Source organism: Schistocerca serialis, chromosome 3 (assembly GCF_023864345.2).
Source record: "Schistocerca serialis cubense isolate TAMUIC-IGC-003099 chromosome 3, iqSchSeri2.2, whole genome shotgun sequence".
Taxonomy (NCBI): domain Eukaryota; kingdom Metazoa; phylum Arthropoda; class Insecta; order Orthoptera; family Acrididae; genus Schistocerca; species Schistocerca serialis.
Genome location: NC_064640.1, coordinates 294037592 through 294325949, shown reverse-complemented (window position 1 = coordinate 294325949; position 288358 = coordinate 294037592). Strand labels below are relative to the sequence as shown.

Below are 288358 nucleotides of genomic sequence, written 5' to 3'. Positions count from 1 at the left end.
TTCGGCTACTTATAGACCATTTTCAACCACTCATGAACTTTATGTTCCCAAACAACGATGGAATTTTTATGGACGACAACGCGCCGTGTCATCGGGTCACAATTGTTCGCGATTGGTTTGAAGAACATTCTGGACAGTTCGAGCGAATGATTTGGCCACCCAGATCGCCGGACATTTATGGGACATAAGTGAGAGGTCAGTTCGTGCACAAACTCCTGCACCGGCAACACTTTCGCAAATATGGACGGCTATAGAGACAACATGGCTCAATATTTCAGCAGGGCACTTCCAACGACTTGTGGAGTACATGCCACGTCGAGTTACTGAAATACGCCGGGCAAAAGAGTTTCCGACACGATATTAGGAGGTCTTTTGTCACCTCAGTGCATTTTGTTTGATTTTCATTGACAATGATGCCGATTTTTTGTATTCCTCTTTCCATTGCCAGATATGTTTTTTAAATGTGTTGGTATTTTTCATAATATTGCATTGTCATCGGCATATGCACATATCTGTCTAGTTTTCATAAATATGGTGCGTCTTTTCTTGATTGAATTCGTAGCCTATTTAGCATGCTGAATAAGGCGGTCGAGAGACTATCACCATGCTTTACTCCTTTATTAAAGACAAAGCTTTCATTTGTCCTGTTGAATATATTTACTTTTTCTCTTATCTCTATGGTTGTAACTCTGATTAAATTTATTAGTGTAGCACATACACCAGCTTCTCTCAGCACTATGTAATTCTTGCCGATTTATGCTGTCAAAGGCTTGTTTGAAATTGATGAATTGGAAGTGCAGATCTATACTATGTTCACAGCACTCATCCATAATTTGTCTGATCACAAATATTTAATCAAATGGCTCTGAGCACTATGGGACTTAACATCAGAGGTCATTAGTTCCCTAGAACTTAGAACTACTTAAACTAACTAAACTAAGGACATCACACACATCCATGCCCGAGGCAGGATTCCAACCTGCGACCGTAGCGGTCGCGCGGTTCCAGTCTGAAGCGCCTGGAACCGCTCTGCAAATATTTAATCAGCTGTTCCTCTGTCTAGTCGAAAAAACATACTGATATTCCCCAAGAATGCTCTCCACGCTCTTTTGTATTCTTTCATTTAGTACACTTGCAAAGACCTTAAATAAGGTGTGCTTAGCAGTTTCGTAGCTCTGCAGTTTTCGCATGTTGTTCTGTCTTCCATCTTATACACGGGGACGTTGTTCCTGTTTCTAGTTGTTCGGCCTGGTTTCAGTTCTCCATATGTCTGAAATTAGTGAGCGCAGTTCCTTTATTACGACACCTACACCACTTTTCATTAATTAAGAGATTATGTCGTCCTCACTGGGAGCTCGACTATTTATCGTTTTGTGGACGCCAGAGAAGCCTCTTGCAGCGTCAGCCTACTACTGTCTCCCCTCTTTCTTCCTGTGAGGTTGTCTGTTCTTCCTCTAGACTGGTACTCGTATTTAGTGCGTCCCTGAAGCATTCTGCCCATCTGTTTACCATCTATTCTACCTCCTTTATCAGTTTCCCATCTTTACTCGAGCATGCCTTCGTTCCTCGCTGGTACCCATGTAGAGCACCAAAATAGGTTATTGGTTTTCATCTCTGCATCAGAGCAGCTCCAGATTTGAAATATAGAAATAAAGAAACATTGCAGCCTGAATTAAAGCGAAACAACTGAGAACAAAAACACAAACGCAAACAGGAGGCGTTCAAAGCGATCCCACATTAAACTAATTGGGAACATCCAGCCTCTAGCATCTGTTGTCGAGACTGCATTAGAGCTTCCTTATGCTTTACCTGGTATTAAAATTTGAAAAACAGAGAATGAATAATCATAAAAAAAACGAAACGGTAGTTATAAGTTTCTTTGTGAAAGGCAGAATTCTTATAGGAATCAGTGAGATGTCGCGAGTAATAAGGCCAATGAGCAGGGGCACTACATCAGTAGTGTGTGGTAGAAGTTAAGAACTTGGGTCTGACGGGAGGCATGCTGGTAGTCCGTACGGTTGTGGGCATCACTGTGTCCAGATGGCGTAGTGGTCAGCGTATCTGCCTAGTAAGCAAGAGATCCGGGTTCGAATCCAGATTCGACGCAAATTATCAACTTGCCCCATGCCCAATGGCAGCTAATGTCTTTAATTCCTATGTGTTTTGATTCATAGTGGCTGTTGGACCAAAATAGCATCTGTTCTTTCAAACATGTCCGAAAGAACAGGCTGCGCATAGACAGAAAAAGTACGAGATATAGTGTAAACACGTTATTTTGTTAAGTAATGGTGGGTAAATTAAAGTATTCAAAATATGAACTGGCGTACATTTCCTGAAAATGTGACGAAATAACTTATTTAATGGGCACATTTATAAAACGGATCAACTCAAACATTAACTCAGCTTGCCCTTTTCTCACATGACATCTTGCGAACTATGGATGAAGGGCGACAGGCATATTACATATTCCTGCATTCCCGCTCGGCGGATTTGTGTCGAGGTGAACTGGTCAGTCTGTGGATGGTTTTTAGGCGGTTTTCCATCTGCCTCGGCGAATGCGGACTGGTTCCCCTTATTCCGCCTCAGTTACACTATGTCGGCGATTGCTGCGCAAACAAGTTCTCCACGTACTCTACCACGCAAACATAGGGGTTACACTCGTCTGGTGTGAGACGTTCCCTGGAGGGGGGGGGGGGGGGGGGGGGTCCACCGGGGGCCGAGCCGCACAATAACCCTGGGTTCGGTGTGGGGCGGCGGAGGGGTGAAGTGGACTGCGGTAGTCGTCGTGGGGTTGTGGACCACTGCGGCTGCGGCGGAGACGGTTAACATATAATACGACAGGATCCAGGATGTTTTCCACGATGGCGAGTGTTCATCTGAGAGAAAGGTGTCGTCAGGAGTGCCCCAGGGAAGTGTGATAGGAACGCTGTTATTTTCTACATAAATAAATGTTCTGGCGGACAGAGAGAGCAGCAATCTACGGCTGTTTGCTCATGATGCTGTGATGTACGAGAAGGTGTCGTCGTTGAGTGACTGTAGGAGGATACAAGTCGATTCAGGCAAAATTTATAGTTGGTGTGGTGAATGGCAGCTAGCTCTAAATGTAGAAAAATGTAAGTTAAAGCAAATGAGAAGAAGAAACAAAACTGCAATGTTCGAATACAGCATTAGTAGTATGCTGCTTGACAGAGTCAAGTCGGTTAAATATTTAAGCGTTAACGTCGCAAAGCGATATGAAATGAAGCGATCATGTATGGATTGTAGTACCGAAGGCGAATGGTGGACTTGGGTTTGTTGGAAGACTTTTAGGAAAGTGTGGTTCATCTGTAACGGAGACCGCATGTAGGACATTCTCGTGTACTGCTCGAGCGTTTGTGATCCGCACCAAATCATATTAAAGGAAGACATCGAAGCAATTCAGAGGCGGACTGCTATATTTGTTAACGATAGATTCGAAAGACTCGTAAGTAGTACGGAGATGCTTCGAGAACTCAAATGAGGATCCCTGGAAGGAGAGTGAAGTTATTTTCGAGGAACACTATTGGGAAAATTTAGAGAACGGGCACTTAAAGCTGACTGCAGAACGATTCTACTGTTGCTGGCGTACATTTGAAGTAACGACCACGAAGATAAGATAAGAGGCATACAGACAGTCGTTTTCCCCTCGCTCTATTTACGAGCGAAACAGGAAAGGAAATGAATAGTAGTGGTACAGGGTACCGTCCGTTACGCACCGTACGGTGGCTTGCGGAGTATGTATGTAGATGTAGATGTACACTACTGGCCATTAAAATTGCTACACCACGAAGATGACGTGCTACACACGCGAAATTTAACCGACAGGAAGAAGATGCTGTGAAATGCAAATGATTAGCTTTTCAGAGCATTCACACAAGGTTAGCGCCGGTGGCGACACCTACAACGTGCTGACGTGAGGAAAGTTTCCAACCGATTTCTCACACACAAACAGCAGTTGACCGGCGTTGCCCGGTGGAATGTAGTTGTGATGCCTCGTGTAGGGAGGAGAAATGCGTACCATCACGTTTCCGACTTTGATAAAGGTCGGATTGTAGCCTATCGTGATTGCGGTTTATCGTATCGCGACACTGCTGCTCGCGTTGGTCGAGATCCAATGACTGTTAGCAGAACATGGAATCGGTGGGTTCAGGAAGGTAATGCGAAACGCCGTGATGGATCCCAACGGCCTCGTATCACTAGCAGTCGAGATGACAGGCATCTTATCCGCATGGCTGTAACGGATCGTGCAGCCACGTCTCGATCCCTGAGTCAACAGATGGAGACGCTTGCAAAACAACAACCATCTGCACGAACAGTTCGACGACGTTTGCAGCAGCATAGACTATCAGCTCGGAGACCATGGCTGCGGTTACACTTGACGTTGCATCACAGACAGGAGCGCCTGCGATAGTGCACTCAACGACGAACCTGGGTGCACGAATGCAAAACGTCATTTTTTCGGATGAATCCAGGTTCTCTTTACAGCATCATGATGGTCGCATCCGTGTTTGGCGACATCGCGGTGAACGCACATTGGAAGCGTCTATTCGTCATCGCCATACTGGCGTATCACCCGGCGTGATGGTATGGGGTGCCATTGGTTACACGTCTCGGTCACCTCTTGTTCGCATTGACGGCACTTTGAACAGTGGACGTTACATTTCAGCTGTGTTACGACCCGTGGCTCTACCCTTCATTCGATCCCTGTAAAACCCTACATTCCTGCAGGATAATGCACGGCCGCATGTTGCAGGTCCTGTACGGGCCTTTCTGGATACAGAAAATGTTCGACTGCTGCCCTGGCCAGCACATTCTCCAGACCTCTCACTAATTGAAAACGTCTGGTCAATGGTGGCCGAGCAACTGGCTCGTCACAATACGCCAGTCACTACTCTTGATGAACTATGGTATCGTGTTGAAGCTGCATGGGCAGCTGTACCTGTAAACGCCATCCAAGCTCTGTTGGACTCAATGCCCAGGCGTATCAAGGCCGTTATTACGGCCAGAGGTGGTTGTTCTGCGTGCTGATTTCTCAGGATCTATGCACCCAAATTGCTTGAAAATGTAATCACATGTCAGTTCTAGTATAATATATTTGTCCAATGAATACCCGTTTATCATCTGCATTTCTTCTTGGTGTAGCCATTTTAATGGCCAGTAGTGTAGAACCATTTTTTTCCCTTAGAAGTACACACCTTGCATTTTCCAGGTAGAGTGGTCAGTTCGACTAATGTTCGTAAAAGAGCAGAAACAAAGCAAACAAGTAAATCTCTGCATTCTGGCCCTGATGGGCCAGTCGGGACCGACAGAACGTCGTATCACCCTCCGCCATATTTGCGTCACTGGATGTGTTACGGAGGGAGGCGGGATCAGCACATTGCTCTCACGGCTTTTTTGACCTCTCTCTCAAATAGCTCCTCATTTGGCGTCGTAAGCCTGAGTGCACCCCATCCCAGTCCTCCAACAAAGGAAAAACCTTTGCCAGTAGCCGGCCGAAGTGGCCGTGCGGTTATAGGCGCTGCAGTTTGGAACCGTGAGACCGCTACGGTCGCAGGTTCGAATCCTGCCTCGGGTATGGATGTGTGTGATGTCCTTAGGTTAGTTAGGTTTAACTAGTTCTAAGTTCTAGGGGACTAATGACCTCAGCAGTTGAGTCCCATAGTGCTCAGAGCCATTTGAACCATTTTGAACCTTGCCAGTACCAGGAATCGAACCCGAGTCCTCCGCATAGCAACCAGACATGCTACGGAGCCGGGTTGTTCGGAAAAAAGTAAAGAAAAATTCGATACTTAAGACGAGTGACACAGAAACAAAATCAAAGAATTTCAGATTAGAAGTTTAAATTTTCCTGTTAAAATGGCACAAGAAACAGAACATGTCTTAAAGGGCCACTTGGGGTAACTGCTTCTCGCGGCAGCAGGTAGCTACCGGTAGTCGAGTGAAACCCCTATCAGTTCGCAGCCAAAAAGGAAAGAAAGCTACGAGAATGATCGAAACCAGTAATCGGCACATCCAGTTGTGATCTAGACGAAAGTAGAATAGCTATATCAGCCACGGTCACTACAAACCCTGTCTCCTTTCGTCCATGTGATTCACTGGGGGAGAGCTCTACCGACTGTCTTTCTCTTTATTTTGTTCGTTATTGTTCTCGGCATTTAGTTTAGTCTGGGCAGACGACATATGACATCTGTTCAAGTTGATCGTTGAATACTTCACTGGGTTTGGTTTTTTTATATTACAGAGGACAGCAAGTCCTCTGACCGAACACGCTGAGCTACCGTGCTGGCTACCTACCATTTGGCTCTCCGAACACGACTCACGGCCAGACCCAAATTTCTATACGTCATCAACCGTGTGTCTATAACCTGTACTCGTACATCCATTATGTATATTCACGTACAGGGGAGACATTTTACTCGAAAGTTGCTTGCCACTGTCAGCGGATAAATACGATATTGCAGTGCCTGTGTTATTCCGAATTACAGTGCAGTGTTCCTTCTGATATGTATGTTACTCCGAATTACGATGCAATATTCCTTCGGACACGTATGCATGTGTGAAGGAACATTGCATCGTAATTCGGAATACCACAGGCACTGCAATATCGAATATACAGTAAATGTGTTACGCTTCATTATCCTTTGCGAAACAGTTTCCTAGAACCAAAGACGCGAAGAAGTGAAAGAATGTCGTCTTAACGCTACTTTCGTAAAATAAGTGCAGGCAGGATTGCCGTTTGGCAGGGTACCTCAATCATTAGGTAAACCCGCGTTCACAATATTTCTGCGACAGGATGAATCATTGCCCGTTACGCAGCCGCTGCGAAATTTAGCGCACTATTTTTAGCACAAAATGACTCATTGCCGTGCAAACGCTTTGTGGTCCTAGCGTTGAAGAAATAGCCTCTCACGCGTAGCTGTCTTGCGTAAGTAACGTGGAAGTTAATGAATACACAACACCAAAATTTTGTTACCCTCAAGAGTTGTCTAATGACTGAATATTGAGGCAAGGTAAGCAAACTGCAGTAATGCCGGACAAATTCTCCTTCACCGGTATGTTTAAGTTTTGTTTGGTTTGAAACTTTCTTCGCGTAATTTTCATTATTTATGTTGAACTGACCAGCTGACAGTTTGAGTGCCTTTGCTTGTTCCTTCCCAGATCATTCACCTGATGGTACGTTTTCTTAGAAGTTTTTGAACTTTTTGTGTATTTTCAAACAAATCCAATGATTTTGCCCTGAACTTTCCTGAGATTCTCCTTGCGGGCTCCAGAGCAGTTTGAGAAGTTCGACTTATGTTGCCTCCAGAAAAATTCAGCTTATAAGCATTGTAAATACCCAGCCGGGAATGTGGCTGATAGTTTTATGCTCCGTGCACCAAGTTTCGGAGATAATTTCACCAAAATCATCGCTGCGAAAGTCTACGATGTACGAATACTTTCGCACGGGAATGTTGGTGCCTTTAGACAGAACTTTCCTGTCTTATTGTAGCTGCGCGCCCTCCTCAGAATGTTGGAACGGTGACAACCAGCAGCAGTTTGTAAGACGGAGGTTATTCTCAGCTGGTGAGTCATTGTGGCTGTTTCTGATCTGCAGTGTTTGAATGATATTCCAGCAACGCTGTTTGTCTCTAGGCAGAGGACATATAGAGTCTGTCGAAGCAACAATTTGCAATACGGTATTCTTAATTAAAATCATAATTTGGCTTCTTCCTATCACGTGTGAAATAACGTTGTCATTCATAAACCTGAGAAAACTATGGCGACTCTGTCGAGTAAGAGACTTCTGACTCGTATAGACTGTTTAAGCAATGAAAAATAATTTCGTATAATAGAAGTTTTGGGAATTTCCAAATTTTACATAATGTTTTCGTTCATATGTGTATGTAACAATAGAACCTATGACATCCATTTGCTCTGCAATGTGTCTGTTACCTGGTGTAGGCCCACTACAACTCTTTATTGCTCCAAGAACACAGATTTAACATATGTCGAAGTGACAAAACATAATCTATCTTTACTTTCGCCTTCATTCATTAGGCTCATAATCTCAAATTGAAAGAGAAGTGGAGAGTGAGCAATAGATTGTGTTAATTAGTGGTTTAAACATTGCAGTTCACCCATGAACGACTTGTTGGTACGATATACTGCATGATGTTTGCTGAGAATGGTAGAAAAAACACTGACAAAGATTTCTGACCAAAAACATAAGGACAAATAACTCCATGTCGTGAGCACACTTTGGTTGGCATACTATTGTGGAACTAGTGGTTAGCACACTGGACTCGCATTCGGGAGGACGACAGTTCAATCCCGCGTCCGGCCATCGAGATTTAGGTTTTCCGTGATTTCCCTAAATCGCTCCAGGAAATGCCGGGATGGTTCCTTTCAAAGGGCACCGCCGACATCCTTCCCTAATCCGATGAGACCCATGACCTTGCTGTCTGGTCTCCTCCCCCAAAACATCCCCCCCCCCCAAGAGATGAAGCATATTGTATACGACCTCTGTCCCTGTATTCTGAGCAAGGGGGTTCAACTTCACAATAACAAAGCATACAAACGGTTCAAAGGAAGTGGCCTACCCTTAAATTTTTCAAAAACAAATGTTTCACAGGTGCAGAAAATAAATAAAAAATCTTCATATTTCTAAAAAGCATTTGACGTTCAGAAAATTACTGAAACCTCGCTTATAAAATTCCTGTGTGTCTGGGCGAACAGTCAGTCAGTTAAGATGGAGTGAGCAAACGGAACAGTTCCTCAAGACACTTAGGATCAGCATGTTTTACACTAAGAGCTACACTTATGAGTCAAAATATTTAGACAATTACCTGCCGCGAGACTGAATGCCGTCTGGTGGCGTTGCGGGTACGTGACGTAAGGGAAGTACCCCGTCAGTCCTAAAAGTTTCCAGATTAGATTAACATAAAGTTGAGAAACGTTTAAGATGGCGGTTTTAATGCTTTGCATGTTCTACATAGTCTCCCTCTAAATGCGTAAAATGTACAGAACGTTCATAGAACTATGTGAAAGTATCAAAAAAGTCATTCTTGGGGATGTTGTTCGATTTTCGCGTCACATTGGCTGGAATGTCTGGTATGTCGTCAGATCGTTCATCCTTTGCGTGAATTTCCGCACTTCGTCGTTTTGTGGTCGGAACGTATAGATAACGCCGACATTATTCACCCGCAGAATCGGTTTAGATCGCCTGCGGCGCCAAGTTAAGGATAGTGTAAAACTGCGTTGTCAATCAACAACCGTATTCAATTAAGACTGAAGTCCCAAATTGCAATTATGGTTCAGCATCAACTGTGGAATATTTCAGAAGAAATGAAAATTTGTGCCGGACCGGGACTTGAACCCGGATTTCCCGCTTGTCGCGACAGTCGTCATAACCACTTCGGCTATCCGAGCACAAATTTTCATTTATTCTGAAATATTCTACAGCTGATGCTGAACCATAATCACACCACCACGCGTAGCAGGAAACCGACTCCGCGAGGAGGAGACAGCGTCAATTCGCACACTCCTTGGGACTATCGGTGTTTATTTTCTCGGATAAGAACATTCCAGCGACCAGAGAATAATCGGTACTAAGAGGGCAAAATGAGTGGATCAGCTGCAGATTGCAGTAACACCCCAACTTCAGGGTGGGTTAAGGAAAACTCTACAAAGAAAATTGGAGAAAAATTCTCTTTATTTGAGATTGTGGACAACTGCACAATGTCGTTCATTAAGGAAGTGCCACAAATCAAGGATATTTTTCTCACCATCAGCAAACAAGTAGTGAACTGCGTGTCCACAAATCCACTTCACGGAGATCGTCTTCGTTTGTGAGAAGTATCCATAGCCTGGAAGGAGGAGAAGGTGGGGAGATATCTGATGAGGAGTCGTACGGATAATAAAGGCCAGCATCTGTTGCACCAAGAACCGGACACCTATCGCCTGCACACCAGTCAATACTCGTCCGTGTCTAGAACGTGACAGTCGACAAGCGCCGGGGTACCTGCAAGGTGAATCACGTGATGGCATGACCAGTATACTTGCTTCCCTTCGACTGTAAGGTACCATACAGACTGGACTTGGTGGCAAAGTAAGGAGCGCACACCAATCGCCAGACGGCACTCCAATCGACATGGCGATGTTTCCCCTCAACCATATTCGGTGTCCTGTTCTGCTGTAGGAAGTAAAAAATCGCCTTCGTGGAGATCAAGCGCGTTTGAAATAGTGCATTACTGACACAGCTCAGTTCGAGGAAAAAAATCGGAAGTAGAAGAAGGGCGGTGGGATATCTGAAAGCTGGATAGGGGCTGAGAGAACGTGGAGCAAGGGTCTCCAGCAATAGGATGGTGAGGCTTGTGGAACAAGGGCACCACAATGCCATCTGCTCTGTCAGCAACATGATACAGGGCTAAACCGGCCCTACACATTGGAGGGTAAGGGTCTTGTACCGAATCTTCAGTAGCAAGCCATGACAAACACACGAATCCAATGCCACTTGTATGCAGCGGTCCATGGATGGCACAATGAGGAGTGTCTATGACACATGGGGGAGTGGGGGGTGGGGGTGTACGTGACGCCGAATATACAATAACAAATTGCGTCCTTTGCAGAAAATCAAAGGTTCGTAAGCTATGATCTATGAACCCAACTTGTAATTGGTATAGTAGGTGCCGGATGTTGAGGGCAAACGTGTGTCGCAGATCGCCCTTGAAATCGAGTCCTAAACATCAGATAGTAGCAGATTCATGCAACTGAGCAGCACTGTCCTCAGGAAGCCCCGCATCCATAGACATAGCGCTCGATTTTTGGGCGTTAAGGCAGCTACCAGAAGCTTCGCCATAGGTGGAAACCCATGCCAAGGACACCTTGACCTCAGCACCACTACAAAGAACGAGGACAAGATCGTCGACACAAGCAACGAAGCAAAAGACGTGGCCATCAAGAGACATCCCAGACAGGTGTTGACAGAGCTGCAGAACAATGGCCCACGGTGAAAGCATACAACAGTGCTGATAGCTAGCAGCCTTCACGTACCAAATCACGGATCACGACGCAAGGAGTGAGACGGCCATTGTAGAGGACATGGGCCGTTGCTCCATGAAGGAGACGCATTACTACATTGACAGTAGTATCGTGGTATCCCATATTGCAGAGCTCGTCTTCCGGGTAGTCGTGACTGACCCGACTAAAAGCCTGGCTGAAGTCAGGAGTGGCTAAAAGACCAGGAACACGAAGAGCTTCAGCAACAGCAATTATGTCTTGAGAGAGACAGAGGGCAGTGCGGGTGTCACTGAGACCTCATAAAGAGGTTTGATCGGGGAAAACCATGTACCAGGCCATCCGTTTAAGCTGTGCAGCCAGTTGCTGAGTGAAGGTCTTCATGTCACTGTTAAGCAACATCAAGGGGTGATAATCGCTTATCCGTGGTGCACCTCAAGGCTTGTGGATGGGAATGAGGAGACCATCGAGGAAACTGTCAGGGATCTGCACGATAGGTAACATAAGGTCTCGAGAAATTTCCGTCCACGCTAGCGCCTGTAGGAAACGAAATGTCCAATAAAACTCCAGTGGGATGTCATCAGGGCCAAGCAACTTGTTCATAGAACCCACCTTAGTAGCATCGTGGACTTCATCCTCCATGACATTGGCTAGTAGATCCAGTGTTGCATCCCCAGGAACTGAGCCAAAGGAAAGCCAGGAGACCATCATAATTTGGCAAGGTGATGATGTTGTGCAGAGTACAGCATAACATAATTTGTCCATAGGGCAGACCTTAGATTGCATTAGGTATCTAAACGCCATCCATGATCAGCTGTAAGAACATTTACCAAAGCCCTCGGAAGATGGCACCGTTCTGCTCTCACATGGTAATGGGAGGATGCTCCTGCACAAACCCATTGTGTGTGTGCGCCCTGACCATAGCTCCTCCAAGGTTGTCTCGAGAGAGGGCACTGAGCTGTGTCTTTGTATGGCTCACTATCTCTTGATGCTCTGGCGAATAAGGCATCATAGTATATTCCTGGAGAACAGTGAAGTAGAAATCCTGGGTTCATCACCACCAGGCCACGACCTCCCTTTTGTAACCAATGAAGGCCTTGCGGAGGACAGGCATTGCGCAGAAGACCCACTATGACAGGGCAGACTGAATGCATTGTGGTGTCGACAACAGGTTGTGCATATCCTCTTGATGAGCAACCAGTATCATGTGAAGTAAGATGGGTTGTCTTCAGATTCCATAGTCACCGACCATAAATTTTTGGCGGCAGAAATTGATGGCACAGACATAGGTATCATGGTCAGAGAATGCAACGGTCCAGACTTCAGTAGCCTGCATCCCACCAACAATATTGTTGGAAATATAAACACGATTGAGACGACTGGATGAATGGCTAATGAAATTGGTAAACCCCGGATGACTATCATGAACATGCTCCCAACAGATCATAAAGTTGAGTCACTGAATAATTCCCACTAGCGCCATGCACAGAATGTGATGTGGTAGTTGGTCTTTGAGCACCTGGGTGGAGTTGAAGGCGCCTCGCATGACCAATGCATCCTACCAACACAGGAAGAGAGATGTGACTGCCTCAGTGAAGAAAGTGGAACATTTGTGGCATTGACCCGATCCAGATGGCCCATAGACATTGATGATCCTGATGTCACTAAACATGAGAGGCATACCTCTGGCATCTAAGAGATAGGCAGTTGCATCAGCCAGGATACTGTCACATAAAAGGATCGCCACCCCGCTACCAGTAGGGGAAGCATGTCGACAAGTGTGCCTTATGCACCTCCTGAAGGAGGGCAACCTCACTGTCTGCGGCATGTAGCATTTCATGGAGTAATGCCAGTTTATGGCACGCACGAATGGTATTGACGTTAACCATGGCTATGCGATGAGTTTGAAAAGCTGCCATCACCAGGTGGGCGGGCAATTCAAACATGGAGCAAGCACAGGGAGTTCCCCACTAGGTCCCTTTGGAAAGGAAAATCACTGTGACGGAAAGGAGTCGACTCCACCAACAGGGTTCCATCACCCTGTACGTCAATCCTCAGTATTGACGTCACCCGGCCAGGAGACAGGCATCTCACTGGGCTGGTTTTGTGGAACACTTTCAAAGGTGTGCCCACATGTAGCGTCAGACACAGAAAGGGGTCAACCACTTCAGACACAGGTGGAGGAAGGCTGGTGTCAGTAGGTGGATGCTGACTGTAGATGGTTGCAGGGAAAGACATCGTGTTGTCTGGTGCCAGGGTGTTGGAGGGCAATGCAACACGATTAGGAGGGTCATCACTCTGCCCACACATCCAATGGAGGCAGCCATCAGAAGGGGTGGAACGCTGTCTATTCCATTTCCTCGGCGACCGTTGCTCCCCAACATGCTGTTCTGTGTCAGATAGCGGACAGCTGTCGTCTGACAACTCCATGATCAACAACTAAGGGGTCAGGACAGACATTTTTTTGCTGCTGACAGGCATCGTCCGTTGGTACTTCCGCTGGCGGCAGTGTAGGAGAGACAGGCAAGCAGACAGCCCCGCCGCGAATGCGTACAATAGAGGTAATAAAGTGGCTGCCGTAAGGAGAGTGACACATCTCCGATCGGTGTCTGAACCAGTCTTTGTCAGAGACATTCCTGGCCACAACCTGTATAAGTTCATGAGTGGGCATTGCATACGATGACAGCTCTGCAGCCGGCACTAATCAAGTACGAAGGTACGTGTTTCCTCAGTTCAAATTTTGTCTGATGGACGCCACTGAGGACACGATAGATTTCAAACTTCTTCTACTATTCAGCAACGTGACTAACGACTTTGCCGCAAGGTTTAGAGGCAGCTACCACAACGTCTGATGGCACCTCAAAAAGGAGTTTGGAAACCTTCAACGTTCGGAGGCCAAAACCGCATGACCAACCACGACAACACCTATATGGCTGTCAGAGTATCGGAACTTGAGATAAGCATAGTGCCGCACTACGTCGGTGCGCAGCTCTTCATTCGCCATCTTGATTTACACACTGTTACTAATGATCGAAAAATGAATACCGAGAACATCTTTCGGTGGGATACGCATTGCATCCCATATAAACCGTTCGACTTAATATGCTTTTGATCTTATGTGATCTAAAGGAAAATATAATTTAACCGTCACTCGATTATAGGAAAACGCCATGATTGTAAATGAGTATGGGCATGAAGACGAGCCGTAACGCGGGAGTAAACAAACACGCACTTGCTCGCAAGCAGTACAAGCGAGATGCAAACAAGATTTGCTCGCCTCACCACTGCCGAAGGCGGCCTGAACCACTTCGGCTGTCCGAGCACGTCCCCAGGAGCAGCCCAACCTTCCATTCTCCGGCCGATGTGGCCGTGCGGTTCTAGGCGCTTCAGTCTGGAACCGCGTGACCGCTACGGTCGCAGGTTCGAATCCTGCCTCGGGCATGGAAGTGTGTGATGTCCTTAGGTTAGTTAGGTTTAATTAGTTCTAAGTTCTAGGCGACTGATGACCTCAGAAGTTAAGTCCATAGTGCCCAGAGCCATTTGAACCACTTGAACCAACCTTCCATTCGTGCTGGTGTTTACACATTCCTTTATGCCGCGCTATATTCCCGTGATTCCCGGACAAGGTGAGACCACCATTTTCTCTCGTCATTTTTCCTTGTTATTTGCATGAAATACTATAGTGCAGTGCCTGTGTTGTCTACGTATGCATGCCCATAGGAACAGTCACTGCACTGACGATCAACAGTCGCATTCACTTAAGAATGAACTCGCAAACTGCGACTATAGTTCAGAATCAGTTATAGAATATTCTAGAACAAATTTGTTTCGGATCGGAACTCGAACCCGTAATTCCCTCTTGTCACGAGCTGTCGCCTTATCCACTTCACCTATTCGAGAACAAATTTTCATTTGTTCTGAAATATTCTACAGCTGGTGCTGAACTATAATTGCAATTTGCGAGTTCGTTCTTAAAATATTTTCGCACTCAGAGGAGAAAGTTGGTGATTGAAACGTCGTGAAAAGGTCTCACCATAACAAAGAAGTCTTTGTTTTAATGATTGCCACCATAACTCCTGTATCATACCTGTGTCTTTCTCTCCCCTACTTCTCTATAGTAAGAAACGAGCTGCCCCTAACAGAGCTTTTTCCAAGTCTCTGTCAACCCTAAATGGTATGGATCCCATACCGTCCAGTGATTTTCCAGAAGAGGATGGAAAAGCATATGTAGGCAGTCTCTTTAGCTGACCTGTTTCATCTTCTAAGTGTTCTGCTCATGGAAACATAATGAACCACCTTTGTTCTGCCAATAAAACGCAGTCTTTGGTTCGCCTCCCCCACAACATTTTCCATGTGATCGTTCCAGTTTAAGTTGACAATAATTGTGATACCCAATTGTGTGATTCATCATGTAGGCGAGACCGGGGTAATGGCGATCACCTAAGTAAATTTTTACCACACAACTCTAATTTTAAAGCTATTTCTTAAAACCACATGTCGGTCAATAAGAATATTATTTAATTTATAGTAATATCGTTAAAATACTTTTATCTTTTTTCATTTATTATTAAAATATTTTTAATAAAATTGTACCTTTGACCGGTATTTCCCCTACCTTGGTGTAATGACAGTCAGTATTCAAAACCAATGCTGATCACAATAAAATACACTCCTGGAAATGGAAAAAAGAACACATTGACACCGGTGTGTCAGACCCACCATACTTGCTCCGGACACTGCGAGAGGGCTGTACAAGCAATGATCACACGCACGGCACAGCGGACACACCAGGAACCGCGGTGTTGGCCGTCGAATGGCGCTAGCTGCGCAGCATTTGTGCACCGCCGCCGTCAGTGTCAGCCAGTTTGCCGTGGCATACGGATCTCCATCGCAGTCTTTAACACTGGTAGCATGCCGCGACAGCGTGGACGTGAACCGTATGTGCAGTTGACGGACTTTGAGCGAGGGCGTATAGTGGGCATGCGGGAGGCCGGGTGGACGTACCGCCGAATTGCTCAACACGTGGGGCGTGAGGTCTCCACAGTACATCGATGTTGTCGCCAGTGGTCGGCGGAAGGTGCACGTGCCCGTCGACCTGGGACAGGACCGCAGCGACGCACGGATGCACGCCAAGACTGTAGGATCCTACGCAGTGCCGTAGGGGACCGCACCGCCACTTCCCAGCAAATTAGGGACACTGTTGCTCCTGGGGTATCGGCGAGGACCATTCGCAACCGTCTCCATGAAGCTGGGCTACGGTCCCGCACACCGTTAGGCCGTCTTCCGCTCACGCCCCAACATCGTGCAGCCCGCCTCCAGTGGTGTCGCGACAGGCGTGAATGGAGGGACGAATGGAGACGTGTCGTCTTCAGCGATGAGAGTCGCTTCTGCCTTGGTGCCAATGATGGTCGTATGCGTGTTTGGCGCCGTGCAGGTGAACGCCACAATCAGGACTGCATACGACCGAGGCACACAGGGCCAACACCCGGCATCATGGTGTGGGGAGCAATCTCCTACACTGGCCGTACACCACTGGTGATCGTCGAGGGGACACTGAATAGTGCACGGTACATCCAAACCGTCATCGAACCCATCGTTCTACCATTCCTAGACCGGCAAGGGAACTTGCTGTTCCAACAGGACAATGCACGTCCGCATGTATCCCGTGCCACCCAACGTGCTCTAGAAGGTGTAAGTCAACTACCCTGGCCAGCAAGATCTCCGGATCTGTCCCCCATTGAGCATGTTTGGGACTGGATGAAGCGTCGTCTCACGCGGTCTGCACGTCCAGCACGAACGCTGGTCCAACTGAGGCGCCAGGTGGAAATGGCATGGCAAGCCGTTCCACAGGACTACATCCAGCATCTCTACGATCGTCTCCATGGGAGAATAGTAGCCTGCATTGCTGCGAAAGGTGGATATACACTGTACTAGTGCCGACATTGTGCATGCTCTGTTGCCTGTGTCTATGTGCCTGTGGTTCTGTCAGTGTGATCATGTGATGTATCTGATCCCAGGAATGTGTCAATAAAGTGTCCCCTTCCTGGGACAATGAATTCACTGTGTTCTTATTTCAATTTCCAGGAGTGTAAATTATCGAGCGTAAAATGAGCACTAAAAGGACAGTTTTTGCACATTTAAAGTATTTATTTTACAGTACTCTAACATGGGGTTAATATTTGAAAACAAACCAAACTAAATAGACGCACTGATCAGCCAGAACATTATGACCACCGACCTACTATCACTATAAACCCGTCTATGCGACAGCAGCGTCACCAGACGTAGAATGTTTGCTAGACACACACACACACACAGACACACACACACACACACACACACACACACACACACACACACACACAAACGGAGCATGCAGTATTAGTGAGCGTGCTACCTGTGTGTAGAATGGGGAAGGCACGCCATCTATCTGAGTCTGACAGAGGTGGGATTGTGATGGCCAGGAGGCTCGGTACGAGAATTTCGGAAACTGCACGACTTGTTGGGTCTCCTATGAGTACTGTAGTGAGTGTCTTCAACATGTGGAGAAACCAGGGTGAAACCATGTCCAGGCATCGTGGGGTTGGGCAGCCACCCCTCATTATATGTATCAGGCGTCGTAGGCCGGGCAGACTGGTGGAAAAGGACAGGCGGCAAACTGTGGCGGAACCAACATCGGACTTGAATGCTGGGCGAGTACAAGTGTGTCTGAACACACAGTGCACAGAACACGCCTAATTATGGGCCTCCACAGCCGACAACCCACACATATGTCATTGTTAACACCACGACATCAGCAACTACGACTGATATTGGCACATGATTATTGGCACTGGACGTTGGCGCAGTGGAAGATCCGATACCTTCTTCATCATGCCAATGGGAGAGCGCGAATCCGTAGTCTTCCAGGGGAACAGCTCCTTGACACCTGTATGATGGGACGGAGACAAGCTGGCGGCGGCTCCATTGTGCTCTGGGGAACATACATGTGGGCATCCATGGGTGCTGTGGAGCTCATGCAAGGCACCATGACAGTATCGTACACTGGTTGTGACCGTGTGCACCGCTTCTTGACGATCATGTTTCCCGGCAGCAGTGGCATTTTACATCAACGTAAAGTGCCAGAAGTGCGATGGTGTGGTTTGAGGTACACAGTGATGAGTTCTAATTGATGTGCTGGCCTCCCAATTCGCCAAATCTGAACCCGATTGAACACATCTGGGATGTGATTGAACATGGTGTCAGAGCTCATCGCTCCCTCCTCGGAATTTACGGGAATTAGGTGACGTGTGTGCATATGTGGTGCCAACTCCCTCCAACGACCTTCCAATATCTCGTTGATTCGATGCCATGATGCGCCGCCACTGTTGTCCATGCCAAAAGTGAACACACCAGCTGTTAGGTAGGTGGTCATAATGTCCTAGCTGATCAATGTATATAAGAATATGCTTAATAAAAATAGTCTACGTTGTCTTTATTCGTTGCAGAATTCACACATGAAGCTCTCAGCACTGTCCCATCCTGGACATGCTTCATGAGCCAATATTCCACAGACTGTGCATCTAAACAGAATGTCCGCAGTAAAAACAAACTTCTTCATTGTCATCGAAATCTTCATTTTCAGATTCATCTTGACACAATGTTTTCCCATCATTGGAATCATCAGTGTCAGAGTCGAAAAGTTATCTGTACGATCGTTTCTTAAGCCTGTTATTAATTTTCTTTTTAGTTTTTGAGTGGAGTCAACATTTTTAGGATTATTTGGTTTCTTCATCTTAGCTTTTTCTGGTATTTTGTTCTTCTCTTCTTTTCTTTTCCTTTCTTTCTTGGAGGTTTTTTTCAGTGAGATCATGGTGGGAATTTCTGAGTGCTGTTTTTGTCTTGGTTTTTGGAAGTCAAATTATTCCGCCAAGTGCTGCAACTAGGTAACGGAGAAATTCCGTTTATTGGAACTACAATGCTGATCCTCAATTGGCCTACTGAGTCATTCTGTTGTTCCATATTTTTTGAAGAAGGCCCATGCGTAAGTGAATCGATGATCTGGTCGTTTCGATTCAGTTCACTTGTAATCACCATGGAGTCATCTGATACTGTCTTTAGGTTTATTGTATCATCAATGGCAACTGATACGTCAGGTGGCTTCTGAAAAACTATCTCCACCAAGAAGTTGTCATCTGTAATTATGCCTGGATTGCGAGGATGGATCCCAGTTTTTACAAAGCCACTACCCGCCTTACAGATAATAGCGACTGTTAAGTAAGCTTTGTTAAAAATCTTAGCTACGTTATAGGTAGTTATTTTTACAAGGCTTCTAGATTTCAAAAAAATATCGTATTCTCTGCCATAAGCAGCCCTCTATGGAGAAAAATGTGACATGTAAAAGCTGTAGAAGTGTGCAGTGGCAAAGTCACCATCACAATGCCATGCTCTTTATACATAGAAATTATGAGCTCCTAAAGTGCAGTGACTGTTATGACTGTTGAGGATCAAGAGCATTTTGTTCTCTGTAATTGCATGTGTATAATCAGAAAAATTCTTAAGCCAAATCATAAACAAGCTGACGGAAAAAAATTGCAAACACCAAGAAGGAGTTGTGCGACACGAACGAAAAGTTGGTAGGTGTGTTTCTACTTCTGAAAGATGATATCTACTCTGATTTCGCGCCTGTCACATGAGAAGGGCGCTCGTAGGACCCTTGTGAGGACGCAAATCAGGTTTGCTTCAAATACACGCTGTAACGGTCGTAAGCGTTAGTTACCTTTGAGACTGGACGTGGTGAGCTGTCCGTTAGTCAAGAAGACAACAAAGACGCCATTATCAACACCTCACTGAGTTTCAACGAGGTATGTAATTAGGCTACGAGAAGCTGGATGTTAGTTCTGCGATATTGCAGAAAGACTATGTAGGAATGTAGCCACTGTACATGACTGCTGGCAGCGGTGGTCACGAGAATGTACAGTTGCAAGAAATCTGGGCTCTGGACGACAATGTGGCACTACCGAGAGGGAAGACCATCGTCTTCACTGTATGGCTCAGGGGCATCCTACTGCATCTGCCGCAGTAATTTGAGCAGCACAAGCCAAATGCCTTATAGAGAACATTACACTGACCCATACCTCCGCCATTTGCGACTTCGATGGTCTCAAGTGATAATTCATTGGAGGTCCCAGTGGAGGTCTGTTGTGTTTTCTGATGGAAGCTGTTTCTGCCTCGGTGCCACTGATGGTTATCTGTTGGTTAGAAGGAGGCCAGTTGAGCTCCTGCGACCAACCTGTCTGTGTGCTAGACACACTGGACCTACATCTGGAGTGTGATTCCTTATGACAGCAGGAGCACTCTCGTGGTTATACTGACTGCAGATTTGTATGTCAGTCTGGTAGTTCAACCTGTTGTGTTGCCTTTCATTAACAGAATTCCAGTGGGTGTTTTCCAACAGGAAAACGCTCGCCCACATAGCGCTGTTGTAACCCAACATGCTCTACAGAATGTCAACAAGTTGCCTTGGCCTATTTGAATACCAGGTCTGTCTCCAATCGTTGTGCATGCTACTATCTTGAAAGATTTTTTAAATGTTTGAAGTGTATGTACATTTTGGTCTTTGTAATATTGATTTCCAGGTAGCCAATAGTATTGTTAGACCCAGTAAGCCCCTCCTGGGGTGATTTTCTAATATTTATAAACTTCAATGAGTTAGTTTTATTTTGATTACAAATAGAGAATTCTCTGTACTATTATAGACGCAATAATTTTAATTTTTTTATTTGTGGTGTTCCCGTGAGCTAAATGGTTTGAAATTTTTTTGGAAATTTGTGGTAAGTTCTACTGGACCAAACTGCTGAGGTCATTGGTCGCTAGGCTTACACACTACTTAAACTAACTTACGCTAAGAACACGCTTACACACCCATCCCCAAGTGAGGACTCAAACCTCCAACGAACCGTGGCAAGGCGCCTTAGTAACCACGGGTACCCCATGTGGCTTAATGATTTGTAATTGTTTATGTTAAACTCTTCCTCTGTGGCAAATAATTATTGCTGTTCTTTGTTTATATTAAATTTGGCCTCTGTGGTAAATAAATATTTTAAATGGATTATTTTCTTTATGCTCAGCATTTCACCACTCCCAGACCCTAGTTCAGTACCATTTCAATGCTTTTAGGCACTAGCTCCACTCCTGCAATCCACCGGCGTGTAATTTATGAGAATCACATTACTTGTGCATAGACATCTGATGCCACATACTTCTAGAATACTACCAAGGGCTTTTCAAATCGACACCATAATAGCTGCTGTATTGCATTCCAAAGGTGGGCCAAGATGCTATCAAGTAGGTATTCATAATGTTTTGGCCCAACAGCATATTTCTCACTTTATTAACAGATAAGTGATGCTTTTTTCACATTTTGCACATTTCTGTTACATATTCTCCTAATTGTCTGGTGAAATTTTGTAGGAACTGCTAAGGTTTTTAAACTTCAAACACAAGTAGTGAGTTTAATATGTGTAGTTACTAAACAAACATCCTGCAGAGCTCTCTTCAAACCTCCAATGATATTTACAATTAGACATGTATACTCACTGATGATGTTTGCACCCAACAATAGTGAACTTTTTCGAACTGTGACATTCACAACTGTGACACAAGACAGAAGAAAGAGTTTTGCAAAGGCTCTGCAACTCTCCCAAGAGTTAACAAGGAAATTGTCAACTCAGGAATAAAATCATATAAAAGTCTTCCTGACTATATAAAAGCAGGACATTAATAATGTACAGGTATTAAAAAGGAGAATAAGATTCCCCATAGGCCAAATTTTTAAAAAATAAATTAATTTGTAGAGCTTTAAGATATTCTTTTGTGTAAAAACAGAGGAAATTATGTACTAACTTTTGAAAAAAGAATGACTAGCAGTGAAAACACAGATACAAGTCTAAAAATATCTTAAAGATAAAATTGAAGTCCTATTAGTTGTGTTATGAAGATAAAAACGACGTATTTATCCTCCAATTTCAACCACTGAGTAGAACTGATGCCAATAAACTGCATTTTTAAAACTGAATGCAGGCATCTTTACTTAGAACATAACTAAAATAGTATACATATGAAATGTAATCATGCAGAAAAAAACTGTTCATATAATATTGTATTCCTTGACTTGACTTGCTTTATACATTACATACCAGAAATCAAATCAAGATATTAAATGCAGTCAGCCAGCCTATGTAGAATACCAAATAAGTCCCTGCACGTGTGTCTGCTAGGGCAAGAAAATTACCAGCGAGAAAAAATTCTTTTTTTTTTCCTTGGTGATAGGGAAATCTCATCCTCCACTGATCCACTGACACCTAACTCAGCACTATAAAAATGTTGGTAACGAATGTGTGTAAGGCAAATCCACATGGGGCCGCAAAAAATTATTTAAGGTCCATGTTTATGTAACGATGCTGCTATTTACTTATATGAACATAAACATCATCTTCAAAAGAAATAAAATTTATAATTTATGTATTCTGTTTAACTCCACCAGGGGTCAGTTGTCTTACATGCCACTGCTGGTCTGAAGCACAGATGAAGGAGCCACTGCTGGTCTGAAGCCCAGATGAAGGAGGAGGGTTGGGCTTTTGGCTAACAGCCCAGAGCCATAAAAAGCTCTTTGTTACGAAACACAAACTTGCCTCGGTCATGGATGGATAAGTAGAAGGTAAAAAGTATGAGTGAAAAACAGCCTACAATTTGCAGATTTTAATTTTGGATCTTGGAATGTTCAGAACCTATTTAGACCAGGAACAATCAAGACTATTGTCTCAGAAATTATTCAACATAAATTGGACTTGGTGGAAGTACAAGAGACAACATGGCTGGGTGAATGTACTCACAAAGGAGATAGATACATACAATTTTATGGGGGTTGCATAGATAAACATGAATTTGGCACTGATTCTGTAATACATGACAAAGTAGCAAATTCAGTTAAGGAATTTAAAGCTTTCAACAAAAGAATATCCTATGTAGTACTTGGAAACCTAGTATCAGGTTTAAGATGGCGTCGAGTATGCAAGCAGTAGTAATTCGCGCCGTAGAAAATCGTATTACATTTAGTTTAAAGTGCATAGTCTGCCAAAACAGTGTTCATAGCGGTATCCGTTTGTGCTCTTTCTCACATATATGGATCCATCTATCGTGTATGAAGAAGAGAAAAGTGATAAATCCGAATTGTGTATGTGGCTTTGTTCAGTGCAGTGGTCGAAAAAGGGCAGTCAAGATGTATAATGCTGGTACTGAAGAACTCATCTCTGATGTGCTGAAAGAAGAACTCGCAATAGCTAAAAAATATATGAATGACATCGAATCGTTAATTTATTCATTGAATGTCGATTTTAATCCTTGTGTGAAAAATGTACAAATTGAAAACTACAACACTCTCAAAGAAACCGTTATTGCAATTCAAAGTGCTCCAATATCTGCTATAGTTACGAAAAACTCGTTTGCGCCCATTGCACAAGAGAAACACGGACAAATGAAATTATTGAGAGAAGACGAGACAAAACCAAAAGTTTGTATCTTTGCAGACAGCCATGGACGAGATTTAGCCACTATTCTTACGAATATGCACTCTAAATTTTCCGTTACTGCCACAGTAAAACCCGCGGCTCCTTTCCAGCAAATAATTAAAGATTTAAGCCCTCAACCAAACGATGTTTGTGTAATTATTGCTGGAGCTAACGATGTTTATAAAAATGAGTCGAAAAATGCAATCACAGTGTTGCGAAATGCACTGGAAAGAATCTCGCCAAGAAAAACAATCGTCGTTGGCATCCCACACAGACATGACCTGATAAACAGTTCATGTGTAAATAATGAAATCAAATTCACAAACAGAATGTTTCAAAAGGTATGCAAAGCATTCAAGGACGTGAAGTTTTTGGACAGTAATTCTGAAGAGAGAAACCATTTTACTCGACATGGAATGCACAGGAACCGGCTAGGAAAACGTGTACTCGCTGAAGCACTATTAGCAGAAACATTCAAACTATTTGAAAACACCACTCCTCCAATCATTCTAAAAGCACCTGTGCCCATTGAAACTGTACCATTGGAAGAAATACAGATAGTGTCGTCAAAATACTCCTTCAAACCTAATGGAACCGCTGAAGGGAAGACTTCATATGCAGCAGCACCTGTATGTGAATCAACACAAACAGGTCTTTTATACAAAAGCAAGACATCACCAGCAGTTACAACTCAAGTGGGAAACGTTCGTCCACTACCAACGTGTGAAGCAGCAGCATTCAAAGAGGAAGAACAGTCATCAGTAGCAGAAACAGCAACACCAACCCCCACAGGATCAAGTGTACAAGCTGGCAGTGTAGAAACCTCACCAACAGGAGATCCACCCTCTATGGCAAAAAGGAGCACAGTAGTGACTGCAGCTGCTCCACATAGGATGTGCCTGAGATCAAGAAAGTCCTCAGCTGCAAATGGGGATTTTTTATGGTACTGGGGCAGAAGGGGGAAGGTTCCAATCAGAATGTAAGTAATGTAGTTAATAACAACAAATGTGGGTGTTACCAGCATAACAGCTCCCTCTTCCCTGCAGAAAACTGTTCCTGTAATACTGGTATGTCTAAAGAAATAAAACTCAGTCGCAACAGTGGTAGCACCACAACCAATCATGTAATTAAAAATAAGCTCAAAATTTTTCACCAAAATATTCAAAGCCTGCTCTGTAAGTTAGACCAATTTATTGTAAATATTGATGAACCAACAGGCGCAAATTGTGCTCATATTCTCTGTCTGACAGAACACCATGTCACTTTTGGCATCAAAATGCTCAATATACCAAACTATGTTTTAGCTACCTCATTTTGTAGAAAGCATATGTGCAAAGATGGGGCAGTTATTTATGTGAAAAACAGCCTGTCCTTTAATACAATAGATGTAGAGAAATATTGTGTAGAGAAAGACTTTGAGGCATGTGTCACAGAAATAGTAGAAGCTAACAAGAAACTGGTAATCGTAGCAGTATACAGGGTTCCATCTGGTAATTTTAAAGTATTCATGAAACAATTAGATTCTGTGCTATCGTATCTCACAAGAAAAAATAGGGACATTATAGTCACTGGAGATTTTAATATAGATTTCCTAGAAAGCTCATCTTCTGAGACAGAGTTTGCAAATTTAATGCATACCTACAACCTTGTCTCCACTGTCAGTTTTCCCACAAGAACTACTGCCACTTCCAGCACTCTAATTGACAATATCTTTGTAGATATGAGTAAAACTAATCACATCCAAGTTGAAAAAGTCATAAATGGTCTCTCTGATCATGATGGACAAATACTCACAATTGACAACTTTAATACAAATCAGAACAAAGCTAGTGCACAGTGGAAAACCATTAGAAACATGAATGAGGAAAATATCCAAAAATTCAAATTATGCATTCGGGAGACTGACTGGAGGTATGTTTATCTTGCAAATGATGTTAATACAAAATATAATTTCTTTACTGATGAATTATCAGGTATATTTGAAAATGTCTTTCCAAAAAAGTTCTGTAGACTACAGGACAGGCAATCAAGCAAAAAACCATGGCTCACCAAGGGCATAAAAATATCATGCCAGAGAAAAAGAGAACTGTATATAATATCCAGACAATCCAATAATCCCCTCCAGATGAAATATTATAGGACATACTGCAAAATCTTAACTAAAGTCATTAAAAAATCTAAAAGTATGTGCATACAATCTGAAATTAACTGTTCAAACAATAAAATTAGAACAATTTGGAATGTAATAAAGAGGGAAACAGGTACTGCACCATCTGACAATGAAAAAACTGCTGTCCTAAAAATTAACTATTTGGAAATAACTGATAGTAAACAGGTAGCAGACACATTTAACAACCACTTTCTAAATGTCACCTCTCAAATAGGTTGCAGTGGTGACCTAAGGGAAGCTGCAGATATTCTGAAACTTAACCTCCCACAATGTTTTAATGATATAAATGTAACACCCATAACTGGTAATGAAATAAAAAAAATAATTCACTCATTGAAAAGTAAAGGATCTTCAGGTATAGATAACATCTCCAGTAAACTGTTGAAAGCCTGCAGTAATGATGTAAGTGTAGTACTTGCTCACATTTGCAACACGTCTCTTTATGAGGGAGTTGTTCCAGAGAGAATGAAATATGCCATTGTGAGACCTCTTTTCAAGTCTGGTGATGCTACAGATGTCAAAAATTATCGTCCTGTCTCTCTCTTAACAACATTTTCAAAGGTTCTTGAAAAGGCAGTGTATAACAGGATTGTGGCACATCTTGATAAACTTAATATTATTAACCACAGTCAGTTTGGTTTTCAAAAAGGGGTTTCCACAGAGCGTGCCATATATTCACTCACAAATGATGTCTTGGAGTCTATTAATAGTAAGAAGTCACCAGTTGGTGTCTTCTGTGATATTTCCAAAGCCTTTTATTGTGTAAACCACAAGATACTCTTGGAGAAGGCCTATCATTACGGAATAAAAGGGCCTATAGGTAAATGGCTAAAATCATATCTTGAAGACAGGAAACAAAAGGTGGTTCTAAATGGCTGCAACAAAGGATCTTCTAATCTAGTGGATTCTGAATGGGGCAAAATTCAGCATGGAATTCCCCAGGGATCTGTCCTTGGACCCTTGCTGTTTTTAATATATGTTAATGATTTACCCCTGTCCATTAGTAAAAATTGTGAATTCACAATGTTTGCTGATGATACAAGCATTGTCGTAGATGGTAAGTCTACTGCTGATCTGGAGACTGATGTCAATGATATACTCAGAGAAGTTACAGCTTGGTTTTCAATTAATTCTCTTTCAGTTAATATTAAAAAAACTAATTTTATACAGTTCCACACAAAAAATAAAACTCTAGATAATATAGTAATTGCTCATGACAATCAGGAACTAGAACACGTGTACTCCACTAAATTCCTGGGGATTCACATTGACAGTAGGCTCAACTGGGAACAGCATGTGTCCCTTACTCTAAAAAGGCTTTCATCAGCAACTTTTGCTCTAAGAATCATTACTCATTTTGGGGACATCAACATTTTAAAATCAGCTTACTTTGGGTACTTTCACTCATTAATGAGTTACAGCATAATATTCTGGGGTAACTCACCAGCCTCAAAAAAAATCTTAACTGCTCAGAAGAGAGCAGTCAGAATCATGTGTGGGGTTCCCCCACGAACCTCATGTAGAAAACTTTTTACACAGTTAGGTATTCTGACCACAACATGTCAGTACATATACTCTCTGATGAATGTAGTTAATAAAGACTATGCTCAGTATGAAACAAACTGTTCATACCATAACTACACTACTAGAGGTAAAGATGATCTACATGTTGAACTAAAAAATTTAACACTTGTACAGAAGGGAGTAAAGTATGCTGCTATAAAGACTTTTAATGCATTGCCTAATTATATTAAATGTACAAGAGAAAATGAAACGCTGTTCAAAGGTATGTTAAAAAAATACCTGCTTGACCATCCACTGTACTCGTTAGATGAATTCTTTTCCAGAAGTAATGCCCTCCCTTAATAATAGATGTATTTAGTCTCTTAGTTATTAGATGGACGATACAATATTATGTTAATGTTATAGTGTTAATGTTATAGTTATAATGTTATATTGAGAATTGCTATACTAGTTAAATGACAGCTTGTAAATGAGAAAAAGTGATACTTATTAATATCTATATCATTGTATTATATTCCTGTTCTGTAACATTAATTATATTTGTACAATTGTCTTGACATGTTCCACATCCAGGCGAATCACTCGCATGTACGGATCTATGGAATACGCATACCAAATAAAAAAAAATAAAATAAAACAGACATCACCTTATCAATGTTTGCACCCCAAAAGAAGATAAAACAGATGAGGAAAAGGAAGAGTTCTATGACTAATTATAACAAACAATTGAGATCACACCAACTACAAATACCAAGATAGTTCTGGGATATTTCAACAGAAAAGCAGGAAAAGAAGAATTCTATACACCAACTATATGAAGGCACAGTTTGCATGGGTAGGACAGAAAAACAGGAAATTAATCAAAGAGGGAGGTGAGAACTTGCACTTTGAGTTATACGAACAGATCGAGTTGATATGGAAGAATGAGACATTGCCAGAAGAATGTAAACTGGGCTAATATGCCTATATACAAGAAAGGAAGCAAAATGGAATGTGTTAACTACAGAGGTATCAACTTGCTGAATGTAACCTACGAGGTACAGACTATCATTATCTTCAGAAAATTACAACTATTCATAGAGAGCAACATACAAGATTACCAAGGTGGCTTTTGATCAAACTGTTTGACAACACATTGCATTTTCACCCTAAGACAATTGTTTGAAAAACACTGGGAATTTGATAAAGGTATCTATAGTCTGAAACTTCCTGGCAGATTAAAACTGTGTGCCAGACCAAGAATCGAACTCAGGACCTTTGCCTTTCGCGGGCAAGTGCTCTACCATCTGAGCTACCCATAGCATGACTCACGCCCCGTCCTCATAGCTTTATTTCTGCCTGTACCTTGTCTCCTACCTTCCAAACTTTACAGAAGCTCTCCTGCGAACCTTGCAGAACTAGCATTCCTGAACCATAGGATATTGCAGAGACATGGCTTAGTCACAGCCTGGGGGATGTTTCCAGAATGAGATTTTCACTCTGCAGCGGAGTGTGCACTGATATGAAACTTCCTGGCAGATTAAAACTGTGTGCCTGACCGAGACTCGAACTCGGGACCTTTGCCTTTCGCGGGCAAGTTTCATATCAGCACACACTCTGCTGCAGAGTAAAAATCTCATTCTGGAAATATCCCCCAAGCTGTGGCTAAGCCTTGTCTCCACAATATCCTTACTTTCAGGAGTGCTAGTTCTGCAAGGTTTGCAGGAGAGCTTCTGTAAAGTTTGGAAGGTACGAGATGAGGTACTCGCAGAAGTAAAGCAGTGAGGGCGGAGCATGAGTCGTGCTTGGGTAGTTCAGATGGTAGAGCACTTGCCCGCAAAAGGTAAAGGTCCTGAGTTCGATTCTTGGTCTGGCACACAGTTTTAATCTGCCAGGAAGTTTCATATCAGTGCACACACTGCTGCAGAGTGAAAATCTCATTCTGGTATCTGTAGTCCGTTTGTCAATTTTCAGCGTGCATATGACAGCATCCACAGGAACAGCCTATACCAGCCTATACCAGATCGGTTTGACGGAGGAGATAGAGAAGATCCGAAGAAGAGCGGCGCGTTTCGTCACAGGGTTATTTCGTAACCGTGATAGCGTTACGGAGATGTTTAATAAACTCAAGTGGCAGACTCTGCAAGAGAGGCGCTCTGCATTGCGGTGTAGCTTGCTCGATAGGTTTCGAGATGGTACGTTTCTGGATGAGGTATCGAATATATTGCTTCCCCCTACGTAAACCTCCCGAGGAGATCACGAATGTAAAATTAGAGAGGATAGAGCGCGCACGGAGGCTTTCAGACAGTCGTTCTTCCCGCGAACCATAAGCGACTGGAACAGGAAAGGGAGGTGATGACAGTGGCACGTAAAGTGCCCTCCGCCACACACCGTTGGGTGGCTTGCGGAGTATAAATGTAGATGTAGATGTAGATACAGTGCATTATGTGACTTCAGAATCAATGAGAAGCTAGTGAGAATGCTGCAAACTTTTATGGGTGGATCATTGGCAGCAGTGCATTTCTGAGGGTCATGTCAAAAACGTTCAAGATTGAGAAGGGTCTGAGACAAGGGGGTGCTCTCTCATGTGTTCTTCTCAGTGTCACATTACAAAAAGTAACAAGGGAATGAGGTAAGAGGAAAGGGCTGGAGTACAGATGGATGGTAATTTCAATATCTTGCATATGCAGATGATATACACTCCTGGAAATGGAAAAAAGAACACATTGACACCAGTGTGTCAGACCCACCATACTTGCTGTGGACACTGCAAGAGGGCTGTACAAGCAATGATCACACGCACGGCACAGCGGACACACCAGGAACCGCGGTGTTGGCCGTCGAATGGCGTTGGCTGCGCAGCATTTGTGCACCGCCGCCGTCAGTGTCAGCCAGTTTGCCGTGGCATACGGAGCTCCATCGCAGTCTTTAATACTGGTAGCATGCCGCGACAGCGTGGACGTGAACCGTATGTGCAGTTGACGGACTTTGAGCGAGGGCGTATAGTGGGCATGCGGGAGGCCGGGTGGACGTACCGCCGAATTGCTCAACACGTGGGGTGTGAGGTCTCCACAGTACATCGATGTTGTCGCCAGTGGTCGGCGGAAGGTGCACGTGCCCGTCGACCTGGGACAGGACCGCAGCGACGCACGGATGCGCGCCAAGACCGTAGGATCCTACGCAGTGCCGTAGGGGACCGCACCGCCACTTCCCAGCAAATTAGGGACACTGTTGCTCCTAGGGTATCGGCGAGGACCATTCGCAACCGTCTCCATGAAGCTGGGCTACGGTCCCGCACACCGTTAGGCCGTCTTCCGCTCACGCCCCAACATCGTGCAGCCCGCCTCCAGTGGTGTCGCGACAGGCGTGAATGGAGGGACGAATGGAGACGTGTCGTCTTCAGCGATGAGAGTCGCTTCTGCCATGGTGCCAATGATGGTCGTATGCGTCTTTGGCGCCGTGCAGGTGAGCGCCACAATCAGGACTGCATACGACCGCAGCACACAGGGCCAACACCCGGCATCATGGTGTGGGGAGCGATCTCCTACACTGGCCGTACACCACTGGTGATCGTCAAGGGGACACTGAACAGTGCATGGTATATCCAAACCGTCATCAAACCCATCGTTCTACCATTCCTAGACCGGCAAGGGAACTTGCTCTTCCAACAGGACAATGCACGTCCGCATGTATCCCGTGCCACCCAACGTGCTCTAGAAGGTGTAAGTCAACTACCCTGGCCAGCAAGATCTCCGGATCTGTCCCCCATTGAGCATGTTTGGGACTGGATGAAGCGTCGTCTCACGCGGTCTGCACGTCCAGCACGAACGCTGGTCCAACTCAGGCGCCAGGTGGAAATGGCATGGCAAGCCGTTCCACAGGACTACATCCAGCATCTCTACGATCGTCTCCATGGGAGAATAGTAGCCTGCATTGCTGCGAAAGGTGGATATACACTGTACTAGTGCCGACATTGTGCATGCTCTGTTGCCTGTGTCTATGTGCCTGTGGTTCTGTCAGTGTGATCATGTGATGTATCTGACTCCAGGAATGTGTCAATAAAGTTTCCCCTTCCTGGGACAATGAATTCACGGTGTTCTTATTTCAATTTCCAGGAGTGTAGTTCTGCTAAGTGAATCAAACCATGAGGTGAAATAAATGTACCAGAAAATGCACAGCTGTGCACAGCAGCTTGGTCTAAAGGCGAATCAGGACAAAATAGAGTTCATGCAATTAAGAAAAAGATAAGACCAGTAAGAATTTCTTGAGATAAATGGCTTGAAGTTCAAGAGAGTTCACCACTTCAAATACTTGGTATCTTAGTTTACCAGCAACAACAGCACAGAAATGGACATCAAAGAAAGAATGAAATACATGTATCCTTCAGGGGATGCTCAGCTCAAAAACAATGTCAGTGAATACCAAAAAGAGAATGTATAATACAGTGGTATGCCCAGCAGTCTTATATGGTTCAGACACCTGGAGATGACTAAATGAGACAAGGAAAAAAATTAATATTTGAAAGAAGAGTAATGAGGAAGATATAGAGATCGACCATAGTTAAAGGAGAATGAAGAAGGAGGAAAAATGAGGAAATCTATGTCTTGATGCAACAACCAACAATCCTCTTGAAGCTGAAGTGCAAAGGAATCCAGTGGGTGTGCCATGTAGTCCATACGCCATAAGAAAGACAAATGAAGAAAGCACTTGAGGAGAAATCAAATACCAGATGCCCCATACGACAACCGAGGCAGTGCTGGATGGATGACCTGGTGAAGGACCTGGAGCCTTGAGGACTGAAGACTCCTGAAGAAACCAAGCATAAAACAGAGAGGAATAGAGGCACTTTGTGGAATCAGTGCATGGTCTGCAGGGCCTACAACTGCTGGATATGAATATTTATCATGTTAGGAGAGAATACAATGTTACATTGTGTTATAATTAATATTGGCTAAGTGAAGACCAGTTAAACAATAATGTGTGAGGGTATTTCTCCATATCTTGGCAGGGAATAAGATGTGCAGAACAGTATCTTTAGTGGTCTTAATTATTGTATCAGCGGTGTACTTTAAACAGCATGTATGTTACTATCCACATGCATGTCCAAAGGAACTTTCGCAAAGTAATTCAGAATAACACAGGCACTGCAATATTGTATCCATCTGCAAGTGACTTTCAAGTAAAAGGTCTCACCTGAACAGGAATGTACGTAATTGATGTACAAGTACAGGTTGTAGACACATGACTGACAACATACAGAAGTTTAGTTCTGGTCACAAGTTATGCATGGATAGCTAAATGGTAAGATGATCGTTCGCAATAAGCAATAAGTGGGAAATCCAGGTTCGGGTTCTGATCTAGCACAAATTTTTGTTGTCGCCATTCCATTATACAGGTGATGGCTGTCCATATTAACAATTGTGAATTTAGTTTATATATTTAAGCAACTTTGTATTTTTAAAACATTAAAATTGCATGACCTATATTGCATATACTAACAGATCAATAATACAACCAGATAAGTAATTATATGAGGCTATTGAGTCATCAAAATTATTGGTGATTAGTGAGCCGATTATCAGAAGACTAACTCAGACTCTATCCTTCTTCAGAGTGAGGATGTTAAAAATGTATTATCAGTATTTCTCAATGTACTCCAACTTTTTAAAACATATTATTTAATGGTTCTGAAAGAAAATAAAATCAACACTAAAGATAGTTTCAAACACATGCATAATTGGTCGACAACCCTGCTGAGGGTTAGAATCTGGATTTGATTTATTGTGAAAACCGAAAAAAAATTTGAAGCTAATACTGATAGTACAAGGTAAGTAAAGCTAAAGGGCAGATATAGAATTAAAAAAAGATGATATAAGTGTGATGTAAGCCACACTTACATTAACAACTTTCACAATAAATGGAAGCAACATGGAATACTGTGAAGACTGAACGGGATAGATGTAAGAAGTACAAAACTGTTTCTTGTAGGCTTTCACCAATTGGTTGTTAGTGACACAAGTTATATGTTTACCTAATAAAAAGTATCTTAGGATGAATTTCTACATATTTAATCATTTATACAAGTACTATGTTTGCTTAACAGAAGTATTTTTGGCTGCATTTGTTCATATGTAGGTTTTGTGACTTTCTCTTTCAAATTTTCGATCAAAACGAATGCAGTGAATGCTATCTTATTTGCCATCAATGTTATTACTAGATGGGCTAAAAAGAATATTTTCACTTTTAGAATGATTAATTAATAGTTTGTTTGCTCTGAACAATATACTGGATGCACTGAGGTGATCACTTTCTTCCTTTATTGTGGCTGTTTCTTCTAGTTGAAATAAGAGAGAATCTACTTACATGGCATAATACTCAGCAGGCATTTACATAAATTATGAAAAGTAAAGGTCCTAGCAGGGAATATTGTATATAATCTGTAATTTTTAAAATATACCATTATCTTCATGTCATTCAGATACAGTTTAATCAGAAAGTGCTGTAATATGCAAACCATCATAACAGATCCATTTTTGTTGAATTTCATGGATGATATTAAGGTATACAAGAAGACTACTTACGGTTATGCTTGGCTGAATGAAGTTAATATAGAGGGGAAGATATTTTTACTTGCTTTCACAGTTGACATAGCAGGTTTGAATCGATACTATGAATTAATAATAATATTGTTTACAATAGATGATTTTGACTCTGGAGCTGCATGCAAAATGGTAGTGTATCATTTTAGAGACACTAGGTATTAGGGAAATTGGATTGTAATTATTTGAGCATCATTTATCACCATTGTGAGTGTTTAAGTGCCCACTGTAATCCCATGGAACAAAAATGGCTCTTAAATTTTTGGCAAAAATGGCATATGTATGTCAGCTACATTTAAAAAATCATGGGATTATATTATTTTTATAGTCAGTTGTCTGATGCACACCAAGGAAGAGGAGGGTATTACATTAGCTGGCAACAAATATTTCAAATATATTTAAGAGGCATGGACATAAAAAAGTAAAATATAATATGACAGTACATAAGAAGGCAAGTACTGGTGAAAAGATAGCTGGTAGCTGTTGATTGGTTGCTCATTGTCTTCACATCAAAAAATGAGATAGTAAAAATGAAGAAATATGACATTTGCTATTAATTATTTAATGGAGGCAGTAGAAGGAAGGAGTGAAGAACCAAACTACTGTCAGTAGGTTTTGCAGAAAGGAAAGTGGGATGAAGAATAGGAACTTACAATAGAAATGCTTGCAGTGGGCATCTGCTAACATCAAATGTGGGACAGCTATAGGGAAGGAGATAGTTTCTAGGCCTGACACAAAGAAGTGTTGCTATCAATGAAATTTTATTTTTGTTAGTTTGGGCACTAATGTAAGTTAACTGTGATCCTTATATGTGGACTAGCTTTGTTCATGCGACTTTTCAAACTAAACTAATCAAAAAAGGTTACAACTTCTCAAATCTGTTAGAATGTGGATTTTTGTCTCACACAGAGATATTGTACTACAGAAATATTCCAGTATTATTTGTTTAATGTTGTATTCATTAAAAGAGGTCTAGTTCCCAACATAAAGTGTTGCAGGAAGCAATCCCCCTACCACAAAAAGTAGTTGCTGTACACTGTAGGTTGTTTGCATGCAAGCAACTTGTTTGGTCACAGGACAATATTCACTACAAGACAGATAAACAGGCACAGTAATGATAAACAAGTAAATAGCATTTTTATTAAAATAATTTACAGTGAAGTACTCAACTTTGAGCAATCTGTAGATGAAGTGAACACAATGAAAAGGACCATTTAATCTGTAGAAGATCAATCTGAACTGCTGTGGTTAACAGTTCAGGTTCTAAATATGAACAACATTTTGACACTCAGCATTTACAATCAAATGATCACTTGTTGACAGCAGCTGGGTAATCACAGCAGCAACTGGAACTGGTTGGTGACTGACGAATGACTGCAACTGCAACTGGCCAAGTGAGGCTGTGCATCCACATTTACCTGCAAATAACGGAAGGATGTCCACTTCCAATCTATTTTGCAGAGGCAGAAAGTAATTCCTGATGTCATTGCTCTCTGTGGCATCTGACATGACTATTGGTAAATGGAGCAGACTCTTTGTAGGTCTTGTGGCAGAAGCACAAGTAGGTTCCCATTATGTGTGCCCTGTAAGTGGCAACAGATTGGAACTTGGTGGTGGAAACTGGCTGGCTGGTGGCACACTGTGTAACTATCACTGTGTACCATATGTGATGCTCTACACAGCATCCCTCCTCTAGGGCGGTGGGGACAAGAGGGGGTGGAGTTGATGCAGTTGCTTCAACCTTCATGCTTTGTTGCTTTCTCACATCTAAATATGGTGAGTACATGCATGTTGTTACCCCTGGCATTTGCCCACAGCTTCAGGAAAAACCACAGCCAAAACGTTGGTGAGGGGATGGTCAGAGAAGTGATTTGCCATCTCAACTTCCACAAGCACAGCTGTGGAGTGAGCTGTGAGGTCCACCTCCTCTTTTATGTTGTTGGTAGGCTGCAGCTGGACACTGATGCCAGAGATGAAGTAGGCAGTTGATATTGTAGGTCCTCAGACAGTTGCCTGTTTTGAAGTCTTGTAAGCCTGAAAAAGAGAACAGTGGTGAATTTCTGCCTATATGTACACAAACATGTTTTGGCCTCATCTGATTTCTATGGTGTGTTGTGTCACCATTTGGAGTTTGTATTTTATACATGTTGTTGCCCCGGATCTCTTTCCATACTCTTACACTGAGGTGACAAAAGTCATGGGATAGCTACAGAGACATGTACAGATGGGGGTAGTATTGTTTACACAAAGTACAACAGGGGATTTCATTGGCAGAGCTGTCATTGGTATGTAGGTGATTCATACAAAAAGGTGTCTGACGTGATTATGGCAGCACAACAGGGATTAACAGACTTTGAACGTGGAATGGTAGCTGGAACTAGACATATGGGACTTTCAGTTTCAGAAACTTTTATGGAATTCGATGTTCTGAGATCCACAGTGTCAAGAGTGTGCCAAGAATACCAAATTTCAGCATTACCTCTCACCACAGTGACCTAGGGTCTTCACTTAACAACCAAGAGCAGTGGCGTTTGTGTAGTGTTGTCAGTGCTAACAGACAAGCAACACTGCATGATATAAGCACAGAAATCAGTCTGGGACATACAATGAACATATCCGTTTGTACAGTGCAGTGAAATTTCGCATTAATGGGCTATGGCAGCAGACAACCGATGTGAGTACCTTCGTTAACAGCATGACATCAACTGCAGTGCCTGTCCTGGGCTCGCGACCATATTGGTTGGGCCCTAGGTGACTTGAAAATCATGGCATTGTCAGATGAGTCCTGATTTCAGTTGGTAAGAGCTGGTGGTAGGGTTCAAATGTAGTGCAGACCCCATGAAGCCATGGACCCAAGTTGCAAAATACTTTCTTGCTGATGTCTTGCATGACAGAAGTTGTTATACACTACCATGGTTTCACAGTCTTAGTCCCATCATCAGGTGTATCTGAAATCTGAAGTAAATTAACCATTTTAACCTACTTCAATAAGAAATTAAGAAATTTAAAAAAAATTTAAGATTGACATTAGTTACCGATAAACAGATAAAATGATTTAACAATAGCCTACCTAGCAGTAGTAGGATGTCATGTCCGTGCCCTAACAATCATTAGGCAAACATCTACCATAGGTGGACCACCAAATAACTTCCCAAATTCTGGCTGCAAAGAACTCCAACTTTCAATCGCAGCCTGGGAAAAATCTACTTGTCCCAAAATTGTCACCAGGAATGCATGCAGTCTATAGCAATAAATCCACCATGGGACATTAGGTGGAAGTCATGCGCTAAACCAAGGTTAAACTAAATAATGACACTGCACTGCAGAAAGTGCAAGTCAGCTTATATCCTGATACGATGAACCACTCAAAAATGCTTACATTCAAGTCCAACACTTACCAAACACTGATGCAGCATGCCTGGATGACCCATGTGGCTATGGCAAGAGGACTGAGCAGTAATGCTGTGGGCAGAATTCATGGTAACACCATGAAGTGGGTGCATAACATGGCATGGAGAGGAACTAAGGAACAAGCACATACAAGTGCTGAAAAAATGCAGAAGCAGTACAGGTAATAACTGAAAGTAATGGTGGTTCATTATGAGAGATGTTCACCTTAACAAACAAATTAGAAGAACCGGTATGACTAATAACAGAATTAGTGCAACAAAGCAACATGCACATGGTATGCAAACCTCATATAAATAAGTATAGTATAAGCCGAAGGCCAAAATATGTACATTTGCCAAAATCTGCATCTAGTAGCACAAAAGTCCAAACACAACAAATAACAAGTTTTAAACCAGTGAAATGAAAAGGTAAAACAATTGAAACATAAGATTTCCCATACCTGCATCCAATAGTGGAAAAGCAGGAACATAACAAATGACAGGTTGTGAACCAGAGAAATTAAAAGGTAAAACATATAAGACATAAAACTCCCAAATCTGCATCCTTTATCAGAAGAGTCCTAACATAACAAATGATAGGTTTTGAGGTAGTGAAATTCGAAGGTGATGCATTTGAAAGATTAAATCTTTGGCTTATGCCATTATTTATGTCAATTTTCCATGTCATGTGTTTGTTGCTTTGTTTCACTTATTCTATACCTGCTATATTGTAGCTGAATGATAAGGGATCTTTCTTTCTATGTATTCCAGCACATTACACTTGTCTACATTGAGATTCAATTGCCATTCCCTGCACCATGCGTCAATTCGCTGCATATCCTCCTGCATTTCAGTACAATTTTCCATTGTTACAACCTCTCGACATACCACAGCATCATCCGCAAAAAGCCTCAGTGAACTTCTGATGTCATCCACAAGGTCATTTATGTATATTGTGAATTGCAACGGTCCTACGACACTCTCCTGCGGCACACCTGATATCACTCTTACTTCGGAAGACTTCTCTGCATTGAGAATGACATGCTGCGTTCTGTTATCTAGGAACTCTTCAATCCAATCACACAATTGGTCTGATAGTCCATATGCTCTTACTCTGTTCATTAAACGACTGTGGGGAACTATATCGAATGCCTTGCGGAAGTCAAGAAACACGGCATCCACCTGGGAACCCGTGTCTATGGCCTTCTGAGTCTTGTGGATGAATAGCGCGAGTTGGGTTTCACACAACCATCTTTTTTGAAACCCATGCTGATTCCTACAGAGTAGATTTCTAGTCTCCAGAAAAGTCATTATACTCGAACATAATATGTGTTCCAAAATTCTACAACTGATCGACGTTAGAGATATAGGTCTATAGTTCTGCACATCTGTTCGACGTCCCTTCTTGAAAACGGGGATGACCTGTGCCCTTTTCCAATCCTTTGGAATGCTATGCTCTTCTAGAGACCTATGGTACACCGCTCCAAGAAGGGGGGCAAGTTCCTTTGCGTACTCTGCGTAAAATCGAACTGGTACTCCATCAGGTCCAGTGGCTTTTCCTCTTTTGAGCGATTTTAATTGTTTCTCTACCCCTCTGTCATCTATTTCGATATCTACCATTTTGTCATCTGTGCGACAATCTAGAGAAGGAACTACAGTGCAGTCTTCCTCTGTGAGACAGCTTTGGAAAAAGACATTTAGTATTTTGGGCTTTAGCCTGTCATCCTCTGTTTCAGTACCATTTTGGTCACAGAGTGTCTGGACATTTTGTTTTGATCCACCTACCACTTTCACATAAGACCAAAATTTCTTAGGATTTTCTGCCAAGTCAGTACATAGAACTTTACTTTCGAATTCATTTAACGCCTCTCGCATAACCCTCCTCACACTACATTTCACTTCGCGTAATTTTTGTTTGTCTGCAAGGCTTTGGCTATGTTTATGTTTGCTGTGAAGTTCCCTTTGCTTCTGCAGCAGTTTTCTAACTCGGTTGTTGTACCACGGTGGCTCTTTTCCATCTCTTACGATCTTGCTTGGCACATACTCCTCTAACGCATATTGTATGATGGTTTTGAACTTTGTCCACTGATCCTCAACACTATCTGTACTTGAGACAAAACTTTTGTGTTGAGCCATCAGGTACTCTGAAATCTGCTTTTTGTCACTTTTGCTAAACAGAAAAATCTTCCTACCTTTCTTAATATTTCTATTTACAGCTGAAATCATCGATGCAGTAACCGCTTTATGATCGCTGATTCCCTGTTCTGCGTTAACTGTTTCAAATATTTCGGGTCTGTTTGTCACCAGAAGGTCTAATATGTTATCGCCACAAGTCAGTTCTCTGTTTAACTGCTCAAGGTAGTTTTCAGATAAAGCACTTTAAAAAATTTCACTGGATTCTTTGTCCCTGCCACCCGTTATGAAAGTTTGAGTCTCCCAGTCGATATTCGGCAAATTAAAATCTCCACCCAGAACTATAACATGGTGGGCAAATCTACTCGAAATATTTTCCAAATTATCCTTCAGGTGCTCAGCCACAACAGCTGCCGAGCCAGGGGGCCTATAGAGACATCCAATTACCATGTCTGAGCGTGCTTTAACCGTGACCTCTACCCAAATTATTTCACATTTCGGATCTCCGTCAATTTCCTTCAATACTATTGCACTTCTTATCGCTATAAACATGCCTCCCCCTTCACTGTCCAGCCTGTCTCTGCGATATACATTCCAATCTGAGTTTAGAATATCATTACTGTTTACATCTGGTTTCAGCCAACTTTCTGTCCCTAGTACTATGTGGGCATTGTGACCATTTATTAATGAGAGCAGTTCTGGGACCTTTCCATAGATGCTCCTGCAGTTTACTATTAGCACATTAATATTGTTATTCCCTGATGCATTTTGCCTACTCCTACCTTGCCACGTCTCAGGAGGCGTCTTGTCGATCCTAGGGAGGAAATTCTCTAACCTAAAAAACCAACATGTGCACTCCACACATACTCCGCTACCCTTGTAGCCGCTTCCTGCGTGTAGTGCATGCCTGATCTATTCAGGGGGACCCTACATTTCCTCAACCGATAGCGGAGGTTGAGAAATTTGCACCCCAGATCTCCGCAGAATCGTCTGAGCCTCTGGTTTAAGCCTTCCACTCGGCTCCAAACCAGAGGACCGCAATCGGTTCTGGGAACGATACTACAAATAGTTAGCTCAGATTCCACCCTGCGAGCGAGGCTTTCCGTCTTCACCAACTCTGCCAACCGCCTGTATGAACTGAGGATGACCTCTGAACCCAGATGGCAGGAGTCATTGGTGCCGACATGAGCAACAACTTGGAGTTGGGTGCACCCAGTGCTCTCTATCGCCGCCGGCAGGGCCTCCTCCACATCTCAGATGAGACCCCCCACAGACAGAGTGAACACTGGCCTTCTTCCCCGACCTTTCCGCTATTTCCCTAAGGGGCTCCACCACCTGCCTAACGTTGGAGCTCCCAATCACCTGGGGTGTACCATGCGACGCACCAGACTCCCCATTGCCGCTACACTCCGAGGCAGCAGCCTGAAGATGGCTGACCGCGACCATCAACACGTTCTGCTGTTCGCGAACAGTGGCCAGCTCCTCCTGCGTCCGTACACAGCAGTCACACATCCTATCCGTCCTAAGAAATCAATTTACTGTAGAGAGTTAATCAACTTTTGACTAGACTGCTAATTCACTAAAGGCGGCTGATAGTTGATAGTCATGCTGCTTTTTATAATTTGTTTGTCAAGGTGAACATCTCTCATAATGGACCACCATTACTTTCAGTGATTAGCTTAATGCTTTTGCATTTTTTGGCATTCATACATGCTTGTACCTTGGTTCCTCTCCATGCCATGTTACGCTCCCCCTTCACAGTGTTTACCATGAATGTGGCCTGCAGTCCTCTTGCCATAACTGTATGGGTTACATAGGCACACTGTATGAGCATTTTGTAAGTGTTGGCCTCAAATGTAGGCATTTTCCATTTTCAAGTGGTTCATCATATCAGGTTGTATGCTGACTTGCGCTTTCTGCAATGCAGGGTCATTATTTAGTTTAACTTTTGGTTAATGCATGACTTCCACCCAATGGCCTATGGTGGATTTATTGTTATAGACTACATGCATTTCCAGTGGCAATTTTGGGACAAGTGGAATTTCCCCAAGTCACAATTGAAAGTTTGAGTTCTTTGCAGCCATGATTTGGGATGCAGGGGACTTCCAACAACATGTAGAGTCAATGCCATGTTGAGAAGCTGCATTATGTTGAACAAAAAGAGATCCAACATGATATCAAGAGGTACCCCTGACTTTTGTCACCTCAGTGTACGTTGTAATGAGTGCCGAATCATTTACTTAAAAGATGCAGTTGTCTCAACTGTTTTTAATGCTCAGTCTGTGGATGCTCAAGTGGCTCTAAAATTGACGTTAAAATGTGATGCAATGTCCCATGTAGTTTTTGAGTAGGAGATTTTGTCATCTGGAGTGGCTCATACTGACCTAATTCAATGACCTATGTAGTTTTTTAGATGGGGATTTTGTGTCTTGTGGAGTGGCTCATACTGAGAAAGAAATATTAAAAATGTGTTAGACTTACTGTACCACTCAGTAAGATTTCTCATGTGAGTCTTGAATGTTCATCTAAATTGCTCAGTGAGTCCATTTTCTTCAGGAAGAAATTATGCTGGTGTGAAATGTGCAATTCCATTTCTTTCACAAAAAAGTTCAAACTTTTGAGATGGAAACTGAGTGTCATTGCCCATAACTACTTATCCTGGCAACCATTCAATAGAGAAAATCCTTGACAAAGATTGAACATTTTCATAGATCTAATTGATGACAGTTGTATCATACATGAAAATAATGAATATGCGTCAATGGTGATCAGCCAGTGGCTTCCTTGTAATGGTCCAGCAAAGCTGACATGTAAACATGAACAGGGTTCTGATGCCAGTGGCCATAGGAAATACCATCAAGGAGGAACTACTGGTAGTTTTGGTATAAGTAGCATTTAGCTAGCATCATTTCAATGACTCTACCTATATTTTTACAGTATCAGTGCTCTCTAACAATGTGTTTGTTATTTACAAAGACTTAGTGGCATTGGTGTAGCATTTGAAACAGTTTGGGCTTAAGTACTTTGAGAATAACTGCTCATGACTTTCCTGATTCTGAATGTATCAGAATGACATCTTTGTAAACAGTGAGAGTACTGTGCATAATAGCCATAAACAATGACACCACTCTTTATACCTATTCCTTGACACATATTGACGGGATGTTGGACAGATTAGGACACTAAGCTTTTGCTACTCCTGAAATGAACTCAGGCTACCATCAGATCCCAACAGCCCCTCAGTGTCAATCTAAAACAGGTTATGTCATGCCTTCCGGTATGTACAACTATTTGTGGGTGCCTTTTGGCTTAAGAAATGCACCAACCACATTTCAAGATTCACTGATTTGTTACAATATCTGCAATCCACTACCATTCAGGTTTATCTGGATGATTTCATTATTTTCTCTCAAACTGTCAAAGAACATGTGGAATGATTGAAGAATGTGTTGGCAGATCATCTAAGTCTGAAGTTGGAGAAATGCTCTTTTGCAGAGTCACAAGTCCAGTATTCGGGGCACATTGTCAGTTCCAATGGAGTAAAACTGGACACACAATTGACAGAAACCATGGGTAGCTAACAAAGCTTTCTGGGGTTAAGTAATTAATATCATCATTTCATAAAGGATTACACCACTATGATTAGGCCCTTAATCTAGTTATTAAAGAAAGAAATAACATTTGAATGGCCCACAGAATATGAAACTACCAAGCATACAGTTAAAGAAGTTTTGACAAGTTCACCTCTGTTGATATATCCTGACTTTGCTGTTGGCATTGTTATGAGTCAAGAGCACAACAGCAAAGAAAACAGCTATTGGTTATGCTCTTCACCAGCCCAACAAAGCTGAAATCAATTGCAGTACCACAGAAAAAGAATATTGTTGGATTTAATGATTGGTGTTAACTATTTTGAATACTACCTCTATGGCAGGAAATTTACCATGGTAACTGAGCATGCTGCCTTGTTGTGGATATTAAACGTAAACGACCCCAGTAGCCACCTTGCATGTTGGGCTTTGAAACTGGTGGAGTATGACTATGAAGTACATCATAAACCTGGAAAACTGCACCAAAATGCAGATGCTCTCAGCAGAAAGGTTTGAGTAGAGCAAGCAGACAAAGTACTAATAGCAGAATTACAAAACACCCAGGAAAAAGATTCTGATTGTCAATGGTATACCACAATGCCTGATTTTGTGTTGCAAGGTGGTATATTGTACTGCAAAACTCTTTTGGAAACTGGTTAGTGATAGCACAGTCACTTCCCTTATCATTGCTTAGTATAATATCATATAAACTTACCTTATCAGCAGACACACTATTAACACCCACATTGTTACGTAGTATTGGTGTCTCTGTCAACTCCATGATGTCGATAAGTATATCCATTGTATTTGCCTTATGCTCATTGGTCACATCTGATGTGGTTTCATATTCCTTTACAAATCTTACCAGAAGCTTTCAATTCGTATGAAACCATGGCACTCAAAGTAATGGGACCTTTTTGTCAACCCAGAAACTGATTAGGCATATATTTTCAGTAATTGGCAACTTTTCCATATGTCTAACATGCGAGCCAATTGCCAATGTGACAGCTGAAACCATGTTTAAAGCATTTTTAAATCACTTGGTACTACCATTTGGAAGCTCAGACGCTATTCTAACTGATCAGGGAATAAATTTTATGTCCTCAGTGTTTGTACAAGTGTGCAAACTACTTGGAACCAAGCAGTGGGGAACTACCCCTTTCATTCAAAGGCTACTGGCCATATTGAATGTGTCTATAAAACTGTTAAATGAATGTTACCCTATTATGTCAACCAAACACAGTCTGACTGTGACAGATACATTCCTTTCATACATCACCTTACAACAGTAGACTTCACAAGTTGACAGGATGTATCCCATTTGAGGTAGTATATAGCCTAGCCATCCCATGAGCTTCTGCCAACAGCCTTGCTGCAATGGAACAGCATTTTCTGTCAGATCATCAAAGTTAAGTGCTGTCAGGCTTGACTAGCACTTGGGTGGGTGACTGTCCATGTCTGCCAAGTGCTGTTGGTGAGCTGGGTGCACTCATCCCTTGTGAGGTCAGTTGGGGAGCTACTTGATTGAGAATTACTGGCTCTGCTCATGAAAACTAACAATGGCCAGGAGAATGGTGTGCTGACCACATGCCCCTCCATATTTGCATCCAGTAATGCCTATTGGCTGATGATGACACAGCAGTTGGTCAGTGATATCGGACCTTCCGAGGCCTGTTCGGATGGAGGAGAGGAGGAATAACATGACCTGCCCCTCTCAAATAAATAAGTTGCCACTGCATTTAGAATCAAAAGAAGTGAGGAGGAGGAGGAGGATGTTAGTGTTTAACGTCCCGTCGACAACGAGGTCATTAGAGATGGAGTGCAAGCTCGGGTTAGGGAAGGATGGGGAAGGAAGTCGGCCGTGCCCTTTCATAGGAACCATCCCGGCATTTGCTTGGAGTGATTTAGGGAAATCACGGAAAACCTAAATCAGGATGGCCGGACGCGGGATTGAACCTTCATCCTTCCGAATGCGAGTCCAGTGTCTAACCACTGCGCCACCTCGCTCGGTAAAAGAAGTGAGGAGTTTAGCACAAAGGCTTAAAGCAATCTGTCGTCAAGTCTGACATAACATTGTTAAGCATAAAGCCAAGCACGTACAGAGGAAAAATATACAAGCAATATTGCCTCCATGCCAGCCAGGTGATTGAGAGCTTTTGCACAGTCCTGCAGTTAAGAAAGGCAAAACTAAAAAGTTCACTCTACCTTTTGAAGAGTCCTTTCTCCCTGCTCCAAGCCTACTACATGCCCTCTACAATACTTTACACTTGAAACTAATAGCTTCTTTACTTTAGAGACTCAGACTGGGTCTGCACACCCCTGGCTGAAATAACAACACTGCATGGAGCTGGGATCCTCTTGCTCAGCAACTGAGCCTGGCTCAGCTGTGCCTGCTACCAGCCTCTTGACTTCCTTCAGAATACCACCATGCCATGGTGGTGCAGAGAACAATTTTTACATTCTGTTCTACAGACTTTTACACTATCCTGTCTACATTCATCCATGATGCTGATAACATATGATCACAATGCTTTTTTTCAGTTACCGCCTTCGGCCTCAACTTGGACCACTGGTCCAAGAAAAATGTGGCCCTTTTTGAAAGTGATTGCCAATAACTGTTAAACAAATTGAAAAAAGCATGTTTGTGCCATTAGCTGTACAATTTTATGTTTATTCTCCACTGGTTTCAACTGTAAGGTACCTTACAGTTTTCACCTTAAAGATGATTTTAACAATTGAAACTGCAGAGAATAAACATAAAACTGTACAGCTCATGGCACAAACATGTTTTTTTCCAAAAATATGGCTATCACTCATATATTTATCAGACGTGATTGTGATAATGATGAAACACCTGTGATTTAGATAAAAACTGATCAATCATCATGCCAACACCAATACCTGATCATCACTCTGACAGCTGGATTGTAGTTGATAACAGTGTACTGCATGTTTATCACTCATGCTTGCTACAGTTATTTGACAGTACATTCTCATCAGGTTCTGGCGGAGTGGCCTTCTGCACCTTTACATCCCTGCCACCTAAATGTTTATCAACTCTTAACATTTCTAATCATGCTTCCCAATGTGGAATAGCCATGTTATGCACGTCCTTATTGCAACTTTCACAGTTGCTGAGTTAACCTTATTATCCTTTGCTTCTTCTTTTGCTGAAAGAGGGTAGTTGCTGGCTGATCTCTCCAAGCAATAATGGTTCACTATCTCATCTATTCAACTCAAGAGCACTGAGAACTCGCATCTCCCTTCCTACTGCATCGATCAGCCTCTCTCTACATAAGAAACCATTGTCCTGCTTTTCTAATTTACATAATTCCTAGAACCTGTATTGACAATCCAGTGCTGATACAGCAAACTTGCGTAGTGCGCAGTGTGAAGATTGCCTGTGAAGCTCCAGTTTGGATGAAAAATCACCAATCCTCAGCTAGTATGTAAATTATCCTTTTCCAGCCCCTTACACAATGCCTACAAACAAATTCCTAACCAGACTTTAATCAAGCCTAGTGCCAAGTTGGATAGCTTGACCCCCAGTTAAAGTTATGGTAATTATCATATTGCAAGTATTGTATTACTAACCAGTGTTATTAGACATTGGATCCTGCCCAGTGAGCATCTTGAATTACAAATGCTAATCCTGGTTTTCTGCGAGAGCCAGAATTTACGACTAATGCTTCTTTTCAGTTGCATGGCAGTCCCCACGCCATAGAAAAAAACACTTGATTCAGCACTTATCAGCAATAACTGAGCCATAAATTTCTGTATACTGAGGACTCCATAGGTGAATGTTCATAAGCCAGTTTTAGTGAACACCGTGTGGTTGTATATGAATATCATTGCCTGCCTGTCAAATGTTGCCTGTTAGCACTCTTAACACTGAACACAGATAATTACCTACACTGTTTCTGTTACAAGTTTGATGATATGCATTTTCAGATCCATCCTAAGACTGTGAACTTGGGTCTTCTAGGTAGTTCTGTCTACTGTCATCATTGTGACTGCATGACCCGCCTGTGAACACAAGGGTCATGTTGACTGCCATCATACTACTACCTGCTGTGGGAGTTTGTACAATCTACCCAATGTATCAGGACGAAGTGTAGTATTATAATACTCTGTTTAACCACCATTGTTGGCTTGCCTCCATTCCACATTCAGCCGTCCTGATCAGGAGTGTTATTTGAATGGGTGTGTAATCTGCTGCATACACTACATCAAGCTGTAATCCTTACAGAACTCAAATTGTTACCATTACATAGTGATGAAGCTAAATTGCAACATGTGACAAAGAAACTGATAGAATGTGAACACACTTCAGTCAATACTGAGCAACCTGAAGCCCCTCCATTCACTATGAGATATAATTAAAATGATTTATAACATCCATGGACAATTATGAACCATCACTGATGCTGTTCTACATGAAGAGAGCATGGTTTACTGCAGGAAGATCTGTACTCAAGACTGTATTTGGAACACCTGATCTCACAGATGCCGACTGATTGGACACAGCTCTACATTGTGCCACTGCCCTTTCAAAGAGTACTCACAATATGCTCATCCACCAACATGTGCAACTTACATGTTTAGAAGGTAATCTAATCGGCACCAATCAACAAGTCAAACAGTTACGCCTGTACTGAGGCCACAGTACGAGAAATCTGAAACATTGTTATCCAAAATCTCCAGCTGGTACGCATGGATTTACCCAACCTTGCTGCTGGGCTGGAAGTGGCACAAGCTACTCAAATCCTTCTCTACAACACACACAACTCAGTTACATGTAAATACCTTGTATACTATTACTCACAATGTAAACTCAGTTCTGCCCTCCTGCTTGTTGATTCATTCATGCATGTAGTAACTAATATCTCCAGTTGCCTTGTGGCACGTTTAAAAAAGGTTTACCCTGTAACTGAATCTTACCTGTCTTATTATTATATTAGTGCACATGTGGAAATAACTTGCCTTGATGACAACCTCTTGGGGAAAATAAAGCTAACAATCACCTCTACCACCTGTGAGTAGCTATCAGTTACTCACATTTCTGATTGTGTGGGAACCATTACAAAAATATGTTAACTAGCAGTCACGTGATTTCTTAGCGGTTAGTAAGGACTGGCAAACATATGCTACTTTAATGGCCGCTGAGTTGCAACAGCGTGTCCAAATCATGAATAATTTGTGTTCAGATCTAACAATTTGATCAGATGCATCCAGTTGTGAGGTAGCTCTTATGTTAACTGAGTTCACTAAACCTCAGTGCCCATGAACTGATAATACTTTACAGTCACCTGTATTCATCCCTGTCAATAATAGCAAGCTGTACTCTATGCCTGAACCATTAACTATTATCCTGGTCCGCTACAATCATACACCAATGCCTCAAATTTATCATGTATCTGCGAATGACATTGGAGTGCTATTCAATAACTCCCACTGTGACATTTATCACTCTCTTCTTTAAACTATATGCTCAGTTGGAATACCACTTTACCATTAGTGTGAAAACATTTCTATCATAACTACCTGACTTACCTTTAGAGGTGTGCCCCCATAGCAACTGGTTACTACCACTTAACATTACCAATAAGTACTTGCTACAATCCTTGGATAGGCTTATTACCCAGGAAAAAGGACAAATTAGAGTGGCACACACATTGCACACATTGAAGATTAGCATTGGCAAAAATATATGTTAACTGTGACATTGCCTAGCAGCATTTTCAACCACCCTGGCCAATGGGGTGGTGTAAAAGGAGTCACATGATGCCGCAGGTGCAGGCACACAATGGATTGAACGAGGATGTGGCTATCTCTTGCCTCACGATGCTAGTCCTGCAAACACATTCCTATTCTGCTCCCCAGTGCCATTAGTTAGACTTTCATGAGCTAAACTTTGGGTTTCTCTGTGTGACGAAGCAAGCTGGAATATTCTTACTTCCCCTCTTGTTTTGCCATCTGCCTCCTTAAAATTCATTTTTTTCACTTTTAACTAATTAACAGTAACATATGTGAGTTTAATCTGCATTTTCATAAAAGAAAAATATTGGCCCTCAGTTTTAAAGAATATAACACCAGATCTAATTTTGTGCTTAGTTTATGTATGTAACTGATTTTCTAATTTATCTGGATTATTCCTAGTTAATATTTTCATTATAGGGTGAAATAAGTAATTTTTTGGTAACTTAAATTCTATTGTGAACTAATATCCAAATATAAGTTCTGTACTAATTATAAACATTTGGAGGAACAGCTAACAGTATTCTTAAAGGATCTATTTGGCTCTATTCAAAAACGTGTTAGCAAGCCAACCCTTAATTAATTCCAAAGTATGAAACTTCCTGGCAGATTAAAACTGTGTGCCCGACCGAGACTCGAACTCGGGACCTTTGCCTTTCGCGGGCAAGTGCTCTACCAACTGAGCTACCGAAGCACGACTCACGCCCGGTACTCACAGCTTTACTTCTGCCAGTACCTCGTCTCCTACCTTCCAAACTTTACAGAAGCTCTCCTGCGAACCTTGCAGAGCTAGCACTCCTGAAAGAAAGGATATTGCGGAGACATGGCTTAGACACAGCCTGGGGGATGTTTCCAGAAGCTGTGAGTACCGGGCGTGAGTCGTGCTTCGGTAGCTCCGTTGGTAGAGCACTTGCCCGCGAAAGGCAAAGGTCCCGAGTTCGAGTCTCGGTCGGGCACACAGTTTTAATCTGCCAGGAAGTTTCATATCAGCGCACACTCCGCTGCAGAGTGAAAATCTCATTCTGGAAATATCCCCCAGGCTGTGGCTAAGCCATGTCTCCGCAATATCCTTTCTTTCAGGAGTGCTAGTTCTGCAAGGTTCGCAGGAGAGCTTCTGTAAAGTTTGGAAGGTAGGAGACGAGGTACTGGCAGAAGTAAAGCTGTGAGTACCGGGCGTGAGTCGTGCTTCGGTAGCTCAGTTGGTAGAGCACTTGCCCGCGAAAGGCAAAGGTCCCGAGTTCGAGTCTCGGTCGGGCACACAGTTTTAATCTGCCAGGAAGTTTCATATCAGCGCACACTCCGCTGCAGAGTGAAAATCTCATTCTGGAAATATCCCCCAGGCTGTGGCTAAGCCATGTCTCCGCAATATCCTTTCTTTCAGGAGTGCTAGTTCTGCAAGGTTCGCAGGAGAGCTTCTGTAAAGTTTGGAAAGTAGGAGACGAGGTACTGGCAGAAGTAAAGCTGTGAGTACCGGGCGTGAGTCGTGCTTCGGTAGCTCAGTTGGTAGAGCACTTGCCCGCGAAAGGCAAAGGTCCCGAGTTCGAGTCTCGGTCGGGCACACAGTTTTAATCTGCCAGGAAGTTTCATATCAGCGCACACTCCGCTGCAGAGTGAAAATCTCATTCTGGAAATATCCCCCAGGCTGTGGCTAAGCCATGTCTCCGCAATATCCTTTCTTTCAGGAGTGCTAGTTCTGCAAGGTTCGCAGGAGAGCTTCTGTAAAGTTTGGAAGGTAGGAGACGAGGTACTGGCAGAAGTAAAGCTGTGAGTACCGGGCGTGAGTCGTGCTTCGGTAGCTCAGTTGGTAGAGCACTTGCCCGCGAAAGGCAAAGGTCCCGAGTTCGAGTCTCGGTCGGGCACACAGTTTTAATCTGCCAGGAAGTTTCATATCAGCGCACACTCCGCTGCAGAGTGAAAATCTCATTCTGGAAACATCCCCCAGGCTGTGGCTAAGCCATGTCTCCGCAATATCCTTTCTTTCAGGAGTGCTTGTTCTGCAAGGTTCGCAGGAGAGCTTCTGTAAAGTTTGGAAGGTAGGAGACGAGGTACTGGCAGAAGTAAAGCTGTGAGTACCGGGCGTGAGTCGTGCTTCGGTAGCTCAGTTGGTAGAGCACTTGCCCGCGAAAGGCAAAGGTCCCGAGTTCGAGTCTCGGTCGGGCACACAGTTTTAATCTGCCAGGAAGTTTCATATCAGCGCACACTCCGCTGCAGAGTGAAAATTTCATTCTGGAAATATCCCCCAGGCTGTGGCTAAGCCATGTCTCCGCAATATCCTTTCTTTCAGGAGTGCTAGTTCTGCAAGGTTCGCAGGAGAGCTTCTGTAAAGTTTGGAAGGTAGGAGACGAGGTACTGGCAGAAGTAAAGCTGTGAGTACCGGGCGTGAGTCGTGCTTCGGTAGCTCAGTTGGTAGAGCACTTGCCCGCGAAAGGCAAAGGTCCCGAGTTCGAGTCTCGGTCGGGCACACAGTTTTAATCTGCCAGGAAGTTTCATATCAGCGCACACTCCGCTGCAGAGTGAAAATCTCATTCTGGAAACATCCCCCAGGCTGTGGCTAAGCCATGTCTCCGCAATATCCTTTCTTTCAGGAGTGCTTGTTCTGCAAGGTTCGCAGGAGAGCTTCTGTAAAGTTTGGAAGGTAGGAGACGAGGTACTGGCAGAAGTAAAGCTGTGAGTACCGGGCGTGAGTCGTGCTTCGGTAGCTCAGTTGGTAAGCACTTGCCCGCGAAAGGCAAAGGTCCCGAGTTCGAGTCTCGGTCGGGCACACAGTTTTAATCTGCCAGGAAGTTTCATATCAGCGCACACTCCGCTGCAGAGTGAAAATCTCATTCTGGAAACATCCCCCAGGCTGTGGCTAAGCCATGTCTCCACAATATCCTTTCTTTCAGGAGTGCTAGTTCTGCAAGGTTCGCAGGAGAGCTTCTGTAAAGTTTGGAAGGTAGGAGACGAGGTACTGGCAGAAGTAAAGCTGTGAGTACCGGACGTGAGTCATGCTTCGGTAGCTCAGTTGGTAGAGCACTTGCCCGCGAAAGGCAAAGGTCCCGAGTTCGAGTCTCGGTCGGGCACACAGTTTTAATCTGCCAGGAAGTTTCATATCAGCGCACACTCCGCTGCAGAGTGAAAATCTCATTCTGGAAACATCCCCCAGGCTGTGGCTAAGCCATGTCTCCGCAATATCCTTTCTTTCAGGAGTGCTAGTTCTGCAAGGTTCGCAGGAGAGCTTCTGTAAAGTTTGGAAGGTAGGAGACGAGGTACTGGCAGAAGTAAAGCTGTGAGTACCGGGCGTGAGTCGTGCTTCGGTAGCTCAGTTGGTAGAGCACTTGCCCGCGAAAGGCAAAGGTCCCGAGTTCGAGTCTCGGTCGGGCACACAGTTTTAATCTGCCAGGAAGTTTCATATCAGCGCACACTCCGCTGCAGAGTGAAAATCTCATTCTGGAAACATCCCCCAGGCTGTGGCTAAGCCATGTCTCCGCAATATCCTTTCTTTCAGGAGTGCTAGTTCTGCAAGGTTCGCAGGAGAGCTTCTGTAAAGTTTGGAAGGTAGGAGACGAGGTACTGGCAGAAGTAAAGCTGTGAGTACCGGGCGTGAGTCGTGCTTCGGTAGCTCAGTTGGTAGAGCACTTGCCCGCGAAAGGCAAAGGTCCCGAGTTCGAGTCTCGGTCGGGCACACAGTTTTAATCTGCCAGGAAGTTTCATATCAGCGCACACTCCGCTGCAGAGTGAAAATCTCATTCTGGAAACATCCCCCAGGCTGTGGCTAAGCCATGTCTCCGCAATATCCTTTCTTTCAGGAGTGCTAGTTCTGCAAGGTTCGCAGGAGAGCTTCTGTAAAGTTTGGAAGGTAGGAGACGAGGTACTGGCAGAAGTAAAGCTGTGAGTACCGGGCGTGAGTCGTGCTTCGGTAGCTCAGTTGGTAGAGCACTTGCCCGCGAAAGGCAAAGGTCCCGAGTTCGAGTCTCGGTCGGGCACACAGTTTTAATCTGCCAGGAAGTTTCATATCAGCGCACACTCCGCTGCAGAGTGAAATTCTCATTCTGGAAACATCCCCCAGGCTGTGGCTAAGCCATGTCTCCGCAATATCCTTTCTTTCAGGAGTGCTAGTTCTGCAAGGTTCGCAGGAGAGCTTCTGTAAAGTTTGGAAGGTAGGAGACGAGGTACTGGCAGAAGTAAAGCTGTGAGTACCGGGCGTGAGTCGTGCTTCGGTAGCTCAGTTGGTAGAGCACTTGCCCGCGAAAGGCAAAGGTCCCGAGTTCGAGTCTCGGTCGGGCACACAGTTTTAATCTGCCAGGAAGTTTCATATCAGCGCACACTCCGCTGCAGAGTGAAAATCTCATTCTGGAAACATCCCCCAGGCTGTGGCTAAGCCATGTCTCCGCAATATCCTTTCTTTCAGGAGTGCTTGTTCTGCAAGGTTCGCAGGAGAGCTTCTGTAAAGTTTGGAAGGTAGGAGACGAGGTACTGGCAGAAGTAAAGCTGTGAGTACCGGGCGTGAGTCGTGCTTCGGTAGCTCAGTTGGTAGAGCACTTGCCCGCGAAAGGCAAAGGTCCCGAGTTCGAGTCTCGGTCGGGCACACAGTTTTAATCTGCCAGGAAGTTTCATATCAGCACACACTCCGCTGCAGAGTGAAAATCTCATTCTGGAAACATCCCCCAGGCTGTGGCTAAGCCATGTCTCCGCAATATCCTTTCTTTCAGGAGTGCTAGTTCTGCAAGGTTCGCAGGAGAGCTTCTGTAAAGTTTGGAAGGTAGGAGACGAGGTACTGGCAGAAGTAAAGCTGTGAGTACCGGGCGTGAGTCGTGCTTCGGTAGCTCAGTTGGTAGAGCACTTGCCCACGAAAGGCAAAGGTCCCGAGTTCGAGTCTCGGTCGGGCACACAGTTTTAATCTGCCAGGAAGTTTCATATCAGCGCACACTCCGCTGCAGAGTGAAAATCTCATTCTGGAAACATCCCCCAGGCTGTGGCTAAGCCATGTCTCCACAATATCCTTTCTTTCAGGAGTGCTAGTTCTGCAAGGTTCGCAGGAGAGCTTCTGTAAAGTTTGGAAGGTAGGAGACGAGATACTGGCAGAAGTAAAGCTGTGAGTACCGGGCGTGAGTCGTGCTTCGGTAGCTCAGTTGGTAGAGCACTTGCCCGCGAAAGGCAAAGGTCCCGAGTTCGAGTCTCGGTCGGGCACACAGTTTTAATCTGCCAGGAAGTTTCATATCAGCGCACACTCCGCTGCAGAGTGAAAATCTCATTCTGGAATTCCAAAGTAATTAACATTTTTGTCAAAAGTATTGTTTGCATAACGATATTTGTTAATTTTGTCATTTAAACAAATAATTCGGCTTAGCCCTCGTAGTAGAAACAGCTGTTAAAAAGACGCAATTTTTTGATGTATTCAGTTAATTTAATGAGTTAAGTTTCAATTGTAATTTCTGTAAATTAAACATTAAACAATGTGTAGTTTCAGTGCCTATTATTGTGAGGATGTATAAGGGCCCAATTTTTGATCCCGAAACAGTCAGTCCATGGCTGAGTTTCAGACAAGAAACCTGTCTTGGTTAGAACAACAACACTGCATCAACTTAACTGTGAAATAAGTGTAATACAATTAGGCCATGTGTTAAAACAATGACAGTGTCTGTTCAATTTATTTCAAAGACTGTGAAATATGTGGTTAGGCTTTTACTGCTCATAGATGTTCAACAGTAAACTATTGTAGCAGAGTGTGAATGTTTGCCTGCAACCTATTAATGAGGCTTATCAAAAGTTAAAAATAGTGAACTGGCCATATATCTATGTATTATTGGGGGGTTGTCAACATTGAAAGTAAAGAACCATGAAACGCAAATGTGCACCTGCGAGCTACATCATTTAAAGTAGTCAGTGTTGAACTTCCACACCCATTTTTTTCAGCCAGTGTAGCAGCGTAGTATGTCGACACCGAGGACAATCAATGAGGAGATAAAGCAGGTGAACGTCGCATCTGGCCACCTCTCCCCTTCTGTAAGTACCAATATATACCCTCTTTCAGAAAAAACCTTTTTGGGTTTCAGGCTTTTGACGGTTAACCTTTTGTTGTTCCTTTGACCACCTTAATTTAGGTGCCTGCTCCCTCACCTTTCATGCCTCTTGTACAGTATGTGTCTTGTGCCAGTATGATTTAATTCCTGGTTGAATAATCAACTTTTCATCTCTGGTTCATTCTGACTGAATAAAGTGTTTAATCTTAGATAACACAGACTCCTTTGGCACTAACTTTGCAATTAAATTAGAATTCAGTGGGAAATTTTCCGCAGTGTCTTGATCGAGTAAGTCTAATGTGAAACACATATCAGATGAAGAATAATAATTTTTTCCTGTCCTGTTGGCAGTCATGATAGCAAATCTGCATTCACGTGTTGGGCTGTGGACCTGAAAATTATTTCATTGTCATAATTTGACAGAAGTAGTGCCTAACACTGCAGTCATTAAACTGTCCTGGATGTAACAATATTAGCTGGTCCAAATATATTCATTAAAGGCTTGTGATCCATAAGGAGAATGAATTTTCAGCCATAAATGTATCAATGAAACTTTTTAACAGCAAAGATGATTGTAAGAGCTTTCATCTCAAGATGAATGTAGTTCTCTTTTGCGACTGTCAATATTTTTGTTGTGAATACTATCAGCTGTTTAAATCCATGTTGTTTAGGTGACAAAACTGTGATATTTCCAAATTCAAATGCATCTGCTGCAATTATTAACATCTACATCTACATCTACATCCATACTCTGCAAGACACCTGATGGTGTGTGGCGGAGGGTACCTTGAGTACCTCTATCGGTTCTCCCTTCTATTCCAATCTCGTATTGTTCGTGGAAAGGAGGACTGTCGGTATGCCTCTGTGTGGGCTCTAATCTCTCTGATTTTATCCTCATGGTCTCTTCGCAAGACATACGTAGGAGGGAGCAATATACTGCTTGACTCTTCGGTGAAGGTATGTTCTCGAAACTTCAACAAAAGCCCGTACTGAGCTACTGAGCATCTCTCCTGCAGAGTCGTCCACTGGAGTTTATCTATAATCTCCGTACCACTTTCGCGATTACTATATGATTCTGTAACGAAGCGTGCTGCTCTCCATTGGATCTTCTCAATCTCTTCTATCAACCCTATCCGGTATGGATCCCACACTGCTGAGCAGTATTCAAGCAGTGGGTGAACAAGCATACTGTAACCTACTTCCTTTGTTTTCGGATTGCATTTCCTTAGAATTCTTCCAATGAATCTCAGTATGGCATCTGCTTTACCGACGATCAACTTTATGTGATCATTCCATTTTAAATCACTCCTAATGCGCACTCCCAGATAATTTGTGGAATTAACTGCTTCCAGTTGCTGACCTGCTATATTGTAGCTAAATGATAAGGGATCTTTCTTTCTTTGTATTCGCAGCACAGTACACTTGTCTACATTGAGATTCAATTGCCATTCCCTGCACCATGCGTCAATTCGCTGCAGATCCTCCTGCATTTCAGTACAATTTTCCATTGTTACAACCTCTCGATATACCACAGCATCATCCACAAAAAGCCTCAGTGAACTTCCGATGTCATCCACAAGGTCATTTATGTATATTGTGAATAGCAACGGTCCTAGGACACTCTCCTGCGGCACACCTGAAATCACTCTTACTTCAAAAGACTTCTCTCCATTGAGAATGACATGCTGCGTTCTAGTATCTAGGAACTCTTCAACCCAATCACACAATTGGTCTGATAGTCCATATGCTCTTACTTTGTTCATTAAACGACTGTGGGGAACTATATCGAACGCCTTGCGGAAGTCAAGAAACACGGCATCAACCTGTGAACCCATGTCTATGGCCCTCTGAGTCTCGTGGACGACTAGCGCAAGCTGGGTTTCACACGACCGCCTTTTTCGAAACCCGTGCAGATTCCTACAGAGTAGATTTCTAGTGTCCAGAAAAGTCATTATACTCGAACATAATATGTGTTCCAAAACTCAACAACTGATCGACGTTAGAGATATAGGTCTACAGTTCTGCACATCTGTTCGACGTCCCTTCTTGAAAACGGGGATGACCTGTGCCCTTTTCCAATCCTTTGGAAGGCTACGCTCTTCTAGAGACCTATGGTACACCGCTGCAAGACGGGGGGCAAGTTCCTTCGCGTACTCTGTGTAAAATCGAAATGGTATCCCATCAGGTCCAGTGTTCTTTCCTCTTTTGAGTGATTTTAATTGTTTCTCTATCCCTCTGTCATCTATTTCGATATCTACCATTTTGTCATCTGTGCGACAATCTAGAGAAGGAACTACAGTGCAGTCTTCCTCTGTGAAACAGCTTTGGAAAAAGACATTTTGTATTTCGACCTTTAGTCTGTCATCCTCTGTTTCAGTACCATTTTGGTCACAGAGTGTCTGGACATTTTGTTTTGATCCACCTACCGCTTTCACATAAGACCAAAATTTCTTAGGATTTTCTGCTAAGTCAGTACATAGAACTTTACTTTCGAATTCATTTAACGCCTCTCGCATAGCCCTCCTCACGCTACATTTCACTTCGCGTAATTTTTGTTTGTCTGCAAGGCTTTGGCTATGTTTATGTTTACTGTGAAGTTCCCTTTGCTTCCGCAGCAGTTTTCTAACTCGGTTGTTGTACTACAATGACTGGCATTCTTCACTACTGGTAATGGATTTTATAACACCATTTTGTTCTAGGTAATCTAGTGCCTATTTCACTTTATCCTTTAATGCAAAGGGAATATTGGGTGCTACGCAGAATTTTGGCACTATATTTGGCTTCAACATTATGTGTGCCTTGTGGTTTTGAATGCTACTTGTTGCTTCTGAAAAATGTACCACTATATTCACTCCTTCATGAATCTTGAAGCCTAGGGTACTGAAGAGACACAAGCCCAACAAATTTGTTGCTTCATTAGAACTGATAACTTGGTAAATTGCTTGTAAGCAACATCTGTTATAAACTGATCTTTGACTGTAAATAAATAGTGAACTCTGAAATTCACGTAATTGCAGTGACCCTAATTTCTTGTATGCCTGTAAATTAATTAAAGAAATTGATGCTGCTGTGTCAATTTGAAATTTCACTGGCACTTTATTCACTATGAGTGTCACAGATGAAGCCTTGTCATTGACTGAAAAGACATCATTCACTTTGCTTCTTGTCTGCATAATTTTATTGATTTACTCATTTTAATTGTGAACATCATTTGAATTTTTATTACAAATCTACTTCTGTGTTCCTGAGTGTCTTATTACATTACCTGATGTGCTTTGTGCTGCACGCTACAGATCTGTGACCGGACTTTGTGCAGTAACTTCCTTCCTTCGAAAGAAACAATCTTAGTCCTTTTTGTTAACTCCACAGCATACACAAGATCTTAATTTTCCTTTAGTGAATCTCTTTACAAACTGTTGGTTAAAACTGCTGCCCAGCGGCATACACTGATAGCCATGCCACTGGCTTGGCTGTGCAGGATGGTTACCAGCACACATCGTGAATACAGAAGTTTCTCCAGACTGAAGTGCCTCTGCAGTTACAGGTGTTTGCTCATGTACCTAGATTAATGGCTAACTGTTTTGCAATTATGTATTAGTTAAACTAAGCAGGTGTATCTTCAATTTTTTTCTCAGGCAAGTGCATGATAAACATGTCTTGGAGTACCTGGTTGCTGCTACATGTACTTGTGACTCAAAAATATGATTCTGACTCATGTTTAATTTCTGAATATGAAAGTGTCATCAGATCTATTTCAGGACACAATTTTTGGACTAACTTCAACACCATAAGCCCAGCATCTGCAATATGAAAAGCTTTGCCTTCAACATCGCCCAGTACTTGGTGCTGATGAAATGCTGTTCTAGTCATGAAATGTAGTTAGGCCGAATGCCAGAAATGGTGGTCGCAGCATCTTAAAATTTTCTTGAAGAGTTTCCCTTTTTGCTTCATGTTTCACCAAACTTGCCACTAGTAGTTCCGATATAGTGGATAGGTGTTGGAGAAGCAGCAGCAATGACTGCAAGATCTCTGTTTGAGTCATTTCTGGAAAATACATATAAGACAGTATTCTACAGTCTTATAAATATTCCAGAAAATGAAACTGGGTTAGCAGTTCACAAACAATAAAGGCTCAGTTCAAATATGCCACACTATTCTAATGTGCTGCCACAAAAATTGATCATAGGCACTTGACAAATATGTAGCTTGTCTTTTGGTAGTCACCAGTTTTATGTATTGGTAATTATCTCTTAGAAATCCTTAGACCCATTTATCTTCATCAACAGTTGTAATGTTTTATCCACCAAAACAAGTCAGGTGCCAATGTAAAGAGTAGCAACAAGCAAACCCCTACCACAGAAAGTACTTTAGCACTTGGCATTTACTGTCCAACACTCATTCACTGACAGCAGCTGTGTTGTCATGGCACCAACTGGAACTGGTTGGTGGCTGATGAATGATTGTAAGTAATGATCTGGTAAAGTGCGGCTGTGCATTTGATGTCGTACTCTCCTCTCCACTGCCAATAAAACATTTTACAAACTGGTTGTTGTGTCATTGTGGAGCTGACATGCCCTGCATTTTCTGCCTGGTGTGGTGCTGTAATGGTTGCACATGCACATTCTATACCACAACACTGGCAGTCATATCTTCCACATACTTAGCTGCACTTTCTGGAACATTGGCATCTGCATTAGTTCTACTATGATTATCCTGTATGGGATGTAGAGGATTTTGTAAGCGTTGTATACTGGCATATTTATCTGTTTCATATCATTGGACAAGGTTAACAACTCTTGTCTGTTGTCATCTACCATTTGTGATTTCTTAAAAGTTCATGTAGGTGTTGATTTTTTAAAATTTTTATATGTATTGACAGGTTCCACAATTCTGATATAGGCATCACATTTCAAAATTATGTCTTAGGCTGTTCCCGTATGATCATTCACAGATATCTCCATATTTAATCTGTACAGGTTAACTGAATATGGACCAAGTCTTGTTAAACAATGTACAAAGCCCTATCTGGGGTTTATACAGCCAAGGACTACGCATTTATGAATATTTGGGAATGGTAGGGGTACTCTTCTGCTTATTTCACTGTTACCCCTATCTTTCTGCCATACGTTCAATTTCCAGTTCTGGGTTTGGGCCTTTGTTGCTATGTTTTTATCAAAAACCCATTTATGCTACCAGCTGGAGGCCATATAATATCTTACTGCCATGTCTACTGTGTAGATCCCACAGATCGCCTACAAAGCAATGATTAGTGTGGGGCCAAAGACTCCTGTGAGTCAGGGGAGCAATCCATCTGTACACATCACACGATTTGCCTGCTCCACATGCACAGACAATTGCTGCAAACTGTCTGAAGGCCATTAAATTAGTATAACAGTATGTCTTAATTGCCTGAATTGGTGGCTTGTAGTTAAGTGTGGATGTGCAGATTTATTTATGCGTAATGTTGCTCACTTTGTATGTGTTTGAATGTGTTGCACAAAATTATGCTTTTCATCTAGCTCGAGTTCAAGGTAACTGTTAACCTGGTAGTGGAAATGTTTGCTAATTTAACTGTAGGATTCCTGCATTATAAAAACAGGCATTTTAAAGTGAGATGACATGAGTCTTGCCCATGTACTTTTACTTGGATGGTACAACCTAGAAGTGGTTTGAAAATGAGAAATGAAGATACGCTCAAGAGCTGGGACAAATTTCAGGCAGAAAGTAATACTGCATTTGTTGAGAACCAACAGCAAGTCAGCATAACCAACAAAAGTGCCCAAGAGGTGAGATGACACAGTTATAGACAAGGAGTGTTTTGGTACTATATCACACAGGGAGTCTGAATACAATGGAAGATGACAAATTTCCACTCCAAATGAAGGTCATAGGACAAGCCACTTATCATGCTTATTTTTAGGGAGTCACCAAGAAAATGTACCAGAAAAGAGTACACTGAAAGACATTTAAAAAACTTCTGAATGTTATACCAATGGCAGTCATGGAAGACCATCAGAACCTTGCATCACTAATGTGGCAAGTAGAAGCAGGTGAAATATACTAGTTTATGAAGACTGTTAATGCTGAAACAAAACAACCAGATATAGCAAAACTGAATGTTGAATCCAGCCAGGAGGAAGTGGAATTTCTAATTCAAGATCATTCACACTAACGTCTTCAAGGCAGGGCAACATTAAGGAATGGAGCTGGAAATCCCAAACTTATCCCCCACCTGTCAGGCAGCATAAAAGGTTCTCAATGACATAGTTACTACTAGTTTCCTCATAAATTTATCTTTAATCAGAAAAATGACAGTTAGAAAACAGAGAACAACATGCTAGTATGATTCTGTTGTGGAGGATCAGGGCATGTTGTAGATTACTGAAAATAAACGAAGTGTTTGACATCTATTATGCTGCAAGATGTCAAATAACTGGACAATTCTGTGCACACCACTAAATTCCACATGACTACAGTTATTTTGTGGAATGAAGGCCATTGCTGTGCTCTGGTCAAGGTTGCTCTCCCAACACAGAAATTTCCAGGCACTCACCAAAATCTGGAAAACTAGGTGATGAAACTATCTAGAGGGTTTACAAACTTTCCTCCTACTTACAGTCCCTTGAGAGCCAGTTCATGATCTGTTAGTACGAATTTAGAAGTAATGCGGAAAATTCAGCCCTCCTCAAATATGAAGTTCTGTACAGAATTCCTGAATCTCTACTGTGTGGCTGTCTATGGGCACAAATAAAAAATGGATATTCCCTGAGGATATGATTTTCTTTATAGCTTATGGATGAGACATATTCAAGTATGGGCATCTGCTGAAATTTATGAATGAATTGGTCAGTTTGAGAAGTCTAAACCACAATAACTAAATTTTATGTGGCACAAAAACTTAATATATCCCAGAAAGATGATGGTTATTCACTCACTTCTAGGAGTATATGACAATTCTGGAACAAATAAACACACTATTCTGGATCCAGGGGGCTAGTGTCCATTTTATCCCCCCCCCCCTTTTTTGTAGACACCTATATATCCAAGTGGTGTCATATGCTGTCTGGGTGGAAAAGAAAGCAGCTCATGTAACTATTTCCAGAATGGTTAGACTGCCAACCAGGAAATGATACTAATTTGAACCCACAACACAAACAGGATGGTGAGTAATAATGTGTTCTATGCACATGATAATGACTACAAGTTGATAACAGGTAAATTTGGTGACATCCTTTCTTCATTTAAAGAGTGGGATCATAATAGCCTCTCTTCTTCGAGTCAAGTTGTGCCATAAATTTCTTTTTTCTCCAGTTCTGTGTAGTAGCTCCTCATTTGTTATTCAATCTACCCACTAATCTTCAGCATTATCCTAATTTAAAAAGCTTCTATTCTCTTCTTATCTGAATTGTCTATCATCACTGTTTCTCTTCCACACAAGGCTACACTACAGACAAATACTTCCAGAGAAGACCTGCAACACTTAAACTGATATTAGATGTTAACAAGATGTTCTTTTTCAGAAATACTTTTCATGATATTACCAGAATTCATATTATAACTGAAAAAGAGACAGGATGAAAAAAGTACATAAACTTTTTATTATTTCAAAAGTAATCACCTTAATTATTAGTTCATTTACCCCACTATGAGGCAAGTTGGTCAATGCCTTCATGGAAAAATGTTTGTGGTTGTCTATAGAACCATGATTGTACTCAGGTGTCCACCTCTTTGTCCCTTTGTCCAAAGCAAATCGACGGCCTTAAAAGTCTTTCTCCAGGACTCCAAAAATATGGGAATAGCATGGGAGGATATCGGGACTGTACAAAGAGTATGTAAGTGGTTCCCAGTGAAACTGCTGTAGCACAGTTGAAACAACCTTGGCAACATGTGGGCGGGCATTAACTGCAACAGAATGATTCTGTCCATCAACATTCCTGGGCATGAAGGATAATGCCTGCCCACATGTTGCCAAGGCTGTTTCGAGTACACTGAATTAGTTTTGCTGTAAAGCCCTTACACAACCTCCATACAGGTCATTCCATGTCAAATCACGTAATTTCAGAAAATTTTCCTGCTTGACCATCACAGATTTTGATGACATTTTATGTGAACATTCACACATATCATCAATGAATATTGATAAAGTTTAACATTCATCAAAGCAGTACTGGATGAGATATAGTCATTTGTTTGGCTCCATGCATGGTTTGGCACAGAGCGAGTGTGAATTTCTGGCGATTTTTGAGCTGTTATATCTCAGGCAACAGGTTGCTGAAAGAAATGAAATTTGTCTATCTTGTACAGCTTTGTGTGTTTACACAAAAACGCCAAAAAAAGGTCAAAGTTTGGCTTCTTATATCTCAGAAACTAAAGGCCAGTTCTCACTGGTCTGCATGTCATGTCATGTTCTGTCCCATCAAAACATTCTGCAATGTGTTTCAAATGGCATCCACACTGGCTGTCCCGTCTCATCACAGCACCGTCAAAGTTTCTCAGCAAGAAAGTTTCAGCAGCTGATTACATGAACCCCAAGCTCATTTTCTCCCAATACACAGACATGGGCAGATTTCCATAAATAGTTTTGTTGTGGTTTTGTGTTGAAATTTATAATAATTGACGAAAGATTGATGGAAGCAGTGAGGCAGCAGTCTGAATTTTATGACGTAAGTGTACTAAATTACTTGCTTCTACTTTCTACATACCAATATGGTATTCAATATTTTACAATGAAATACATGCAATGTGGCTGCAACTGCTGTTGGCAGAATCAGATTGATTAGTAGGTGGAATTTATTTGTATATTGCCAGACATTTGTATTGTTTCGTAAATAAATGTACTGAAACCTTCAGACACTACATTCTCTTTGTTTAAATGTATGTTTGTGGCAGGTTTAATTATTGTTAAGTAGCTCTCTGGATTGCGTGTGAAACAGCTTTGCAGGCAACAGTGGTCAATATTTATGTGGTCTCACTAGCTGACCCCAGAACAAATACGGCACTTGAACTATTAAAAGCAAATACAAGACACAAAGAAAACCTAGAAATCTCAAAGGGAAAGGTATTGAGGTTGGTATGACTATTGCACAATAATTTGCACTGGCCTAGCAATGAAACTTAAACCTTAAACCAACCAGTTTTTCACCAAATGTGATGGCAACTTGTAATACTATATTTCTTTTAGTAATTCTGATATAACAAATGAAAAAACTGATGCTTTGACTTTCTAAAATATACAATGAAGTTTCCTCTTCCTCAAGCCCCTTGTATAGTGTGTGAAATTCCCTTCCTGTACCACGTAATTTCATTTTTCTGACCCACACTCTTTTTTTTGTGTTGTTTTTCACTTGTCTCCCTCATCTAATATACAAGCTATCCCTAAAAGCTGAAAACCATTTGGTTACAATAAATATCGACTCACATATTGACATACCACTTCACTCATAAGAATAGATGAAAATCATCTTGCGAAGACTGTAATTTCCACGGAAAAAAGAGTTGAGGACAGCCAGGCGAGTTGAGATCACATGATTTGAACTGACTTGATGTGCTGCGACGTGATGGCCACTGTGAATACACCTGGATGTGATGGTCCCATGACGTGATGGTGTGAATTGGTTTTATAGGAATGACAAATGTGAAACTTTGCTTGTAATAACGTAACAACACAAGGTTCACAAATATAAAGTTTCATTTAGATACCACTACTCAATACTGCATAAATTAAGTGCAAAATTGAAGATTTTGTAAAAAGGTCAAAATGCGGTATTTTCGATCTGCGTCTGCAAAAAACTGTGGTCTATAAAACTCTCCAAACTGTGATCTTTAGAAAGACCATGGTTTGAACTGTAAAGCAATGTGCATTTAAGTGTCAAACGCTGGCTAGTGATGCTACATACAAGGTGAAAATTATTGCACTATATGAAATAAAATCATCATAACTTCTGATAGGTTTGTGTTAGGATGTTCAGACTGCACAGTTGGTTGCTGGGCATGATGGGAATTGCTATGCGCATGACATGGTTTGGTTTAGTGATGAAGCCCACTTTCATTTGGATGGGTTTGTCAACAAGCAAAATTGGCACATTTGGGGGACTGAGAATCCATTTTTCGTGATACAGAAGTTTCTTTACCCTCAACGGGTGACGGTGTGGTGTCCAACATCCAGTCAGGGAATAATTGGTGTGATATTCCTTGATGGCATGGTGACTACCAAATGGTACGCGAAGGTTTTTGAAGATGATTTCATTCACATTATCCAAAGTGACCCTGATTTCTAAAAGATTTGGTACACGCAAGATGGAGCTCGATGCCATCGAAGCAGGTGAGTGACTGATGTCCTGGAGGAGCACTTTGGAGACCGTATTCTGGCTCTGGGGTACCCACCGGCTTCTGGCATGGGCCTCAATTGACCGCCATATTCTCTGGATCTGAACACATACAACAAGGTGTACAGCAATAACTCCAAAACCACCGCTGATCTCAAAACAGTAATTCTGGTGGTCATCAACAGTATCAACGTTCGAACACTTCAACTGGTCATGCAGAATTTCAGTATTCTTGTGAGCCACATCATTGCCAATGGTGGCAGGTATATCAAACATGTTATAACCTAAATCCAAGTACATGACATTCATGTGTTGAATGAAGTGTGTGCACGAAGTAGTTTGTAACTAATTTATGTTTTTTCGATATGGTTCAATAATTGTCACCCTGTAATTTCAATCAAAGTTGGAAGCGAAAATTGTGACACAGAAAAATGTAACCTTTGGATTCTGATATTTCATTGAATAAACGCACACAGAACATGAAACTTAGTACACAACAGCTCAGTAGCACAAGGATATGGAATAAAAAATTTCATTCATTTCTCACAATATAGTGAGATATAAATCATCAATTTAAAAATAGAGACCACACGCAATGAAATACAGGTTGCAATGTAGCCTATTGTCATGGTCCATCCCCTCAAATTTATCCGTCATTTTCAGGCATTGTTAGTGCACACTGAAAAATTGAAAGTTATTTTCTAGATGCTTGGAAACAAGTTATTTCCAACTGTGATTAATTTGAAATCAAGTATGTAAAACAAATTTTCTAAAATAAAATTGAACATGATTTATTTTTGTAATTTTTATGGAAATCAAGTTTGAACTTATTTTGTAGGAATTTGGAAAGTAATACGTGATTGATATTTTATTCTGGAAAACCTTATGTTGGTAAGTTGCTGTGTCCAAAGTTTCATGTTTATCATGCCTGTAATCAACAAGGTATAAAAAGCCAAAGTTAAAACTTTACTTGTAGCGTGATAATTCCAGCTACTTTGTATCTGTTTATGTAGCGTTGTTAGTCTGTGTTGGAAATAAAACCCACTGTTCTGGGATGAGGAATAGGGGGCTTGAAACCCTGTTTCGAATGAGAGTGGTTTTTAAACTTTCATATAAAATGGTATATTTTTAAAAGAAGTGTCATATATACCCTATTTTCACCATTCCCGAAAAATCACCATCTTCTCAGCCAATTTGTAGATTATTCGAAAATAGTAGGTGAATGAAATTTTATATTCCACATCCTTGTGCTACCAAGCTGATGAGTTTTAAGTTTCATGTTCAGCATGCATTTACTTTACCAAATATCAGAATCTGAAGTTTGCATTTTCGTATATTTTCACACCCAACTTTGATTCAAATTATCTAGCATTGTTAGCCCCTGTTGGATAATCAAACACACTTTGTTTTACTGCTCAAACCATGCTCTTTCTAAATAGCTCAGTTTGAAGAATTTTGTAGATCACAGTTTTTTTTGCAAACTCAGGTTGAAAATACCGCATTTCGGCCTTTTTACAAAATCTTCCATTTAGCACTTAATTTATGCAGTATTGAAAAGTGGTATGTAAATGAAACTTTATATTTGAGATTCTTGTGCTTTTAGGTTAGTACAAGCAAAATTTCACATTCATCATACCTTTAATCTCCGAGATATAAGAAGCCAACCTTTGACACTTTTCTGGGCAACTTTGCATAAACTTCTTTGGTTGAATATGATTTGTAAAATTCTTTTCATTATTATTCTTAGGAGAATGCACAAAATTATACAAGCCAGCCAAATTTCATTTCTTTCAACGAACTACTGCCCAAGATATAACAGCTTAAAAATCGCAAGGAAACCCACGCTCACTCTGTGCAAAGTTGCACATGAATTCAAACAAATGACTATATTTTGGCCAGTATTGCTTCGACGAACGTTAAACTTTACTAATGTTCATTGAGAATATGTGCAAATGTCTGAATAAATTTCATCAAAATCTGAGGTGATCAAGCAGGGAGGTCTAAGTGAGTTGACATGGAATGACCCATACAGTCCCAGTCTCTCCTCATGCGATTTTCATATTTTTGGATCCCTGAAAAAAGATGAAGTAGTCCACGTTCGGTACAATCACGGTTCTGTAGACAATCACAAATGTTCATCTTACAGTCTCTTATCAAGACACTTCCCATTCCATTCAAGTGCTCTTTCAAGTCTTACGCCGCCTCTCAGAAAATTACTATGTCATCAGCAAACCTCAAATTTTCTGGATTATTTGCTGTCTGAATTGTTCCATTTTTGGCCTATCTCTTCTAGTGCTTCTTCACACTCCTTGTTCCACCATGTCTTCTTTTTATTCTTAACCAATCCTAATGTTTTTGGTGATGCTTTAGTACTTTGTATCTATACTTCATGTACTCACCTTTCAGTCGTCTCCATTCCTTCTCTACATTTTTCTGTGTTTTCGAGTATAATATTGACTTAACTGAAGTTTTATCTGGTTACTTTCTGCATTTTCTTTTTTGTTTTGGATGGGAGAAATATTGTTTTAACTTCAGAGAGGTAATGATCTGAATCAAATTCCTCATTTCCGGTAACTGTAACATTCATCATTTCCTTGATATGACTTTCGCATACGGAAATGTGATCTAGTTGAAATTCTCCGAGATTTGGATTTGGAGATACCAAAGTTCTGGATTTTCTTAGTAGATGGTGAAAATGTGTGGTCATCAGTTTTAAGTGGACTATTTTGCACATATTAATCAATCTTTCACCATTTCTGTTTGCTCACAAGTACACTGGATATTCGCCTACAATATTCTTAAATTTCTTTTCTCTTCAAACTTGTGCATTGAAGTCATCGAGAAGTATTTGAGCATTGTTTATAGGTAGGTTGGAGATTTAAAAGGTCCCAAAATTAACTTACTTTCTGCAGATTTCTTCTTTTGTCTTAATGTTTATGTGTATGGTCATTAATAACATTATAGCTTTTATTATTGCACTTTCTTTTTAACATGGACAGTTTTTCTGATTTTGACTTAAAACCTGTTAGACTATCTGTAGTATTGTAGCTTATCGACACTGCCACAGCCAGTGCCTCAATGAAGATCTCTGCAGGTGCCATGAGTGGTGCTTCGACCATTTCCACGAATAGCACGACCTGACCAATGAAATACCTCCTGACTGACAACCAATAAAAACCGCACACGTGCATCCCCCCCCCCCCCCCCCCCCACACACACACACACACGAGAGAGAGAGAGAGAGAGAGAGAGAGAGAGAGATGCATCTACCAGGTATCACTGCATGCGGATTAATAATTCATAAATAGTGATCAGGGATAAGATTCACTTAAAAGTCTATATTTTCCATAACTCGTGTCAAATTTGACACAGTCATACACGAACAACATATATAAACATATATAAATTAAACTTTTACAATTAAAAACATATACACAACAAAACAGTAAAATGGAATTACAATTTTAAGTCACTTTTATTTGGAGGAAGGCTATTGCGCTCCCTCAGCTGCTACATACTAAGACAGTTGTACTATCTTTATATAATGCAATCAGCATAAATGCTTGATACTGAAGTGTAGTGTGCACAGAATACGCTTATAACAGTTCTTTGAAATGCAACAACCATGGAAGATGATTTTTTATTATATAGGATGAACCTCACACAAATTATTTTGTTGATGTAATAATAATAATAAATGTAACGTAAAGTCTTTTGTTGCTGCTGTAATAATAAATGTAATGCAAATTCTGTTGTTGCATTATTAAAATGAAATGTCCTCAGAGTGATCTCTGCTACATGGCATCAATTTGTAGTGTTATATCAATTATACTGCTCCGGCAAAATATGTGTTATATCAATTGTACTGCTCTGGCAAAATATATGAAATGTCATCCCATGGATGACGGTACAGTCCCTGCTTCAGACGTTTCTGGTCCATATAATGGCCTGGGAAAAAGAAATTAATTTATCATTTCATGAAATCAGCACAGCTATATTAACAGCAAACAGTTATATTCCACAATAATTCTATTACAACAGTACGGAAAATAATATTTTATGCACATGTAGGCCAAGTGGTATAATTAAGGCTAATGTTTTCACTTGGAAAGTCTACATTCCTGTGCAAAAGAGTGGTTCACCTGTAAAGGAGATCGCATATAGGATGCTGGTGCAACCTATTCTTGAGCACTGGTCAAGTGTTTGGGAACCATACCAGGTCGAATTGAAGGAAGATGTCAAAGCAATTCAGAGGAGGGCTGCTAGATTTGTTACCAGTAGGTTCAAACAAAATATAGGTGTTACAAAGATGCTTCGGGGACTCAAATGGGAATCCCTTGAGGGAAGGCAGTGTTCTTTTCGTAAAACACTATTAAGATAATTTAGAGAACTGGCATTTGAAGCTGACTGTCAAATGATTCAACTGCCACCAACATAAATCATGTGTAAGAACCACAAAGATAAGATACAAGAAATTAGGGCTCGTATGGAGGCATACAGACAGTTTTTTTTCCTCACTCTATTTGCAAGTAGAACAGAAGGGGAAATGACAAGTAGTGGTGGCTTGCAGAGTTTTGATGTAGATGTAGAAAATCTACCAAATTAGGATTCCTTGTAGGTTCCAAACTAAAACCTTAAATTCTGAAATTTGTTATTGGGCATATGCTTATTACTTTTATACATGGTAAAATTCAGTCAGTTTAGGTAATAATACTCATGTAATATGAATGTTTGCTTTTAAGCTTCCTGCTAATATTTCTCACAGTGTGGTTGACCTCTGGAATACTTTCTCCTTTCCATGCAATTTCTACCTCAACAGTATCAACATTCATGATATCACTGCATTTACAGCACACTATTAATTCTGCAAGTTGATCAATACATTATTTATTTCATTTTCACTGAACTGTTATGATTTCAGCAGCAAGGTTTGAACAGTTCTCTCTGAATCTATTAGGCAGGTTCAGATGTACTTACAGCAAATTCCTGCAAACCCTTCAGAATATAAGAGGAAAAAATCTTTTAAATATTCCATTCTCACTGCTTACTGACAGCTACAATTTTCTTATAGCAAGAAGTAATTTCTAGTTAGTAATAAATCAATATTCAGGATAGGTATCATGATGAAAAATCTTTGTTGATTAAGTGTAGGCATTACTGCATGATTTCCTTTCTTTTCTTTTTTCTTTATTGATTTCAGTTAAGAGCAATTAGAAAAGTCTGTCTCTATTGAAACAAAACTTCATTCACCTGATGAACTACTGAGCTTTAATAGGCTATTGTATGATTTCCTTTCTTTTTCCTTTACCCTTTTCAGTTACGAGCAGCTTGAAAAATCTGCCTCTATTCAACAAAACTCCACTTGACATACTACTGAGGTTTAACATGAATCTCAGGGGCTAATTACAACAAAGAGTTTCACTGTATATCATTTATTTGCCCAGTAAACACACCACTCAGTTTAAGGTTTGATAGTTTTTTATATCAATGCATGTAACAATGGCCACTTCACTAGCTTTCCCTCTTAAACTTTTCTCTTCCTTTGTCTAGTTTTCTCATAAAATTCCTCGGTCTTTACTGATTTTACTGTGTTTTCTCTGTCAGATTTCTATGCACAATAAAATGCTTTACTGCCCTAATATGATGTTGTAATCTTATCTTTGTTTTATTAGTTATTCGTGCACTATCTGTTCTACCATACCACTTAATATCTGTTTATTATTTTGCTCCCTGCTCTGGTGCCACTAATACTGCATTTGCTCTGTATATTGTGATTCCTCCTCCTTTCTAACACCTTTATTTTATGGCTTCATCTTTTTTTCACTTCAAATCCACTTCTTTGCCTTCAGTCATAAACTTCAATCCTCCCTTTAGCCATTTACTTTTGCTTCCACCACTATAGTTTTGCTTTACCTGTATCTGTGCATTTCTACTCTTGTTGCCCAACAGCTGCTTCAGCTGCTCACAGTACCTCTATTGACACGAAATTCTATAACAAATTCAGTTTATGCACTTCCTTGCTCTCCTCAGTTACAAATTTCTCCCACCATGTCTCCTGTTTCAATTTGCCCTTCAGCTCCACTGAAGAAGTTTGAGATACAATGTTTATATGCTAGTGTATTCATCAACCACATAACCTTTTGCATTCAAGTTGCATATATGTCTTTCTCTCCTTTACTTACGTAATCCCCTCTCCTTTACTTATGTTCATTAGTTTCTTCTGCTAAATTTCAAACTACTTGACAAACTACTATCATACACACTACAGGCAGTACAAATGCATTTTCTGAGAGAGTGGGATAGTCTTTGGAGCTAATCTCTCTGGCAGTGTAATGGGGCTTGTGTTTTTGTAACATGTTGCATTTATAATTTGCACATAACGCATGTACACAATCACTGAGCTACTTTATAGCCTTTATCAAATTCTTTACATTTGTACAATGAGTAATTTTAGTTATGTTTAAAATCCACATTTCACACTATAACCTTATACACAGGAAAAACAAGAGGGAAGTAGTTTTCAAATGGAGAGAGACTTCTAAGAGCATAGGATAAGGACATCACAGTTCCTAAGGAGACATGGGATTACTAATCCCCAAATTAGCTTCAGAGAACATAGATACGTATAAAATATAACAATAAATATTTTTGTGAAAACATGCAGATTAAGGTGACATGGGAAAATATTTCTAGTGACCATAGTTAACCCAATGGATCCAGTGCCTCAACAAATGGATCTCTGTTGAACATTTATCAACACACTTCTCCCATATTTTCCTTAAAAAGCAACCTTTGTCTCAAACGACAATTATTTGCCTTCAATTTATTCGTGGATTTACTGTAATACTATTTTTATTCATACCACACTGACAACAATAACAGCATAGGACAAGAGTTAGGAAAGAACTTGGCCTTTACAGTCCTAAAGGATCCATATCAAGATTTGCCTAATACAATTTGGGGTTACCTCAGAATTACTCAACCAGAAAGGAGATGAAACTCTTTGGTGGATATGAATTTCATCTCTTAAATACTGCATCATTTTGCTTAATTTTATTTCACTTTTCTTGGGGAGTATTTCATTTCCACAACAGTTCTTTTGTATTGTTCTATAAATTTCGTCTTTTTCACCTTCAGGAGAAGAAATAAAAACTTTGAGGTTCGCCGATGACATTGTAATTCTGTCAGAGACAACAAAGGATTTGGAAGAGCAGTTGAACGGAATGGACAGTGTCTTGAAAGGAAGATATGAGATGAACATCAACAAAAGCAAAACGAGGATAATGGAATGTAGTCGAATTAAGTCAGGTGATGCGGAGGGAATTAGATTAGGAAATGAGACAATTAGATTAGGAAATGAGACGCTTAAAGTAGTAAAGGAGTTTTGCTATTTGGGGAGCAAAATAACTGATGATGGTCGAAGTAGAGAGGATGTAAAATGTAGACTGGCAATGCCAAGGAAAGCGTTTCTGAAGAAGAGAGATTTGTTAACATCGAGTATAGATTTAAGCATCAGGAAGTCGTTTCTGAAAGTATTTGTATGGAGTGTAGCCATGTATGGAAGTGAAACATGGACGATAAATAGTTCGGACAAGAAGAGAATAAAAGCTTTCGAAATGTGGTGCTACAGAAGAATGCTGAAGAGTAGATGGGTAGATCACGTAACCAATGAGGAGGTATTGAATAGAATTGGAGAGAAGAGGAGTTTGTGGCACAACTTGACAAGAAGAAGGGACCGGTTCTTAGGACATTTTCTGAGGCATCAAGGGATCACAAATTTAGCATTGGAGGGCAGTGTGGAGGGTAAAAATTGTAGAGGGAGACCAAGAGATGAATACACTAAGCAGATTCAGAAGGATGTAGGTTGCAGTAGATACTGGGAGATGAAGAAGCTTGCACAGGATAGGGTAGTGTGGAGAGCTGCATCAAACCAGTCTCAGGACTGAAGACCACAACAACAACCACCTTCAGACATCCTTTCCTACACTAAATCATACTTTTTTTTTTGTTTTTGTTTTTTTTTTTTTTTTGCTAATATTTTGATTTTTTAACATCTCATTGTAGAAAACTATCTTCCTACACATCAGTATTATTTACAATCAATTATCTGTTCACATTTAGTTATTTCTTTATGTACATGTGAACTTTAATTTTTAAACTCCTTCAACTTCTGTACCAGCATGCCAAATTTCTGTGGCCACTTTCACAATCACCAAGTCACTTTCTGCTTGAATATTAGTTCTCAAAGCACTTATTGATGTACCACAATGAACAATAGTAAAAAGGAAATAAACTACTGTAGTTCTGTTTTTATTTTCTAAATGAAACAAGGTATCACTGAAGTATATTTACCTATAAATCCAATGCTTCTTCCTAGCACAAAGAGGCTGTTGATTGATCCCATTTCAATATATTCCTGTGCTTCTTCCCTAAAAGTAAAACAATAGAATTATTACAGCTCTGAAGAAATTTATTTAGTTCCACCAATTATGTAATAAACAATTTTAAGACATAAAAGAAAAATTATGACTCACCTTGTGAAACTCCCACAGTGCCTCAGCATATCAACAAAGGATGTGGCTATTATACCATCTACGTTTAGTATAAGATTTGGTTTCTTTGAAGTTGTTATCTTTTCAACTTCTAATGCATACTGTGTTAGTGGTTTATTGGGAAAATGTTCCATCACAAATTCTTTAATGATTTTAACCCTCATGTCTGGATTATTAATCTGAAAATAAAAATTTACATTTTACACTCATATGCAATAATTTGCTAGCCTCTTGCCTGTACAACTAGTGTGTATTTTGCTTGTTGTAATATTTCCAAATATTTGTTTAAATATTTATGAAGTATAAATATAATTCAAGGGCTGGTGGTTCTGTGGGTGAATCCGTGTTTTGTAAAGTAAGGTAAAACACTATAAAGAGTGTATCTCTCATCTCACAGCAAATAATGCAGTTTTAAAACTAATTTTAAGTACAATTAGTGTTAGTTAAATTAACATAACTTTTTATAAATCTGCCTACAGAAAGACAAAATTCCAACATCTTTTCACCTACACATGCTTTGCCACCCGCTATGTTAACATGAACAACTTGACTGATTTCGTATCAAAATGCATTAATTATTCAATGGCGTTATTCTTCAGTCAATGCATTTTTACTCAACATATGCCCACTGCATAGATAGCATTCCCAAAATTTGATAACTGAAGATTTAAAAAACATCCATATATGACAGCTATAACCTCTTCATTCTGCTCTTTAATTTTATACTTGCAAGAATCATTTTTCCAAATTTTTTAGAATATGATTTACTCTCAGGATGTCACCCATCTGCATTGTTTATTGGACATCAAACATGAATGTTTGGATTTCAAAATGGCATTATACTGAGATAATGTACATCACAAAAGACAGTGAGGACTAGATTACAAATGCTAGTGTACACACCCACAATACAAGAAGGAAGAATGAACTACGGAGCATTCCCCACCGACTGGTAATGCTAGAAAAAGGACCCCAGTACTCTGGTATCAGACTACTAAGAAGTCAGCCTAAAAACCGGCAAGATAGTGTACTTGACAATGACTTTCCAAAGAAACAAAGACTATCTCATTGAAATAGAGTTTTACAGTGTTACAGAATATTTATGCCATCAAATTTGTATATATTGTTATTCATTATCAATGATGTAAAAAGGTAAGATAAAGGGGTAGAAAAATAAGTGATAATGAATGTTACTACTTTGACATGTCCTATATTATGCATACATTTACTGTACATCATGTAATCTTACAGGATCAAATAAAATTCAATTCAAGATATTTATACAAACTAAGAGCACAAAAATTATTTACTGGTACTTTATGACCAGTGATGTATCTAAGGCATTTGATTGTGTCAATCATGACATTTTGTTGGAGACCTTATATACACTCCTGGAAATTGAAATAAGAACACCGTGAATTCATTGTCCCAGGAAGGGGAAACTTTATTGACACATTCCTGGGGTCAGATACATCACATGATCACACTGACAGAACCACAGGCACATAGACACAGGCAACAGAGCATGCACAATGTCGGCACTAGTACAGTGTATATCCAACTTTCGCAGCAATGCAGGCTGCTATTCTCCCATGGAGACGATCGTAGAGATGCTGGATGTAGTCCTGTGGAACGGCTTGCCATGCCATTTCCACCTGGCGCCTCAGTTGGACCAGCGTTTGTGCTGGACGTGCAGACCGCATGAGACGACGCTTCATCCAGTCCCAAACATGCTCAATGGGGGACAGATCCGGAGATCTTGCTGGCCAGGGTAGTTGACTTACACCTTCTAGAGCACGTTGGGTGGCACGGGATACATGCGGATGTGCATTGTCCTGTTGGAACAGCAAGTTCCCTTGCCGGTCTAGGAATGGTAGAACGATGGGTTCGATGACGGTTTGGATGTACCGTGCACTATTCAGTGTCCCCTTGACGATCACCAGTGGTGTACGGCCAGTGTAGGAGATCGCTCCCCACACCATGATGCCGGGTGTTGGCCCTGTGTGCCTCGGTCGTATGCAGTCCTGATTGTGGCGCTCACCTGCACGGCACCAAACACGCATACGACCATCATTGGCACCAAGGCAGAAGCGACTCTCATCGCTGAAAACGACACGTCTCCATTCGTCCCTCCATTCACGCCTGTCGCGACACCACTGGAGGCGGGCTGCACGATGTTGGGGCGTGAGCGGAAGACGGCCTAACGGTGTTCGGGACCGTAGCCCAGCTTCATGCTGACAGTTGCGAATGGTCCTCGCCGATACCCCAGGAGCAACAGTGTCCCTAATTTGCTGGGAAGTGGCGGTGCGGTCCCCTACGGCACTGCGTAGGATCCTACGGTCTTGGCGTGCATCCGTGCGTCGCTGCGGTCCGGTCCCAGGTCGACGGGCACGTGCACCTTCCGCCGACCACTGGCGACAACATCGATGTACTGTGGAGACCTCACGCCCCACGTGTTGAGCAATTCGGCGGTACGTCCACCCGGCCTCCCGCATGCCCACTATACGCCCTCGCTCAAAGTCCGTCAACTGGACATACGGTTCACGTCCACGCTGTCGCGGCATGCTACCAGTGTTAAAGACTGCAATGGAGCTCCGTATGCCACGGCAAACTGGCTGACACTGACGGCGGCGGTGCACAAATGCTGCGCAGCTAGCGCCATTCGATGGCCAACACCGCGGTTCCTGGTGTGTCCGCTGTGCCGTGCGTGTGATCATTGCTTGTACAGCCCTCTCGCAGTGTCCGGAGCAAGTATGGCGGGTCTGACACACCGGTGTCAATGTGTTCTTTTTTCCATTTCCAGGAGTGTATTTTGGGTTAAATTGTTTGCTGTCTGCCTGCTTCCAGTACTGTTCTTGCTCTACATTAAAGGCCTCTGGAAAGGATCAAAATCTTGAAATACTCAATTTTTACTTTTTTGCATTTTAAAATCTACAGACTTTTCCCTTTCAACTGATATATAATTTATTCAGTTTAGATGACTACATCTATTTTAAAAATATTTTTGAAATATATTCTGCATGAGGGTGACCCACTGTGGCACTGTTAAACTGCTGTCAAATGTTGTACTCCTGAGTCTACATGATCATCATGTACATTTTAGTGATGTGAGAGAAAATAAGTGTTTCAAAACAAGTGTTGTGGGTCTCCTGTGATAGTTCGATATATTTCGCTCGCTCAATTGCTGTATACTTCATGTTTATTTACTCTTTTGTAATCCTGAAAATATTTGTAGTGAATTCTGTTCATTGAAGTCTCTGTTTTATTGAAGGATAATCATGGGTAAATGTAATGTGATTAGAAATCCTCTGAAGGCTTTTAAGGAAAGGAGAAATGTTGGAAAGCCAAAAGTAGGTGTTATTACCATAAACAATAAAGACAACAACCAAGTGTGTGAACCTAACCTTGCTGGTACCCATTGCAATAAAAGTGGGAAAGAAAGTACTTCGCAGAGGAAACTTGGTTCAGTTAGTGAAAAGTATCAATATTTTATGGGTGAATTGTATGTGAATGAAATATTTGATATGTCAGTTCTCAACAGGATTTTTGCAAACTGTGGAAGATGTATTCAGTGCAGTGAAGTTGGTCTGGAACACTAAAAAATCATGTAGGACTTGCCAGTGAAATGGAACTGAAATGTGGCAAGTCTTCATGACCACCTTTTGGAACAGTGTTGCAGTAACTCCAAATGAAGAAAATGGTAGCAAAATCTATGAACACAACATTAGATTTGTTTATGCCTTGCATACAATTGGTAAGGGTGCAACTGCAGGTGCAGTTTTCTATGGCATGATGAATCTTCCAAATCCCCCAACCAAGTTTATGAACTATAACAGATTTGTAGGATCTAAGGTTGAATATGTCTGCATAGAATCTATGAAGAAAGCTGTGGAAGAGGCAGTAACAGAAAAGAGTGGTAATAGAGACTTTACTGCAGCATTCGATGGTACCTGGCATATATGGGGACACACATCTCTTCATGCTGTAGTATCTGCCACCAGTATGTATACTGGGAAAGTTTTAGATGTAGCAGTAATATCTAAATATTCTAGGTGTATGGAAGTGGCTGCTGTTGCTAGTATATTTCAATGTTCTGTTGCACGTGATAAAGTGATATGTATAAAGTGATATGCGAATTACCTTGGTGGCGGTGATTCTAAAAGTTTAAAACATATTCAAGAACTGAAGCTCTATGGTGGTGGTGATGTACTACAGAAATTTAAATGTACTGGACATGTACAGAAATTAATGATATCAAGACCTCAGTAACTGAAGGCTTCGTACAAAACACAAAAACTCAGTAATGGTAAAGGGTTGGATGGGAAGGGAAGGTTAACTGACAATGTAATTGACAAAATACAGAACTATTATGGAATGGCTATAAGGCAAAACACGCAGTGTCGAGATTACAAATAATGTTAACACATATAATGTAGCCTACATTTTAAGATAACTATTTTTGAACTCTGAAGCAATGTATTTACACAAGTTACTTACTGATGACTGTTCATTTGTTGTCACTTAACGCTGGGAACATTTCACACAGTACACAAAAGTGAGCTTTACTGCACTTGTTCTTGCAAGCCACAATATGAACAACACTGTCAAAACTACCAACACTGATTTACACTTAATTACAAAATTTTCTCGAGTTCACAGAACACTGGCTACATTCCACCACAGGTTGCAGAGGAGAGATGAAGATGAGTAGCTTTCTTCAATTTCTTCAGGAATTCTGAAGGAAAACTATTCATGTAACATGGACCACTGGTTCTTGTTTACAAAATATAAATCGATCCCAGAGTTTCATTCGACATGGAGGACATAAACTGACTGCAATTCTTCTTCACCAAGCTAAACACACACTTACACTCAGTGTTGCTGTGCGGTAGAGTCAAAATAGAAAGCATTAGCCAGGATAACCTATCATACTTTGGAACACCATCAGGTCCACGAATGCTCATCAAACGCACCCACTTGGTATCATCTGTCAAGTTCTCGCTCTCAAGAGTAGCAGAGTTATCAACCTGCAGGGCCACAAATTGGCTCTGAAACACATTCATTGCATCCTCAGCTGACTCACTTGCCTTCCTTGGCAGCAATGATGGAAACCTTTCTACAAGAAATTCTACAGAAGAAAACTTGACATCCTCAATTTTGGAAACTTGCGCAACCTTTGCACGCTTCAGTACTTCATCACTGAAGGGACACTTGTTTCTGATATAATCACATGCAGAGCAGAAGTAAGCCCTGACAGATGAAAAGAATGTTGATTTGTCTTTATCATGAAGTTTCTTCACCAAATTCATTGTCTAAACGCCAATAACTAGATCATCTTTATCTCTCTGATTCTCAACAAGATGGTACTGAACTTTCTGTAACAGGGAACTCTTTATAACTTTAGGTTTAACAAACCTGGAAAGAAGCCGCTGTAATAGATTTGTCATTAGTTCTAACAGTTTATATGAATTTCAGGTGCAGAACTGAGATTCTCAAATACAGGAATGACAGCAAACAGGAAAGAACAGTAGCCTTGTTTAAGTCTGAAGAGACAAACATAAACAGTTTTTCTTCACAGGTTTGAATAATATTGTTGTTCTTCAGCACAGGAGTGTCAGATTTTGTAGCAGATGCAAATCTGAGAGTCTGATGACTCTCTTTAGAACCACCAAGCTCAGTTTTTGGGATTGTAAACTATGTTAAGCTACTTGATGCACACTGAGCACTAGCATGCACCTCATGTTTAAAGAACCCAACTAATGAATCCCACTTCTCCAACAGTCTCTGCAGACACTTTCCTAAAGATAGCCATCTTGTGCAGACATGTTTTAGTATCTTCTTAGTTTCCTTGTCATGAACCTCTTGGAACTTCTTAAGGCGTTCCTTCCTCTTGCAACTCTTTTCTAAATAATAGAAAATGTTGACTAAAAGTTCATCAGTCTTAACAGGCAAGCTGATTGCATCTTTCTCACCAGCCAAGTTAATCAAATGACACGAGTAACCCAGCACAAACACATATGGCTATGCTTCCATTAAAACAGCAGCAACCCCATTTTTCTTTCCAATCACGACTAGAGCATTGTCTGAACAGAACACTACACAATTTTCAATTGGCATTTTGTAATACTCCGAGTGTGAAATTAACAAATTCCCAATATTATGTCCCGGTGAATCACCCACTAAGCCTGGGACAGACAGCACCGAAGTAACTATCTTTCCTGCTTTTCCTCAAAACAGGTGATGGATAAGGGATAAAGCTTAGCATCACTGTCGTTGCTCCCATCTGTAGCCAAAGTAAATGGTTCATGTTGCATGCAACTAATGAGTTCATTTCTTGAATCTGTAGTAGCCATTTCTTTCAAAATATGTGAAGTTTTGTATGACCACAACTGTATCTTTTTGAAATTTCCGAACCAGAGAAGATTTTCTTAAAAAGGGCACCAGCATGATCAGCAGCAGCTAACAGAATATTATGATCAACTAAAAATGAAATGAACAAACATTCTGCTCTTACTACATCAAGGTCAGCTCCAGGAGTGGTAAAAAATGAATCAATTTTCCTACTGCTGCCCTTCACTTTTGTATTGGAGATGTTTTTAACAGATCTAATATGATTTATTAATTCAGTTCCTCCGTAAGCAATGTTTATATCACACGGAACATAATGCAAATGTTTTGCCTTTCCGTGGTCACATAATACAAGGAAATTCAGCGGAATATGCATCCCTGAAAGACTGATATCATTTCTTAGTTGAACTCATCACAAAAATACTAAATCACACAAAAATTCATCACACAATTTCATGAATACCAGAACCACAGTAAACACCGCATAAAACCAAGCATAAACAAAGCTTTCCCACTAACACACAATTGAAGCACAACACACAAACACCAAATCGGACACCAATTCGTCACACAATTGCACGAATACCAGAAAATACAGTAAACACCACACAAAAGCAAGCATAAACAAAGCTTTCCCACTAACATGCATCAAAGCACAAAGACTACGCAGCAATAACCTGCGAGACGCGATTAGGGATAGAACGTTTGATCGACTTTCGCCAATTGTGTTTCAAACACACAGAGTTAATGACAAAAGCGCAGCGATATTCTGCGAGAAGAGATTATCAATAATATTATCGGTTGACTTTCAGTTGAATTTCAAACACCCGTATCTCGGAATAGCAGCTATTATTGAAAGTCAAAACTGAAATGCAGAATGAATGCAGAGGGTGGGAACAAGCCCAGGAGTTGAAAAAAAAAGAAAGAAATGTTCATCTGTAAAACCAAACGACTACCCCACAATCCAGAAATCTTCCCAGAAAACTGGAAAACTTGGCAGGTATGATTCCCTCACACATCACTTAGCAATGACTGCAAAAATGTGTGGCTTATGAGGAGATGCTTGACCAATGCATACCATTCTTTTTGAATCCTGATATACAGTTATTTTGCTAGCAGGACTGCTAGTGGCACTTTGGAACTCTTGAGAGGTTCTTTCTGCTGATTTCATATGATTTTTACAACCACTCACTGCCACGTTCGATGTCTGTCAGTATGTCACAACCGCAATGTCTGAGTTTAGCAGAGGCTAGCCCTTCGCGTTTCCTGTTCTCAGTCACATGACCGACAGCCAGCTTGGGAACATTCAGAAGAGTTGAAACGCCCCTGGTGGCATCCAATGACTAGTCTATGTTCAAAGTCACTGAGCTCTCCTGACTGAACCATTCTGTTGTTACTGGTTCTCTACTGACAACAAAATACTCATCACCGCCTTTTATACTAGCAGGTCCTCCTCTTATGACATCTACTGGTCAACTCCACATTACATAGACGTGTCCAGATACTTTTGATCGCATAGTGTGTTAACTGCAGTTTCACTGCATATTTATTCCATGGTAAAATTTGTTGACAACAATTAACTGAATAATTACAACCACAAATGCAATGCTAAAAGGAAAAGCAATCTACACTACCATCTAAGTGTCCAAATTTTAGCAAGAAAGGAGTGAAATACATAGCTACAAAACACAGTAAAAATCTACCCATAGGAATAGAACGTCTGACAGACAGGTATAAGCAACACTTCACAAAATGATACATCTGGCACATTTGGAGGAAACTGGGGATCCATAGAAAACATAAAGATTTCGTGGAAAAAAATATAAGTGTATGAGTTTACATTTCTGCTGCACTAGTATAAACTGCTGCCTCCCACCTAACTATTGTCAGTTCAATAACAATAATGCAGACCATAAACAATACTTGAAATCTGTATAATAGACAATACAGAGTCATCTATTAGAACCACAAGTAAATGTTTAAGGCTCCAGCTCCTCCCAATAGCACATATATTAGCACACATCTTCTACTTTACATCAAAACCTATCATTTTTTATGTGCTATTTAAGTAAGATGATATGTTAAGACATATTTACAGTTAAATAGCCTATATCAATATCATCCAAATTATGAACGTAGAACTTCACAGAGAAATGGTTTTCTTCTCTTATTGGAGGAAAAAAAGGAGGGAAAATAACCAATCAGCAGGTGCCAGTCAACTGGCTGCCCGGTTAAGAAATCATTATTTTTGTGAAACTAGGTGGGGGGACAAGGCCAAGCACTAAAAATAAGTTCATGGCGTTTAGTCAAAGCCCGTTACCATATTTAAGACATTCAAATATATTAATTATGAAAGCTAGTAAGTAACAAAAGTACAAATTATTTTTGATCAAAGCAAATTACATACCGATTTCACTCGGTGTCCAATACCCATTATCAGTTGACCTTTACTCCTCATAGAATTAACAAATTCCATGGGAATAAGACCAGTGTCATATGCTTCACTGAACTGTCTAGCGGCTCCATCTAAGGCACCTCCAAATCTGTCTCCCTAGAACAAAAAAGAACATTGGTCAATGTTATTGAGGATTACATGGATCATGAGAAAAAAATGACAAAAGAATATTTCATCAAAATCTTTAATACAAATTGTAAAAGACCTGCATCACTTTCCAGAAATCAGAAAGAATGATACGGGGAGCTGGAAAGAGGGAAGAAAGGTGACTGGGGGAGGGGGGGGGGGGGGGGGGGAGGGAAATGAGAGGTTGGTTTAATGAGGACGGCAGAATGTGCTGGGAGAGAGAGTGGAGAGAGGTGAAGGACAGAGACTACCGGAGTTTGAGGAGATGAAAATTGCAAGAAAAAAGGATATGTTGCAGGGCGCAGGGAGAGTTACCATATGTATAACAAAAATCTGGTGCTGGAGGAAGGGGCAGGGATCCTGATGAAATGAGCTTACCATGCCTAATATGTTGTAGGAATACTGTTGGCATTCAAAACAACTTCCAGTCTTCTCAGAATGGATAAATTCAGGTCCTGTGCACTTTTCAGGGGAATCTTATAGCATTATTCTTGTAATATACAGGAAAGTTAAGATAACAAGGAGGCAGGTGGATAGCAGCCACACACTCTTCTCTCCAAAGTAGACCCTAAGGCTCAATAATATTGAGAGCCAGAGACTGTGGTGGTCAAGGGAGATGCGACAATCCATTCTCATGCTCACAAGACCAGTCCTCGATAACACAAGCTGTGTGAACAGGGACCCTGTCATCCTGGAACACAGCATTACCATTAGGGAACAAACACTGTACCATGGGATGGACCTGGCCAGCCAAAATGGTCGCATAAACCTTGGCAGTAATGCAACTTACAGAGTAACCCAAGGGCCAATTAATATAAAGAGATGGCTGCTCAAGTCATCATCAAACCCCTGCCATGTTTCACTCTTGGGATGTAAACTCTGCCAGATGTTAGAAACACATCTGACCAAATTACTTTCTTCCATACATCCATAGACCAGGTTTTATGGTTTTGGCACCATGTTTTCATGTCATAAGCATTTGCATTACTGATGACTGGTTTTGGAATTCCTGTTTGCTCTGCAATTCCCTGCTTATCAAGCTACCTTCATGTTGTTTTGGTGCTGAAAGCATTTGCGAGTGTGACATTCAGTTCTGCAGTGGCCTTTGCAGCTGTCACCCTCTTATTTTTTGCTGCAATACTCTTTAGTGACAATCCATCATAATCATTCACCATGCACTTTTATCTGAGTTGTGACTTAGGGGATGTTGTAGTTCCAGTTTCCCTGTATGTGGTACAAATCTTTGGTACAGGGTTTCTTAAAACATCAAACACTTTGGCTACCTGTGTTATGGAAGCATCCAGCATACGAGCACCAACAATTTCCCCACAACTGACACTTACAATGTGTTGAAGACACTGCACAGATGCTGTTCATGGTCTAGTACTACAGTGCAGCCTGCAGGCTTGCCTAACATCTGCATTTATGTTCAAGCATGCATTTCTCACAATGTTTCCATATTTTTGTCCACCCCCTGTATGTCTGAAATATGGCAGAGGCCCTCTGTCAGATACTCATTATGGTTCATAGGGTCAATGATGGAGTCTTTGTGTGTAGAAAGGATGATCTGGTTGGTTCAGTTTGCAGATAGTGGTCCTGCCTACTGTCATGAGATTAGTATCACTGATGAGACACCTATGGAAGAAATATGAGATACATTTCCTGACCAGTCACAATGGAATAGTTCCTTTGCACACAATTCTGTCCACAACTGCAACAAGTAAGTCACATTTTCCACAAGGGCTCTGATCATGTCCTGAATTTGTTATAATCATCCCTACTGCATTTTCCCACCCAGTCATACAATGGAATATCCATGTGTAATATCTGAATGATATTCCTATTCCTCTGTAAAAAAAAAAAAACTAGGTGCAAGAACTGCCCCATACATTTATGAACCACATTCTACTTTAGTTCTGTCAGCAACATTTCCTAACCAACCATAAGTAGTGCTACCTATGGAAGCACACACATCATGTATTAACTTCACTGCAACCACAGTACAATGTTACACATAGTGAGGAAGTATTCAGTCTTCTCCAGAATGAATGACAACTACCAAGCTGTGGCTGAGGGTAACTGCATTACCCAATTATGGAACATGCTGTCTAGGATCATGTGGCTGACTTCAACAACACTGCCGAATCACCACCACCACCACCACCACCACCACCACCACCACTACTACTACTACTACTACTACTACTACTACTACTACCTAGAGCCCTTCTTAATTTTACCCCAACATCCATAATCATATTTCCTCCCACTGGCTTCAATCACATTAGCAGTCACTCTTTGTATTTTATACTCTTGTCTTAGCATTTCTCCTATCCCATACCTTGCCAAATTGTGCAAATGACATCACCCCCCTCCCCCCTTCCTGCAAGCATGTACATAATCCATGATGTACCTCTGTCTTTCAACCATATCTTGCACAAGAAAGATTTAGTCCATAAGATCAGCTCTTAATAATCATATTCTACATGTATGTTCCTATCTGATGCTCAACTCCTCTTGTATTTGGACAGCATGATCTATCCTCAAATACATATTTATAAATCATATTGGATTTCCACTGCATTTAAGCAAGGCTAAATATTTCTTTGATGTGAATATATGGTTACATCATCATCAATGCATTATACTCTGCTACATAAGAAAGTTAAGTTCAATACTTTCCAGGCATTCTTAAGCTCAAAAGACAATATAACAGAGCTGACGAAGGGAAAAAGTGAAATGCCGGATGTTTCATGTGATGTATACACCTCTAAAATGTGACAAATAGCTGTTCAAAATAATGTATTAAACAGCAGAGTTTCACCCGTTTTGGCAGATCAAACCTCAGACAACAGCAAAATCCTTTGAGGTTTTGGCAGATCAAACCTCAGACAACAGCAAAATCCTTTGAGGTGCCAAACTTAGCTTTAAAATTTGCATTCTTACAAAACGTTTCACTCAGACCACAGGCAAGGAATGTATCACTGTACTCATCTTTTGCAGATCTCTTGTTAGTAATTGAAATAGGGAAGTTTTTCCATTAATAAATTAACTGATTTAATAGCTCTCAATTGGATGAAAATCAGTGTGGGTTTAGGTCTCTTAGAGGTTGTCAGGACCAGATCTTTAGCTTACGACAAATAATGGAGAAGTGTTATGAGTGGAACAGGGAATTGTATCTATGCTTTACAGATCTAGAAAAGGCATATGACCGGGTTCTTAGGAGGAAGTTATTGTCTGTTCTACGAGATTATGGAATAGGAGGCAAACTTTTGCAAGCAATTAAAGGTCTTTACATGGATAGTCAGGCAGCAGTTAGAGTTGACGGTAAACTGAGTTCATGGTTCAGAGTAGTTTCAGGGGTAAGACAAGGCTGCAATCTGTCTCCACTGTTGTTCATATTATTTATGGATCATATGTTGAAAACAATAGACTGGCTGGGTGAGATTAAGATATGTGAACACAAAATAAGCAGTCTTGCATATGCGGATGACTTAGTTGTGATGGCAGATTCGATTGAAAGTTTGCAGAGTAATATTTCAGAGCTAGATCAGAAATGTAAGGACTATGGTATGAAGATTAGCATCTCCAAAACGAAAGTAATGTCAGTGGGAAAGAAATATAAACGGATTGAGTGCCAAATAGGAGGAACAAAGTTAGAACAGGTGGACGGTTTCAAGTACTTAGGATGCATATTCTCACAGGATGGCAACATAGTGAAAGAACTGGAAGCGAGGTGTAGCAAGGCTAATGCAGTGAGCGCTCAACTACGATCTACTCTCTTCTGCAAGAAGGAAGTCAGTACCAAGACTAAGTTATCTGTGCACCGTTCAATCTTTCGACCAACTTTGTTGTATGGGAGCGAAAGCTGGGTGGATTCAGGTTACCTTATCAACAAGGTTGAGGTTACGGATATGAAAGTAGCTAGGATGATTGCAGGTACTAGTAGATGGGAACAATGGCAGGAGGGTGTCCACAATGAGGAAATCAAAGAAAAACTGGGAATGAACTCTATAGATGTAGCAGTCAGGGCGAACAGGCTTAGATGGTGGGGTCATGTTACACGCATGGGAGAAGCAAGGTTACCCAAGAGACTCATGGGTTCAGCAGTAGAGGGTAGGAGGAGTCGGGGCAGACCAAGGAGAAGGTACCTGGATTCGGTTAAGAATGATTTTGAAGTAATAGGTTTAACATCAGAAGAGGCACCAATGTTAGCACTGAATAGGGGATCATGGAGGAATTTTATAAGGGGGGCTATGCTCCAGACTGAACGCTGAAAGGCATAATCAGTCTTAAATGATGATGATGATGATGATGATGATGATGATGATGATGATAATAGCTCTCTTGTTATGTGTATTTTCATCCTCATTTGCACATTACCATTTCTTGTTACTGTGTCTTGATCTGTTTATGAAATTTTAGAGTGAACACATTATGTGGTAAACAATGTATAACAAATCATCTACCACATACTTTTCACGCCTCAACTTGAATTCAATGAGATTTCACATTGTCAGGTTTGAGTCCATGGTCTACTTTGGAAATTCCTTTTTTATTCATGATTGTCTTGAGAACAATGCATGGATTTACAACAGTTTGTCAGTTTTGACTCTTATGAATCATAATCAGAAACAGTATCATGTTACGAATGCAGCAACTCAAATAGTCACTTAATGCCCATCTTGGTCACTTGACATCAACAGGTGACAGTTAGATGCATTACTTTTGTAACAAGATACAGGTTCTGGTGGTTACTCAGAAGAGTTGATGCCAGTAAATTATAATAAGTACATGTAATCCAATTAAGACAACCATGAATTTAAAAATTTAAAACTGAAATGCCAGCATAATAGTTGAGGAGAACAAGACACAGGCAAAAATGAATAAATTGGTAATTAATGAACTTGTTCAAAATGATTTCTGAAAACCTAGTTTTATATTATGCAATACTGTGCGAAAGTAAGTCAACAACATAATGTAGGTAGCAACCAACACAACTACAATGGAAATATTCTCAATAAGATTATTGGAAATTAGCAATTATTGTTTGAAAGAAATATTCTTCTACAGGTATGTGAACACCTGTAATTTCTTGTCCTGATACCTCAGCAGCTGAGCTTTTAAGGGGTTCTGCTGCTGAAAGTGGTACGAAGTGGTAAACCGTACCCGGTATGCACTGCTGGTTCTCAGGATCTTTCAAAGCTGAGCGTGCCTTTGTCTTGCAAGGGCATTGTCTTCCTATCTTACATTCAACAATGCTCGAGTGCTACTGGTCACACACCAGAATGGGAGGGCAGAGTTATCATTTGGGTTTCATGCGGAGTGGTCATGTGTAGTTGTGTCGCACTAAAATTACTTAAACAGTTTGCCAAGGTGATGGATTATGAATCTGTATGTATTTTGTCAAATGGGGTAGTAACAGTGAGTAATGATACGGTTTATTCACAGAAGGTATGTATAATTACATATTACATTAGCGTACAAAATAGTATTGTCATTCTCAGTCAGTGCCTTCTGATGGCAGAACATAAATCATTAGAACAGTTATATAAAGCTACCATGGACAGTCATAATGTGAAAGGCTAATTCAGAAAAGCAGTCCGGCAATGGCAAACTGTAGTACGAAATGGGAATAAATGTAACTGTTGATACACGCATGGTCAAGGCATTGTTGGGCAGTGTGTTTCTTACAAAATCAAGAAACGGTAAAATTGTACGCAGTGTTAACCCTTCAAAGCAACAATTTTTCGCGTAAATTTGATGAACTTTAGTACTCATACAGTAAAGAGACATGTTTTCATACAATTATTATCATTATTATTTCAGAATCGGTGTAACACTGGTGTCAGTGTCAGCAAGGATGGTGGGCAGATCTCCAGCCAAATCAAGGGCTGCCATGATGTAAGAATATAAGACACACATAGCCAAAACATGCTGAACTGAGAGTTGCATACCACAAACTTTACAGAGTGATGGATCCTCCTACTGGAGGAGGAAAAAATGTGAGTTGAAGGGCAATGATCTACGTGCAATCTGGTGAGCAGCACTTCCTGCCACTGGTGAGGTTGGTATGAAGTCTGTCACATCTGTGTGGTTGATTTGAGTGACCGTAGTTTGTTTTCTGTCATCTCCAACCATTCAGTTTCTCACTGACGCATGTTTTGTCTGTCAGATAATGCGATGACAGCACGCAACAGGATGGCACATCAATGTACAACACCATTCCGACAATCTTCTTTAGCTGCTTTGTCAGCTATATCATTTCCCTGTGTCCCAATGAGTCCATGAGCCCAGGAAAAGTTCACCTCCTTGTCATGGTGTTGGAGCCACTGTACAGAGTCATGGATGGGCTGACTCAACTGGTTTACCATGTACATTTGATGGACTGCTTGTAGCGCACTGAGTGAATCATAACAGATGACAAACCTTGCACTATAATATCTTTGAATCCATTCCAGTCGCATCCTAACACCATATAAATCTGCATCATAATTTGTAAATTGTTCCAGAAGGCGTACATGGAAAATCATGTAGGAAAAACAGCTGAACAACTGAGAGCATTTCCTAGCTGGGATCCAAATGTGTAAACAATGAAAACACTGTGGTAATACTTAAAAAGAAAACAGAGTTGCAAAAACATATTCTGGAGTCACTTTGGGACTCCGAAGACACCAAGGCGGCAATTTGTTCCATCCCTGGATATGCATTCGGAGGTCTGAAATACTAATAATTGTCAGCCAGTCAGTAGCATGTACCCTGGATGACTTGGTTGTGTGGGGGTGTGCAATTGCTAAATAGTTGGGGTGTATTGCTGCACTAAATGCCAATGACTGAGGCAATGCTGACATTTCCAGAGGCTGTTGAGCCAGAAGGAGGCACTGCTGAATCCAGAGTTGTGGTTCACCTGACTCTGCACAGGCTCTGAACTGGCCTGCTCCAGTTGATATCTGAATATCCTCATAGTGGACAGCATCTAACATCTTGAGGGAGGAAATATGGGCCAATCCATAAACCACACTGCCATAATCTAACTGAGATCTAACAAATGCCCTATAAAACTGTAGGAGGTGAGACCTGTCAACTCCCCTCACCTTTCTGCTAGGCATTTCCGAATATTCAATGATTTGAAGCCCTTTGTTTAAGGTCTTTGAGGTGCGGATGTCAGGTTAATTTCAAGTCAAATAGAAGGCCAAAAAGGGCGCAGTGTTGTTAAAATGAAAAATATTGTCTCCACTATGGGCTCTAGTTGGTTAAAACTTTGTTGAGTTCAGTTAAAACTGACACACCTAGTCTCCTTGGTGAGAACCTAAAACCAGTTTCATTGGCCCAGGCTTCCTGATGGTCATCTGTAGTTGATCCATTTTTGTTGTAAGATAGGAGGAAGAGTAGAAGATTGTGAAGTCATCCATAAACAAAGAACATTTAACAGGGCTCCTGCCTGTGGACAAGGTGTCATTGAAACAAACTGCAAACAAGGTGACAGAGAATACACTGCTTTGAGGGAACCCATTCTCAGGAACATAGCAGTCGGACAAGGCATCACCAACATAATAGCAAAAGCACTGGTCTTTGAAGAAGGATTGAATAAGAAGTGGCAGACATCCACATGGTCCCCATTGATGAAATTGGTGAAGAATAATGTACCTCCAAGTGGTGGTGTATGCTTTTTCAAGGTCAAAAAACACACCAATCAAATGGTTTTGGTGGAAGAAGGGATCCTGTAGTGCTGTCTCAGAAGAATTAAGTTGTTATTGGCAGAACAGCAGTGCCTGAAACTGCACTGGGAGCAGCACAGGTGACCTCAGGATTTGAGGAGCCAGATCAGGTGGCACTTGACCACGTGGTCTAGAGTCTTACCAAAAAAGCTGGTACAGGCTTCGCTCCAAAAGCTGTTGGGAGTCAGAACGATCCCAGCCTGGTTTCCATAATGGAACTGAGGGCCATAACTGCAAAACTAAACATCTAGAAAATTTTTGATTTTGAGTTATATGAACTAACATATTTTAGAATCAAAGGAATCGATTGCAAATGTTAAAATTTAACAAAACCAACATGAACCAAATTAAATATGCATGAAATAGTGCAAATTTTTGCAAAACTTGATGTCTACTGAAAGAGAAATCTTCCACAACTTAACATTTATAAGACATTCGTTTTTGATTGCCAGCAGAAACAACCCCCACCCAAAACTGACTGTTGTGAAAATATTTTACTCATGACAGACCTTGATATATAACTGTAGAGTAATGGAGGAAAACAAATACTTGTCATTACACAAGACTCTAAACACAAATGTCTTGGGAAGTCAATAAGATTCCTTCTGCTGCAGACTTTTTTTAATAAATTTGTGGAAGGAACATCAAGAAACCAAGAATTGGAGCCTGTTAAGAATTTTCTCAAGCTCACACAGTTCACAGAATAAAAATTCAGTGATGATGGCTACATTCTTTCAGTTTTGTGAAGCATCAAAATTTTCACTGTTGCTGCACTGCGCATGTTTTGATTTTTTCTTGTGTGTGGATGCTAAGTCACTCATTTGTTTACATGTCAGGAATGGGATTGACCCACTTTCCCCTCCATCTTGCAATATTTGCTGCCAAGGATAGCCACAATGACAGGTCTGAGAAAATGTATCAACATGCCAGGGACTCATCAGACCAGGGGTCAATGTACAGGACAGTTGCACAGTCATCCTGCTTTATTTTCCACATTCTTCTGGGAAGCTGGAGCAGAGTACAGATAGTACACAATCTCAGTTTGCATACAGTGAATTTCCACAAGGCAGAAAAGCTTCTGTCCACAGACCCACACAGATTTAAAAATTATTGCTCATGTGAAACTCAGCTTGCCCTTATTTCACACGATATCCTACAAACCATGGATTTAGGGCAACAAGCAGGTTCCATACTCCCAGATTTATGGAAAGTGTTGACATGAGGCCCCATTGTAGACTGCTGAAGGTCCAAGGTTCCAAGACATGAGAGCAGCTTGAAGACTTTTTAAGTAACAGAACCCTGTATCTTGTCCTCTACTTCTATGTGGAGGTGTCATCACTGTGTGACTGTATGAGTATACAAGATGACTCTGACAGAATTTCTAGTTGGTGTGATGAATGGCAGCTTGCTCTAAATAAAGAAAAATACAAGTTAATGAGGATGAGGCAGAAAAATAAATTCATAATGTTCAAATACAGCATTAGTAGGGTGCTGCTTGGTACTGTCACACTGATTAAATAACTAGGGATAATGTTGTAAAGCGATATGAAATGGAGTGAGTATGCCAGGTTGGTAGTAGGGAAGGCAAATGCTTGAATTCATTTTATTGCGAGAATTTGGGCAAAGTGTAGCTAATCCATAAAGGAGACAGCATACAGAACACTAGTGCGACCCATTCTTGAGTACTAGGATCCATACCAGGTTGAAAAAATTCAGAGGCATACTACTAGATTTGTTACTGGTACATTCAATCATTATGCAAGGATTATGAAGATGCTTTGTGAACTCAAATGGGAATCCCTGGACGGAAGCCAATATGGAAGCTTTTAGGTAGTTGTTTTTCCCCTGCCTTATTTGCAAGTGGAATAGGGATGGAAATGACTAGTAGCAGTACACTGTACCCTCCACCATGCACTGTACAGTGGCTTGTGCAGTATGTATGTAGATGTAGATGTAATTCATATATTAGAGACAGTTAATGATACAAAATATAGTTTATCACTGACTACATATTAAGAATCTCTCAACACCCTCGAAATTTCCACACACAGCATATTATATATAATGAGAAAAGTATTTGCAACTGTCTAAGTGAATGAGTAAATAGCAACCTCAATGTAACCAATAATACTAATATTCTAGATAATGTAATCAATAAAATGTATGAGAATAAAAGAAAAAAATACTATACGTACAATGGTCAAGAGTCCAGAAACAACAGACGATACCAAATCTTTACCAGCACGAGCACAGACAATGGTGTTGTGAGCACCAGAAACTGCTGGTCCATGATCAGCTGTTATCATCAGACACATTTCAAAGTACTTGCACACATATGCTGGTAAACATCGTTGGAACCACAACAGAGATATCACTCCTCCAATTCCCAAATTTTGCTTCAGAACCTGGAAATATACCAACAGTGATTAGATTATTTCATACAGCTCCTATATACTCCAAGTAGTGAAGTTACCATAAAAAACAAATGTTAGGTCTGAAAATGACAGAAGATTAGGGATTAACAGCCTGTCACCAGTAATGAGCTCAAAGAGCACCTTTTGACTTCAGATTTCCTTCTCTGATAGGCTCCTTATTCATGCATGATTGTTGAAAAGTCAACAGTGTAACAATATAACTAATGGTACTGAAGACTGGTGGTGATGTAACTGACAAACTGGAAGGTTAACTGTGAAATGAGAAGTTAATATTTGATAACATACTTTAATCAGTCACTTCTGTCCAACCAATCAACCCTTCAAAATAGTGACAAAAATCTTTAAATGAAAATCTAATAACTATTGATACATAGCTATAATTAGCCATGGATCAACTGACAGGTTAGTGAAACTGGGGTTTATCATATCTCCTAACTCAGGTACTCAAATAAGAGACCTAATAGTCTCATATGACTTTTAAAATAAGAATATGAACATAGAACACAATTCTGGAAAATTCAAAAGCAAGCAGATGTGAGTAGTTAAAGTTGGTGCAAATTTGTTTTTACTTACTAGAACATTAAACTATTTCCCAAGTCCAACCTTAGGCACCCATATATCTGTTGTAATATTGTCAATGTGTAACAGTAAGGCTTGGAGAGTATTTTCAAAATGAGAAGTCTAAAACAAAGTAAAGACAACACATAGGGATCCTTTACTGACAGCCATGATGGGGAACACACTTCCTACAGTGACATCATTTTTCCTAAAAAAACAGTGTAACAGAATCACTCAGTAACGAGCATATCTTTTCAGTCACAATGACCCCAATAACCCGTGCAGGTAACCAAATGATCTCCATTCACCCAGTGGGTAAAATGATGCACAGCCAAATGTCCCTCTACAAAATTCATTTTAAATCTTTTCCAACAAAATACTCAAATTTAGTAAGGACTGGGAATGCAGAACTTCATTTTACTGTCACATAAAAAGTCATTCTGAACTGGTGATTTCCTGGATTCACAAAACCAAGTACAGGGCTCAGCACTTCATTAATAAAGTCACCAAGCAGAGATAGTGACAAGCATTTTCCCTATAGTTCTCTACACTCAAGGTTTGCTGTGATATAAAAAGAAAATCATAGAGAGACAACATATACTGCAACATAATAGTTAAAGGAATAGTGTGTTTTGGAAGATAACTTACACTGCTGATTGGCATTCCTGCGTAGATCAGCTCCTGGCCCCTCTCATCACATATGCTTGTCATGAAAGAGGCTGGTTTTCTTATAAGTCCTAATTCCTATAAAATGAGAAAGAGAGAAACAAACCTTATTACAGGTATGGCATTATATACCATTAAGAATTTATTCTCTTCTGTAATAATTTATGACTAATGTCTGGGTAAAAAGGCATAACTATAACACTAATTATCATCATCATCATCGCCTGGAAACATACTAACAAGGGGGAAGAGGAAAGAGAAATGGTTATGACTGCATAAGAACCAACAGTATGTCACCCCCCCCCCCCTCCACACACACACATACACACACACACACACACACACACACACACACACACACACACACACACACACACACACACACGGGGGGGGGGGGGGGGGGGCAGGAGGGAGGGGGAGAGGGGGGGAGAGGGGGGGGAGAGAGAGAGAGAGAGAGAGAGAGAGAGATGCAAATGCACATGCCCCTACAGTGTGCCAGCAAGACAGACAATGTCAGGATTGCATTTCGGTAGAGGGAGATGTGGACTGGGAGGGGGTGACAGGATGGAAGAAGGGAAACTGTTGGGTGGAGGATGCGGGGACAATGGGTTAACAGAGATTAAGGCCAGAAGGGTTACAGAGGCAAAGGATGTGTTGCAAGCAGAACTCCTATCTGCATAATTCAGAGAAGGTGGTGGAGGGGAGGGTCCTGATGGCCCAGATTGTGAAGTAGCCACTGAAATCGTGCATGTTGTGCCACTGGGTGGTTAACTTTATTTTTGGTCACAGTTTGGTGGGGGCCATTCATCTGGTGAACAGCTGGTTAGCTGTCATATTGACATAAAAAACTATGCAGTGATTGCAGCACAGTTGGTATATGACATGGCTGCTTTCACAGGTAGCCCTGCCTCTGATGGGGTAGGTTAAGCCTGTGACAGGACTGTAGCAGAGGTGATGGATGGGTCTTGTACCTGGATCTTCCACACATATATGATCCCTGTGGCAAGGAGTTGGGAGTGGGAGTGGCATACGGATGGACCAGGAAGTTGTGAAGGTTGGGTGGGTGACAGAATGCCACTTCAAGATGGTTGAAAAGAATCTTTAGTACGATGTCCCTAATTTCAAGGCATGATGATAGAAAGTCTAAGCCTTCCTTTTGTAGTTAATTCTTCGGGGTGGTGTCAGGATACGGCATGGGAAATCTGTTTGCAGACTGGGTTTTGGGAGCAGTGCCTGTCTGTGAAGGCCCTCGTGAGACCTTGAGCCTACTGCGCAAGGGAGTTCTCGTCACTGCAGATACACCATCCGTGGATGACCAGACTGTATGGGGGAGATTTTTTGGCATAGAAGGGATTACAGTTATCATTAAGTTGGTGGTTAGTGGGTTTAATGTGGACAGAGATGTAGATGGAGCCATCAGAGAGGTTGAGGTCTATGTCCAAGAAGGTGGTACATTGAGTTGAGGAGGACCAGGTGAAATGGATGGCAGAGAAGCTGTTGCGGTTGTGGAAGATTGAGTACAAGGTGTCTTGGCCCCGAGTCCAGACCATGAACCTATTATCAATGAACCTGAACTAGACAAGGGGTTTGGGTTTTTGGGAAGATAGAAACATTTCTTCTAGATGGCCCATAAAAAGTTTGGCATAGGAGGGTGCCATGTGGGTGTCTGTGGGTGTGCTGTGGATTTGTTTTTATATCTTCCCCTCACAGGCAGAATATAGGTGATAAGGTGTATGAGGAATAAAATAGTGGGTTTGGAGTCTAAGGACATTTGGAGACGTAGTGTCTGATAGTGGCAAGGTCATTGACAAGAAGGATGTTGGTGTATAGGGAGATGGAATCAACAGTGACAAGTAGGAATCCAGGAGGTAAAGGGGTGGGAATGGTGACAAGTCAGTGAAGGAAGTGGTAAGTATCTTTGATGTGTCAGGCTACATTTTGGGTCAGTGGTTGGAGGTGTTGATCAACAAGAGTGGAAATTCTTTTAGTAGGAGAACATTAACCAGCTACAACATGGCTTCCAGGATTGTAGGGTATGTGGAATTTGGAGAACATGTAGAAGGTGAGTGTACAAGGTGTCACAAGAATGAAGAGGGAGATGGACTCAGGGAAGAGGATCTGCATTGGGCCTAAGGACTTCAGTATGGATTGGAGGTTGTACTGGACTTCTAGGATGTTATCACTATAGCAGAGCTTGTAGGCTTTGGCAGGATTGAAACTTCTATGGAATTGAGGTTTTTGGTGGACATGTTAGCAACAGTTTGAGTTTGTTAGGGTTCTAAATTTTGTGAAGTGCCGGGAGTGAGTTTTTGTGGATGTGGTAAACTGAAAAGGTCCGCTAGGCATGGTCTGAGTGTTATGAGGGTTTGACAAGGGGTTCACTGTGGGTAGGATAACAGGTGGCAGGTAGTGGTGCTATGAAATGTGAGAAGGATGTCAATTGAAGGTTTGGACAATTTATGAAGGTGGTGTCTGGAATGCTCTTTCAAGTGTTGGAGGGCAAGGTTTTAATTTATATTCAGAGGCCTAATATTCTCAAAATGAAAACCAATATTTCAACATTTGCTATCAATGAAGATAGTTAGAAGATGCACACAGCCTCCAGTCTACTATTACCTGATGAATGTAAGTGTTGACACCTTTCACATTAACAAGGAGAACGGCAGCAGGAGGAGGAGGAAATAAATCAATACACACCATGGGACTGTTTGAGTTCCACTCATTGGCAGAGAAGCAAAAGAAGAGAAAGAGAGAATCCTGTGTTACCTACACTGAACATTTATTTTCCAGTATCTGAAAATTAATATTAACTTTTAACTGCTCTTGTTTTTGCAGCTTTTGTGTATTTTATGCTAGTGCCAGTCGCAATTATGTCTTAAATGGCACAATCCATCATACAGTTATTTTCAACCACTTTCTCTTTGCATATTTTATGACAAGCCTTTAAAATATTCAGTTATTATTTCCTTAATGTTTTATGAAGGGTGTGGTGTCTCAAGGTTATTTTCACCTCTCCTCCACAAAGAAGACAGCTGTGTTGTACAAAAGCAAACCAATGTTATTGTACCTTCTCACACAGGTTATTAGGTACACTTCATATTATGCTTGTTTCCCATACACAGCCCAGTTCATTACTCAAGTTATTTTCATGTTTCATGGAACATTGAATATAAGTTTCCTGAATGCTGTGACACATACAATAGGAAACATACTTTCAAAGTATCATACAGACTTCGGTATAATTTTTCACCAAATAATGCAATTTTGCAAAAAAAAACACACACACACACAGTTTGAAGGCGTAAAGAGTGACAAGCAAACTGCACTCTTTTCAGTGAAGGTACAGAACTAAAATCCCACAGTTATTTCATTAACTATTTAAAAAAAATAGTTGGTAGTGAGTTTATCACACAGGTTAGGCATGTTTCAGGTTTCAGTGGAATGAAAGAGGTAATGACACATATCCTTGTTAAGAAGAATTGCCTTGCATTTTCCTAAATTCATTCAGAGGTGGCTATAACTATATAAAGATACAATCAAGTTGTTAGATTATTGATCTACTTATAGCACAGGAGTGTCAAAGATCATGGATGGCAATTTACATTTTGATAACTCAAGATATTCCACAACATCTGCATCAACCTCTAATTTGCTGCACCAGTGCCCAACATGTCCTGCTCAGGAATGAATGTTCTCTGCAGCCACATTCCTGTGCTCTGTTCCTATCCTTGGTTTTCCCCTCTCTATCTGTGGCTCCTTCACATTCACAATGACCTCATCTACTACATCAAATTCGACTGCTCAGTCCAAGTCATAGTGCTACCAAAGAATCTTGCATGCTTCCTCCCCCACCCTCTTGCATTGAAGAAGAATGTGTGTTAAAAATCTCATTTATAACATTCAACTTCTTGATTATGTGCCTCTCGTTTACTGAACAGCTCCTTTAAACTATGAGTGTATTTACTCATCCAAAGAATGGGACAATATAACATGTTGATTCGTATTTAACTTTGAAACTGTATTCACCTTTTAAGAAACAATTACAATGCTTATAATGCCCACCTGTGCAATTATTACAAAGAAACTACTAATGCAACACTTACCCTTGCCCATGAGTAGTCCATTGGCACCGTAGGTGGTGGAACCTCTGGAGCAGGAACTATCACACCACTTTCAACTAATGACTCATATACTTCACCAATTACATCTCCAAAAGAATCAAATGATGGTGGGACATGAGCACCAGCTTCACTCAGTGCCTTATTCTTTGCAACAGCTGTTTCCATATCTGAATTAGCACATGATCCTGCATGACCAAACTGGACCTCTGATGTAAACATACCTGCAACATAACAATTATACAATTTGGAAATGTCACAATACTGCCAATTGTAATGCTGGATTGAATTTATTATTTTCGGGGCAACTACCAACAATATCATCATCATCATCATCATCATCATCATCATCTCTCACTGCTTAAAAATGTTTAAAAATTGTCATTTTCTATTCACAGTTGCTGATTCTATTCGAATTTATATGCTACGGACCAGCTTTGACCTCAGGACCATTGTGAAGCAGCATAAAGCAAACCATGTACACATAGTGTAAACACTAAATAAGTACAAGTGAAAATACCAACAGATTACATGGACAAACAACAACATACATACAGCACACAGGAATGAAACATGCTAACATGTACTTGCCATTTGAAGAAAAATATCCTTTTATATAACTGATAACAACACTGTGTGGTCAAATGCATAATCCAATATATTCAAAATGAACAAAAAGTACAGCAAAACATCATCAGCCACCAACGTCTAACAGTCTCATCAACTAACATAAAAATGTAGAAATGTGCACTCGAATGAACTCTCACATAAACTCAAAAATGTGGCTTAAGCAAACATCAGCTCTTGACCACTACAACAATGAGCACTGAGCTGGGCCATTCAGCAAGGCTGATCAGAAGTATGAAGCTGTCCCAGGAAAATGGAGTGAGAGATTATAGCAACAAAAAGAGCAATGAACCATCTTGTACGCCAGCCCCAATTGTCAGTACATTGCAATGAAACCAATATTGCAAGCCACCCAGTTTCTGATGTACTGTTTCTTTTGTTTCTGCCTATAGCACATCACTGTTTGTTGTTACAAGTGTATTGACCTTGAATGTAATTTGGTTCCCAGGTTTTAGTATCTGATACACCAGTGTGATGTATTAGTGTGGAATGTCAAATAAAGCAGACCTGAAAAATCAGTTAAAAGAGAGAGATAAAAATCTTACTGCTGAGGAATTATGCCAGAATCAATTCACATTTACAAAAGCTTTGAAATATTGTATCAAAGAACATCCTTGTGTGACATACAATAACCAACAGACTGCAGAAAGAATCAAACTTCAACACTCATCATAGGATGTGAAAGAAGAGGAAGTAAAAAAAAAACTGTAATATGCTTTTTCCAATATTCAAGACAGAGGTAAAAGCACAAAACAAGCAACAGAAGTGGAGTTTACCAGTATCAGTAGCCACAGGACAAGGAAGAATGATATGAGAAAAACAGGAGACAACCTGGAATTATATTATTTGAAGTTGGTGGTCGATACTCATCATTTGTGTGGCACATAATGAGGCCAAACAGAGAAACAGTGATCAGATAAAACACTTTATTAGGAAGACAATAAAACACTGATTGGACACTGAAAAGTAAGAAAAATCTGGTGTTGCAGTAAGACCAGTAAAATAAGTACACTGCCTAACTCATTTGGGTTCCATCAATGCATCTACTATCATGTGTTTCATTACAGTTGTCACTGAGCAAAACATCTTCAATGGTCTCACAAGTTTTCCAGGTGTGCCTAACCTGTCTGGTTCTCAGTTGTGTGGTCAGTAATCTGCAAATGTATACTATGACTACAGATAGTGTTTTAATTATTTTACATCATATAATGAATACATCTGCTATTTTGTTTACATTAAAGGCCATCAGTTTGACCCATTAAATTATGTGAAGATTTATATGTACAATATTGGAAACTTGTCTTTAAGTGAAAGCATTTGCATAGACTCAATAGCAATTATAGCTTTCCCATAAATCAACAGGTCAAATGAGCTGTTCAGGCCTAAAATGAATAGCAAATGCATTCCACAGACATTGTAAAATAATTTAAGAAAGCTAATTACAAACATAATGTACACTGAAGACAATGCTTCAACAAATAAAAGTAAAATGTGTATAACCTAAATATATAATGACAATTCAAGTTGCAGAACAGGCCACAACACAAACCCACCACAGTATATTTTCTTAATGAACACTCTGAATAATTTATTTTAAATTAGACATTTTTTCTTAATTACTACCTGTCACTGAGACTAGTGGCATTTATTAAAAAAGAAGAAGCTATTTATTAATTTTTAAAGACAGATATTTTTACAAACTGACATTATGGACTGCAAATTGAAATCCAGCTATTTTACTCACAAAAAAAAATCACATCAAATTTAACTTAAGGGTGTCAAGTGTAACATCTGGACAGAAAGTGATGCAACAAAGCAGTTAATATGCAATCATTTGAAGGAAGTTATGGCAAATAATCAACACTCCTGGGATATTCAGTCTGAGCCACTTTCTTACTGCCCCTGCTCTAAAAGGCATTATATGAGTTTTGAAAAATGCATAGAAAATGTGCAGTGTTTGACACAACAAGATACACTTTGGTGAGACTAAAGTAACTACAGTATCAGAAACTACATTCTTACCTGCACATGTGCCTATGCACCATGCTACAAGTGGTTTAGTAATCCGTTTATCCTTTAGGGCCTTACAAACTGCATATTCTTCTACACCACCGACTTCTCCCAATAGGACAATCATTTTCACCTATTGGCAAAATAAATAACATGAAACATATGTTACTTCTCATTTGATATGGCTGTAGTAAGGAAAATTTGTATGTACAAGAAGTTATGAAAATAACACCAATAAAAATTGAACTGGCAGTTAGAAAATAGTAAGTATCATTGTGGTGAGCTATTAGAACCTTCAATGGGAATTCACATGCAGCATCCATGGAAATCTAAACATAGGAAGCAAGCTGACATAACAAAAAACTCACACCATAATGAATATTCTTATTTCAGTATTTTACATAAACTGGGTAAAATGATGTGAGAAGCATATAACCATTGTTCCATTTTGGCTCCACAATATTGTCCTTACTGTATTTACTCTGATTAGTTTCAAAAATAAGCTTTTTTAAGCAGTGCCTGGACACAAACCAACATTTTACAGTGTACAGGGATAGTCAGCAAAATTTTGCACCCTAAAAAGTAACTGCTTATTACAGCTTGCTTGTTAACATAAGACTCTATAAACATAGCAGTGGATATGTTGTTCAATGTGCTCTTTCTGAGATTTGTTGCTCTGTTAATAGGTTCATACATTAACATGTAAGCCGAAACTTTGTATTTATAACATATCGGCATGGGGAGAAAACATGCTCATAAGACACACATGATATGTAGATACAAGGTAAACTCTAACTAGGGATGGGGAAAAAAAAGAGTTTTATTTTACAGCCCAATTCAGTGATATTTCTTGCCACATTCGACCCCCCCCCCTTTTTTTTTTTTGCCAAAAGCCATGTCATTTTGTTCAAGATACATTATTATTTTTCCAAATTAATAAATATATTTGCAAGTTCGTTACTACTTTTTGACAAATTTCATATTACTTTTTGCCAAATTTGCTATATTTATTTACCAAATCTAGTATTGTTTTGACATTTTGGTGTATTTTTTGCCAAAATGTTTTTAGATAGTCAGTGTCACTTTTTGGTACAGAGAGTGTAATTTTTTGGCACAGTCGGCATCACTTTTTGGCACAATCAGTGTCATTTTTTGCCTTGCTCAGTGTTCTTTTTCACCAAACTCTTATTTTTTGGCAAATTAATTGTTATTTTTTGCCAAATTCAATGCAGTTTTTTTTTGCCAAATTCGATGATACATTTTTGCCAAACTCCAAGCTCATTACGCGGAAAATGAACTGTCAGTGTAAGATTATACATGAACATCAGCATTGATGAGATCACAAGTCAAAATACTGTTTCAACAATTAGTACCTATTGGTTAAGAATCTTAGTAAACTGCTGTCCTCAGATTTACGAGATTTTTATATGGCAAAATTATAAATTTTGCAATATCACATAAAAATTGCTGATTTTGCATTATTTTGCTAAAAACTGATAATTTTGCATTATTTTTTTCATTATCACTTTTGCAAAACTTTCCTGTCTCTTCTCATAACTTTCATAATTTACTGTTGCATTAATTTTTCTGTAATGTTGGTTTTTATTCTGCAACAGCTCACACAACTCTACCTAGTAAGCCACAGTGCAGTGTGTGGTAAAAGTCCTCATGGTAGAATGGCATTCTGTTCCACAGTGGTGGCACATAATCCATATCCTGTATACAGTAGCGCTCAAAACAATTTTGTAGTTGCAGTGTTATGGTGTCAGTACTGTTTGCATGCAGTCACAAGAGAGCAATGCATGTAACTGTGTCACTCCATGAAGAGCTTGATGCCCCTGTCGTTACACAACTAGTAATCATGCAAGGTCATACAATAACAACATAAGTATATATTCCTTTAGCTCAAAGGTATTTTGAAATTTGCTTTGGTGGTACAGTATTCACTAACTTTTGTTACTTAGGCATTCACACAGTGTTTGTTTATTTTTAGAGACAACTAGAAGCAGGCCAAAACATAAAGAATACTCGGTTGATGTGAGACTAGCACTTTGCATGCTTTGGAGAAGGGAAATTTGCAGTCTAATGCTGCTAGAGACTATGGTATATCACAACAACTAATAAGTGTGTGCAGTCAACAGTGAAATCAGGGAGGAACAATAGCCAATAAGCCAAGGTAAGGTCATCCTGGAAAACAAGGTGGGAGTACATAACAATTTGTAGTGAATCAGTTGCTGATCCAAGAAAATCAGCTTGACAAATTATGGATGATCAGGAGCAGTAGCATGGACCGTACCTACAATTATCTACTGTAAAATGCCACCTAGTAGCAGGTGACGTAAATGGTAAAGTATCAAGTCAACCACTCAAATTCAAAAAAACAGAAAGGCCAGGAAAGAGTTTGCAAAGGAACTTGAAACTTAAGAGGCAACAAAAAGTACTAGGTACCAACCATTAAACTCAACAGTGGCAGCATCATGGTGTGGGGGTGTTTTTCTAGACATGGGATAGGTCCTCTAGTCCAAATAGGTGGCAAAATGGGTAGTTTGCTGTACAGTGACATTTTTGAGAAGAATATGGTTCCACACGGGAGAAAGAATATGCCATGTAATACGATATTTCAGCAGGACAACGATTCAAAACACAACTCCTGTCAGTGGGGAAAAAAATCTTTTCAGAAATAATCAAACTTTTGGAATGGCCAAGCCAAACCCCAGATCTAAATCCAACAGAACACCTCTTGGATGCAATGGACTGACATGTTTGTCATAGAAACTACTCAAATAGAGATCAGTCTGCTGCTGTTTTATTGGACAAATGGTTTCTCAGAACTCCCACTTGGCCTATTACAAAAGCTTGTGGGTTCAGTGCCAAATGGATGTGCAGCTGTGATCAAAGCAAATGGGTATGCAAGAAAATACTTATTTGTTCCTCAGATTCTAAAATAGTTTTGTTTTATTCTTACATACTTAGACCTACAAATTACTTTTGAGCAACATTCGTAACTCCTGTTTTGATGAAAGATAACTTTGTGTAAGCTAAATGTAGTTTTGTACTAAATGGATTATAACTACACACTTTTCAATTGTCCACTAGCATTTATCTTTATGTAAATGTAACTAATGCTTTCTACAAGTACTTTTGAGTGCTACTGTGGATGCGACAGCCTTAAACACACAAGTGCTTGCAAAACCTGTGGCAAGTGAACTTTTCAAAATGTAAATGGAGAACTGGGATCACTAAAATTTCTGTTGCTATGTCATCATACTACAGAAGGAAACAAAAAATAAGCAATTTGTAAATCATATTTACAGCAAAATCTTTGAATATACTTTGTACAACCCCCAGTGTGAAGTGCATGAGTAGAAATCTGTCCTTTAAAAATCACTATGCTCTTATATATAACCACATTTCTCCCTGGTAAATTAAGTTTTTGAATGTATTGCCACTTTTTCCCTCACATTTGCAGACTCCTTTGATATGAAGTAAAAGGTACTACATGTAACATCGAAAACATGTAACATAGCCAATTACTTGCATCTTCTACCTTCAAAGGAAGAAAAAATAAGAATTTAATTCCCGCCAATGCAGAGATAATAAGAGATGAAAAAAATCAGTTGTAGCCTATTCTACATCTACATATCAACATACACTCACTGCAAGCCACTGTAGAGAGCATGGCATCAAATACCCTGTACTGCTACTAGTGATTTCCCTTCTTGTTCCACTCACAAACAGAGTAAGGGAAAAATAACTGTCTATGTGCCTCCACATCAGCACTAATTTCTTTTAGCTTATCTTTGAGGTCCTTGCGCAAAATGTACATTTACGGCAGGATAATCATTCTGCAGTCAGCTTCAAATGTCAGTCCTCTAAATTTTCTTAGTTGTGTTCCCTGAAAAGAACATTGCCTTCTCTCCAGGGAATCCCATTTTAGTTTCTGAAGCAACTCTGTAAAAAATTGCTTGCTGTACAAACCTACTAGTAACAAATCTAGCAGCCTGCCTCTGAATTGCTTCGATGTCTTCCTTTAATACGGCCTGGTGAGCATCCCAAATACACTAGCAGTACTCGAGAACAGGGCCCACTAGTGTCCTATATGCTGTCTCCTTTACAGATGACTCACAATTTGGAAAAATTCTCCCACTAATCCAGAGTCAACCATTCACCTTCCCTACTACAATCTGTACATGCTTGTTCCATTTCATATAGCTCTACAATGTTGTGCCCAGATATTGAAACAATGAGACACTGTCAAGTAGAATGCTAACAATGCTGTATTCTCATTATGGGTCTATTTTTCCCACTCATCTGCTTTAACTTACATTTTTCTACATTTAGAGCTAACTGCCATTCATCATACCAATAAAAGAAACACCCCAGCATTTATTTGAAGAGATTTAAGGAAACCATATAAAACCTGAATAAGGAGGAATGGATGGGATTTTGAAAGATGCTCCTTCTGAACATGAGTCAAATATCTTAACTCCCCCAGTCAACATCAGAGCTATATGTATACAAACAAAGTCATCTGTTTTTTCCTGAGATAACATTTTTCCACATGCGGTACTCTTGAGTATTTTAAGTGGGCGTGCAGTATTTTAGACAAAGAACTGAAAACATGCATCATTTCTACTGAAAACATGCATCATTTCTACTTCAACAGCAAGGCACGCAAATCAACACAATAAGAAAGTGTCCTACGTCTTTCAATATCGGAGCAGAAGTGAGAGAACTTCCATGTTTGAAGAGTTCTTACATAGTGTCAGAAAGATTTAAATATGTCTTATCTACTAAAAATTATTTATACAGGCCTTCAGATACAGAAAAAAACCATGATTCATTAAATTTTTGGAATTAAAGACAGCTGCATAAACAACATTTTATACCTCTGGATCAGCCTGGTATCTCAATATGTGGTCCATAAAATTTGTTCCTGGGTACCGATCTCCACCAATAGCTACACCCTCCAGGACACCATTTGTTGATTTTGATATTATGTTGTTAAGTTCATTTGACATGCCACCTGATCTTGAGACATATGCAACACTGAAAAAAAGAAAATATCAAAGTAAAATCTGGAATGCTCTCAAAACTTTAGTGAGTGTACTGATAAATGTTACAAATAAATTATTTTTGCAGTTTTTTCCATTTGCATAAGATGTGCAGTAACATGAACAGTTTGTTTTAATAAATGTAAACAGTATATAAACAGGTACAAATACCACACCGTCACATAGCTACTGATGCATCTTACTGACATCCTGTATCTTGTCTCTCGTAAGCAAAATTAAAAATGTTGTGAAAGAATAGCATCCTCTAACAGCCTTTAAAAGGCTCTTTACTTCCAGCTTCACTTCCCTCTTCTTTTCCCACATGTGTTTGAAATTTCAGCATGTTGAGCTCTGTAGAATTTACCGTATATACTCGAATAATCCGCACCCTCAAATAATCTGCGCACCCTAATTTTGAGGAAGAGGAAAAAAAAAATTATTTTTTGCTTTAATTTGTTTTATTTACAAAAAAAATTGTTCCAATGCTATGATGTGTTCAAAAGTACACATAATAACTATCGGTTTGAAGCAACGCTGCTGTACAGGTTGATACATTGTTAAAACGCAATCGATTCAGCGGCGTGCAGCTGGCCAGCCGGCGAGCGGGCAGCCAGCAGCGTGCAGCTGGCCCATTAGACGGGCGGGCGGGCAGCCGGGGAATATTATCACCGCCAGCCGGGATGCTACGCGTACCTACAGTAGCAAAAAAAGAAAATTTCCACCAATGGTTGCAGAATAGAGTCCCATGCATTTTTCACCCATTCACAAATCTGGGACAAATCCGGCAGTTTGATTTTTCCATTAGGTGTGAACTTATGGTTTTCATCAGCCATCCATTGAGTATATCGCTGTTTAAGTGCAGCTTTGAATGGCCGATTTATACACTCATCTTGTGGTTGTAGGATGGATGTTAGGCCTCCAGGGATAATGACCAAGTCAGTTTTCCCTTTTTGTAATTAGTCTCGCACTTCCATAGTTGTATGTCCGCGGAAGCTGTCCAGGACCAATATGTTGCGTAAATTCAGTAACGCACCAGGACGACATTGCCAAACATGTGTCACCCAGTCAATTATAAGTTCATTGTCCATCCACCCTTTCAGATTTGCTCTCGCTAATACCGGTATGCCTTTTACTGATATTTTCGGAATAGTTTTCCTTTTAAATATAACGTAAGGTGGTAGCTTTCGTCCATCGCAAGTTACACACATCATCACTGTACATCTTTGTTTCTCACTGCCGCCAGTTCATATCATGAAGCTGGATTCTCCTTTCCTGTTCACTGTGTTCTCAAGCGGCATCTCAAAATAGACCGGCGTTTGATCCGCATTACCAATTTGCGATAATATATAGGACTGTTTACGGCGCAGATTTATCACATAACGTAAAATTCACTATTTTTTCTTCGTAATCGCCTGGAAGCCACTGAGCAATAGTAGTTTTCCTCCGGAATCCTAAACCATTCTGGTTGAAAAATCTTGATAGCCAGCCCCGGCTAGCTTTGAAACTGGTAATTCCTAGTCCTTTGGCTAAAGACAGTGCTTTAAGTTGGCACATTTCACTCGTCACCGCGCATCCGTATTGTCGCTTCTCATCTACATAATTGCAGAGCCTTTTCTCGAGGTCCAGATGCTTCACTGTTTGGCCGCGAAATGCCCGGCAATTACTTTTATGGTAGTTACTTGACGCTGCGTTTTAATTTTTCGCCAGTAGTAATACAACTCTCACTCACGTCGTACTTTCTTCCTGCTGCACAGTTTCCAATATTCTCGGCTTCATCAATAATTTTCATTTTTTCTTTAGCAGTGTACAAGCAATAACGAGAACTTTTAGCCATAATTAACAAGTTTGAAGACGTTAATACTTCACTCCTAACGTGCTACTGATGCGTCACAGACTGAGGCCGCAACAATGCAATAGTATAATGGGATGTATTGTAGGAGGCGGAGCAGTACCAACAATGTTTCAAATAATGCATGCACCCCAGTTTTTCATCCTAAAATTCGGGAAAAAACATGCGCAGATTATTCAAGTATATACAGTAGTATCATTAACTCTATGAAAAGTAATCACAGCACTACGATACTCCAAACACACAAGGGTGCCACTAAACTTGTGCTGGACCATCAACAATGTGTGGCAAAGTCTGTAACTTAGAGCACTACATAAAAAATCTGCCTCCAAGATTCTACTGCTGGCAAGCCATGTCAAACTCAAATGACTTCTAAGCCAGTTAGGGTATTTGTAAGCCTTCACAATATCAACAAAAATCTTTGCCCAGAAATGTAATCCTAGTCCACATAAGTACAAGCTGTAATAAGCCAAGATCTAATCACTGGTTTGTAAAATTGGGGTAGTCCATAGTCCGTTTCTATTTATTCATTCATTCATTCATTCATTCATTCATTCAAATATGAGAATGTGTCTATAAGGTATAATTCTAATAAATTAAAAAGCTGATTTGAACAATTAAAATGGTGTAGACTTATTTTTACTGGTTGAAATATGAAATTTTTTTCCTATGCTTGATTATTACTTGCCATGTATCTGTTGTAATTGTCTTACCTTCCAGGCCTATACAGTTTCGAATGCAGAATGTTATCCATCATGCCACCTGTGTTGCCGATCTTGAAACAACCAGGCTTCAGACCTCCAACTGTTGCTGGACCAATGATGCTCACACCCTTCTTATGTGCTTGTACAATAAGTTTACGTGTAAGATTCTCTGGTATTCCCTCAGCAATTATGGCAATTGTTCGTATCTTTAAAAAAATGTATATATGAAAAACTACTTTAAGTAAATGTCTGAGATGCCTGTCTGTTCAAATATGTTTGCCAGGAAGACAAACATATCCAATAACATTTAAATGATTCAAAAAATTAACAGACCAAAAGGCAACACTGAATATCCTGTTACTCATATACCACAAAGAAAAAGATAGTTGATACACTTTACACATTTTCCATTGATAGAACACTTAAGAATGTAAAGTCACAAATAAGCATATTCTCCTACAGTACCTACCTGAGGATAGTTCATCGCCTCCAAAGTACTCTCATAAGCTGACCTGAGAGAAGCAAAATTCACTAATACATCTGCAGATCTGTGTTTAGTCATGGCATCTTCCATTTTCTTGTAGACTGTAAGAAAAACAGAAAAAAATCAACAGATTGCTTCCAGCAGTCTCAATTACAAAAATTATATTAATTCTGTGAATTATTTGAACTTTATTTTGGTACTTAAAAGCAACCAGTATGTAAATGAACAGAAATGAATGTTGTCCCATTATATATGATCCAAGCTGCTGTACATGTCAGATAGAAATTATTAGAAAATTTTATGGTACCTGGAATAAGGATCTCCTTATGACCCCAATAAAATTTCTGCTTATGATCTCCAGTAAAGGGATACACCATAGCAACCACAGATGGTTCTGATCGACGACAAACGAAGTCAAAGTCCAACATACTCTGAAACATAATTACATTTCCATAACATATTTACCATAAATACACTGCTGATAGCACAAACATAAAATGAAATTGGTAGGAGTTTTTAGCGTGTCACTGTCTTTGGTTCATGTAATATTTCTACTGCAACAAACATTTCTAAATAAATTTGTAGATATGAAGATTAACCTGGACAGCTCTGCTCTGCATTCCCCACACAATTGCCTTTGTATTTTTTGTAAAAAGAACTCCTCTCTGTGTTCCATCTCTAACATCTTCACCTCCACTTGATGAGAGGCTTCTAATTGGTGCCTCTCTTTGAGCTGAATTTCCCGTAGCTGATGCCAGTGATCCTTTGCGAGACTGCTGAGGACTGTCCTGAAAAATGAAATTTCCAGTTATGTGAGGCACATAATATATTCAAGTATAATTACAAATTACAATGTTGACATCTTAGGTTTCTCATGACTGACTGTCACCATACATAATGTATGTCTTTATACAAAAGGGTGCTCATAAAGAAATTCCTCATATTCTTTTACCTTTTTAAAGATAATAATATGATAAAACTGGCTTTGAAAGTGATTTTCTAACCACTATCCACAATTTTTGGGAGTATCAGTGTATTTCATCAACAGATGGCAGCGCTACAAAACTGTCTGAGGTAACAGCTAACAATGATGTGTATTATAGAGTGGACTGTGATATGACTCTCCAACACTTATGTTTCAACACAAATTAACCTCCATGAAAAAAAAAAAGTTTTGGGTGTGCTACAGTGGCAATAAATACAATGAGACTGGTTTTTCACTGTAAAGCTGCATGGTTTATGTTACTGGGTGATTGGAAGTATAGCAGTCGTGCAGGTAGCCACCTCCCCTCCATAGCAGTTATTGCACTAAATATAAAACACATTGACCACATACTTTACCCTGAGTCATGTAACAGCCGATTGAAATAAAATGATTGTACGGCATTGTTGGCTGGGATGTCCCATTCAGTGCGACTGCCACGTGGAAGTCTTATTTCAGTCGGCACCACATTGGGCGACTTGCGGCCAATGATGAGGATGAAATGATGATGAGGACAACACAACACTCAGTACCTGAGTGGTGAAAATCTCCAACCCAGCTGGGAACCGAACCGCGGCCCAGTGCTTGGGAGGCAAGCACATTACCACCCAGCCCAGCAGGCGGACAGCAGCTCATTAAATGTGTCACACACATCCCATAACTACACTATGTATCTATAATGACTGATGAATAAGATTAATTGAAGTTTTGTTCCTGCTGGGTACAAAGTTCACCTGTGGTCGTGGTGGTCTAGCAAGAAGAGTGCAAGATTCTGGCCCTGGAGGCACCAGTTCAATTCCAGAGAGGGGTGGGAACTTTTCCTCATTCCAGTCCCTCCAGGATGGCCCAAATATACGCAGCCTGCTTTAAAATGAGTACCAATGATCTTTCTTAAGTGTAAAGCTGGGGTGACAGGCCCACCACCTTCACTCTCCTTCTGCTGTGAAGTCAGGCCAATAACCCGATCACAGTCTTGCGCCACAGACTGACTTGAACTGACTTGACTTGACTTACAATGCTGACCTACCACTGCAAAGAGACAAAGATAACATAGGCAGCAACCACCAACACTAGCAAATCGAGTAAAGATGCCCAAAGACTTCAATGTTTCAGGACTTAAATCACTCATCTCTCTCAGTGACTGCTTGCTGGCAATGACAGCCTGTTCCCTAGCTAGCACTATTAGTGAGTGATTCAATAAATGTGACCTTCCACAGTCTGGGCAATGCTTGTTTCCTTTTGCTGTTCCAGGGAATTCCAACACCATCTCACAATTTCACATAAATATAACAGATCTTACCACTCTCACATACATAAACAAACCAACTAGTGACTTAGTGACTTATATAGCAACATGATAACTGGAATATAACTACAATATGATTAAAACTGGTGACATTAGAAACAGGATAACACTTTAATATAAATCTGGAATGATCAAATCCTCTTTTCAATCAATCATACTACTTGCTGTATTACAGTCAGTCACCAACTTAAATGAAATTCAAGGAATCTAATTCTTTGCATGAATTGCTCTTTGACACTGGAATTTAACCTGTCTGTAGTCTCATAGCCTAATATACTAATGGAATCACAGCTCAGAAAGTAGGTGTGGGATGTGAACCATCTTCAGTGCAACAGTCTCATTTGTTGGTTGAGTTAGAGTTACTCTGAACACTCCTACCCTCTCAAAGACTCAACAGTAAGTGTAAACAGCAAAAAATTACTGTTTCCTGCATTACTATGCATTTCAAGTGCAATCTACAGTATGTTCAAAACTCGGACTGTAACATAAAAAGCTCCTTGAAAGTGAATGCAAACATGCAGGTTTCTCCAAATGCATTTATGAATTTTAAATCATTAGACTTTAATGCTTTTTTACATAAAAAGAGCATTACACAATGAGCATGCTCAAACTGGAGAAGAAGCAGAAAACTTAGTGATCATGACATTGTTTTACAGAGCATTTTCAAAACTTTTTTAATTGACATTTGATGAGAACACAGAAAAACTACATCAAAAACAGTATGGCCAAAGTGAAATAACAATTTTACTGTTTTGTTTTCAACAACAACAACAACAACAACAACAACAAAGTACTTAATGTGCAGTCCTAAAGCATCAACTGAACATAGACCAGTGCAGTGCCGTGAAATGGCATCAAGAAGGCGCTGACCTGTGCACCAATAAAACGAGTGGGCAGCACCACACCTCTAGGTAGAGAGAGTTCAGCACCCACTGTCAACACTAACTTAACCAGGCACCTATCACTTGTCACACCTAGTTCGGTTACAGACTTCAAGAGCATCAGTACTGAGTAATATGAAGACAATTTAGCCTGTGTTCTGCGAGTCGTACTAGTGTCCAAAAGAACTTGCATTAGGAGGCACAGGAAGCACATAAAGCCACCCCACAATGAAAAGTTATGCTATGTTTCTCTCCTTTTTAGAAATAAAGTGTTCTGTACAGATCATTTTGTATTCCTGCCACTGGCCATCACAACTTCTCTCCTTCCTTGTTTGTGTTGGTGCTGACTCGAACAGGGGCCGACACAACACTCAAAGATTAAATTCATAACTAAATGAAGCAGAACTGAGCATTTACTTCCATGCAGAAGAACTTAACTGAAATTTTTTGGGTATCACATGGCTTGCTTAAGTCAGGTATCCAAAAGCCATATTGTCCAAAAATGCTGCTTTTGTGGATTATATTTTAATCATGATGTGAATTAGTAGAAAATTAAAACTGAGCACAAAACCCCAAATTTAGCCAGAAGCTCTTGTTTTTATATCTGTTATTCAACAGCTAGGTACCTATGCAAGTATTACAATCCTATGCACAGCTTATTTCTTATGGCCAACCACAATAACAGTTCTCCTACATATCCCACTGAAAATGGTGTGTTTGGAGGGAAGTTTAACCTGTATGCTGTACTAGAAGCCCAATTCTAATTTTCAGTTTCTTCTAACAATGGTCCAATCATGGAAAAATATGCACAAACCATATAGCATGAACCACAACCTCAAATTATATTCCACATTTTATAAACTGACATAAAAGCAGGCAGATAAACTGTACTCTGCCATAGTCCCTCATTGAAGCAAAGCAAAAAGCCAACGCTCCGCATTCAGGCCCAAATGGACCAATCAGGACCAACCAATTGCCATGTCATCCTCTGCCAATGGCATCATTCGAATGCCGTATGGAGTGGCATGGAGTCAGCACACCACTCTCCCGGCAGTTGTCAACTTTGTTGACCTTGGAACCACTATTACTGACATTCAAGTAACTCCACAACTGGCATCATGAGGCTGAGTACACCCCTTTCCAGTCTTCCCATGAAGAAAAAAAAAATTCTGGCAGTACTGGGCCTCGAACTCAAGTCCTCCACATAGTAGCCAGACACAGTGACCCGAGCTATGGAAGTGGACATGTATTGACGAGTCTTCAAAAAAAAAAATAAATAAATAAATTCAAGCATTAAAGTGAACAGTTATAACAAGGTGAAGAGTGGGTTCAAACAACAAAGCGAAAAAATTGTTACCCACATTAAGTAATAATTTCAGACTAAAAAGCAAATAAAGTATCTACCATATGAATGTATTGTTTTTCAATAACACAAACCTTCTGTCCTCCTGGTAATAAAAAGTTTGCTGTGGCAAATTCAACTTCTGTCACACTTGGTATTGGCTTCTTACCAAGCGCCATGCTTACTATGGCAGTCATGTGTGTTTCTGGTCCAAAGACATGCAATGGAATGCCTAAGTTTTTCCCAACATCACGCATGATTCTGAAAACAGTTAAAATAATAGCTACATTAATTACAGTTGAATTATTTATTCGTATGTCCAGGAATTAACATTATAAAAATTATATTCAGTTCATTTGCAGTAGCTTCTTTCTATCTGTCTAGAAATTTGATTTAACAATGTGTAGAGTTTTGTGGCCTGTGCTAATACAGACAACCTCTTACAACACAATAGCTAAACAACATATAAATGTACTAAAATACAATAGCCTCAGTGCTCCCTGTGGTCAATTTAAAAAAAAAAAAAAAAAAAAAAAACCATAATCAAATCTCAAACTCTGCCATTGGAAATAAGGATCATACAAAACTGAAACCATGGCCTGAATCTCCCTCTAGCAACTATCAGTGTGGGCCAATTTATGGGCCAAAGTTAGGTAGGGTACAGCTCCAGTAGTAACAGACCATGTTGAAGTGGTCAGACAGACCTACAATTTGATGATTTCTTTAGTTTTATTTTATTATCTATCTCACATCTGTGACATGCAATAAAGTAGCTGTCTCCCCTCCCCCTCATTCAAACATAATTTGCTAATTCAACAACAAAGCATAAAGAAATGGATGCTTGAATGCCAGAAACTGTGTAGATTTAAAAAGAGAACAGCGGCAATGACATGAAATTTTGGAACTTTTTTCAGTTTTCACCAACACTTAGAGCCTGCATTCAGTTTTAGTCTGCACAGACCAACTATTAAGCTTACTACTTTCCACTGGATAAATTAACTAACAGAGTTATGAGTAACACATCAATTATGATACACTTACTGACAACTGGATTAAAGAAGGCAGTGGCACAAAAAGTCACACCAACATCATTATTTGATAAATAACTACATAAAAATGTCCTGAATAAACTGAACAAAAAAGACAATTATCAGCATGTCATGTGTCTTACACAACTGCGCCTGACAGTAAATGTGTATCCATCAAATAACTGTATTGAAAATACACAAAAACATCACTATACAGATGACACAATTAGCATGAAATTTAAAGTGTCCAACTCAAGAAGAATCTGTAGCTGAGCAATGAGGAAGGTGAATACAGCAATGTACTAACATAGCAACTGTCTGAAAGTTATTAATAAAGCAGGAAAGAAATAAGGATGGGTAATCTTGGTAAATAATCAATGCTGATTTGCATTTCATCACCAATGTCTAAATATTGATGGCTGATAATAATTGACCCCAAAAGATAAATGTTTAAAAAAAAAAAACATACAAATACATCTAATATTAATCAATAAATACAACCACAATTAACGTTACATATCTGACGGCTTTTTGTCTACAGACTGTAAAAATAATGAAATAATTCATAAGTGACAGCCGGATGTCAGAGTCCAATGACACAATATTTTGACAAATCACCACACTACCACTATCAGGTGCGCAGATGGACTGATTGCGTAGGAACTGGCCTCCCTCTAACTTGGCACTCTGTATGTGATCTGCACCTAGGTGCAAGTGTGCATCCAGAATTTCTCTCCTCTCCCTCCTCCCTCCTCCTCCTCCTCCTACAGCCACCAAGTCGATTCATCTGAGGTTCACATCCTAGGACGCATGCTGATGGTGTCTCTTTTATTGCTCTGCCTGCCTCCGAAGTCAGTTTTTTGTGGGATATCTCCTTCTCCTTCTCCTCCTCCTCCTCCATTAGACTCAATGCATATTCTCTGGCCTTACTAAGGATGTAGCTGCTATCATGATTGATCTGCCATTCCCTCACTCGAATCTTGATAGATTCTTTAATGACACAGTATCAGAAGTTAGATGTCTGTGTCAGAAACTTACCATGGTCATTATGCATTCCATGTAATTCTGTTAGGTGATGTTCCATGACTGCCGACTTGTTGAGCTGTTGCTGCCTGGTGTTCTCGGCAAACATCTTCAACAGCACACCATTTGACCTATATACTTGTAAATCATACCACGTTGGGAGGGGATCTGACAGACCTTAGACTTCCATAGTCCAACATCATCCCTGACGTTACCAAGGAGTGCCTGTATTTTCACTGGTGGAAGGAAGACAGTCTTCACTCGATGCTTTCAAAGAATTCGTATAATCTTTCCAGATAATGTGCCACAAAATAAAATAAATCGAATGGCCGCATCCTCCTGAATATACTCTTTTGTTGTACAGTCAGTGTATGATGTAGAGCTCTTCGAATTTGCCATTCTGTGTAGCCATTTTTCTGGAACACCATCCTTAGATGTTCAAGTTGTTGGTAGAGGCTCTCACTGTCAGATTGGGCACGAGTCTTACATACCAATGTTTTTAGCATATCGTTCCTCTGCACCAGCTGTCTGCATGTAAGTATAGGTCAGCGAGTGTAGTCTTACAATATGTGCTGTGGCCCAACCGCTCTTCTTTTCACCAGGATATCCAGAAAGGGTAGCACTCCATTCACTTCAACTTCCATGGTAAAATAGATGTTCTGGTGTATGGAACTGAAATGTATAAGGAAACCATCCAGCTCGTCTCTTCCATGAGGCTATATGACAAAGGTGTCATCGACATCCCGGAAGAAACAGGTACGTTTCCACTGGACTTTGCACTAGGCAAGAGACTGGCAATAAATACAATCTAAGTAAAGGCCCAATGCCACTGTAAAACTGAACTAGGACTCCCTCCGGACCTGGTGACTTGTTTGTTTTCAACTCTTTCAGTTTCTTTGGTATGCCAGTAATGGTTATTGCTATCTCCTCCAGACAGGAGTCTGTAAAACAGTCAAATGGTGGTATATTTGCATAATCCACCTGTGTGAATGATTTCTTAAACGCGAGATTTAAAACGATGACTTTCATTTCGCTGTCTTCTATTGCCACATCAAAGTGGTCAACTAGTGACTGGGTAGAAGGTTTCGATGCACTTAATAATTTTGTATATGACCAGAATTTTCTCGTGTAATTGTTAGTTCTGCCTGTGCAGTAGCCGAGGTCACTAGCACACACCTGTATGGTGACGCTCGCCTCAGAGGTAAGTCAGATCAAATTCTGGTGAAATATAAAATTTTTCCTGCCACTATTTGGTCAGCAAGGGATGGAAAGGTGGTGGCATAAAGTTCATTATCACCAATCTTTGCATCAATGTCATAGATTAAATTCCAAATTTCTCCACAGTGTCTCATGGAGAGAGGGCATGATGGTAATCTGTCTGTCGAATTGCGAATGCTACATGGATGGCAGAAAGGAGTCTGTGGGTCTGGAGTCAGCCATGCATTGGAAGAGATACTGCTTGATAATGCCAAAACCATGAGCACTTGGAACAATGGCACAGAAATAAGTGGTATTTCCCAGGCAAAACCCACCTACTTCTGGTTGAGCTCATTGTGGCATTATTAACAGTTCAGGGTCACCCAGGATGCACACCTAACTTGCAGAATCCTATGGGTATGGCAAGCACTATCTTCCCCAGTATTGACCTTGTACATGAAAATACCTCTTATAAGTGTCCCACTAATTCTTAATAGTTGATATCAGGGATATACAGTGAGCATGCTAATGTCTGACCCAGGACCTACAGTGACCAGAGCACAATACACAACTCCCAGCGAAGCTTAAAACATGCATATTAAGCAGACATTTAAATTTTTTTGTCAATTCTCTCCCAATGAGAAATTTCACAAACACATAATGCTTTCATTATGAATCTTGCACTGTGTAGTGAAGTGTTGTGATTGATTAAAACAGTATGCCAAAATGCAACTTAAGCCCAGAAACTGTGCTTGTGTAAGCAATATTCTTCCCAACATTAATTAGCATTATTGCAGACCAGTGTGCATCAAAGAGTGTTAGATAATTCAAGTTCTAATGGACAGTGCCACAGGTGTTTCACTTACTGTGAATAGTAAAATAAATGCTTTTCATTTCAATTGTGACGTTATAAATTACTGGAATAATTATATGATTTTCAGCCCATAAGTGTGCAGTACAAGAAGTTATAAAATCTTATAAATTAAGAATTTGATAGGCTGTACTATACATCCAGATACTACAGTTCTTATGATTCATGCTGATTAATCTATTTGTAAGGACAAGAAAATTTTGCATAAATGATAATTTGATAGATAATGTCAAATTGGCATAACACAAAAATCATTGGTTTTTACAAATTATTGTGGAATTTGAAAATTTCCCACTTCTGTATAAAAATCTTGTAAATCTGAAGGCAGCAGTTTACTGACCTTGGTAACTGATACTTATTTAATGCTGAAATTGGGTCTTGAATTTGTTCTCAAGGCTTAGGTATGCATATAACTACTCATTCACTGTTTGAAAAACTGATGCCTCGATGTGACACCAGTTTTATCCGCTGACATCAAATTTCCTGACCCTTTCATACAACAAATCACAGGAACAATGCCACATTTTGGAGACACCTTTAATGCTGCACATCAGTTAAACTGCACATTTTCATAGTACGCCAGCATAATTATTAAAACCAGCAAATATTGCTCTTTAGCTTTGCAAACACATAAATCAACATGGTGTCAGCTTGTTCTGCTTTGATCAGTCACCTGAGCTACACTACAGATCATTCTGTCAATCACAAATTTCATTTCACAATACAGAATGTACATAGAGTCCGGAACACTTTCAATTATTTATTGCACGAGAACCAAACGTTGTACAGATATCATACATCTGTCATTTTGAAGAGAAACCATGAAAGTCTTTTTTTTTTTCCCCATGTATACCGCCACAGCATAGTCTGGTAATTTGCCAACAGTCAGCACTAGTCGCAAGCATAGCGAGTTCAGGTGCAGAGCGAGCTTTCTGTGTGTTGGAGTTCAAGAAAAACAAGTGTGAATAATTGTCAAATCTGGGGTACAAAGCGTCCACACGAATGCATTGAATTTGAGCATGATTCCCCAAAGGTAAATGTTTTTTTGTGCCCTACGGGCCATACTTCTTCACCGAGAGCACGCACTGCACTGGATATTCCAACTTGGACATGTTGCAACAATGGATGATGCCTCAAATGCAATCAGACTCTCCATTCATCTTTCAGCATGATGGGGCTCCACCCCATTTTCACTGTGAAGTTCGTAGGTACCTGAACACCGAGCTGCCACATCGGTGGATCGCCCATGCTACAGAAGGGGACAGCTATTCCACGAAATGGCCTCCCTGATCACCAGATCTCACTCTGTGTGACTTTTTTCTGTAGGGACACATTAAAGATCTGGTGTATGTACCGCCTCTCTACCACGTGATGCAGCAGAGCTCTGGGAGAGAATACACGCCACAGTCGACGATGCCATGCTGGGACGGGTATGGCAAGAATTTGATTACCGTATTGAAGTGTGCCAGGTCACTCATGGTTCGCGTATCGAATGTTTGTAAAAAAAAAAAACTTTCAGAGTTTCTCTTCAAATTGCAATATGTATTACATCTGTACAATGTTTAGTTCTTGTGCAATAAATAATTGAAATTGTTCCCAGACTTTATGAACACCCTGTATTGTAAAAATAATACTGAGTAAATATTGCGGTAAACTTTCTCAGGGTTGTGTTCTACTGCCAGGAAAAGGTCTGTGTGACATCACGTGTACTCTGCTGTGACTGGTTGATAGAAACTAAGTGAATGTCATGTTCATTTGTGTGTGGCATATTTGGCAGTTTTGGTATTTACATTTCCGTCTGACGAAAATATGCAGTTTAATTGATGGACAGCATTAGAAGTCTCCTCGAAATACATTGTTTTTTGAAATGAGTTGTTATGCACAACAGTTTGGAAATGTGACATCGGCAGATAAAACTTTTACCTCAATTCCAAGCTAAAATGGTTTGAAGATGGATTCGTTATCATCAGAAAAGCAACTTTTCATGATAAAACTAGCAAACTTCTGAAAAATTTGAAGATAAATACATCAGACAGAGGTGAAGGAAACAGTGAAATGCGTTTAATCTCCAAATTAAGCTGCCAATTATTATGGACACCGTTACATGCAAGTTTGCATTCACAGCAGTTAGTTCTTGTTTCAACAATAGGATTATAGGTCTCTGCAGTGCAAATATTCTGAAGAGATAGAGATCCCTTCAGACTTTAGTGAAATAGCAATTCTTCATGCCAGTAGAAAATCTGAACAGTCAAATGTCTGCTGTTGCACTGAATAGGCAGTTTAAATATGAAGTTACAATAATGTTTTCTTTTGATAAACTTTGAACATTATTTGGATGCAGAGCTATGTTATGTTTCTTGTTATATTTAATAGGTCTGAATTAGAAATATTTTTTTAGAAAAATATTTAAACTAAATGAGACTATGATGTCAATAAATATAACTGATAAATATATGTTCATTTTCAACACAACACAGAATAACCATGAAATATGACAAAAATAAATAATACAACTGAAAAATAAGCTATCAGAAAATAATACTGAACTCAGCCAAAAATAACAACAAAATTTGCCAAAAAACAAAAGCCTTTTTCTTATCCCTATCTATTAAATACCTTTGTATAGTATGGAGGCTATGAGAATCTAAAAATAGCATGAAAGGGACAGAATATTAAAATGGAAACATCCTCTGTATTGTTCAATGATGTATTTCTATTGTCGCAGACTTTGAGCACAAATTAAATAAACACTACTAAGAATTAAGAAAACATCATCACTGTACCTTAAACCCTCTTGATAATTTGGTCCAGCTCTTCTTACAAATATTGAAATATTATACTCAACTAGCTTTGGTTGAAATTCTTGAAGTGCCGTGACAATACCCTTGAATGTTGATGCAACATTTGTGAAATTTGCAATTCCTCCACCAATAATTAAAATCTGAAAACAAAAAATGTTGAATTAGTACTATCATTAAAAAAGAATAAACCATACCAAAATACATATACACAAAGCACACTATGCTATATGTAACAGGAAACTTTGGTATCGTAAGTTCAGAGAAACAGTGCTGTATCACAACACAAGTGAAAAGTCTGTAAATGGCACCTATGTCGAATTTAATAAGAAAAAATTAAACTGCTAATAGTTTGAAGGATAAACAAAGTCCATATTTTGACATAACTTGTAATATGTAAAATTGGCCTAAATGCTATCAATTCTGTGATTGGTTGGTTGGCTCGTTGATTTGGGGGAGGGGATTGAACAGCAAGGTCATCAGCCCCATCGGTTTAGGGAAGGATGGGGAAGAAAATCGGCTGTGCCCTATCAAAGGAACCATCCTGGCATTTGCCTCAAGTGGTTTAGGGAAATTAGAAAAAACCTAAATCAGGATGGCCAGATGCAGTTTTGAACCATCATCCTCCCAAATGCGAGTCCAGTGTATCAATTCTATGGCAATGATTGCATACACACCGATGAAAGTAGTAAACTTACACCTAGTTGCCCTTATCAAACATAATATCCTATCAACACTAAGATAGTGAATAACTGGAAGTTAAGAACAGTGTATAGGAATTACTCAAGACCTCCTCAAAGACAACATCTTAACAGATAAACAACAGTTCTTACAAATTTCCATATGATAAGCTTATAAAGCTCATGAAACAATTGCAGTCTTTCAGCAGATGTAAAGTATAGTGCGAATAGTAAGTAATGACGTGACAACACTGATCAATCTTCAATTACGACAGTATGAAATTTGTAGAGTACTATATTCATTAACATTTTGGTTGTATCAAGAACAAGGCCACACATTTCTCCATGAATTATTGGTACTTTACCATAAGTAAAAGAAATTAGATACATTTGTGACCATCATTTAAAATTTTTATCAAACGGCATTTCAAAAGTTTTGTCATATGTAGCAAAAATAGTCACATTTGGTAGAAGTTTGCATGTTCTAAAGCAGATTCTGACATGTGCTATGCCCAAGTGGAAAATTATTAGCCTGAGATGGTACTGCAGTGTTGATATCAATGAAATTTTGGTTCTGATGTGTTGGTTCATGTTGCACAGTAACTTAAGTCAAGCGTCAACTTGATTTGCAGAATAATTCAGTTTATACAGCTTTCTGTAAGTCACCTCAAAAATGTTTCATTAAATAAAAATAAACTGGGATACCATGACATTGTAAAATTCTGTTTTTTGTACCAACAAAAATTTATCTGAAGTTAGTGACGGCCTATAATGAATCGTCAGCTCCTGCATTTTCAACAGTTAAGAAAGAGGTGACTGAATTCAAATCTGATCAAATTACTCTTCAAGATGGTCCACATAAAGGACATTCCAAAACTGCAACCACATGTGAAACACCAAGAAAGCGAAGAATAGTTTATTGAACAATCTGCAACAACAAGTGAAAACACCAAGAAAGTGCAGAATATTTTATTGAACAATCTGCAGTTAATGGTATATGAAATAGCTGACACCATAGGCATTTGTTTAATGCTGGCCAAAAGTAAATGAAGATGAATCTCCATGCAGTGCTTGGACCATTAAAACAAATCTAAATGTGTGTCAATTTGTTGGTGTGGATGATAATTGGGTCCAAAAAAATGTCATCTCACAAATAACCTGAGCTGATCATACTCACAACTATCTATAAATACAATCCCAGACAGTAAACATTCATTTATTAATTCATTTCATTTCATTTACTTGCAGCATGCCCCATTAAAATATTTCTAACACCATGGATCCAACTGCATTTATGTGAGATTTCATTTATTTATTTATTTTGTCTGACATGGAAAAAATTTTGGTGTATCAAAAATATATCTATTGACTGTATAGATACACAACTTTTATTATAAAATTTGACAGAGGATAACAAGTAATCAGTTCTTCCTGGCATCTTTCACTAAGATAGCATATTGTGTTTCCTTTTTATTGTTAATAAAGATTATAGCAAATGGATACATCTGTTATATATGACATTGTTTTGAAGTTGGTTTATTTTAATAATGTGAAATTGTAAGATGCTGTGTTGCTTTACTTAATAAAATGACTTAGCAACAGGAAATAATAAATACTAACCTTTCCTTTTGGGTGTTTGGTCTGAGTCATGAGGCTAAGAATTGTTTTAGCATATTCGTATGTCTGCTGCTCTGATGGTGCACCACTGTATTCTCCATAATTAGCTAGCTCAGAAGCTCCTCCGAGATCACATATTGTGTCACTATAGATAACAGAAGCTCCACCACCAGCAACCATTGTCCAAATCCGTCCACTTTTGTTTAAAATAGTAAGCTGAAAATTGCACACAAAATTCAAAATATAAAACAGTAACTTTTGCAATGACTTATAATGTGTCACTATCTTAGGGCTTTTAAATTATAAATTATCTGTATTATTCAATAATACATATTAATTAAATAAGAATTTCTTTTTCATTATCTGAAACAGTCTATATTTTGCGACAAAACAGATTGAGTTAGCCATCAGAGCATTATTTTATGTCAGTGTGTTGGTACACTGTGAAACTTGAGGCCACATTACATAATCAACACCAACAAGAAAATATTAATATGCTCCATTACAACTACCATACACTTTTCTCATCACTGAGAAACTACTACACTACACCAGTCAGCTCTGAACAGAATTACATCCAGTGCTGGAAACAACCATATCGCAATCACCGCATGCATTATTCAGGACATGTGTGCCTTGACATTTAATGTTAAACAAGTTTGTCTTAAGAAAACATGGTCAGTAAGTAATTTTTCCTTACCAGCTGCTCTTGTGTGTACTTTCTCAACTTCAATTTGCTTTATGAAACAACCTTGTTGTTTGGGGAAGCAGATTTCCTTGCAAAAGTTTCAAACAGGGACCAATTATTTCTTTTTTACATTCCTGGCTTAACAATACTGAATACACCATGTATAGTAATGGAATAATGGAAAATCCGGGATGGAATAACAATTTCTACGTGTAAGTTCTGGGTCTGCTGATAGACCATTTTGGTACGGATCCCATACAACTGAGCAATATCTTAGGGTGGAACTCATAAGTGTTTTGTACACAATATATTTTTACTAGTATCCTATCAATGAAACCAGCATACACAGGCAGTAATGTTTGTTGTGATCTTAGAAGATAAGAGTGACAATTTTACACGAACTTATTTCACACACTGCAAAGCTACCTGGGACCATGGGTATACAAATCATCACATCTACTTTACGATGGATTAATATTAAGTATAATACTTTTTGGAAATCAATGCCTCTGTTTCACCTAATTTATCATTTTCTTTTTTTCGATACAATATCAGCAAGAAAATCTACTGTCATACATGAAGTAGAATGTGGATTAAAAATGGCGAAATATCACCTGAGACTGAATATGCCTATGAATCACTCTTTCACAGAAATTACATTAATAATGTTGATCAAAAAAGCTGTGTGTGTGTGTGTGTGTGTGTGTGTGTGTGTGTGTGTGTGTGTGTGTGTGGGCGCACGCGCACTTGGGGAGGGGGGGGGGGGGGGGCGGAGTACAGATGGTATAGGCTCTGAATTAGTTGTGGAAGTCAGCACATTATGATGAAAGGCATGATTTGCAACTGGGTGATCCAACTACCTCTTGTCTACAATTTGGGGGTGGCCATTCATGTGGATAGAGATGGCGATGCCTCTAAGGGATCCCACATAGTGGTTACATTTAAGTTGGTAGATCCCATAGCTGTTTTCACATGTGGCCCTGCCTTTGATGTGGTACGATATGCCTGTGACAGGATCGGAGTAGGTGGCAGTAGATGTACGAGACAGGTCTTACATCTAGGCCTATTGTAGGGATATGAGCCATGGGACAATGGGTTGGGAGCAATGATAGAATTGGAATGGGCAAGAATATTTGCGGAGGTTGGATAGGCAGTGGAATATCATTGTGGGGAGGATATTTCTCATTTCAGGACGCAATGAGAGGTGGCTGAAACCCTGGTGGAGAATGTGATCTAGCTGCTCCAGTCCTGGGTTGTACCGAGTCACAAATGTAGTGCTCATGCTCCTTTGTGGTCAGTCAGTGGGTACTTGGGTATGGTAGGTGACTTCACCCCACCAATTTTTTGTGCATTCCCCTGGTTGTACCTGCATCATGCATCTTATACATCACAGTCCCCCCCTCTTTCCAATCATTGAATGTATTTACATCTGCTACCTCCTTTCTCCACACACATCTATGCACTGACCTACCTGCAGCATACTCAGTAATCACATTTTTATTTTTTTTTTTTATATTTACTTGCAGAACAGTCTTGAACCTGTCCCCCAAAAACCTCCATCCCACAGAAGTGTCAGTCCTTCCAAAGGCCTTACCTTTAGCACCAACATGCAATCATACTGGTCTTTTTGCCACAGTGACCCCCATTCCAGAAAGCCAGCAGAATCTCCAGTCCCTCTTCAAACCCACTGGTCCATCCCAGAACTTCTCCCCTGAATGCCTCCCACCCCTCCTAACCCAATGAACTTTTGCCACCCCCCCCCCCCCCAACTCCCAACTCTGACATGCTTCCTGAAGTACATATATCCAACCACAAAGGACATCCCACTATAGCAGGCCACTGCACTCCTACAGAGAGAATATCTACCCTTCCTTCAGCCTATTAGCCGTAATCTACCCTTCTGCAGAAAAGACATTAATCATTTCTTCTATTTGTTTTTCACAGTACCTGTACCTTCCTCACCTGGTACCCCGCTTGTCAATGTCAATGCATCAGTGCCACCTCTCTCTACAGTCTCTTTGCAAAGACAAAAACAAATTCTGAGGGGGGGGGGGGAGGGGGGGAGAGGAGGGAGAGTAGACAAAGCAAGCTCAGCTCACTGACTCTGAACACATAGGCTGCCAAAGAGTGAGGGTCAGTGAAGAGAGAACAAGCTACGCTTACATCAAGCAGATCTGGCAGCACACCTACACTCACATCAACTTTTGCTCCACACAGCATTGGGAGTGCTCACTATTAGCTGCCTTACTGGCTGTCAACTGATACATATTGCACGTCTACAAAAGTAGTTAATGACATCAAAATTTATAGTTTCATGTTGAGTAATGGTGCTTGCTGCTACTAATTCCATATCAGCATCCATAAACAATTAACATTTAAGAAGAGTCAGTAGGAAAACTTATATTGTAGAAATAGAAAGAATGATTAAAATTTTGAACATGTATTAACAAATGTAACGCTGAATTTTAAGTACACATAGATCATTCGGAATGGTAATGAGGACAGTCATTTCTATAACGATGTTTAAAAAAATGACATGCGACATGATTTGTACCCAGTACTTTCAGTATACCAGCTAAACAACTTATTCCTTCCACTACAGAGTTGTTTCAATAATCGTGGTTCTTACTGTGCATTTAGTCATGCAATGGCTCACAGGAAATTATTTTTGTTGATTACTGATAAATAATTGCAGGATGTGAAAATACTTGGGACCCTAACCTACACAACAGTGAATGTCCCAAAAAGTTTCCTTGCAAGGAAAAAGTACCAGGAATTCCTTAGATAAACAGCAGAGCTTTCTACATACACAAACAAAATGACCATTTCAAAGTAATTCATACACAGAATGTCAAACTGAAAAATTTTAATTGAAATCTCCCAGGATTATGTTTCAAAAATTTCTGAATTATTCTCACACTGCTGACACTTGTTCCTGAGTACATCACTATTCATCTCACTGGCAGAGAGAGAGAGAGAGAGAGAGAGAGAGAGAGAGAGAGAGAGAGAGAGAGAGAGAGAGAGAGGGGGGGGGGGCAACTTTATTTTTGCTGTTCTACTCACATCATTTAGTGACATTGTTAATTATTTTTCTTGCTCCACTCTGTGAAGTGCCACAGCTCGCTCTTTTCCAAAGAATGGAAAGTATCTCTGGTGTTGCCTGGGATGGGTGAACTGCTTCATCATTCATTAATATACGTATTAATTTCGACAGAACACAACACGGCACAACAATCATTTCACAATGGCTACATATGCAAGATTCTATGTTACATTGCTGAGGCTGGCAGTGGCCACACACAGGACAAGAGCCAGTTGCAGTCTACCAACTTCAGCCACTCAGAACTATGGAAATCTCATTCTTCTCTTTGTGAACAGACTGCACACTAATAACCCCAATGTTCACAGCCTTACCATTACTGAACACTACTTTTCTCAACATATGACTTACTCCAAGCTTACAACATTATTTCTGGTCACCATGACCAACTACATCCGCCTTCACAATTATTTCTCCTTTGTAGGCATCATCTACAAATAAACCCAAAGTACAAAGGGCACCCACATAGCACCACCCTATGCCAACATACTCATACATACTGACAACTGATTAATGTGCTCAATATGGGGCGTGACCATCTCTGGCAACAACACAGGCCAGGCAACGACGGGGCATGCTGTGAATGATGTCATCAATCTCATGTTGACGCAATGATGCCCATTATTCCTGCTGATCTGCTCACAAGTCTTGGAGAGGGGTTGGTGGATGCTCACTTGATGCAACCCATCTCCCTAGTGCATCCCAGTCAAGCTCTATGGGATTCAAATCGAGAGAGCAAGCAGGCCAAGTCATGTGTGCAGTATCTTCTGTTACCAAGAAAACATCAGCAACCTATGCTCTATGAGTTTGAGCATTATCGTCCATCAGTACGAAGTTTCAGCCCATAGCACCTTGCAACACATGCACATGAGGTCCCAAGATCTCATCACAGTACCTGACAGCAGTTAAACCTTGCCCACCCATCTGAACAATTTCATTGAGAGGTGTTCGAGTGGTCAACATAATCCCTGCCCACAGCATTAGGGATCCACCTCAATATCAGTCTCTTTCAACAATGTTTGGGTCCCGAGACTGTGTTCCATGCTCCCTCCCGATGCAAAATCCATCAAGAATCACTCTCCAGACCAAATCTCGACTCATCTGTGGAAAGAACATTGGCCCACTGTTTGACGGTCCAGGTGGCATGTTGACAACACCACTCTAGACATTCCCCTCTGTGAAGATGCATAAGAGGTACACTTACAGCAGCTCTCAGCCAATATAGGCCACTCTACCAAAGCCTTCCGTATACTTTTTGCCTCGATACAACACATCTAGCGGATGCTGCGAGGTCAGATGCCAGTCATTGTGTAGTACTAAGGCAGTACCATCGTGCACTTGCAGCCAAATAACAGTCCCCTCTTTCTGATGTCACATGTGCTCAGCCCTGCTTTGGTCTTCAGAATACAGTTTCAGTCTATATAAACTGTCGCCACATCCAACATACAACAAAATGATTCACGTTAAGCCATCAGGCACATCAGTTTGCGACTGTCTTGCTTCCATTCTTCCTAAGGTCTTCCACCGCAGAGTGTCTGGTAAGCAGCTTCTCTGTGCCATAATGCACCACCTGTGACTGTGTACACAGTGACTGTGGATCTGTGACAATACAGCAAACACTACCCCCATTTGATAGGTGCCCTGCACCATTGTTGGCGTAGTTGTCCACTGACCGGAACGCCACCTTCTGTGCAGAAAACGATAGTAGGGACATCAGTTAACATTTTGTATGAGTATATCATGAATTAGACACAGATTGGGGAAATAGCAGTTTGTTGCTTTAATTTTGGACATGAGTACAGACGCAAGACCTGTCCCACACATCCTCCCCCTATCACCTGCACCTGTCCTGTCACAGGCATATCCTACATCATCAAAAGCACAGAGTGACCTGTGAAAGCAGCCAAGTGATCTACCAACTGAGATGTAACCATTGAGAGTCATTCTACAGGTGCGTGACCAACAACAAGTTCTCTGTCTGCATGAATTTCCACCCCCAAAAAATTGAACCACAGACAGCTGGAGCACCCAACTGTTGGGCATGCTGCCCAACATGATGTGCTTGACTTCAGTGACTGCTCCACAGCCTGTGCTGTCTGGCTTACTCTCACAAATATGAAGGTGGGAACTCTCCTTGCAACATATCTTTCATTTCCGTAACCCCATTGGCCTCGGTGTTTGCTAGTCCCTGTCCTCCACCTGCCTATCCCCTTCCCTGCTCCCAACCCAGCCCTATACATGCTTTCCATCTCACCAGCATCTGCATAGTCCTTTCCTCTTGTTTCCCCCCATTCCTCTTCGCGAAGCTGCACCGAGCCCATTATCCTGTCCCTGCCACATTTCTGTGTCTTCCACAGGCAGCACTAGCATCTTTCCCCACTCCTACTCCGCGTTCCCCCCCCCCCCCTCCCCCCTCCCACACACATATGAGTATTCTTTACCTCCATTACCAACATAAGCAAGATCATCGTTCATCTCAGATGCTGTCAGAGTTGCACCTTAATACCTGGAAATGGCAGTAGCCCCATGTGTGTGAGGTGAGCTATGCGCATGTGAATATAACAAAGGACTTACTCCCATAGCCAAATAATATCTAGCAGTCTTATTCCAATATTCCTCTCTGCCACTCAGTGCCTCTCTATATGCTGAGTAGCAATTTATCGTTTCCATACTTGATAGTTGAATTTACTTACTTAAATTCATAACTGAAATGCATATTTCTATCCCAAAAGTCTCATAAAAATGAACAAAAATAGTTAATAACTCATGTGTGTCTCATGAAATAAGAATTCACATTTACTTGTGTTTTGGGAAACTCCTCTTTCTTCTCAATGATATTTCAATATTTTATGTTGTAGCTCAATTCTTAATTCACTTTTCTTCTATGATCACTATGACATCAAGTCATCCATTCACTGTAGTAAATATACAAACCAAGCACATTTTTCACTCTCCAGCAAGGTTGTGTCACGGTATTTTTTTTTTAAGTGTAATGGTAAGGAGACTACAATCTCATTGCTAATGTAATTCCTAATTCCATAAAAGCAGATAGTATCACCATTTCCAATATGATAATGCTTGATCACATAGGAGTCACCATGGAACAAAGACACACTAGCAAAAAAGAACAGTGCACCACTGTGGAGTTACCTGAATGGAACAGAAATTGGTAGGTGTGATGAGCATGTACGGACAAACAGATGATTACAGTTTCAGATAAACTGGATGATTTCTTCAAGAGAAGGAGCTTCACAAACTGAGAAAGGCAACAATGCATTGGTCTACCTCTGGCCCGTGTGCAAATAGTTATTAAGCTTTGCATTGATTGATAGAGTTATTGGATATCCTCCTGATGGATATCATGCCAAATTATTTTTAATTAGCATGTTAGATCACCAGAGTCCTTAGCCAGTCAGAGGGGCCTGCCCATAATGCTCCAAATGGTCTCTACTGGTGAGATATACAGTGACCTTGTGGCCCAAGGTACGGTTTGGCAAGCATGAATACAAGCAGCAGAAACTCTTCACTACAAGCTGGCAGGCATTATCTTGCAGGATGGCTTGCCATAAAGGGCTATAAGATGGCACATAGAATTTCATCGACATACCGCTGTGCTGTAAGAGTGCCGCAGATGACAAGCAAAGGGGTCCAGCTATAAAAGAAATGGCACCCCAGACCATCACTCCTGGTTGTTGGGCTGTATGATGCATGACAGTCAGGTTGGTATACCACAGCTGTCCGGAGTGTCTCCAGATCTGTCTCTGCTGATTATCATCAGGATTCAATTCTAAGTGGGAATGAAGACAAGTCTACTCCAGCCAATGAGATTCCAGGCTGAAGACATATCTGCAGATGCCCCAGGCAGTGGTGGGATACCAACCTGACTGTTGCACGCTGTACAGCTCAGCAACCAAGAGTGATGGTCTGGTGTGCCATTTCAGTTCATAGCAGGACCTGTTTGGTTGCCACCTGCTGCATCTTTACAGCACAGCAGTATGGTGACAATATTCCATGCCCTGTTCTGTTGCCCCTCATGGCAAGCCATCCTGGGCTTACATTAAGCAAGATAATACCCAACCGACATGGCAAGATTTTCAACTGCTTGTCTTTGTACTGTAAACCCTATCTTGGGCAGGAAGTTCACCAGATCTGTCCCCAACTGAGAGCGTTTGGAGCATTATGGGCAGGCCTCCAACCAGCTCAGGATTTTGATGATCTAATTTGTGGGTGGACAGATTTGGCATGATACCCCTCAAGAAGACATCCAACAACTCTACCAATCAATGCCAACTGGTTAACCAGTTACATAAGATGAATCTACACATTATTGCCTCGTTCAATTTGTTAAGCCCTTTTTATTGAATAAATCATCCAATTTTTCTGAAATTGTAATCATTTGTTTTCTTGTACATGTACATCATATCTATCGATTTCCACCCCATTTGGATAATTCCTTCATGGTCTCTCTCTCTCTCTCTCTCTCTCTCTCTCTCTCTCTCGTGTATCTTAAATAGCAAACAACTCAGTGCAGCCTGATCATCTAAACTCAACCCAACAGAGCAAGTTTGGTGTAATACAACTTTCACCTCCCTCCTCCCCTCCATACAAGCTGCACTGAAAGCAGCTTTTCCATAATGACATTCACATTCAATGGAGTTTACAGAATTGTTTTTCATGGAATTTCAGCCATTACTGGAATAAATAGTGGTATATTTAACTGACATACCCATCTGGAATAGCTCAAACTCACTGGAAGTATAAACATAAATTTCTTGGGCAACACTGTGTTTCCACGCACAATTCATGATATGTTATATTTTATAATTTGGCTAAGTTTCACATCTAACAACCAAGTTTTTAAGTTTTATGATTTACACTGATGCAGGAAATTAATGTCACATTTACTGCTAAAGAAAAGTGAAAACATATTTGAATATTTTATTACACAGTAACCACTGTAACACAAAATTAATAAATTGAATGAGCACCTCCCCCCCCCCCTACACACACACACACACACACACACACACACACACACACACACACACACAAAAAAAAACCAGTGCCAATTTTAATTACTGAGGGAACTATTTTAACTCATATCCACAAGTGAGATGGCAGCTTACCTTTAGGGATGCTCCACTTTTAGCATCCAAATCAGCAATATAAGCCTCTTCAGGAAAAGCATCACGTCCAAATGGAGGTGGATAATCAATCTCACCCCATTTAGCACGGCATATGTAGTCTGCTGTTGCATCAAGCTTAGCAGCTAGATCCAGAATATAGATAGACTTCTCAGTAACAACTAAAGGATTTATTTCCAAGTACGTGAAGTAAAGTTCCACATACAGCTTATACAGTGATACAATAAATTGTGCTATTAATCTGAAATTAAAACAAACACAAACCATTTCACATATAAGTGTCTACTTAATTTTACATTTACCTTTTAGAACACAAAATAAACACAATATACAAGAGTTGGATGAAAATATGGAAGCACTGTGAGAAATGTATGCTTTAACATAAATGCAGATGCTAGCCAAGCTTACAGGTTGCACTGTTGTATTTCACCACAACCAGAACAGCATTTGTGCAACGTTGACCACATGTTGCAAATGTCAGTTACGGCAAGAACAGTGTTCTATGTAATTGGGAGTGCATTATGTCAGAGCTACATGAATTTAAAAGTGGGAAAATTGTTGATGTTCACATGGTAGACATTTTCATAGCCAAGGAACCCGAAGTGTTTGGCATTTCAAGAGACATCATATCAAAGACTTACACTGCATAAAGGGAAGTGGAAAAACATCATCTGCTAAGTCACAATGCAGAAGTAAGTGTGTGCTGAGTGATTATGACGGTCAGTTATTGGAGAGGATCATAGCAAAAAATAAGAGGACTACATGGCATTCCAGGGCCCCACTGTTACTCTGCAAGGTCATATTACTGCCAAGGATTGTGTGGCCATTTCGACCGATCAGGTCCATCACATGATACAATGTTTATCCCCTAATGCTGATGCTGTGGGCACTACAATGTATTGTCGCATCTCCCCTCAGCACCACAATCATCAGATCTCAACATTATTGACCCTTTATGATCTACTTTGGAGAGAAGGGAGAAGGGTGCATGATTGCTATCCACCTCCTTCACTGTTACCTGAACTGCCACTATTCTGCATGAAGAATGGTGAAAGATTCCCTCGAAAACCATATAGTATCTGCATTTATCCATCCTGACATGACTGGAAGCTATTTTGAATGCCAACAGGTTTCATACACTGTATTAGGCAAAGTAATGTGTTGTGTTTTTGGTATTTCCATATTTTTGTCCAACCACTGTATGTCTAGAATAGGCTTTGCGGAGTTAGGATGAACTATAGAAGGGCGTTTTTCAAAGTAACTTACACATTCCTAAGACATTTTTTAACAAATCTGGTTACTTCTTAAAAATAAGTGCAAGGGTATGTCTAATGGCATCACCTGAAAATATAAAACTGTTTAGTACTATCTACAACGAAAGATTTTTCTTTGGTATGTTAAAATGTAGCACACAGTAGCAACAAAGTTAATTGGGCAAGTTCAACACTGGTATACTTTAATTGCAGTAGCTCTTAAACACTTCACCAAGTGCAGGCATTAGCCCTCCAGATTTGGTGATATGTTAGTCACTAAAGACCAATAAATATTTTCATTGCCTTAAATCACTTAAACACTAAGCACAGATTGTCAATACACACAGTGTGTTTTCATAACAATTTCTTGTAGATACTACATGCACATGACCCCGTTTACAGGTTGACTGTGTATTCAGAATTCAGAGATCATACAGTGCATTTAGGTTAATGAACATATTATTGCAATTAACATTTCATTTCCAGAACCATGATCAATTTCTTACAATATAATTCCATGAAATAGCATGAGAACCACATAACACTGAAAATTTATGTCTCAGTGAACTTTTCATAGATTCAGATTAAAATTCTTATTCACAATTATACTTAACACAACTTTTCTGGTCTTGTGAATATGAGCATATATAGTTGCTTTCATACTAAAGCTATCCCCACCAGAAATAAACTATGGGCTTTGCACAGCAGCAAAGACTCTGTAAAGCAGTCCACAAGTCAGAAATGTAAAATAGAAAGATGGACAACAACAATGATACTGGAAACAAGAATTTAGTGATGTGGACTAAGAATGATGGAAAAGAACAAAGAAACTAAAGAAAAGGCTTGATGATAACAGAAGCCTCATAATGTAATATGTGGGAAGGGGGATGTGGAAGAAACACAAGAGACAAGGGGAGAAGGAAAATAAGAGAATAGAAGGTACAGAACAAAACAAGATATCAACAACAGCAGGAACTAGGTCACTGACAGAAACCAAGTAACACCACAGAGCAGTTATTCACCGGCCAAGTACCGAGTGCTGCGTAAGGAAAAAGAATCAAAATCGTCAGTGTGGCTTATGGTTTCTAGAGTGTGGGTCATGTTCTTTGGTAGTAATCTACTTTTATACTTTTATTAATCACTGCTGTGTCTATTCATCATGGCACCAACAACCATGCTCTCTAAGCCTTGTCGCACAGTACCACCACCATCATCATAATCTAATCACTTTTTCCTACAGACAGTTTAGTAGTTGCTACATGAACACTGCAAGCTGGACAGTTGTTTGATACCAGTAAGTATACAGACTGAGGCAGCTAAGACAGGCCACCCCAAATATATCCAGAATGAATAAATATATTGAGGTGTGGTTTTTGCCAAATTATGGTGGATAATATGGTGAATTTACTGGTGTTCACAAGCAATTTATATCATATATAGTCTTTGAATTATGACAATAGCTTTGTTTTTTTTTCCATAATGGAACTATATACTTTTTTCAGTGGCATTTGAAAGAAACTTCTTACAGAACTTCAACAACATACCCTGTATGGGACTTGATCAAATAGTATCAAGGTAACAGCATCGTAAACCACTATCCCACTGTCAGGGGGACAGGTTCCACAAATGCCTGCCCTATTATGCCAAATGTAAGCAAACACATAACTCAGCTCCAGTTCCTTTTTTTATTATCGGGCCTGTCATATCAAGTGCTCAAAGTGTTGACCCTGAGTACAGCTATGCACTATAAAGCAATTCTGGAGAGACAATACAGCATATTGAATTTTGTGTAGAGCTCAATGTACCACAGGCCTGTTTTATAAGGCATTTCATGTCTTCAGGGGTTGTCAATGTTTCCTAACAGACCTCTTGTTTGAATTTTTGTTACAGATAAAAGTATAGAAGTGTGCAACTTTGTGTGTGTGTGTGTGTGTGTGTGTGTGTGTGTGTGTGTGTGTGTGTGTGTGTGTGTGTGTGTGTGAGAGAGAGAGAGAGAGAGAGAGAGAGAGAGAGAGCGGCTGCATGTAGACCACTTTGTGTTTCCTGAGTGACCGTTCCCATGCTCTCTTAAAATGGTGTGTTATTACAAGTGTGGAATGGGAGTGATATCCATCATGTTGGTATCACACAGATTGCCTTATGACCAGTGGGATATCTTCCGATAACTGCAGCAGCAGTACATCTTAAGAACTCGAGATACTGGGGTGTATTTAGATTCTCATCAATCAAACAGGGAACATTGATATGGGTCTTGAGTAACATGCATCAAACATTGATAGGATGAGAGCTTTGTTTTTATCCACTTCTTTGAGTCAGTTTGGATTTTCAAGTGATGATTAGTGCACATATATTGTGAAGGCTGACTTGCCTATGTAAACAATGCCTCTTCCTTAAACAAACTTTTGCATAGATACACCGCATTACTTTGCACTTTCCACAGATACCACCTGGAGAACTATAACCAATTTTGCAAGTCAATGCCACGAAGCTGTAGATGCAGTGAAATGTCAAGAGGAGGAAATGCAATGGAATGTAGTGTTCACAGAACACTCATTTGGTTGATCCCTCCATACTTTCAAGATGACATGGCATGCATTGTGTTTTACTGCTGCTAAAACATTAGTTTCATTTCTTCCATCAGTTGCTCTCCTTTTTCCTTGGCATATTTTACTCTCCACACTTCCAGTTTCTAGAATTTTTTTATGTTTGAAAAGACAGATCGTGAGTGCTTGATACAATTTGGATACTCTTCAGCATGCAACCATACCACTGTTCTAATAGTTTGGTGACATTTACCATACTCAATATTAACTTTTTCAGTTGTCATATACATTGTGAATGTCTCAATAGCTTTATGAGTAAGTTATCTGATTGCTACAACAGCAGAAGACAGACTGATGGGCTTCAAGCACACAGGTAAACTCAGGAACCATACCTGAGTTACGTGTTTGCTTACATTTGGTATAACAGGACAGACGTTTGTGAAAGCACTTCTCCTGATGACAGGATAGTGGTTTATGACACTGTTATCCCATATATGTTATGTTGTTTAAGTTCTCTTAGAACTTCCTTTCACACAAGAAAGCATATAGTTCCGTTACAAAATTAAATCCAGTGTCATAATTCAGCAATTATAAACAATAAAATCTGTGAACAGCAGGAAATTTGCCATATTGTCCACTATAACTTGGAAAAAACCACATCTCAATGTACTGGGTGGTTATAATTAAAGAGCAGCTCCTCACAGAGGTGCCATGTGGGCTGTAATTATCGTGTGGCAATGAAACTTGGTTGATATTCTAATGCATTAGTGTGGAACCAGTTTACACTGGAAAAAAGAAAATAGTTCCAATTTTGGCCACCATGGGCAAATCTGGTACTGTGAATGCAAGATACACGCACAGAAATGTTTGCATACATAATGGATTAGGAATGGGATATGAGCAGGATCAAACAAATGATAAAGGCATAATGATGATTTTATTATTAACTGTCAGTTACACCATTTGTTCAATATGAACACCAGAGATGTCAACGAGATGCCGCATCCATAAAACAATATGATCAACAGTTGTTCACAGCAATTCCAGTGGAATCTCGGCAACGTGTACCTGTATACTGGCCTCCAGTTCAGGTAGTGACTGAACGTGTCCCTGGTAAACGTGTTCTTTTAGATATTCAAGAGCCAAAGGTCACATTGATTCAGATCAGGTGGTCCTGCATGTCATGTTCTGGTAACCCCCTGGAGGTAACATGTTTGTGGAAGGTTGTGTTAAGCAGATGGCCTAGCATAAAAATGGGGGTTTATATACAGTTGTGCTTTTCCAAAGCAGGTATCGCATGCTGTAAAAGGAGTCTCAATAATGTGCAGGTGTCATGGTACACCTGCCAGGCCCCCTGGGTGTATTATCTTCAAAGAAGAACGGACTGAGAATAAACGTGCTTGCGAGTCCACAGCCACACAGTAACATACGGTGAGTGCAATTTCTCTTGGTTGACAATACACAGTTTAACAGTACCCCAAATTCAGCATTTCTGTGTATTCACTACACTCTGTAGTGTAAAATATGCCTCATCACTCCACAACATATTCCCCAGTCACAGGTCAACAACTTCGATCTGTGCCAGAAACCAAAGAGCAAATTCAGAATGTTGTTGCATATCATGAGGCTTCAGTTGCTGCACTGTTTGTATCTTATGCAGGTACCAGTGTAATATAAAATGCAAAATTTTCAGCACTGTTGACTAGGGGATGGACAGTTGTCACGGTACTGTGTGAGCACAAGCACTACCTGGTGCACATGCAGCATGGACAGTTACAGCAACAGCAACCTTATCAGTAACTTCCATTGGGATAGGAGGCCTTCCTCTTCAAGGTGCCATAGTGCACAATCTCTCCTCTATAGCCATACTCACATTATGGCTTGTCAAATGACAGTGTGGATGTCATATCATCATACAGTGTACAATGCAAAATTTGCACCTGGTGATCACAATTGGAACTAATAGTAATTCCAGCATAAATCCATTCTGCATTAATGCATTAGCACATCTACCAAGTTTCGCTGCCATATGATAATTACAACCCACTGTGAGTATCTGCTGTTTAGTTATAACTACCCAGTATTTACTCATTCTCCAAATATTTTGGGTGGCCTGTCTTAGCTGACTCAACCTGTACAATATGGGTTGTCTCACAAGTGGTTTTCCATCAGACACAGTAAATTTTGCTAGTCATGTGGATGTAATAGCATATGGTAAGGATAATTCATCCCTTGTGATCTAGATTTATAACAGAGCACAGAGTTTTTAAAGACAGAAAAGTCTCATTCTACAATGTCTGAGGTGTGAAGATGTTGAAGGAATAAGAGAAAAAATGGTACAAGCATGATGAGTATACAAAATATCTCCGTAAGGATGATAAACAAGCCTGTGAATGATATGATTCAAGATTAGGTTTAACACCAGAATGAATCTCAAAATGGGGATTCCCATGTAGTTTTCCATTCATATTGTTGTTGTTGTTGTTGTTGTGGTCGTCAGTCCTGAGACTGGTTTGATGCAGCTCTCCATGCTACTCTATCCTGTGCAAGCTTTTTCATCTCCCAGTACCTACTGCAACCTACATCCTTCTGAATCTGCTTAGTGTATTCCATTCATATTATGATTGAAAAAAATTAAGTCTTTAGCTAGTGAGTCTGAATTTTGTGTACTGATTCTTTTAGACAATGTAAGATTCAGCAGGGAAGGAGAATCACTGTAAACTGAATCATACCGCAACAGAACTGCTGTCTTTCCTGAGTGTGAAAACATGAAGAAAGCTGGTAGCCTGTATGCTGGCTTCCAGTGTAGCTCAATCTAGTTACAGACACCTCCAGAGAACAGTATATGTACTGTGCGCTGGCTCCCCATGTTGTGAATAGTCCCCTCTTGTTGCAAACAGCTGTATGCAGGCAGAAGTGGGTGCTGTACATACAATCCATTCCCTCCAGACTGGAGAGAGTTATAGATCTCATCGCAGGTTCAAAATATCAATATGTTAGCAACAATTTGTATGGAGTAACATATGACCTAGTGTGAACAAAATGTAAACTCACTGTGATTCATATTTTTCTTTGCAAATTATCAGAATTTTGTATTATGAGTTACTTAATTTCAAAATATTGCAATAATTATGGCCATTAGCAAAAACATAGGCAGTTCACCATAAAGCTTCTATATGAGGCTGCAATGTGTGAAAGACTCAAATTTTTACCGAACAACACCGTATTTATTCGAATCTAAGCAGCACTTTTTTCCGGTTTTTGTAATCCAAAAACCCGCCTGCGGCTTAGAATCGAGTGCAAAGCAAGCGGAAGTTCTGAAAAACGGTGGTAGGTGCCGCCACAACTAACTTCTGCCGTCAAATATATGTAGCGCTACACAGGCATGCTTTGTAGGCACAGACATAAATACTGGTGCCAAAACCCCTGCATTAGTAAATAAATTTAAAAAGAAAAAGGTGGAACATGAGCTTTTTTTTCTCCGCCCCGAATTTTGACCACTGCATTTTCATACATTATCCAACGAAGTAAACACAAATTCCGTACTGTTCATCTTCGAATGTAGCAGACTTTCAATGTACTACGAAAATCCGACTGGCAAGACTGTTAGGGATGTTTGTCAATATGGCCAACTCTACGTTCTGAATTTTTTTCCTACCTGTGAGAAGAGATGGTTGCTAATAGGAACCTGATGAAATGTGAATCACATGCAGTATTCTCTTCACCATAAGAATAATACGAATATAAACATTTTGCCATGTATTCTTTCGTGTTTGCTGCTATCTCATTTAAATCCTGTCTGCCTAATAAACTACGAAACTAGAGTGAGACAACAGCAAACGCGGAAGAATATACGTATTGTGTCATGTTTATATTTGTATTATTCTTATGCCTAACAGTGATACAGTCAGAAATGAAGCACGGCACCTGACTAGATTTTTAAATCTAAGATGACTCTAATTTCTGTGAAGAATTTGATGTACTAAAGAAGCGGCCGCAATGATTTTCAAACGGAGAAAATTTTTCGCCTAAGTCTTGTTCAGAACATGTTCTATCATACGCAGTCTATTATTTGGTTCTTGTTGATCATTATCAAAGAAAGCAGCAGTGTAAGTAACAACAAATAGCAGTCTCTTGCCATTGTTTCGCTAATGAGATGATTCCTCCCCCCCCCCCTTTTTTTTTTTTTTCTTTTTTTTGGTGAGCGGCGGTAGTGCGCACAAAAGCAAGCCAGGCCGCGAGCGGCGACAGGCCGTACACGCACTATCGGAATGCGACAAACAATGCATGACGCAGTACAGTAATGCATTTTCAGCTTAGAGTGACGTAAACACCTATAACAAAGAAAACAGCACTTATCAGATCAAAGCCAAATAAGCAGTTGATTCAAACCAGACGAAGAACATGAAAAAGGAAGGGTACCCATATAACTACGGACGGAGCGCCTGACGCATAGCAATGGCTACCTGGTAAAGCTTAACTGCTAAGCTTACGACTCGAACCAAACTACTGTAGCTGTATCGTCATTCATTCGACCTAAATTGTATCTCGTATTACAATGGACCAACTTTGTTTCGATTTGGAGTTGCGGCCTAAAACTTTTCTCTCCCCTTGAATTTCGAGTCTCAAATTTCAGGTGCGGCTTAGATTGAGGAAATTATTTTTTTCCTTTATTTTGAGTCTCATTTTTCAGGTGCGGCTTAGAATCGAGTGCGGCTTAGATTCAAGTAAATACGGTAGGCATAGCATGATGGTAAAGAGAGTGAAGCCATTGTTTTAAGGGACTCATCATAGTAAAAAGAGCAACAAAGAATAAAGAACAATGGCTGATGGCAAAGAATTAGAAAACTGTGAAAAATGACACACTGCCAGATGGGGGAAGTGTGATTACATAGTACACAAATGGATAGTAGGAAAGTACACAATACAGGGCTTGGAAAGCATTTTTTTTTTGGGGGGGGGGGGGGGGGGGGGGTTTACTACAACAAGTGAGAAGAAAAAAAATGAACCAAAAAGATACAAATACCAAAACATAAAAACAGAAACAATCTATCTAGCACAAATAATAGAGAGAAAGCAGTAGATAAGACAAGATAGGTAACAATGAAGATGGTCACCATAAGGAAACCACAGGAGCAATAAAACCTATTAAAAAATAAATAAAAGCCTCAAGACAGAAAGAACAACCCATTTAGCAGGTGACAAAAGTAATAAGATCTCCTTAGCTGTGGCAAGAAAGAGGCTATGTAAGTATTAGAGAGCAAAATCACAGTGTACTTCTCTCTCCATGGACATTGGGTTCTGGGTATCGTCTTGTCTAAAATTTAACTACACACAACTCCTACACTTGCTTTCTCTGTTTTGCAAAATAGTTCCAAAAATTAGTTTTTCTAACATATTTTCTTAAATGTATCAGCTTGCTATTACCTGGTAAGTAGAAGCTTCCCTGATCACTTATTAGTTTGGACCAAAAATTCATATTTTGTGACACATGTGAAATAGATGCAAATTCTGCCTCAAAACGCAAAAACGCAAAATTATTTAATACTATTATTTCATAGTGACTTGTATCCAGATGAACTATTTTATCACTGATAGTGTGAAATAGCTTTATTTTCTGCACATAAGTATCGAAAATGTAACCAGTTTTCAGTTACTGGTATTATACACCATCTGACAAAGCCCAACTTAAAAAAATTATGTACTTACGAACCTGTTTGCAAGATAAAAAGTGCACAAATGTAACAGTGTATTAATGCATTCAATGCTCTGGTGCCATGAAAATTGCGGGCAGCTGAATGGTTCATTTAAGATACACACTACATAATGCAACATTACTCAACAGTTCGACCTAGCATTTTACAACAAAGGAACACAAACATTTGTTTATTAGCTAAAGTTCAAAAGTTGGTACAATGCAGACACTTAACATGGCAAATTAGGAGGGGTATATTTTGAAATAAGGTTGCATGGAAAACTGCTAGAGGTCGAGCCTGAACTACATTGTTAACAAAGTTCTACCAACTTCAACAGGCAAGTCATTGTGGTAGCCATTACTGAATGCTTTGTATTGTACGTTGCTCATTGTTTTCTCTTCTTATTTTGAAATGAGTGTAGCAACTGATCCTTGTCAATCACCATTTTCGATTATGACCCTTGCAACACCAGAAGAGATCAGCAATCCCGTGACAGTGTGACGTTCTGCTTTCGCAGATGACACGTGCAAACTGCTGCACTGGGAAAGGGAGGCAGGGCTTGTTTCCCCATACTGTTCCTCTCCCCTCTGGTGATCGAAATTCTAGTTTGCTTAGGCTAGTGGCCATCCACAACTATATAGTGCTCACACTCTGTGCTATAGCAATATGAAAACAAAATCTGTCATGGTTTTCAACTGCTCTGAAATTCTTTCCTGAACATTAAAATAGTTACTTGCGGTTATACTTCTATGCTAAGTGTCTTGTCAGTTCTATCTGTAGTATCATCAAGCACTGTCACACAGCTATGAATGCCCATAAAAAGTTGAAATTAATAGTCTGCAGCAAAGACAAGCAATGTCCAACACACTTCACAACTGGGAAAATGCTGCTTCTTTTCCACAGAACAACCATTTTTGAAAGCTTAAACATGGCCAAACGAAGAAAGTAAAGACCATTTTGGGAAGAAGAAAAAGCTTTTGAAGTTTTAGCAAAAGCAAAAATTTCAGTTATAAGGGTTCCAATTAGCACATTTTTTAAACAATCAGTTACAAAGCACTAAGGCTTCCTTTGTCTTCACTCATGTAGTGTGACAAGGTTTTAAATTTGTGCATCCAAGCATTTATTTTTTTATTTAATATAGATGCGAATTTCAAATATATATATAAAAAAAAAAGCTACATTTTCTGATCCCTTATTAATAGTTGCATTTTAATTTTTGAGATTTTTTTTATATATATTCAGTTCTGGTAATTTATTCTTTTACCACTTTTTGTCTTCACATTCACTGCATTTCTACTCAACTATTAGATTTTTAGATCTTTGAGCCACATATCCGAAACTCTTCTGAAAAAATTTAATCTATGCACCTCATACCTCAAAGTCGAGTTTCTTTACAGTTTTTGAAAATGAGACTTAAACCTTTGAGGCATACTTACTCTTTCTTTTGCTGGTTTACATTTGTCAGTAATGTGCGTTTGATATCATCAAGAGAAACTTCTTCATTCACTGGGATATCTAACTTTAGTGCTTTAGCATCAACGTCTCCAATGTCAACACCACCTTCATGGTGGAAAAGTATTGTATCTGAATAACGATGTGAATAAATACAAACATAAACTTCTTCTTCCTGTGGAGAACAATTAAAGCACAAGTTAAATTTTTGCTACAACTGACAGAGTTCAGATGTTAGTAGTACACATTACTTCCAAAGGGTAAAATGTCATATGCTACTGGGTTGTGGGGTGAAGCTGTAGGTGAACAAGGGAGATTTGTACTTTGTGGGTCTCCTGTTGAAATAAGCCTGGATAAGTGCATGGTTTCACAGAACACAATCTTACTTTACCATGTGTACAAGTATTCCATTCAATTATCTTACAAAATTCCAGTCAACTCCCACTCAAACCCAAGAAGAATGTTGTGGTTACAGCTGTAGCTGTTCAACAGTTGAAGCGTGTGGTTGAATGTAGCAAAATCAGTGCTCCTACAGCAAGCAAATGGGTAAACTGACAGAGTGACATTTTCTGTGTAAAACAGATAATGCACTTGGTGAACCATACTTCACAGTCATAATTCATACAAAATTTGAACATTCATTTAATGTAACATCTGAGCACAGGTAGAGTTTTGTCTATCTCTATTAAGATAAACTGGAGAAACTTATACAATAGAACAGAGAAAGGTTGACAGAGGAAGATATTCTGGAAACTTCAATATTCTACGACATACTGGGAGGCATTTATTTTCTGAACTTTTCTGTAAGTGAACACTCCAGAAAAGTTGTGTTACTGGATATATGTGCAGTTCACTCTTAACAGAACATGTGCTGAGAAATCAGACATGAATGCAAGATACATAATGTACATTTGTGTGTTGTACACTGCTTTGAGTAATCACACAGAAAACATGAGGAGTACTGAAAAGCAATGCCTCCGAATCCCTTATGTGAAAAATGTTGAACCATTTGAAATAAAACAAATGTTATTAACATCCTACATCTTTATTTCTCAACATTGTCATCCTGGTCATGCACATATTTCTCCCACCAAGAGACCAGTTTGTTGATACCGTCGCTACAGAATGTTTTAAGTGTGTTGATGGAGCCACAACCTCACCTCTGCTTGCACCACTTCATCACTATCAAAGTGAAGTCCTTAGAGGTGTTCTTTAAATTTTGGAAACAGATGAATATCAGATAGGACCAAGTTAGGACAGCATGGAGGATCATCGATGACAGTGAACCCAAGGTGTCGGATTGTTGCACATGTCACAGCACTTGTGAGTGTTCTGGTATTGTCAGGCTGAAGGAGTGTGTGCTACCTGTGTGGACAAACTTTTCAAATTTAAAATTGGATTACAGCAAGTCGTTTCACATGTACCTACATAGTTTAGTTACACACTGTCATGTTACATGCTACAATTCAGAGCCCTTAGTGACAGAGGGCTACAAATATGTAGATATGAAGGATAAAGATGTAGGATGTTAAAAACGATTGTTTCCTTTAATGCATTCAGATGCATTACTTTTCAGCATGCCCTCTTAACTATTAACCAGGAGGGTCTCAACAGAAAACATGAAATTAAACTGATATGTCTTTAAAACTTAGTTAATGATGTATATAAATTAAAAGAAAAATAAAACACTTAACTTCATCAGTTTCAAATCTGGATCAAAAAGAATGATGGAAAGTACATGCAGTGGTTGTAAAAATATAGCTTGGAAGCTTATTTCTGGATGCATTATGTTTTGTAATTAAAATCTGTTTGAGAGACGAAGCACAAAAGTTTAAAAAAATAACAAATACTGTGTCAATTAAACAAAAATTATACATAATCCTTTATCTATGATGCACAAAAATTACCTGAGCATCTATATTTTTTTTATTTTATTCTTTTTTTTTAATTTGTGTCTATGATAGGACAATTTATTCAGTTTAAGTGCTTGAAATGTGTTTGTAAATTTTCAAAAAGTGTTCCAACACAAATACTTCTTGTCTTCAAAGGTTGCCTGTACACAAATTACTGTGCTAATGTACAAAAACAATGGAGTATTCATTTCATGTGTTCATTGCGGAAAATTAAAATCAAACAGCACTGTATCGAAGGAAGCTCAGTTCCAGTCAGTCATCTTCTTCCAGTGAAGAATAAGTAATTCAAAACTCACTAATAAAAACCCGATGCATGTATCACAAATAGGCAACATGTTCCACTGTGAATAAGTGTTCAGTTTTCCAAACTGTAATAAACAAGTAATACAGGTGGCTACTGAAACCAGTCCCTATGATCAGCAGACAGTGTCACTGCACCATGGAGTAGATGTTGCCAGTTTGAATCCCACATCAAGCATAGGAATGCCATTACTATGATCAGTTCTGTTCCTGCACACATCAAATATACATCTGATATTTGCAAATATGACAAAGAAGAAAAGCTATTGACACATTGCCGTAATCTGTCCAAACAAATGTCATTGAATCTTCCTAACAACTAGTGACTTGTCTGTAAGGCTATGCAGCTGAATGCCACTGTTTAAGAAAGAGAAAAAAAATAAAGTTTAGAAGTGGAGTGGAAAATTTAATATAACTGATTAATACAAATGGCACAATATCAGAGTAATCTCATATATGGCCAGTACATTTTATTTACTTGCATGCAATGTAACATTGCACTCTTGGACTACAAAAACACCATAATGAACCCATAACATCTCTTAATGACAATCAAATGGTATAATCTGTTCCGGATCAAGTAGTAACCAATGATGGTGGATTAAAAATATTGACTTAACCACAAACACATTTATTCATTTTTTAATTACTGCAGTTGGGAATACAAGCATAACAATACGTATGACGAGAAGGAATTGCAACTGCTACGATGAATCTGTTTTATCACTTTCAGAATGCCACCTTACAAATTATGCTGAAACATTCTGTACAGGTGTAATTCTTAGTCACAAAGACAATTTTATTAACTCTTTCTATTTGCCATAAAAATCTGAGTGAAACATACAGCAAAGGTAGCCAGATTAGACTATACCAAATCAGCACACAACAGTCCATGTATCACTCACGGGGCTGAAAGAAATAATATCAATCTATAAATAAAAGTACGATTTCAATATTGCAGTGTTCTTCTCAGGAATGCAGAAAAGAAAAAATTATGAACAAAAAGTGCTTGTTGTAACTGTTATACAAACAATAACAAAAATCAAGCACCAACATTTCCAAAGATTCAAAAAAGGAAAAAGATAAGAAGGTAGCAGCATAAATGAGGGAAAGTTGGAAGCGTGTGTGTGTGTGTGTGTGTGTGTGTGTGTGTGTGTGTGTGTGTGTGTGTGTGTGAGAGAGAGAGAGAGAGAGAGAGAGAGAGAGAGAGAGAGAGAAAATATGAGGGAAGAGGCAGGAATAATATAGGCGAACATCACATGTCCCTTCACTGAAGGCAATTACAATGATTTCAAGTACATATTTTTTCAATTAAACCATGTTATGAAACCAGAGACTTTGTGGTGTCAAAAGAGTAACATCCTGCTGCCTTCCATTTTCTAGTGCGTGCCTTCTATTTTCTGGTCCGTACACAGGGAGAGACAGGCAAATTGTCGGTGACTGTTGTTTTCATAAAATTAAGATGATTTTTATATCAGTTTCATGGCCTTTACCATTCACATCTACTATTTATGATAAAGTTCTTTATTCTAAATTACAATAACAGTTAAGATCAGATTAAACATATGGAAATTCAAGTTCTAAGATTACAACCTCTGTATCAGCATGACCAAGATGGTAGTGATGGCAGTCAAGAGAGATGGACATCCCGCAACTGTGTAACTAGCTGACCATCATGTAGAGTGTATAGACAGTTTTATGTACCTCAGAAGAATAATCCCCAGAGATAATTTGATTAGACAGTAGTTCAGCAACAGAATGCAAAAGGTTGCTGAACTCTATCAGTAAGTGAAAACTCCTTTACAGGATGACAAGATTCCAGGGAACGCAAAACTAGTGACACCCATGGGCTACTTCGTACAAATATCAAGGCATGCGCCCCCATAAAGAGAGAGTCACTGAGGCTCCAGGCATCAGAGATGAAATTCCTTGGATACACCATCCTGAAAACTAAGATGGACAAGTTAAAGAATGAGGAGGTGAGGAACAAAGCCGGAATCAAGACATCCCTTTTACATAGAATCAGCACGTACAGACTATGGTGGTACGGGCATAAGGTTGGAGACTACAAGCCTGAATAAATTTGAAATGAGAGTTGTAAGGAAAACGTGCCTTACGAAGATCAAGAATCCAGTGCTTTGACATGATCAAGAAAGACCTCACTGCCAGAAGGGGGACAATGGATGATGCTCTCCATGACAGATTATACATGAAAAGAAGAAAGTTGAAGAAGCACATGAACAGTATGCAGGAAATTGGAACTGTATATCGATGATGATGATGATGAAGATGATGAACAGGTTAGAGGGTGCTTTCCAGCCTTTTCTAAGAGAAAAAAAAAAAGAGTTCACTCCGATAAGTTTATCAGTATAATTTACAAATTAATTTAATCACATCATGAAACATTTTCCTCATATAAGAAGACTGTGTTAGGATGTGGATAAGGCATTGCATAAACCTTCTACAAATTTGTTTAAAACTATAAAAAAAACTAAATAAAAATAAACTGGATGGTTTTAATCAGACAATGAAGTCTTTTTATTTACTGAGTAACAGCAACAAGTGAGGATGCATATCTCATTTACTTAAAATACTTACTGGTTTATGAGGAATGAATGGCTCAATGATGAATGTTCTTAATTTTCCTGTAGCTTTTCCTATTACTTGGTCTACACCCAGCCGAGCTGTAATCCATTCCTTCACTGCCTCAAAATCTTTATTGACAGTAATGAGCCCAAGTTTGCCTCTACGTTTGATAAGCTGGTCAGGTTTTGCTACCAGTTTCTGCAATTAAAATAAAACTACTGAAGATTAAATTCACATAAAAGTACATAAAATACAATAAACTGCAATGAAAATAAAGCAGTTAGTTATAGTTCCAAGGGAAATATATAAGTACAATGCTGGCATAACTTTCACAAAAACTTTATCAGCACCTTATTAACATTTATCAGCATCTTATTAAAAACTATATTAAAATACAAGCTTCTGGATGTTCAAAAGGGAAGTATTTATGTTAACAATATCATAATTTAGTAATTTTATTTGTAAAATTTTAATGGTGTTTCTGTAATTCTACATGTCTATGGAATTCTTTTTTAATCACACACAAAAAAAAGAAGAACAATGTTAAGTTTCCTTGGGGGCTACCTAAACAAAATCCCACATTTTTTTATCGGGGGAAAATGATTTATTATTATTATTATTATTATTATTATTATTAATGATAAAGATAACAATAACAATTATTGCTGTTGCTGAATAATTTTGGTAACATTGTGGCACATCAGATATTACATTACGCATTTCATGATCTGTCAAACTGGTAATATCTTGAACACTGACAGGCATACAGATGTAATATTTTTATGTGGCATAGCATGACATGCATTTTTTCATTTTTTATCTGGAAAAATTTCAACAACATGTGAATATATGTATTCTGGTCCACGTAGTTTGCACTCCTGCTCCTCACTTACTGCTGGCATAAATCAGTGCCATAATATTCCTTACCGCATTAATGTCACAGCAAATTTTACAAGCAAGTTTTTTGTCTTGCTTTAGTCCTTAACATATTCATACTTGATTAAAGTTTACTTACAATGTAATGATTGAAGGTAAAGGTTAAGTATAATACTCACATAGTTACAGTAAAAACATTTTCTAAACAGAAATATCATAATTTATCTCTATACAGCTCAAAAAAAAAAAAAAAAAAAAAAACAGGAAAAAATTTATGAAGGACACACCTCAGTCAGAAGCCATGGATGTTTGCTTCGCAATTCGTCCCAGTTTGTGCTCTCGTCAACTGATGCAAAGCGACAGAAAGATGCAGCTGTCCCACTTTGAAGATGGTTATTTATTAATTGTTTTCCTGTTGCTTCTCTTATTGCTTTGGCTGACATTGTGCAGATTTAAATCTATAAAGAAGAAATGAGTACTTTCATTATATATCACTGCACATAACATACAACAAGTTTGAGCACATTTTACAAATTTAGTGTTTTATACTATTAAACATTTCAGTAGCAGTATCAGTTAGTTAAAATAGACCATAAAGGGCACTGATAGAAAAAGACTGTGCAGATAGCATCATAAATTTCCTGCTGCTACAATTTCTATGCTCCCTACAGAAATCCATGTCGCTCTGTGTATTAGTGGGTAAGTGTCGGACTACATACATAAAAGTCCAGGGTTCAATCGCCACCCAGTCCTGTGATTGTGTTGACAGTTACAGTTCCTTTCACTTCTGATAATGATTTGTGTATGTTAAAAATATGAAGTGGCACTATGACTTGGACTCCAGCTTCTATTGTAGGAGCCCTTGTATCTGGTTGGCTACCGATTATAGGTCATAAGGAGGCAAGGGTATACCTCCATTAGGACAATACATAGTAAAGAACTGTGGTATTCAAATAAACCTTTGGGTTGAAGACAGCTTTACCTTTACTTATAGGAATTACATACATCTCATGACATTAAATAGTCTTGTCAGAAGCATGCATTGTTCTTTAGATAGATTTATAGAACAAAGGAGGTTCATTAGACTGAATACAAATTGGAGCTGGGTAAGGATATAGAAGATTTGGGAGGGGGGAAGGGAGGAATTGGTCACTGGATTTCCAAAAGAATTTGCCTTAAGCCATTCACGGACACCACACAAAGCCAAATCTGGAAGACCAAATATGAATTTCAAGCCCACTCCCTGCAAATGTAGAATGCAGTACATTAACAGTTGTTCTCAGACAGCAGAAAAATCTCTTTAAAAAAAAAAAAAAAGATTGTTGTGGATCTAAAATGGTTGCTGTTACTTATTTTTTGCATTTTTATATTTTTATGTTATTTCATGTGTAGCCTCTTGACTACTGTAAAGCCTTCTCGACTTCTTATTAAACTCTATGAAGATATTACTACATTTTGAGGAGGAGGAGGAGGAGGAGATCAGTGTTTAACGTCCCACTGACAACGAGGTCACTAGAGACGGAGCACAAGCTCAGATTAGGGAAGGAAATCAGCCATGCCCTTTCAAAGGAACCATCCCTTGGGTTTGAACCATCGTCCCCCTGGATGCGAGTCCAGTGCGCTAACCACTGCGCCACCTCACTCGGTACTATATTGTGAGCTTGTCCTCTGTGGATCATTTGCATACTGTACTGTGCACATCCGTCAGATGTGTACCTTGTGGGAAGTACAACACAATTACACAATATTTATGGAGCAACACGTATTTTAAATTTGTTTCACTGTTTTTGTGTGGACTTCCTGGTAAATGGTGGTGACGAAGGCTCAGAGTCTCGCCTACCATGACAGACAGTTGAAATGCACTTTTCTAAGATTAAGCCTAACAGAAATTTCAATTGGGGAATCATTTTTCCTGCAAGTACACTATGTGATCAAAAGTATCCAGACACCTAACTAAAAATTACTTACAAGTTCATGGCGCCCTCCATTGGTAATGCTGGAATTCAATATGGTGTTGGCCCACCCTTAACCTTGATGGCAGCTTCCACTCTTGCAGGCATATGTTCAATCAGGTGCTGGAAGGTTTCTTGGGGAATGGCAGCCCATTCTTCATGGAGTGCAGCGCTGAGGAAAGGTATCGATGTCAGTCGGTGAGGCCTGGCACGAAGTTGGTGTTCCAAAACATCCCAAAGGTATTCTATAGGATTCAGGTCAGGACTCCGTGCAGGCCAGTCCATTACAGGGATGTTATTGTTGTGTAACCACTCCACCACAGGCTGTGCATTATGAACAGGTGCTTGATCATGTTGAAAGATTCAATCACCATCCCCGAATTGGTCTTCAACAGTGGAAAGCAAGAAGGTGCTTAGAACATCAAGGTAGGCCTGTGCTGTAATAGTGCGATGCAAAACAACAAGGAGTGCAAGCCCCCTCCATGAAAAATGTGAGCACACCATAACACTACCACTTCTGAATTTTACTGTTGGTACTAACACACGTTGGCAGATGACGTTCACCGAGCATTTGACATACCCACACTCTGCCATCGGATCATCACATTGTGTACTGTGATTCGTCACTCTACACAATGTTTTGCCACTGTTCAAATGTCCAGTGTTTACGCTCCTTACACCAAGCAAGGCGTTGTTTGGAACTTACCAGCGTGATGTGTGGCTTATGGGCAGCCAAGTTTTCTCACCTCCCGCCTAACTGTCATGGTACTTGTAGTGGTTCCTGATGTAGTTTGGAATTCCCGTGTGATGGTCTGGATAGGTGTCTGCCTATTACACATTACGACCCTCTTCAACTGTCGGCGGTTTCTGTCAGTCAACAGACGAGGTCAGCCTGTACGCTTTTGTGCTACGTGTTCCTTCACGTTTCCACTTCACTATCAAATCAGAAACAGTGGACATAGGGATGTTTAGGAGTGTGAAAATCTTGCGTACAGATGTATGACACAAGTGACACCCAACCACCTAACCACATTCGAAGTCCGTGAGTTCCACGGAGTATCCCATTCTGCTCTCTCACGATGTCTAATGACTACTGAGGTTGCTGATATGGAGTACCTGGCACTAGGTGGCAGCACAGTGCACCTAATATGAAAAACACATGTTTTTGGGGGTGTCCGGAAACTTTTGATCACATAGTGTATTGACATATCTTTGATGTGACTGAAATTTGCAAATAAAATAGTTCTTTCCTGTCAATCCAAAGCCCCTTGACGTCCTGTGCAGTGAACAACAACTAGAAAACGTGAAGCAACAGATTGTCACCACCACCATCTTTATCACAGTCCTCAGAAAATCCGACTCATCCTTCCTTCCTTCCTTCCTTCCTTCCTTAACAGTGCTGCAAATGTACATGTTAAATGATATCTTAGCATTAATGTTTCATGTTCTAATTTTTATCCCCCAATGGTGAGAAATGACAGCATACAATTAATGACTTCGATCTAATTTAGCATGGGAATTCCTTACCATTACATGACTATCAAGTCAATGAAATCCTCGTTAAATGTACAGAGGATCATAAAAAGTACTGGATACAACTATGACCTAGAACACAATGACCTTATTTCAATGTGGTGAAAGAAATTAGTAGTCAGAAAATTTGTAACACATCCTTCTGTGAAACTGCTTCAGCCAAAATAGCACACACCTCTAAATTTCAATCTGAGAGGAAGACAATCAGTAAAGTAGATTAATGCTAATCCTTGGTGATTGGGTTGTAGAAAATATAATAATATTTTGATAAAGGACAGTAGATGAACCTCTAAAAACTCATTAAGTGTGGTAATTTACTGTATTCTTCTGAGGTTTGCTGCTACATCCTAAAATCAACTTTACGTAACAGCTGGCCTTGATATTTCAAGCTCATTTTAGAACAAGGCAGCCAACCTGAGAAAAATACCACCTAAAACAATCTATTGTTATATGAAACAGAAACTGCACAAATGGCTGGGTGGCTACCTCCAAACATATGATTACCATTCAAAACATAACAATCACCACAGATGATGCAAAGTCCATGCTACGTAGAGCACCAATGCTCCCAAGAGGCTAATGTGGCATCCTTCACCTTCTTTCCATCGAGTCAAACTAATGTTCCTCAAAGAGCCAATGAAGCTTACGCACTGGGCTGTCTTCTTCCTACCGTTAAATGCAAAAATGGCTTTTAAGGTGTGAGCCTCATTTTCGCTGTATTTTGCTGGTTCTATTGCATCTGTCCCACGACAAGATTTGGCAACTTATTATGTAGAAATTATGATGACCAAATACACACTATGGTGTATATGCTATTCCCTGATAATTACAGTCTTCGAAGATAACAAACCTCACATTTACAATTGTTGCCAAAATCCACTGCAATGACATTCTGTCTCAAGCTTCCATAAACAGTTTTTAAGACAGAAAACGCCCAAGTGGAAACCTAAATGTTTCAGATAGCTGCAAAGAGAGAAACTTCCAGTGTGATTACAACTTTAACAGTGTCCGAGCATGGGCTCGATATGAGTTATATACAGTTTGCTCTCTCTCCCTTGTTATTTTTCATAATTTAGACATAGAATATAAACAAAAATATTCGTCAGAGATTTATATATTGTGTACTACAACATCTGTGAATTTCCCTTGCTATTTTAGTTATTTGTAATGAAAAGTGAATTACTATGGAGAGAATGTTACCAGACCCATTATTTTACACTCATGTTAGTTTGTTTTGCCAACTTCCTACCAAACTGTCAGGCTCCAACCTAACCTAGACCCATAGCTACACTAAAGATCTACTTATCACAACAACAAAAATTTTGTAACGAGAAACAGAGGAGGGAGGAAGGGGGAACTATAATACTGTACCCACAGGCTATTAAAAAAATTGTGAGCAAACTGTAGTTCACAATACCTTAACAATAAATCAAGTCCAGCCACTTCATACACTACTAAACATCTGTGATTGTTCCACAACATATTCCTACAACTCATTACTCCCAATCCTAGCTGTGAGTAATTAATCTTGTTGTTACTTTACAAGGTACTACAGTTTATGAATCACAGAACCTTACATGTCTCGACATTAAGAGAAAGTTTGGCAGTCTTCACACTATGGTGATATTTTGTTGGGATATACCATGACATTACTATTATCGTCATCAGCTAACACTTCCTCACATATAACTACTTGATATGCAAAAAGACCGGAATTTCAATTTATAATATCCACCAACTAATAGCACCACCACATCTCTGTCTCTATTCTAGATGGAAATTCAACAATAAAGTGCTGCAGTCTGGCAAATTAAGAAGTTCTAAATTCACTCATAACTTTTATTCTGTGCGGTAGTGAATCGTAAGTTTTTGAAAATCTAAAAGTGTGTAATACACATGGTTATCTCTAATCCTAACTTAGGATGTCATGTGTGAAGGGTATGAATTGAGCTTTATTGGCAGTGTTTTCAAATTTCATTCTCATAGGATCTGTGATGCGAGGGTTGGACCTTAAATAGTGACAACTATTTATTCACAACAGATACAACAGAGTTACTTGTTTGCACCTGTTACTTTCCTTCAAAGTAGTCACCAGTGTTGTGTAAAACCCATTGCCATTGATGTGGAAGGCATAGTATACCATTATCAGAGACCGTTCTGTTGATGGTGAGAATGGAGTGGTCTACTGCCTGTCGAATCTCTGGAACAGTTCTGAAGCGAATGCCACGAAGTGGTTCCTTCATCTTCAGATTCAATTCAAAGTCTCAAGGACTTAAGGCCGGGGAGTATGGTGGATGGTACAGTACTTCCCAGTCCCATCGACCAAACAGAGCAGCCACAGCTTGCGCTGTATGCACCTGCGCATTGTCGTGCAAAATGATGGGTGGGTTGCGCAGAAAGTGTCGCTGCTTCTTGCACAAAGCTGGTCGCAGGTGATGCTCCAAAAACGAACAGTAATACTGCTGTAGAGGAACGTAATGCGTTAGGATAACACCATCACAGTCGTACATGAGAATCACCATAATTTTAGACAGCTCCATTCGCACCATCAACAGAACAGGCTCTGCTAACAGTATACTATGCCTTCCACATCAATGGCGACGGGTTCTACACAATGCTGTTGACAACTTTGAAGGACAGTAACATGTTGAAACATGTAACTCTTTTGCATTGGTTGTGAATAAATAGTTGCCACTATTTAAGTTCCAACCCTCGTACAAGAAGGTGAAAAGTGGAATGAATTCACTTTCATGCCCTGAGTAGAGCCAGACAAGGAAGCCTGTGGGCCTTATAGCACTGTTTATTTTCAACACCACCAACACTGTCATTTAATCACTCATCATCTTTATAGTTGTGTGGCAACTAAACATGAGAAAAATCCCATGATATTTATTTTTCAACATTTTGATTTATTGGATTGGATTGATGGGATTAAAGGGACCAAACTACGAGATCATCAAACTAGAAATAGTCCTCTGAGAGGAAGGACACAGAAGACAAATCCTGATGAACCCAATTGTGACCGAGAATCAATAAAACCAAGACAGAGAAGCAGTAGAAGGGAGAGAAAGAGTAAGGTGTGTGTGTGACTTGAACCAGAAAGCAGCTGGAGGTCTCAGGGGCATGTTATGCAGTGGGAGACACGCAATCTGCATCTGACTGGTTACCATAAGAAAACTGGCAATGAGGACACATTGATAAATCTTAGTAAAGAGATAATGATGATGAGACATTAAGGCAACAACAAATGTATAAGAATGAGAAGAATAAAAAGGAGGGAAGAGCAGGAGCCATGCTGGACCACCAAGTGAGGGCAGCCATGGGACCCCCTAGGACAGAACAGGAGCCCCTCCAATCCCTCAAGCATTCGACAAGGTCAAAGTGATCTACCTCACAGAAAGGAGTAGAAACTAACTTCACAAGTAAAACCAGATAGGCCACTTTGGCATAATTGACTGGCACCAAAGGCAGCCTGTCAGCAAGTTTAAGATTTCATTGTAAGATAGCCAAATTAGGGGAATCCAGTATGTTGTGGGCCACCATCAGGTAGTACATCCTTATGTCATAGGATGCAGCCATTTGTCAGACGTGCGATTGTGACTCCGGTTCTGGGGCTTTGTTGCAGGAGGTGGAACTTCCTGCCTAGAAAAAGAAAACAGTAGTCTGGATACTCAGATGAGTAGCAAAAGCATATGACATAATTGAGCAGCAGTTGCTAGTGCCTAATCTGCAGTGGAGAGACTCCACCCCCCACAAGTAGGCTGGTCAAAGGGCTAGTCCAAAAGGCGCCTGTCCAACAGTGTAATGAGTCCACTATCTGTAATGCCAAAGGCAATACTGAACCATATGTCAGAGTTCTATAACCATGCAAGTAGAGGATCACAGCTTTGTAAAGCCACAGAAGCATAGAGTGAACTGAGAAATAGCTGGTGTTACTGAGACAGCAAAGAGTATTAAAATGTGACCAGCACTTTCACTTAAGTTGGTGAGGATGAGGAAGCCACGTTAACCAGGGATCAAAGAACAACCCCAATAAATGATAAGACTCAAGCACATTGAGCATCTGATCGTTGAGGTGGAGTTCTGGTTGCGGATAGTCAGTACAATGGTGACAGAAGTGCATGACATGTGTCTTGGCTGGCCTAGGACTGTGCAGTTGCGTGGCACCCTGCAGTCAGTGTTTAGCAACACCCACAGTTGTTGAGCAATAGTAAAAGCAAAAATCATCAGCATACAAGGTGGGCGACACTGAAGGCCCCACAGCTGTAGCTAGACCATTGTTAGCCACTAGAAAAAGGTGTATCTCAATACAAAGCTCTGTTGGAATCCTGTTCCCTTGTATTGGGGGGGGATTGTGTAGTACCAAGCTGAAACTGGAAAGTACAGTGTGATAAGAAGTTCCAGACAAAAATCTGGAGCAGGCCCCAGAGACATCTGGATCTACATTTACATCATACTCCATAAGACGCCTAACAATGTGTAGCAGAGGATACTTCTGACACCACTAAGTTATCCCCCTTTCCCTGTTCCTCTCAGGAATGTCAAGATGGAAGAATGATCATCAGTAAGCCTCTCTATTAGCTCTAATTTCTCGAATTTTCTCATCACGATCATTTCACAAGCTGTATGTAGTAAGAAGCAATATGTAGTTCGACTCTTCTCAGGAAATGCTGTCTCGAAGTTTCAATAGAAAAACTTCTCTGTGATGCACATTGCCTCTCTATTAACACCTGCCACTGGAGTTTGTCGGGTACCTCTGTAGCGCTCTCGCACCGACTAAATGATCCCATGATGAAATGCGCTACTCCTCGTTGTATCTTCTCTATCTTCTCCACTCACATACGGTTACAAGTAGGTGATGATAGCATGCAGCGTCACAGGCCTTTTTCAAATAGAAAAGACAGTGATAAGGTGTTGTCAGTGAGCAAAATCCATCCGGATACTACACTCTAGGCAGACCAAATTGTCAGCAGTAGAACGGCCTAACCATCCTTGGATGGAGTCAAAAGGCCCCAAGATTCAAGATACCAACACAGCCATAGGCTCAGAATATGTTTGAGCAACTTGCAGGGAACATTAGTGATACTAACTGGGCAATACCTGTGCATCTCAACGGGGTGTTTACCTGGTTTCAGTACCAGGACACTCACGTTCTCTTTCCACTGAGATGGGAACTCACCCCCCCCCCCCCCCTCAAGATAGATACAGTTGAAAATTGCACCAATCCACCAATAGGTGTTTGATTCTTTGACTATGAACGAAGTCTGGGCCTGGAGCTGCATCAAGGGAAAGGGCTACCACACTTGGTATTCCCACTAACTGAACGGCTCCAGGTGGCATGTAATGGAAGGTACGTGAATTCGCTCCAACTACTGTTTCAGGACACAAAATGTGGGCTGATAATTCTCAGATGCAGAAGCCAGAGCATAGAGTAGAACAAAATGTTTGGCAGCAGCACCTACATCAGAGTAGGCAACACCATTCATAGAGATACAAAATACACCTGTGGGGACTGGTGTGCATAGAAGTGTCAAATCTTTGCACAGACATGAGGGGGTGGGGATGCAGTCCAATGGTAGTGACTTATTGTTCCCAGCATTATTGTTTCTGTCATTTTATTAGGTGGCGGACACAGGCACAAAGCCCTTTAAAGGCAATGTGCTCCATTGAAGGATGTTGCTTATGGCATTGGAGAGCTCATCTGTGATCTCTAATGGCCACAGCTATTCTGAAGGTCTATCAAGGCACTGTCTTCTGACAGGGCAATCCTGAGGAATAAGGGATGGCTAAGTTGGCTGCCAATAAAACGGCTGCAGTTGCACTCTGTACAGCCACATCAATATCTCCATATGGCTGTGTCTTAAGGATGACAGCAGAAGTGAAGGTATCCCCGTCAGCATTGTTTAGAGCCCCTCCAGTGCGACACCCAAGTGAGTGATGCTGAGGTTTGGATAGGATGATCAGTAAGTGATCACTGTCACACAGGTCATCATTGACTCTCCAACGGATGGAGGGGAGAAGACAAGTGCTACAGATGGAAAGATCAATGGCTGAATAAGAGTCCTACGCCACACTAAAGTGCGTGGGGGCCCCAGTATTGAAGAGACAAAGATCAATGTCTGTGAGCAAGTTTTTATAACTTTGCCATGGCTGGTGGTCATAGTTCCACACCACAAAGGGTTATCGGCACTGAAGTCACCCAAAATCAGGAAGGGTGGGGAGAACTGAGAAATCAGTGCAGACAATGCATTATGAGACACTTCATGATCAGGAGGGAGATACACATCATAAACGGTAAAATCAAGGCTCCTAGCAAGAACAGCCACAGACTTCAAAAACTAAAACGTATTGAGTGACATTTGTTCGCTGTGAACACTCTTTTATAGTTGGTAAGATTCTTAAAGAGCCTCGTAGCTATGGAGGGTAGGAGGTCTGCATAGCTGAAAACCAAGTTTCCTGGAGGGCAATGGAGAAAGCTGAGGAAATTCGTAAGAGATGTCAACACTCAGTCAGGTGGTGAAAAAAATGCTACGGTTCCACTGGAGAATCATGCTATCAGTATTCTGGGGAGGGGGGGGGGGGGGGGCATTGCTAGGAAGCAGGTCACACCCCAGATTCACCTGCTGCCACCGGTTGTGAGGATATTGCATCAATACACACTGGCCCTGAATAAGTTTGTGTGTGGGTGGGGGTGGGGGGACTACCAGGAACTCCACCTCAGATACACAGGCAGTCCATGTATGGCACGGAGTACAGCAGTTTGTCTTTCATCTTCGAGGGCTACTTCTTGTCATCCTCCTCCTTAGATGATTCCAATGTCTGTGAGGGCTTGTCTGCCTTAGTTTCAGGGACAGGGGAGGAACATGAAGCCCTATGACCAGCAGCCTGCGACCTGCTTCAGCCACTGGCTAGTATCTGGTTGCAGGTAAACATAAACCTGGGAGGGGAGTCGCCCAAGGGACCTCCTCCAGGTGAGAGATGCCAGAGGAGTACGATGCTTCTCTGGCTGGAGTTGGTAACCGATGTCTACAACAGGTGGGGAGAATGCGATTTGATAAAGCAGTTAATATACCTGCACAATAAGACTTTACCTTTTGTCAATAAATAATCATCAATGCTCCCAAAGTGGGCATGGTGGAAGCAGTAGAGGGAGTGGGGAGTGGGTGTAATTCAGTGGCTCCGAGGGCATTGCATAGAATGTACAAGGGTGAGGGTACTGATGTTAGAGTAGATGGTGTCGTTTTACCCATAATGTATGTCACTGCCATACATGCAGGATGCAAATGTTCATACTCCTTCTTGGCCTTTTGATACATCAGTTGGTCAAGAGTCTTCTATTCTTGGATTTTCTTTTCTCATAGGAAGACGCTGCAATCAGGTGAACATAGAAAATGGTGCTGTCCATAGCTGACACAGAGGGGGAGGGGCACAAGGAAGGTCTGTGTGCAACTGACATCCACAATCCCTCTTGCTAAGACACATGCCTGAATATCACGCATTTGAAGCACTGCATTGGAGGGAGTACACACGGATTCACATCACATCGAAACCCCATCACCTTGATCTTTTCTGGCAACGAGTCGCTTTCAAAAGCCAAGGCAAAAGCTCCAGCAGCAACCCTATTCTTCTTAGGTCTCCATTAGACACAATGGACAAAATAGACATAATGAACACCTCGTCACTCCAAATTCACAAACTCATCATGGATCTGTTAAAGGGTGCTCGCAGTAGAAGATGATACCCTGTACCATACTTAGACTTTCATGGAGGGTGAGAGTTACAGGAATGTCACCCAGCTTGCCATAGGCGAACAGTGCTCGTGACTAGGCAGGTGACGCAGTTTTTATCAGAACTGAACCACTCTTAATTTTTGAGATCAATGCTACTTATCCAAATCTGTCCTCAAGATGTTCAACAAATAATAATGGCCTTGTGGCCTAAAAGGAATCACCATCAGTCCTAGAACAAACTAAGCATTTGGGGGGAGTATTTGTCCTGATGCCTCTTAGACCTAAGTAGCTCCTACAGTGTAGCAACAGATGGTAACATTTTGAGCTCATCTCTCTCAAAATAAGAATTTTTTCCTTCAGAATAGACTGCTGGGGCCATGCAGCCACTAGCCATAGATAGCTTACTAACATGAGAGTCATCCACCATGGTGCCACCCTCTCTGAACGGGGGCTCTACCCATGGGTGTCACATGGCCTGAGCAAGGGCTACCTGGTCAGTATCTGTTGCCTGGAGTCCTCAGGCCTCAGCCACAATGAGCACATACTCCTTGGCATATGTGGGGACTTGCAGCTCAGGCACCTACTGTCTTGAGTTTTACCATTGGTAGATAGGAAGGGTGCACAGATAGAAATATACAAAGGTGAAATAAACACTGCACTGGGAAATCTTCCTTGCACGATCTCCATTATTGTAAAATTTGGAAGAGGAATGGTAGGTCAAACCCAACAATGGGGACCATGTAGTTTAGGATGAAAAGATGTGTAAAGTGCCGGAAGAGAAGAAAAGGGAATGTGCAAAATCAGAAACCAAATTCAAGAGTGGTTGGCACCAAGAAGATCTCCACATGAAAAGCAGAGAGGAGGGGAAAGAATAGTAGTGTTGCAGCACGAAAAGGGAAGTAACACTGCACGGAGTGGAGCCCCGTGTTGGCTGAGCATATACTTACAAAGAGAGTTGAGAGACCCCTGGGTTGGGGGGGTGGGCAGTTGATTATTTTTTGTCTGTTTTGATCACTGTTTCATCATCAAGTGCCTGGAAACTAATTATTTGTGTATAAAAACAATTTCATCATGTTTTAGGGAGTCACTGAAGATTAACATCTGCTTGCTGTGTTTTATGGTTAGCTTTGTAACTATTCTGCAGTAGCTTTCGTTTCTTGAGAGGTTTCTTTATATTGTTTTTACATTAATTTAAGTCTCAATCACCTTTAATCATTCTACCAGCGACAATTTTTCTACAGATAAATCCACTATTTGCTTGATATTTATCCATAGCTCCTCTGCGGGTCCGAATTTTGCCTGAGGCATGAAACGATTTCTGTCTTATTCAGTTGACTGAATACGTAGACTTTTCAGCATGTTTTGTACCCCTTTGTATCTTGATTACTATTGTTGGTGTAACTGCAAAGTGTTCGCCAGTTCCAAATCTCTAAGTGAACTTAAGGAGGTTAAGTTTGTTTGTTACTAGCAAGTCGAATATACTTTCGTTGTGGGTGCTTTTCCGAGAAAACAATTTATAACTCTTTTTTGGAGAAGTTTTGTTTCATCTGTAACCACTGAAATAATAAGTTTTCCAATCTATTGCACAGTTGTCAATATCTCCTTCAACTATTACGACATGTCTTGAAAAGATACATATCGGACTAGTGAAATGATTTTCTTTCTGAAGTTTACAGTTTATCAAATGGGTGGAAGTTTACAGTTTATCGTATGGGCGGCCATTAGACGATTTCAACTACAGCTTCCAGCCTATCTCAGACCTTTTCCAAAGTATTTTGCAAGCACACTATTTCTAAATCACTGAATTGACATTTTTTGTCTGTTGCTACAAGCACGTCATCTCCAAATCCAATGAATGTTGTTGTTTCTTAGATCTTTCACCAAAATCTCATTAGTGCCAGTTCTTGGTTGTATCATACTTTTTGTACTGAATATTATGTGACCCCACTGCTTCTCGGAAATGTTTCAAACTATAATAGTTTTATGCGAGAAGTTCTACAACGGAGCACTGAAACTTCAATATTGTCAACTGTTGTGAACATTTCTTCATTTCTGGAACCCTATGAGATGCTCTTCAATAAAATGCTAGGTGTACCTCTAACTACTAATATGTTTTTATATTTTTATAATTTTTTTTTCTTTAGCAAGAAACATGTTTAAAATGGTAAACAGTTAGGGTGGTGACCATATTTCTACCGTGTACATGATCAGTGGTGGGCTGCTGTGTAAGAGCACAAGAGCACGTGAACACCCTAACTTTCAATGTCTTGTGGCTTTATTGGTTACTTTTCTTTGAATGCTGCTTAACGTAACATAGATGCTGTAATCTGAAAGACACAGCACTTAAATCTACCGCGCTGCTGCTTCTCTAGAGTGTGTGAAACTTGACATCAGGGTCACGAGCACACCTTCGGTTGTGCACGTTTTAAGGAGCTTTCCCGCATGCGCAACTGGTATGGCGTAATTACGTTACGGGCCAAATACATACAAATTTGATAAGCAACGTGCACGGTTCACAATGTGCACAGCTAACCCATACCAATCAACTAAAAGTTTAAGGCAGGGCCACCATGTGATAGCACACTGAAGCAGACTTTTATCTCCATTCGCTCGGCATAAATCCCACTAGATGATAGCAGACTCCTCAGACATGCCAACTCACTGCCTACATAGTAAAATTAAATCGGACGTCAATATACGTTATACTGAGAGGAAAACCTATTTTGTGGGTTTCTGAATAAGTTACAGTGTATCAAGTTTTGAATTTTATCACATAGTAATATATTTGAGGAGCTGACAATTATAAGCGCCTTATGCACGTCACCGTCGATTGTGAGATTGTGGCATTAATTCATGTTTCTGAAATCTGTTTATCTTATGGTGAGTCAGGTTTGTCTGTGCTGTAAGCCCACATTGTGTACATGAAATTTCACGAAAAACTGTATCACCAGTTTCTCTTATATTCACTTAAAAGGGAGATCGACGACATTGTGCTTTAGGCCCTTGTGGATCTCAGCTCCCATTTGTATTCCAGTCAAGTGACCACGTTGAGCAGACAGAACTACTTGAGTTTAATCATTTCCACAAAAGGCAGTTTGTGTTTGGAGTTGGTTGTTTACTGTACGAGAATCGGCTTTCGTATGCAATGTAAGCATAAACTATCTCGAATCTATTTCACATTTTAACAGGAAAGTAAAGCTGTGAGGATGGGTCTTGAGTCGCGCTCGAGTAGCTCCGTTGCCCGCGAAGGGCAAGGACCCAAGTTCGAGTCTCGGTCCGGCACACAGTTCTAATCTGCCAGTAAGTTTCCTACCAGTGCTCATTCTGCTGCAGAGTGAAGATCTTATTCTGGGAACAGAAAAGTAAATCACCACGAAACGTTAGACGTAAAGGAACAAGGGCTTCCAAGACCAGATCCGTTGATTGAGGGAGTGACAAAATCAAATAAGCGTGACTACAGGCGAACATTTAACAAGGAAGTGCACCACTAGCATGAGTTGTGTGCGTGTGCAACGTAAAAATATCCGATATTCAGCCTGGAAGTAAATTCGTGGACTAATACATCTGTTGGGGATTTTGTACATTTGTCAGAAAAAATGGAAAAGCACGAAAAGTCCCACTTACACAAAAATGCGAAACAGTGTTGCGAAAGCTTACACGTCATTTCGTTATTACCCTAAACTGTACTAAATTATGTACAAAACAACAAAGTTCCACAAAATCAATTCTTTCTTTTATCAGTTAAGTTATCTACATTATTATTATTATTATTATTATTATTATTGGCAGTGGCTGTAGTTGTATAAACCTGTTGATAAGCATAACTGTTATACAGCAGATTAATTTCACACTCTCAAATTTACCTGAATCTAAAATTTTGTGAACACCCAAAATGTGTACTCATGAGCCGCCGCTGTGTATGCTGACACAACATATGCACTCGCAGTTTTCGATTTTCAGGACTACGTCTGGCAAATCGTATTCAAGTAATGCAATGAAATATTAAAAGTGTTAAAATAATGATACATATGATAAAAATTAAACTGATGAATAAAAATAAATAAATCTTCCCAAAGTCCATAAATCGCTCTGGCGCACTGATTTAGTCGCTTGGTGACAAGTACCAATGGAACATTTCACGACCTTCCACTAGGTAAAATCTTTTTATTGGCGTGTGTAGAAATATGAATTTACACGTTTGTTGGCAAACAGGAAATCTCTGCCAGAAAGCATTAAACAGAGTTGGTCTGTTGGTTCGATTAATAGCTAAGAGACAAAGGTTTCCAGCAATCCAGTGACGTAACTTTAGCAATGTAACGTGCAGTTAATTGCTATAGGAAACCTACCTTGTTTGGTATTATGACATAAGTAAAAAAAGCTTGAGTTCGAAATCGATCGTTCGCCGGGTAACTAACAAGGAGTCCGACCGACGTCCTGCATATGCGGATTTTAAGAGGGGGTGCTGATAAGTTTTTGGCTTTTCCTAGTTAAAATTTATTCGATTAATTCTGATATTCTGACATTAAAACTTGCCCTTTACATTATGTGTATTAGTAACTGCAAAACATTAACGTTGTTTTCTATTTTTCTCTACAGGTTTGAATTGAACACGGCGCAAGAAAACAGAGAAGCCACAGTGAAAGTGAGTCGTTTCATGATTAAGTATCTTTTTCCAAAAGTGAAAAACACATTTATGATGACATGTCTGGTAAACTGGGTGGTAACTGCCCTTCCCACTCCACCAATGACCTCTCGTCTGTTACACTGCCAGATGCTAAATTTGTTTTGAGGAATTCTTCTCGGGTTATCAGCCGTTTCGATGACTTTCGTACCCGAAGATAATGGGTACGAAACTCATCGAAGCGTTGCGACAAGACGACGCCACCACTCGGGTGATAATCCGAGAATTCATCACTGGAATACGCCGAGAAAGACTGCAATCGCATATCAGTTTGTTTTGTTTGCAGATGATACAAACATTGCAATATGTAGAAAGTCAAGTACAGATATAGAAATAGCTGCTAATCAAATTTTCACTGACATTAATAAATAGTTTAAAGCTAATTCACTGTCACAAAACTTTGAAAATACCCACTATATGCATTCAGAACCTGTAAGATATTCCCTTCCAGCATGTGTATAACACATGAAGACACGCAGATTGAAGAGGTTGACAGCGTTAAATTTCTGGGATTAAAACTCGATAGTAAGTTCAGTTGGGAAGGGCATACCATAGAGTGCCTAAACAAGATTGTATTTGCAGTGAGAATGTCAGATGTAGGAGATACAAATATAAAAAAAGTCTTGCATACTTTGCTTACTTTCATTCTATTATGTCATACGGGGTCATATTCTGTGGTATCACACCAAACCGAGCAAAAGATTTTAGCGTGCAAAAGCGTGTAATAAGAATTATTTGAGGTGTAAATTCAAGAACATTACGTTGACGGAACTTTGTTTTCTAACCACTGCTTCTCAGTATATTTATTCCATAATGAAATTTTTTGCAAATAATATATCTCTATTTGCAACCAATAGCTCAATACACAGCATCAATATTAGGAATAAGAACAATCTACATCAAGACCTAAAATCACTTACCTTGGTCCAAAAAGGGGTCCAATATTCAGGAACACACATTTTTAATAAATTGCCAGCAACCATTAAAAGCTTGGTTTCAGATAAAGCACGGTTTAAACAGAGTTTGAAAGAGTTCAAATAGGCAACACCTCCTGCTATAGATGAATATCTTAACAGGGACTGTTAGACCAGCTTAGGTAAAAATGTCTGTTAGCTTTCAGTTTTGACAACACTTGGTCACAACAGTCAAGATTTGGTATTTTGTGTATGATAAATTTATTAACAGTGCATAACAACGTTTTATTCTGACAGTGTATTAATTCTGTAAATATTAGCAGTTCCAGTTTATTGTAATGTATTCACCTCTTCTGACAATCTCCTGACGAATGACAAGTATAGTAAGTATTATATTCAAATGTTTTATGTTTTTCTATATTTACTTTCTGACATGTTCCACACTCACGAGGATAACTTCATTTTTTGGGTCTATGGAACGAAAACTGAATCTAATTTAATCTCTAACCTTTGTCCAATTTCGTCGTGATTCTGTGGGACTTTTGGGTCGTCTCGTCACCACGGATGAAACATGGATATACGCTTACGGTCCAGAGACTAAACAACAGTCCAAAGAATCGAGACAGTTGTTCTACACGTCCAAAGAAGTTCAAAACAAAGATCATCAGAAAAGTTGCTCGCATCAATCTTTAGGAATAAAAATGGAATCTTACTTACTGACTACTTACAACATGGTGAAGCCACTACGGCGAAGTATTACGTTGAACATCCTGACGAACTGAAACAACAACTCGCCTCCAAACGTAGAATGTAGCCGAGAGAAGGAATCTTGTTTCTACAAGACAACGCCCCTCCACACACGGCGGCCGACACGCAGCAAAAATTGGAAGATCTTCACTTTGAAATCCTCAAACATCCTCCCTATTCACCGCGCTTGGTTTCCCTCAGATTATTATCTGTTCCCAAATCTCATGAAGCATCTCAGTGGAAGACGAATTTTTCTACACACTAAGTAGCCGGAAGGGCTGCGGAAGAGTGGTCTGCAGCACAATCGACCTTTTTTTTGTTTTTAAGAGTAGTTTAAAGAAGCTGGAACAAAGTTTCCATAATGTGTTGAGCTCAAGAGGGAATGTGTAGGGTAAATAAAGTTTTTTCAAACACACAACAGCATTTTTTTTAATGAAAGCCAAAGACTTACCACCACCCCCTCACATGCATGTAGGGTTGTAATAGTAGCAAAAATTTGAATTACACCTATGCTAGATACAGAGTTGACACACAGTCTGTTAACCGTTGGCTTGCATCCATATTTTTGTGGAAAACATTGGAAATAGAAAAAAGCAGCGTATGAACTGTGACAGCACACAGTCTTACTTCTATAAGAAAACGGTTACGTGCGGACAACAAACGGAATGATCCATCCGAAAAATGAATCGAGAAGGCCGCCCGTATCTTATGCTCTCTTTCTGTGAGGACATAACGCACAACATACAAGATTTAAACGTGGCTCGCCAGCTGAGTTATGAGCTAAATGCTGATATTTTCCTTATTAACACGTCGAATGCCGATTACGAAAATGCTTTTCACTGCCTGGGGTCTGAAGATAGCAATCTGACGCGGACCTGCGTTTATTTTTGCAACACAACATTTTAGGACAATCTATAGACTGACATACATAATAATGACCATTACATAAAAAACAATAGAAATGCAGCTATTCATCTCGCAATGTTATCAACAATATCAAAAGTGCACGAGACCTCTCGGAAGCCCTTTTGTTACGCGAATGTCTCGACTTCTGTGATTGATAGCGGTAAAACGCAATTTGCACTTAGTGAAAGGAGCGTACAGCTTAGGTGCCAAAATATTTCAGTGCGACAGACGCTAAATTCTGCATTTGAAGGACAAGGCTGCATTCTGAGAATCTTGGATACGTCAGCCGCCGGCACACGTTAATTTTTCAATCGTCTCGTCAACTAAAAGCATGTAGAAAACATAGCAAAAGCACAAGAAAAGGAGGTTACACAATCATTTGATGGCCACAATGTTGCATAACCGAGGCAAAAGTCAATTTCATTTATTTCTTACTAATTCTGAAAGTTTCAAATAACTTTACAAGAGATGATATACCTTGGACGGACGTCGAAGGTTCCTTCGAGTTCAGTAACGAAACAGCATTAACGAAACAGCATGTGCTATGGTCGCACGACTCAATGAAGATAAGAATGCGGTACTCTTCGTCAGGCAAGGCCAAGTGCGTGGGAACGGCCGTGCTCTACACAATGCCTCCATAGTTTTCTAGGATGTCAATAGGTTTCTTGCAAGAACTTCCTAATGTCAAAACAAAAAAGTTATCGCCCTGACATACGGAAACGAACTGAAAAATAATAATAGTAATAATAATAATGTTTGCAACGGCAAATAAGAAATCAAACGACTCCGTATTGTCTGGCCGGCGAAATATGTTATAGCCCTTGATTTGCTGATTATTTTCTAGAGAATGATGGTTAAATGTACTGAACAAAGTAACATTCTCTAATGTTTAATATCGACCTGCAGGGGGATAATGAACGGAAACTACTTGTACAGAGACGCTACATGACGCAACAACAATAAATTTCCGTCTCCCTCCATTTCAAACATGAAAGTGGATACTGTATAGTCAGACGTGTTTGTTCTACGGTGTGTGTATAATCACTACAAAGACAGTCGCGAATTTCAATCCTAATAGCAAACTGTGAAACTGTTGCTCCGGTCACGGAGCTTCTTATGCTTCCACGCTAGCGGCTCGTAACGTGGAGACTACACAGAATACCGCTGTCACGTGACGTCGCGGTGGCCTCAGTTGATGGCAACGTTCTGCAATGGTCGATGAAATAAATCTGTTGGCATCAAGACAACACAACAAATGCTGCCATGCTCGCAGCCCCCAATCAACGATATTTCCTAAGTGAGGCAAAAACTTGATAGCCCCCCCCCCTCTCCCTCTCTCTCTCTCTCTCTCTCTCTCTCTCTCTCTCTCTCTCTCCATAAAACTACATCTACATGGATACTCTGCAAATCACATTTAAGTGCCTGGCAGTGGGTTCATCTAAACACCTACACAATTCTCTATTATTCCAATTTCGTATAGCGCGCGGAAAGAACTTCCTTTCCGTACGACCTCTGATTTCCCTTATTTTATCGTGGTGATCGTTCCTCCCTATGTAGGTCGGTGTCAACAAAATATTTTCGCATTCGGAGGAGAAAGTTAGTCATTGGAATTTCGTGAGAAGATTCCGTCGGAAAGAAATATGCTTTTCTTTTAATGATTTCCAGCCCAAATCCTGTATCATTTCTGTGACACTCTCTCCCATATTTTGCGATAATACAAAACGTGCTGCCTTTCTTTGAACTTTTTCGATGTACTCCGTCAGTCCTATCTGGTAAGGATCCCACATCGCGCAGCAGTATTCTAAAAGAGGACGGACAAGCGTAGTGTAGGTAGTCTCCTTAGTAGGTCTGTTACATTTTGTAAGTGTCCTGCCAATAAAACTCCATCTTTGTTTAGCCTTCCCCACAACATTTTCTGTGTGTTCCTTCCAATTTAAGTTGCTCGTAATTGCAATACCTAGGTATTTAGTTGAGTTTACGGCTTTTAGTTTAGACTGATTTATCGTGTAACCGAAGTTTAACGAGTTCCTTTTAGCACTCATGTGGACGACCTCACACTTTTCGTTATTTAGGGTCACAACTGCCACTTTTCGCACCATTCCGATATTTCTTCTAAATCGTTTTGCAGTTTGTTTTGATCTTCTGATGACTTTATTAGTCGTTAAACGACAGCATCATCTGCAAACAACCGAAGACGGCTGCTCAGATTGTATCCCAAATCGTTTATATAGATAAGGAACGGCAAAGGGCTTATAACACTACCTTCGGGAACGCTAGAAATCACTCCTCTTTGACTCGATGACTTTTCGTCAGTTACTAAGGCAGATTTTTCAAAAATATGTTCATTTTGTGGCGTACATCTTTCTGAGGAGCTTGATATATAAAACATATTATGTTCCAGGAAATGTAAGACATTTTATTTTAAGTGAGCAAAAGTGCAGTTCCACGTCTCTTTACACAGCATTCTTCTACTGCACGTCACTGTATTTCGCTCTGTGGAATTCAAACGTTTATATTTTGTAATGGAAGCCATCAAATCTATATTCAGGACAGTGGAAATTAAAATTACCTGTGATGCCTCTCCTACCCCCTTAAAAAAAAGCTCAGAATTAATACTGAGTGGGATTATTTATGACACGGAGAATAAGAAATCTTCAGAAAATTTGCACTCTTTATTGCCTGTTAGTTAATAACTTACTCTTTTGTGTGACATAAAATTAAATATAGGAAACATAAAACCAGTAAAGACACGAGACAAGTAATACCATATTTCTTCAATCCTTAGGGCCCAGCTTTTTTCCCCCCTTCCTATTCTAGCTAGAGCTTTACACGACGCGCTTCCCTTTCTGCGAAAGAATCTAATACCTCATCAAAGTTTGCGAACCGTTTTGCTACATGAAAAATCAAAATGTCGTTGTCTAACACTGAAAAAGATGTTAATACGAATAGTACCCAAAACTGGTGTGGTTTCTCGATCTGATTACTGCTATTTTGTCACAGTCTGATAGATAAAACGAAATAGGCCTTTCTAATATTGGAGGTTTTCACACATGCCAAATAAGCGAGACTGTTTAGGCAGAAATGGTCATTCTTATCTACCTAATTTACATAAATCTCGTGTCACTAGGGCCTCCGCCGGGTAGACCGTTTGCCGGGTGCAAGTTGAGCTTCGGCAACTTGCGCGTCGATGGGGATGAATTGATAATGATCAGGACAACACAACACCCAGTCCCTGAGCGGAGAAAATCTCCGACCCAGCCGGGAATCGAACCCGGGCCCTTAGGATATTCTGTCGCGCTGACCACTCAACTACCGGGACCGGACATCCCCATCGACGCGCAAGTCGCCAAAGACTTGCACCCGGCGAACGGTCAACCCGACGGGAGACTCTCGTCACACGACATTTACATAAATACCACGACAGAATATAATTCACGAAGTACCAATATCACATGCCTATTAGGCCTACTACAAGCAAAAAGTTTTGTTAGGAAACAGTTTTACAGTTCATTCATATGCTCCAGTTTCTCAAGCATGAGATCTAAAAGTAGTAGTAGTAAGAAATTTTTATACAAATTTGGAAATGTCATATTCTTCCATATAATTTGTGTGTGTGATGTCCCCGTTTCTTCTCCTTCCTCGTTCTAACAAACAATCTTGTCATCACTAATTGTGTAACTATTCCTGCCATTGTCAAAACTTGTTCTCCGGTTATTTTTCTGTCAAAATTTAATGTTTTTGGATACACCAAGAAGATAATATGTAACTTTTCTTACCTGTTAGTTATTTACTTCCACTTTGGTTGTCTGAATCTATGGACTTCGCTAATAATTATAACAACGTTGATCATTCGCACACCCAATCAACCACATAAACAAAAAGCGATTGGCATTCACCCGTTCGGGTTTATTCGGCTCAGCTCGTATAGCCCTGTCCCCTATCTTCTGCGGGATAAGATTTATAGTTCTAGATACGACGGGGATTCCCCTAGCAGAGACATCACGTACACTATTCACGCATTCAAAAATCAGCGTACGATTCGTTCAGGAATCAACTTAGAATGTGCTCAAAAACCAACAGGGACGCGTTTCAAAATCATATGCATAATCGATAGACCAACGTGCATGGATGCTAGGCACTTTGTGAAACGAGGTTTTTTTTCCTTCGAGAATATGAATTTCGTGCCTCCTGAAATTGTCGTCCGGGACAGATACCAGTCCGCAGCTCGTGGTCGTGCGGTAGCGTTCTCGCTTCCCGCGCCCGGGTTCGATTCCCGGCGGGGTCAGGAATTTTCTCTGCCTCGTGATGACTGGGTGTTGTGTGATGTCCTTAGGTTAGTTAGGTTTAAGTAGTTCTAAGTTCTAGGGGACTGATGACCACAGATGTTAAGTCCCATAGTGCTCAGAGCCATTTGAACCATTTTTGACAGATACCACGGTTTACTCCCCCCCCCCCCCCCCCCCCCCCCAGATCCGGGCCTGCACGCCCGTCAACAACGTGCTTACGTAAGTGCCACCTGTCAAGAGTCGTATCTAGACGTATCAGAGGTGCCATATCACTCCAACTGCACACGCCCCACACCATTACAGAGCCTCTACCAGCTTGAACAGTCCCCTGTTGACACGCAGTGTCTATGGATTCATGAGGCTGTCTCCATACCCGTACACGTCAGTCCGCTCAATACAATTTGAAACGAGACTCGACCGACCAGGCAACATGTTTCCGGTCATCAACATTCCAATGTAGGTGTTCACGGGCCCAGTCGAGGTGTAAAGCTTCGTGTCGTGCAGTCCTCAAGGGTGCACCAGTGGGCATTCGGCTCCGAAAACCCATATTGATGATGTTTCATTGAATTACACTGACACTTGTTGATGGCACAGCACTGAAATGTGCAGCAATTTGTGGAAGTGTTGCACTTCTGTCACGTTGAACGATTCTCTTCAGTCGTCGTTGGTTCCGTTCTTGCAGGATCTTTTTCCTGATATTCACGGCACACTCGTGAAATTGTCGTACGGGAAAATCCCCACTTCATCGCTACCTCGGTGATACTGTGTCCCATTGCTCGTGCGCCGGCTATAACAACACGTTGAAACTCACTTAAATCTTGATAACCTGCCATTGTAGCAGCAGTAACCGATCTAATTGCGCCAGACAGTTGTCTTACATAGGCGTTGTCGATGGCAGCGCCTTCTGACTGTTTACGTATCTCTGTATTTGAATACGCATGCCTATACAAGTTTCTTTGGCGCTTCAGTGTAATACTCTGATTAGCAATGTGCAGTAAGTAAGTTTGGATACGTAATCTCATCACAAGTGCTCAATGGGCGGCACTAATGGTGTCAACATCACCTTAAACCTGTTTGCTCGTGCGACTTCATGAGTTATCCGTCACTAATGTACGTTTACATGCGTTCCCAAATCTGGTTTTCCGTAAACCGGTCTCCCTATATCGCTTCTTGTTAATCATGAAAATTCTACAATGTAAAACAATGAAAATGCGGATTTGGCTGCTGAACTTAAGTTTCCACAATCTGTATTCATTCCATGTCAACGCCCCACCTATCTGAATCGTAACTGGGTTGTCTGGTTTTTCCTGCTTTTTGAATTGTTCATTAATACGGCTGAAGTGATTTTGTGTCTGCTGAAGGAAAGGGGAAGTATTTGTCTGACCACTAAGTTATCTGCGGAGATTAGAGCATTTATCTTTATTAGATATACATAAATGATGAAATATTTGATGAAGTGGGTGGGAAAGCTTCTCTTACACAATCAATGGCTGGTAGCAACACAATTGCTAATTTTGTCCACAGTAACAGGTGTACGTCTTCATTCATACGAAAGTTTTTCAACCATTCCGAGGCTTCAATATTTTGGAGTGCAACACTATTCCACTGACGACCACTTTCCACTTTTTTCCACAAAGCACATGATCTTGTTGCCTGTAGTAAAATAGTTTCGCATTAGTTAAATGGCGTTGATTGCAATTCAAATGTCTCTTCTTGAAGAATCGTTCTGCTTCTTACGAGTTTACTAACATCCGTAAGGAAATCGTACTCGAGCTTCTTTATCGAAATTAATTAGGTATCGACAACGTCACTTCATCGCACTGACGAAATTGAAACGGATTATTCAAGGACATCATTCGCGTAAAACAAGTGACGCTCGGAAAACTATACCCGAAGGGGCTCGACAAAATCGTTTTAGGCCTAAACGACGGTCACGTTTCCGAAATGCAATTTTCGTTTTCTGAAGGTTTGTTACACGCAAACTTAATGAGTATGGATTAAATTCTCCTGGTCAGGGTTCATAGTAATGTAGAATTTTTTGAAGGACATCATATTCGCCGTTAAAGAAATTAGGCCTTTTCACAGTAGAAATACAGTAACATCAGACGAGTGCGAAGCTTTGTACATCGTGAAATGTAATGTAAGTTAGTGAGTTAGCTATTTCCAGTTTGTGCAAATATCACACTGCAGTTATAATGGTTGAAGGACATGAAAGAGTGGCTGTAGTTAAGTAGGGCTATAGCCTATCCACCGTTTGATCAATCGTTACATTCCTCAAGCTAAGGAGAAATTTGGAAAGAAAGTTCACAGATAAGAAATAAAAACCTTAAGGTCTTTCTATGACACAGTAATTTTCTAGAGGTCAAAGTACTTTGTACTGTTGAACGCAATAGATAGGGTCCTGAAATGAGGTTATTAGGTGAGCATTAACAAAAATAAAACAAGGATAATTGAGGACAGCCGATTTCAATCAGACGATGATGAGGGAATTAGATTAGTAAATGAGACCCTACAAGCAGCAGATGGGGTTTGCTACTTTAGCAGCAAAACAACTCACAATGGCTGAAGTAAAAGAATTATAAAATGTAGACTGTCAATAAATAGCATGAAAAGAATTTGTGAAAAAGATAAATCTTTTAGCATCAAATTTAAGAGTTAGAAAACAATTTCTGAAAGTATTTGTGTGGAATACAGCTTTATACTGCAGAGAAACGTCGGCAATAAACAGTTCAGACAAGAGGAAAATAGATGCTTTTGAAATGTGGTGTTTCATAAGAATGATGACGGGTAAGTCGAGTAACTAATGAAGAGGTATTGCATCGACTAGGGTTAGACGGATGAAACTGGTGGAAGACGAATTATGGGCTGAGATTTGCCTAAAACACACACACACACACACACACACACACACACACACACACCTTTAGTAAAACGCAAAGTTTTACCTTTTTCACATTACGAGCTTGTTGGTAGACCTTGTATTAGGTTGGTACTATGTCATGAAATGACTGAATATATATTTAATATTTATCATATAACAGCTCTGCCTGTGACAAGTTTGAGACCTCAACTAAACCTACTACAGTTAAAATGTGTGTGAAATCTTATGGGACTTAACTGCTAAGGTCATCAGTCCCTAAGCGTACACACTACTTAACCTAAATTATCCTAAGGACAAGCACACACACACACACACACACACACACACACACACACACACACACACACACACACACACACCCATGCACGAGGGAGGACTCGAACCTCCGCCGGGACCAGCCGCACTGTCCATGACTGCAGCGCCTCAGACCGCTCACTCCCGCGCGGCTACTACAGTTCAACGCGGAATTCTGACGATTAAGCAGATCTGCTACACATATAAGAAAAACAAATGTGCCTAGCGTTGCGAAATTATTGCGCAAATTTGACAAAGTACAGAGGGAGTTACGCATTGCATTTCGGAATGCATAGTAAAATCATACCTAGACGTTGATGCCCAATATGCGACAAGAAATTCGTTCACCGTACCCAAATTGTTGGTTGGCTGTGGGAGGGGACTAAACAGCGAGGTCACTGGTCCCATGATCTCAGGTGGCAGAAACCAAGGGAGGAACAACACAAACAGCACAGTCCAGTCAAGGGGAAGGGAAAATAGGGCAAACAAAACAGTAAAAGGGACGTCGGGGCAGCAGGAAGAGGAAAGAACGGGAGGGGGTGGAAACGGCGAGAACAGGGGCGCCTCAGAAACGCTGCCGTTTTGGAACACCAGCACTGCCACCGATCTCTCCCAGTACCCGCACCACACCATGATCCGATACAACGGAGACAACACCATGGGAAGAAAAGACAACCGGAAACAAAACGGCATAAAAAACCAGACAAGACTTAGGGAAAATGGGTGGGGAGCCAACCTGGTTGGTGTGAGACAAGGTCAAAGCCTCTATAACCAACGCCAATGCTAAATGAGGGACTCCAATTCCAGAGGGAAATTCGACGACTTAAACCTAGGAGGACAAACCACTTTCGCGAAGAAAACAGAGTACAGACGTAACCGTGCGAGAGCCATCTGCTAACACACAAGACAATTAAGGGCACATTTAGTGCGAAGGGCAAAAAGGTAGCGGCGTTCCAGCAAAATATGGACACCGTGGGAGGGAGGGTGCAACTAGAAGGCGGGGAGGGGGCGCGGTTAATTGAGGAGTAAAACCCATGGGTCAATATTGATTGCACAAAGTTTATTTAACAGGTGGGTAGCCTCCCAAGAATCTGCCCATAATTGAGCAAAAAGGGATTTGACGTGAGGCCGAAGATCCGCCTCCGAAGGGGTCACGGAGAATGCGGTGTAAGTGGCCGCTTCCCCCCACCCCTGCCAGTTGATCAGCAAGTTCATTACCAAGGATACCCATGTGGCAGGGAACCCAAAGGAAATCTACCGAACAAGCAACATCACCAAGATCGGTGAGAAGGTCACGAATGGCAGAGAGCATGGGGGGGGGGGGGGGGGGGGGGGGGGACACCGAGCAATAGCCTGAAGGCCACTCACTAAGTCCGCACGCAACAAAACTCTGGTGAGGGAGGACCATTTAATGAAGCAGAGGGCCTGACAGATGGCCATCAATTCTGCAGTAAAAACCCAACACGTGGCAAAAGATGGCGTTCCATGCCAACAGAAGATATGAAGACATATCCCATGTGATCAGCGGATTTAGAGCCATTAGTGAAAAAAACAATGGTATCCTGAAACTCCTGTAAGAGTGGGCAAAACACATAATTGAACAACATTGGAGCAATGGAGGTCTTTGGACCCTGGAAGGGATCCATCTGAATCCGGGGCTGAGGCACTATCCAAGGGGGGTTGCTGGGAGAAAACGTGGGGAAGAGGACAAGGAAGGGAGATGGAAACAGCCACAGAGAGAAGCATGGCGGAGCCCAATTGGCTAATCCACTCAGGTCGGGTAGCAAGCGGGTGACGACCTGAAGCCAAGGAAATGAATGGAATAGGAGGGGGTGAGCAGGGGAAGAGTAGATAATAATGACACAGGAAACCAGGAGCTGGGACTGCCGAACCGAAAGGCGTGGGATCCAAGCATCAACCGGAAGACTATAGACAGGGATAAAGCCACCATTGGCTAAAACGATACCACGATGGTGAATTGGGTCCAAGAGGAGCAGTGTAGAAGGGGCAACTGGTCCATAAACTCGACAGCCACAGTCCTGATGAAACAGAACTAACGCCCCATAAATGTGGAGAAAGGTTGAATGATCTGTGTCCCAAGAGGTGTGGGCAAGGAAGAGAAGGACACAGTTTACGAGAACAGCCAGCCATCAGACGGCATATATGGGGCAACCAAGTAAGCTTGTTGTCAAAAAGAAGACCCAAGAAATGTAAGTGACAGACCGTGGTCAGGTGATGGGCGTCGAAGTAGAGTTCTGGATCAGGAGAGACCACAGTACGGATACAGAACTGCACCACCCTCGAATTAGGGGAAGAGAACTGAAAACCATGCGAGACTTTCCACATGGATGGCACCCTGGGGCTGTTGCTCCACGGAGGCCACCGAGTGGGAGCTAGTCCACATACAGAGTAGGAGTGACCAACGGTCCAGCAGAGGCCAGAAGTCCATTAATAGCGATGAGAAAAAGGACACTTAATACGGAGCCCTGTGGAATGCCATTCTCCTGGGTCTGCAGAGAGCTGAGAACAATGCCTACCCAAACTCTGAACGACCTGTGGGACAGGAACTGGGAAATAAAACTCAAGAGGGGGCCCAGAAGAAGCCACTCATGGAGTGTAAGTAGGATGTGATGGCACCAAACTATGTCATAAGCCCTATAAGTTCGAAGAAAACTTCAAAAGGGTTGCACCACTGAGAAAAGCCTTGCAGAACTGCAGTTTCAAGTTAGGCAGATGATCGATCAGAGACCATCTCTCCCAAAAGCCGCACTAGTAAGGACATAAAAGGTCCCAAGTTTTGAGGATTCAACAGAGCCTACGAGCCACCATATGTTCACTTAACTTGCAGGGGACATGGGTCAGATTGATGGGCTGGTAACTATGAAGGAATGACGGATCCTTGCTGGGCTTAAGGACAGGAACCATAAAACTTTGTAACCATAAAACTTTATCTCCATTGAGAGGGGACAATACCTTGGAGCCAAATACGGTTAAACACCTGGAGGAGATATTGTCAGTGCGAAGGACTGAGGTTTTCAAGCTATTGGTTATGGCTCGAATCAGGGCCAGGGGATGAATTGTGGAAAGAATAGAACGCCAGAAAAAGTTCCTACTCAGTAAAAGGTTCACTGTAGGAGAAAGGGGTAAAACATAACTGAGAAACTTCAGCCCATTGTTTCCAGACAAGCAAGGCAGCTGTACAGCAGAATGATGTAGACGCCTTCTAAAAATGGGTCACTAGGTGTTCTGCAAGAACTGAAAGGCCACAACAGACGGAAAGACCCTGTATAGAAGACTGCCTCTTATAACCTTGGAGGATGTGGAGTGTAGCTTCGGTGCGAAGACGTTTCAAGGAAATAAGACTGGTAGAGGATGGGCTTAAAATGTTGCAAGGTGCAATGACAATCAAGGATGCTGATGGAAATAGCTGTGCTCTACCATGGACCTAGTCGATGGTGAATGGGGCCCATTGTACAGGTAATGGCAATGTCGGCAGTGTGAATTATCTTATCGGACATATCACGGACGACTTTAACAATAAAACCTGACAATGAAGGTGTAAACACGACCTAGGAGGTATACATAGACCAGTCAGCACGATGGAAACCCCAGCAGGGTAACGTGGCCATTGGGAGGTTGGAAGGGAACAAGACAATCAATGGGAAGTGGTCACTATCACGGTAGTCATCGTGAAGCAACCAGTGTACGAAAGGATGAAGGGAAGCGGAAGTGAACGAAAGATCAATGGCACAGAAAGTACATATGCGGCACTAAAATGAGTAGGGGAACCATCATTAAGAAGGCACAGGTCGTGGTCTGCAAGAAATTAGTCAATGAGGAGCCCCTGACTATACAAAAAAAGCACTTACCACAAAGGGTGACGGGCATTGAAATCCTCAAGGAGGAGGAAACAAGTTGGGAGTGACTGAAGGAGGGCAGTTAGGACAGCAGGTATAGATGGCCCGTAAGGAGGGAGAGATAAAGATTGCAAATGGTGACCACATAGTCCAAGTGCACCCAGACAGCAACTGCTTCCAATGTGGTACGAAGGGGGATCCATGTATTAACAACATCTATATGGACCAAAATGCAAACGCCACTAGAAGCCCTCAAAAAGCCAACCAGTGCTGACAGAAAGCATGGAACCCACAAACGGTCAGCGAGTGAGTATCAGTAAAACGAGATTCCTGGAGGATGACACAAGGTACCACGTAAACGGAAATAAGGGATTGCAACTCTGGGATGTGGCGGTAGTATCCATAACAGTTCCACTGAATAAACATGGAACAGGGACCCAAATACGAGGCGAACAGGTTGGAGCCACTCACGCCACTGGGTCACCAACCAGGACAGGGTGACATCCTTCGGTCAGATTCAGGTTGTGAGGAAAGAGATTGCACCTCTGGGGCAGCGGGAGTCTTGTCCAGGGATTTATGTTGCTTTTTTCCTCTTTCATATGTCAAGTAGAGTAGGGCATGGAGGGAGAGCAGACATCTGCAGGACCCAGAACTGAAGGAGGACGGGTTACCTTGGGGTGCAGAGACTGGGTCCCCCCAGTCAAGTTCTGGTAGCAGGTCTTCGGCCTGGGAGATGCTGGGGGAAGAGTCCTAGGAGGGGGTCCCATCAATGGCAGGTGCTGAAAATTGGGTACACTTCTCCGGCCGGGGAGGGGGAGCAGCACTCAGAAGCGAAGGCATGGGAACTGCAGGAGAGGAGGAAAGGATAGGGGGGCAGAACTGGGGTAAGAAGGAGGGTGGAGGGGAAAAGTACATAACACAGGCAAAGTTAGATGTCATCGACACAGTGTGAAGTCCATAATACTTCGACGAGCCTCGGTGTAGGATAAACGATCAAGAGACGTATACTTCTCCTTGTTTTTCTTCTTATAAACCAGACAATATGGTTAGTGTGGAGAGTGACTGCACATATGGGTAGCGGAACACAGGGACTCACCTCATGGAGTAGGTGTCCACACCCACCACACAGAGAGTTTGAAAAACAGCTCATGGGTGGTGGGATGTATGGTTTCACGTCACACTAACAACACATAACCTTGACCTTCTCTGGGAGGGTACCTCCCTCAAATGCCAGAATAAAGGCCCCAGTACTGGTGTGATTGTCCTTATGATCTTTCTGAACACACCGACGAAAATAAATGCCCCATCATTCCAGATTGGCCTGGAGTTCCTCATAAGTTTGAAGAATAAAGTCCTATGAAAAATGACTCCCTGAACCATATTCAAAGACTAGTGGGGAGTAATGGAAACAGGGACTTTGTCAAGGTGGTGATGACAAGCAAGGCGGGCTGTAGATTAGGTGGCAGAAGAAGTTTTGATCAACATTGAACCCGACCGCATCTTACTGAGAGACTCCACTTCGCCAAACATGCCTTCGATATTTTCCACAGAAAAAAAACCGGATTGATGGAGGTGAACGTGTATCTGTTAGTCCTAGTACAGAGCAGGTACTGGGGAAAGTGTTCCATCCCAAGCTGGTGAGCCCAGCCCTTCTCCCTAGGCGTAGTCATGGAAAGGAAGGCCACAGGATTATAAGAATCAGCATTAAATGATCCATTGCCAACCAAAGAGACGGGCAGAGAAGAAAAGCTAGTGTTTTCCAGTTTACTACGTTTCATATGTAAAGTATCCGCCCTGATACCACCCACTCCAAGCCGGCCGGAGTGGCCCATCGATTCTAGGCGCTTCAGTCTGGAATCGCGCGACCGCTACGGTCGCAGCTTCGAATCCTGCCTCGGGCATGGATGTGTGTAATGTCCTTAGGTTAGATAGGTTTAAGTAGTTGTAAGTTCTAGGGGACTGATGACCTCAGATGTTAAGCCCCATAGTGCTCAGGGCCATTTGAATTTGAACCCAAAGGGGGCCAAAAACGGCTAAATGGAAGGCTGAAAAAGAAAGGCTATGGGGACAAATCCGGAAGGAATACGTAAGTAAGAAGACCGTGAGCGTGGAAGGAGGGGGCAGAGGGGTAGAAGGGAGGACAGGGAGGTAGTGGTATGGGGAAGGAAATGCAGCCCGGGAAGGAAGAATGGGCCACAATAGCTTGTGAACCCATGTGCGCCAGGCACGAACTCACGAAAGAACTGAGTCCCCTAGGGGGCGGGGGTGCAATGATGTTGTAATCATCTTTTGGAATCTATTCACATGCACTACCTGCGACATTAAATGATATTCCCCTAACAAGCCTATTCAAAAAAAAATTTAAATGTATTAAATATGTATGGCGCACTATCAATATCGTTCACAATAAGAACGACCCAAGTGCTTCAAAAGTACTTCCGTCTGCCCATATCAAGGGAAAAATGTTTAAGCACACCAACTGAGTAAGTCTAAGTGGCCACAGTTTCACATGCCCGTCTATACCGCGCTTTTCTCGTAGGAAGGAAAAAACCAATTACCTGCACATCCAACATGAAACGTGATCAGCATTTGCATGACCTCTACCAACCACGCTGAATACAAACACGCGAGCACGATATGAAAAATCATCCTTCACAACAAAATTCTTCTACGAGCCTACTGTGTCCATTTGGTTGTACAAGAAAGCAAATTATATCATTTTTGAATTCCATCAACCGTTTTCCAGCATTTCATTACTCTCACTCCACCGCTAATGAGATGTAATTCTTTGTTCAGGGTAGTGCAGGTACATTTACACTCCGAGGGCCACCTTACTTTGTGTACCTCTGTCAGTTCCCTACTTCCCTGTCGCAGTTAAGAACGGTAGGTTGTGACTACGTTATTTTGAAGTTCAGATGCGACACACACACACACACACACACACACACACACACACACACACACACACACAGTTTCGCAGACCTCATCGTCGTTTCTTTGCATCCCCAGAAATTTGAACTAAGAGCATTCATCTTGTGTGTACAATATACAATCGGTATCGTAGCGCGTTGTCTCCAAAGGTGTGTCGGAGTGGTCAGACGCCTTGTCCTGCGTAGCGTAGCATTCTAGCTCCTGGGCCTAGGGGGGTTACCTCTGTGACGTCTGGAAACCAAGTGCGGGATCGGACAATGGGATATTTCAATCTGCATTTCACATAACCTTCACCTTTCAACGATGTGAGGACTCGCCGGGAACGACACAGGGTCCGGATTCTACGTTAAACTGTAGGCCCCCTTTCCCTGCTAGGATTACGGACAGACAACTAGCCAAAGTTGCGTCCAATTGGAAGACTTGTAGTTGGCCACTCAAATATATGAGGTTAGTAATTCTAACAACAGAAATAAGTATAGTAACGCCTACTTCGATTTGAAACTGTTTTTATTACTAAGATAAACATTGGTATTTATTAGTACTGTTGGAACAACTAACCAATATGGTGCACTGAACAACTAATTTGATTTGTACACACACACTCATGCTCGAGGGAGGACTCGAACCTCCGACGGGGGCAGCCGCGCGAACCGTGGCAAACCCCAACCCCCACCCCCCGCCAGACCGCGCGGCACTGTAGAAGGAATAGCAAGGTTTAACATCCCGTCAACAACAAGATAGTTAGCAACGGAGTCCAAGCTCGCATAGGACAAGGATAGATAAAGAAATTGGCTGCGTTCTTTCAGAGGAAACGCACCGGCAGTCGTCTTAAAGAGATTTAGGGAAACCGCGGTAAAACATAAATCTGTATGACCGGAAGAGTATCTGAACCATTATCATCCCGAATGTGAATCTATTGTAACGACAGTTGCGTCACTTCGCTTGTTATTTTCATGCATATTCTGTACGTTTTCTGTCTTGGTGCTGAGGAAGAACTCACAAAATTGAAGAAGTTTCTTTATTACCTTCACACTGCATTGTAGATTAAACTAGCGACTGTTACAAATCAAATGACAAAACACACGGCGTATAGTTACTACTATTATTTATTTGTCCCGCGACACCTTTTGATGATCTTTACCCTATCGCCTGCAGCTGAAGAGCCTTCTTGCGTTACTGAGGTCATAATGTAACGCCCCTTCTGCGAAGTGTTCCTTGTTGTTGCATATCAGTACAACGGATACTTCCTATTGGTAATATCTTACGTAATACACGGAACACTGTGAACACCGTAGTAGTTTATTACGCTTGGTCCTAATGGAGGTATTATGCCGTCGCATTTCTCCGACCTTTGAACTGACTTACCAAGTCTGTTATAAGTGGCATCTACAGTTTAAAGTGGATTGCAAACCACGGTAGAACTTGGCTTTTTCAAATATATAATTCATTGCCTAAAGTGAAAGAAGTGACCATGAAGTGAAAAGAAACTAGTGTCAACCGAGAACGAAATCTTGCACCTTTAGCTTCATAGCCACACACTTACTCAGCGAGACACAAAGATTTTATACATTAACTACTACAATACTGCTAATTGTTTACTTACAAAATATACAGAGATATTGTCTACATCACAGTAGGTACACGAATAATTTTTACTAGTAACGTCTTACGTCGCAAGTCGACACAGGCAGAACTTAGTTGTGGAATATATTGTCCGAGTTTATCGATATACGGATCAAATGATAGTAGTAATAGTAAAGCAATTTTTTATTGTTTTAAGAATGCTTCAGTAGTGGCTCTGAAAAAAAAATGCACTGAACTTAACGAGCTTTTATTGGGCAGACATGGAATTTCGGTTACTGTATGTTTGGCCTTCGTATCAATTGCACACACGAACTAACACATTTTATGGTTACGGTAGCACTACTGATTTTCGATGAGGTTAAGATTTGTATCATGTTTATTCTTCGATGTTTCGGTTGAGCAAGCACGTCTGAAGATGAAACGATATAATTTTGAAATCGATGAGAATTAAATACCATCATAAACCAACAAAAAGGCTTATCCAATAACTGTTTATTAATAAAATACAGCTGTAAGCCTCCTAAGGTTCTATCCATGAATACAAATCACACAAAACTCGTTAAGTTATCGTTAAGCACTCTGACTTTTTTTAATATGACATAATATTTGTAGTTTCTACAAACGTGAAAATTTCTCCATTCTGTATTAGTATTACGTGGTAATGTACTCTACAGTTTTTTGTTTGTGAGATAAAAAAATAACAGTGCCTGTATGCAGTGTGTTTTATTTGTTATACAATATACCAGATATTCTCCCAGTAGAGAAAAGTCATTACTGAGGAAGCACGGCTTCCACAAAGATTGGTCAAGAAATTGGCCGCGTCCTTGTTAACACAATCATCCTAGCATTCCTTTGGAGTGATTTAGAAAAACATGTAATCTAAATCATGGTGGTCCTATGTTTTAGCCCAAATCCGTCCGATACGATGCCATGAAGACTACCTGCTGTACAGATATTCGCCACTACGATTAACACACGCAGGGGTCTCTAGTAACTAGCAATGGACTTCACCGAAGACTCACTCGCGCTACAGTCCTAAATGATTCTGGAGACAACACACAGGAAACAAATATCAGAAAGGACGATAATTCCCTGGATATGCCAACTAAAAACCACACAAAACATTTCTACAATTGCGTCAAGTGCACACTAACATAATCAGAAAATCATACATTTGTAGTCTGGTTGGACAGGGAACAACTACTAAGACCATATCCTGACAAATACTGTGTACAGAACTAAAATCCATCTGTGTTCGCGATAGCATGCCTGTGACATCCCGGACGTTGTGACTAAACGAGTGCCGTGTTTGAAGACCCGTATGTAGGCAGTTACTTAGCATGGCTCCGTCGGAGCTAGATCAACTTGCTTCAAGGCCGTGTAGCTAAGCTCTCTTCTGTTTCATTTTTTGATAACAGCAGATGCGCCATAGCCAGCAACTTGCACCCGCAGTCTCTCTCAAAGACCTGAGAGCGGACGAATGTTCACTTACCATAGCCATCCGGTCTGTCCATACACTGGGGTGAATGTGTCGAACACACTATATATTTCTTTTCTTACAGACGGATTACCGATCACGACACAACAATCGTGACGAAACAACAGGAGCAATACACGGGGCACGGGGACCTTTTTCCACTGCTCCATGCTCGAATCAACAATTACCTCCGTCTACCACAGTCTTAATTGAAGATGTAGTTGATTCAACAATAATACACACAGCGGTCTTCCGCTGCGGAGCCCCTGTTGGTTCTATGTGCAATGAAAAGCTTGCTCCTAAACATTCGCATCTTTCCCTACACTATACTCCGAACTCAGCTGCAGCACATAATGTCGCTATTTTGTTAATGAGTGGGTCAGCGTCCGACGTTCATATTTCCGTACGGGGCACGCCGTTAACTGTATGTTTCACTGAAATCAGCCCACTTACGATAAATACTAATGATGATCGCACCTGGAAACGCAGCGAGCATTGCGGTTTTTGTATTTTCACCTGTAGGGTCATCGCAAATACCCGTGGTAAATAGCTCAAATCATCAGCTTTGCCCATTCTCTGCACATGGAAAACACAAAACGATCTGGCTGCATCTCTACTGCAGTTTATTGCCGCACACGCTTCTTCCCAAATACCAACGGGTGCTAATTTTCATGGTCGTGGGTAATCATCATGTCTTACTGAAATGTTGTGGAGCGCAATATTGTTTCAGAACTATCAGTACAAGGCTCAATTCGATCTAGACGATGGTACGCAAAGATTAACACAACGGGCGCTTATTCTGAAGGACGGCGGTTCAAATTCCTGTCCTTCCATCCATACATAGGTTTTCAGTGGTATCCCTGCTTTGAAAGGGCACGACTGATTTTCTTCACTTTCTCTCCCCAATCTAATGACCTCGTCGTCACAGGACGTTAAACATTAATCTTCCTTCTTCAGCTCAACACGCCCTATAATCAGCGAGTTTTAGCAGCTGCTCCTTTGCACAACGTATCAGCAGTATATACATACGCAAGTCGCCAACAGCCTAAACATAAATAAGGACGTTAAAACGCTACTCATCTTATTTCCTCATTTGTATGTCATTATACTCCTGCACGACACATTGCCTCAAAACATTCATCTCAATTTATCGCAAAGAAGAGATGAGCTTAACACCATTTGCGTTGCATTAGGTTAATTCTACTGCCGTTGCATGGTGAAAAATTGACCAAAGTGCCTAGTGAATTTTCAGCGATCTCATTATCAGTACTCTTTCGACGTAAAACCTTAACCCTGTGGCGAATAGCGTCCACTACAGTGGACAGCGGTTAAAGGTCGCTTCTTTAGCATTTTCAATCAGGCCTGAGGCTGCAAATGCAACAGTTCACTGCAGTGGGCACTCTCTAATAGTGGTGTGTCCTGCATGCATTTGCAGCGTCATGACTGATTGAAAACGCCAGAAAATTGACCATTAAAGGTTGTCTACTGCCGTGAAATTCATGCACCACAGGGTTAAGAGTCTGCTACGAGGGAACGACATGGAATACTCCATGGCTAAGATAAAGGAACCACCCTCAGTTGGGATTTAAAAAAAAAAAAAACGGGAAGGAATCTGAACTAGGATCCCAGGGCTCCTGTGGGAACAGGACTGTTACGCCTCAGCTAACAACCAAACTACGTCTTAGCATGCTGTTAGAGCAAATGAAGAAAATCAAAGCAGGAACCACAGTTCACGATGATTGAGAAAACTTCAATTCAGAGACAGTTCCAGATTAAGTTTAATTCGTTACTTTAAAAAAACGTATTTTATACAACTCTTAACTTTCGCTTTTTATTCTCGGTTTCTCTTCAAACACACGCCACTAATGCGCAACCAATTGCCGATGATAGTTTTCCGCACCCTTCATAATGTTCAAGCGTGGGAACACGGTATCTGCTTCCTGTTACTGTACAGGACGATCGTGTAAATATTATGGCTGTTGAAAAATGTAAGAAATCAAACCTGGTACCGTAAATTCTTGAACCATAGTCAGGAAAGTAAATAAGTATCTTGTGGCCTTCAACTCTTTCTCGTTCCCACTGCTATGATGAACGCCGCAATTGCTAAAAGATGTACGTATGGGACGGCAACTGGGATATGATACACTAAAATACCAATTACTTATAACAAATGACAAAGCTAATTAACTGGCAAAGACGCCCACGAACAGTTACAGATAGTATGACCGTTAACTTCTGCGTACATCCTGTTGGAATGGGTTTCAGAGTGAAACTCAACTGAATATAAGTACTACAAATATCAACAGAAGAACAATATTTTTTGTGGGGCAGGAGGAGCAGCATCTGGGATATAAATGTGTGACGGAGCGGAGGTGGGGGTAGGAATCTGCACTGGCGCACGTACGGATGTCCACGTCAGCTGAAACGGTTTTTTGACTGATCGAAGGTGTATGTATGGGATCCTACGACCTCTAATCCCGCCGTATACTGTTGCCAGCAACTGCTGTACTTTTTATGTACGACACTGCTAATCCGCGTATGGTTCAGTTTTTGGACGACATGCTACAACGTGAGGGTACACTAACGCCTTTGCCAGCGTTGTCCACGCACCTTAATCTTATTCAAATGTCTGCAATTCTATTGTAGGATGTATCGCAACTAGTGTAGCACATGCCAATACTGTTCCAGAGTTGGATCTTACAGAGTCGCGATAAACTCACCCATTTCAGTGATAGAACAATACAATCTGCGACAAGTAATTTCGGTTATCTCATCTTTTCGTGAACGTTACCAGAGGTGCGAAAATGGTCATGTCTTAAGTACAGGCTAATGAACATTTACATCTGTTTATACCAGAATAATATAATGTATTTGGAAACGTCGAAATTCCTATGTATGATAGTGAAGTGAATTAAAAGCTTAGCTTTTCATGATGTGCGATATCTCGTTTGATTCCATATTTCGAGAACAGTATTTTTATTATATTTGCGCATCGTGCAGGATAGCCGCGCAGCCTGGGGCGTCTTGTCACGGTCCGCGCGGTTCCCCCCGTCGGAGGTTCGAGTCATCCCTCGGGCATCGTGTGTGTGTGTGTGTGTGTGTGTGTGTGTGTGTGTGTGTGTGTGGGTGGGTGGGTGGGTGGGTGTGTGTGTCGTCCTTAGTGTAAGTTAAAGTTAGATTAAATAGTGTGTAAGATTAGGGACCGGTGACCGCAGCAGTTTAGTCCCATAAGACCTTACCACAAATTTACAAATTATTATATTTGCGAGACAGCGCATCAGCTCCAAAACAAAGTATTCCAAAAAATAAAAAGTAATCGTTGCAACATAGAACGTGACCTTATCCACCGCAAACCCTAAAAGGTATTTCTTTATTGGCCAAATCACAACACCTGACGCTTAGCCACACGAGAAGTCAGAGTAGTACATTTACGCTTTGCACAGCATAACTTACCGGCAGACAAGTGCAAGCCCGGTGTTCACCTCAGTCCGCTGATTCGCAGTAGACTAACGCAGTCGGAGTCTCAGCACGACATTTACATGTAAAGGCTCGGGGTCATACGTGTTACATCAGGGGCGAGCACGCGACTGCTACTTGACTCAGGCTGGCTAGAGCAGATGTGGAGATACAAAAGCCAATGCTTGAAAAACAACTTTTGTTTCTAAGAAAGGTTCTGGCTTACAGGAAATTGCACAATACGCGTTTGCTGCGAAGTGAAAGGAAAGTGGCGACAGATCCCGACCGAGTCTTTCTGAAGACATAGGAGGAAGTTGACTGCAGCTCCGGGGGTTCCCTTCTGATGGTGCCAAGTTCTTCGAACTCGCCGTTCTCAAAGAGGGGACACAGACTTTCTATATGACGACCCACCTAACTACTCTCACGGCAAACCTGCAGTAATAACTATGCGATTTTTGACTACAGAATACGTAATATATTAAATACATTGTGTTTGCTCAGTGATTGTAAATCGCATCATACAATTGACAATCCAAAATTAGATACAGTGGAGGCTTTTAGCAGCCAGAGTGGTTTTCGTACAGGACAACAAACATATTCAAAGAAAGAATTACACTATTATATTCTTGTTAGCGGTCCATGTGCCAGACAACCACATCCTCCTCCCTGCTGTCGTTCAGTTGTCACATCGTTTGCTCCATACCATTTCAATATGTTGCTCGCCAGGCTTTCTGTATTGTCAAGGTAACGTCGTTAGCGCGGTACTCCTCACTCCTCTCTTTTCTGCGTAGTATCCTTTATCATTCATTAATATTTTGGGTTTTCCTTCTCTACTGAAAACTTATTTTCCTGATAAATATTCGCCAAACAAAAATTTTTGCATATTACCCGTAATTATCATATACGACCGTCATTTTAAGTAGTGGTCAAACTCATTTAGATGGGAGGTTTTGCCTTTAAGCAACTGCAAAGCCATCAGACACTGATCGCTAGCGCAGTTGATTTTCCATAATCTCGTGTTTATCTGAAGCGATTTCGTAAAACTGAAGAAAAAATAATCTGAATGATAGCTAAGCGCATCATTGTCATACCGACGGAGAGAAATTTCATTCTGCTGCCATCTTCCTATGTAAGAGCCATTTTACAAGACACGGAAATAAATACTTTGTATATTTTTCCTTCGCACTCTTCAAGTTTTCCAATTTCATACGTATAACCATCGGCTCAACATAAATTTGAACTAAGGTTTCTGTTGAATCTACGATTACTGTAACAGGATGTTTGTATGTATGATTTTGTCTTGTTTCCACAGTTAGTGAAACATTCTGTGGGAACGAGAATGTATGTATTGTATGCACTGACAACTTTGACGTTAATATGCACACGCCGACCACTGTCGGTAAGGGGAAAATCAATTTTCTCCTTGTTTTGTGCTTGTGCTTTGTAAGCTAAAGCCTACATGCCTATCACGGCCGAAGGCTTTAACAGCAATTGCGACTACCGCCTGACAGTAACCTTTTGTTATGGAAGCCAGCTCACAAAACAATATTAGCAGTACGTCACATTCGTATTAATCTTAAATGTTTTGAGCTTTCGTATGGAAACTTAAAACCCATAAACGACATTATTAATATGTAACTTACTTTTAGAAACGGTGGACGTACACATTCCAACAAAACAGAATAGTGCCTAAGTGAAAGAAGAATGATAATTCCAGTTGCACGATCATGCTGACTAGCCGTCTGACATCTTCAGAGACAAAAGCGGGCAACTTCATCGTTACCACAACAACTTTTGCTGGCAGAACAAAGTCCGAACGCCTTTCACTTTTCTCCCTGTACATTTGTGTACCAACCTGCTTTCGCGAAAGGCTCGCACTTTCTTGGGCCGTGGTATGTAAGCCACAAGGACACGACACTTCTGGAATGGACAACAGCGTAGGTAGCCTGACAGATTAAAATCCCGTTCTCTGCAGACGGCTATAACGCCATCTAAACAGTGATGCTCAAATATGTTCCCACCATTAAAATTTGTACGTTATAATTATATACCAACAATATGCCCAGTTACTAATAATGGCGTACTAGTTACAACTAATGCGATTCCATGCATTTAATCTAGTAACACGTATTAATGAGACATGTGAACTCCACACCTACGATTGTCGTCATTTTTGGGACTGTTTTTCGAGTCGTTTTGGTGCACTTAAAAACGTTTGTGTCACGTCAGTGAGGCTGAGATTGTCAGGCAGTCGCCAAGGCCAGCTACACAGCACAAAAAACGAAAAAAGAAAGGAAGTAGCAAAGTTCTCTGCAAGCTTTCGCAGACGATGACCTTGGAAAAAGTTCCCTCTCAGGAGATCCGAGTGAATGCGTTGGTGTACATCTGTAATCAATCACACGTTACTGTAGTTTTACAACAATGCTTATTTCGCTAGTGACGCGAGAGTGTTAAACTATGGAACAGCCGAACACGAACATATGTCGAGGACCACAGACGGTTTCGAGGGAAACGCCAGAATATTGGAAAATTATTCAAAACTTTGGGAAGAAACCACTGACAGAATAATCTTACATGTTCAAGAAAAGCAGCGCAATATATAAGGAAACAAACCAGGCTGCTGAAAGGCCACAAGGCACATTCCAACGGAGGCAGGAAAAACGAGTGTACAGCTACTCAAAAGTTATCCTGCCTCCCATGGGGACCCACATCGCAGCTGTATGAGAGACTATTATGAGTTCCAAACATTCAGAAATGGCTAATACATCAGTTGTTCGGGACTGCATATCTATGCACACATGGGTGGTAACCGTAACTGGGTCGATGGTACTTGCTTGAAAACCACTCTTACTAAGAAACGTCTTAAATTTTCAGTGCCTTCTTTATAAACTTGTACAATGTCTTGAGAGGGACGTAATCAAATTGACAACTCACAAAGTAGTATTAAAATTAGTATTTCATACTGAAACCTATCTTACGAGAGTCGTCCTATCAGAATTAATGAACTAAAAACAGAAGTAAACCTCTGCCACCGATACAATGGTTCTTTATCAGTGTGTCTCCTGCGTATTGCATCACACAAACTTTGCCTCTTACTTATCAGTCATTTCAACGAAAACAAGCTTCAGCGCTGCAATGATCGTTTATCTAACAGGTGTATTAAGTCTCTGAATCGTGCCCAACTGCGACATCATATCTTTCCGTTACAGTAATAATGTAACCAACCTTTCTTTGGTATATTTTAAAATGTCTAGAGAACGAACAATACCACAATGATGAAATATTTATCCTAATGTGAAAGCACACAGCCCCTTTGATCAGCTTTACACCATTTTCAGGCCACCTCCCCATTCAAGATTGTTGTTCGGCAATGGGTTATCCTGACGCTGCGTAATTAAATGTTTAATTCCTGTTATTGCTTTCCAAAGTGCTTGTTGGAACTTCGGACCTAGTGTGTATCTTCCCTTACAAGTAATTTGTAAAGATCTAAAATCTAGTGTTAACACCCTTTGACCTTGGTTAACCCTCAGCTCTGAACTCGTTCAAGCAACACGAGCAAGCAACTCGCATCACAATACCCAAGGTGAAAACTGCAAGGCTCGGGTTTCCCTAATGTCATTATTGCGCTTGACTGTGGTGCTTAACAAGCATTTTAGGGTTATTGTCTTGCAACAGGCAGCAGACTTCCGTTATAGATGCGATAAAGCGAAAAGTTAGGTAGGTAACAGTACCATTCTAAGAAATTACGTATATCTGCTAATGAACTTGGGAAAAATTTTCATTTGTTCCTCAGCATTTACTGCAAATATCTTACAACCATGCTGGCGTATGTTAAAGGACTAATTTACTCAATGAAAGAATAGTCTTGGACGTAGAAATGCCATCCCCCGTAAAATCTCCTGCAGTCGACTATGGTAAAATATGACTGCAGATTACGATCGATCCAATAATAATAATAATAATAATAATTATTATTATTATTATTATTATTATTATTCAAACATCTTGCACGTGTGACATTTCATTTTCAGATAAATTGTCAAACTTTCAGAATAAATCGTTCCTCTGCAGAGGAAAGTGCAATGTTTTTGGAGTAGCTCACAATTCAGTATCACGTAAAATATTCACTTTCGAAAGCATTCCTAAACTGTAGCCAAGAAGTATTTCTGCGATTTTCTTTCTGGTGTATTACAGCCGCACATTTGCCTAGCTAAACTACGACTATTCCTAACAGTAATTATGATATTACAGAATAGTCTTGTAAGTAGACTATTGTGAAGCCACAGTTCGTAATGCAATACTGTCCGGTACAGGCTTAGGCTGTTGATAACATCTAACGGAATGACGGTGTGCCCTCTAAACGAACGACAAGGAAAAGCATTCGCAATAAACCTACTTTCGTTTTGGAGGGATAGGAAGTGTGGTTGTTCCTTCGAGGTCGGATCACAACGAAATACAGCGTTCAGTACTACAGAGATCAAACTGAGTAATTGAAAACCTCACTGACAATTTGGCGCATTAATCAATGACATTACTACAATAGCATTATCTCTATTTGTCGTGTTCTGAATCGTCAGAAAAGTCCATCACAGGTGTCTGAATGTTTGACGTTTACATCAGTAATCAGCTGTCAACATGTAGCTAACAAACAAGCTTAACGACCTCAAAAATTTCCACTGAAGTTGTATTCATTATGGAATTGGTTGAAATCATGTGTATAACTTTCAGGATTTTAACTGTGTTTGACCTCATCTGCAGGACCTCTCACCCATAAATCGTCGTTTATTTGAAAATGGTAACATGTTTCGCACACACTATAAATACGTTAAAATCCACCAGCGGCAGAAGGGTTCTTGCAGATATGGGCTGAAGGGAAATTTTCTGTGTGTTCCAACACTCGTTGCTTTCCTGCTGCAGTGGAGACTGTTCAATAGCTTTTAAGGTAATATCGCGCATTAAGAGAATGAGGAACGTAAAGCACAGTGGTACCACAAGATAGAATTACCACATGCAGCAAAGTTGCAGAAGAAAAATGAAACAATAAATCATGACAGTTCAAACAACAAGTCAATCGTGCATTTATCTGATTCCAATATTAATTGGTTGCTTCTTACAACATGATTCGCCCCCTTACAAGCTGTCAGGTAGTTTCATTTAAGGAAATAAGTACTCACACAAATGTTCGTATAAGTAGCAGGCGTAGATTGGATAGTAATCACTTTCAAAATGTGTACGACGTACGACAGTCGCGTCGTGGAAACTAAAAAGCTATGTGAAAGACTGCACAGGCGGTCGAGGCGCCTACTTACAGGTCTGTTCGACGCGGCGGCGAGCAGGGAACTGGCGTGCAGCGGCGCTCGGGGGGCCCGTTATAACGTGAGGCCGTGATAACGGACTGACCTCAACACTATCAACCAAAAAGTGTATCTGGCTCAGGCAGAGCTCTGCCTTCAGTCACATGTGGATCTGCTGAGCGTAGATAACCTTGCATGATACATTTACGAGGCGAGCATCGAGAATTGCAAAAGCCTAACTTATCAACGGCGTTCGACACGCCGGGAGGCAGCGAGTGCCACGTAAGATATGGCGTGATGAGAGCCATTCCCAAATCAGTTCTCCACCGTGTAAGCAAAATTCATTTACACGACATAACACTTATATGTATGTTGATTTTCATAAATACGATAGAGGTATAATAATTCATCAAAGCGCGTACAAATCCCACCTATGATTGCTTACCAGCAGGTACCATCATAACATTTTGAAGCTCCTCGAAGCTAGACGATGGACTCATATTCAGCTTCATATTAATCCAATCAATTTTCAGATGGTTTGCATGACCGCCTGTCGCTGGTTATGTCATAGCCGGCATTAGACCAACAGATCATGTAGCATCTAGCACTCGATTTACCATGATCCATGGCCTGGATCCACGACCGCTCTACTGCAACCCGCAGTTCATATATTGGCCGGGACTGCATCGAACTTCTGCAAAACTTTGCCAATCTTGGCGATTTTGCGTTCTTCTAAATTTGGCGTGCATTTTTCGTTGCTTCTGCATCAGCGATCTGACATGTTTTGTGTACCATGGGGGATCAGTACCATCAATTATTAATGTATGTTGTATATATCTTTCAACTGCCTTCGATACTATCTCCTTGAAACGATTCTACAGCTTTTCTGCGCTTATAAGATCAGATCGGAATGAGTGAAGACTGTCACTTAAAAAGGCGTTAAGAGCATTTTTATGAGCGTTTTGAAATATATACACTTTGCGTTTCTTTTTGATGGTTGTGGGTGTTACGGTATTCACCCTAGCAGCAACTGCCTTGTGGTAGCTAATCCCTGTATTCGTCACGATACTCACTATTTGTCCAGCATTATTTGTCACTAAGAGGTCAGGTATGCTTTCGCAACCATTTATGCTTCGAGTGGCCTCATGAACTCCAAAATAATTTACTGAGAATGCATTCAGTGCAATTTTGGATGACGTTTTATGCCTGCCGCCGGCTTTACCCTTAAAATTTTTCCATCATATCGAGGGTAGATTGAATTCACCACCGACTGTAATTGTATGAGTGGGGTACCTATTTGAAACGAGACTAAAGTTTTCTTTGAACTGATCAGCAACTATATCTTCTGAGTCAGGGTGTCAGTAAAACGATCCAATTAATAGTTTAGTCCTATTGTCAAGTATAACTTCTACCCAAACTATTCGCAAGAACTATCAACTTCAATTTCACTACAAGATAAACTACTACTTATAGCAATAAATACTCCATCACCAACTGTATTTAATCTATCCTTTCTGAACACTGTTCGGCAATTTGAAAAAATTTCAGCTGAACTTATTACCGGCTTTCTGTACCTGAGCTTCAGTGCTTTCTATTAGGGCTTGGAGCTCTGGTTCTTTCCCAACACAACAACGATAACTTACAACTACAATACCGATCGTTTCTACAATTACCTTACTGTGTTTTACCTGCCCCCTTTTAGACGGACGCCCTTTCTATGGTTTCCTGAGATCCTCTAACCTAAAAAACTGCCCAGTCCCTTCCATACAGCCCCCGCTACCCGTGTAACCGCTTCCTGTGTGTAGTGAACTCCTGACCTATTAAGCGGAACCCGGACCACCGCCACCCGATGGCGCAAGTCAAGAAATTTGCAGCCTACACGGTCACAGAACCGCCAGAGCCTCTGATTCAGATCCTCCACTCGGCTCTGCACCAAAGAACCACAGTCGGTTTTGTCGACGATGCTGCAGATAGTGAGCTCTGGCGTAATCTCGCAAGAATAGCAGTCTTTACCATTTCCGCTAGCCGCCCGAAACCAGAGAGATTCTCTTCCGATCCAAAGCGACACACATCATTGGTAACGACATGAGCCACCACCTGAAGTTGGCTGCACTCTGTAATTTTCATGGCATCCGGAAGCACCCTTTCCGCATCCGGAATGACTTCCCCCTGTACGCATACGGTGTGCACACTGGCTTCCTTCCCCTCCTTGGCAGCCATGTTCCTAAGAGGCCCCATTACGCGCCTAACATTGGAGCTCCCAACTACTACCAATCCCAGCCTCTGTGAATGCCCAGATCTTGCGGGCCGAGAAGCTTTCTCTAGAACAGGATGGACGACTGCATCCGGCTCAGAGGCTTCGTCAGCCACAGTTAACGCCCGAAACCTGTTCGTCAAACAAACCGGGGAGACCCTACGATCGGCCCCTCGGGAAGTCTTTCGCTGCCTGCCAGACTTTGGAATGGTCTCCCACTCAACATCAGTGCAGGCAGTACCCGGGGCAGCAACAGCAGTGGACCGATCGTTGGAGACGTGGGACGTGCTAGACGTCCCTCGCATCCCCGCGTCCGACCCCCCACAGTAATGCCCCTTAGCAGCAGCCTCAAGCTGTGTGACGGAAGCTAACACAGCTAGGAGCTGTGAGCGAAGGGTCACCAACTCAGCTCGCATCTGTACACAGCAATCACAGTTCCTGACCATTACTGAAGGAGTTCCTGTTTGAAGCTCGCAAAAATATGTAACAAACGAACGGTGTACTCGGCTTATTAGCAGCAGGAACTCGAGGTGCTCTCTCACTGACGGTTTAACCGACACTGAGATACACCAACCAAAACAAACAAAAGCCTGTACGATACGAGGGTCGATTCATTCACAATCGCAGTTACGTGAACTGATTCAGTGTCTTCCACGCCTAGATTGCATATATCTGATGCACACTTAGGCTATATGTGTTGTGAAGATTGTGGAGAATAAAAATCGGTTTGTCTGTTAATACCATCTTGAAGATACTGGAGGACCCTAAACATAGAATTCTGAGATATACATAATAATTGTTAGAAAATATTTAGTTATTTATTGCCATTAACAACTTACACTTTAGAGCAGAAACTTAAACTCATAGCAACTGCTGAAAGTGAAAACTAACAGTATCAAATGTATGCATCACAACATAGCATAAAATATTGCTGTACACTCTCAAGTAACCCGGTTGTGAAATGAGACCGGCATTAGGACCTTTCCGCCAAGTTTCTCTTCCATTTCTACTTGGGGTTTAATACAACAATTACTTCATATAACCCCATAGATAAACCCTTAGGAGCAAAATCCAGCAGCCACAATTACTATATGCAAGAACATCTTCCAATACAACAGTCAGGTGTATATGTTGTTTCAGTGCTCAAGAAAAGTAATATCAAAGTGAGCTGGTGCTCCATCGTATTAAAACCACCTATTCTTGTTGACTAGAGGTACAGACTCAAACAACTGTTTAAGTACATCTCGAATGAAAACCAGATAACATGCACCATCCAAAAGGAATGGCTGCAAATAAGAGCCAATTTTAGTTTACCTACAACAAATCCATCTCCGCTCACGATTTAATGAAAATCGTTGCCGACCATGTGGCACAAGCGTCTCGTATGGATTTTTATCATACAATACACAGAAGCCATGGGCTAGAGATATGCATATGTAAACGTGGCAGTAGTATCACTTACACAAGGTATAAAAGGGCAGTGCATTGGCGGAACTGTCATTTGTACTCAGGTGAGTCATGTAAAATTGTTTCCTACGTGATTATCGCTGCACGACGGGAATTAACAGACTTTGAACGCGGAATGGTAGTTGGAGCTAGATGTATGGCGCACTCCATTTCGGAAATCGTTAGGGAATTCAATATTTCGAGATTCACAGCGTCAAGAGTGTACCGAGAATACCAAATTTCATGCATTACCTCTACCATGGACAATGCAGTAGCCGAGGGTCTTCACGTAATGACCGAGAACAGCGGCATCTGCGTAGAGTTATCAGTGCTAACACACTAGCAACACTGCGTGAAGTAACCGCAGAAATCAATGAGGGACGTATGACGAATGCATCCTTCAGGACAGTGTGGCGAAATTTGGCGTTAATGGGCTGTAGCAGCAGGGGACCGACAGGAGTCCCTTTGCTAATAGCACGACATCGCTTGAAGTGCCTCTCCTGGGCTCGTGACCATATCGGTTGGACATTAGACAACTGGAAAACCGTGGCCTGGTCAGACGAGCCCCTATTTGAGTTGATAAGAGCTGATAGTGTGGCGTAGACCCCACGAAGCTACGGACCCAACTTGTCAATAAGGCAATGTGAAAGCTGATGGTGGCTCCATAATGATGTGGGATTTGTTAACATACAATGGACTGGATCCTCTGGTTCAACTGAACCGACCATTGACTGGAAATCATTATGTTCGGCCGCTTAGAGACCGTTTATAGCCACTCGTGGTAGCCGGCCCTTGTGACCGTGCGGTTCTAGGCGCTTCAGTCTGGAACCGCGTGACTGCTACGGTAGCAGGTTCGAATCCTGCCTCGGGCACGGATGTGTGTGATGTCCTTAGGTTAGTTAGATTTAAGTAGTTCTAAGTTCTAGGGGACTGATGACCACAGATGTTAAGTCCCATAGTGCTCAGAGCCATTTTTAGCCACTCGTGGACTTAATGTTCCCAAACAAGGGTGGACGTTTTATGTCTATGGATGACAGTGCGCCACGTCATCAGGCCACTATTGTTCGCGGTTAGTTTGAAGAACACTCTGGACAATTCGAGCGAATGATTTAGCCTCCCAGATTGCCCGACATGAATCCCATTTAACATGTCGGGGATATAATTGAAAGGTCATTTCGTACACAAAATCTTGTATCAACCACACTTTCGCAATTATGGACGGCTATAGAGGCAGCATGGCTCAGTATTTCTGCAGGGGACTTCCAATGACTTGTTGAGTCCACGTCACGCCGAGTTGCTGCACTACGCCGAACAAATGGAGGTCCGACACTATATTAGAGAGATGTCCCATAACTTCTGTCACCTCAGTGTAAATGGCTGCTGCCGCAGTTGGAAACATAACACAGCTGACAGATGCAGAATCCGTAAGCAATACGAACTGTAGGAAGTTTCGCTCTACAGTAATGCGCTGGATAATCCACAGACATAAATGAACTATAGATTTAAAATCATTGGTCGCATTGCTCCGTCTATGATGGGAGGTGAAATTGTTTTGCCACCAGTACTCTCTCTACTGCATTCTCCGAAGCGTTCATTTCACGGAGAATTTGACGAGTGTGTATTAAGTAATCTTCTTCCACACGATCCAACCGAATCTCCTAAAATTCTTTGCCAAAAGCACTGGCTAACGCTCTGTAACTTGAACACATTTTCTCTATCCACGACGATAAAGTTTTTTTCCATCACTGGGCTTCCAGTTCCGAAACTTTTCTCTATATAATCTTTCGGCTTGTTGCATCACACATTAAATGCAGGGCAGAATGTTCATGTAATGAGTAATACCTAATATTTGACGCCCATTGACAGACTGTAAACAGTGGCAAATGCCATTGAGAACACATCATTAGCGATTATGTATTCGATACGGCAGGCACTTGTTAGGTAGTTTATAAATATGATCTCGCACGCACGGCTCATTTATTTCCTAACATTGGTTCCTCATATCAAAATATTGAGTTTAAGATCCTCTACCGTTGCTAAAAATTTGACTGTCAGTGTGCATACACTAGGGGCTATTCCTAACATTCCAGACGCACATTATATGTACAAAAAATACAAACACATGCAGAAACAATTCTCAGCGGCACATAGAAAAATCACAGAATTGTTCCGATTTTATCGTCGCAAATGAACCGTTTATTGCAATGCTGGGGTAATCCGATTTTCTATTGGACTACATATCTCTTATACTGGAGTCTGCCCTCCCGTGCTACCATTAGAGCGTCATCTCCGCCGCACAAGCACGTCGGATAATCTTTCGGCCTAAGAGATCAGGAAAAAGCTTGCCACAACCCTTAAGACCAGCGGTGCACAGACCGCGGACCGCATGCGGCCCACATTGATCTGATGGCGGCCCGCCCCTCACCGTTCGGTCCTGTAATCTTTTTACTCATCTTTCACTCCCTCCCAGAAAGGAGAGAACTTAGTTCTTTTGAGAATACATTATTTTAACTACAGTTGTCAAATAAAGTGAATGTTAGTCAAAAAATGATGTGAACTAATTATGTTGTTTTTTCCTTTGTTGCGGCCCTTACGAAGTCGCAGTGAGGGCGTCGCCACCCCGGTACTATCAAGTCTATACACCACTGCTTCAGACCGTCTCTTGGTGGCCGGAGTTATGCCCTACATATCTTCAGCGGCGTATCCAAATGTGCGTAATGCAACACCGTGGCAACATATCTCTTCATATGGGTCATAAGAGTTTATTCGGTAAATGAAGCTACCTGTATCCATATAAAGGAAATTATTTCGAGTCTTTGCTAACTCACGGTGAAAGTGGTACGAGTTGTGTTTGCAAAGATCTGATACACACAGGCAGCCACTGAAGGTTTCATGTACTGCAGCTAACCTTGGACATCTCCAAAGCTACAAAATCTACGTAAAAAATGGCTGCCCACTTAAAGTTTGACTTTGTTACTTTTCTCATCGCTCCCTCTCCTCAACGGCTGACTAATTTAGCGTCATGGTGTTTTCTAACATGTTCTTCTATGTTCCAAGAAGTAGCGCTGTTCACTAATTTATCAAAATTATACGTAGCGGCCAATATTACACATCGATCTGTGAGGATTGTATGTGAGGAAGCAGGACTACGTTTTACAGACCAACACAGAAACGAGAAGACATTCGAAGTATACGCAGACTAAGAACGACAACCCCCTCTCGTACAAAATACTTAAGCTTTATGAATTTACATCGTTATTCATACCGCTACGCATCACAATAATATTTGCGCAACTAACCTGGGACAACTGTGTTACTAGCCAAAGACGCTAACTACTAGACCATGCGATCAGTTGGATTTTGCAGCTGTGATACTTTTATTGTTGTACATTAGAGGACTTAAAAAAGGCCAAGTATTAGGCCAAGAAGGTGTGTGAGGACTATTGGAGGAGAGAGACTTTGACTTAAAAGGAAAGTCGAAATTCAACAAAAATCGGTCGATACAGAACCGAACAAAGACTCGGCATTATCATAACTGTCTGAAACAGCATACGACGGATAAAGTTACCGCTGTGGAAAATAGCGACGTCCCGCGGAAGGAAGTTTTACGGACACTGCTAGCGAAGTATCGTGAGCAGCTACGCGAGAAATAGTCTCTGTTCTTGTTCTAAATTGGCATGTAATTCAGTGGCGCGTAAAGACGTGTACCATGTGACAGTACTCCACTTGTAAGAGTACTTGAGTATATTCTATTACTATCTCACTTATCCGCTTCTCGGGCGTAAACAGGACGCTGCTGCCATTGTGGTCACGTTCGCTTTACCTGGTGTTAAATACAAAATATATGTTACATATTATCGAAGTTCAGTGAGGCCTTATTGGGCTGTACAAGAGACAGTACGAAAGTGTACAAAAGCAAGTCTACATACTGTATGCGTTTAGCCCTGTAGCTATGGCGCGTACAGTTCCTGAAAGATTACAAATATTAGGCATTAAATACAAACTGCAACAAAATTTTGACACACTAATGCTTCAGTTGATTTGGAACACACTTGTCGCGTCATCTCTTGTATGCATCTAATCCTTAAAGACTTGATCCTGAAAGGACATATACTGTGTGGTATCGCCAGTGCAGAGATATTTGAACTGCGTATCATGAAATAGTCACGTACCACCGCAGTGGAACATTGCCGCTATTTGTAGGTAACTGACACCATTCAGAAGTGGAAAGCACTGTTTTCAACGCATCACAGAACTGCAAAAAAATTACTACTACTGCGAACGTACATCGAGCAACTAGTGAAATAGAAATACCGTTGTCGATACGACGCCTGTACAAAACCGCAGATTATAGAGGTGCAACAAGCTGACACATGTTAAGTGAGGGAGAGGTGGAAGGGGGGGGGGGGCAGCGATTGCACAGCCACTTATCTTTTTAATATGGCAAGTGATAAATTTCTGGTATTTTTATTTAGGAAACGTGGGCTACTTTTAACGTCTTTTTTGCCGCCATTTTAACTTAGCTCAACTGAGTTATTCAAGTTTCCCTAACAAAATATTAATATTCCATCACTGTTATTTAGCACACGTCCATTCTGTCATCTGGAATTTTTTCTTCAGTGGAAATATGATAATACACCGAGGTGACGAAAGCCATGGGATGCCACCTAATGCCGTGCCGGACCTCCTTTGGCCAGCTTAGTGCACCAACTGGTTGTGGTAAGCAATCCACAAGTCATTTGAAGTCCAATACAGAAATATTGAGCCCTGTTGCCTCTATAGCCGTCCATAACACCGAAAGTGTTACCGGTACAGGATTTTGTGCACGAACTGACCTCTCGATGTTATGCCCCATAAATGTTCAATGGGAAGCATGTTTCGCTCCAATTGCACCACACTATTATGGAGCCACCACCAGCTTGCACACTGCCTTGCTGACAACTTGGGTCCATGGCTTCGTGGGGCCTGTGCCACACTCGAACCCTACCATCAACTCTTACTAACTGAAATCGGGACTCATCTGATCGGACCACGATTTTCCAGTCGTCTGGGGCCCAACCGATACGGTCATGAGCCTTGGAGAGGTGCTGCAGGCGATGTCGTGCAGTTAACAAAGTTACTCATGTTGGTCGTCTGCTGCTATAGCCCATAAACGCCAAATTTAGCCTCACTGTCCTAAGGGATACGTTCGTCGTACGTCCAACACAGATTTCTGCGGCTGTTTCACGCATTGTTGCTTGTTTTTTACCACTGACAAATCGCCGTTCCTCTCGATCGTTCCGTGAAGACCGTCGGTCATGGCGTTGTCCATGGTAGAAGTAATGCCTGAAATTTGGTATTCTCGGCACACTCTTGACGCTGTGGATCTCGGAATGTTGAATTCCCTAACGATTTCCGTAATGAAGTGTCCCATGTCTCTAGCTCCAATTTCCATTCCGCGTTCAAAGTCTTAATTCCTGTCGTGCGGCTTTAATCACGTCGGAAACGTTTTCACATGAATCATCTGAGTACAAATGACAGCTCCGCCAATGCGCTTCCCTCTTATACATTATGTACGCGATATTATAGCCAACTGTATATGTGCATATCGCTATCCCATGACTTTCGTCACCTCACTGTATTCCATGTGGGGAAGGAGACTGAAAGTAATGTCATGACACCAATTGTACAGAACACACCCTAAATCATAACTCTCCCACCCAAGAATAATTTAAACATCTATTAGAACGATGTCCAGGTGACAAGTGAGATGAGTAGACTCTCCTGATTGAATTTCAAGTTCATACTAACGAAAAATTTCGACGAATCATGTATCTCGTGCGTTGTTCTATACTATAGTTTTGGTTTATTACTCTGTAAAAGCGATATGTATGTGTATTTGGAGAAGAATGTTGAGGATAGGATCAACAGAAATAAAAAGATGCTAAAAATGAGGATTAAATGTGATCACTGGTCAAAACTATAGCTGAACTCAATTCGAAACTAGTTTGACCAACACGGTGATTTACTAAACCTAGTCTTATTGGTGGTGGTAGGCCTTTGCACTCGTCTGACCTTTTAGCTAAACTACCACGCCAGTTACGAGAGGAACCGACAGTTCAACAAGGCTCTGAACCTGTGTGCAACTTCACATCTTTCACGTAGACAAATAATTGGCTGAGGTGAAGGAAGCGTCCTGTGCCAGAAATAATTCTAGAACCGGCCGAGGACTGAAACCCAAGTCTTTGGCACTTACCCACTTTGTACTTGAGATCGTCAAGTTGTTCCGCCATCCTCTAACGACAATATACTTCTTGTGCCGCAATGAATATTACGAGATGACGGATGGCAGGATCCCTAGTCTCTGACCGACGCGTACTTCTTCATGCAGCACTTTGAGGTGCAGGCTCTGAATTCTGCGACGTTGTGTCCGTCTTGCTTCTTACGGTACGTTGCTGACATCTTCCTGACAAGACTTCACAGTGAAAATGCACTGCAGCAATTCGTCGATCAGATGAACGGTGTCCGGCCAAACATTAAACTTATTATCGATATGGAGAAGAATGTAAAACCACCGTTCTTTAGCTGAGCAGAATCCAGGAGACGGCTTGGTCATTAGGTGAACAAGAAACCAATGCACACTGACCAACAGTTGAACACGCAGAGTTTTTACCGCCCTGTACTCCAGAAAGCGGCCATGAAAACGCTGGTACACAGAGTAGAGATTATTTCTGACGACGACCACCTACAATCTGAATTGCAGCATTTGAGACGCGTGTTCGAAAAGAACGGTTAAAACAAGCAGACACTGTAAACGCTTCCAGGTGCCACCGACGAAGGATGTTACGCGAAACGGCGGAAGAGGGCAGGCCGACTGCATTTTTGGGAGACAAAGAGCACCAAGTTATGACGTGTGCTACAGAAACATGGACAGAGACCAGTGTTTCGCCCCACTTCCAAGATAGTAGATATTGCAACTTCACTCAGGCTTGTACACAACCTTTTACCATGACTCGTCTGCAAAAGGGGTTCGGTTGTGCACAAAGGCATTCGCGCCCTATATTGAGTAAATAGCCAGCCTAAGCACAGCAGTGAATGAATTCAAGTATTTGTCTAAATCACGATCGTTCACAAATGATTTACACCGACAACAGTTTAGAATGAAAACGTTTTGATTTTACTAACTCACATCCACAAAAAAACTGATGGCCACGTGATACCATGTCGACGGCGCTTAGCCGCACCGGCCTTACCGCACCGACGGACCACGATCAAAAGACCACGACCTTTGTCCCCTATCCTCTGTCCGGTCACGTGACACTACATTAGTCAAATATATTATTTCTAAACATGGCCATCATGCATTTACAATCTTACAATATTAAAATACGTAAAACTAAATACCTTATATTTTTTGTAGACAATCATCAGATTATTTACATATTTAAGGGGACTCCACTTTTTGGCAGTTTCACCCCTCTTCTTTTGTTTAATCACGTCTTTGCCTAAAAGGTGTGGCATACGAAATACTAATTTTGCTCTACATAGATCGAAAACTGAACAGTATCTTCACAATAAAAGACAATAACTTATTATGCAGAGGTTCTCAAACATACTTACAACTTAATTTTTATATAAAACATGTTCTTTAATGTCCAAAATATTATCCCTGCTACTATGCTTTAAATTTGAGTTTTGAACTATTTTGAAGCGCTCTTATGTTTATGGAGTACTCCTATTTCAGTGATCAGATACCCAGCAAATCCAATGATTAGAAGGACGGCACACCTTGCATTACTAACATATGTACCAAGTTATGCACTGAGACATAGGCAATTATGTAACTAAGTAATTCAATGTGAAACTGTTATATGCTGCCTCCTCTCTTTATCAAGAAGCTGACTCCATAAATATATTGACTTGTGCTTGCTACACCCTAACTGTTCTTCCACAGTAAACATTACCACATCCAGCAAATTAGTTATACTATTACAGTATCCCTTGTAACCTCACAATATCTTACGCCCCGTTAAAGACGACATAGCTCTTCAACTGCCTGGTGTCCCCTACGAATGCGGTAGCATTTATACAGGTCAAACTATTCGAACTGCGGCACGTATTGAGCCCAAGCGACATATTAAACAACGGGAACTAGAGAACATGGACATAGTGAAATATTGTCCAGTAAACGGACTTTAAATATAATCTGAAAAGACGAGATTCATGTGTGGCTCATGTGTTGCCTTACAGGCATTCCGGTATAAAGAAGACGGTCAAAATTGCAAGAAACTGCAACAATTTTAATGCAGACTAGAGGTACACAATTAGTGGGGCATGGGATGCGGGCTGTGGATATCGAGCGAAAGCAAAGACGGACGCTTAATGCTTGCAGGGAGGCGGGAATGGCAGTTTCAGAAGTGGACCGACTCCTTGTGCGGGGATCTGTAGCACTCGTCAGAGAACGTGACACTACTACAAGTCTCAACGAGTTGTAGATGCAGTTTGCGGAGTGCGGAGGAGAAACAAGTTACTATTTCACACATATTTAATACTTCGTAGCTGCACGTTTAAGTACAGTCAAGCTCTCGATAACAAGTGACAAAGTTAAGGATTTTAGTCTGTGTGTTTTAATTCCCTTACTGATTTCCCGCCTGGCCCCGGACGTAGTCGAATGTTCACGACGTATACCGGGCAAGGCAACTAGTGTGACGCCACAAGCTTGTTGCGGGGGGGGGAAAGCTTTATGCGGCGGGGGGAGGCATATTTCTCGCTTTGTGCCGAGGCCCACGAGAAAGACAGGACGCGGCGAGTACTTCAAAGCATGTGACACTGCATTTCTGCGAGTACCAGCAGCTGTCTTCGGCAAGGTGCGAATAACTATTTCAGACGAGTCTAATAATTCCTAACTGCGCTTTTAAATTCACGCAAGCTCTCGATAGCACAAGACAAAATTAATACCTTTGGTGGGTTCCTTTTTCGCAAAGTATGGCGGACAACTTGTGACGTCGGAAGTTCACTGCACGGCTCGTATTTATCATGGTTCCAGTTTTGCGCCACCTGACGTCTATGGTCCCACGGCGGACCGGAGCTGTGAGAAGTTGCCCAACTCGTTTTTCGGCACATGCATCACTTCGGGCCTCTCCGGAAGGTTCCAGACACTGCAATAACGTCTACATAATCGAACACCCAATCACGGCAGTCAGTGGTTTTTATACCCGATGACTGTGGCGGAGATAGCCGTCCAAAGCTCGAGTGTTTTATTCGAAGTGACGCAGCATATAAACAGAAAAGATTTATTTCAAGAGCTCAAGCTTTTATTCAATTTATTAGAGTAATTCGGCGTACCTTTTCGCAGATATTACCCAACAGTTGGATTTTTTAACACCTAACTAATGTCAAATGTAATTTTCAAAAACGATAAAAATAAATTTAATTTTGTGCCGAAACTACTTTCTTTGAGCATCCAAGCCTGAATCATTCTCTTACAGGTACTAAAGCACTTTCAGTTATAATGTAGCGAATCTCTTGTTAAATTACGTTGGCAAATATTACACTATTGAAAGAAATGAATCCTTTATATAATATTCAACACAAAGTATTAACTGCATCAAATAATACAAATAATGATATAGTGATTTAATTAGGGAAAACTGAAAACTCCATACCTGTGTAAAACACTGAATTCCATACCCTGATTTTCAAGCTTTCATGAAAATAGCAATACTTTCCACCCAACAATAAGATAAATATCGAATCTTTTTTCCGAATTAACGTTAGAAACTGCTTTTTCCCTTTTATTTTATGCCGGTTTGCATTTTCTTTAATAGCTACAAATAAAGCAGAAAGAAATATCATCAAATAACTAATGTGACCGTTGATTATAGTTTTCGCTTGTTAAGTTAGTTGGCCGGCCGGAGTGGCCGTGCGGTTCTAGGCGCTACACTCTGGAGCCGAGCGACCGCTACGGTCGCAGGTTCGAATCCTACCTCGGGCATGGATGTGTGTGATGTCCTTAGGTTAGTTAGGTTTAATTAGTTCTAAGTTCTAGGCGACTGATGACCTCAGAAGTTAAGTCGCATAGTGCTCAGAGCCATTTGAACCATTTTGTTAAGTTGGTTGCAAGCTACCATTTTAATTCATATTTCATATCATCATATATGATTACACTTTTGACTCACAAATATGACTCCAAGAACCACGTCCGAGGGCAAAAGTGAGGTAATGTTACAGCACTTTGTGAATTGAGGCAAAAATTTTTTTATGCGCCTCTTCTTCCGATACACGAAGACCGAACAAAAACGTTTGAAGCTTGCAGTACATTTACGTAAACACTTTCATATCCGTTTTAGTGCTAGTTTTTTCCGACAAACGGCCCACCGGAAACTTTTGGGATACATCGAAAGAAACGAACAATTATCAACAACATTTTAGATTTATGATTTAAAAAGGAAATAATTTTTGACAAAGCTTTTTACTGAAATAAGATGTCGTTTGGCTAGGGCCTCCCGTCGGGTAGACCGCTCGCCTGGTGCAAGTCTTTTTAGGTGACGCCACTTCGGCGACTTGCGTGTCGATAGGGATGATTTGATGATGAAGACAACACAACACCCATTCCCTAAGCGGAGAAAATCTCCGACCCAGCCGGGAATCGAATACTAGTAGATGAAAGCACTGAAAAAAAAGTTGATTTGGGGTAATTGTTACGATATTTCAAAGAAAAAGAAAAGACGAAAATCAGGGAACATTGTATTAATTCTGTCCCGTGGAAGCAACTAATGCAAACTGCAGTGATTTAGGTTCTTTGTGTGTGTGTGTGTGTGTGTGTGTGTGTGTGAGAGAGAGAGAGAGAGAGAGAGAGAGAGAGAGAGAGAGAGAGAGAGAGAGAGAGAGCGGGGGGGAGGGATGAGTCTCTGTGAAGCGGAAGACATGTTAAACGCGAATCATACGACAGGATTTTTTGTTGGCAACTTACTCGTTGAACCACACAGAAATATTTATGGAAACGCAAATTTAGAAAATAAGTATTGCCGAAAGATTTTAACAGAGGTAGAAATAAACGCTGTATGCAGATCTTCATCGATTTTAAGTTGATTGGGAAAATGTGATTCTTGCTGAAATTCGATGACAAATTAGTACGTCTATCCCGGTATTAGTTAATTCGGAAAGTTATTTTAGAAAGCCTGGCAAATTCGTTCAACGCCCAGGTTGGAGTCTGATGTTTGAGAAGAGTCAGATATTACAATATTGCAAGTTCTTTCATTAATTTCCCTCTTCTGGAGGAAAGTCTTTGGAGAAAAGGAAGATTGATTTATAACGTTCCACGACGTGAACGGAATCAAAGAGCCTAGAGGAAGATTGTAATATCGGGAAAAAATTATGTAATTTATATGACTCAAATAGTTTTCGTTCTGCTGCTGGCTGTGCGTTAATTTAAAACTTTCTGGAAGATTAAGACTGTATCGGACCGGAACTAGAACCTGTGGGACCTTTGTTTTTCACGGGCAAGTGATCACGAAACGAGCAACCCATAGACGACTCTGAGCTTCGCTTCCTACCTACCTTCCTACTACACATAGGTTGCAGGATTGCTAATCTAGACGGACTGGTCATCCTGGAAAGAATGGATATTGCTGAGAAACGGCTTAGCCACGCCTTGGGAAGTGAAAATTCATTCTGTGGCTAAGCAATTTCTCCGCAATACTGGCTTAAGTAAAGCTGTGAGGGTGGATCGTCGGTGACCATTTGGCCGCAAAAGGCAAAGTCCAATGTTCGAGTCCCGGTCCGGCACAGTTTTATACTGCAGTAAGTTTCAACTTATGACGCACTGAAAAATGTGAATCCTGGTGGCTTTTACTGAAAAGTTTTCAACAAATGTGGAATATTCCTCCAAAGATTACAAATAATGACGTTTTTACTAAATTTCCAACATAATTTTCAGAAATTGTTTGTAAACAAGTTACATATTAATTATTTTCTTAATCATGTTATATGGCTCCCAGAGGTCGTGAATCTAGACTCACATCGGGGCTACCCTGACATGGTAGCTTAAAATTCGTTCAGGCGAGAGGGCCCGGATTTTATAAGACCGTGCATGCTGAATACGAGCGCTCTCTAAATGATGATTATTTAAACCATTTTTAGCATAAAGACTTCAAATGCTCACTCTGTCTTTTGGTATCTCTACAATTAAAATTTTAATTTACAGTCTTCTTTCGTAAAATTCAGTCTTGGAATTTCTAAGCTTGTTTGCCAATATCCTTGTATTCACTGTCTTTGCAAATGAGTCTAATATTAAACACTTTATTATGTTGAAAACGTAAGACACTACTCGGTTAATGATACGCATAGTCTCCGTTGTGCAGCGGATTGCATCAAATCATGCTGTGGACCACACGGCATTTATTAACCTTATGCACAGGAATGTAGATAAATAAAAGACTGTGGGAACAGTTTTCAATGACCACAGCGAAATTTTTTTTTTTTTTACATTAAAAGTTTTCCAGGTCTTTCAGGATGCTCTCACTCCAGTCACAGATAATTAACGACACTATGCGAGTACTCAAAACATAGGCGGGTGTTTTTTCTAGACAACAAGTTCAGCACTTGTCGCTACATTACAGAGTTAGCGTCTTTGTTGGGGCATTTGTTCGTTTTTCTAAGTTATTCAGAAACGCTATTAATTTAAAGTATTTTGTAAATTCATTGTCAAGGGCAGTACAACAAGCATCAAAGAGAGGTTGTTTGTAAAAGAAAAGATCGTGGTGTAAAGCTACACGGCATACGTTAACTACGTATGCCATGGTTGCTTGTTTTGCTTCACGTGGGGAATTTACTTCTATTATTTCCTGTTCGTCAAGTTGTCAACTTTCATTCACTTTTACATAAACGCTTAATTAATGATACAGAAATTTTAAAAATCTTTAGAAAAATAAGAGAGGAAATAAATTTATATTTCAATGAAAATATTTAAAATTGTATGTATTTTTACAAGAGTTAAAACATAACATTGTAACAACAATCACAAGCTACAGCGCTAAAGTTTTGAATACAGAACTTAATTAAGCTCAATCGGTAACTAGCAACAATAACAACAATTTCTCTGGATTTCATGTAAACGCTAAACAGCAATTCCTGGAAATTTAAAGAAAAGTATTTTTTGCCATCAGTTGTATGCATTTAATTTATTGTTGACTAGTTTCGGTTATTTCAATCATCATCACTGAAAGAAAAATTATATATCTGTTTGATCAAAAATACACGTTTCGCATAGTGGCATATTAGCATGCCAAATGTAACTGTGACAATGTGGAATGCAAAATAACCACAATGTAGCAAATATCTTGAAAAAAACAAAAAAAAAACAAAGGCCATTTGCATACACACTACTGACAGTAGTGAAAAACACAGATTACTCTATTTCATACTACATTTCAGACAACTGTATGTATGTTAATTGGAAACCTACGTGAAATCATTGTACTTTATATTTTATTTCTGAATTCGTGCTACCTAATACTGAATACACGTTAAATTGGAGAAAAGCTCAAACAAACAAGTTTGAATAGAAGTAGAAGAGGTGACCTAATGAGAGTCAGAGAAAACAACATCGACCAATATAAGAACAGGTAAACCCTAAAATAATAATCTTCTCTTCCTTACTGCCTCTCTAACATTTTTGGCGTTTATTGTGCAAAAGAAGTGAAATCAGAACACACAAACGCTCTTTCACACGTTGAAATTCTTCGGGAGCCCAAGGATAGCATTCCATGCACTCTACGTCAGTCTTCAGAGAAACAAAAACTGCAGAATGTGCATTGAATGTCTTTGCCTGCAGTATGCACATCTGGAGCATTATCCTCAGCCGAATTTGTATCAGACTATGAATGACTACAAGATTGTTTTCTTTTTTTAATTTATTTTTATGTACAAAGCTTTCACTTCTGTCTCCTTTATTGCGCTATAGCTTTTCATCTCTTTGAAATGTTTCAAACGCTCGTTGGATGGAGACGATGTTAGCTACTCAAAAGTTTCAGGACGTGCTGACTTGACTAGATCTGGTGGCTCTTGATGCGTCTCGCTGATTTTGGGAGCTGTCCGGACACAAAGATTCACATTTTCTCCGTTGTTTGCATCATGTAAGTCAAACTCATGGTGAACTGTGAAGTTATTGTCTGTAAGTATATGCCTGCTGCATGGGAAGAGCCCCGTTTTCCAGAGGCTGTTTACAGCATTTTTCGTTGTTACTGCTCTCAAGCAGGACGCTCCAAATAACGTCGTAATCAAAAATGAGGTTATTTGTCCACCAAGTTTCTATTTCTTGGGGATAACACGTTTTAAACGGTTGTATGAATTCCACATAGAAGACTGTATTTTATGAGTAGAATGGTATGATAAGCAGATGATGTGGGCACGGTTTTCCTTGCTGTGTCTATAACACAAATGTGCTGTGATGCCCATCGAGTACTAACACAACAGGATCATTATCAGATGGCTTCACGAAGTTCACAAAATTATCAAACCACTTAGTAAAAGCATGAGTGAATCCGGCTAATAGGATGGCGAGATTCTACTCTAATATGAGAGACATGTCCTAATATGCGACATTGTCGCATGTTTGGATACCCTTGGTATCGCATATTAGGAAAATTCATCTTATGCTAGAGACCTAGCGTCATAGTTACACTGCTCGGTGTGAAGGACAATTCATTACAGCGAAAGAAATAATACTTTGTGGAGAATATAATCATATGAGCACCTGGATACCTTTGCGGAACTTTCGTACTTTTATAGTTTTAAATAATGACAGCATACCGAAGAAATGCAGTCACTGGGATAAGGGTAGTTGTGGGAATGCCGCCTTTCTGAGCAGGTGTAAGCTGCTGCCGTCCTTTTGGGGGGACGCTTCTCACTGACAGCTTCAAATGTTCTTTTCCTTAGCATTGTAAACTTGTCATTTATTGTTTAGGACAGTAGTATTTACCACCCTGTTGTTGACAAAAGTTAATAACTAATGAGCTAATACAAACACAAAACAAAATAAAAAAAGAAATGTAGTTTACCGGTCATGGCAATAGTTGACAGTTATCAACTGTTTGTAATTTCTAACTTTCGACGGTGACATTTACATTTACCTGTTGTAGAAGAGAAGTTTAATGAGAAATACGAACACAAAATATAAAGAAGTAAATAAATGCCAAATGTATGTCTTATAACGTAGTGTCCGCCTCTTACCTGAATATCACAGAGGCCAAAATAGCCTCTAACTGTATTTTGAGATTTTAATTGCAGTTCGTACCTGATGTAAGCAAGTTAGGCCGTAGAAGTAATAGGTAAATGACAATTCAAAGCGACAATGACATATATGTTTGTCGCTTCGGATAGGATATTCGTTTACAAAAGTCGATTTGTAAGAAAGGCAAAGATAATGGACTACCTCTGTGGTCACGTTCATTACCTATGAAAATTCTGTATACAAATTATCTAGTTAATAAGTACTCTAAAACAAATAAAATGCTATTTGCAGTAGGATAATATGAACAGGAACGGATTAATAAGTTAGCTTTGTGTTATGTAGGTACAAAGCCTTTTACCTATGATAGTTAAAAGTACCTTATGCTAAAATTACACAAATGGGAAGTTTCGCCGCAAAATCGGTATGCAACGGCAGAAGCCGGTTACAAAACATTTCTAACGATACCACATTCATCCCTGTACGATTAGTATGCACTGGGAAAAAGGGATGTCGACTTGAGAAATAATGTGAATACGATTGTTGAAAAAGCTGCTCAACTTCAGATAGTCTCGCCCTACAAAAGCACATACACTCAAAAAACTTGGAATTCAAAACTTATAAAATCAGGAATTCTCGAAAAAAATCCAGCTCTGTAATGGACTTGTCACTGCTCTACGCCTCGTGCGCTGTGGGAACAAAGCTGAGCACTCACTCCACTCAGAATCTAGCTTTCTCACATCAGAGAACTCTCCATTACTGTCCCCCTATGTTCAATAAAGTTTTCAGTAATGATAGTATCTTTCGGGTAAATTAAAAACAACGTCAAAACAGAACAGTAGTTTTCTCCCATTAAATTCTAATTGCAGAAAGGCAAAGAGCACTGCGTTCCGTCATCTGGCGTCTGTACTTTCATACCCGCAGACGACGGCATTATTGAATTCCTGCTGGTAAACCTTTCGGGATGTCAGATCGTGGTCCACGAAACTCTTCTGTTCCTGAAGTTCCGTCCAGGACTGCGCTGGACATCCTCAGAGAAGCTCCTCCGCTGAGTCGGCAAGACTCGAGCTCCTCTGAGGATGTCCAGCCCAGTTCTGGACGAAACGTCAGGAACAGAAGAGTTTCTTGGACCTTTCTTAGACCACGACCTCACATTCCGAAAGGTTTACCAGCAGCCATGTCATCCGGTTGTGAAAGCCTTCATTCTATGACTATTGAGTTCCATTTTCCTTGCAAATTACGGAGAAACGGACTATATTTTACGTCGGAAATCCATATTCTACGATTGACTTCTCAACTGAAAGCTCGTGTAATTTCATACCTGCTTACCTCTTTCAGATCATTATTCACATCCAACCGGATTTTAATAAATACTGTCTGACAGATTTTAAATGTCTTATTCAGATTCATTAGGCTGAATAGTTGAACTTATTCTTTAGCAGCATATTTGTAAATTTACTTCGAGACCAAAATTTATGAGCTCGTCGTTAAGCATTACTCTTCCTTACTCAATTTCATCTTAATGATTTTTTTTGCTGCATCTGCTTTCCCGTTTTGTCTGCTACTTCTGCGAATCGTTGAATGCATACAGACAAAACTTACTTTTGGCAACTTCATTTGTACCTGATTCCTTTCCAAATCGAGAGCGATAGTGAATTTCTGCCCAAATAAAAGGGCAAGAGGGTTGCTGTTGGGCTTGACTCTCACCATTTACTTGGGCAATTTGATAAAAAAATATATTATTCCAGTTTCATTCGTGCCAAAGAAATGAATGTCTATTCGTACGAAATATAAGCTTCGTAAGAGACAAAATATTGCGAGAAGTCTGATTGACCAAAAATGACTTACTCCTCAACAAAATATTTACTCACTCCTATAAAAAGAATTCCCTAAAAATATTTTGCAGGAATTCTGTTTAAAATTTTCGGAGTGTTATATTCATCAAGACAAGAGAAGCTACTACAGAAAGGTCGTTGGCACCTACCACGACGGGAACGTAAAGAAAAAAATAGCCAGCTGGGGGAACCGAACTCTGGTTGAAGGAGTTAACGACCAGGCATTTTGATCGTGAGGTACTAGCACAGCGGCACGTAACACCAACTTCGGACCGCATCTAGCGCTCCAGTTAAATACCACATATTTCGCGATCGCTGTCAATATACAATACTTCCCTGTATAATTTGTAATTGGTATTAATTTCCAATGTTGTGTATAGTAAAATTCACTGATGTCGTCGCTATAACTTAACATGGCCATTAACGGGGCGAAAGTGTTGTCACAAATTGTGACGTGGCTGCACACGCCAAGAACTGAAGATGTGGGAGGGCTTTGCCATTTTCCGTGCACAGTTTTGTTTTGTCGACTGTACATCCAATAAAGATACACAAATGTGACGTTAGAAAGTTTCAACAGAGCTTAATGTTACTTTCTCAGTATAACCCACAATTTTAGTAATATATAGGGCATTACTCGCTCTATAATACATGGATACTATTTTTTCTACCACTATTATTTTAGTTTTTTTATTCAAGAACACTGACTTAACACTTGGAGAAATTCACTGAGTCCCTTTCGAGCTTTAATCTAGACTTTTTTAACTCCATATTTTTATTAAACGCAATTATGTCTCCAGTTTTTTCACCAAATTAATTTTATTACCTTCCTTAAATGCTGGAGTACTTTAACATCTTGTTCTATGCTTCTAAATGAACGTCATAGGTTATGTATGTGTGTATGTGGTTACTACTGATCTTGTGGGAAATGACTACAGTGTTCTGAAAATCAAGTTTAGAAATTCCAGCCAGTTTATCCCAGGTAGAACAAGGAACGTTTCTGGTATATTATTTATACATTCCAGCATCACAAAAACACTGATTGTACTATGTATTACCTTCTGTTCTAATTTGTTAAATTTAGGGAATTCTATTTTAAACTTTCATCTTGTTAAACGCTATGAATTTTGAAGTCTTGAGGAGAACTGTGACCACTGTCTTAATAACAGGTTTTACCTAAGATTGTTTCTGCAAATGTGAGAATTATTTGAAAAATTTTGCGACACCAGTTGCAGATCTTCATCCTGCTAGCATTAGTTGTTCTTGGTACAGGTTCTTCCTTCTTTTCTTGTGATCCTACGGTGTAAAACGCTGCAGGAAAAATGACCGTTTGCCGGGTACTCCCCAGTTAGCGTTACACGGAACTGTACCAACTACAACATTCGCCGAACTCCCTACATACTGTCTCCGGTTGGTAGTGAAACCAAGATGAACATCGCCATATATTAAACACATGTAGCTGATATCTTACATACTCGTGACATACTGTCTGTTGGAGCAACTACCAACACAATCGGAAAAAAATTGTTTTAGCCTATCGTCGCACTTTTATTTCGCCAATTGGTTACCAGTTTCGTTACCAAGTACTGCCATCAGGCAATCCTCTGGCACGCACTCGTCAAGATAGCACCAAAAGTCATATAACAAGAGAAAGAAAGGTAGATCAGGGTTTAAAATAACTAAAATTACACAGGAGATGTATAGCTCACTAAAAGAAATATGGATTACCCAACCATACTTACGAGGAGAACCCGGCCAGTGCCATAACCCGATTTCCCGAAAACTTAGCTCAGTGGAAGAGGAGGCAAAATAAGCAAACACGTACCTCGGCTTATCCATTATCCATAGATACTCGATCGTTTCTGAAAAAACGACGGTCAAAATTTTCGTCGTACATTGTCTTTTACAGCATGATATCTTCTCGTTATCGTCGCGGCTTCTTAATTTTGCGCCCCGTGTTCGAAACCCGATTATTAGTTTCAATTTTGTTTTTCATTTATATATCCATGTCTGCAGATAACTGCGCGTATGTTTTCCAGTGCATATTGATACAACATTGTCCTAATTCGTCTTCGAATTGTATGTCAGATGAATCAATTAATAAAAAAATTAGAAAATTATCTGAAACTGTTTTCGGTATAATTCCTGTAGTGTATCTTCGTTCACAATCAACTGCAAGCGCCAGTTTTCTGAAAAGTGATCCGTTGCGCATGGTTTGCCGCGGAATTATTGCTAACGCGGGCAATCGTCAACAATGTTAACGTTTCTTTCCACAGTGAAATGCCACAGTGGCGAACCTGCCATCGCGCGATGCTCGTTTGTTAGGTATATCCGTGTTTCGAATGTTTCTACGATCGGTATCATCAAAAGGAATGATTAATGTCAGAACTGATACGGGAATGACATACAGAATATAAAAAGATTGTACACACACCTATATTATACCACAAATGTATAACACTTATTGTGAAGTCCAGTTGCAGCCCTTATATCCCCTAACTTGATAAACATTCGTATAGTAACCGTCTACGGGCATTGGCACATGCATGAAAAAATACGAATAAAATAAATAAAAACAATAATCGGGTTTCGAATACGGGGCGCAAAATTAACAAGCTGCGACACCAACCAAAGAGCCATCATTTCATGTGAAGATATCACGCGATAAAAAGCACACAAAGTACCTGACAAACTTTGACCGTCTTTTTTTTTTAGCAACTGTCGAGTATCTACAGATAAGCCGAAGTACGTCTTCGCTTATTTTGACTCCTCTTACATTGAGCGAAGTTCCAGCGAAATCGAGTGATGACGCTTGCCGTGTTCTCCTTGTCCGTGACAAACTATTATCTCCAGCCTAGAATCCGTGCGGCTCCCCCCGTCGGAGGTTCGAGTCCTCCCTCGGGCGTGTGTGTGTGTGTGTGTGTGTGTGTGTGTGTGTGTGTGTGTTTATTGTTCGTAGTGTAACTTAGTTTAAGTTAGTGTGTAGGCTTAGGGACCGATGACCCTCTGCAGTTTGGTCCCATTAAACCTTACCACACATTTCCATTTTTTCCAGCCTAGAAGTCCAGTATGGCGTCCCAACACCACACAAAATTTTTAACTATATTCACTTTATTATCAGCTAAAAAAAAGGACCGGTACCAACCACAGCAGTCCACCTTATCAAAATACTGACTAGGCACAAAAGAAAGTACATTGTTCCCATCAGTAAGTAACTGTACATCACGATCTATGAGCGCAAGATTATTACTGTCAAAATGTGTCCTTCAAATGTGTCTGAAATCTTATGGGACTTAACTGCTAAGGTCATCAGTCCCTATGCTTACACACTACTTAACCTAAATTATCCTAAGGACAAACGCACACAACCATGCCCGAGGGAGGACTCGAACCTCCGCAGGGACCAGCCGCACAGTCCACGACTGCAGCGCCTTAGACCGCTCGGCTAATACCGCGCGGCCAAAATGTGTCCTTCCGCTGTAACAAGTTTCAACACTGATCAACTCAGTGGCCGTCGATAAGCAATTCACGGTATTCAGTAATACATTCTTGTGCTCCGTCAGAATGTGCTCCGTCAGAATGCAGAGACAGAGTTTCTGCAGTCTCTTGGGAACAGTTTCGAGTAACAGAATAAATTACTGCAGACGTGGGGGGACTCACTGAATGTACTTTGTACATACACAAATCTGTAGTATCAATCTCGCCAGCTTGGAGAGAGACCTTGCACACATTTTCCAGCAGATCGTGAGGACAGACATTAGTAAATGCTTGCCGACTACCTCACAGTTAACAGATTTCGATGACACTAGCTCACAGCGTAGGGACACTATACCGGAAAGCTTTCCTCAACCTGAAGGTAGGTTTGTAAACTACAGTGCCTTGCTAAGCAAGGTGTGCTATTGGAGGTGATACGCCTTTGCCTTCCTCTAACTCCGAAGAAAGCCCAAAAATAGCAGCACATTAACACTGACATATTGTTCTTAATAATATGTGTGATCTGGTTTCCTATATACTGAGGAGGAATAAATTCTACGTTCTAAAATATATGCACCATAGGTACCACAGACAGGTGAGTTCTCTTGTTTGAGTAAAGAGTGGGAAGTCAGAAAACATTACGTGAAGTCACGTCCCGGTTAGTTCGTCATGATGCAACAACCAAAAGAATGTACACTATCTGATCAGAAATACCCGGACACTTATTAGTGGACATTAATATGGGATGTGTCCATCCTTCGCCCTTAAGGAGACTTGAGCTCTGGTGAGATACGTTCGATGACTTATATGAAAGTCTGTGGAGGAATTGCAACCCATTCTTTCTCAAAAACCGAAATCATAGAAGGTAGTGATGTTGGATGCTGGAGACTAAAGGGAAGTCGACACTATAACTCATCTCAAAGATGTCCCGTTGGGTTCAGTTCGGGACTCTGGGCAGGGCAGTCCATTTCAGAAATGTTATGTCCACAAACCATTGCCTCACAGACGCTGCTCTATGGCAGGGTGCAATGTCATGCTGATACAAACAATCACCTATCCGAACTATTCCTCTACGGTGCACAGTACACAATGTTTTAAAATGTGTTCATATCCTTCCAAATCAGCGTTTTCTTAAACCAAGGAAAAGAACTCCCCCCCTCCCCCCCAAAAAAATACCGTAACAATACCTCCTCTGTAATTCACTGTTGGCACAAAACGTGATGCAAGGTGACGTTCTCCAAGCATTAGTAAACCATGCAACCCTTCCATCGGATTGCCGTAGGACATAACAGCGTATCTATCACACCAAATCACTCGTTTCCAGTCATCCACTGTCCAGTGGTGCCGTTCTTTACACCACCTCAAGTGTCGTTTAGCAGCAATTACTACAGAAATGTGCGACACAGCAGCAGTAGGACCAGTGTACCCTATATTCCAAAAAATGCGCTAACAAAACATGGTATACAGATATGAGTAGTTAGTACTACTAACGCAATGAACTCATATGGACAAAGTCTATGTAAATCTCTGCACGGTGTTCCGCACTGCTAGTGGGGAAATTGATTCTTAGTTATTCTGTGAGTTTGTTGTAGCGTTCTTCCTGTAACGGTAACTTCCCCATTGTGAGCGCAGCTCGGTTTCAGTTTACAGACAGATCATACATCCTCAGAATTTCTTGTCCCGTTATCTTATGTGTGGAGACAAAATAGCTTCACTGAGCTCATGTTTGTATAGTGGTGTTATTTTCAGTTTATTAAATGGGTATTGAATTACACTTGTTATGCGATATGTTATGTAAAATGCTTAACATCTGGTGCCGTCAACTATCAAATACACTGAAGAACCTGCCCCCAAGTGCAATATGCTGTCTATATGTGTTCGACAATGTTGATTTCGTTCTCTCCACAGCTGGAATACTTTCCACGGTAGGTGCGGTTATGAAATTCATCAGCCCAGCCTCGGCTCTCTCAAGATCTAGAGAGGCCCATAAGCTGAAATCTGCTCCCTCTGCAACAGATGTGGGTCATCTAGGTGTTATGGAACTTCCGGTACTTCAATATGAGTCAAGCAATCCATTACTGCAGATTGCTATTCTAGATCTGAACACGATCAGCCCCTTCCACCTTGCAAAATACACTGCTGATGTGTAGTACTGGCAGCCTACTCCGCAAGTGCCTGCTATTCCTGAATGGTAGACATTTATGCTCTCTACGAGTACGAATATTCATGGTGAGAGAAGTGGAGTAATTTTCTGGTCATTGATTAATTCACCAACTACTTACTACAACATGGTTACATGGCTTTACAATATTTTATCAAGGAAACAAAGCAGCAAGGTGCATTTACCAATCCAATCCCTTTCCCACCAACACTATACATGTCACTGACGGCATCGCACTTACAAATTACGTACTTCTCGGCCATCGTTTGTAGAAAGTATTTTAAGCTCACTTAACAATTGCAAATAAGTATTCACTTAATAAATTGAAAATAACTCCATTATATATACACGGACTCAGTTAAGTTACTTTGTCAACCTCATCAGAAAAATCGACAGCAAATGCTGAGGAGGTATGGTCTGTCTGTAAACTGAAAAGTGAGCAGCAGCGCTCGGTGCTGCGGGAAGTCGCCCATAACGGAAGAACGCTAGAACTGCCGTGTAGGATGACTAAGAATCAGTTTCCCCTCTAGCACTGCGGAACAGTATGTACAGATTTACATAGAATCTGTCCATACGCATTTCTTGCGTTGGAATTATGGGTAACTCATATCTGCATTCCATGTTGTGTTAAAGCATTTTGTGGAAAATAAACAAACCCCCGGACATGTCTGCACACTGCGTTGTCAGTGATGATTCATGAAGTGATAATTTGTGAAACTCCCTGTAGATGCTTCTTGTGACGTATTCTGGTAGACACAGTGTGTAATCGCTGCTCATTCTTCAGTTCGCAGACGACGTAGGAGAGAAGCGCATGACCACAAACCAGTGACCTGTCTTCCCTCGCGCGTGTACACTCCATCCACTACCCCCTTCCCCCCAATCCCATCACATACCCAGAACACAGTTTATCTCTCGATATGGTTTCACTGCCCATGGACGTGTTACCTACATTTAATATTTGTTCTTAGCCCAGTTCATTTAACAACAAACATTAATTTTATATCACAAAAACAATATTTTTAATAATCTGCAATTTTTCTATCACGCGGAAACTATTAGTCATACAGAAAAAATGAAAAGGACCTTTTTTGTACGAAATTTAATGTAGTCCAATTTTGTACTGGGAAACATTTTCGCTAGAAGAGGCAGTTTTTGAGTTATTTAAGAAAAATATAAAATGTGACCTTTACCCCCCCCCCCCCACACACACACACACACACACACACACACACACACACACACACCTTGGTCAGTATTTTATGTGTTGTTCATAGCACTCCCTCCTACCACTGTGCAGAAATTTGCAGGTACTGTAATTTTTGCCCCTATTCAATCTATTTGGGTCTTCACTGACTGGGCCATTTGGAACTCACGAGTGATTCCTACAACTGATTTCATGCGAGTTTTTTTACAAGCACACTCCGCAAAGCTTGCGACGTTCCTTGTTCATCAGTACTTAAGAGATCAGGCTGGTCTTCGATTAGTTACAGTTGCTTCGCATTTCCACTTCACAATCACACCGACAGTCGACTTGGTCATCTACAGAAACATTGGATTATCCAGGATAGATTTTTCACTCAGGTGGCATCTAGTGTCTAGTCCACGTCTAGTCACTCAGCTCTCCTTGCCGACCAATTCTGCAGTTTTGCCTCTCTATCGACAGCACAATACTCGCCGACATCTTTTTTGCTGCAGAATCGTCCTCTCGTGACATCTAATTGTCAATTCCACACTGTATAGGGGTGTCTGGATACCTTTAATCATATAGTTTATGTCACTGCCACACAGATTTCACTAATCGAAGAGCGTTATTCATAATTTCCTGAAAATTCTCAACAGTAAAAGTGACACCTCACAGAGAAATGGTGCATTACAACACAGAGTCTCTCCAACAAGCCTCTTTGGCTGCTACTCTTGCTTACACGTTTCCTAAGTCTGCACCTGAATGATTCAATATGAAACTAAGTCTGAGATAGTTCTCGTATTTTATTTTTAAGTTAATTTATATCACAGTTTTCTGAGTCTACAAAAATTAATTTTAATGACCGGAAAAAAATGAGCAAATTTACAAAATTACTTGAGAAAATAATTATAATTAAACGAAGTTGGCACTTGTGCAGATCAAGATGGAAGGCAATAAGTTTGCTTTTTATGTTCGCAGCTATCTGAATTTGGCTTGCAGCAGTTATTCTTCATTCAATTGCTAAATTTCAAAAGCACAATCTTATGTTTCGGACAAACTTCAAGTTTTAAATAATGGTAAATTATTATATATGCGGCTAATTTACACAAATAACTAGTAGCCCACCTGAGGCAAAAAAAAAAAAATCGACATATACTCTCCAACTGAGCAGTTTCATCGATTTGTTAATTTGTTTATTTTTGGTTAGGATTGAAAAAAAACAATAAAAACATCCAATGACCCATAAAGCAGTGTTTAATCTGCAAATCACTATGTACACATGTTAACGTAATTCTGTAATTTTTACTAATATCTAAACCACTTACTACTTCTTGTCATTTTTTAGCTATGTTGGCTAGTGTTACTTTCTGAATGGTTTATATTTATAACGGCTTATTTATTCAGGAAATGGGAAAAACAACGTAAGCAAAGAGTACGAGAAACATTGTAGGGAAGAGGGGTTCACAGGATTACAGTTGCGGAATACTAATTGACCCTACAAATGTGATTTTCAATACCTAAAAACTGCCTGTGTATTTAAACGTGTCACCCCCTAAAAAAGCACACTGGTCACTTCGGAGCACAGTAGATGGTACACATCACCAAGCGGCCAGCCTCCACTTTAAGCGTGTGCGGCGCCTGCAAGGGTGCATGTGTGTGATGCGTGGGCGGGAAGGAGATCTCGCTCGTATTACGTGACAGTGCCCATGATCGCACCGCAAATGAAGTTGCCAGATTTGTTGTTACATCAGCACAGACTGTCCAATGTATCTGCAAGTAACAGTGTAGTACTCGCATCCATGTAACACAATATAAGAATAGTGGTTACAAAAATACCTTAACCAACAGGGGCTAGAGACGAGTATCACGCATTATCTGGGCAAGAGTGTGTTAAGCATTCACACACAGCTCCTCATATGTTGATAAATATGGGGCAGACATGTCAGGTTCTGGTTAAAGAGGTGTCTCAAATAGGGACTCAGCAGCAATGTCTTAGTAATGGGTACTCAGGCAGAGTTCTGGGATCAGGATGAACCATAGAGTTCTGGGATCAGGATGTACCATGGTATGACTACAGAAATGCACAACTCGTGTTTTTGCAGAAGAACATTGGGAGCCATGGGAAAAGGGTCCAAGTGGATGTTCTTCAGATGGTGCCTTGGAGGAGGAGAGGAGATTAGTGTTTAACGTCCCGCTGACAACGAGGTCATTAGAGACGGAGCGCAAGCTCGGGTGAGGGAAGGATGGGAAAGGAAATCGGCCGTGCCCTTTCAAAGGAACCATCCCGGCATTTGCCTGAAGAGATTTAAGGAAACCACGGAAAACCTAAATCAGGATGGCCGGAGACGGGATTGAACCGTCGTCCTCCCGAATGCAAGTCCAGTGTGGGTGCCTTGGAGCTGGTGTTCAGCCAAGGCTACAGATTGAGAGCTATACCAAATTCAAAAGTTGTCAACATACAGTGCAGCAGTAAGAAACTTTTATGCAGTGTGCAGACATATTGGTAAAGCTAATTTGGTTGGTAGCTGTCGATGCACATTAGGTTTTGGCTAGAGTAAGGACTGGAATGATGACACTATCTCGCCATTGCAAGCGGCAAACACCTTCTAGCCAAAATCACTCAACGACCATGCATAGATGGAATTTGAGATGCATTCAGACGTTGGGTCATTTAATTATGAATCTAATCACGGCTTGGGCCATATCATGTGACAAATCAAGAGCCTGAAGCAGTTCCCAATCAGTGAAAGCTTCGTTATATAATTAAGATTATAGGGGGAAGGGACACAGGGAGTCGGTTTAAACAGTGAGGGGATTCTTCAACTCACTGCTTCCGCATCTGAAAGGTAACTACATAAGAACAGGATACTAATGCTGTCAAAAAGTGTGTAACAGGGTGTTCAGTAAGAGCCAAAGCATCAGCAGAAACAGACCCAGAACAGTTTTTTCTTTTCAGCAGCCCAGTAGACTACAAGTCTTAGCTCATGGATGGGGTAGAGTGGCATATATTCCCAAGAAGGAGGTATAGTGCACCCAGCATTCCTTTGCACAGAGCAGCTTAAAAGTTATGAGGGCAGCCTGTGAAGGGTGTTACTAGAGGTGTTGCAGGGCCCTTCAATGGTCCTGAATAGCTGTTGCAACGTTTTTGGTCCACCACAGTACCAGCTGCTGGTTGAGAGGGGGGGGGGGCCTTAAATGTAATCTGACAGAGAGGGGACCAAGAGGACGCCAGAGCTATACCACTGTCACCAGTTGGTCCTTTGGAGAGCCCCATAGGGTAGTCTGTCTTTCAGGAAAAGACAAGGAAGTAATAAGATAACCATAAAGTGATGACTTATCACAAAGTTCATTGTATTGCAATATTCATTCTTGCAAACCCATAAGACAGGATTTACAGCCGTAAAGGTACCATGGGCGGTAGTAAAGCAGGTAGGGGAGGGGAGGGAGCATTGAGGGGAGACAGAACAAAACTGAAACGAAGTTGGTCAATTAGAAGACCCTTACCAGACGACACGGTATTCCCCCACAGGGTGATGTGCATTGAAACCCATAGGTGGGATACTGTGAAAATGTAGTAGGATGTTTATTTCAAAGTTTTGGTGAGCAAGTGTTGCACTTGCAGCTTCCAAATTGACAGCAGTGTTCACAGGGCTGCCCACATATGTTCCTGGTTTGACAAACACTCAGCCATCCAATCAGACCTCATTTGGCCTCCTAAATCACCTGATTGTAATCCCACAGAAAATGTCTGACTATCTGGAAGAGTGGGTTGGGTTAACACAGCAATCAACATTCCCACTATTTGGCAGCTCTACAGAATTTAATCATCAAAGGGTGATTTCACCTGAATATTGCATACCTGAAGAAACTTGTGGACACTCTTCATAACAGACTGAAGGCCATTACCAAGGCTAGAGACAGTGTTACACAGTATTAGATTTATGTCTCCTCACAATAACAAATTTTTGGTCCAGAATGCTTATTATCCGCAGTAATGACTTTCCTACACATTTAGTGAAGGTAATACTATGATCAATACTCAGGCATGGAGCCTTTCCACATTGAAGGATAGCTCAGTGCTATGAGCACAATTTAGCATGTATCCTTTAATACATTAATAAGACTGAATTTCCCTACCATTACTGGTGAAGTACTGTTAACAGGAGCATATTTAATGGATTTTGTCAGGGCCTACTGTAGACAATGAATATTATATCTTCCATAATAATAGAAGACAGTCTTATTTCACGCCTGAGTCACATTGATTTTCAGTAATTGCTACTCTTCATGGGTGTTGCTACACTGGAGGAGGTTATAAGTATTCCACTGTCCAATCACTGGAAGAACACACACACACACACACACACACACACATACACACACAGAGAGAGAGAGAGAGAGAGAGAGAGAGAGAGAGAGAGAGAGAGAGAGAGAGAAAGTTTTGTACACCCACTTAGCACCAAAATACGAGAAACATTTTATTACTGGAATTTCATGAATTCTTTTTTTTTATTTTTTATTTTTTTTAAATTTAATAAAACTTGACGGACTGGATTACACTGAACAGTTCAAGCAAAACAGTGGATCTAAATCTTCTTTTCAATGCCAAGTTCTTTGGATCTCAAACACACTTGTGCAATGGGTTATGGTTGTAATGTCTGACCCTAAAGTGGATGTCAGCCTGTGTGTGTCCAGGATTAACTACAGAATCAAATTGACCCTAAAGTGGATGTCAGCCTGTGTGTGTCCAGGATTAACTACAGAATCAAATGTGAGTACAAAGAGTGGTGTATTTCCAGGATTCAGTGGGATGATAATCTACACACTGGTAAGTCCTTCGGCCTCATTCAAGTATCAAGTATCAAGTACTAGCATGTTACAACACACATACTGAAGGTCAGAGTATTTTGCAGTTCCACATTAATTGTTTTTCCCCCAATTTATTACTTAAGAGGTGGTTTATCAGGACCAACAAGGCTGTTTCTACTATGAAGAGGGGCCCTATTGCAAATCTGCTAGCACTAGTTCCAAGTTGTTTTTAGGCCTTACAGTCTCTTATGTATGTGGAAAGAAGTCACCACAAATGAGCCTTTCTGTCATGCTAAAACACATGTTCTACCAACTAATGTGTGTCCTATTACTTGGTCTGTTTGCTGAACCCTTCTCAGGATGATCACTAATCTTGAAGTAGATCATTCTGGGTGAGACTTCTGAGGCACTTACAATTTAGCTGCACATAGGGGGGCACTTGTCGCTCATAGGATGCCACGATCCTAACAAGCACTGTACATACCTTCCCCTTCAGATTTTCTAGCAGACAGATCAAAACGTATCTTCCTTCACTGCTGGAGCTCATCGCAAGTAAACACAGCACAGAACAGATGCAGTAGGAAATATTTCCAGCAATGTAATGTGACATTCATAGAAACGCACAGAAAGACACAAGATACATAATTAAAAAAGAAATTTTTAATGGTCAATAATGTAATCTTGGGAAGTTGATTTTGCTCTTTCAAAGTAAAAGCATCTTCTTCGAACTTACCATATTCTTGAAGTAAAGTCAAATGCAATACAGCTATTCTTATTTTCAGCTTGTCCACATCCCTCACTTGGCTTGAGAAAAAGAGAGCTGTGACTTGGAACAATGACCACCATCTCAACATTGCAGCAGCCAGAATAATAAAAATTCTTATTTTGAGCTCGTTCGCATGGCTCATTTCGCTCTTGTCTAACTGAGCTATAAAATTTCAGGCTAAGAATTTCTTGAGCAGAATCACAGCAATTGATATTTAGAGCTTGTTCAGAATGCCTGCAGTAAATAAAACTATCAGCTACTAGCTTAACCTCAGGCTTTGGTACAAAACTTAACTCTAACCTCAGGTTTCTAAACTTGCAAAGATAACCCAGTACTGGAAAAATATGTCTAGATACCTTAATAAAAAAGAAAGTGCTGATTCAGTGGACATAAAATTTAATGAGACAAAGGAATACTGATTAAGACTACAAAATAAAGACATTCTTGAAGACAACAATACTTATTATAAATGAAGACAAATGGCACAACATGATAACTGTCACTATCAAGAATGCACTGATATAAATAACATTCTAGAATGCTGAATTGAGAACATGATCTTGAGAGATGGAGCTAAGCTGACAAGAAACTAGCTGTGACCTGGCTATAGGAATAATGGTTGGAGTGAACACTAGGGCTTATTGTCAGACTGAAAAGGGGGTGATCAGAGACTGTGCACACACAGATTTGGGAAGGATGATGAAAGACACTGGCCATTCCTGAAGGAACTACATCAACATTTACCTTAAAAAAATTATGCAAACCACTGGAACCATAAATCTGTGTGGCTGAACAGTATGTAAGTATAGGAACAATCTAGTCATTCACATAGGTGTTTTAGAGAAACTATGGGAATATAAAATCATAATAGCCCGACAGAGATATGAACCCTGGGTTAAATTCTGATGGTTTAACCACAGTGTCACCTTGCTAACCTTGATTGTTAGTTGGACTGGTACCGGAATCAATTTTTTGCATGAATGTATAACTAGTATGGAAAATCACATCTGGAAACTCACATTAGTCTTTTAATTCTGAAGACTAAAGATAAGATCATCTGAAAACAGCTTTACCAGAAATATTTCAACAATACCTAGAAACAGTTTAAAGCAAGCTACATGAAGAGCTTCCTGGTCTTGATTCAGACCGTATTTCGCAATTACATGACAGCACTTGTGTATTTACTGCTGTCAAAATTAACAGAACCATTTCTGGATGTAGTAATCACTGACAAAGTTCTTCTGAACATTTGAAAGATCTTTATTGTGGTGCATTTCACACGTAACAATTTTCAGCAATGGCATGACCATTTTGGACCACCACAAAATACATTTGTGTTACCTAAACAACAGCCGTGTAACATCAGAAAGCCATTGCTAAATAAATGTATAACAGTTAAAAATAACATTAATGAAGTAACTGACGTCAACTGTAGATTATGAATTTTGGTTACATATTAAACATCTTCCCTCCCCGCCCCCCCTACCCAGTAGATATAGTAAACTTATGGCTGTAAGGTAGTGCTTGACCCCATCAGGTGTAGCCAGTGGAGGCAGAAATTTTCATCACCAGTATTCCGCCAACAAGGAGAGGAGAAATGGTGCAGTAGTTCCCGATCGACAGACTTTGTGCCAATACTCTGGGTTGAATTTCAGAAATCTTTGCAGTTTCATGAAGTGAGTGCATATAATATGTGATGGTGCTCCATCCTTCAGAAGAAGACTTTAAGGTTGGAAATCCCTTCGATGCTTTTGAAAGGAGCAGGATATGTCTAGGCACCGGGTTTCACTCTCTCCCTACTCTTTATAGTAATCAACAAACTTTACAGAACATTGTACTTCACATGCATTCATTACCTACAATGGAAAGATACACTTAACACAACACACACACACACTTCCCAAAAGAAAGGTGCCATAATACAGGAGTAAGGAAAAATCTTTCAGATTATACGGCTGAACAACCCTCTTGGATATCTCAGCTTTTATCGGCATGATTCATTAATGGTGTGTTTTTTGGCGTACAACCAAATTTGATTCCTTTTGATGCAGAATATTTTGAAAACTAACCCAGTCATCATACGCAGGTGCTGTGAGCTGTATTATGTCTACTCACTGCACAGACATTGACTGGGTTTCAGTGTTTTTGATGTCTCCTTGCTGTTCATAGCAGAGTTCAACCACAAGTGCTCACTACATGCTTTGATGCTTACTTATTTTTCAAAGCAAGTATTTATTTTACAAAGTGTACATTCACTTAACATTTTACAACTCTGGAGGGTGAGAGTGCCAGCAATATCTTAACAAACTGAGTGCTGAACCCGAAGCTTTGTGCAGAAAGAAACCTCCATCATGGTTTATTAGGTTTTCCCACATCTTTGTTTCAACAGACTCCCTAATTTTGCTTTCCCGGAAACTTAATGTTTGCACCATGATACTCGTCTCATCATACTTAATTTCATAAGTATATTCCCGACAGTGCTCAGCAACAGTCGATTTCCTTGGTTGTTTTTGTTAGGTCTGTCATTGTTGTTTTGCATCCTTCCTTGATTGGTTCTAGCAGTCTGTCCCCTGTAAGACCTGTCACATTCATACAAAATGCAGTGTACACCCAAATTATGGCGACCTAGATTGTATTTAACTTTATAACAAAGACGTTTTATCATTATTCACTGCAAAAATTGGCAAAGTTCTACAGAAATATGGCTTCCACTGTATTTCACTCCCATCAACATATATGAAAGCCTTCTTTGTAATGTTAAAGACAATCTAGGTCTCCAAGAGCAGGGCATGTGGCACATATCATGCAAATGTGGCAAGCCTTATGTGGGGCAGCCTGTCAGAATTGTCAAGGAGAGATGTATGAACGATCAGTGACACACCCAAGTGAAACAGTCAAGTGTATCAGTTGTTGCTGAGCAGAGCACTGCCTCAAATACAAAAATGGAATAAAACATGACAAGACCTATATTGGGCTGCAAATTCCAAGTTTCTGAGAGAGTGAAATTACAAAGTCTATTGAAACAGAGAGTTCTGGAAACATAATTAACTGTGGTGAAGACTTTTATTTTGATCAAGAATTGCTTCCAGCACTAAAAGTTATTAAGCTCTCGCTGGCCGTCTCATCCACCAGAGCTGGCTCTGAAATACAAGTGAACATCAAAGATCACAATGGGCACTGGGGGTCCAATTCAGCTATAAATAGTGACATAACACCTACAATACTTCAATGTACAGTTCAACTCAAGACATTGAGTACACAACAGCTCATAGCATCTGAAGAAGACATATGGGTCAGTTATCGAAATATAAAATGATGTCAACAACTCTGCTGTACAACTGAAAGCTCACTATTAACCCTTTTGGAGTGCCATCCTGTCAATAACAACTGTCTTGTTACGAATCTTCCATTTTGAAAACATAATCTCTCAATGATGCCTTACCCTTGCTTCAAAATTTTAAAAGTCAATGAACTACGTAATGTTTGGGTCTCAGTATATGCTATCTTGGCACACAAACTGCTGTTTTCTTGGTCACCACATGACCCAGTACTCCACATGAATTCTTCATCTGTTGCAACATCTTTCAGAGCCACATATAATCCAAGCAGTTCATGTCATTCATTGTTCTCCCTGCCATGACAGCTGTCACATGACCTAATCAAGTATTCAGGATGTTTTGCACCACAAAAAGTAAAAACTAAACTATATCTATTAATGTTTATATTTAGTGAAAGAATATTTATTGACACAGCTACTATGAAAAACAGTTTGAAACTGTATACCATCTCTTCACAAACACAGTACCCCATTTAGATGACGCAGAAAACTTTTTCATACCACAATATGACAACACAAACCTCAGGATAAACTGGTAATCACCAACTAGAAAACAGTTTGTTCCTTCTCTCTCTCTCTCTTCCCCCCCCCCCCCCCCCCCCCAATGTTCTGGATGATCTAGACAGGTCTCTGCCATTTTATCTACCCATGCATTTCTACTTTTACCTTGGAATGCTTACCTACTAAGTTTTAAAAAAGTCAAGAAACAATACCAGTCCATTAAGCCTAGTATTTGGAGATTTTTTGGACTTTTCAACTATTACTAAATATATTTTGTGTAAAAGACTATGCCTTACGAGGAGAATAGCAGCTGGCATTACATCAACTTTTGCTAGCATTACTCAAACTTCGATTATATATGAAACTATTTTACATAGTAATCCACAGTACAAAAGGGTAACACACAGTATAAGAATCCACGAATGCAATGACAGTTGTCTGTTTCTGAGAATGAAATTTTGCTAGATGTCAGATCAAACAGTAAAATAAAAATACTTTGAGCCAACTGTAAAATACTGAACATTCATTACAGTGTTAAAATTAAAAATTTACTGCAAATGACCACCTCCTTATCAAAGGTGCCTTGGTTTTCAGAGGAGCTGAGAGCTGACTGACAAAACCATAATGAAGATCGTGGGTGAAAATGAGCAGAGGTCGTTACTGTTAATAAGAGGGTAAAATAATGAATGAACAGAACTGCACACCAATATTCCCAATACTGCAGAATCCCATAGAAATGTCTATGCACGTACGCTCTGACTTTCCTGGAAGAAAGTAAGCTTCTCCCACAGAATCAACATGTGATCAGGAAAAACCACTTTGAAACAGAGTTTGCTTTTTTTCCCCATACATTATATCTTACAAATAGTAAATTCTGTGTGTGTGTGTGTGTGTGTGTGTGTGTGTGTGTGTGTGTGTGCGTGCGTGCGTGCGTGCGCGCGCGCGCGCGCGCGCAGTAAATTTTTAATTTTAACACTGTAATGAATGTTCAGTATTTTTATATTTGTACTCCACACATTAAACAAGTTATTTATAAGATAGGGTCAGAGGGACTCCTAGTTTGTTCACTGGTGAAAAAATACCTCAGACAATATTTCCACAAATACTTTACCCAAACATCCGATAGTGCCTACTTCTGCCTATTAATCTATAACTTTAATCAGTCCACATCACTGAAAGCTATCCCTGATGGGATTTATGTCACATGACAAATGAATGGGTAAATCACATGGTGAATGAATTTACATTTAAATAATGTGAGATAATGCCCTCAGTGAAGGAAAACTTTGTCATTTCCAATTACACGCAACTAGTGATAAATTCTGGAATCTGTCGTCCTTTAAATATCCAGCAGTAGTACTACAAAGTGGCACAAAATGGAATGAATATTCTAAACCAGTAGCAGAGAAAATGAATGGAAGATCGATTTGTTAGCAGAGTTCTCACAAAAATGTGGTGCATCTCTAAAGCAAAACTCTTACAGGATGCTGATGTACTGCTCTGGCATTTTGGGAAAAATGAAAGATTAAATTTACATAACCTGTTATGAATAAGGCAACTGGAGACTGTGCATACGCTCAGCTAGCACAAGAATAGTGAAGGCAACTGGTTGAGTCCCTTTCATGAAAATGCAACAGAGACACTAATGAAACTTACAATGAGAATCTGAAAGGAAGCCAGAATTTTCACAGAACACTGTTGGGTAAATTTTTTACAGAGTATAGTATGGGTTCAAACTAGAAGAAGTCCTATAAACATCAGTCTGAAAATAAATACTTATTGAAATATGGGCCATTTTGTCCCGTGATGGTCACCTGTTTGTTGACACTGCAGGAGGCACTCAAAGTAGTTACTTATTCTGGCAGCAGCAGCAGCAGCAGCAGCAGCACCACCACCACCACCACCACCACATCAAAGAATCACAAACCCGTGTGAAAACACTTGGCTATCCTTGTATTTGTTCACATGCAATGAAGTACATGTTCCTGTAAGGTGCGCACATTGACTAGTGTGGTGTACGTTAATGCCTTTAAGTCACCCATACCCTGAAAAATTAAAGTCAAGTAAACAGGAGCCTCAACCAAACCATTGCTTAGTAAACATTTGAGTTGGGTAATGATAGACCATGCTGAAAGTACGGTGCTGTTCAGTCTGGCATAACCACATCTGCAGTCTTTCTGTTAAGGGTAACATTCCCCACTAGCTGAGGTAGTTTGCTGAACAGAAATCGGTAATAAACAGCAACTACTGTCAATTACAATCCCCGTCCCCACACACTGACACTAAAGTGAACCTGATGCCTTGCTTCCCCAGCTGCTCCAGAATTTGCATCTGCCCACAAATGGTTATTGTGGTAATCTACTATCCTATTTTGTGTGAATCCCAGCTAATCTGTAAAGAAAATGGAGTCAACTAAAAGGTTCAATTCTATCCATCAGCTGTGACGCATAGTGTGTGTTGTGTGACATCACAGTGGCAAGTGTTTTTTTTTTTTTTTTTTTTTTTTTTAATAAAGCCTGTTGTTGTCATATTCCTGCGTTAGCTGTTTATGTTCCGAAGTTGTTTGTTAGGCATGTTAGCGAATAATTTGATGCTTGTTTTGGTCCACTAGAGGGTTACTTTGAATTAATGAATTCTGTCTGTGTGTGTGTGTGTGTGTGTGTGTGTGTGTGTGTGTGAGAGAGAGAGAGAGAGAGAGAGAGAGAGAGAGATTTGGTTACTTATTATTTTTGTTAAATTATTTTCCATTGGGTTCTATGCACAAGACAAGTGAGTGACCATTGTGTGTTACAGTAGTTTTCATTTTGTAGAGAAGTATGTTCTGAAGTCATTGAATGTAGGGGACCATGAGTGGTAGTGGAAATCAATAAATCTCTGTCTGCAAATTTCCAGCATGCTGAAGGTGAAAAATATGTCCGCAACTTGCCTTATAATTGAAATAAATGGTCGTAGCTCTGCCATAAATTGCATTGTGAAGTACATTTTATTTCTTGATGGTGACTAGTTTCAGACACCTGTGTCCATTTTCAATCCATCCGCACTGTAAGTGTGACAAATACAGGTGACAGCCTATGTACAGAATCTGCCCCTGCAGTAACCAAAGCAGCATATGGCCAACTTAACAACAGCTGAATCTGCTTGATAAAATGAGAGGTAGTTCTCATAAAGGTTTATGGATGTAGGAGGCTGTTCTGTATGGGCTGGGTTCAGACATTTTTCAGGTGCTTGAAAATAAAACAAAATGGGTATTGGGGGGTGGGTGGGTGGAGGGTTGGTTTGAAGAACGCATTGAGGAGGGTACAACCACACGTTCAAATGCTTTTTCATCATACAAGAATTGAGGGAGAAGGACATATGATCATGTAGTTGTAAATCACAGAATTCAGTTTAAGGATTATAGTGCCAGTGTGTGTAACAATAAAAAAAAAAGGGGGACTTGAGGAGGCTATTAAATCTGTTATAGGGAGGGTAATAGGGCCACCTTGCAGCCTCATTTAGAGGAGAGCTGCTACTGGAAGTGTGTCCTGGATAATTATTGTGTATTTCATTGTTTTCTTTGGGTACGATGAAAAATTTATAGGTCAAGAATTTCAACTGAATAGGTTGGGTAAGTGCCACAGGTATTCTTTTTTTGGGGGGGTGGGGGGATGGAAGGGGGACGAGAAGTTGTTTAGATTTCTCTCTTAAGAATTGGGTCTTTTAAGGTGTGAATATTGTAAATTTTTGTTAGTTGTATTTATCCTGACCACTAGTTCCTCCCCTCCTACTTTTGACCATTATTGAATAAAGATTAACTGGCTCACAATTCAAAACAACGCCAGATGGTCTGTATAAGATACTGAAGAAACAGAAGTGCAGAATGAGATGTGAGGGGCAAGGATTAGTAGAAATTGCAGTACTGTTGTATGTGCAGCCGGAAGGGGAGGGGGCATAATTTATACTTACGTAATTAAGAAAAAGACAGTAGTAGAGCTGGTGGTGGTGGTGGTGGTGGTGGTGGTGGTGGTGGTGGTGGTGGTGGTGGGGGGGGGGGGGGTGATGGCAGAGAAGGGTTGAGACCCAGGTGATGCAAATTTCAGATACAATTTGGATAGTGTCCCATTGCATTTCTTGTACTTTATGTACAACAAATGTACTTAACATACATTAAAATATTAGTTGGCAATTTGTCCATCATCTAAGTTTTGTAATTTTATCGTTAGTTTTAGCTGTCATGATAAAATGTGTGTTCAATGTGGTAAAGTGCTTTTAAATATGGCACAAATATAAACATCAGACTGTGCTAAGGTCAATCTTGTTACAACAACATTTGACGTTCACATTCATTGCCTTCGCCAACGCAACAAATTACAACATTTCAACCTAACCTTGACTTCTGGCTACGTTAAAAATGTCGTCTTGACTTCTGGCTACGCTAAAAATGTCTGTCACTGCTACTATGTTTTCGATGAGGGGTGGAGTGCGGGTAATTTAACATCACACTGAAGACCACATTTTGAAACAGCTACTGGAGTCATCCGGTTGTAGCCAGCAGAATTCTCTGCCACGCATGCCCATCATTGGCGATCGGAGGGGGGAGGGGAGTGAAAGTAGTGTGGAGAGAGAGAGAGAGAGAGAGAGAGAGAGAGAGAGAGACACCTTAAACACGCGAAATGTACCATTTAGAACGGCATAATGAACTTATACATTTTCGCTTTGACGTTTGTATAACAATCATGTCCATTGAGAAAAAAAATCGTTACCGTAACATAACGGTATCACCTACTCTTGAAATTGTTTTAAATAACTAGTTTGGCTGATACTTGTGTAATAACCTAAATATTTTTGTGTCAGCATAAAATATCTGCCCGATATCTGTGTGAATTATTTACTACAATAGAGTTTATTAACATTTCATCTTTCTCTTGGTAAATTAATCTCCTTGATTTCACTTGGTTAGCTAATTTCATAAACGCAGCAGCTGTATATAACACAGAACCTTTCATTTCATCAATTACAAGCATCTCTTTAGGAAAATTTGGCCTTATTAAAAAAACTTTTAGACATTTATTTTGAAGTCACACATACTAACGAGCATCCGATAGATATTTTTCACTTTCGATTCAATTTGCATAAATGCTCACACTCTACGTCAGCAATATCGTCCGGTCATGATGCTACATCGTAATTTCCAACTGCAGTATTCCGATCAGCTCAAACCGCAGTAGTTTAACAACGCCATCATGTTTTCACTTCTCGAACAACATGTAACACTCCTATGGCATCTAATCTCATCTCCATGATACGAAAACGTAAGTATATTCAATATATCGATTTCTGAGCATACTTACAATAGTTACATGCGTCAATGTATTCCGAACAAACTTCAGTTTCGCACCCACTACATACACAATACACATGCAGCTCTTTCAACTGTTTAAGTAAAAGTCAAAGACTTTAGCTGTCACACGGGAAAAAAGGTTAAAAAATGTTCGCCTTGTGGCATAAAAATCTCTACATTTGTGGCCGCACTAAACAACACTGGCATATGATCATAACTACAGAATAGTAATAGTGTAGCAAAGGTCCGCTGTTCGGACCATAATGGTTACGCACTGTTAGAGTTTCCGTGTCCCGACTGTAAAATAGTTACGCTTAGCGAAGACGGGGAGCGAGAACTGAGAAAAGTAGCAGAAGTTATACAAGCTTCAAATCAGATCAATATTCTCTCAGATTCTAACCAGCGCCGTAGGAAGACGGTGATCGGTGATGTTTTATTTTCTAATACGCTAGTGTCGTCTGCGGTTGCACTTAAAGTTTAAACAAACACGTGAAACCATCACATTAATGTAACTTCCCGAAATGGAATGAATGAATATTATCAGTACCCAAACAATAATTATAAATGTGGAGCAGCGGTACAAGTTTATATGCCAACTAGCCCCGCAGATGATGAAGAAATTGAAGGAATGTATGATGACACAGCAGAAATTATTCAGGTAGTTAAGACAGACGAAAATTTAATAGTGATGCAGGACTGGAATTCATTAGTAGGAAAACGAAGAGAAGGAGAAATTGTAGGTGAATATAGAATGGGGAAAAGGACTGCAAGAGGAGGCCACCTTGTAGAATTTTGCACAGGGCACAATTCAATTATCTCCAACACATGGTTTAAGAATCATGAAAGAAAGTTGTACCTGTGAAAAAGAACTGAACATACTGGAAGGCTTCAGTCAGATTATATAATGGTAAGACAGGTATTTCGGAACCGGATTTTAAATTGTAAGACATTTCCTGGAGAAGATATGGACTTTGACCGCAATTTATTGGTTATGCACTGTAGATTAAAACAGAAGAGACTGCAAAAAACTAGCAAATTAAAGAGATGGGACCTGTATAAGCTGAATGAACCAGAGGTGGTTGAGAGTTTCACAGGGAATATTACGCAACGATTGACGAGAACAGGGGAAAGAAATGCCGAAGAAGACGAATGGGTAGCTTTGAGAGACGAAATAGTGAAGGCAGCAGAGGATCAAAAAGGTAAAAAGACAATACCATGTCGAAATCCTTTGACATCACAGAAGATATTGAATTCAATTGATGAAAGGCGAAAATATAAAAATGCAGTGAATGAAGCAGCTGAAAGGGAATACAAATGTCTAAAAAAATGAGGTTGACAGGAAGTGCAAAATGAAATGGCTAAGCAAGAGTGGCTAGAAGACAAATGTAAAGATGTAGATGCATATTTCATTAGGAGAAATATAGTTACCGCCTACAGGAAATGTAGAGAGGCTTTTGGAGAAAAGAGAAGCAGTTGTATGGACATCAAGAGACCAGATGGAAAATCAGTCCTAAGCAAAGAAGGGAAAGCTGAAAGGTGGAAGGAGTATATAGAGGGGCTATACAAGGGAAATAAACTTGATGGCAATATTATAGAAGGAGAAGAGCACATAAATGAAGACGAGGTAGGAGATATGGTATTACGAGAAGAATTTGACAGAGCATGAAAGACCTAAGTCAAATCAAGGACCCTGCGCTACTGATATCATTGAGAGAAATAGCTATAACAGAGCTATTTCACCTGATGTACAAGATGTATGAGACAGGCGAAATACCCCCAGACTTCAACAAGAATATAGTAATTCTAATTCCAAAGAAAGATGGTGACAACAGTGTGAAAATTACCAACTATCAGTTTAATAAGTCATTGTTGCAAAATACTAGCACAAATCCATTACAGAAGACTGGAAAAACGGGTAGAAGACGACCTTGGGGAAAATCTGTTGAGATACCAGAGAACTGGTGAAGCAGTGAAGCAGTACTGACCCTGTGACTTCTCTTAGAAGATAGGTTACCGGAAGGCAAACCTACGTTTACAGCTTTTGTAGACTTAGAGAACATTTTTGACACTGTGGACTGGAATACTTTATTCGAAATTCTGAATGTAGCAGGGGTAAAATATAGTGAGCGAAAGTCTATTTATGATTTGTACAGAAACCAGACGGCAATTACAAGAGTCAAGGGGCATGAAAGAGAAACAGTGGTTCAGAAGGGAGTGAGACAGGGTTGTAGCCTGTCCCTGATGTTATTCAGTCTGCACAGTGAGCAAGCAGCAAAGGAAACAAAAGAAAAATTTGGGGTAGGAATTATAAACTTAGAGGTTTGTTGATGTCGTCGTAATTCTGTCAGAGATAGCAAAGAGCTTTTAAGAGCAGTTGAACAATGGAGCGTGTCTTGAAAGGAGGATATAAGATGAACATAAAAAAAAGCAAAACAAGGATAATGAAATGTAGCCGAATTAAATTGGGTGATGCCGAGAGAACTAGATTATGAAACGAAACACTTAAACTAGTAGATTAATTTTTCTATTTGGGCAGCAAAATAAATGATGGTGGCCGACTGGCAATGACAACAAAAAAGTTTATGAAGAAGAAAAAATTGTTAATATTGAGTAAAGATTTAAGTGTCAGGAAGTCTTTTCTGAAAGTATCTGTATGGAGTGTAGCCATGTGTGGAAGTGAAATATTAACAATAAATAGTTTAGACAAGAAGAGAATAGAAGCTTTCGAAATGTGGTGCTATAGATGAATGCTGAAGAGTAGATGGGTAGATCATTTAACTACTGAGGAGGTACTGAATAAAATTGGAGAGAAAAGAAAATTTTGGTACAACCTGACGAGAAGAAAGGATAGGTTGATAGGACACATTCTGAGATATAAAGGGATCACCGATTTAGTACTGTAGTGAAGCATGGCAGCGATTGAGGTGGGGGGGGGGGAGAAATCGTGGGGAGAGACCAACGGATGAATACAGAAATCAGGTTCAGAAGGATGTACATTGCAGTAGTTATTCGGAGATGAAGAGTCTTGCACAGAATAGAGTAGCATGAGAGCTGCATCAAACCAGTCTTCGGACTGAGGACCACAAAAACAACAACAGAAGTTGTAGAATACAAGGTTTAATGTCCTCAGGATACCGAAGTCATTCGAGACTAAAGCAAAAAAATTAAATCACTTGGGAAATATTTGATGATACTTTATAGAATATAAATTGAAACTTCTGATGCAAGTTTGTCTTCTAAGAATTTGCGTTGGTTATTTGATAACTTTTTTACAATTAATAAAAGTTACCTACTTAAATTAACCAATTATACCATCCAACAAAATACGTGAAGCTCCCACAAGAGTTGGTGGAAATGAAATGAAACTCCACAAGTTGAGAGTGTATGTGATCTTATTTCAGTGATTACAAAATCAAGTCAAATTTATAAAGAATTTGGATGAATAAGCATATGGTATGTATGCATGCACTAATTCGGTTTTCAGGAATGTCATAAAGCCATTATATGCACTCCTGAGGCGAGCTGGCCCACAATTTTGTAACTGACCCTTGATATCCTGGATACTGGCACAGGGAGAGAGTTGACATCACAGCTGGTTGCATCTGTTTTCTATTGGGGATAGATCTGGGCATCTTACTGGACACAAGCGTACTGGCCACAATAGTTCACAGAGACATGTGCCATGTGTGGACGAGCACTGTCCTGTTGAACAATGGCACACAATATTGTCACATGAGACATAACACATGATGATGCGGGATGTCCGTGATGTACTGTTATGCCATTAGAGTTCTCTCAATCACTACCAGCCTTGACCTGAAATCATACTTGATGCATTCCCTCACCACAATACCAGGAGCAGTTCACTATGCTTGACCAATACATTGGAAAAGTGGGGCCTCTCCTCAAGTCGTCTCCAAACTCGTTTACAATGGTTGGGAGGTTGTTTGGGGGAGAAGACCAGACTGCGAGGTCATCGGTCTCCTCAGATTAGGGAAGCTTCAAATGGTTCAAATGGCTCTGAGCACTATGGGTCTTAACATCTGAGGTCATCAGTCCCCTAGAACTTAGAACTACTTAAACCTAACTAACCTAAGGACATCACACTCATCCATGCTCGAGGTAGGATTCGAACCTGCGACCGTAGCAGTCGTGCGGTTCCGGACAGAAGTGCCTAGAACCGCTCGGCCACCGCGGCCGGCATTAGGGAAGGATGGGGAAGGAAGTCGGCCATGCCATTTCGAAGGAACTATCCCAGCATTTGCTTGGAGCGATTTAGGGAAATCATGGAAAACTTAAATTGGTATGGCTGGACGTAGGATTGAACGGTCGTCCTCCCGAATGCGAGTCCAGTGTGCTAACCTCTGCGCCACCTCGCTCGGTTTTACAATGATCATCTGGGATAGTGCAGAACAGCAATTCATCAATGAACACAATGTTATGCCATTATTCACCAGCAATCCGTACTTCCCCATCAAGGCGTCACTCCTGCTGCAGCTATTTGTATTGTAGTATTAATGGCAGCATATGCATGGGACGCTAATTCCCTAGTACAGCTGCTAGTCTCCGATGAATTGCGCAGGATGACACATAACGTTGCAGGGAGTTCATTACATGTTCTCAGAATGCAGGCACAAATGTGAAGGCATTACGATTTGCTTTAAGCGCAATATGGCAGTCCCTCTTGGTGATGGTCAGCCTATTCGATTGGAACATTGGCGATGAGTATGCCTGCCCACATGTTCCCATACAGTCTAACATAGGGCCGTTGACACATCCAAATGTGCCACAAATCTGGATATTGTACGATTTGACCAGCATGTCAACTAAAGACCCACATTGAGGCAAGTACTTTTCCAACCTTGCCATGTGCTGACAATGCTGTCTCACATGAGTTTCTTCACAGTGATCACTCAACGTCTGTCACTGTTCACATTCCTTAATATAGCCTACCAGGCCAGGTATCAAAACTAAATGCAAGCAACACTAATGCGAATTGGTGGCCATTCTGTATGTCTCAGAGAATTGCAATATAATAATTTACATTCTCACGGATGGTGTGCATATCTCTATAGTTACACTGACAACCGGCATATCGCCTTGGTGCTTCACTTTTGTCAGGGAGTGTATTTGCACACAGTAAGGTCGATTCACAGGTTATGGAACAAACGTCAACACAAAAGAAGTTATCCTATTCTCACTGAACTCACTCATCTACGCCTATATCTACATCCACACTCTGCAAATCACTGTGAAGAACATGGCAGAGGGTACTTTCCATTGCACTGATTACTAGAGCTTTTTCCCGTTCCATTCACATATTAAATGTGGGAAAAATAACTGTTTAAATGCCTCTGCGAGTGCTGTAATTAATCTAATATTGTCCTTGTCATCTCTATGGGAGTGATAGATAGATGGTTGTAGTATATTCCTAGAGTTAGCATTTAAAGCCAGTTCTTCAAACTTTATGAGTAACCTTTCTTGGGGTAGTTAATGTCCATCTTCAGGAGTATGTCAGATCAGTTTCATCAGCATCTCTGTGACACTCTCCCAGAGATCAAACAAACCTGTGACCATTCATGGTGCCCTTCTCTGTATACATCCAATGTCACTTGTTAGTCCTATTTGATACTGGTCACACACACTTGAGCATTATTCTAGGATAAGTCACATGGGTGATTTATAAGAAGCAATCTCCTTTGTAGCCTGATTACATTACCCCAATAAACCAAAGTCTGCCACCTGCTTTAGCTTTAGCTATGACTGAGTCTAAGTGATTGTTCTATTTCACGGACTTATAGTGTTACATTTAGGTATTTGTGTGGGTCGACTGATTCTAGATGTGTTTCATTGATACTGCAGTCACAGGACGCTAGGTTTTTTCGATTTGTGAAGTGCACAATTTTATATTTCTGAACATTTAAAGCAAGTTGCCAATCTTTACATCTTATCAAGAGCTGACTGAATATTTGTGCAGCTTTTCTCAAACAGTACTTCATTACAGATAACTGCATCATCTCCGAAATGTCTGAGGTAACTATTAACATTGTTTGCAACGCCATTAATATACAACTTGAACAGCAAGGGTCCCAACACAGTTCCCTGGGGCGCTCCTGAAGTTACACCTATGTCTGTCAATGACTCTCCATGACTTGCTGCACCCTACTTACTAAAAAATTAATCCAGCTCCAACAAAATTCACTTGGTACTCATACGATTGTACCTTCGATAATAATTGTAGATTTTTTTCCTTCATTGTATTTGGTTGGGGTGGACGTCACATGACACTAGCCCTCTGACCAAACACACTAGGCTACTTTGCTGGCAGATGTGATACCGAGACAAATGCTTTTCGGAAATCAAGATATACTGCTTCTGCCTGACTGTTTTGGTCCATGGCTTTCTGGATATCATATGAGAAAAGTGGGTGTATGGTTTCAGTGCTTTCAGAATGAATGCTGGTTGGCATGGAGGTTGTTATTCTGTTTGAGATATTTAATTACACGTAAATTCAGAATATATTCTAATTTTCTACAACGAATGGATGTCAAGGATATTGGACAGTAGTTTTGTGGATCAATTCTGCTACACTTCCTGTTGACTAGTGTCACTTTTTGTTGAAGGTATCATAACGTGATTATAACTATAAGAGGATCACCTCAGCTGCAAATTCGAAACAGACGCTGATACGTGTTCTATTGGGTCTGAAGCTTAGTTCAGTTTTAGCGATTTCAGCTGTTCCTCAACACCACAGACATTAGTATCTGTATCACTCATCTTTGCAGTTGCTGCTCTAGTATTAGTCTTAGTCGTAGAAAAGGGGAATTTTGTTAAAATTAAGTAAAGGCGCGGTTGGGCTATGAAGTGTGGCGCCGCTGGAAGTGTGTGGTAATAATCGGCAGCCAGTAGGCCAGGCAGAGTAAACATAGCGCAGAGCTGTAGCGGCATATTTCAAATACGATTTGTTTGGAATGAAGCAACAGCGAGGCAGGGAACTGCAGCGTTATTGCGATGTATGAGGCGAGGCAGTAGGCCAGAGCCGGGAGTGGTGATGTGTAAATGGCTGATGCATGGGAATTTACCCCTGCCATAGTTTCTGTCTCTCTCTGACACTAAGTCAGAAGCGAGGGGAAAAGCAGTATAAATAGCAAGGCACTTTTAGCTTGAGGAGGTGTGCCGGGTCAGTCGAGAGTCGGGTCGGATCTGTGCTAGTCTACGCTGATAGGGGCCAGTCTGGCAGCGATGTTGTAAATATTCTATGTAAACCTGTACTTTATTTCTGTGTGCTTGTTCGGGTTGTATTCCGCCTCCGGGGACACAACACCAGCCGGGACCGAACAGCACCTGGGTACTTGGAGAGCGCACGGTCTGCCTGAAGGAGGGCAGTGACAGTAGCCTGCAGCAGGTCCAGGACGGGCCACGTTCGCTTCCAATCTTGTGTACCAGGGTCCAGGCGAGATGTATGCTGGGGGGGGGGGGGGGGGTGCGGCAGCACTGCAGCATTGCCAGAGGCGGTGGCTGGCGCTGCCATCCGGCAAGCACCATTAGTGGCAAGTTGCGGCACAGCATCCAGGAGGGCGAGGGTTCGAGTGCGGTACTGTCCTGTGAGCAGCGGCGGCTCGAAGGCCACGGGTGATCAGAAGCAAAGGGAAAAAAGTATAAATAGTAAGGCACTTTTAGCTTGAGGAGGTGTGCCGGGTCAGTCGAGAGTCGGGTCGGATCTGTGCTAGTCTACGCTGATAGGGGCCAGTCTGGCAGCGATGTTGTAAATATTCTATGTAAACCTGTACTTTATTTCTATGTACTTGTTCGGGCTGTATTCCGCCTCCGGGGACACAACACCAGGGCGGGACCGAACAGCACCTGGGTACTTGGAGAGCGCACGGTCTGCCTGAAGGAGGGCAGTGACAGTAGCCTGCAGCAGGTCCAGGACGGGCCACGTTCGCTTCCAATCTTGTGTACCAGGGTCCAGGCGAGATGTATGCTGGGGGGGGGGGGGGGGGGGGGGTGCGGCAGCACTGCAGCATTGCCAGAGGCGGTGGCTGGCGCTGCCATCCGGCAAGCACCATTAGTGGCAAGTTGCGGCACAGCATCCAGGAGGGCGAGGGTTCGAGTGCGGTACTGTCCTGTGAGCAGCGGCGGCTCGAAGGCCACGGGTGATCAGAAGCAAAGGGAAAAAAGTATAAATAGTAAGGCACTTTTAGCTTGAGGAGGTGTGCCAGGTGGCGACTGGGGAGAGTGTGGCTGGCTTCCAGCTGAGCAGCCTTGCAGATGGCAGCAGCGGTGTCAGCATACCAGGAGTTGCTGAGCCAGCTGGACTCGCGGGACAATGCTGTGGGAGGCATGTCAACACTACGCTGCATCCATCGTAGTACAGTAAATTATGTGAATAAAGCAATGCTACCGAATACTGCTGTATCACTCTGCACTGCCCTTGACTCTATTGAACTTGCTCTGCTTCCTGACGAAATATGGCGTGGTGGGTCCGGGCTTCAGCTTGGCCATCTGGAGTCCCGGGTTCAACCATCGACATCCCCGCAACAGTGGTGTCAGAAGTGGTGCCGGTTACAACACTGGTACCGGATTTCCACACCCACATTTTATGTCGAGCAAGTAGCGTTGAGGTGCGCCTGTGTAGAGGGGTAGTTGAGGTGTTTGGTTGCATTCATGACGGGTGGTTGTACACTTCTTTTTACGTCTTCTCATTCAGGAAGTGTTCGTCCATACCAGTATAGGGAGGAAACCAGGACTGCCACCTGCGCACGAGCACGATGGGGATGGGAGGGTGACGTTTGATTTATTGTTACGTGTCATTCTTTGTGTTTTAAGGGGTCAAGTGTCAATTACGATGGACTTTTTTGAAGGTGTCTTTTGTAAGGCCAGAGGAGCCTGTAGATTTATCTGAATTCAGGGGAAATGGGGGCCATGACGACACAGCGCGTAAGCGATGTGATTTTTGTAACCAGTCAGGTCACGGATTGCCATGTACAAAGTGGGTGCCAAAGAGTTGTTTTCTTTGTAACAGATTTGGACACTTGGCACGCAATTTGTCAGAATGTATATGGGCGATGATTCGCCGCAAGAACTTTCAGGAGTAACAGAGTGGAATTAATACTAACAGTAGAGCTATAAGCAAGAATGGTGGAAAGACGGCAAGCAGCGGAGGCTGCGGCAGTGACTACAGCAGAAGCTGTAGCCGCTCTAACTGATCAAATTCGGGTATTGTCGGAGGCAAGGATAAGGGACAAAGAAAAATATGAAGAATTAGTGGGGAGATTTGAGGAATTGCGAGTAGGGAAAGGGACATCGGGTGAAAGTAAATTGCAGGTCAGGAAGTGTCATAGACCGTTTGACACGGAAATCGCGGCATTAATTAACCCCTTTTCGGGTAAAACGACGGAGGATGTGTCGGTATTCCTTAATGACATTATCACAATGGCTGAGGCCAATGGGTGGTTGGATGTTGTAATGTTGAGAGTGGCGAAGTTATGCCCGATAGGAGATGCAAAGTCGTACGTACTGTACCATGAAACGTTGAACAATGTGGGGACGTTTGCAGAGCTTGAGGCTTGGTTACGCCAGAGGTACCAAAAACAGAATAGTACCAGGTTTTTTCGGGAAAAATGAAGTGTGTTAGTTTTGAGAAGAAATGAGACTGTGGTGGTTTTCTCAGACAGGATTCGAAAGCTGAATGCACAAACGTTCAAACTGTCACAGAATGGGGAGACGAATAGAATGCTGTTACAGGAGGCCGAGAACAGGGCGTTAGATGTGTTCTTGTGGGGGGTACAGACGAAGATGTCATGTCGGGTGAGAATGGAGAATCTCAGTGGTCTTGCGGCGGCTCTAAGGATTGCCACATACTTATAGGAGATAGATTATGCGACGAAGCAAACTGCAGGAGTAAAAGTGGGGGGGCAACCCCGGCGACAGTAGCTGTTGTGACAGCGGATGCACAGGTCCTAGGCCCCGCACTATCTCGATGACAGCTCACTGATGTGTTGGCGAGCGAGTCTGCCATGATGTCTGCTAATCCTGGGTTGATGATTGACAGCAGCAGCGGAGAGGACCAGAGCTGGTACTGTCCCATCACGTCTACTGCTGGATGGGCCGCCCTTACTGCAGCACCTCCTTAATAAAGATTAACATGTCGATCACCGAGCTGAGCACTTTGCAGCGACCCAGTACACATCTAACTGAAAGTCTAACTGCGAGTGCCTTGTTGCTATCAAAGCTGGCGTATTTAAAGGAAGTACGAGCGACGTCCTGACGTCATGCTCATTTGTAATGAACGCATTCGTTCCACTTATACTGCTGATTTATCTGTCGTACTCGTGCCTTAGGTGTTCTTGTGACAGAGTTACGTGTTGTTACGGCAGACTTATGCGAAGTTATGGAATGCAGTACAGCTGACGCTATACCTCTGTCTTGCAGTCTACGAAAGTCTCCGTCTAACACAAACCCGCGTGCAAAGCAATTCTCTCTCGCCTGTTGTGTGTAACCAGGCCACCGCCCCTACGTGACGACACATTCCGATACATGTGCAATCCTCTTACCTCTTGGCTAACCTACTGCCTCTGGCTCTCGGCATAGGCAACGAAACTTTGACAATATTCCACGTTTCCAACTCTTTACTATTCTGCGACACTACACATCCCCCTCCTTTAAGAAAATTCGTCCCGAATTTTACAATTCTGGACTTACTGGTTGTGCACGCCATACTTCCTTATATTCTGCAGGTATCTTACAACTACTGCTTCAACACTGTCAAACTTTTCTTATCTGCTAATAATCTATTTACACTTAATACTGATTCCAATCTTATCATTGGTTATCGATTTATATTTCGTTCCACTATTCCCAATCGATCCCATAGGTATTTGATGTACGGTTGTTATTTCAGAACGAGACATCTTTTTCCGTATACAAAAGTAAGTTGCACAAATAAACACTAGAACTAAGATTATGCTAGTTGTTGACACACCAAATATAATTGTGTTTTGCTTACGTTCCTCCCGATATAGCTGCACGTGTTGCAGTAGTTGATTAACTGAGATCTGCTCTTTTTCTGAGATAATCAGGCTATCTAAAGATTGTAGCAATGTGGGATCCAAGGACTCGTTAATAAACGTTAGGTTCTGGCGAGGCAATATGTGTGGTGTTTCCTCTGGATAATACAAGATAGGCTGTGTCACGTTAATCATTGTTGTACCCATGAAAGTAGCTGGTATGTGAAAATGCTTCCCCACTATTTCACATCCAGTGCCATTAATCAATAACCCACTGCCCTGCAATTCAAGCTTTGATATATCTGTCAATCTACCATTTCTGTAACAAGAGGCAACTACGGTCTCTAGTTCGAACACAGAGTAAATCCAATTTTCCCCAACTTTCTGAAATTTCGGTCTCGGAAGTAACGCCTTCTTTTCGCATTCTAAGGTTCCCATATTCCCCAAGAACAACTGCACTCACATGAATGATTGTGGGTTGCCACCTCCTTTGCTGGGCAAATAAAAACACATCCCCTGAAACAGTCTGTCAAATCTTCCGTAGACATTACCACATGAGCACTCCTCCGTCTTGACACTAACAACACTTCCCGAGTTTGCACTTGCACCCACTTCCCAAATGCACCCCATCTAATTGGATACAGGTGTACTGTATAACATTGGTACCACGAATTGATACTCATCACTGGTATTTGCACTTCTACGTGTATACTCCCCTGATCCGTAATTACTCTCACTTTAGACATGCGATAGAATAACGGTAAATTTCGCTTCGCCGGAGGCATGACATGACGCACTCCTTCCGAGAATTCTTTCTGCGCTTTCAGCAACGCCTTCAGCATCTGGTCTGGACCTAACAAAGTGGCACTCAATTGCCCATGCACTGTGTGATGCATAGCTTCATATAACACTTCCAATTCGAAAAGCGCATCATCCACCCTGTCTGCTAATGCCCTCAATAAAGCTGCTACTTGTATTTTCCGTCTATTCGGCTCAATCTCGCCTGTATAGCCTCTATATACCCATTCAACACTTTCCTGGTATTTGCTGCATACCGCTCCAGGTCTGACGTCAACTCCCGCACTGTTCTAGTGACATTCAATATCCCCTGCTCCATGTTACCTATACGTGTCGTGTGCCAATCCTCCCCTAACTCCTGCACCTCCCCCACCATACTATTTAAGCTCCTTATATCTTCCTCGTCCGCGGTTTCAAACACTGTTTTCAGCAATTTTCCCCCTGCATCCAACCACCCTCGTTTCCTGCGAACAAGAGTTTGCGGGACCACTTCCGTTACTTGTTGCAGCTGCCTTCTCAGCTTTTCGTATGAGAGCTTCAATTCCTGATACTCGTTCTGTATGTCTTGAAACAACCCCTCCTTCTCCGTGGCCGCCTGTAGCGCCGTAAACCTATCCTGTAGTGTCCGTACATCATTCCTCACTCCCCATATATTATACGTGAACACAATTGTCCACCTGCGGCTTGACAATACAACATCTAATTGTCTTGCAAACAAAATTCCCTTATTTAGTGGTGGCACCTGCACCACCTCTCCTCTGCAACAGTGTAGCAGTACCAGACTGACGAAAAGTTTCCCGGGCCACATCCTGGCACGGCACCTGAAGGAAAAGGAAGCCATGTCAATCGCTCCCTTCCTTACCACGTCTAAAAAAACACAAATGACAAGTAAAAACTACACATACCCTATTACCTAATAGCAATAAATACGTCATGTTCCTCCCCAAGGACACTTAATCTACTTATCCCTAGACCTAAGTGCGTAAGGAACGTTCCTCTGCTGTTCTTTTAGCTTCGGTACCCTCACACCCTTTGTTACTGCTGGAGGAATCTGTGATAACGCATCCACTGCGCCCTTAAACGGCTTAATCAAATGGTTCAAATGGCTCTGAGCACTATGGGACTCAACTGCTGAGGTCATTAGTCCCCTAGAACTCAGAACTAGTTAAACCTAACTAACCTAAGGACATCACAAACATCCATGCCCGAGGCAGGATTCGAACCTGCGATCGTAGCGGTCTTGCGGTTCCAGACTGCAGTGCCTTTAACCGCACGGCCACTTCGGCCGGCCTAAACGGCTTAATCCTACTCACATGAACTACTGACGACTTGGTTGGTAACTGCAACTTTACGTTCACTGGAGACACTATTTCATTTACCTGATACGGTCCGGAATATTTCGTCAAAAACTTCTTCGTTTTACCCTTCGGAACATAAGGATTAGCTAACAATACCCATTGACCAATTCTGTATTGCGGCAGCTTACCTGTTCTTTGCCCAATACTCTCTTGTTTCTCTAAAGCTTCAGTATCAGCACGCCGTACCCTTTGCCAAATCTCTCTCAATTTCTTGGCGAAATTCCTCACTGACTCATCCTGTGAACCTACCTGAGGTTTGAGTACATCAAATGGTGATGGCATTTTCCGACCATAAATTACCTCATATGGAGAGAGCCCCGTTCCTGTATGAACTTTCGCGTTATATGTGCTTGTCAACAGATTTAAATACACGTCCCAATCCGTGTGTTCTGAATTTACGTAATGACTAATCATCTTAACTAACATCCTATGAACCCGTTCTGTTCGTCCATTCGACTGAGGATGAAATGGGCTTGTCCGCATAACTGTTTCATCAGCTCCGACATAAAGTTACTACCCTGATCTGTAATTATAGTACCAGGCACACCATACTTCAGCAACCAGTTATTTACTAAGGCTTGCGCAACAGTGCTTGCCTTCTGATCTGAAATAGCTACCATTAGGTATCGGGAAAAATGATCTAATATTGTTAATACGTATTGATTACCCGCTTGGGTCTTGTTAAATGCTCCGATTACGTCTAATCCGATGAATGCGAATGGACGATCCGCTTCAGGTAGTCTCTGTAACTGAATTTTCTGATGACTTAAATCTGCTCTCTGCGCACACGGTATATAATTTTGCACATACTGCTTTACATCATTGCGACGTGTCTTCCACCAGAACCTTTCAGCTCCCCGTCTATCAGTCATTCTTTTACCACCATGACCCGACAATACATGGTCGTGCGCTTGTTTCAACACTTCTTCCCTCAGCGACTCCGGTACTACGACGCGTAGTCCGCACTTCGTCTTCCTGCAAAGCAACCCACCCTGCATTTCAAACTGCGGTTGCGTTCAGAACAATTGACACTCTCTGTCAGTGGCTTGCGCCTTTATCCACTCCTTCTCACTTATGCCCACAACTTGTACAGCTGCTACTTTTCTACTAGGCGCATCTGCATTCATATGTTTTACCCCTGGTTTGTGAATTACCTCGTAGTCAAATTCACTTAGTTTCAGTGCCCATCTCGTTAAACGACTCGATGGATCTTTCAACCCCAACAACCACTTCAATGCTGCGTGATCTATAATCACCTTGAACTTACACCCATATAAATAACAGCGAAAATACGAGATACCGTAAATCACTACTAACATTTCTTTCTCTGTACTTGAATAATTCTTCTCTGCCTTATTCAGTTGCCTGGAAGCATAAGCCACTGGATGTTCCTGTCCATTAACCCTCTGAGAAAGAATACAACCTACAGCAATATTACTAGCATCACAAGATAGTATGAACTCTTGTTCGAAATCAGGAAGTATCAACACTGGGTCTGATGTTAGTATCTGTTTGAGCTTCTCGAGTGCCTCCTGACACTGTGCTGTCCATTCAAACTTAACACCTTTCTTTGACAATCTCGTTAATGGATGTGCAATTTCCGCGAACCCCTTTACGTATCTTCAATATTAATTACATAAACCGAAATATTGCTGAACTTGTTTAGTGGTCTGTGGTACTGGAAAACCACGCACAGCCGACGTTAGACGAGAATCCGTTCTTACCCCATCCTGACTGATAATATGCCCAAGATAAGTCACTTGCGTCTGAGCAAACTGACATTTATCGACATTAAGCGTAAGATTTGCCTCTCTTAGCCTACTAAATACTTCGTTCAGTCGATCCACATGCTCTTCTATATTAAGCGAAAAAGTAACAATATCATCGAGGTATACCATAGCAATCTTCGGTTTCAGTCCCCGAAGCACACCATCTAACAGACGCTGGAAAGTAGCAGGAGCGTTTTTCAACCCAAATGGCATTCTGCGATACTCAAAGTGACCAAGGCTTGTTGTAAAGGCCGTCTTCGGTCTATCCTCGCTCTTTAGATATAGTGTCGAAAAATATTTACACCGATCTAGGTTGTCCAATGTTTCCGTGATGTTCGGTATTGAATACGCATCTGTTACAGTTCGTGCGTTCAAAAAACGATAGTCACAACAAAACCTATACTTTTTAGTACTGTCCAGTGACTTCTTAGGAATTACCACTATGTTGGCAGACCACGGACTTCCACTGTTCTCTATAATACCGTCCCTTAGCTGTTGATTAATAAATTCTTCCACTAGTGGTTGTAGGTGTTTCGCTATCCTGTATGGTTTTCTATACACCGACGGACTATCGCCAGTCAGTATACGGTGCTGTGAAATAGGAGTTGCTGGTAATGGATCTTCTGAATTAAACAAATCTAAATACTCTAATAACAAAGCTTCCATAGCTTTCCGATCACCATTCTCCAAATGACGAATCTTATCACGTAGTACAGATGCCTTGACGGTTTGCTTGACGTTATAATCACCTTAGGATTCACCTATATCCTCATCGTCGAGTATTTCCAAACTTGCTACCACTAAACCCTTTGGGAGATCCACTTCATCTGCCCCAAAATTATCTACACTGACCGGAATCATCAGTTCCCCATTTATATCCGTTACGCGCGCAACGCTCCTCCTAATAAAACAATGCATTTCATCCAATGCTTCATTGCTCTGCAGTGGCTCCACCACACATAGTCTCTGCTGTGGTACATCGGTACCTACTGACAACCAAATTAACTTCCCTATACCCGAAGGCACTTTGACATGCGTAATAATCTTTAATAACCTTGTACGCCCTTCAATTGGTGACATCTTAGCAACGGATGCACCTCGCGGCGTAGAAACATTTACAGTTGTTGTACCCATTGAAAACAAGTCTCCACTAAGTTCAACTGTACGCTGTGAAAGACTAATTTTGGCATGGTGTTTATCGAGGAAGTCCAGTCCGAGAATCACAGAATATCCTTGTTCCACAGTTGGCAACACTTACATTTGCTCTCCGAACTATACAGTTCCAATCTTAAAAACGAGCTGTGTTGTACCCAATGATTGCAACTCATTATTCCCTACTCCACGTAATCTATACCTAGGAGTACCTAGTCTTCTCCTACCCATGAGGTCTAGACTAACAACAGATACATGTGCCCCTGTATCAATCAAAACTTACATCTGTTATTCCTTACAACACCCATCAAGCAACAATCTGTCTCTGTACTAGTTTTCACCGTACTTTTGCTTACCGGGAATGTCTTCCGACGGACGAAACACTTCCGTTCCCGTTTAACGCTTTTTCCTGTTTATTCCCGTTACCATTCTGCTTACTACGACACTCATTCGCCTTGTGACCGTAGCGTTTGCAAGCATAGCACTGCGGCTGTCTGCATTGAGCCTTCACGTGACCTTTCCTCCCATAACGGTAACAATTCCTCTCCGACGCAAAGATGCGTTTATCATTGCGAACCCTTGTTGCAATGTCTATCTCCTGCAGATGCGTTGCAATACGCAGTGCTGCAGCTAAATCCCCAGGATTCTCCATCTTAACCCTACGAGAAAATTCTGCAGGAATTCCCCTGAGGAATACATCGAGGGCTCTGTTTTCTGCATCTCGTAGTAATACACGATCCGCATCAGGATTACCCGATAATTCATAGGTCTGCGAATTAATTTTCCGTATCCTATCTGAAAAAGACTCCACTGTCTCATTGACCTTCTGTGTCAAATTAGCTAACTTCTCCCTGAATATCTTGCACTGTTCTGCTTACGATATCTTTGTCGTAACCCATCTGCCAATTCTTCAAACGTGCTCGCCTTACTAAGCATCTCATGGTACGTCACAAACGTCTTGGCTTCCCCTGCAAGTCGCAAATTTGCCATTCCTAACGTAGTTACGTCCGACCAATTGCTAATTGCAGCTGTTGCCAAAACATCGTTAATGAACGCTGTGACATCCTCTGTTGTTTTACCCGAGAAAGGCGTGATCAGGTTAGCTACAGAAGGATATATTGCAAGGTTGGACATTGCTACTGACTTGCACTCACTTGAACCCGTTTGCGACTCTTGCGCCGAACGCATGGTCTCCATTTGCGTCATTAATTCTACATGACGTAACTTATGCTGCGCATTCTCTTCCAACAATTTTGAGACTTGCTCTGTCAGAACAGCTATACTCACTTCAGTACTAACGGATCTTGTTTCCGGCATGATTTGTGAAAATTACCACCAACGTACTCTATACTGAATTTACTCCTCAGAACAATAACTACACTAGCTATTCAACTCCTTTGTCACAGTTGAGGACTACACACAAGAAGACAAACAAGACTCACAATGCACAACTAAACAAAATTAATCCTTCCGCCTTGTTATTGCCCAGCGACACTCTCTACAATTGTTTACTGCGTGACCAAACCGTCTACAAATTGAACTTTCTACTGGTACAAACTTCGTGCATGGCTTCCCATGCCCCGTTAAATTACACACAGTACATCTGACTGGTACCAAGTACGTTTCCCAAATGTTTCCCTTAAACTCAGATAAATCTGCTGTTTCCGCAGGTCTCTCAAAGTGCACTCCCAAAAAAGAACGTGAATCCATAGTTATTAACAAAAATCGCCTCGGGCACTTACCACAAGGCTGCGTAGAGTCGACAGCTCTGGTGGTGGTGGTTAGTGTTTAACGTCCCGTCGACAACGAGGTCATTAGAGACGGAGCGCAAGCTCGGGTTAGGGAAGGATTGGGAAGGAAATCGGCCGTGCCCTTTCAAAGGAACCATCCCGGCATTTGCCTGAAACGATTTAGGGAAATCACGGAAAACCTAAATCAGGATGACTGGAGACGGGATTGAACCGTCGTCCTCCCGAATGCGAGTCCAGTGTGCTAACCACTGCGCCACCTCGCTCGGTCGACAGTTCTGACCGCAGCCGGCCGCGGTGGTCTAATGATTCTAGGCGCTCAGTCCGGAACCGCGCGACTGCTACGGTCGCAGGTTCGAATCCTGCCTCGGGCATGGATGTGTGTGGTGTCAATAGGTTAGTTACGTTTAAGTAGTTCTAAGTTCTAGTGGATTGATGACCACAGATGTTAAGTCCTATAGTGCTCAGAGCCATTTTGAGTTCTGACCGCAACTCTGTGGTGTCTGCCCTGCAGTGGCGATGTCGACGACTCCAGATACCAGATCTGCAGGCCAGTGCTGTAGTGGGCGGTTCAAACACTTCTGATACCAAATTCGTAGGCGGTGGGCGTGAGGTCTTCTGACACCAAATCTGTAGGTGTCCCGGTGGTCCCTTTCGCTACGGTGGACTGGAAGTCGAGCGGTGACCTCTCCAGTTGACAGGATGCTAGGAAATGACTGTGGACGGGTCAGAAACGCCAAAGAAACATTATTAATTCATGACACCTTTATTCCTGCCGAGTACAATGTGGCCCTGTAACACAGGCTGGCTGAGCTTGGTGATATCAACGACATTCCCCAAGTCCTCGCTGACTCGGAGCGATGACACCAGCTATGGGCCGCACCAGTGTTGCAAGCGCAGCGCCGCGTGCTGTGACGTAGCGGTGGAATGACCTTAACTTCGGTCACGCATGGCTGGCGGCGCCCGGCTGGCTGGCCGGCTCGGTGGCGAACAGCAGGCTGCTGTGCGTAGGAGGCTCCGGGTTGGAGTCCCAGCGCTGTCGGCACGAGAAGCGTTCTCGTAGTGTGGAGTGTACTCTATCCCACCCTGTCTTCTTCCCTGCTCCTCCTGCTGGCTCGTCTGTGGTGGACGGGCGGAACGGGCTGCAATCCCCCAGCGTCGTTGGCTCACCCAGTTGTGACGGCGGATGCACAGAGCCTAGGCACAGCACGATTTCGACGATGGCTCACTGATGTGGTCAGGATTGGCGGCGAGCGAGTCTGCTGCGATGTCTGCTAATCCTGGGTTGATGATTGACAGCGGCAGCAGAGAGGACCAGAGCTGGTACTGTCCCATCACATCTGCTGCTGGATGGGCCGCCCTTACTGCAGCATCTCCTTAATAAAGATTAACATGTCGATCACCGAGCTGAGCGCTATGCAGCGACCCAGTACACATCTAACTGCAAGTCTAACTGCGAGTGTCTTGTTGCTATCAAAGCTGGCGTATTTAAAGGAAGCACGAGCGACGTCCTGACGTCATGCTCATTTGTAATGAATGCATTCGTTCCACTTATACTGCTGATTTATCTGTCGTACTCGTGCCTTAGGTGTTCTTGTGACAGAGTTACGTGTTGTTACAGCAGACTTATGCGAAGTTATGGAATGCAGTACAGCTGACACTATACCTCTGCCTTACACTCTACGAAAGTCTCCGTCTAACACAAACCCGCGTGCTAAGCAATTCTCTCTCGCCTGTTGTGTGTAACCAGGCCACCGCCCCTGCGTGACGACACATTCCGATACATGTGCAATCCTCTTACCTCTTGGCTAACCTACTGCCTCTGGCTCTCGGCATAGGCAACGAAACTTTGACAATATTCCACGTCTCCAACTCTTTACTATTCTGCGACACTACACATCAGAGGGTGGTCCCAGTGAAATCAGGTAACGCGCTTGTAGGTGCACAGACGAAATGCTGCTTATTAGGCTCGCTGAACGGAAGGGAACAGAGGTTTCTGGTTGACATAGGGGCACATGTGTCTGTTATTAGTCTAGACCTGGTTAGCAGGAGAAGGCTTGGGCCACCATGTTGTAGGTTACGTGGGGTGGGAGATAATAAAGTGGAGTCATTGGGTACGACGGTACTTCAATTTGTGATTGCGGGTACTAAGTTTAGTGAGCAGGTAGAGGTATTACCATGTGTGGGTGAGGGGTATTCGGTGATTCTCGGACTGGATTTCTTTGACAAAAGTCGTGCAAAAATAGAGCGTTGACAACAAACAGTGGAACTCAGTGGAACAATGTTTTGCATGGGGTAAACGGTTGCAAATGGACGAATGTCGCAAGGCGCACTTACCACAAAGATGACGCCAGCTAAACTGCGAACGGATTAATTAAAGGTCGATTAACAGGATAACATACTGGCAGGTACAAGGAAGGTAGTCTGGGTTTCGATAAATACGGACTTATCAAAGGAGACATTGTACATGGTGGAGCCACTCTCATGTAATGAGGAGTTAGATAATGCGCACTGTTTTGTGCTGAGGAGTTTAGCTCACGCAAGTTATGTGGAGAGAAATTATAGAGTTCCTGTAAGTATAGATAACTTCGGCAGAGCGGATTTTAGCTTGTTGAAAGGGTTGTTATTGGCCACATTGGGAGTTTTTGATGAAGATGACCTCGATAGGGAGGATTTAGAGGCGAGTACTTCTTGACGAAGTACTGCGAACCATACCAGGTCGTGGAGATGACTTCGCATGTAAATGTTAAACTGCAGCTGCTAAAAAAAAACATGAATTATCCACGTAAGTAGAGTATAGCCTTTCAAAGGAATGGTGGACGCATTACCTCAGTTACAAGCAAGTGACCCAATTGCAGAGACCAGGTAAAGCAAACGGAAAAGAAGGTCGTGGCGGAGGGACAACAGCGAATGCATAACGTTCCGTACGCATTACAGTCATGGAGGGAGTAAATTATTATATGTGTAATATTGTATGGCATGTTTACATTTTGTGTTTTTGTATCAAGGGATAATTTGCTTTTTTTGTGTTTTGGTGGGTCAGATAATAGTTACGTTTTTCTTATTTGTTGTTTTAGTTTTGTCATTGTATGGGGGAGACTATTTTCAGAGAGTTCAATAGGGACAGAGTGTACTATATGGGGTTTTTGGGGATGCCATACAATGTTGTAGTAACTTGTAGTGGGAAGGGGTTCTGGAGATATTACCAATACAGAATCTGACATATTTAAACTCCACATTAAATCCAGAGTTTATGGAAACGTTGCATTCCTTTATTAATGCACAGGAAGGATCTATGACGGTTAATAAAGTATTGGAGCACGTTCGACTGTTACAACAGCATCGCACTTACAGAGTAATGACTGAGCATTTCAGCCACAGGGTGTACCGTTTTCTATTTTTCTTGAGTGTAGCTTTGTGGAGAGTGTGGAAACGTGCACCAGTAGGGGAGGTGGCAACACATCAGTTGCCTACGGCGTGGGTAACCAGTGTAAACAGTACATAGGGGTAGCGTTAATGTTATTGTGTTCTCGTTAGTTTTAGTCTGTAGTATACAGGGTGTTACAAAAACGTACGGCCAAACTTTCAGGAAACATTCCTCACACACAAATAAAGGAAAGATGTTATGTGGACATGTGTCCGGAAACGCTTAATTTACATGTTAGAGCTCATTTTAGTTTCGTCCACCTACGCTCAATGGAGCACGTTATCATGATTTCATATGGGATACTCTATCTGTGCTGCTAGAACATATGCCTTTACAAGTACGACACAACATGTGGTTCATGCACGATGGAGCTCCTGCGCATTTCAGTCGAAGTGTTCGTACGCTTCTCAACAACATATTCGGTGACCGATGGATTGGTAGAGGCGGACCAATTCCATGGCCTCCAAGCTCTCCTGACCTCAACCCTCTTGACTTTCATTTATGGGGGCATTTGAAAGCTCTTGTCTACGCAACCCCGGTACCAAATGTAGAGACTCTTCGTGATCGTATTGTGGACGGCTGTGATACAATACGCCATTCTCCAGGGCTGCATCAGCGCATCAGGGATCCCATGCGACGGAGGGTGGATGCATGTATCCTCGCTAACGGAGGACATTTTGAACATTTCCTGTAACAAAGTGTTTGACGTCACGCTGGTACGTTCTGTTGCTGTGTGTTTCCATTCCATGATTAATGTGATTTGAAGAGAAGTAATAAAATGAGCTCTAACATGGAAAGTAAGCGTTTCCGGACACATGTCCACATAAATATTTTCTTTCTTTGTGTGTGAGGAATGTTGTTGACGGGACGTTAAACACCACTAACCTAACCTAACCAGCTTGCTCATGGTTAGTTTCTATGGGAACATCATCAATGAGATCACGTATTTTCGTTGCTATTAGATCCGATATATTTTCATCATGAGTAGGCTTCCAAACCATGTGTTGTAGGTAGTTCTCATATGGTGCATTTAGTAATGTTGTGCAGGATGTCATGTTTCACTTACCACTTATGAAACTATAATTTTCCCAATGGATTATGGATGGTTAAAGTCCCCTCCAGTTGAATACTTTCATACTAGTGAACTTATGTTTTCTATAAAGCTTTTTTTTTTACATCTGGAAGCCAGTCTGGCGGTCGATAGAAGGATCCGATTATAATACTATGCCCATCCTCGATACCGAGTGTCCAGCTCTGTAACTGGGTGGTCAGCATGCATGGCTATCATACAGAGGACCCAGGTTCGATTCTTGGTATTCTAAAAGATTTTTCCATGGTGGGAAAGAGGGTAAGGGGTACACTCAGTTTCAGGATTCGAATTGAGGAGTTACTTGAGCGAGAAGTAGCAGTCCCACGGTCTGGAAAGTCGGCAAATCGTCCAGGAGAGCGATGTGCTGACTACATGACCATCTATGGGCTTTCGAGACTTGAACAAGAAGATCACTGATACTGAGTCTTGCCCAAACAATCCCTCGTGCCGTTTCAATTTGAATTTGAGTTTCTTAACTAGTGCAACGAATGCTTCATTTCCATTTACCATTAGCCAATTCTTTCATGTTATAGGAGTGGATTTTGCGGTTTAGTGTTTTCTTACTCTTTATTTTTAACGTTTGCATGACTCGTTGCAAATGTTCCATGGGAACTTACATATTTTTCGTTTCATTTTTTACAAAAGAGTCAAGATATCGGAAAGCGAAGAATGATTTAGCTTTTTCAATATTTTGGAAAAGAAAAAAAACCTCAGAAAAATTTAGTCGCAGGGTAGTTTACAGCTACTGCACTTTATGTCATGCGCTAACTGACCGAAAGTATTGAGTCACCTTATCTAATGTGGAATTGATCGCTAGATGTCAAGTCGGCCAGAGTGGCCGAACGGTTCTAGGCGCTACAGACCGGAACCGCGCGACCGCTACGGTCGCAGGTTCGAATCCTGCCTCGGGCATGGATGTGTGTGATGTCCTTAGGTTAGTTAGGTTTAAGCAGTTCTAAGTTCTAGGGGACTGATGACCTCAGAAGTTAAGCCCCATAGCTCTCAGAGCCATTTGAACCAACCAGCTAGATGTCATGAGAGGCGGACCTGCCAGTGTAAAAGGGGGCCAGGAGTACTGTGTTGTCAGTAGAGTAGCAGTAACAGCAGGATGGGTCAGACAGGAGATTTCAGTGAGTTCGAATGTGGTCTAGTTATTGGACGTCAGCTGAGTTACAGCTACGTCAGGGATATTTCAAGCCTTCTAAAGCTGCCCAATTCGACTGTTGATGATGTGATTGTGATGGAATAACCACAGCTAAGCCAAGACGAGACAGACCTCATGTGCTGACAGACAGGGACTAGTGAGCATTGCAGATGGTGGCAGTAAAAAATCGCATGAAATCACTGGAAGGAATCCCTCATAAGTTTTGAAATGCTACCAGCAGTGCAGGCAGCATGATAACTATGCATAGGGAGTTAAAAAGAATGGAATGCAATGATCGAATAGCTCCTCATAAGCCACGTATTTCTGTAGTCAATGTTAAGTGACACTTGATGTGGTGTAAAGAGTGACATCACTGGAGAGACGATGACTGGATTTTGGAGTGATGAATCATACACTGCTGGCCATTGAAATTGCTACACCACGAAGATGACGTGCTACAGACGCGAAATTTAACCGACAGGAAGAAGATGCTGTGATATGCACATGATTAGCTTTTCAGAGCATTCACACAAGGTTGGCGCCAGTGGTGACACCTACAACGTGCTGACATGAGGAAAGTTTCCAACCGATGTCTCATACACAAACAGCACTTGACCGGCGTTGCCTGGTGAAACGTTGTTGTGATGCCTCGTGTAAGGAGGAGAAATGCGTACCATCACTTTTCCGACTTTTATAAGGGTCGGATTGTAGCCTATCACGATTGCGGATTATCGTATCGCACGACATTGCTGCTCGCATTTGTCGATGTCCAATGCCTGTTAGCAGAATATGGGATCGGTGGGTTCAGGAGGGTAATACAGAACGCCGTGCTGGATCTCAACGTCCTCGTATCACTAGCAGTCGAGATGACAGGCATCTTATCCGCATGGCTGTAACGGATCGTGCAGCCACGTCTCGATCCCTGAGTCAACGGATGGGGACGGTTGCAAGACAACAACCATCTGCACGAACAGTTCGACGACGTTTGCAGCAGTATGGACTATCAGCTCGGAGACCATGGCTGCCGGTTACCCTTGACGCTGCATCACAGACAGGAGCGCCTGCGATGGTGTACTCAACGACGAACCTGGGTGCGCGAATGGTAAAACGTCATTTTTTTGGATGAATCCAGGTTCTGTTTACAGAATCATGATGATCGCATCCGTGTTTGGCGACATTGCGGTGAACGCAGATTGGAAGCGTGTATTCGTCATCGCTATACTAGCTTATCACCTGGCGTGATGGTATGGGGTGCCATTGGTTACACGTCTCGGTCACTTCTTGTTCGCATTGACGGCACTTTGAACAGTGAACGTTACATTTCAGCTGTGTTACGACCCGTGGCTCTACCCTTCATTCGATCCCTGCAAAACCCTACATTTCAGCAGGATAATGCGCGACCGCATGTTGCAGGTCCTGTACGGGCCTTTCTGGAAACAGAAAATGTTCGACTGCTGCCCTGTCCAGCACATTCTCCAGATCTCTCACCAACTGAAAACGTGTGGTCAATGGTGGCCGAGCAGCTGGCTCGTCACAATACGCCAGTCACTACTCTTGATGAACTGTGGTATCGTGTTGATGCTGCATGGGCACGCCATCCAAGCTCTGTTTGACTCAATGCCCAGGCGTATCAAGGCCGTTATTACGGCCAGAGGTGGTTGTTCTGGGTACTGATTTCTCAGGATCCATGCACCCAAATTGCGCGAAAATTTAATCACATGCCAGTTCTAGTATAATATATTTGTCCAATGAATACCCGTTTATCATCTGCATTTCTTCTTGGTGTAGCAATTTTAATGGCCAGTAGTGTACTATATCACGTGGCAATCGAATGGAAGGGTTGGGATTTAATGAGTACCTGGAGAGCGTTATGTGCCTTCATGTGTAGTGTCAGCTGTGAAGTACAGAAGAAGTGATGTTACAGTATGGTGGTGTTTCTCGTTGTTAGGGTGTAGTACCCTTATTGTGCTTAAGAAAATGGTAAATACAGAAGGATATGAATATATTTTAAAGCATTGTGTACTGGGTACAGTAGAGGAACAGTTTCCAGATGAGGATTATTTGTATCAGCATGACAATGCCCACTGTCTTAAAGCAATGGTTTGTCAACAGTGGCATTCCTGAAATGGAATGATCTTTCCAGAGTCCCAATCTGAACCTAATGGAACACCTTTCGGATTAGTCGACTTCCCTCCAGACCCCAGCATCCAACATCGCTATCTTCTTTGGTTCTGGCTGTTAAGGAAAAATTGGCTGCCATTCCGCCACATACATTCAGACACCTTATTGAAAATGTTCCCAGCACAATTCAAGCCATTATAAAGGCAAAGGGTGGACACATCCCATATTAATATCCATTAATACGTGTTGGATACTTTTGATCAGGTAGTATAATAGCAACAAATGCTGACACTGTTATTATATCGTAATTTGTGTAATATAAAATCGAAGCTACACTCATCATCATCAGTATTTCATTTGGCAGTACGATTGTGAACACATGTTTTCAGACTATGGCCATACAAATGTGTACATCAGGGAAATACAGTTTGTTTCAGTCATCTCTGCCAACATTTGAGAAGTGCGTTTTTCTGTCTTTTTTTTCTAGTGATAGGTCTTTCCTTTCTGTCTTTTCTTACTTCTCTTCCTGTGGTTCACTGGTCTTACCTACGGTCTTATGAACAGTGTCAGATTTGTTGTTTGCTACAGGTATGGTTCACCCGTGAGTGGCCGCCGCTTCCTGATTGGAACGTTTTCTGCAGATGGTTTGGCCACAGCCCAGCCAGGGTGACAGATCTTGCAGGCAACTGAAAAGAATCCTTTGTCAAACACAACTTGTAATTTCTAGGATTCATTGCCATTTTCGAGACTCTCAGTATCATGCTTCTGTATTCTTTGGAAGTTAGCCAAGAAATTTGGAAACTGATGTATCTAAAAACATAGATACTTTTATTCAAAACTTCTTCTTTGGGTGAGGAATGGCCATGATTGCACATGACCGTATCCTAGACACTCTCTTTGGGTTCACACGTGCTTCCACCATTCACTACTGGGCTAAGCCACGTGACACTGTGGTGTATTCTGGTTACTGTGAACACACAACCAGCTGACAGTGCCACTGGATTCTGTTCTGTTGAGGCCCAGAGCGAATAGACCTACATGGTAATTATTCCACCTACACTCATGCAATAGCTTTAAAATTCTTTCTGTCCAACAGAAAGATATTTCCATACCTCGCGCATCACAATGTGAATAAATTTGACTAAAAAGCTGCTTAGTCTGGGCGTGTTGGATAACTACTTTGTGAGTTGAGCAACTCTTTGCTGTTCAGTTACAGAACCAAAACACAGAATAAAGAAAAGAGTATTTCTACTTGATAGGAGAACATGTGGCAGAATGGGGTACTGAGGCAGAATGGGATAGTGGTGTTCTTTGGTATACGCTGCTATTTCTCGGTTATCGTTAGAAATATGTTGAGAGGTCGTGGCGAAGTACCTAACAATGCAACGCCGCCATTACATGCAGTGTTCTTGCTTGTTCTGTGTCGATGCTTCTTTTCTACACATTTCTGCAATATTCAGATCTTAATATCTCATAAAGAAGTGAACATATGTTTGTTACAGTTAAACTAAGTTGTTAACATGTCTTGGCTATATCCTGTGCTTTATTTTTACATAGTTTAAATATTAATCAAATTTCATGGTAATCAGTTGATGTTACATAATGTGAAAGTGTGGCAGAATGGCGAAGGACTGAATGGGTTACTGCCCTATTCTGCCGAATTAGTATCCCATTCTGTCCCATGTTAATTATTTCTGCATCTTTTAGAATCTGTGCACAAAATATTTTGTTTTATTTTCTCTACAGAATGGTGGTTCAAGTCTACAAAAGAAAAACCAACAGTAAAATTTGGTCTTATATCAGTGCAAGAGCCTGTAGAAGCTATAATAACTGAAAGAATTGGGTATAAGAAAGCAGCAAGTCAGTTTAAATCCCTCAAACCACATTACAGCATCGTGTGTAGAAAAAGCGTTGACATAAAGACTATTAAAAAAAAACAATGGATCGGTTTGTCTGTGTCTTTAATGTATAACTAATATATGAAAAACAACTAATAAGACTGGTCCAAGCTCCAAAACCTCCTCAAAACTAAAGCAGTCCAATTCCTCCAATGATAGTGGTAAAGAAGCCGATAAATATCTTTACTGTCTGAGGCCTCTGAAGAGGGCAGATATAGCATGCGCCTCAAGTGGGCTAACAATTTTGCCCCACCAAACGGGCCAAAAAGGGGAAAATTATCATTTCTCAAATTTTCAATAGACATGTGAAGTTAGGAATTGGTATGGTGTGATGTTTTGGAAGTTAATATTATAATAATGTGATTCTAAACGATTTGAAAGCTGTTTGTAACTTTCTTGTGCCTCAAAATTACTGTTAAACTTTGAATACCTCATTCTGCCACAGGGACCCCTACCAAAATCTCAATAGTACATGTCTTTCATCGGGGGAAACGACAAGTATGAACCTACTGAAGAAATGAGAATGTCCCCAGATGCCCCACATGCCAGGTATGGCATGACAACCACAATAAATGACGCAGTTAAAGTCTGAGCTCAGTCTGGATTTGTAAAGTTACGCCGGTCGGAGTGGCCGAGCGGTTCTAGGTGCTACAGTCTGGAGCCGCACGACCTTTACGGTCGCAAGTTCGAATCCTGCCTTGGGCATGGGTGTGTGTGATGTCCTTAGGTTAGTTAGGTTTAAGTAGTTCTAAGTTCTAGGGGACTGATGACCTCAGATGTTGATTCCCATAGTGCTCAGAGCTATTTGTAAAGTTACAACTCATAGTAACAGCAACAGTTAATACCAAAGTCCAAGATTTGGCACATAGGACATCCACAACTGAGAGGAATACAGATTTTAAAATATTGAACCCAGTCATGTTTGAATAAATATTAGTACACTTGCAGGGAATCTCTCTAAATTAATTATCAATACCAAAGTACTGTGCTGTTTCTGGTGTAGAAGTCACTTGCTGGCAATGCCTGAGAAGGTGACAGGTATCTCCACCTCGTAGCAGCAAGAACTCTGATTAAATGGTTCAAATGGCTCTGAGCACTATGGGACTTAACATCTGAGGTCATCAGTCCCCTAGAACTTAGAACTACTTAAACCCAACTAACCTAAGGACATCACACACATCCATGCCTGAGGCAGGATTCAAACCTGCGACCATAGCGGCCGCGCGGTTCCAGACGTAAGTGCCTAGAACCGCATGGCCACACCAGCCGGCAGCTCTGATTAGTGAACCACTACTCTGTTTGGCACATGGCCCAGAGGACTTGAAGGAATGAACTGGCCTGGCACAGCTTGGTACCGGCCTAGATAACCTAGCAGCGCCAGGATACAACTGGATCTATTTGCAGCCATGTGACCCCACAGTAGCTAGCAGATCTAGTAGGCCAGCGACCTCTGGTGGCGCTCATGATGCCGCCTGTCGGTGGGTGTGAGGCCTCCTAGCAGGTGTGGCTTTTGTGGTTCCACTGGGTAGGCTACTTGCATGGTGAGGGGTTGATGGCAGAGAGGTCAAAAGACCCATAGACAGCAGTAGGTGTCTGAATTTGTACATAAGCATGAAGGTAGTGCACGTAACACTGAACTGCAGTTCCAGTCTTCCACATCATTATTCCAAAACTTTTTTTAAGCATCTTCTTGCTTCCCACTGTTGAAGAGCAACTTGGAGATGGTGATTGCATCTTTCAACACGATCGAGCACCTGTTCATAATGCACGGCCTGTGGCAGAGTGGTTACATGACAATAACATCCCTGTAATGGACTGGCCTGCGCAGAGTCCTGACCTAAATCGTACAGAAAACCTTTGGGATGTTTTGGAACACCGAATCCGTGCCAGGCCTCACTGACTGACATCGATACCTCTCCTCAGTGCTGCACTCTGTGAAGAATGGGATGCCATTCCCCAAGAAACCTTCCAGCACCTGACTGAAAGTATGCGTGCAAGAGTGGAAGCTGTCATCAAGGCTAAGGGTGGGCCAACACCGTATTGAATTCCAGCATTACTGATGGAGGGGCTTATAACAAACCTGAACATCTTCCTCATGATGCTCAGACCTCAAAAGAAGGGGCCTACAAACAGTTGAGCTAGTTATCAAAGATGATAAGGTGGCAACTCTTTTCCTATTGGTCCATTTGGTTTCCCACCATTTTATTGTGCTCCCATTGGGTCAGAGAGATTGAGAGGGGTTTCTTGTCAGTTTTATATCACATAATCACTATCAGGTTATGTCATGACCTCAAATATAGCTAGCACAATTTCCTAAGATGTACAAGGAGGTTTCTCTGGATGACATTGATGAATTCCCTAACATTAGCATGTACATCAGTGTATGAGAAAGTTTGTACTCTTTAGTCATCTCCTTCTTTATGTAACCCATCATAGTGCTCATGTATTCCAACTTGTACCATGAGTACTGAACTTTGGAATCAGCATTTTGCCCATATCCAGCTTCAGTATTTACAGCAAAGCCATTATCAGTATCCCAGACCACATTTACTCATTTAGATCCACATGCAGTAACATTATATGTGCTTGTGAACAGTAGCACTCCTGATAGGGAACTTGCCTGTGGTTTTGTGAGCTGTGGCAACTCCAGCTGTGGTGGCTTTTGTTACAGATGCAGTGGTGGTGCAGTATAGTTGAACAAAGGTGGCTGCTATGGTGATGGTAAATATATTTGAAATTCACCAGGCCCATAAACCACAAAGCCCATCTTTGGGCTGCTGCTTAGGCACTGCGGGCAGCAGTATCTGGGTGTCCTCATCCAACAGTTTTGCTACCTTCAGTTCAGGACACATTGCACTGCTGGAATAATAATAAACCATAAACATATATTTGTAATAACAATACTTGTAATTATATTACTGTTAGATATTTACGTTCAGTATTATTCGTCTTGTACCTAGGAGCACTGGCTGGCCTCTGCTATTGCTGGTGCTTCATCACCCTCTCACTATGAAGGTCAGACTTCAAGCAAGGGGGACTCGGGCTGCTATGGAATCATAATATAATAAATGGAGGAGAGATGGAGCTTAATTCCTGTTGGTCCATTGGGTTTCCTACCATTCCATTGTGCTCCCATTGGCTGAAAGAGATAGGGAGCAATTTCCCACCAATTTTATGTCATGTGACAACTGTCATAACACTTTCCTGGGGCATTCCCCTGCATAACCTTCATCAATTCCTGGTGGTTCCCCAAAGGGGTTGGAGTGCGGATCACCAAGGAGCCCAAGTGGATAACCTGCTACTCGATGTGTAACAAGACACCAGATGTGATAATGTCATTATCTTGGCCAGAGCCCACAGTGCTATCCTACTGCAGCAGCACCACTTGATGTTGGGCAATATGAAGCATTCTGTTATGAGGCAGATTGTGGATCTGATGCTTGGGTGAGAGAGACTGTGGAGTTTGTTGAAGATTTCTCATTGCATTGTTAGTGGCACCAATGGCAACATCTTGCTGAAAGAGATGTCATGGAGGATTCGTTTTTCAGTCCCCAAAATGGTGTGTCATTCAATTTGTAGGTTGTTAGTGTCATTGTGCATCAGTTCGACTATACTCTCATCATTGTGTGACATATATCCATTCTGTACTGAGCAAAAAGGTCCAGGTGTTGGTAGCATCAGGGGTTAACATCCCTCGAGGGGTGCCATATGGGATCAACAAGTTGTTTATGGTCTGTAAACACTGTAACAATATGAACTTTGAGATCTTCATGGAAGTATCTCATGATTTTGTAAACAGTGACAAGTTCTCAGTCAAAAGTTGACCATTTCCAATTGACTTGCAGCATTTCAGTGATTCCTATGAGAGTCTGAGTGCATTCTGTGCAGAAGGGGAAACACAGTTGAACTTTTGCAGGAATCAGTGAAACACTGAGAGTAGTGAGGGTAATGGGCAAGGGCACTAAGTCAGTAGTGTGTGGATAAGCTGGAAATTTGAGTCAGTCAGGGACCATGTCCAGAGGGTGAAGGCAGTGAAGCTGACCATTTGTATTTCAATGTCCAATAGCAGCTAATGGCCTTATTTCCTTTGGATCACAATCATATAAGGTCGCAGGATCAAAAATGATGTCTGTTCTTTCAGAATACCTGAAAGAGCAAACACTGTATATGTATTTTTCTGTAAGACTTTGGAACAGTATTTTCATCTTCCATACTAAAGACGTTACCCTATAAATTCCATTTGTTTTGTTTGAGCATAATTGGCATATATTTCACTCCTTGCAATATTTTTGTTGTGAAATTTCTCACATTTTATTAGCCATTAAATCAAGAAATACTACAATTTTTTGAAAGCAAACTCAATTTTTCTTAATAGAACAGTCTTATGGGAGAAAATATTAAATGTATACTATTTTCACACTTTAATATACTCCGTAAATTTTACAAAAACTCTACTTCAATTTTTTTCTATTTTTATCTTTATAAATTTTTCTAACTACAAGAAGCACATTGTTTTTTAACTGTCTGTGGGTATTATGTGGCGTAAAACCATAATAACTTTACTTTTGCAGTCAAATGAATATTTATTTTACCACTGAAAAAAGCAAATACAAGAGAATCTGTCGAATATGGCGCGCAGTGAGACATAGAAAAAGTGAACTAAAGTAAAGTCAAAGAACATTGGGTACAAAGACATGGCACTTCACATCAGAGGCGCCACAGAGTGGACCGGAGTATGGTGGTTGCACAGCACAGAGTCGTCTCGTAGCCCGACGAATTCACATGATGCCAGGTCTTTGTGTACAAACATCGGCAGCGAAAAATGTGTGCGAAGCAGGGGGGGGGGGGAGGGGGGGGGTGAGGAGCGAAGGCAGGCGATGTGTGATGGCAGATCACTGACCTTGCCGGGCCAGAATGGTGTGTGCGGTGGGTCGGCAGCAGGCGACAACTGAAGGCATGGTGTGGCAGCCACGTGATGCAAGGAATCCCACGAAGTGAGAACATGAGCGTCCTTGCCAGGCCGGAATGGCGTGGGCCTGGCGTCGGTGGCAGCCAATGACTGAGGGCATGGCATGGCAGCCACATGATGCGAGGGATCCCACAAACCGAGAACATGAGTGTCCTGTAGATTCACCTGCAACGGCATGGAACTGGCAGCAGGGGAAGGGATACTCGACACAGGAGCGATTCAGTTTGAAGATGCAGTAGAAGCAGATGATGGTTCTGAAAGAAGCAGCTCTGTGGATAGGCTGCCGATTGTACTCTGTGCATGTGACAAATCAGCAGAGGCGCCAGCAATGCGGGTGCGTAATGCCTCAGCCTGTGTGCAGAGCTTGTCGATTTGTGGGTGTACGGCTGGCAAATCAGAGAGCTGCATAGTAATAAGCTCAAGCAGAGATGCATATGTGGAAATCATTGCCAAGGAGGCAGAGAGTGATGTCATGCTGAACTCGTTTAAGCACAGAATGGTAGAACCAGACGAGTGGTGGAATATGGCAGCCTGCAGGTCTGGCAAAAGTTCAAAATGGTGTAGAAAGGGGCGGTGTCAGTGACAAATGATTGCGTAGCCCTCATCAGCCATGCATAGACGAACCTCGAGAGGGTCAGTAACATGAGGTAGTAGGTGAAGTTGTAGGTCCGACGGCAGTTTGACCTACCAAAAAGTTCAAAGTGTGGCGTTTGGTAGTGCTTGATCATCAATTAATGCATGTAGGCACCGCCAAAGCTGCAAAGGTGCGTGCTCGTCGAGGTGCTTGTCATGGATGATGTGGTGGATAGCCTCTGCTGGTGGGCATGAAAGGCATTTGATGAGCAATGTTTTTGGCGTTACAGACTTGGGCAAGGTGGGCGGTGAGAGGAGCAGATCACTGATGAGGTGTGGATGAGCATGTAGGTGGCTCACCAGGCAGACAAAACATGCATCGTCATCCGAAATCCCGTGGATATCCAGTATGTGATCTACCAACGTGAACCAAGTCCTAGGGTTGTCATTTTGCAAAGCAAGCAGCTTAGGAAACCTGCTGGGTAACACATGTTGATGCAGCACTGGCTGGCGAAGATCTGTGCGTGCGGGGTAGGAAGCCCCCAACACCGGGGATGCAGTAGCGGTGGACGGTGCATGCCCGATGTCTGCGTGGGGGTGGGGTCTGCCGCAAGCAGCACACGATGTGGAGTGAACTGGTGCAACCAACGGCTCAATGTGTTCCAACGGGAGGCCTGATGGCGAACGCGGTGCAGGTGTAATGGTCGGTGCTGTTGCGGCAGCGGATGGAAGGCAGTCGTGGTGTAGCCATGGGGGGCTGACCCGGTAACCGATGCACAAGGAACAGCTGGTGCCGTTACGAAAGCGGGCAGAAGGCGATTGTGGTGTGACCACGGAGCAATGGGTGTGGAAAACAGCGCAGCTGAGGTGACTGGCATCGCTGAGATGGCATGTGGGGGAAGGGGGGGGGGGGGTAGTTGTGACATCACACATATAAGAATGTGTGACCCCATGCACTTTATTGTTCAAATTATGGTTGTCGAATGTCATCGACACATCAAACCGAACTGAAGGAGACTGTGTAGCTGAGGGGTGAAACACAACATCCTTCACTGGATTATTGTTCACAATGTCACGAAGTGGCATGCACTGTCCATGAAGCAGCCGTTGCTATGTAGTTGCACTTGACGGTGGCCATGTTGAGCCAGTTAAGGTTAAGTGCCCATTGGCATGGCTGCACGTAGTTAATTGTTCACTTTTAACCAGATGCACATTAGGTACACTTATATATTCATGATCTGAAGGAAAGTCAATTAGGTCTGCTACGCTTGCACTGGAAGACACTGGTAGATACATTGTTCTGAAGACAATGTGGACCAGCACACAAGGTCTGTTAATGATGAAAAGAAGCACAAAATAATTTCTGAATGTAGGGGTCACCACTGTGGGTATTACATGGCATAGAACCATAATAACACACTTCTGTAGTAAAATTTTATTTCACCACTGAACAAAGCGAATACAAGAGAAGCTGTTGAACATGTCGTGCAGTGAGACATAGACAAAGTGAACTAAAGTAAAGTCAAAGAACATCGGGTCCAAAGACATGGCACTTCACGCCAGAGGCACCACATGCCCACTCATGTATCCAGAAAAATATGTACAAAAGTTAATTTGACCCATTACTGCTCCTAGAGCATTCTAGAACTCCAAGCTGTAATATATCATTTGTCATATGTGTCTAAAGTTAGACTTTGTTTTGAGACTGAGTAGGTCAGTCTTTGTCTAGATGCTGCCTAGTAAATTTGTCTTAGTGTTGTGGGCAGAATGTGTGCCATGCATGTTTTTTATAATGGAAACTGTGATCACTCTAAGCTACATCCAGGAAACAATAAAATTGTTGAAAAACCCTCTGGCTCAAGTGATACTGATGATTTAAAAGCATTTGTAAAAAAAATTTGTAAAATGGTTTGAACTTTGTGCAAATGTTAGTACCTTTAAAACATAAATGGAAATGACAGAACATACAATAGACCTTAGATGGTTAAGTTCAACAGAACTGCTTATCCAACGGCGGCAGGGAGCACACTGGCTGTGACCAACCAACGGCCAGTGTTGGTTGGTCACAGCCAGTGTGCTCCCTGCCGCCATTGGATAAGCAGCTGCAGCAGCAAGTCGTATACTCCTAGCTCACTCATTTGTTAGATAGTTTAATTCTTAATTTCTTTGCGTGTTTGGTACTTGCATTGTTTAATTCATAAATTTTGGGTGTATTATAGTGTTTGAGAGTTGTAGCATCGCGTTTTAGTACCTGAATAGCGTAAAATCGTGTAGTCTCCTTCCGCCGCCGAGCAGTGTGTCAGCAGTGCGCAAGTAGCAGCATTACTGCATTTACTAGGCAATCTTGTATTTTAATAACCGTTTAAATTTTGTGTCAATTTGTTTACGCTCTCTGTAGATTAGTTCAGACGTTCTTTGCACAACAGTTTTTAGCATGGATAGGGACTGCAACTGCTGTGTTCGGATGCAGGCTGAGTTGGCATCCCTTCGCGCCCAGCTTCAGGCAGTGTTGGCTTCGGTCACACAGCTTGAGGCTGTTGCCAATGGGCATCACTGTGGAGGTCCGGATGGGGGTTTGTCGGGGACGGCCAGCTCGTCCCACACATCCCGCGATCGGCCTACGACTGTGGTTGCCCGGGACACTGCCCGCATTGAGGCTGATCGCTCACCTGGAGGTCGTCTCAAGGTGTGGCAGGGGGCGAAAGACATTCCGGAGGGCTGAACGGAAGGCCTCTCCAGTTTGTCTGACGAACCAGTTTCAGGCTCTGTCTCAGGCTGATACTGATCTTCGGCCTGACATGGCTGCTTGTCCTGTTCCAGAGGTTGCCCCTCAGTCTGCAAGATCCGGGCAGTCACAGAGGGTGGGCTTACTGGTAGTTGGGAGCGCCAACGTCAGGCGTGTAATGGGGCCCTTAGGGATATGGCAGCAAGAGAGGGGAAGAAAACCAATGTGCACTCTGCCATCAACCCTTCACCATGCAAGTAGCCTACCCAGTGGAACCACAAAAGCCACACCTGCTAGGAGGCCTCACACCCACCAACAGGCGGCATCACATTCCAGATATGAAAAGGGTCGTTCCGGATGCCATGAAGGGTACAGGGTGCACCCATCTGCAGGTGGTCGCTCATGTCGGCACCAATGATGTGTGTCGCTATGGATCGGAGGAAATCCTCTCTGGCTTCCGGCGGCTATCTGATTTGGTGAAGACTGCCAGTCTCACTAGCGGGATGAAAGCAGAGATCACCATCTGCAGCATCATCGACAGGACTGACTGCGGACCTTTGGTACAGAGCCGAGTGGAGGGTCTGAATCAGAGGCTGAGATGGTTCTGCGACCGTGTGGGCTGCAGATTCCTCGACTTGCGCCATAGGGTGGTGGGGTCTCGGGTTCCGCTGGATAGGTCAGGAGTCCACTACACGCAACAAGCGGCTACACGGGTAGCAGGGGTTGTGTGGCGTGGGCTGGTCGGTTTTTTAGGTTAGATGGCCTTGGGCAAGTACAGAAAGGGCAACAGCTTCAACGGGTGCGGGGCAAAGTCGGGACATGCGGGGACCAAGCAGCAATCGGTATTGTAATTGTAAACTGTCAAAGCTGCATTTGTAAAGTACCGGAACTTCAAGCGCTGATAGAAAGCACCGAAGCTGAAATCGTTATAGGTGCAGAAAGCTGGCTGAAGCCAGAGATAAATTCTGCCGAAATTTTTACGAAGGTACAGATGGTGTTTAGAAAGGATAGATTGCATGCAACTGGTGGTGGAGTGTTCGTCGCTGTTAGTAGTAGTTTATCCTGCAGTGAAGTAGAAGTGGATAGTTCCTGTGAATTATTATGGGTGGATGTTATACTCAACAACCGAGCTAGGTTAATAATTGGCTCCTTTTACCGACCTCCCGACTCAGCAGCATTAGTGGCAGAACAACTGAGAGAAAATTTGGAATACATTTCACATAAATTTTCTCAGCATGCTATAGTCTTAGGTGGAGATTTCAATTTACCAGATATAGACTGTGACACTCAGATGTTTAGGACGGGTGGTAGGGACAGAGCATCGAGTGACATTATACTGAGTGCACTATCCGAAAATTACCTCGAGCAATTAAACAGAGAACCAACTCGTGGAGATAACATCTTGGACCTACCGATAACAAACAGATCCGAACTTTTCGACTCTGTATGTGCAGAACAGGGAATCAGTGATCATAAGGCCGTTGCAGCATCCCTGAATATGGAAGTTAATAGGAATATAAAAAAAGGGAGGAAGGTTTATCTGTTTAGCAAGAGTAATAGAAGGCAGATTTCAGACTACCTAACAGATCAAAACGAAAATTTCTGTTCCGACACTGACAATGTTGAGTGTTTATGGAAAAAGTTCAAGGCAATCGTAAAATGCGTTTTAGACAGGTATGTGCTGAGTAAAACTGTGAGGGACGGGAAAAACCCACCGTGGTACAACAACAAAGTTAGGAAACTACTGCGAAAGCAAAGAGAGCTTCACTCCAAGTTTAAACGCAGCCAAAACCTCTCAGACAAACAGAAGCTAAACGATGTCAAAGTTAGCATAAGGAGGGCTATGCGTGAAGCGTTTAGTGAATTCGAAAGTAAAACTCTATGTACCGACTTGACAGAAAATCCTCGGAAGTTCTGGTCTTATGTTAATCAGTAAGTGGCTCGAAACAGCATATCCAGACACTCCGGGATGATGATGGCATTGAAACAGAGGATGACACGCATAAAGCTGAAATACTAAACACCTTTTTCCAAAGCTGTTTCACAGGGGAAGACCGCATTGCAGTTCCTTCTCTAAATTGTCGCACAAACGAAAAAATGGCTGACATCGAAATAAGTGTCCAAGGAATAGAAAAGCAACTGGAATCACTCAACAGAGGAAAGTCCACTGGACCTGATGGGATACCAATTCAATTCTACACAGAGTACGCGAAAGAACTTGCCCCCCTTCTAACAGCCGTGTACCGCAAGTCTCTAGAGGAACGGAAGGTTCCAAATGATTGGAAAAGAGCACAGGTAGTCCCAGTCTTCAAGAAGGGTCGTCGAGCAGATGCGCAAAACTATAGACCTATATCTCTGACGTCGATCTGTTGTAGAATTTTAGAACATGTTTTTTGCTCGAGTATCATGTCGTTTTTGGAAACCCAGAATCTACTATGTAGGAATCAACATGGATTCCGGAAACAGCGATCGTGTGAGACCCAACTCGCTTTATTTGTTCATGAGACCCAGAAAATATTAGATACAGACTCCCAGGTAGATGCTATTTTTCTTGACTTCCGGAAGGTGTTCAATACAGTTCCGCACTGTCGCCTGATAAACAAAGTAAGAGCCTGCGGAATATCAGACCAGCTGTGTGGCTGGATTGAAGAGTTTTTAGCAAACAGAACACAGCATGTTGTTATCAATCGAGAGACGTCTACAGACGTTAAAGTAACCTCTGGCATGCCACAGGGGAGTGTTATGGGAACATTGCTTTTAACAATATATATAAATGACCTAGTAGATAGTGTCGGAAGTTCCATGCGGCTTTTCGCGGATGATGCTGTAGTATACAGAGAAGTTGCAGCATTAGAAAATTGTAGCCAAATGCAGGAAGATCTGCAGCGGATAGGCACTTGGTGCAGGGAGTGGCAACTGACCCTTAACATAGACAAATGTAATGTATTGCGAATACATAGAAAGAAGGATCCTTTATTGTATGATTATATGATAGCGGAACAAACACTGGTAGCAGTTACTTCTGTAAAATATCTGGGAGTATGCATGCGGAACGATTTGAAGTGGAATGATCATATAAAATTAATTGTTGGTAAGGTGGGTACCAGGTTGAGATTCATTGGGAGAGTCTTTAGAAAATGTAGTCCATCAACAAAGGAGGTGGCTTACAAAACACTCGTTCGACCTATACTTGAGTATTGCTCATCAGTGTGGGATCCGTACCAGATCGGGTTGACAGAGGAAATAGAGAAGATCCAAAGAAGAGCGGCATGTTTCGTCACGGGGTTATTTGGTAACCGTGATAGCGTTACGGAGATGTTTAACAAACTCAGTGGCAGACTCTGCAAGAGAGGCGCTCTGCATCGCGGTGTAGCTTGCTCGCCAGGTTTCGAGAGGATGCGTTTCTGGATGAGGTATCGAATATATTGCTTCCCCCTACTTATACCTCCCGAGGAGATCACGAATGTAAAATTAGAGAGATTAGAGCACGCACGGAGGCTTTCAGACAGTCATTCTTCCGGCGAACCATACGCGACTGGAACAGGAAAGGGAGGTAATGGCAGTGGCACGTAAAGTGCCCTCCGCCACACACCGTTGGGTGGCTTGTGGAGTATAAATGTAGATGTAGATGTAGATGAACCATTCTTAGGTTTCTCAAGGAGTCAAGTTTTAGAGAAGACAGCTCGTCCAGTAAATATACAGTTGGTTATCACAATTAGTGTCAATAGTAATACTGAAGTGAATGCACACCTCAGTGGTAAATTGATTCCAACATTCTATGGATATAAAGTCACTGAGATGCCTGCCAATGCCATCTACTATCCAGTGACTGTCCAGACATGACACCTTCTCGAGTTGAATACTGTAGAATAAGGTGGGCATCTAGTTGACTTTCAAAGTGAAGAAGTCATAATACGTCTACACCTGAAGTAGGAGCGGCAGCATGAGTGTAAGGTATAAAACCATCACACAAAGCTGTCAGTAGACCACTTCACAGCAGAAACACAATGTGACAACATGGGAGAATTAGAAATTTCTTAAACTGATAGGCTTTAAACCATGCAATGACATCACCTGATATAACAGCACCAGTTCAATGTGATGAGCAAATTATACATCAGGAACATTTCTCCCACAAACCTTTTGCTTTGGTGACATTTAATAATAATGATGAGATTAGGAATCTCATTCAACACCAGGATGCTTTGACAGTCCCCAGTAATAGCTTCCTATACTTGTAAGGAAAACTTGTGCAAAAGGATGGAGGCCGTATAGTGATATCACAAATTACTCATAATGCTTTAGGCTTCTTGTTTAAGGAAATAAGATATGACTTGAATGGTGCTGAAGTTGACTCTACAAGAAATTTTGGAATCACATAAATCCTTGTAACATATGCTTCTGCATGAACTTCAAACCTGAATGGTTCGAAAAATGCAGGATGGTTCATACATGGGTCGATGAGTGGTTACAAGTACTTTAGCACATGTATAGCACTCAAGATGATGATGGAATACTTTGAGGCCATGAAATATAGCATCATGAATGCAAAGAAAGAACTAATTCTGATTTGAAGTGCAGTGGATAATAACTCATAAATTCAGTGGAAGACTGATCCTGAAGAGAATAAAATTGTCTTTGAGAAATTAGTATGCAAAATACCACATATTTATGTAACTGATGAGTAACATTTAAAAATTTTAAAGGAATTGAATGTTAGTATTCAACTACCATTAACTTTGAATTCATGGGAGCTGTTTGAATATCCCATACTACCAATTGCATGCAGGCTGACATAGGCCACAAAAACAGCTGTTCAATTAGAAACACCTCGATTCATCATACTTGCACAGAAAACTGACAGGAAGGGGAGACCAAAAAAGGATTCAACCATATTTGACAATTGTAAACTAATTAATGCAAAAGTTTACTTTTATTCAGAGTCTTACCCATATAGCAATTTACAACTGGACTGGGACAACAACATTTACAGCCTACTTTTTGTAATATATATGCAAGGTTTCACTCTTCTTACTATGAGGGTGTTAACGAAGAGGCATCTGGATGCATGATCAGCCTGAAGAAATTTAAGGAATTAGTTCCCACTTCTCAAAGCAGAACAAAATCATAAAATCAAGGCTGACAGATGCCCCTAAAGAATTTGAATCTTCAGAAATTTTCCCTAAAGACAGTGTAGCATACATACACTTTAATACTAAATGATTATGTGATTAATTATTCACTGCTCTTGGGGATTGTGTAATGAGTTGCATAAATAACCAGGTGCTGCATCACATTTAAAGCATTTCAAGGTGGGACCCCAAAGTGCAAATGGTGATGAATATGGTCAGTTTGCTCTCATCACTGTAAAAAATGTTGAACATGTTATCACAATGCTCTCCACAAATGTTGCACCACCAGAACCATTCAGTGACATGAAATGTGCCAAAAGATGAAAACTGAATTATGCTTAATGCATAATTACCGTGGAATAGACTGGCATGATCTCAGAATAGCTTACAAAGTTAGGCTGAAATCATTTGGAGTATTTGATTATATAGACACACTCATGTAAGTGAAAGGCAGTGAGAATGCTTTTTTGATATGTGATATTGACAATCACACAGCAATTCAGAACCTGGAATAGTGTGGATGTCTATCTCTCAGGCAGAAGCCTGAAGAAAAAAATAAAGTTATATATGTTTCAGATAATATAAAATTACTATTAAAGTTTATTTATATTACTTTTGTAAATGTATTATTATTATTATTATTATTATTATTATTATTATTATTACCATTATTATTGCAACTTCCATCGCTTTTTAAAGCTACCCTACATGTGCAGGTAAAGATTTATATAGAAAGAAGAAGAACTTTATTCACAGTAAGTATACAGTTTCATTCACATATGTTGTCTATGGGGTTCATCTAGTACAGCAGATAGAATTTTACCCAGGTCTACAACATGTCTATTTCATGTCCAACACTGACAATACTGAACATCATTGGACAAAGTTCAAGAGCATTGGACATATGCTTTAAAAATATATGTGTCGAGCAGAGTTGTTAGGGATGGAAAAGACTCACTGACATTTGACAGCCATGTTAGCAAGCTGCTACAGAAGCAAAGTGAGCTTCACCAACTTTACAGAAAGTCCTAAGAAATTTTGATCTAATGTCAAAGTAATAAATGGATCAAAACCATCTGCCCAGACACTCTGTGACCATAATGACATTGAAACAAAGGAAAACATAGAAAAGACCAAATTCCTAAACATCTTTTTCAAAAACTGTTACATAGAGGAAGATTGCATGGTAGTGCCTCCTTTAAATCTTCACACACACAGCTAAATGACTGATACTTAAATAACTGACCATGGGTTAGAAAAGCAACTGAAATCACTCAAAAGATGGAAGACAATTTGATGTGAACAGGATACCAATATCATTCTACATGGAGTATACCAAAGAACTTGCCCTTCTTCAAGTATCAGTGTACCATAGGTCTTTGGAGGAGCAAAGTGTTCCTGATGATTGGAAATAAGCACAGATCGTTCCCATTTTCAAGAAGGGTCATTGAACAGACATACAAAACTATAGGCCTATATCTCTGATGTCAGTTAGTTGCAGAATTTCAGAACACATTTTATGCTCATGTATTATGAAATTTATGGAGACTGAAAATGCCCTCTGTAGGAATCAACATGGGTTCCAAGAATGATCATGTGAAACCCAGCTCACTCTGTTTGGCTGCAAGACCCAGCAAGAGGTAGATGCTGGCACCCAGGCAGATGCTATGATCCTTGACTTCCATAAGGCATCTGATAGAGTTCTGCAATGCCGCCTAATGAACAAAATACAAGCATATGTAATATCAGAACAACTGTTTTGATTAGATTCCGGAGTTTCTAGCAAACAGAACACAGCATGTCATCCTCAATGAAGAGAAGTCTTCAGACATATAGGTGACTTTGGGAATATCCCAGGGGAGTTTTATACTGTAGGTCCATTATTTTTCACGGTATGTATAAATGACATATTAGACAACATCATAAGTTGTATGAGGCTTTTTGTGGATGATGGTGTTGTACACAGAGAAGTTGCAACACTAAAAAATTGTCATGAAATACAGGAAGACCCACAGAGGATCAACATTTGGTGTAGGAAGTGGCAGCTGACCCTCAACATAAACAAATTTAACATGTTGCATATGCATGGAAAGAAAGATTCGTTATTGTAATTTTACACAATTGCAGAACAATCACTGAATGCAGTTAATTCAATAAAATATCTAGGATTATGAGTATGAAGAATTTAAAGTGAAATGACAACATAAAACTAATTGCGAAAAAGGCAGATGCCCGAATGAAATTCATTGGGACAATCATTAGAAAATATAGTCCATGAACAAAGGAGGAAGCTTACAAAGCCCTCGTTCGACCAATGCTTGTCAGTATGGGACCTGTACCAGACATGATTTATAGAGGAGATACAGAAGATCCAGAGTAGAGCAGCACATTTTGTTACAATCTCATTTAGTAATCATGAAATCATCACAGAGTGGATACTGCAAGGGAGACATTATGCATACATTCCCAGAAGAATCAATAAATGTGTTGCTTCTTCCTATGTATATCTCGCAAAAAGACCATGAAGACAAAATAAGAGAGATTCAAGCCCACACAGACACTTATCAACAGCAATTCTTCCCAAGAAATATTTGCAACTGGAACAGGGAAAGAGGGAAGTGACAGTGGTAAACAAACTCCTCCACACACCACACGGTGGCTTGCAGAGTATGGATGCAGGTGCATATGTCCAACTGGCAATGATTGTGTGCTCCCTACTCCCATGGACCAACATGTGGAGTATGACATGCAAACTCCAAAGCAATTATTTTGTAAACTGAGTAACAGTTATCATATTCAAATTCCCTTTTTTTTTTCTTTTTTTTTTCACTCAGGTCAAACACTTTTATTTTTAACTCAGTGACGTTTCAACTCCTTATGCATCTATGGTTGCTTTCATACAGGGTGGTTTGAACTCTGAGCATGTGTGTGTGTGTGTGTGTGTGTGTGTGTGTGTGTGTGTGTGTGTGTGTCATGACTATCCAAGAAAAGGCTAAAATTAGTTTTGGAAAATTAAAGAGGGAAGATAGTCATGAAACTATGAAAGATGTAACATTTAAATGAAGCCAAGGTTGGTTTGAAAAATCCAAAAATTGCCACAATTTGCACCACTTAATATTGAGAGATGAAAGAGCTAGTGCAGAGGATGATGCAGCTAAAGAATATCTTCACATTTTGAAAAGAATTATTGTAAGAGTTGGATACTGACCTGAAGAAGTTTTCATTACAGACAAGACAGGACTCTATTAGAAGCACATGTCTGAAAGAACTTACATTTCAAAATCTGGAAAGTCTGCATCTGGATATAACATGTCAAAAGGACAATTAACCATGCTCTTTGGTACTGTGCAACAGGTAATTTTAAGTCAAAACCACTGTTAGTATATGTTTCCAAAAATTCAATTAGTTTTAAAGGGCTGAACAAGAAACTGTTGCCTGTCATTTGGAGATCCAGAGATCTCACAAGAAAGGTTAGATGACTAAAATTTTCTTTTAAGACTGGTTTAAAAATTACTTTTGCCCCCTTCTCCGCAAAAAAGGACGACAACTTAAGCAACAAGGCATTACTTATTTCAAATAATATTCCAGGACATCAGATTATGATGAATTGGAGTCTGAGTATCTTCCCAAGAATACAACAGCTCTGCTCCAGTCAGTGAATCAGGGTACAATAGCCACTTTTAAGTCTTATTATGCATACAGAACTTTTTGTAAGGTTATGCACAAAACTCATGGTGAATCTTCAGTAAAACAGTTTTGGAAAAAATACATTAGAGATGCCTTAGACAACATTAGCAAATCATGGAAAGAATTAAAATCAACCATACTGAACCAAGTTTGGAGAAAACTCTGGCCAGAATGCATAAAAACTAATAAAGCTGAAGTTCATTCTTTTTCTGAAATTTGGAAAAACATGTTAAACTAAGAAGGCCATCTTGGTTTTGAGAATTTGGAAGAATGTGATTTGATTGACAATCTGGGTCATGACAGAGAATGTCTTTCAAACAAGGAACTGATCAAGCTAGAAACAGAACTAGCATGTGATGAAGAGACACAGCCACAGCCTGCTGTTTGCCAACAGCTAACTGCAAAGAACTTCTTGAATGCCCTTTCTTATTTTGAGCAGGGCATGATCCTAATGAATAATGCAGTACTAAACTGTCCCTCGGAGTAAACTCAGCCATTGTGTGTAATGAAACACTGCTAAAAGAGACAGAAAGCAAGGCAAAGCAGACAACTTTGCACCCATATTTTGAACTGAGTCAGTACATAAAAGCACAATGTGAGGATGCCAGAATATTATAGATTATTGATTCTTGGAAAGGATTCTTCATGTTAAAGTTCATCATTAGATTAAAACAGTTTTTAATTTTTTTAAATTATGTGTTTAAATATACGCATATGATATTTTTGTTTTTTAATTTAAAAGTTCATTTTCTGGATTTATGTTTATTATTACATTGTTTGGTACATTCAATTTTCTAGAAATATGCACACATGCACGTCCCTCTCATTTACCCATGTGTGAATATGGCAGGGTTCTGATTCTGTTCTCACAAATGACCCATTTATCCTCCTGATGTGTCATACCAGTTTTCAGCTTATACGGTGTGTACCAACCACATGATACTGCGATTAAATAATAATTTATCACACCATACATGGAGGAGGAGGTGGAGCACTGGCAACACCACTGAGCAGGCATTTCAAGTAATAATCAGCAGTTGAGGTTGCACAAGGCAGACTATTAGCTTCTCTTCGTGTGGCACTTGTCACTGTATGGTATGCATACATTTTTTATCTAAGACCTATAAACTCCTCAGCCTGGGATCTATTCACCCCACATTTTTCATTAGGCCAACATTGCTAGAGGTTTCTATAATGCATTATATATCTCTTTTTATACTCCAGTGTTGCAATAAACAGGGGGAGTGACAAGTTTCATAGAACTTAGCACTTTGGACATAGTGGTAAATCACTGTGTACATCATGCAAACTATTATGAGATGCCATGTCCACCTCCATGACATATTCTATGTCAGCTTTAACTGCCACATCTTTGCTATCACCTAACCTGATGATTTCCTCTTCAGACAGCCATTGAGACCCTCTAATTGGCAAAGATTGTTTCATGGTGTCCCTGTATAAATTGTTTACATACAACTATAGGATGTAAATCAAATCACTGGATTTGTTTAACTTTTAAAACATCTGGGGGTTATCTGCTTTGGCGTGCCTATGAACACATTGGAAAAACCCCCACGAATCCCGCACTTGAAAAACAGCAATATCTCAACAATAGTGTAGCAGAATACAGGATCCGGTGTGAATGGTTCCAGACATATAGTCTGGAATTTCTTGGAAATACCTGTCAGTAAACATACATCTGTGTCCATGGAAGTTTGGCATACTTCCCTAAATCAGATATGTAGAACTACTGCCCATGTTGTGGGTCAGTTATGGCATTACCTGGTAAGATTAATGGAAAATGTGATTATGTTGGGCATTTGGTTTCATTGAGTTTCTCCATCAGATCCAGGTATTCACATGAGAAGACCCCTTTCTTTGTCATGAGCTGAAACTTAGCATAACTGGGATGTGCTATTTGGGTGAGGTACATGTCTTCCCAGTGCATAGCTTTAGCAAATTTCTGAAGTGGTGCATGCATAAATCACAGTGAGTTCAAGAAGTGCATGATAATATTTGGGAAGATTCATGCTCTCAGGTAGGACACTAATGTGATAATTGGACTCAACAAAAGAATAAGCATCATACCTGCTAAAACTGTGGAAAAAAGGGTATATATTGTGGTAGTTGGTAGATCAGGTTGCATTAATAGTGTGCTGCAGAGTGGAACTTGCCAGTAAGAAGACAAAGATCCTTGTGCGGTATTTCGGCTTTTCTGTCTAATGGCAGCCCAAAAATATAGCAGTTAACTGCTCCTTTGTATAGTGCTTCATTTTCCAGAGGCCATACCAAGGAGACAAGCCATTATTAATGTCTACAATAATAATAATGACTTTTGCTTTGTGTGGTCACTTTTGGTTTGTGAAAAAAATTACAAGGAAGATACACAGTGTACAAGTAAATACAATGTGTATGATATTTGTGAGCATTATAAATTAATGGTATTGATTTCATCATTAAACTTCAGGACATAACTAAATTTTGAGAGGCAGAATCCCAGTATATCTACCTATGTTTACCATCTCAATGAATGCAAGCCATGGGAGAATAAAGATGCTGGACCCTTTCACTTCTCTGATTTTCATGGGAATGTTGGTGCAATGAATCACATCAACTTCCCTTGCAAGTTATTCAAGTTCAGAGAGCAGCCATCTTGCAGAATCATCCCTGATATGTAGTCAAAAATAATTATGACTCAAGTTAGATGCACATACAATCTGATACGCAGTCACATAAGATATGTAAAATTATGTGAAGGTGGTATGTGAGACAGTGGTGTCACCCTGCACCACAGGAGTGAAGAGGTACTCAAAGTCAGCATATACAATAAAGGGGACACACTCCTGGGGGTGAAAATTCTTATATTTTAAGAACTTGTTCACTTTGAGAGGCACACCCACACATACCAGTTCCCGTGTAGGCAATCTGGCAGGTGCTTTGTTAACCACTCACTCAAAGCAAATGGGTTGAGACATTTAGGGCAAATATGGTATGCACATTTATGTTTTAACAGTTGGAATAACATTAGGTAGGACATGTTTTTGACCCAGCAGAAGTGTTATTTTTCTTCCTAAGAGAACAGCAAAAAGATTAGATGTTTCTGGCACTGACAAGCAAAATCAGAGAAGTGAAAGGGTCCAGCATCTTTATTCTCCCATGGCTTGCATTCATTGAGGTGGTAAACATAGGTAGATATACTGGGATTCTGCCTCTCAAAATTTAGTTATGTCCTGAAGTTTAATGATGAAATCAATACCATTAATTTATAATGCTCACAAATATCATACACATTGTATTTACTTGTACACTGTGTATCTTCCTTGTAATTTTTTTCACAAGCCAAAAGTGACCACACAAAGCAAAAGTCATTATCATTATTGTAGACATTAATAATGGCTTGTCTCCTTGGTATGGCCTCTGGAAAATGGATATAGAGGACACCCATTTCATGGGTCAAAAGCATACGAGTGAATGTCAAAGTGAATTACTCTGCTGAGTGCCTTACCAGACTCTATCTCCCTCATTTCAGAAAATTGGGCCTGTATGACATTCCATGTGAAAGTCATTAAACCACCCATTAATTTAGGCACCCCACAATATCGCACAATTTTCCCACCCAGATGTTGCCAAGATTATTTTGACAATGCTGTAGAAGTTTTGTAGGGAATCCTTTACACATCCTCCATACAGTCCCAGTCTCTCCCCCTGGAATTTTCATATTTTTGGAGCCCTGAAGAAAGACGTTCATGGTCATTGATTTGCTCCAGACAAATAGGTGCAAGCCTGAGTACAATAACGGTTCCATGAAGGCACTGACAGTCTTGTCTCACAGTGGGATAAATGTATTAATAGTTATGGTAATTACTTTGGAAATAATACACACTTACATGGTTCATATCTGTTTATTCTGCTGCATCAATAGGAAGAGATCTAACACCTTCTTCAACAGTACTAATAAAGCCAAAGTCAGTTAAATGCAGATTCTTTGTTGTTGCAAATTTCAGCATTTTGTGCATTACAGCCATGAATGACAGAAGGATTTTTCTGGCACCTCCCCCCCTCCAAAAAAAAGAAAATGTCATCATATGGTGACCATGTGCACCATCAATTTTAAAAAAATGTGTGTGTGTGTGTGTGTGTGTGTGTGTGTGTGTGTGTGTGTGTGTGTTTGTAGTGAATATTGTGTTGTACTGTTGGTTTTACTTGTTTCAATGCATTCAGTATGGCTCATCACAGGTGTTATGTAAGACTCCTTAGAGAAGAAGGGTTACCATACGTTATGGTAACCCTTCTACATTTGTAGTGATGTTTGGTGCGAAGTGCAAAGTACACATATGAGACCAACACTGCATGACAAAAGCACAGATTGTTCTACATGCTTTCACCCTGACATTTGGCTAGAATTTGGTGGTGCACAAAATTCCACTTTAGCAGTAATTCTTCCTGTTTGAATGAACACAATACATCTCTTTCAGAAACATAGACAGTATTCTCACTTTGAAGAAATTAGCACATGTGCTCAGCAGGTCTGTGTTCTCAAGAGCAGCTTCATTGTTCCTATCAATGGTTTGCCCTATTCTGAAGCACCTTTTGCCAGCTGTTTTGCTTGGTGTTGTAAAAGGATTGCTGAAAACTACAGAAGCCTCTATGGTGATATAGAACTGCTTGAATCGTGTGGAAATGAATCCATTGTTTGAGCTAGTAGGTAGCCTGTATCATAATGACAACCAACATTTGCTATTATCCATCACCTTTACAAACGTCATAATATTACCAGGTGTGTCTTCCAAGATGCTGATTTTCCTATTCACCAGCTTAAAAGTGTGCCATTTTTATATGTCAGATATGCAGGATTAATTAAGTATATGTAATAGCCAGAAAAGTCACTAGATTTGAACCCCATCAAAATTTTCTGGGATTGTCTGCAACGAAGCACAAAAAATCAGGCATAAGAGGGCTGTTGTACCAGACGCAATGGATGTGTTTTTCGGTGGTTTCCCACATCTCAATAGGCGAATACTGGGTTGGTACCCATATTCTGCCTAGATACACACTACACAAACATTTAGAAAACTTCTCACACTCATACATAGAATGTACTCTAGATGCAGACAGACGAGGAACACTGAGTCCATCCTTAGGATGGATGACCTTAGATGTTTAGGCTCTGTCGACCCTTAATCAGCAGCAGTGATACAGATTTGGGCTGTGATGATAATATCTCGCTGCCTGTGATTTCCGTCTTATGTCATAAATTATTCTGTCGTCTGTAAATGCTTTTAACAGTAATTTACTGGTAGCCATTTTTTGTAAAACCATTAACTGATGGAAATTACATGCAGGAAGTGAAGCCACAATTGTAAATGTCCCTGCCTGACCACACCTGCTTCTTTATGCAGTATTCTGGTCCAACAGACATGCACTCATCCCTTTTGTACAATATGCTTCCTCCTCTACTAATTTTTCCCTATAGGTGTAAATGAACCACCATGACTTAAATGCCGTAACCTCATTTATCCACTAAGCCCTAATATACCATGTTATTCTAAATTTGGCACGTACGTTTACTAGTATTGAATCAATGGTGAAGGAACACTGAAGGATGGAACAAAGTTTTTTTAATTAAAATTCTTTATTGTTTTGTCATCTTTGTTTGGCTGTAGATCTGTAGTAAAAAGGTTTTAGTCCTATCCCTGTAGAAGCAGCTTTAAGTTTACACCTTTCACTGTTTCTTTCTTTTTTTAATTTTTCTGCAGACATGGCATTATTTATAATCAAAAAATCACTCCAATTCTCTTCTAAATTATGTGGAGTAAATGTGAAATTGCTGCCTACACATAAAAGGTGTCATAATATTAAGATATTCATTCTGCAGCCTGTATATTTTATCTTTGTCCGTCTCCATAGCCAAGTGATCAGTGTAGACAGCTGCTATGCGGAAGACCTGGCTTTGATTTTTGGTATTGTCAGGAACTTTTCCATGGTGGGAGGGTTGGAATGGTGTCCATTCCACCTAGTGATGCCAATTGAGGAGCTATTGGACCAAATAGTAGCAGTTCCAGGTCAGCTAACCTTGCAGAGAGAGCAGAGTACTGACCACACATCCCTCCATATCACATCCAAGTGATGACATTGGCTCATTGATGGTCAATGAAGCTCAACTGGCCCATCTGCGGCCAGAACACTAAAGCTTTCAATTTTTTCCATGTTTTAGCTTTAGTCTATTTCCTAATTCTGCTTCTATATTTCTGTCAATATTTTGCTTATGGACGGAAGAAAGCAGTATGCAGATGCGCATATATTTGATGTCATTAGAGTGGCTCAAAAACTTCTATGAGAAAGTAATGTAATTTTGGAAAGCATGGAATTAACATAGACCTCTGAAGCTGTGGATGCGGTGATAGATTGTTGTTAATAGCATGTCTGCTAATGCACTTTACATATTGTTGTTGGTGTTAGGATCAGTATACTACATGTTTCTTGAGATATTTACCTTTCCTTTTCACAGCTGAGGCACATGGGCACATGGCATTGTGAAAAGGCAAACTACAGTCAATAATGGTTACTTACCTTCAATATCCTGCCTATGCTTTTTCTCCTCTCTCTCTCTCTCTCTCTCTCTCTCTCTCTCTCTCTCTCTTTCTCTCATAAAATTATTAGAGACAGAACATTAGCCCAATATTTTCGATCAGTGCTGGAGGAATGTCATAGTTTTGGTGGCAGAATTTCAGAGACTTTTGCTGTGTGCTCCAAGCACTGTATGAAGACTCCAAAGTACTTGAATCAGAATGGTCAGGATGGAACTATAGCCTGTCTCCATCTAAATATAGATCCAAAATATTGTTTTCTGCTATTTTGTTCAGTTTTCATCTTCTATAAAATCGTTTTCTTCTCTGCAGACAAGATGTTTGCTACTGTCAGCACACCACACATAATAAGAAAATAGAAATGCGGGTAAGCTACTATGAACAACATAGTGAATGCATTATCCTAACCAAGATGCACATGAAGCCAGCCCCACACTAATAGTAACAGTTTATATGCCAGCTAGCTCCACAAATAATGATGAGACTGAAAAAATGTATGATGAAATAAAAGAAATTATTCAGATAGTTAAGGAAGGGGAAAGTTTAATTGTGATGGGTGACTGGAAGAGAATGAGAAGGAAAAATAGAAGGTGAATGTGGACTGTGGGGAACACAATGAAATAGGAAGCTGCCTGCTACAATTTTGCACAGAGCACGATTTAATCATCAGTAACACTTGGTTTAAGAATCATGAAAGAAGGTTGTATAGGTGGAAGATACTTGGAGAAGCTGGAAGTTTGCAGATTGATTACATAATGGTAAAACAGACATTTTGGAGCCAGATTTTAAGCTGTAAGACATTTCCAGCAGCAGATGTGGATTCTGGCCACATTGTATCTCTTATAAACTGCACATTAAAACTAAAGAAATTGCAAAAAGGTAGGAAATTAAGGAGATGGGGCCCAGATAAACTCAAAGAACCACAGGCTATTGAGACTTTAAGAGGGAGCATTAGGCAATGATTGACTGAAACACAGGAAAGGAATGCAGTAGAAAATGAAAAGGTAGCTTTGGGAGATGAAACAGTGAAGGAGGATAAAACAGGCAAATAGGCAAAGCCTGTTAGAAATCTTTGCATATCACAGGAGATATTGTATTTAATTGATGAAAGGAGGAAAATACAAAAATGCAGCACATGAAGCTTGTGAAAGGGAATACAGATGTCTAAAAAATGAAATTGATGGAAAATGCAAAACAGCTAAGCAGGAATGGCTAGAGGGCAAATGTAAGGATTTAGAAGTATATTTCACTAGGGATAAGATAGATACTGCCTAAAGGAAAACTGAAGAGACATTTGAAGGGAAAAAAAGCAGTTGTATGGATATCAAGTGACTCAGTTGGAATACCAGTACTGATCAAAAATGGGAAAGGTGAAAGGAGTATGTAGATGGCCTATACAAGAGAAATAAACTTGATGGCAATATTATAGAAAGAGAAGAGGGCCTTAATGAAGATGAGATAGGCTATGTGATATTACAAGAATAATTTGACAGAACACTGAAAGACCAAAGTGAAAATGAGGTCCCTGGAGTAGATGGCATTCCCTCAGAATTACTGATATCATTGGGAGAACCACCTGTAACAAAAATATTCTGCCTTTAGTGTAAGGTGTATGAGACAGGCAAATATCCTCAGACTTCAAGAAGAGTGTAATAATACCAATTCCTAAGAAATAAGGTGCTGACAAGTGTGAATATTACCAAACTATCAGTTTAATAAGTCATGGGTGCAGAATACTAACACAAATTATTTACAGACGAATGAAAAAACTAGTAGGAGCCAACCTTGGGGATGATCAGTTGGGATTCCAAAGATATGTAGGAACTTGTGAGTCAGTACAGACCCTATGACTTATCTTAGAAGGTGGATGAGGAAAGACAAAGCTATATTTATAGCTTTTGTATGTTTGGAGAAAGCTTTTTATAATATTGATTGGAATACATTGTTTGAAATTCTGAAGGCAATATGAGTAAAATACAAGGTACAAAAGTTTATAATATTCAAGGGGCATAGGGACGTGAAAGGGAAGCAGCAATTGAGGAGGAGGGCTGTGGTCTGTCCTCAATGTTATTCCATTTGTATACTGAGCAATCAGTAAAGGCCACCAAAGAAAAATTTGGTGAAGGAATCAAAATTCAGGGAGAAAAAACCAAATTCTTTGAGGATTGCCGGTGACATCTTAATTTTGTCAGAATCAGCAAAAGACCTGGAAGAGCAGCTGAAAGGAATGAACAGTGTCTTGAAAGGTGGATGTAAGATGAACATTAACAAAAGCAAAACACGGCACTGAAATGTAGAGAAATTAAATCAGGTGGTGCCAAGGGAATTACATTAAGAAATGAGGCACT

General features: G+C 41.0%; 1 protein-coding gene across 4 annotated transcripts; it reads right to left on the bottom strand.

Annotated features, from left to right (window-relative positions):
* Nucleotides 1–68347: 68347 nt before the first annotated feature.
* Nucleotides 68348–234986, bottom strand: LOC126470084 (ATP-citrate synthase). Of its 4 annotated transcripts, none has more exons than XM_050097597.1 (21): nucleotides 234834–234986; nucleotides 148297–148467; nucleotides 147146–147331; nucleotides 142319–142509; nucleotides 131373–131631; nucleotides 122462–122674; nucleotides 120147–120304; nucleotides 113340–113505; nucleotides 109333–109521; nucleotides 109041–109164; nucleotides 108719–108834; nucleotides 108259–108455; nucleotides 105532–105691; nucleotides 100655–100775; nucleotides 97991–98229; nucleotides 93870–93965; nucleotides 92424–92633; nucleotides 82337–82480; nucleotides 73564–73760; nucleotides 73382–73458; nucleotides 68348–68977 (listed from the first exon to the last, which is right to left on the bottom strand). In XM_050097597.1, exons 2-21 carry the CDS (start codon nucleotides 148450–148452, stop codon nucleotides 68886–68888), a joined length of 3291 nt encoding a protein of 1096 aa, XP_049953554.1. In that variant the 5' UTR covers nucleotides 148453–148467; nucleotides 234834–234986; the 3' UTR covers nucleotides 68348–68885. The 4 variants fall into 4 exon arrangements, with proteins under 4 accessions (XP_049953554.1, XP_049953557.1, XP_049953555.1 ...); XM_050097600.1 differs by lacking the exon at nucleotides 234834–234986 and adding an exon at nucleotides 192548–192649; XM_050097598.1 differs by lacking the exon at nucleotides 234834–234986 and adding an exon at nucleotides 192413–192550.
* Nucleotides 234987–288358: the final 53372 nt, after the last annotated feature.

What these genes read in the sequence shown, in the direction of transcription:
- LOC126470084 (XM_050097597.1), bottom strand. Translation starts at nt 148,452, where the DNA reads ATGTCAGCCAAAGCAATAAGAGAAGCAACAGGAAAACAATTAATAAAT. An exon ending in TGCAGAGCAGAGCTGTCCAG is followed by an intron (nt 109,165 to 109,332) that starts GTTAATCTTCAT and finishes ATTATGTTTCAG; the next exon opens with AGTATGTTGGACTTTGACTT. An exon ending in TTTCTGGACTCTTGACCATT is followed by an intron (nt 82,481 to 92,423) that starts GTACGTATAGTA and finishes TTTTTGTTCTAG; the next exon opens with GGAGACAGATTTGGAGGTGC.